The following is a 288,358-nucleotide window of genomic DNA, read 5'->3' on the forward strand; positions in this document are numbered from 1 at the left end:
TCACTATTAATTTTGTATGGTTTTGTTATTTTCTTGAAGACGTCCAATGGATTGGTGAAAAAAAGTCACTGGGAAGCTCTTTTATCCCATGAAACGTATCTAAAAGCCAACTTAAAAATTGCTTATAAACTATCTCCTCAGCAGTTAAATCCTGAGGGTTATCAGAAAATGAACGTTCCATTGGCTTATCAGGTAAATATGAGAATACAAGTACAGTACTCCCTCCTTAAGGTTTAACGGGTTGTCTTTGTTGTCTTTTGCTACTAATTAAAAACTAAAACTAATAATGATTTCATCAAGTGGTATTGATAATAATAAAAGTCTTCTATTTTAAGCTATTCTCCAAGAATATTCAAGTTGCAATGAAAATTTATACGAATGCAGCTGATGAACTTAGAGATTGTGATTCAACAATTGCGTTCATTGGAAGGATCAATAATTTGATTCAAACAATGAGTTCACGTACTCCTCAAGAAGCTTTGCGTTTGAATCAGGATTGTCCTCAAAAAACGGTAACATTTATTGTACTCTTTTAGTCTTGTAATATTTTTTTTCAGTTTTTTCGCAATAATAAAGCAGAAATTTCAACTCTGATTGGAGAAAATCATTACCGTAATTAGAAACTTAGTATTTCTGCTGGTAAATGTCGGAATAAATACTGAACACATACATAAAATTTATGTAAGTACAATAAAAAATGAGTAAGATTAAAAAAAATTAATCAAACTGATATATAAATGGTCCCTACACCCTGTTTTCTAATAAATTGCAATACCTCTATCCCAATTGAACAGCTCGAATAATTTCTTTTTTTTCACTAATGTTTACTTTTAAAGCATTTAGAAATAAGAAAATAATATTCTTGATTTTAACTAGGTAATACGTGACTTTCTGGAATATTGAAAAATGTAGGAATCTAAAGCTAATGACAAAAAACTACTTAACAAAAAAAAGCGGAAGACAAAGAAGGAGAAATCTTCAAATGAAAGGGAAGAGGTTGAAAAATTTTTTGTCGCAATTACTCCTAGTACTTTGACCGGATTGAAAATTACCTTATAAGCAACTCTTGAACTAGGAGAATTTTTACATAAAGGATGCAACTACGAATATTTTATGACGTCACACTTTAACCCTTTGCGGTCGTATGTCTGCTCTTAGCCACCAAAGCCTTTTTACCGTTCCGGTCGTATGTCTGCTCTCAGCCACCACAGCAAGGAACTATACGAATCATATACTGTATGCATTCATGTATCAGTTTACACTTTTCCTATACAAACCTCACAGCCTAAAGAACCTATACACGAACTAATACGGTGCTCCATCGATTGGAGATAACGTAATCTAATCTAAACAAAAGTTGTGACCCAGCACTCGCCATGCAAGACGCAGTGGCGAGTCAGTCTTCTTTCGAACGCAATGAAATCGACAACGTTCGACGATACCTTGTAGAATTCCAAAGAATATTATATAAATTGTATTTAACCAATTAGCAAGTTCATATTGTTTTATGAGAAAATCGTGCAAATGGTGGCGAAAACTTTTTTTCTGGAGATTAGAGGTTTGCGTAATAAATAGTTACATTTTATATAAGGTTTCAGCTAGAAGAGAAAACAGGACACCTACGTCACATTTTATATTCGTCCGAAAATTGGTGGCACAACTGGTAGGTGATTTTCGTCACAGAGCAGATTCAAAACCAGGAAGACCACCGACCATGGTGAAAATGTAAGAAGTAAAAATTGTAGTGTATGTTCAAACAGAAAGATTAAGGGTGGAAGGCACCAAACCAATTATTTTTGCGATACATGCACTCGAAAACCTGGCCTGCATATTGGAGAGTGTTTTGAAAAATATCACACGAAAGAGAATTATAAAACATAATTTTTATACAAAAACATATAACTAGATGGGTGTATTGAATAAAGATAAATCTAAAGTTCACAAAAAAATTACTAAGTCTTGTTTATCTATCGTAAACTTGCGTGTTATGTATACCTGCTCTATCGACGGAAATTAATTCCGACCAGTAAAATACCTATCTCCAAATGTAATCCGACCGCAAAGGGTTAATCAAGATAAACTAGAAGTATGTATTATCGTTCTTATCTTGTATAATTTATCGTTCTTTTACTATTTAAACATTTTTACGTTTATAGTTTCCAGAAATTTTTTGGTATCATGAGCAGTGTTTGTCGCTGTAATGATCATCCAGACACCATATTCTATTTGGACAGGTTTTCCGATTACTCTGTTCATATTCGCTAGTCACCCCTCTAAAAGGGTCTAATGTCACAGCTGATGAGCTTCTACAGTCATTAATCCAAACAAAGGAATCTACCCGGACTATTGTCCAGGTGGTTTAGCCTGTGCATGTATTGCGGAAACATACCAAAACATCTGAACTTGTCGAGGACGGTTTTAATACCGAAAAAGAAGGGTTACCAGGACCCAGGATCACAGTATCCTCAGTGATACTAAGAACCTTCAACAAAGTGTTGGCAAATAGACTAAAAAGGGTCAAATTAGACCCGACACAACGAAGACTCATCTATGCTAACAGATGTGCAGACAATACCATTTTGCTAAACCTTGTGCTTCGCTATCATCGTGAAAAGCACAAGAGTTTCTATTTCGCCTCACTCGACATGAGAAAGGCAAATGATTCGGTGACCTTTGAATCATTTAGCAAAGTCCTGAAGACCAAAGAACTGCCAGCTCTAATGGTACAGTATATTATGAACAGCTACGAGGCGAATAATACCATCTTATAGCATGCTGATTGGGAGTCATAACACATCATCCAACATGCAGGGTGAAGCAAGGAGACCCGCTATCACCGTATGTATTAAACTATGTAATGGATGAGATGCTCAAGAAATCCCTGTCGGAATCAACATCGATGGCTTACGTGTGAACATCATAGAGTTCGCCAATGACTTAATATTGGTCGCCCAAACCAAGGCTGGACTGCAAAAGTTAATAAATACAACTACCGAATTCCTCTGTCGTTGTGGCCTAAAGGCCAACACTGGTAAATGTTTCACTGTGGCAATAAAACTGTGTTGAAAGAAAAGAAAACGTACGTGGATAAGAACTGCATCTTTAACATCAGAGATTGCATCAAATGCAATCTTTGAGCAGAGTAGACGATTGGAGGTACCTCGGAGTTCCGTTTACTCCGGAGAAAATGATGATAGCAAATTTTGTCGGAATGCTTGAGGAGAAATTGCAACGCTTATTAAAGGCTCCTCTCAAACAACAGCAGAGATCGTAGGCGTTAAGGGCGACAGTTATACCATCTGCGATGCATCAACTGACGCTTAAAAGAGTACACGTTAGGTATCTCCGAAAAGTCGATAGGTTATTACGAAGGTATGTAAGGCTTCGGCTTCATCTTCAGCACGACAACATAAATGCGTACGTCCATTAAACAATTAAAGACAACGGGCTAGGAGTTCCATCGATTAGGTGAAAAGCAACATCAAACGGGCTGCGGAGGCTGAAGAAACAGTTCAACTCTGATCTCATTGAAGGACAGGCCGCTTCTTTCTACCGGCGAAACAAAGTGGAGAAGACAAAAGGATTAAAAGACGAAGAAATCAACATCCTTAAGACGTCGGAACATATTGACGAATAGTGGCATAAGAGAATTGATGGTACCGCATTGAGAGATTCGCGACTCGTCAATGGTCAACACTCGTGGGTCGGAGAGTGTACAAGATTCTTGACGGCCCGAGATTTCGTGAACTCGTGTAAGCTAAAAATATACTTATTCCCCAACAAATCAAGAACGGCAAGAGGACAAGTGAGGGGCAAACAGTGTAGAGCAGGTTGTGGAAATGTGGAAACCTTTAACCACATATTTCAATTCTGCGCGAGAAAACATCCGATGCAAAACAAACGACACGACGCTATGGCTAAGTTCCTAGCCAAGAAACTTAGGTTTACCTCATAGATTTAAAAGTAGCAATTTTTTAGAATTCTGGTTTCAGACCTGAGGGATCCAACATTCATATTATTGTCAATTTATTATATTTTGTGAAGATCCTTTATCGTGTTCCAGAGAACAGAAGATCATCTCCACAACTATGTTTTAGACTACCTTGGATCAAGTAAACCATTTATTTAAACGGATTGAATTGGACGGCTTTTTTAGAATAGTGGCCGCCTTTGCCAAATGTAATGGAAATAAGGAACTAATTGCGAAATATCTTTTAAAACATTATGATATTGATAGAAACCCGACAATTTTACGCCACTGTGTCGATCAGACGGGCTCAAGTTTCTGGGAACACTGCAGGGGGGAATCAGGGTATATTGCAGAAGCTGTGGGCTCTTATTACCATTGTGATCATAAGGAGAGTCATGCCTCAACTGGATTTGGATCACAAGCTGACGGAGTCAGAAAACAATCAAGTGCTTTTTGTCAAATTAGAAAACAACAGATCATTTGGAGAAAAGATTGGCCAGATGAAAGATCGTTTAAGGGTGGGGTTCTTCAATGTCGGCTTAGCATTAAAGTTAGAAGAAACATGGGTCTCTGATGAGCTCACATGTTATTAGAGAGCTTATTACTACAAAGAAAGAAAAGTTCCTGGAGGATTGAAGCAGGTTGGATAAGCCTTCGCTGGAAGCGGTGATGTCAGTGCAGGCCTCAACTCCTTGGTTATTACTGCGGTCAATGGAAGTAGCGGGTTGACCGAGCAGCAATCTGACCCCCTCATTGGCCTGGTGTTCTCCTTCCTTGAAATCCTACTTACATTGAGAGGGGAACCTAATTACATGGACCTAGTACCACTGGATAAAACCAGATTGATAATGCTGACCTTTCTATCATCAGACTTCGGCTTTCTCCCACTACTTCAACTGCCCAATTACTTACATGCACGGCACCAGGATATATTATCGAAATCCTTGAGTTTGCTTAATTATGTGTGGAAAAACAGGCCAGAGTAATGGTGCCATTGATAGCAGGAATATTGAGATTCAAGAGTGGAGCTGCTGATTCCTCTAATATCCTACAACTAGTGCTAGAACCCATTGCTTAGAACATCCGACGCCCAAGATTGCCTGAAGCTTTAATTAGAGACAAGTTAGAGGCTTATCTAACAGACAAAACTAGGGTCCAAAACAAGCAGCTAAAAACAATGTTAAAGGGGTGCCAAAGAGATGATCAATCTGGGTTGGCTGGGGAATTGATTAAGATTCGACCTATAAATACTGCCATAATCGACTCACTTTTTGAATACTTTTATATTGGTTCCCGGCTAGGAACTCTGTCAAGATTCAATAGAATTTCATCAGTGATGAAATTCGTAGGATTGAACAGAACTAGAAATAAAGAAGAGTGTTTCTCCTACCAGGTTCGGACTCTAGATAGAGCAAACTTAAAGTACTTCTTCAAACGTATCTCTCCCAGGCCCTCATCTGGCAGAACATTAGTTAATGAAGCAATAGACTTGAATAAGGAAGAACATCAAAGATTCTGCCAAAAGCACAACCTTGCCAGGGAGTGCATATTTACGCTGCGCTTATTCTACATCTGTCGTTTTTGTTGTAGTATTTCTTTCTTCTTCAAATAATCGTCAGATGGCTTAAAGTGGTAGAAACACGCAATCCTTCGGAAAACCGAAGTTAAATCGTGATGCTTGTAGAATGCGAGATTTCAACCAGAAAAAGCGGTCTAGCAATCCCCAATCTGACTGGAACGCCAGCTCAGAAATAGATGATAAATTTGAACAGGTTAAATATCGACCTAAATCCTCACACCAATGTGAGAGGAATAGGGTTAGGTCTGATAATTGGAGGAATTCTAAACCTGTGGTTCCACAGCCAGTCAGACGTGACACCAATGAGTTCGCAGCGTCTTTGGAAATGCCAGGACGCACGACTTCAATGTATAACGTTGGTCCATGTACAAGTTCTACTCCTATGGACCAGAGATTGGGTGCAAACATTGATCATTCAACATTTCCATTGTTAGTCAAACGCTCCTATCGTGACTTACAAACATTAAACGATAGATTAAATAGGAAAATGCCCTGTTTTGCGTTTTTGCGCCATTGTACTGTTGGATTAAATGCGATGTTGATTAAGATCCAACAGGATGAGAACAAGGTGGGTGATTTGCGAACGGAAGATAATGATTCCATCTTTTCAGATCAAATGGCTTTTCCCGCTCCGATTTATGATTATTTCGCCCAACTTGGACGTACTACTACTTCGGGAGGTGATGTGGTACTGATGACCTATCCCCGTGCTGCAGTTCCACTTTAACCTGGAGACGGAATTGCCGGTACTTTTGGACCTATAAATGCTGAGAATCATAACCTTTATGAATGCTATGCAGCTTCTAGGGTCACTAGGCGCAGGATAGAAGCGCAAGTAGCGAAAGCGGCAAATTGGACACCATTGTCAGATGCTCTCATGCCTGGTTTGACCGCTACCAGAAATTTCTTGGGATACGGAAGGCTCGAAGTGGTATCCAATGATGCGCTTACTTTACTTGCAGCTGGCCATTTCCCTGATGATACTAGGGACAACATCGAGGGTAGGTTGCAGTTTTGCCCTTGAGTTTCCGGGCTTTGTAGCTCCATCTTACGAAGGATGGAAGATAAATACAAGATAGACATCGGTCCTCCTGTCCGTAAGTCTATTGTCGGATTTTGTGCGTTCTTGGAAGCATTGCCACCGACCAGTGATGATGAATACCTGGCTGATAAGAACGCTATGATTTATTCAGCCTACGCATTTGGGAATTCCCTGGCTAATTTACAATACCTATACGGCCTGAAGCGTAGAAGGACTGAGGCTGCACCTGGTCTGTGTTGTACTGCGGGTGGTGCCCAGCCGCCGGGATTGATAGCCACCAGGAATAGAAACTTTGAATGCGTTGAAAATTTTCGCCTCATTAGAGGGGTAGATTCGGGCATTATTCGTCACGCCGCCCATTTTGTGGTTCCGTCAACTGAAACTAGAATTATACTCGTTTCGCTCGTGCGCTAAATTCACTCTCGTGGGAAATCGACAACTTATCGCACTAGTTGTACAACATACTATTTAGGAGAAGCACAACTCAATAATCGAAATTTACTTCCAGAAAAGTCAAAACAGAAATATAAGATGCGATACAGAGAATTTTTATCCTGGAAAGAAAAAAATAAATCGGATTCATTCAATGAAAATTTTTTCATTGTTTATTTTCATGAACTCACCAAAACACATTTACCCTCAACTCTATGGAGTATATGGTCCATGTTGAAGTCTATTATGAGTCTGCGGCATAACATTAATATGAATATGTACAACAATCTCAAAGCTTTCATTAAAAATCAAGCAAAAGGTTACAAACCCAAGAAAGCACAAGTTCTAACATTAAAACAAATAAAATGTTTTTAAACAAATCAGATGATTTAATTTATTTGGCGGCGAAAGTAAGTAAAATAAAAAACGATATTTACTACTCAAAATTGATAATTACAATATATACAATTATTAATATTTTATTGAAAAGGTCATCCTTATTTTTGGAGTATGTAGTGCTCTGAGGACCAGTGAATTTTGTGAAATCAAGATCAAGGATGGTAAAGATACGGGTACCAAACTAATTGTAACGATACGAGATAACAAGAATGATTATCCACAATCATTTATAATAGGAAAAGAATTATACAATATCGTCATAAAATATATATTCCTTAGACCTAAAGACATGGATACTGATAGATTTTTTAGCAACTATCAAAGAAGTAAATTGTTGGGGATTTCATTCGCCCAATGAGAGCTCGCTACAGTTGTCGCTCAGTACGAACTCGCCATGACTCATCACGACCGTTGAAGAATCGCTGTGACGCCGGCTTCCCCGGCAGCCATCTTTTCATTGTTCTCTTTTCCGTTACTAAAGCAACACGTGTCTTATTATCTCCAGATAAAGTTTTCTCGTGTAAAGGGTGCTAATGTGATTAATATAATCTCTATTACCAGGTTCTCATCTAATTAATATAATGAGGGCCTGCTCGTAGTCGTCTCGCAGATTATCACAAAGAAATCTGTTGTGTAACGGTCGCTCGTTTGAATTCTCATAATCGAAACGCGGTGTACGCTTATCTCAGTAAATCTGACTATTATTGCAAGTGCTTAGCGTCCATGAAATGATAAAAGAGATAATGAAATACATGATGAAAATGAGTCTATACCGCCTGAAATTATGGAAAGAGCAAATGAGGTGATCAATAATCTAACTTCTGCAACATCACGACCAAAATATAAATCAGCATACCGAAAATTTATGTTGTGGCGAACAGCAAAACGGATTGCAAGTTTTTCTAAAGCGGTTTTTTTTAACGTATTTTAGTAAACTTTCCGAAACCCTCTTGTCGTCAAGTTTATGAACGAGATATTCAATGTTGCGAAGCATGGTTGATATTAAGCACAACCTCAATATATTTAATTTTTCAAGAATAATTGCTTTTTTAAAGCAGAAGAATAAAGGTTTTAAGAGCAAAAAAGCTGGAACATTGAGTCCTGAACAAATTGACCGATTCCTGCGTGAAGATCCAGACAGTGAATTCTTAGCTACAAAGGTTGTTAAATTAATTAAATATTTTATAGTGATCTATGGATCAATCTTAATTGGAATTTTTTAATAACAGGTTGCTTTAATTTTTGGGGTGCAAGATGCATGTCGACGGAAAGAATTGTGTGACGTAGTGATGAATGATATACAAGATAAAGGTAGCATGCTATTGGTAAAAGTTCCGGACATTAAAACTGGCAGATCTAGAACATTTCATCTAGATCATTTGATATTTATAAAAAATATGCCAAATCACGTCCTACTAACTTAAAAATAAAAAGATTTCTTATTAGTTATCGAAACGGTAAATGTACGACTCAAAACATCGGCATCAACACTTTTGGTGGTATGCCGAAAAAAATAGCAACGTTTTTGAAGTTAACAAATCCAGAAACTTACACTGGACATTCCTTCAGAAGAACTTTAACTACTTTGTTGGCTGATTATGGTGCCGATCTTCTTACCATCAAAAAACACGGAGGATGGAAATCGAGCTCTGTTGCTAAAGGCTACATCGAAAATTCCGTTAATAACAAGAAACGAATCGGTCAAAAAATCGCAGCTACTATAACTTCCAGGTCGTCTACTTCAACTTCTCAGCAGCCACAAACTGATGTAGGAAGAAACGAACCGATCGACATTGGAGTAAAAATCAAAAACAATTTTGAAATTTTGAATACGATCTCATCAACAAATTTCAAAAATTTAAATATCTCGTTCTAAAATTGTTCGAACATAACAATCAATTTAAACAGTAGTAAAACTAATTTAAAAATGTTGTTTAATTAGTACTTGATTGTTCGCAATTTGTATTATTGTGTTGTATTAGTGTTTGATTGTTAAAAAATAAATTTACCTATAAAGTTTTTAACTTTTTCAGTATTATTTTCAGAGTGAGAGGGGTTCCGCCCCCTAGCCCCCTGCCGGAGCTCTGCCCTGGACCCCAATTATGTACCAAATATGTCCCCGCATTCGTAATAAGAAATATCTTTTAGTTGTAATCGATGGATTTACAAAATTCACCTGGTTCTATCTGATCAAGACGACTAGCAGTAGGGAAGTACTGGTCAGGCTGAAAGAACAACAAATGATTTTTGGCAACGCGAAGCAGATCGTCAGCGATAGAAGGCCAGCCTTCATATTAGAGGACTTCCGCGAATATTGCCAATCCAAAGGGATCCAGCACGTGCTGGTTACGAGGGGAGTTCCAAGAGGCAATGGAAAAGTAGAAAGAATTATCCAAACCCTGATACCGGTGTTGACCAAATTGTCGTTGGATAATCCGAAACAGTGGTATCGACACGTAGATAAGGTAAAACGCTATTTAAATAGCACATACCAACGTAGCATAAGCCGTACTCCATTTGAAGTCTTTTTTGGAGTAAAGATGAAGCAAAAAGGACATTGCCACTAAAACAATTATTGAGAAAGAATCAATCCAAATGTTTAAGGGGGGATATACATTTTGAAAAAAAAAATCGATTTTTTTTTTATTGCATTTTCTAAAAGTATATCATTTCGAAAGTATTCTGTCAAAATTTCATAAAGATGTGACCTTTATTTATGGAGATATTGTAGACGAAAGAAATAATATGTAATTCTTTCTTTATTTTATCTCCTGTTTAAATACGCTATCGTACACGAAAGAAATAATATGTAGTTCATTCTTTTGTTTATCTCCTATTTAAATTCGCTATCGTAGACGATAAGATTAATGTTTTTTTCTTCCTTTATTTTTAATTTCTTTTTGAATATTCTATCGAATTTTTTCGTCAATTGAAAGAAGAACACCGAGGTGTACGGACATTAAATTTTACTGTAGCTTTCTTACGTAGTAGTGTATTTTTCTTACAAAATGTATTCACATAAAGTAACTAGAATGTCAAGAAGTGGTTATTCTGGGCAAATATCGCGCCCAAAAAAGAGGAAGCAGTATTTCAACCCAAAGGACACGAAGGCCTGTGATAGCGGAATCAGTGCATCTGCGAAAAAACTGAAGACTGGAAGTAGCTATGAAGAACTTAAAAATACTATGATAGAATACAGAATTTTGAACTTTTTAACAGTGTTTTCTACTCTTTCAACAATTGTAAGTTGTACAAAGTGTAAGGAAGAAATAAATTTTCTAGTGGCAAAAGAACACGGCTATGGTTTTAATATTGCTGTAGTGTGTCAAAAATGCGGTACTCAATTTATACCTTCTTCGCCATACATCGGAACTAGCTATGAAATCAATCAACGAATCACATTAGTAATGCGTTTACTAGGTGTTGGTTTCAAAGGTGTTACGAAGTTTTGTGCTTTGATGGATTTGCCGTATTTTGTAAAGCAGGCTACTTATAAAATGATACTACAAAACATATGCTTGGCATCTAAACAAATAGCTGAATTTTTCATGAAAAAAGCTTGTCAAGAAGAAATCTCTGAAAATATACTAAAAAATCCTAACAGCAAAGAAACTGATTTGACAGTGCACTGTCAGCTGGTATTGCGTCATATATCGCTACCTGTCAATTTAACGAAGGTACAAATGGTCTATTAGCTGTCTTTGATGCGTTAGGAGTTTAACTTGGGTCTTATGCTCATAAATTTGCCACTGACGAAGACGAGATTCGAATCAAGAAGTCAAATAAACGCGCTGAAGGAAATACAAAGAAGGCAAGAAAGGCTCGACGACAAAAAAAAATGCTGAAGTCGAAGCTGCAGACAAGGAAGAAGGTACTTCATATGGTGCTGGAATCGATGAAACTATATAGGAAAAAATCTCATTAAGTAATATGCTTTTTTTAAACGTTTTGGTGTTTTCAAACTTTAAACGTGTTTTTCTCGAAACTATGTTTTCAAAGTCGGTGAGTAAGAAATCTCACAACCGGCTTAGCCAATTGCTTTCAAATTTTAATCAGTTATTAAAAGTATAATAGAGAACAGATTGAACGATCGGTTTTTTATTTTTAATAAATATTTTTTTTAAGCCGATAAATAGGCGTTTTTTTTTGTGAAAAAACAGAACTTTTTTTTCAAAAGTGCGCCATTTTGTTAAAAATTAATATTTTAGAAAAGTTGATCGTTCAATCTGTTAAGACACATCTATACAAGGTATTTGCATTGATTTTGTTTATTTTAGATGATCCAGCAAAGAGATTTTTTACTTACCGCAAACAACCATTTTTTTTGGACATCACGCAGATAGGTTATAACTCGGTTGTGTCTCGATATTTTTACATAAAAAAAATTACTGAATTATCTTCAAACATGTATATTTTGAACTAAAGATTATTCGTCAAAAAATATAAAGCCAGTTTTCAAAAAAAAATCGTAAAAAAAGCGTTTTTTCGAGCCTCCAAAGGTATATCCCCCCTTGAAGAAGAACGCAATAAAATTAGGGAATTAGCGAAAGAAAACCTTATGATGCTACAGGAAGAAAACAGACGACAGTATCTAGTGTTAATTCTGAGCATGCGTCGAGCAAGAGCTCGCCCAGCTGTGTCTCAGGCTATTGCCTATTACACGTGATGTTGAATGCGTAAAACCATTACGAAGAGAACAATGACCGTAGATGTTATGATCATTGGGCTTGGAAAAACCCCCTCTTCACCATTTCTGGATCATCAGAGAGGTAGACCGTCCCAAAACTGGGAAGTGACCCACTTAGCCGTTGTTCAGCGGGGGCCACGAGGAGGCGAGGTCACCAGCAATTGCTCGGTCTCATGCAGGCTAGCATCAGATATTATTGCTAGTATTTGGGTAATTTTACAACCCAGCTGTATCGGTACACCAAATGGTGCCTGCGGTTACGTCTACAGCTTCTTTTGCAGGGATTAAGATTGCTTACCTTCTTATGTTTTGGTCTTTGTTCTTTAGTACTGTAACTGAATATTCATTAAAAATGCCAAAAATTTCTTCGGATACTAAGCACTTGTAATCGCATGGCCAAATATGGTGTTTATCTATTACTGCCTGTTTTAGTCTTAGCCTTGAATCATTTAGGAGCATACAGTCAAAGATGATATGTTGGACTGATTCGACTTCACCACAGCTGTAAATATCAGTGTGTGTTAAGTTAAGACTCTTGAGTTTCTGTTTAATATTTCCGTGTCCTGTAAGGAGGTGGACTATGAAATGGTTATGTTTTATCCATTTTGCGTTTAACCTATTTTCTATATTTTCATAGAACTGGAATGTCAGCCTTCCTTTTTGGCTATCATTCCAGTTCTGTTGCCATATTCTTATTGTTTCTTTTTTAATTTCTAGGAGTCTTAACTTAGTTTCACTTCTATTTACAGTCTCAAGTGCTTCGAATCTTTTTGAGAAATGCTGAAAAGACAAGTTTTGGCGTTGATAATAAAGACTTACCTTTTCAGTTAGTTGAAGTCCTATGGGAGTTGCTCCTGCTATCACGCAAAGAGCGTCCGTTGATATTGTTCTATATGCTTTAGTTACCCTAATTAGAGCATATCGTTGTGCTTGACTCAGTTTCCTATTGTAGTGGATACTTAGTTTGTCAGCCTAGCCAACTGCAGCATAAGAGATAATTGGTATAAAGATTACCCTTGTACAATGATCCCATGATAGAGTTGTTTAGACCCCATGTACTTTTTGCAACTTTAGCAAGTTGACTGACAGTGGCCTTACTCTTGTTACAGATGTAATTAACATGTGGGGTTATGTTCATTCTTGTTCCATATGTGACTCCTACATATCGTGATTCTGAAACCATTCTTAGTGATCTATTACCAATTTTGACTGTTGGTGGTCTTCTTATATCTAAGAAACCTTTAAGAACAATCATGTAAGAATTTGTCACTGATAGTTCTAGCTTTTGTCTTGCGCACCAGCTATTTAAGATGGAAGTAACCTGATTTGCCTTAAGCTTAAAAGCTCTTCTGCTATTTCCTTTCACTATTATTGCGATATCATCAGCGTATGCAATAGCCTCGTTTCCCGTACTTGAGATTTCTTCCAGAACATCATCGAGGATGATGTTCCACATTAAAGGTCCCAATACGGATCCCTGTGGGCATCCTTTGCTTGCAACTTTAGATATCTGGATAGTATTAGTTGTAATTCTTGCTATTCTATTTGAAAGATAGCTTGCTATCAGGTTATATATGTTTCTGGGGCAATCTCTGCGCTTTAGATTGCTAAGAACGCTAGGCCACCATACTCCATCAAATGCACCAAAAATGTCGAACATTAGGCCGATGGCATATTTGTCACTTGTTTGATGCAAAATGTCCCTTAATTTTATTATTGCATCTTCTGTTGACCTGCCTGGCTTAAAACCGCACTGTCTAGTCGATGCCAAAGGGTGTTTATGTGATATTGTCTGGAGTCTTCCAGCAATAAGTTTTTCCAGAATTTTCCTAAGTATAAGAAGTAAAGAAATAGGTCTGTAAGATTTTAAATCAGTTGCTGGCTTGTCCATGCTTTTCCTCAGTATCCTGATTTCTGCTATTTTCCATTGATTTGGGAAAGCCCCCTGAATTAGGCATTCGTTGAAGAGATCTTTTAATACATGAGACAGTACGGGCATAGCGTTCTTTATCATTTCTGATTCAATTAGATCGTGTCCAAGAGCCTTCCTATTGCCTAGTTTTTTGATAGCATTATGTACTTCAGAAACATTAAATAGCGGTGCGTCCTGTGTGCTTGGTGCTAGAAGTGTGTCACTTCTAGTAATAATGTGCCACTCTGTTTCATTGTCCACATTATCATCAGGAATCATGTTATTGAGCAGTGTTTCCATTGTGTCATTGAAGTTTAACGTTTGTCTGCCATTTTGATTAATTGTTTCTATGACATTTTCAACACGGATTTTGTTTCTTTGAATTTTATACACAATACTCCATGGTTCCTTATTTCCAATATCAGTGACAAACTTATCCCAACTTTCTTGTTTTGCTTTTGCTATGTTCTTTATATATTGGTTTCTTAGTCTTTTATATTCTGTTTTATGTATTATCTTTAGTCTATTGTTTATCGTTTTATTGTATTTTCGTCGGGCTCTTTTGACTAATTGACGTTGATATGTGAGATCACTGATCCACCATGGGGCAGACTTGGAAAAGCGTTTCTTTTTCGGAATACAAGTTTGTGCTGCTCGTAATAATGCATGTTCAATTTTATTTGCAGCATCTGTTGCACTAATAGTATCTTCATTGTTAACTGTATCCATGATGTTAGTTAAATTTCTAATATACTTTTCCCAGTCTGCTTTCTTGGTATTAAATCTATCACCTTTGAGACTTATGACCTTATCTGAGGCTGATGTTATTTTAAATGTGATAAGGTTGTAGTCACTTGTTGTTTCGCCGTTGTGTACCTTCCAATTAGATATAGAGTTAATACCACTACTGCCAGCGATTGTGATATCGATATTATACTGTTCTCGTGTATTGTCAAAGGTGAAGGTTCAGATTCTTTGTTGGCTATGTGTAGTTGGAATTGCGATAATAATTCCTCAAGTGCTTCTCCTTTTTCGTCTGTACATTTACTAAACCAAGTTATTGAATTAGCATTTGAGTCTATGCAAAATATAATGTTCTTCCTGTCCAGCACCATTAGGATATTTTCCAAATGAAGTATATATGAATCAATATCCTCACAGTGTTGGAAATATGCACTAACTAAGTAAAACTTCAAATTGTCAATTTTAATCTCGACGCAAATTATGTGGGTGTTGCTTAATTGCTCAATTTTAATAACATCAGTTCTATTGTTAAAAATTACTATTGCCGCTTTAATATTATTAGATGCTATAACATTTGAGAATGTTTTAGTATCTAGTATCACTTTAGTGTATATTCCCATGCCTGCCACCTTATTATGATACGAATAAGGTTCTTGGACAGTAAGTTTGTCTATCTTGTGCTCAAATGCTAATTGCCTTAGTTCATCTAATACAGACTTTGAGTTTTGCGCATTTATCTGTCCTATCGTTACAGTCTTCTTAGTAACATATGCTGTAAAGTTACTTACCATAATCTACTTTTTGGATGTAGCTGGCAAGTGCAATCTTGTGTACTGGGCATTCCGATGAACGCGAGGAGTGATTGCAAGGTTTTCCTGCTCTTTTGCAGTTGATGCATGTTGGGTTCTTTTCCTTAGCTTTGCACTCCTTGAAGTTGTGTCCATCACATCCGCAATGTCCACAGGTGTCGGTCTTAGCTTTGCAGTGCTTAGACACATGACCGGATGATTGCCATTTATAGCAACGGCTGACGACGGTGTGGTCTCTAATCCACAAGGATAGCCATCCAATGTAGACTTTTTCATTCTTCAGGAGATTGTTCCTCGCATTTGGTGATACCTCGAGGATTATATTGACATTTTCTGGGTTTTTGCAATCGGATCTGTGGGAGATTGAGATCTCTTCTGCAAATTTGCTTTTGGAATATTCCTCCAGATTTTGTTGCCTTAGTGCTTCTAGAAACTCCTTGTTGGTCATTTCTTTTGGTACGTTCTGTACTATTATCATTGGCCTCTTTTTTGCAGGTACCCCGGTTCGTAGGCCTACCTGTTGCCATTTTTCTGCCTTTATCACTCAATCAAGATCTTCTTTCGTCTTGGTCTCAACGAGAATTCCATTTTTGGAAATTTTCTTCACGTTGCAGATCTTCAATTTTTCCTTTGCTGGTGCCATATTTGCCATAACCGTTTTCTTTGTCTCTTCGCTAGTCGAGATCTTACTTTCAGTTGTCGAATAGATGGCAACTACGTGTCTGGTTGTGCTTGATGTCTGGCTTGTTTCCTTTGCTACAGCAGGGATTTTAAGACGGTCGGCATAGCTAATTGTTTTTGTCTGTGTCGTATTACTCTTTTTCAGCTCATTAATGCTGGTTGTTGCTACAAGGATGGCCTGTTCCAATTTTTGTAACTTATCGTCAATTGAACCTTCTGTTGGTTTTGTCTTCTTTATGCTCTCGTTTTCATCTTTTAGCTCCAAGATAGTTTGGAGCATGGCCGTTACATTATTTTTTATTTCATTAAGGTCGTCAATTACTATGTCGTCAATTTCGATATGTTTCAGATTTCGCTCAAATCGTCTGAAACCTTTGACTTTCTTTTCCATATCGTTTTCTTGTTGTTTTTTGATGGATTTTCTGGGTACTTTTTCTTCGCTTCGTTGCTCTTCATCGCTAATTTCTTTCCGTTTTTTGGCCTTAATTTTCCAAACGGAAGGTTCCTCAGCGATTTCCATTGCTTCTACTGAATTATTTTTCAGTGGCGGGAATTCCATCACTCTGATTCGCTTGTTTTTGAAGTCACTCTTATCTATGGAGCGCTCTGATTGGCTGCTCGACATAGGTTTGTCCAAAACGGACAGTTTCGCACTGAGCCGCAAGGCGGCGCACCACTCGCGCGGGATAAACTTCTGACCGAAAAGTTTATCCAAGATGGCTGCACAGTAGTCTGAGAACACGAATTTAGTTTTTCGTTAATGTTTCTCTTTCACTACTTTAACTAATATAAATTTATATATCAGTTTTTTCAGAATTTTTCACACTTTACACTAATCACAAAGTTATAATTAGTAAAAGCAAAATAATACACGTTACCACTGGTATAAAACAGAGCGACGTGGAGACGTCCTACACACTTTAATCCTGGGGGCGCTCACAGACGACAGTGTAATAAAAATTATAAAAAGGCAATACTGTACAAAGAAGGTGATTTTGTTTTAATTAACCAGTTAAGCGTGTTTGACGACTATATCCGCCATGAAGATGTGGCAGAATTTTAGGTCATGACGACTATATTCGTCATGCGTAAAAGTTTGTTACAATTTGATGTTTAAATTGTAATTTTAGCGAAAACCAAATTATACTCGTAAATTTTAATATGTTTAAAATGTTTAGAGGTCAAGACAAAATAAAACAAGCAAATAAAAATTATAAATAATTTCAGTTGGATTCATAACTTCTTGAAAAAGCTTACTCGTAAACAGTGCAGTAAAACTGGATCTTTTATTATCCTTCGCGAAGATGCGCTGTTTGTTATAAAAAAAAGATTAAAAAAGAATCGCGGTATTGGTGTCTAACATGCAAAGTGCTATATGCGTTGTTCTTTGTTTTCGTCGATATCACACGACAGCAACAGTTTAAATTTTTAACTTCTATAAATATTCGATTTATTCTTTAATTTTTTCGTTTATTATGTATAAATATATGTTCATATTAAGAGACTGTGTAAACATTACTAACACAATTGTTCATTCTCTAAAATAAAGTCGTCTTTTAGACTCAATATTTCAACAGCGCTACTTACTCTGTTTGACGACTATATCCGTCATTGCTTGATTATCACGAGACACACCGGAGCGCGCTCTGCGCAGAGATCGCCACGCTTAACTGGTTAAAAGAACACAGTTTGGTCCGACTATGAAGATTGCCGCTAAATATTTAGGACCATATAAAATTACACGTGCCATCAGGAACCACCGTTACGAAATAAGGCATATTGGTATAGGAGAATGTGTTGCAACCGCGTGTTACAACCACAGCAGCGGATTATATAAAATTATACCAACCAAAAGAAGAAACTCAATATTCGGGGACCGAAGATACGCACAATTCTGAATACACACAAAACCTTCCTACATACAGTGACTCAAACAATTGATCAAATGTTCTCACAGTGATTAAATTTTTACATAGCTTTCGTAATTCATATAGTACAGAAATAATTTAAATATGTTGCACATTTTACATAACTTTTGTTGCTCACATAGTACAGAAATAATTTGAATATGTTACATATTTTAGGCAAAATTAAAGAAATTAACAAATCTGGGATTTGATTAATTTTTTGACTTTGCCAAAATGAAATTTTAGTACTTCGTATACCCCGTCTTTTAGTTTTCAATACAGCTTTTATACGTCTTGCCATGCTATCTACTAAATTTTGGAATTTTTCTGGCTTTATTTTTTTCTAAGAGACTTTTACATTTGATCACAATTTAATAATACATCTCGAATTTTGATCGAAATTGACAACTGCTCTTTTTAATTAACTCCCATAGGTGTTCTATTGGGTTCAGATCGGGAGACTATGGGGGAAGTCTAAGTAAAAAAGTAAATCCATGATCTTTAAACCACTCTTTGGTAGATTAATGTATTTAGAATAAAATATTGAATTATTAAAAATTACCTAAATAATTCTCACCCTAAAGGGGGAGATGTAAAGAAAGTGTACTTTCTTTAATTTAAATTAGCCGCGCTTTAATAGATTAGCGTGCCTTCTATATTAGAATTGTTAGTTTATTGAACTAGGAAACACAGACGAGAATAAAAACAAAGTCGAGAAGAAGAACGAGCTTAGTATAAGAAGTAAGACTAGTAAGAATAGAAGAACAATAAGGTAGATAAATTAATAGTTTGTGAGTTGAATATTATGAGATAGACAGAATGAACCTAAATTGTCGTTTCTTTTGTTAATAGATAACTAATAATTGTTAATTAATTTTGTACATATCATATTTCTTATATATTAAGGTTGTTCTAACAAGACTACCTAAGTCAAAAGAAAAGTAAAACAAAAATTCTAAGAAAAGAAGTATTTTGTTATAAGTTAAAGTAAGTAAAAATAATGTTATCGGCTTACAGGAATATTCCAGACCATATAAAAATCTGGAACGTAAAAACAATCTAAATAAATAAATTTTATAAAAATTTGTTACGCGTAGTCCCAGTCAAAAATTAAAACGTGACAACGTTGCTCTACTCGTATATCCGTGTGATTCTTTATCTGCGTGCCGAATGTTATGGGTATCAGTGAGCTCTCTACACTGTGCTCGACACACAGCCCAACCAGTGCTGTGCTGCCAGATCGAGGGTAAATCGTACCCTCTCCCTGTGCCACTGTGGGATTGCACACAATAAAAGTTACCCATGTCCGTGTTTTCGGGATGTCGAAAGAAGTCGAGTGTAACCGAAGTTGGCGGGCACGTCGGAATGGCACACTATGAAAGCGACTCGTGTCCATGTGTTCGGACAAAATAATTTAAGAATATAGAAATGCGTATGTGTGGTTGTTTCACATCACACGTGATATGCAGAAGTAGTGCTTTCAGTATTTAATGATGTATTAAATGAATAAAAAATATAGCGAAACGATGTACAATAAACACTACCTAAAACGCACACTTAGATGTAAAGTACATCGTGCAATCACTAGCACAATAACAGCCGCCACCAATAGGGGTAAAAACTTAAGGGGTTACATGGGTTTCACGAATTCAAAAAATCGATTTTTTTTGTTGTTGCTTATTAAAATCTACAACATCTCTAGAATATTATCCGAAAATTTCAACTTGATCCAAGTAATAGTTTCAGAGATACAGCCTTTTAAAGTTGCGCGCTCAAGGCTACCTCTATGGTCACTCAAAACTTTAAACGCGTTTTTCTCAAAACTATGTTTTCAAAGTCGGTTGTCAAGATTTCTCGAAGGCTACTCCACCGATCTCGATGAAATTTTAAACAGGTCTTCGAGATACAATTTACAAGGACTTGGACGAAGGATTTTTTTTTTCAATTACAACTTTTTTTTTCAAATGCCGTGGAATTTTTACTGAATTCTGCATTTTTTTGTAAAAACCGCTGTCAAACATCCAATTTTCATTTCTTTTTCTTTTCCTTTGTCCAATTTCTAGTTTGAAGCCTTAACTAAAACAAGTATTTTTTTTTTCACTTCACATGATCCTGCTTGGAGTTCTGCTGTCAACGCGAATGCTTTTTTTCTGGGGGCTCGCCGGGAATGACGTCACAATAGCGGAGTTTTTAATATTTTTTTTTTTAAATTTTATAAAATGTTTATTAAATATGTATCTTTAAGATAATTAGAAATTTGAATTTAATATTTCATATATTATATGAAAAAAAAAATCTTGAAAATACGCCGTTTTTACCCGGATGAAACCCATGTAACCCCTTAAACTAAACCCACGCAAACTGTTTCTCACCCATACTTGTGTAACACCTGGGCACATGCATAGATGAGAACGCAGAAAGTACAGAGGGAGAAACATAAGATTAGTAGATTAGAAGCTGAAAATCCTGATCTAAGAAATATGATTACGAAAAACACATAAATACATTTGCATAAAAAATAATCTAAGCGACTAATGACTGTACAAGTTACTTCATAAATAATGACTAAATATTTTGTAATATATTTAATTAATATATCTCAAAACCTCTGACGACTCCTTTCATTAAGCTATTCTAATTCTTCTAAGCTTCTATTCTAATGAAAGAACTGGGCTTTGAGCTGCCACTTAAATACCGAAGTCTTTCCGTCGCGAATGAGTCTGTCTTCTTGCCCATTTATTTTAAATATTGAAATATCGACATATCAAAATTAATCTCGATTAAATAAACTATATACGAAGCAATGCATGTAAGATATTTATTACATGCTTTACTGGACGAAAACGAATAAATTAATAATGATCGATTTCATCATTACTGACCACGAACAACAATACAAGTAATAAAAAAAGAGAGTGCATTTATTAATTGCATTATTAATTAAATGAATTTAACTGATGAGACAAGAAAACCTATCCTAAACTAATAATAAAACATACAATAAAACATACAATAAAATATACAATTTTCATGAGGAACTCCTAAGAAGCAATTATTCATGTGCATATCAATAATTTATTTAAATAATTACAACCAGTAACTCGTGCAAATAAGGATCTTTCATCCTCGGAATGATTGAGCACTGGAGGGACTTTAAATAAAAACTCACGGTTTAAGAAGTTCTGCGATGGCTCCAAAACACTCCTACTTCGCAGCAAGTATTGTAATCTGACAATGGAAGACGATACTCGATTTGACATTGAAGAAGATCCATTGAAGATCCACTGAAGATCCATCAAAGATCTATCAAAGAATTCATCCAACATCTTTGAAAGGAAGAGAATCCACAGTTATATCTGTAAAATAAAATAGAACAAAACGATAAGTTATCTGAAATATTATCCAAAATCATATAAAATAAAATCGAATAAAAGGTAAATAAAAATGAATACCTACAACACATTCTAATGGGACGAAGTTCAATGGCATTATGGTAATGCACACCTCGCGTGAATCTAATAACGCGGTATAAACGAAAATAAGAAACTATAGAAAAGTTTCTTATCGCGAAACCGATATTTTATTATACGACGAGTAATACTGGCTTTAATTCGCGTTTGATTTTAACTTATTACTCGCCCGATCACTGATTCTACAACTAATTCAAAGACTGCATTGCACACAGTCAATTGAAACAAATAATTTTAAATATTCACTGATGCACTGACTTTAATACGCGAACAATCTGTACCGACTGTTTTTAGATAAATATACAACTTTACTTGAACAAACTCTAATACAATTACTGTATTGGTTCCAGTTAAATTAATATATATAATTCTCAAAAATAGTTCGCGAAACACGACGGAATTGAAATTAACGAACGAACGTGCTGCTCTCTTCTAATCAGTGATTTTAATTATATTTAAACAATAAAGCATTCCCGCGTACATTGCTTCGCGCCCGATTGCAATCTGAAACAGAAAAAAAAAACAATACTATAAATATCATTACTATTACAGTAGTAATAAGATTTTTGAGGAATTATTTAATACAAAAATATATTCACTTTAAATCTATATTGACGAATGCACAATGGGTCTCCTATCCTTAGGATGACGATGACAATGCACAAATAATGACTATAAAACTGCATTAGATGCAATTAATTCAATTAACACTAGATTTATGGACTGAGAAAATTTGATTCATATCTCAAACTTTTTTCTACATATATATAAAATAGAAATATTTTAAATTAATTGTAATTTAATAAAATTTAAATTTAATTAACTTTAAAGTAGAATATTTTTTTAAATTATATGGTAATTTTTAATGCTGTAATGAAATATGCACATAAATATTAATTCCTTTCCTCTATCCACTTTTTCATTTAAACAATGTTTGTAAATTTTTAAAAAATAGTGAACAAATCTAGTGTTAAACGAATTTATAAATGAATTTAATATATAAATTGTGAATATATACCATTCCAACGATGATCTGAAACACAAATAAAAACAATATTATATAAATCTTTGTTATATAAAAATTACTATAGATATTGAGAAAATGTTTAATAGAAAAATACACTCACTTCGAAGGATGCAGGATGAATGCACGATGGGTCTCCTACCCTTAGGATGACGATGAGCACACGTTTAAACCGAATAAAAGAAACTTGCGAGCTTCTTAACCGAGCAAACGAAACTTTAACATGCGACGATCAACACTGAATCTACTTGTCGACTTTTTTATATTTTATTTTAATGCGATACAACACACATTGCCTACACGCACAATTGCAATGATTTTCTGAAACATAACAAGAAAAAGAACAATTAATATCATTGTTGTGATAAAAATCAATTGAAATTATCATAGAAATGTTTAATAGTAAAATATACTTAATTTTAGTCTTTGTTGATGACTGCAGGATGGGTATCCTACCCTTAGGATGACGATGTATAAAATAAAATTAAATAAAAAGTCTGCAAAGTTAAAACATACTAAAGATAATTATATTACAATATTTCCTGTAAATCATTTCTGAGGGCAGGGCACACATTAAAACCATTGAATATTTTGTCAAAAATAATATATATATATATATATAAATAATATATTATAAAAATAATATAAAATAATCTATGAGAGTTGACATAATTAAAAGTTAAAGTTATTAAATATTTGTGAAATTGATCAAAGTATGCAACTATTTGCTTGCAATATTACATACCAAGTATGTAATTTTAATAAAAATATTAATTAAAAATATTTAAAGTTGTCTAAATACAACAGTAATTATATCAGCAGACTCAATGAAGAGTAACATAGAAAATAAACCAGTTTTTATACTATTTTATGCAATGAAAAACTTTTAAAACTATTAAAATTAAAACGATAATGTTAGAAATAAAATTATTAAATAATTTAATACGCCTCATTTTCGTTGATGTTGGCTCGTCGTCGAAGGGGATAGAACACGAATATGAGGTACGTTACTATGTAACCTTGGTAGAGGAGAAATCTCGGGAGTGTCGAACCGCTTGGCTATTATACCTATGTTATCGACTGTTAACGTTTTGTAGTCGACTCGAGAAATGCCTGGAAATATACATAGACATTTATAATAGCCTATATGTAGAGAGTATTGTGTTCTTATTCTTCCTCTCTCTCACTCTCACTCCTTCTCTCTCACTCTTTCTGTAGTATTTCTATATGCTTATATGCTTAAAAAAAAAAAAATAATGCCCACCTTGCCGTATATGGAGAAGATAAAAAAAGTTGCCACAAGATTAAAAGGTTAGTGAATTCGTGTTGCAACTCTTCCCATGCTCAGAAAGCTAAAAAAAAAGTAAAATATGAAAAAACTCACGTATAAAAATCTTGAATATAACATTCGTTATATATCATTTAATATATAACAGGAAGGTGTACGTAAGAATATTAATTAAAACAATTACCTGAAATTAACGGGATAACAAAATCCACTGCAACAAGTATACAGATGACAGATTAAAAAATTCTAAAGATTCGCCATATTGCAGTGCATAAAACAGGCGCGTAAGACTGGCGCGAAAATACGGCATGCGCGAAAATGATGCGCAGAATATCTTCTTTTCACCTGAAATAAAGAAAAATTTCGAATGATTAAAAATACGATATAAGAGCATACAAATTGTCAAAATATACTCAAAAAATCAAAAGTGATCCTTATATCATTTATAAATTGTAATAGAAAGGTGTGTACCTTACAAAATATCTTCTAATTACCTGATCTTAACGGGACGATCACACTCCCATGTAATCTCCCCGAACGACGCCAAAGAACTAAAAAACATGGACGACGGATTGGTTTTGACTAACACATTGGTGCACAGTTTTTTCATTTGAAAAAATATATTTTTTTTTAATTCAAAAGAACAAACAAAAGAAAAGAAGTAGAATTGAGTATATTCGATATGAGGAAGTAAAATCTTATACTTGAAAATAAATTGTATGTTAAGGGGATATTCTGGAGATTTGAAAAAATCGAAATTTTTTTTTATATTTTCAAAACTTAACCTTTTAAGAATATGTCCTCAAGAGGATATTTCAAAATTCAAATTATTTTTGGAGCTGTTTTAGTGATGCTGCATCCTATATCATCCTACCCTTAATACGCGAAATTTTGAACGCGTTTTTCTCAAAACTGTTTTTTTTTTGTCACGGTTGAAATGATATCCCAAGTTCTACTTAACCGATTTATTTGAAATTTGGTAAGAGTCTTCTCTATGCATTTCTCTATCGTACTAATCAAACTTCTTACAACAATTTTCAATTTCTACTATTTTGAAAAAATTCGGAACAGGAAAACAAGTTGTAAAAATAATGTATCTTTTTTCCAGACAGCCGTAATTTAGCGAAAAAAAAAGATTTTTGTCATCTCTTTTAGTTCGTTAGATAGCGGCATTATTCTAAATTAATAATCTGTTTTACTTTTTTATTTTTAATTACTAGGAGAGCTTCAATCGGGCAACCGTCTCGCGCCGTTTTTCTGGGACCCCCCTCCTACTTCATCAGCCTATATCTTTTTCAATTTTAAATTTTTTCACTATTTTCTTATTAATGTATTCTTGAAATATTAATAAATATCTTATAAGAAAATACATAGTGAAAATAATATTCGTCTTTTTGCAATTACACTTGAAAAAGTACTTAAAATTCATGCCTCTAGACCAGAATACCCCCTTAACGTTTAATTATACATTAATATTCGTGCAGTTTCTTTATTTGAAAAAACATTGTTATTTTTAAATTTAAGAAAAAAAAACATTTGAATAAAAGAACAATGTTATAGACGATAAAATTAATATTTAATTCTTCCTTTATTTTATTTCCTGTTTAAATAGGCTATTGTAGACGATTAAAATTTAGTTCTTTCCTTATTTTATTTCCTGTTTGAATACGCTATCGATCTTAGTGAAAGAAGACTCCGCTCAGATATTGGAAGGAAACGATATTCCGTTGTTTAGAAAAAACAAAGTTCCTTTATGCATGATTTTCACTACGATCTTTACTAAAACGAAAACTTTACCCATCGATTGATGGAAATCTTGGAAAAGGAAGGAGATTATGAATCTTATCGACCAATAGCAGAAGGATCCACCCCCTATAGTCCACCGATGGGTACAGCTTATGTTTTGGGTAAAGAACGTAGTGGAAATCCTGCATAAAAAAACTTTGTTTTAAAATAACGGAATATCGTTTCTTTTTAGGGTGTTGCATGTGTTTACATTGAAATCCGAAACCACTTGAAGAGCCCGACATAGCACAATGGTTTTTGGCGCACCAATATGTCCCGATAATTCTTAAGTTTGTTTGGAAATTTATTGTCCTCCAGAATATTCCTCTTAATTTCTGAGTGAAGTTGTCTTTCACTAAGAGATCGATATTGTATTTAAAATAGAATTCTATTTCCCTCGACGATAAACATCCTACGATTTTGATTCTATCTGTGACTATTTGACAAAATATAAAATAAAAGAAAGTTTTCTCGTTATTTCAAATGTTGAAAAAAAGATGATTATATTGAATGTTTTATTACATTAATTACAGGAGTTCTACTAATTAGTTGTTGAGACGTAATATATATTTTCCTGTTTTTAACAAAAAATACTATATGAAAAAAGAAAATCGAAAAAAAATAAACGCTTTTTATGTTAATTTTTAAATTCAATAAAATTGGACGAATATGTTAACAACTAAATAATTAAATAATATAATGTCTGTGATTATAATAATTTAATAGTTGAACAGTAGTATTATATAATAAAATACTACTGTAAGAAAATAAGGAACGACTCACGCGTATTCCTGTAAATTCTTTTTTTACAAACAATCTATAAAGTGCAATTTATTCCTATTTTTTTAGAACTAAATACTGAACTGAAACTATCAACAATAAAACATTTCAATTTCTACTTCTACTAAATCAGCTAATATGTAGATATTGATAAAATTCCTCGCACAAGAAAAATAAATATTTATTAAAAATTACAACAACAAAATATCTAATATTAAAGATTTTAACAATATAAAAATAAAAAATATATAATTCATAAATTATTAAATTTGTTATTAAATTTAAACATATAAATGTACTATCAATAATAAAATATATTTCTACTTCTACTTCTGTCTAATCAGCTAAAATGTACGAAATATTGACCGACAAAAAAATAAATATTTAATCAATATTTAAAAAAAAAGCATAATTATAATACTATTTAAATTATAAAAATAAATTAATAATTATTATTCGATTCATTAAAAGCAGTATTTTCGACTGATAGCCACTTATTAATCAAGATATGAAAAAAGTCTTGACCAAAAAATAATATAAAGAATTGTAACAACAATAAAAGAAATTCAGGAATGAACCAGAAGCAGTGTTTTGTGCCGTATGTGAATTACGTATATATAAAAACAGAAGAAATGTAAGGACGTAAAATATCAAACGCTATTGGAATTGAGAATATAGACATTTTTATAAGATAAATTTCTTAGAAATAAAGCTACAAAAAATGTTATACTTTCTTTTGTCCGCGTTGTATAGTATATGAGCCAAGTATATGTATGGATGTATGGGATCCGCGCGTGCGCGCTGATGTGTATTTTTGTGCACGCGCGTACTTATGGCGTGGCCAAAAACAAAACACGGTCATAAAATCGTTTATCTGCTATGGAGAGAAGAAGTAGGGATTTCAAAGAAAGAAAAAGTTAAGGAAAAAGATGAGAATAAATGACAATGGGACAATGGAAAGAATAAAGAAGTGGTAGTAGTTAAAATAAGAAGTTAAAATGTTATCATAATGTTAACATAATGTGTGAGTATATCGTTTTCAGATTTTTTTGGACTGAAAAGATTGAATAAAGGAATTAAAAATAAATTTTCTTGTTACGTTACCAAGGTAACAAAGTCATATATTATATTCTCCTAACAAATGATTAACGAAAAACAAAATGAATATTTACAGTCCGAGAGCGTAAAAATCAGACGGACATTATTAGTTACTATATACACATAAAAACATATATATATATATATATATATATATATATATATATATGTAGGGATTTAATTTTAGGGTGAGAGGTGCGAGGTGAACATACACCCAGTTTAATCCTACTATTAAGATTTATTTAAAACAGGTATCAGAAAAGGTACAATATTAATTTCAAAATCTTACGGTTACAACTTAGATGAGCGACTGAATTCTTATGACTGTTACAACTGATACAACTGCGACTGTTACAACTGATATCTAACTACGGCTACGACTGCTACTGTTCTACTTCTACGACTGACACTCCATTGCTTCTACCACCGAGACTCTACTCTCTTATTCCTTTCCATGTCTTTTATATCAGAAATCACCTACATCCCTTTTTGAGAGGGAAGAAGCTTACAAATCTAACTGACCAATAGCATAAGGATCCACCCCATAGTCCACCGACAGGTACAGCCTATGGTTTTTCGGTAGTGGGAACTATGCATACAGCAACTTAATCTAGCACATCGGAATGTTACACCTTTTATGGCATCGCCTATGTTTACACAGGTATCGGAAATTCTTCAAAGGGTCACTACACTGCACACATGGTTTTTTTATTACACCAATATCCTAATAACCCTCAAGGTTCGTTTATGGTTTTATGGTTCAACTAATCTTTTCTTTTAATCTGGATAGATTTCTCTTTTTCAAATAAAATGAGATCTACAGAAAGAACTGAATACTAGCTTTTGTCTACCTCTGCTACACTTAAAACTCTCCTACATTCGGCCATTCTGCGAATCTTCGGTCCCCGAAGATTGAGTTTCTTCTTCGTACTGTTTATCGCGTTCTTTTTCTTTTTCTCAACAGGCCGTTTTCCAACGTGAAATCTTCATATGGTCGTGGTTCTGCAATCGTCCTAATCGCTCCTATTTTCTTTTCTTCGGATATCAACATTGTTTCGTCTTTTTCAATCTCTTCTTCTTTGATTTCTCCGGTGGGTTCCACTTTAACCGTTGTTTTTATTTTTTCTGGAATTACAACTGCATTTACTGTAGGCTTTTCAAGTTTACTTTTTACAACATCTATCCGTGGTATTCTTTCTTTGCTTTCTTCCACCGTGATCTTTATCAAATCTTCTACAATTTTTATTTCTGGTTTGATTTCTGCTTCCTCTTGTATTTTTTCAACATGTTCAGCTAATACTTCTTCTTTAATCTTCATTCTTTCCTGTACAACATCTTCTTTTAATTCCTCTTTGTCTACTGGTTCTGCGATCTCTTCTTTGGCTGGAGGCACGATTTCTACTTTTTCGTCAAACTCTTTAAATTTTTCAACTTCACTAGGTGAGACACTTTCGACACTTTCTTCCAAGTATTGCGTTATCTGTCCGTATAAAATTTCTTCATCACACGGAGCTAATCTACGCGATTTTAACACTACGGATTTATTATCATGCAACATAATTCGTACTTCTATCGGAGTTTTTACCTTTTCTACGGGTTTATGATCTTTTATCAACTGATTTACTTCCTTCGCACACTGTGGTCTAATATCTAACTCACGCACCGTTATATCAAAAACACCTTTCGCTGTCTCTTCGTTCAACACTGTGTCGGCGTCTTCTTCGTCGACGGATCTTGCATAATCTTCTTGATCGGCGTGGTTCTTAATTTCTTCTTCTACATCTTCTCGTTCGGCGTGGTTCTGAACTTCTTCTCCTCCATCTTCTCGTTCGGCGTGGTTCTTGATTTCTTCCTCTACATCTTCTCGTTCAACGTGGTTCTTGATTTCTTCTTCTAAATCTTCTCGCTCAGCGTGGTTCTGGATTTTTCCCTTCTCTTCGTTTTCTCGTATTGTACACATTTTCACAACTTTATCCTGTATCGCCATCGACTTTGAATCTTCCGAAGCGGCGATATGGTTGACACGCTTTTCACAAGTCTTTGAAATGTGTCCAAATTCGTTACAACGGAAACATTTTGGACCTTTCTCTACCATCGGACATTGTTTTATATTATGATCGAGTGAACCACACGAGAAACATCGTAATTTTGTCATCTTAACTTCCTCCGTTCTTCTTTCTCTTTTGACAACATTATCACCTCTGCTTGAACTCTTCGTAGCTCTTGACTTTCCTTTCATAATGTCGTAAATTTCCATATTTCTTTTCAACTCTTCTAAAGATCGTGATTGATACAGAATCCCTTTATTCATCTCATCGTCTACCACCCCGTTAATTACGTATTCTATCAACGCTCTTTCTTCTACTCTACCAAATGCTGCTATTCCCTTCATCACGTAGATATATTGACGACCTGTTTCGTCCGGCCGTCTCTTTCTTTCAACCAACTGAGCGTGAATCGTCGCGCTACTGACATTATCTTTAAACTCACCAGATAACTTCCTTTTTAAAACTGCCCACGAGATGATACCTTGCTCCGATTCTACAAATTGCTTAGCGGAACCTCGCAGCATCAGTTTTCCATAGATCAACTTTTGCAGATCGTTCCATTGGAGGATTTCTGCCATCTCTTCGAATTGGTTTATCCACTTTTTTACTGAGACTAAACCATCTCCATCAAATTTTGGAAGACTATCTTCCACATCTCGAATCGAAAAAGGCGACGGTGCACTTCTCTTCGTTTTTTCGTATTCATATTCCGATTCTGTGTCTTCGTCCATCTCTTCGTCTGTTTCTTCGTCTGTTTCTTCGTCTGCTTCTTTATTTATTTCTTCGATATGTGTGAGCAGTCTCTTTCTTAATATTTCCTTCGTGCCGCTTGTTGATAACTGTAGCTTCCTTGCTTCTGCTTTTAATTCAACTGATTTCATCTTCCCAATTATTTCTTTTGTCAACTGAGACTTCTTATGTTTGCAACTTTTGTGGACAACCGTTCTGTCCAATTCTTTACCTGAGCCGCAGTCTACGGGTTCTACGTGTGCGTCGGTCATCTTACGGTGTTACTTCACAACTTCACAACTTCACAACTTTACGATTTAACAAATTGGCAAATTTGCAAATTGACAATTTGGCAACTTGACAACTTTACAACTTTACAACTTTACAACTTAACAAATTGACAACTATGCAATTTGACAACTTTGCCACTTAACAACTTTGCAACTAAACAACTTAACAACTTCCGTTATGTGAAACTAACAGTAACTTTTTCTTTTACCTTTTCAATCCCGGCTGAGCCCCCAAATGTAGGGATTTAATTTTAGGGTAAGAGGTGCGAGGTGAACATACACCCAGTTTAATCCTACTATTAAGATTTATTTAAAACAGGTATCAGAAAAGGTACAATATTAATTTCACAATCTTACGGTTACAACTTAGATGAGCGACTGAATTCTTATGACTGTTACAACTGATACAACTGCGACTGTTACAACTGATATCTAACTACGGCTACGACTGCTACTGTTCTACTTCTACGACTGACACTCCATTGCTTCTACCACCGAGACTCTACTCTCTTATTCCTTTCCATGTCTTTTATATCAGAAATCACCTACACCCCTTTTTGAGAGGGAAGAAGCTTACAAATCTAACTGACCAATAGCATAAGGATCCACCCCATAGTCCACCGACAGGTACAGCCTATGGTTTTTCGGTAGTGGGAACTATGCATACAGCAACTTAATCTAGCACATCGGAATGTCACACCTTTTATGGCATCGCCTATGTTTACACAGGTATCGGAAATTCTTCAAAGGGTTACTACACTGCACACATGGTTTTTTTATTACACCAATATCCTAATAACCCTCAAGGTTCGTTTATGGTTTTTTGGCCCAACTAATCTTTTCTTTTAATCTGGATAGATTTCTCTTTTTCAAATAAAATGAGATCTACAGAAAGAACTGAATACTAGCTTTTGTCTACCTCTGCTACACTTAAAACTCTCCTACATATATGTGGGGTGCGAGAATGTGAGTGAGAACACTTAAGCATGAGTGGGCCAGAGAGTATCGGGTATAATCAAGCCGAAGATAAACAATGTAAAATAAATAGTTGAATAGCGATAGTGAGAGCGTCGCACAAAGAAGTAGATTAAAGAAGGGAAACCAAGAGGCAGTCATCGTTTAGTAGCCGAGCAAAGAAGGCGTTTTACCATCACTGTATTTTTACTTCTTTATATTAAATATATTGCATATCCGTGAAGAGAGGTTTTTTTTTCTACATCAACCTATTAATAACACCGCGGAATTCTTTCCTTTTTACTCGTTAGATATCCTTTAGGAAGACTAACAGGAGAAGGGGAATCCCACATTTGGGGGCTCGTCCAGGATTATAGAAAGAAAATAGGTCTCACGATTGCAATATCAAGTCGTGTAAAGCTGTTTTAAGTTGTAAAGTTGTGTTACGGTTACCAACAGTGTGAATCCGATTGAAAAGTTGAAGAGGGGCGTTGCGCGTAAAAGTGGACCACTCGTGAATGCTAGATTAAAAGTTGCATAGTAATCGGTAGTGTTGGTGTAACAGTAAGATAGTAAGACGGTAGTAAGTGTTAAAAGTAAGTAAAGAGGCTAGAACGATGGCTCAAGTTAAGGTAACATATGAAACAAAGGAGAGAGAAGAAGAGAGTGGATGTGAAGAGTTGGACGAAACGATCGTCGAAGGCACATCACGAGGAAGACTAAAGCCGGAACAGAAAGGCAAAGGTAAAAATAAAGTAGCTGAAGAAGAGGAAGAAGAAGAAATAATTAATTACACAAGTGAACAGATTGATTCAATAAAGTTGATAGAGTTAAAGAATGCAGTAAAGAAATTAGGATTATCTACAGTGGGTAACAAACAGACGCTTAGAGATCGCTTAAAAGACGCGATGGGGATTAAAGAAAGTGAAGACGAGGAAGAAGAATCCGAATTCGAAAGCGAACGAGAAGAAGGATCGCATAGAAATTCACAAAACAACAGAAGAGCGGTTGAGGCCACTACGCAGCGATTAGCTTCGTTCACCATAAGGGATGTAGAAGACAGCCTATCATACTTCAGCGGAGACGATATGCTACCAGTAGATCAGTGGATCAACGACTTTGAAGATACCAGTGCAGTATTGGGTTGGAACGAGTTGCAAAAATTTGTGTACGGAAAGCGTATGCTGAAGGGATCGGCAAGGCAGTTCATCACCTTCGAAAAAGAAATTAAGTCATGGAACAGTTTAAAGCGTAGTTTAATTAAAGAATTTAAAACCGAGGTAAATCAGGCAACGATTCATTCGCAATTATTTAAGCGCAGGCAACAACCAAACGAAAGTAGTCGTAAGTACATTTACAGTATGCGAGAAATCGCGAATTAAGGCAATGTCGATGAAATAGCTCTTATACAATATATAGCAAACGGTTTACAAGGCGATCGTCGCGATAAGGCGGTTTTGTATGGGTCACGAACGCTCACAGAGCTAAAAAGCAATATCGAAATATTCGTGAAAATAAAAGAAGGTATTGGACAAGGGATGCGAGATAGAAAGGGGGGACAAAGAAACGTGGCAACGGCGCGCGTTAATTCGTCACCAACAGTAAAAAGAGATGGTTGTTACGGATGTGGCTCGATAGAACATAGGTTTCGTGCATGCCCAGATAGAAACAAGGGACGCAAATGTTTTAAATGTAATGACTTCGGACACATAGCACCTTATTGTAATAAGTCGAGTCAACCAGCGGAAAATGTAACGAGCGTCAATTGTCTCCACACTTTTACGGATAGAATTGCGATTAAAATAAATGGTTTATTTGTATATGCGTTATTAGATACAGGAAGCGAAGTAAACTTAATCAATTCAGAGATATATAATAATATAGGGAAACCAGCGTTATGTGAAACCGCTCGACGATTTACAGGATTAGGTAACGCGATAACCAAGCCGATAGGGAAATTTGAAGCAAATATCGATATCGAAGGCGATAAGTATGCGACGGATGTATTTGTAGTGGGTCCTTCAGATATGCGTGACGAAGTTCTTTTAGGAAAAGAACTATTAAGAGAGTTGGACGTTCGTATAAATAAAGGGCGGATAAAAATACAACGATCGGACGAAAGATCTAGCGATACGACTAAGAATGAATCGATTAAGCCAAGCGAATATGGTAGCTGCGATAAGAGTGAGAATGCAACATGTACAGACAATAAGAGCGCAGACAAGGAAGTCGAGAGTATTAGTGCAATGATGAGAATAAGTTATGTAGATACGAATGAAATCGAGGTAAAGATGCCGTATAAGACGCGTGTAGAGAAATTAATACAGAATTATGAACCGAATGCTAGAATAGACGCCCGAACGGAGACTAAGATAATATTAACAGATAGTATTCCAATTTGTTCCAAGCCGAGGAGATTAGCTCCGAAAGAAAAGAATATAGTAGCACAGCAGATAGATGAGTGGTTAAACGAAGGGATAACTCGACCAAGTACGAGCGAATATAGTAGTCCGGTAGTGGTAGTACCAAAGAAAGACGGAACGTATAGAGTTTGTGTTGATTTTCGTAGATTAAATGCAAAGATAATAAGGGATCGATTTCCAATGCTATTAATCGAGGATTGTATCGATGCGTTGACACGGGCGAAGGTGTTCTCGATAATTGATCTTAAGAATGGATTTTTTCATGTTAGAATCGCGGAAGATAGTCGTAAGTTCACTTCATTTGTTACTCAAGACGGTCAATTTGAATTCCTTAAAAAACCTTTTGGATTATGCAATAGCCCTACTAGTTTTCTAAGATTTGTTGATGAGGTCTTTGGCGATTTAGTAAGAAGAAAAATAGTGATAACGTATATGGATGATCTTATTATCCCAGGTGTTGATAACGAGGAAGCGTATGAAAGGTTAGAAGAAACATTGAAAGTTGCAGCGCGAAGTGGATTAATTATAAATTGGAAGAAATGCAAATTCCTTCAGGAGACAATCGAATTTTTGGGTCACATAATACAGGATGGGAATATCCGCCCATCACCAGCGAAGATAAAGGCAGTACAACATTTTCCGGAACCAAGAAATAAAAAGCAGGTGCAAAGTTTTTTAGGATTAACAGGATATTTCCGTAAATTCATTAAAGATTATGCAAAGATAGCAAGGTCATTATCAGATTTGTTAAAGTCGAATAGGGCATTCATTTTCGATACAGACGAAAGAAGATCATTTTCACAGTTAAAATATCTATTATCTAAAGAACCGGTACTCCGTATTTACGATCCCGAAGCGATAACGGAGTTACATACAGATGCAAGTATAGATGGATTAGGTGCCGTATTATTGCAAAGGTACAGTAATGAAAACGATTTTCATCCAGTTTATTACATGAGTCGTAAAACATCAGAAGCCGAGCGAAAATACCACTCATACGAGTTGGAAATTTTGGCGATAATTAAGGCAGTTCAGAAGTTCCGAGTTTATTTGTTAGGGATTAAATTCAAATTGGTTACCGATTGTCAGGCGTTTCAAAAGACACTTAAAAAACAGGATTTAGCGCCTAAAGTGGCCAGGTGGGCATTGTCACTAGAAGAATTCGATTATGAAGTTAAACACCGTGCGGGAGAAAGATTGAAACATGTAGACGCGCTTAGTCGTTTTCCAGTTCGATGTATCGAAGACACGCTTTTACAGAATATTAGAAAGAAACAGGAAGAGGAGGAAAGGTTACGTGTTATACGTCAAATAGTCGAAAAAAAACCATACGAAGACTATTTTTTGGAAAATAATGTTCTAATGAAAAATGTAAGCGGCAAAAAGGTAATAGTGTTACCTACGAGCATGCAGGTTAATGTAATTAAAAAGATTCACGAGAATGGACATTTTTCTGTACGTAAGGTGGCTGAAAGAGTGAAAGAGGAATTTTATGTACCAAACTTAAATGAAAAGATAGAAAAAATAGTTGGTTGTTGCATACCGTGTATATTAGCAGAACGTAAGCAGGGAAAGAAAGAAGGTTTGTTAGAGCCGATACCGAAGGGGGATAGACCACTTGAAACATATCATATTGACCACTTAGGACCAATGACGGCGACGAACAAGACATATAAACATATTCTGGTTATCGTAGATGGATTTTCTAAATTTGTTTGGTTATATCCGACTAAGTCGACGACTTCACGAGAGACGATAGACAAATTGACGAAACAACAGAGGACGTTCGGTAACCCGACGCGTATAGTAACAGACAGAGGGACAGCATTCACATCAGTAGATTTTAAAGAGTATTGTATGGCAGAAAACATTGAACATATTTTAACTACCACCGGTATACCAAGAGGAAACGGTCAAGTCGAAAGGGTCAATCGCATTATTATCTCGGTATTGACTAAATTATCAATAGATGCGCCAGATAAATGGTATAAACATGTAGATAAAGTTCAGAGAGCGATTAATAGCACTCATCAGCGTAGCATAGATAGGTCACCTTTCGAGGTAATGTTCGGTACGAAAATGAAACAACGAGAAGATTTGACAGTTTTAACATTAATAGAGAAGGAAGCAATAGCGCAGTTTGCAGACGAACGTTTAGAATTAAGACAAGCAGCTAAAGAAAGTTTGTTAAAAGTTCAAGAAGAGAATCGGCGTAATTATAATCGTAAATGTAAGAAAGCGACTGTATATAATGAAGGCGATTTAGTAGCGATAAAACGTACGCAATTTGGTGCAGGATTAAAAATACAAAAGAAATTTTTAGGACCGTACAAAATATCTAGATGTAAAGGAAAAAATAGATATGAGGTGATTCGTGTGGGTGAAAGTGAAGGACCAAAAATAACCACAACGGCGGCAGATTATATGAAACCGTTCGAAGGGTTTTCTTCGGGGACCGAAGAAATAGCAGAATGGCCGAGTGTGGGGTGCGAGAATGTGAGTGAGAACACTTAAGCATGAGTGGGCCAGAGAGTATCCGGTATAATCAAGCCGAAGATAAACAATGTAAAATAAATAGTTGAATAGCGATAGTGAGAGCGTCGCACAAAGAAGTAGATTAAAGAAGGGAAACCAAGAGGCAGTCATCGTTTAGTAGCCGAGCAAAGAAGGCGTTTTACCATCACTGTATTTTTACTTCTTTATATTAAATATATTGCATATCCGTGAAGAGAGGTTTTTCTTTCTACATCAACCTATTAATAACACCGCGGAATTCTTTCCTTTTTACTCGTTAGATATCCTTTAGGAAGACTAACAGGAGAAGGGGAATCCCACATATATATATTATATATATTACACATCTTACCTTAAAAAGTGGTTTATTGTTCGGCATTCTGTTATTTCAAGAATCGTGTATTATGATAATTTGTAAGAAAAAAGCTTTTTAAAAATCAATTATTTTTTCAATCATTAAATGATGATTTATAATAACTTTTTTATGAAAGAAACACTAATTCTAAAATAGTATTACATGAAAATAAAAATTTAAGTCAATTTTTGTTTGATGAAATATCAGATGTACTAAACAATACTTTAAACGAAAATGAACTTGGTGATAAAAGCGACATTTTTTAATATAAATAATAAGTTAGTATACATAAACGACACCCAAAAATATGTGGGCTCTGAAATAACAGAATGCTGCATGCAATATGTTAAGAACTAAATTAAGCTTCTTACCTTTTCTGTAGTAGCTCATGGATTGAGACCTCGGGCACGCACATTTCCAATAACCAATAATAAAATAATACTAGTTGCAGGTAATATCAAAAATATTTTTTTTTCAAATTTGATTATATTTCATCAAAATTATTTTTTTTTTGTTAACGATCAATCCGTATAAAAGATACGCTGATTTTACGTAAAACAGATCAATCTTACCAACGAAAATAAAAACATAAGACTCAACAGGTAGAACAGAAATGGCTCGCTTCGCGTCTTGATCCTATTTATAAACCTATGTCTGCCCCCACTTCTGTGTCAGTTCCTTCTTTTCTACAGCGAATCAGCTTTTACGATATGCGAAATTTATTCCTATTGGATACTCATACTGACACGCACGAAGCTCATTGGTTTAGAAAACTAACATGATCTAACAATTGCCTTCGATGACGATAATTTCAAGAGTAAAAGATAAAAAAAAAACATGTGTGCAGATCACACGTGTAAGAAGTGAAACCTTTAAAAATCTAAGTTTAGAGAGAATGAGACGAATGCACTGTTTCAAGAGTAAGATAATTGTAGAATTTATTTATTATAATATTATTACTATATATAATAAAGGTCACCAGTATGATTAGTGAGTGGAATAGCCGATAAAAAGTACACTTTTCCAAATTTATGGAATAAAAATAGAATGCTGAATGCGATAGTTATAAATAGACACCAAAATCATAGCATGTTTATCAAAGGAAATATAATTCGTCGTAAACTAAGTAAATATAAAATATCCTTTTCGTGAAACTCAGGCATTAAATTTTATTGGTTACAATGGTTTTCGATTTCTTATTTTCATTTAAATTTTTACGCTGTCTAACAAAATTTTTTGGAATGACGAAATAAAGACGTTAGGAAAAACATATGGAAAATACTGCTGCTGGACTAGATACAAAGGTTCTGGTACAAATGCAATGAGAGAGATCTAATAGAGATCTTTTCAAGAAATATGTTCTGACCAAAAGATTCTTCAATGAAAATTCCTCTGATCATTAATTGTATGCTATAAAGTGGAGAATAAAGGATTAGGTTAAGGTGTAAAATAAAACACGTGGTTGAGCCAAACAAAGAAACAACGCCTTTTTTATTGGCTCGTCAGGGAAAAGCCTTGCGGCATAAAAACCCTGGATGATGTTTAATTATAACAAGAAAAGTCTACCACGTGGTGTAACCACGTGGGAAATATACCGTTGATAGAAATTATAATAATGGAAAGATTTCACCTCTCGCTCGCTACGCTTACGTTCCTTAACTAACTTAGCTTAACTCTTTTGATTTCGATATGTATTCACAGGCTTCCTATGATGGACTGTAAGAATGTCCTTTTGTACTGTCCCAGCAGGGCGTACGGACTGGGTGTAAGAAGTGGGGAGGCGAGAGGTGGGGGTGACTAGAGGGGCGCTTCGGTAGTTACTAGTAGTTGATCGATGCTCACAATGAGTATCGATCTAGACCTTTAATCTGTGGCGTCTCGCACCAGCGCAGTGCCGACACCTCTCGGCCAACAGCGCGCAGCTGTAGCAGCGCGCGCAGGAAGTGCTAACACCTCTCGGCCGCCAGCACTAACATACGCAGGCACCGCGTGACGCGGTTCCGCAGGGACATCTGATTGGCCTGACCACGCCTCGGATTGGTCAGAGCGGAAGAGTGACCACTGCGACCGTTGCTCTCTCTACTTCCGGATGCCTGGATCGCCGTGGCGGTGCACACGCAGGAAAAATATCATCACTCTTACTTCGTCCGTCGAACCGTCCGGTCGCACTCTTCTCATCGCGCTCTTGTATTTTTTGTGTAAAAAGTATCTTCTGTGTATAAACATTATTTCCTGCACGTGACCACGTGGCACACCACGCCGATAAATAAAGTACCGTCCCACGGGATCAAAAACATAATCGGAAATTTCTTTCCTCCACACGGAGTCTCATTGGCCCATTCCTTTTTCCGCGGCCCGTTCCTCGCGTTAAGGAGAACGCACCTTAACGCGCCTAGTAACCTAGGGAAAGAAATTCCCAAAAATCGATGGAGGTGGATGCGCGCGAATTTTGAATACTGCTAATTACCGTACGATCCTTTCGGATCGTACATACTCCCCCGTTGAGCGTGTAACGATCAATGATATTCTTAATACATGTGTTGTGTTGTGCGCTTATTATCATCGATTTACAATACTTTCGACCTAGGTCATTGAATCAGTTAAGTATATCGCTAGTTGTATAAGTTATTGAACATGTTCATTCGATTGCTTATGATATAACGCTGGATGTATTCGCTGAATCACTCAGCGTATTTTTGCTGACTTGGTCAGCATTCTCGAATTATCGCTGGCCAGGCGACTTTCTTGTACGTACAAGGGAATCGTTGGGTCTTAAAGACAATAGAAGAAGTTAACAATGATTTAACAATGGACAAATAGTTGTTACATTGTGCTTGACAATTCCGTGGACCGTCTTCACAGTCATCTCGTGTGTAGTTGAATTTTGTCAATGAGCATGACGGAGGTATTCCTTTGATTTTGTGCTGGAGTGGGATCCATTCTTGATGTTTCCTTGAAGACCATCGATTAGCGGGAATCTTAATGTAATAATTTTCCTCCGTCAATGTCGTAAACGTTCTTTTAATCTAAAAGAAATGTGCAGGCGTTAGTATGGTTGCGTCATTTAAATCTGACGAAATGAGGCTTAACGGGCGTAAATTTAAAATAACTTCGATTTCGATAACGAATGTGGTCTACTTCTTCGTATGCGAAGAGTAGTTCGCCCACGTTTCGTCTATAATGATGTTTGAACGATTTGACTGCAATTTCCCCCCAGACCTCTAAAATAAGGTAACAGGGGATGATTGAAAGGTCATGAGAATTTACAATCTACAGCGAGATCATGGCTCTTCGCCTTATACTCGTCCGACTCGAGCAAGGCATACAATTTCTTTAACTGGGTATTAGCCCCGACGAAGCTGGTTCCATTATCAGAATAAACGTTAGTGGGAATAGTTTTCAACTTACAAACCGCCGGAAAGCGGCCAAAAAGGCATCTGTAGTCAGATCGCTGACTAATTCGATGTGTACAGTCTGGATAGTCATGCAGAGGAAGATGCACCCGTATATTTTAACGCGACCTTTATTACGGTACTTCTTTTCTTTCGCGTAGATCGGATCGAAGAAATCTACTCGGACGTGGGAGAATGCAGTGGCTTCCTGCACTCGCGAGCTTGATGAATTCCCCATTTTATACTGGATGCCGGATGCACGGAATCGAATGCCATGTACGCAATGACGCACGATTCTTCGCACTTGATTCTTACCGTCGAGGAGTCAAAAACGTTGTCGAAGGGCATAGAGGGTAGTCTGTATACCGGCGTGAAAGTTTTGTTCATGGAGCTTTCGGATGAGATCGGTGACGTGGTGATGTGAGGGCAATAATACCGGACATTTATCGTGGAAACTTAATTTTGCGTTCCGCACTCGACCCCCCACAAAAATTAAACCTTCTTCGTCAAGAATCGGATTGAACGCGGCGAGCCTTGCGCTCTTGACTCCCCCCGCTGTTTTCACCTTTCTCTTTCGGCGTGACGTTGTAAGTCTTGCACGATTTTAAAAAACACGTTGTTCCGTTTCTGTTATTTCTGCGGTAGACAATTCTCCCTTATATGAGTTAGTTTTAAGCCATCGTCAGCATCGAGTTACAATTTTTAATAATCGCGTGTAACTAGAGAATCGCTGAAATATGCTTCTTGATTCAATTCACGTCGTTAATACCGATAATCTCTTTACGTCCGGCAATTAGAAAAATTCCCTTTCCATGCATCGTTCTTTTAGGAAATCCCGCGGAAGCATTCTCCTCGATAAAGCGTCCGCTGGGTTGTCTCCGGATCGCACATGTTGTCATGTGATACCTACACAGATTTCTTGTATTTCGCGTACGCGATTTGCCGAGTATATTTTTAACGTACTGGAGTATCTTTTTCAGCTAACCTAGTACAATCATTGAATCGGACCAAAAGGTTATCTTGTCGGGTTTCAATCCGCCGGCAGTTCGGACTTCTCTATATAATCGCGCGAGTGTTAATGCTCCGCATAACTCTAAATGTGGTATAGTGGTATCCTTCAGGGGAGCCACACGACCTTTCGCGCAAAGTAGACGTATATATGTGTTACTGAATTTATCTCGCGATCTTACATATAAGTAGCGAAAAGTTCGTCCTATATTTATCGTCTAATGATCGAATGGTTATCTCGATAACGTCTGTCGATCGAGTTCTGGTATAGTTGATAGCGTGCATGGAACTCGAATATGATTTGATCAGTAAGTGTGACTCTTTCGCGAAATTCTCAATAATGAAGTGTGCGGCGGCACGCGTATCTACCACCGCCCGACATTGTCTGAGAGTTCCGTCTCCCTTTCTTACACGATACATGATGCTCAGGAGAAATTGATTCGGTACACCGTGCGAATTGACATGAGACTCGGTGTTAGCCGCGTGAGGGTGGGTTCATTTGCGATGTCGACGCGGTCTCCTTCTTCGCGAGGGTGTAGCTCTCCTGTTTCGTGATCTCATGCTCGTCATTATCTATATGTAATGACGTGTGATGGGCCTGGTGACATATCCGACAACGCGAGGCTCTACATGGTTCCCGGTGCTTCCGTAAGCAATTCTGACATAATTCGTACTGCTGAATCGTTCTCAGTCTGTCTTGTATCGTCATGTCATAATATCGGGGGCACCGGTATACAAAATGTTCATCTCTTTTGCAAAGAACACAATTAGCCAGAGTCTGAGTATGGAACTTACGCGTTGTATAGGTATCCTGTCGCTTTCGCGATCGTAAAGTCATCGTCTCGGGATATCCACGTTTTGCGCGGGGCTCGAGGTTCGCGGACGTTGGTGACGTTTTCAGCGAAGCACACGCACGCGCATATCGGGTTAAAAAATTAAAGAATTGCTCGATAGTCGGATATTCGTCGGAATCTATCTGTTTATTCCATTCTTGTAGCATTTCGGGGGGTAACGCGCGTTCAGCGAGGCGTACTGGCCAGGCCACCGAACTTACATTAAATGTCTCGAGTGTGGAGATGTGAGAACGCAGTTCGTTCAAGAATGCAGTTACGTCCTTCGCTGATCCGGCCTTCGGTCGGGGTATGTCGATTAACGCGTCGATTACCCGAGCTAATAGTATCCGTGGAACATCGAACGCCTTCAGTAAAGCTCCCCACGCGTCCTTATATTTTTTCCCAGTTAATTGATAATGTTCGATCGTTTGAAGAGCTTCGCCGCGAAGGGAGTCGCGAAGGTATACGTGTTTTTCTAAATCCGATATATCACTACGCGTGTCTACGAGGGTTAAAAAGCTAGATTTAAATGGGATCCATTTCCCTATATTCCCGTCGAATTGCGGGATCTCAATACGCCGTAATGGTATTTGTTGATCGCGGGTTTTTGTGATATCGTTGCTTTCGTCAGCGTTATTCGGGTTGTTAACTGTGGCGGTATCGTTTGAATGAAGTTTGTCTCCGATCGCGAAATATCTCTCTATGATTGGAGTTAAACTATCGACTCCTCCTGCTTCGTTGATAGCAGTAACGCACTTTTCATACAAGGTTTCGTATTTCTCTACTAGTGGTGCAAGTCGTTCGTAACGCCTTCTTATTTCCTGCTTACTTAGATTTCCTTCATTGATTAGATTTTCGACGTGTGGTAAACCCAATTCTAAAACTAGCCGTTTTTGTTCGAGCTGTTCGAGTTGTTTTTGCAATGCCATCGCGAACCGTAATTAATTATTCTACTCTTCGAAATCCACTCAAATGAATTTATGATACTATATAAAAAATTTCCTTTGCACGAGTGTATGGCCGTGGGTTGGGTTCTCGATCGCGCGGTACGGCCCTGAGGCTAGATCGTAGGAGGGGGGTATACCTATGTATAGTATAAGAGACCGTTGGAGGGGGTATACGTATGTATAGTATAAGAGGCCGATGGAGGGGGTATACGATTGTCGCTAGCTGTATGCCGATAGATGGGATGTCCGGCGATGACGTCACGGCGTCTTCGTTCTAGTCGACCGTTCAAATAAAGGAAGGTGGCGTGGCGGTGAAGCCGCCGAAAATCTTATCGTTCCTTGTACGAAAATAAAGCGTTTTCCGAGATGGAGAATAACATTCGATTATATATAATGTATCCGTTCAAATTTAGACATTAAGTTCTATAAGTCTTTTCGATATTGAGATGTGAATTTTACAAAGAAAATGAGCGAGTGCATAGATATATAAGAAATTGCGAACTTCTACGGGGTTCGAATACGCAATTTCCCTTGAGATATATATTATTAAATGAAGGTGTGTACGCATAGGCGTACGCACGGGTAATTAAAACTACTTATCTCGCTTCTAAATCCTTCGCGATGATGTTGAGCTGAGCGCTGAAGATGTTCGCAAGATGGCGGACTTTCTCGACTTCGTTGTTCTCTAATCGGTTTGCTCGGCGTGGTGATAGTCTATTCACTGCTTCGTAAATCAGAAGTCGGGAACTCGCACCTTACAGGATTGCACCAAAATGTTCTGACCAAAAGATTCTTCAATGAAAATTCCTCTGATCATTACTTATATGCTATGATGTGGAGAATAAAGGATTAGATTAAGGTGTAAAATAAAACACGTGGTTGAGCCAAACAAAGAAACAACGCCTTTTTTATTGGCTCGTCAGGGAAAAGCCTTGCAGCATAAAAACCCTGGATGATGTTTAATTATAACAAGAAAAGTCTACCACGTGGTGTAACCACGTGGGAAATATACCGTTGATAGAAATTATAATAATGGAAAGATTTCACCTCTCGCTCGCTACGCTTACGTTCCTTAACTAACTTAGCTTAACTCTTTTGATTTCGATATGTATTCACAGGCTTCCTATGATGGACTGTAAGAATGTCCTTTTGTACTGTCCCAGCAGGGCGTACGGACTGGGTGTAAGAAGTGGGGAGGCGAGAGGTGGGGGTGACTAGAGGGGCGCTTCGGTAGTTACTAGTAGTTGATCGATGCTCACAATGAGTATCGATCTAGACCTTTAATCGATGGAGGTGGATGCGCGCGAATTTTGAATACTGCTAATTACCGTACGATCCTTTCGGATCGTACAAAATACTTTTTCAACTCCATAGCCTACCACCACCACAACCACACTTCGAGACCCTTATTATTTATAACATATCTTCTCTCGTCTTTAATCTTTGAGCCACAAACTTAAATTCTCTAAATACTCTCGTCTAAATAAATATCTGAACAATGGAATATCTAAATAACGCATTGAATCGTATCGCTCTTTCAGTTTATCGAACTGTGTATACAACAAGTCTTAAATTTCAGCCCGTGGTAAACTCCACTAATTCACGCTAGGCGTTTAGCCTGTCAAAAATGTTTTTATTCTATTAAAGAATTAACATAAATTTCTTTATTACGTAAATATTATAAATAATTATATATTTTTTTGGTATTTCTGGGTTAGTACATGTCTTTGGATATTTTGTATAAAAACATATAAAAATTAAATTAATAAACACATTTTGTCTTTATAAATAAAATATATTTTACAATGAAGCAAAATAAAAATGTGACAGTAATTTACTTGCTTTTGAATGAAATTTGTAAGCTGCTTCTAGTGTATTCTACAATGTTTTCTAATTCTTTTTTTTTTATGTATCTTGTAAACATTCTTTTTTGTAAAATATTTCAAACAATACAATTATTATATATTTTATGTATTTCATAATTATTCATTTTAATATTTTCGAAATAAGGAACTTAATATTAATTTTTCAATAAAAAAATAGAAATATTTTTAAATAGAAAAAAAATGAAACGTTTGGTAAAATAAAAACAGACCACGCACCTTCTTTCTTTATTTCGACCGTCGGTTCGTTTGTACCCTATTAGTCCAGTCAAAATAGCCGTGAAATCGGGTTTTTGGCCTATACGGCTGAAAAAATATGGAAATAATCAAAAAAATGCGTACCAAAGTGTGGGCAAAGTAAAAAAGTTCTCAACCACCGGAAAAGGGGTGAAAAAAACTAAAAACTACCCCAAAATACGATTTTTGGATTATATGTTGAAAATATCAAAAAAAGTTTGAAATAAAAGTTGTAAAGCATAAAATTTTAGACCTATCTCTCTTAGACCATTTTTCCCCTAAAACGCACCATTTCACCCCTACGACGGTTCAAAGTACTAAAAAAATGAAAATTTAATAAAAAATATAAAAATTGGACTTTTAAAATTTTTTTTTAATTATCTTTAAAAAATTACAAAGAACAATCGTAAGGAAAATTTTTTTTTCATCCCTTCTATTAAAAATCAAGAGGTGAAAACAGTTTTTGCTCGATATTTCACTTAAAACAGGTTATTTAAAAAAAATTTCTTTTTCATATGAATTTTTAATTTATCTTTTAAATTTTGGTGTTGAATTTATATTTATAGATATTTTTCTGCAGGAAATATCCCTACTTAAAGACAGGTAATTTATACATTAGTCTTACGCCTTTGTAGAAGGAAATAGAAAATGAAGCTATCTCGCTCTTACTCATTGTGACGTAGTAGATCACCATGGCACGCATGCGCAAACTCTTAGCTTACATGCGTGCAAGAGAGATAGACATTGTGTTGTTGGCTTCGTCTCAAGGAAAACAGTATAACGCCATAAAACACTTTTTCTTAAATATATTCTCTTTTTCTTCTATATTCTTTATAGCTTGAGAGTCTCGCGCGCATCTGTGACAGCATGATAGATTTTTGAAAATATCTTAAAAAGTAAGCGAGGTAAAGCGATTTTTTATTAATTATGTTTTGTAGACAATTTTATTTGCTACAAAAAAGGTCTAGTACTAAGATATTTTATCTCCCTTACTTTTCGAGATATATTTAAAAAATATGATTACTCTCTTACCTGATACTTTTTATTAAGTTTCACCATTGACAAGGACAGCGCAAGGTCTTGCCCTCTCGGATTTTGTTCAAATTTTGCAGGATGATAGATTTTGCTTCCCTTTTTACGAATATATATGGTTATAGGGGCCACCACTCAATAATTTTGGAGATATTTGCAATTAAAAATGCTTATGATGCTATCTAGTGTTTAAATTTACTTCTGAAGTAACCAATAGTATGTAATATTTTTAGTATAATGACAACGATTCGGCGATTCGTTCCAATAGTGGCCGCGAGTCTATTAGGGTTCGAATCTTGGGAAGTAAATTTTTTTTTCTATTTATATTTAAAGATACATAGCAGAGTTTAAATAAATTGAAAATAAAATGTCTTAAGGGGGTCATCCCATGTGACGGCCTATTTTTTAGGGATTTTTTATGATTTTTTTCTACGATCTTTCTCAAAGCCTCCAGATCATTTCCAATAAGCTAAAAACTGGATCTTTCTCATACTTTCGGATCAGGTAAGTTTGGGAGACTTCGGCGCATTCATAATTGTACGATCCAAACGGATCATACGGTAATTAGCAGTATTCAAAATTCGCGCGCATCCACCTCCATCGATTAAAGGTCTCGATCGATACTCATGGTGAGCATCGATCAACTACTAGTAACTACCGAAGCGCCCCTCTAGTCACCCCCACCTCTCGCCTCCCCACTTCTTACACCCAGTCCGTACGCCCTGCGGGGCCAGTACAAAAGGACATTCTTCCAGTCCATTATGGAAAGCCTGTGAAAACATATCGAAATCAAAGGAGTTAAGTTAAGTTAGTTAAGGAACGTAAGCGAAGCGAACGAGAGGTGAGATCTTTCCATTATATACATTTTATATCGACGGTATTTTCCCGCGTGGTAATACCACGTGGTGGACTCTCATTTTTATAATTAAACAGCATCCAGGGTTTTTATGCCGCAAGGCTTTTCCCTGACGAGCCAATAAAAAAAGGCATTGTTTCTTTGTTTGGCTCAACCACGTGTTTTATTTTACACCTTAATCTAATCCTTTATTCTCCACATCATAGCATATAAGTAATGATCAGAGGAATTTTCATTGAAGAATCTTTTGGTCAGAACAATAATACACACAGCAATATTACCAAATGTGGTAGTACATCTTTGAAATAAAATAATACACGCTCGCACGCACATATACATTCAATCGCCGCATGCAAATAAGGGCATATCCTAGATGATATCATCGATACTTTTAGAAATATTCCTACACATGCCCACACGTACTCTTTATCTTTTCTCTCACTCTTCTCGCATATGTTCCAAATATTCCCCATGAACATATTTACATAGGTTCAAATGTTCCACCGCGCACTCACTGAAATCTCTAGCCGTATAAACAATTATATTTTTAAAAATTAATTAATTATTTTAGAAATAAATTAATGTAATAAAAACCTAGCTGTATCCGAATGCAACGTTGTGTCAAAATTTTAAGACAATCGGTAAAGTATTTTTGAAGATTTGCGATTAGGCACATACGATATCTACATTTTTATATATATATATAGATAGATAGATAAATATAGATTTAACGTAAAAAAACGTTGCTGTTCTATCAAAAATCTCTCTTCAATTTTAACGAGTGCCTAGTAAGTAATATACAGATTATCTAGATATTTAGTTGATTACCCAGGAGTTAGGCTTATCACGTAATATACGCTTCGTCTTACATTTATGCGGCCCTTTTTCTACACACCGATTTCTTTTTATTTGGAAAATTATCTTCATTGTAACATCTAAACCGTTTTCTTTTTTTATCCTTTACTCTTGAAAGTATCGTCATCGAAGGTAACTGTCAGATCTTGTTAGTTTTCTAAGCCAATGAGATTCGTGGGCGTCAGTATAAGTATCTAATGAGGAGCAAAGTAAGCATATCCTAAAAACTGATTCGCTGTACAAAAGAAGTAACTGTCAAGGAAGTGGGGGCATACATAGGTTTATAAATAAAATCAAGAGGCGAAGCGAGTTTTTTTTGTTTGACCTGTTGAGTCATATGTTTCTATTGTACGTTGTTAAGTTTGAATGTATATTACGTAAAATCAGTGATTTTTTTTTATACAGATTGATCATTAATGAAAAAGATTAATTTTAATTAAACATAATCTAATTTAAGAGAAAGTATTTTAGTAATATTTGATATTACATCCGACTAGTATTATTTTATTATTGGTTATAGAAAGTGTATCTGTGTGTGTGTGCGTGCGCGTGCTAGAAGCCCAATCCACGGAGAGCTACTACAAAAGAGGGTAAGAATCTTATTTAAATTCTTAACACATTGCATACGGCGTTTTGTTATTTCATGGCCCACATATTTTATGGTGCTTTTTTGTGTATATTAACATTACTCAATTCAAGATTATTGCTATAATTATAAAGTTCATTTTCGTTGAAAATATTATTTAGTATATCTGATAAATCATCAAACAAAAATTGACTTTAACTTTTATTTTCATTAGGTACTATTTTTAAATTAGTGTCTATTTCATAAAATAATTCTTATTATAAATTATCATTAAAAGATTGAAAATATAGTTGATTTTTAAAAAGCTGTTTTCCTTACAAATTATAATACACGATTCTTGAAATTACAAAATGCCGGACAATAAACCATTTCATAAGGTAAGATGTATAATATATATAATATGTAAGTATATCATAATATATAGTCGATATATATATATATTATATATAAGACCAAAATAGGGGTGTTTCAAGAAAAATGTTCAAGAATAGCACGAGGTATTGTTCTGAAAAGAAAAACGACAATTATGTCCATTCCTCACTTTTCACACTCCCTTTCTTAGTGTATTAAATCTGTCTTGTTTAAATAGTCAATCTGGTCTATACACGTAACGTCTTTTCTTTTCTTTGTCTCTTTTATTTATATATTCAATTTGGTCTATACACGTAACGTTTTTTCTTTTCTTTGTCTCTTTTATTTATATATTCAATTTGGTCTGTACACGTAACGTCTTTTCTATTACCTTCTTGTTTATAAAAGCGCGCGTAATTCAAACGGAAGAAAATACACTTTCTTTACATATATATATATGTGTACAGCAATTAATAATGTCCATCTGATTTTTACGTTCTCGGACTCTGTGACATTAATATTTTTTTCGTCAATCATTTGTTAGGAGAATACGCGTGACCTCGTTACCTTGGCAAGGTAACAAGAAAATTTATTTTTAATTCCTTAATTCAATCTATGCAGTCGAAAAAAATCTGAAAACGATATATACACACAATATGTTAACATTATGATAACATTTTGATTTCCTATTTTAACTAACTCTTCTTTATTCACTCTATTGTCTATTGTCATTTATTCTCATCTTTATCCTTAACTTTTTCTTTCTTTGAAATCCCTTCTTCTTTTCGTAGCAGATAATCGTTTTTATGACCGTGTTTTGTTTTCGGTTACGCATAAGTACGCGCGACACACGTACCACATACATACATATACTCATTTCTTAACTATACAACGCGGACAAAAAAAAGAATAACATTTTTTGTAGCTTTACTTCCAAGAAAATTATCTTATTCTAAGTATACCTATATTCGCACTTTCAATAGCATTTGTATTCTACGTCTTTAAATTTCTTTTGTTTATATATACATAATTTTTACGTATGACACAAAACAGTGCTTCCTGTTCATTCCTAAAACTCTTTTATTGTTACAATTCTTTTTATTATTTTTTGGTCAAGAGTTTCATATCTTGATCAATAAGTAGCTATAAGTCAAAAATACTGCTTTTAATGAATCGAATAATAATTATTAATTTATTTTTATAATGTAAATCAAAATTTTATAATTATGCATTTTTTTAAATATTGAATAAATATTTATTTCTTTTGTCTGTCAATATTTCATACATTTTAGCTGATTAGATAGAAGTAGAAGTAGAAATATATTTTATTATTGCTAGTACATTTATATGTTTCGATTTAATAATAAATTTAATAATATATAAATTATATATTCTATTTTTATAGTGTTAATACCTTTAATATTAGTTATTTTTTTTGTAATTTTGAATAAATATTTATTTTTCTTTTGCGAGGAATTTTATCAATATCCAAATATTAGCTGATTTAGTAGAAGTAAAAATTAAAATGTTTTATTGTTGATAGTTTCAGTATTTAGTTATTAAAAAATAAGAGTAATTGCACTTTATAGATTGTTTGTAAGAAAAGAATTTACAGGAATACGCGTTTAGTATTTTATTATATAGTACAACTATTCTACTATTAAATTAATAACAGAAGTTACATTATTTAATTATTTAGTTGTTAATATACATTTGTCCAAATTTATCCAAATTGAAATAAACATAAAAAGCATTAATTTTTTTTCCAATTTCGTTTTTCATATAGTATTTTTTGTTCAAAACAGAAAAAAAATATATTACGTCCTAACAATTAATTAATAGAACTCCTGTAAATAATGTAGTAAAACATTCAATATAATAATCCTTTTTTTTATATTTAAAATAACGAGAAAACGTTTCTTTTTTTTATAGATTTTGTCAAATCGAAAAACAAAAGAAACATATGAGTCTTATGAAGTCCTTATATTATAAAGGGTATAGCCGGATAAGTATGAGAAATCTGCCCCCGTGGCTTTTTTGACTCGCACTTGGGGGATCGATTTTGTGTCGAGTAAAAATAATTCACCCCAAATTTTAGCTCTTTTACTCAAACGATTCTCGAGATTTTAAAAAAAAACCTGTTTTTTCGATTTTATTTTTTTTTTATAGTAAAATTCAAAACTAATCAATGATGATTTTTTTTCTAGTTCTTAGGAGTCTAAGACATGAAAAAAAAATATTATCATAATATTTTAACGAAAAGCCGATTTTTGGCGGAGGAAAGAAAATTAAATTTTTTTTTAGCTTTTTTGAAATATGTTAGTCACCAAAATTTTTCAGAAAATGTCTTTTATACTCCTCTACACTCAGGAATTTTCTTGAATTTTTTGAAGTGGTGGAACAATATGAAAAAAATTAAAAACTCATTTTTTTCTAAAATCCCAAGTTTTAACTAATTTATATTTTTTTTCAGTTAAAAAAAAAATGTGAAAAATAATTTTTTTACTCAAAATACACAATAACATTACTTATCAAACATTTTCAATCATTTGGTTTCACAATGATTACGTAAAAACTATTTTTTTTTAATACGTTCCGAGCTGACGCATTTCAACGCTATATATACCCTATATACCCTTTATTAGAATTTTTATTAAGTTCATTGTCATAATTAATAAATAAGACGTCTGTATATAATATTATAATAAAACTATAGAAAGTATATATTAGTTAATACAGGGTAGAAACTGTTTATTTTGAAGTTAGATTACTTCCACATACTCAATAAATTCTACTTTGTTTTTCTTTTAATGTTTTTTTTTCTTAAATTTAAAAAAAATAATATTTTTCCAAATGAAGAAACTGCACGAATGTTAACGCGTAATTAAATGTACATACACTTAAAAATTAAAGCATAATGTGTTAGACATTATACGTTAGAATCTACAATTTATTTTCAAGTATAAGATTTTACTTTTTCATATCCGAAATATTTGATTGTTTCTTTTCTTTTGTTTCTTTTGAATTAAAAAAAAATATTTTATCAAATGATAAAACTGCACCAATGTGTTAGTTTCAATTCAATATTTATTTCTTCCTTATAAGGAAACGTTTCTTTCCACAAGAGATAGAACTAGATAGTTATTATATCTCCCTTTCCTTATAATTTCTAAAGTGTAGATGATTAAGATGAAGTAGAGGGTTGGTGGAAGGGTGGGAGGAGGTGGAGAAGGAGAAAGATAAAAAAAATTTGGTATTCAAATGTCTAACTGAAGTATACTACTAGCAAAAATCGAATTAGATTGGGGGATTTAATTATTTACTAGATCGATTTACTCTTGATATTTTATGTTTTATTTTATATTTTAAACTAATTACAATTTTTCTTTAGTTTATTGTCATAATTAATAAATAGGAAGTCCTGTGCTCAATACATAATAGATGTAATAAACGTTAAAATCTATAATGTATTTTAAAATGAATGATTACTTCCTCATACTTTATAAATTTAATTGTTTCTTTTTTTTTTTTTTTAATTTAAAAAAATATATATATATATGTAAGATTTATTGAATTGAAAATAGAAATATTTATTATAATAGAACAAATATTTAATAATTAAAGTTTAATACAATAATAAAAGGATAGAAAAGAAAAGAAAAGTAAGTAATAATAGTTGACACACTCGAATTACACTTCTTTCACTCACAGATGGTCGCACCGAATCAAGAAGGCGCAGATCGCATTCTTCGCCGCGCTTATATATTCATTCACCCCACCAATTGTTCCAATCACTTCCGTCAATCATTCTCGAAATCTCCAGACTATTCCCGACCGATTAAACAAAAGACCTTTTCCTGATTTCCGGTTCGGGAATATTCGAGAGACTTCGGGGTGCACGCTCGCTTTTCTTTCTTACTAGACACATTCATATTCATACCGCTGCATGCACTCACACTTGTACCCATATCGCTGCGCGCACTCACACTCATATCCATATCGCTGCGCGCACTCACACTTATACCGATATCGCTGCGTGCACTCACACTTATACCGATATCGCTGCATACTCTTACACATCTTTCACATTCATCAATTGTTTTCACGCAACCATACACTCGCACTCTTCGTCTTTCTCTCACTCTTACATATATGTTATATCCACGTTTGAAATAAAATTAAACTACAAGCTTGACTCATGATATTCAAGTCTAACCTAATATTTTCATTGTTAAATTTTCTGACTTTTTATTTCAATATCTTTATTTTAACCGTCCATACCAATATACTTTTCTTCACTTAATTCTAACATCAATATTTCTTTTCGTTCATTACAACATATTTATTCATACTGTCATATATCGACCTTTATGTTATCACCCGTGTCCTCACGCACACATACACAACACTCACATATTCTCCTTCTTCAGAGTAACAAAGGATTATAAAAACATAGGATTATATTTCTTATATTTTCACTGTTCTATCTGCAATCCAACCGCAACTCACTACTCACTCGCTATTCATTCACTATTCACCCGCTATTTACTCTCTATTTTCGCTCGTATCGAGTCGCTCGCTCTCGTCGCTCGGTTCTCTCCACGCTCCTTACAAAAACGCTTATCGGGTTCTCAGTAAAATTATCATTCGCACAGAAAAATCAGAAAAATTATCCGTTATTATTTGGATTTCAGGATTTGATTTCAGATTTCCGGATTTTGAGATTTTCAAATCTGCAAAAATAGTAAAAATGACTACTTTTGATGACCTTTTTTTTAGGTCCTTTCGTCCCTTTTTTCTATTATTCTTATTTTTCTTGCCTTTAATACAGTTATTATGTTGCTACAAAAATCAAAAAATTACAATTTTCCGAACTTGTACTTGAACTGTGTGCGTTAGAGTGCGCTGCAACCGACAACCAAATTGCGAAACAAAAACATAATCTACAAAATCAAAACATATCGAATTATTGTTATTTATCATACAAGCTGAATTTTGGATCGTACAATGCTTCAAATTATGTGACGTGTACGATAATTATCGTACGAATGGGATCCCTGGACTGACCGTTTTCTCCTTGTGGTTTCTCCCCCACCTTTCATCCCCATGGGAAAAAACATTTTCGAATCGTTCTCGAATTTTCCCGACGTCCAGCTCGGTCTAATACACAAATCACTGATATCGCTCGAGAACCCTCTAAACTCACATAGCTTACACACACAACTTCCTCACTTACAAAGAGCAGGCACCGTCTTTCTTTATTTCGATAGTCTTTTGTTGCCTACCTACCTATCTATGTTTACTCTTTGATATCCAAAACTCCCCTACAATATTAAGGTAGTTTAAGCGCATATTTATAAAAAGATAGATTATCTTAAAATTTTCATAATATATTCTTGAAATAATGGTCTAAGATCTGGCTACATAAAAATGCATTTATCCGCTTCAAGATTCATTTCTATTGAAAATGGTATAGCTGGTATAGCTGAACATAAATCTGCAAGTCTGCCATCGCAAAATTGGGGACTAAAGCGAGGGGGGGGGTACGATTAAAAACGTGAAATTTAGGTGTGAAAAAAATCATAAGGTTCACGGATTCTAATTATGGAAAAAGCTTGTATTTATATTAAGGAATCGCGAAAAAATATTGGCAGACAGTTTGCTCGGGGTTAAAGTGCCGGCAGAGCGCGCTAAAGAGGTGTAAAAATTAATAAAAAAAAATCACAAGGTTCATGAACAAAAACTTTTTTATTTTATTATTTAAACATTAAGAAAACAATTTACAAAATGGCAGACAAAAATTTTGGAGCTAAAGCCTTGGCAGACGGTTTGAAAAAGCGCGCTATAATAGGAGATTTGTAATCGCGCTTAACGCGCTTGATATTTAATAATGGTTTAAATATGAAATTATTATACTGTGAATATATTGTTAGAAAGACAAAAACTGACACTATGTTATATATATTCATATCTTTAATAATTGAATACTGCAAAAATATTAACAGATGCTACTCAATTTCGCTGGCAGTGTCTGACTCAGATGGAAAATCATCTTCGCTTTCATGTATCGAATCTTCCTCAGATTCGATTCCTGCATCATCGCCTGAAATATAGAAGAAATTTTATATATTATATGATTAAGTATTTTACCTTCAATAATCTCAGTATCAAGTACATCTTTTACTGTACTGGGCAGCTGCGGTCCGTCGAACCAGTTGAATTTATATTTGTCTTCGGATATTAACCATCCACAATTCTCTGGTTTTAAAATTGACGGTATTTTTTTGTAAGCATTTTTCCATATTGTGGCAATATATTTTGTCCTTAATAAATGCTGTGTCAATTCAGCCTGGCTGGGCGGTAAAGTCGAAGCATCAAAATTCTGTAATTTTTTTTTCTGGAATGGTTTGTCTAAGTCGTTTACTTTATAAGTTTTTAAAAATAATGCGAATCAGGCAATATTTACAGAATTCATAGACTTAAAACTATATAAATTGCAAACAAATTTCTCGAGTACCGTAAATACGCTATTTTCGTCACAGTCTTCAGAGCATATTTGATTAAAAGCTTGTTGAAACTATTCGTTCTTTCTGAATATCTGTAAAGGGCGTTGCTTTCCCTTCTTGAATAATGCAGGATTAAAATAACAGCTAGTTAAGGCATGAAATCCTGGCAATGATTGACAGAATAAATCACCTAATGTTTCATGCAACGCTGAAACGTTAATGATTCTCTGTTTATTCCAAGCTCCTGTTTGTATATAAACTTTGCTATCTTGTCGAACATTAATGATATTAGCTAACATTATAATTAAAATGTCTGTATCGGAGGATTTTATTACAATATTTGCTGTTGATTCAATATTGCACGCGTGGTATACAATTTTTGTATGTGCTTCTTCGTGCAAATCGAGCGTAAAATTATCATTAATTAAAAATAAAATGCTCTCATTTTAAATTTCATATTGATAGCATTTATCGAAATTAAGTAGCACTTTTTTATTTTCTAAAAACGGAATCATTTCTTGGTGTTCCCAGTGATTTATTAATAAATTCACTAATGCTTCTTTAAAATAACTGTTTCTCAGCTCTTTAATAAAAGCGGCTGGTCTTGCTTGCTCTGGCCCAGAAATTGCGTACATGCAATTACCAGAGAAACCTCCTCGCTGTGACCTTCCATAGTCTTTGATAGAAGGTGACCAATATCTATCAAAAATTATGTGTATTTCATGGGCTTTGTCGTTAGTTACCATTTGCAGTATTTTTTTCGAAACACTGCCAAATGTCTTTGGCAAGTCCTTAACCATTTTTGTTTCTATCTATAGCTATCGCATTCAGCATTCCATTTTTATTGCTTGGATTGAGAAAAGTGTACTATCTATCAGCTATTCCACTCAGAGACCATACCGGTGATCTTTATTATAAATGGTAATAATATTATAATAAATAAATCCTACAATTATCTTACTCTTAAAATTGTGCATTCGTCAGATTCTCTCGAAACTTAGTTTTTTGAAGGTTTCACTTCTAACACGTGTGATCTGCACACATGATTTTTTTTTTAAATCTTGACTATAATACCCTTTCTCCATGCGCTTGGGACACCTTCCCCCTTCCATACCTTTTTCAATGTCTTCTTCAATTTCAACCGTGTCGTTCCCCTCACAGAACCTCTAGTCTTCCCCCAGAATAATAATCAACAATAATATTTATATAATATTCAAAAATAATATTCAAACAATATTTAAAATTAATATTTATATAATATTCAAAAGTAATATAAATTAATTACTCAAAATTAATATAAATACAATACTCCAAAATAATATAAATATATAAGACTATTATCTTAATGATCTAGATTTAGGGACCTTGAAGTAAGAAAACTCAATTTTGTTGCTCTGTAACAAGAGCATTTGATGATTTATTATCTAACCTACAAGGATATGTACAGTATTTACATTCTTACCTGTAACAAGAGAAACGACAATTAAAGTTCCCTGTCCTCCGTTACAATTCTAATTGTATATCTTTATTATAAACTTTTTATAATTTCTCAATTTCTTAACTTTATTTAACAATAACTTTATAATAATAAAAGTATTTTCTTCCATGCGTTTCACATGTGCTTCTTATATAATATTATATAATCTTCTTCGATTCTCATATTTATCTATCTCTCTCTTTATTGGTATGATGAGCTCTAGCGTCACAATAGTCAAATTAACTCACGCTTAAAGCGCGGCAAATTCAATTAAAGAAAGTAAACTTTCTTTACACGAAAAAATAATCATAAATTTAATAAGAAAGACTTAATTAAGTTTGATTTTATAAAAGGCAGTATTTTGAAATTTCAAAACAATTTGTAGGAATATATACAATTTTGATAAATATAATTTTCTACTATATATATTATATTAATAATAATAATAATAATAATAATAATAATAATAATAATAATAATAATAATAATAATTTTTTTTTTGATGGTCTGAGAATGCTATTCTTTACGCACTAACCCAGGGGTTCCGCCCGCCAGTGGAACCCAGCACTATGTGGATCCCACTACCCTGGAGTGTCAGGACTCACCTTTCGGCACTACCGACTAAACTTATATCCATCTTAGTGGCATTGAGAGCTATCCCGGCACTGATTTGAGAGCATTACTTCGGGATGGCGCCCCTACATTAGGTCCCTTGAACGGACTCTTTTTCTTTTTTTTGTTTTGTTTAGGCTCTACGGGGTATGAGCCTGGAGCAGTGTGAGGGACGCGCCTGTTCATCTCCTTCTTCTTTCTTCGCAAGATGGCCTAGACGTACGAGGCCACCTTGTTCCACTCCTCCTGACCTCGGAGCATTTTCTCGACAATGTTGTCTGGTGAGATATCTCCGAGGTCCTGCTTCAAGGCGAGTCGTTTGACGCCCCACCGAGTGCATTCAAAGAATGTGTGGTGAGCGTCGTCGGCGGTCGAGTCGCCATAAGGACAGTTGCCGTCTGCTACCTTCCCCATTTTTGAGAGGTAGGAGCAGAACATGCCATGCCCCGTCAGGAATCGGGTAAGGTAGAAGTCCACCTCCCCCGCCTCCCGATTTAGCCAGCTGTCGATCCGGTTGATGAGTCGGGCGGTCCATCGGCCCCTAGACTCTTGTTCCCATCTGTTTTGCCAGGTCTCAATGCTGTTAGACCTGGCGAGCCTTGATGCCTCCTATTTTCCCAGAACGGGCCTCCGCTGGTGGACGAATTGTATCTCCTGGGCTAGTAGGTCGATCGGAGTTACCCCCGCGACCACTAGTACCGCGGGCTCAGAAACCGTGCGGTAGGAGCACGCGATTCGGAGAGCACCTCTCCTCTGCACCGCGGCTATGCGCTTGCGATATTTATCATATCGCAGCGCCCCGGCCCAGACTTCCGCGCCGTACAGCATTACTGCTTCGGCAGCGCGCATCAGTAGTCGTCTTTTGCACAGTCGAGGGCCGTTAACGTTCGCCATGAGTGTGCCAAGCGAGGCCACCACTTTTGCCGCCTTGTCGGCTGCCCTGATAATGTGCTCTCCGAAATTGAGCTTGCTGTCAAGCATTACTCCTAGATATTTGACCGCTGTTTTAGTCTAAGCCGTCGCGTCTCCTATTGTGAAGTTGCGCAAGGTGTTGATGCGTCTCTTTGTTAGTAGCACGATCTCCGTCTTCTGGGCTGCTAGAGCTAGCCCGTGGTCTTCCATCTAGGAGATGACTCTGCGCAGACCCTGGTTAAGCAGCAGCTAGGCCTGCTCCGTGTCTCTTGCGGTTATGACTGCTGCCATGTCATCTGCATACCCCACCAGGAAAGCGCCCTCAGGGACCGCTATACGAAGGATGCCGTCGTAAAAGATGTTCCATATGTCCGGTCCTAGTATGGAGCCCTGGGCTGCTCCCGATGTCAGCTCCATGTTTCTCGGTCCATCGTCTGTGTCGTATTGTAGGAAGTGCTCGTTTAGGTAGTCTCCCAGGATTCCGAGTAGGTACTCCGGAACCCTGAAATCACGTTCGAGCGCTTCCATTGTTAAGTCCCCCCTGACGGAGTTGAAGGCGTTTCTCACGTCTAATGTGGCCAGCAGACAAAGAGGGCGAGAAAAATGATTTCCTCGCTCCGTCATTTTTGCGGCCATGACAACCTCCTGGACTGCATGGATAGTTGAGAGGCCGGATCGAAATCTGTACTGGCGGGCAGCGAGGTCACCTGCTGCCCTAATGGCCTCGTGCAGCCGCGGCCTCAGCAGCTTCTCCAGAAGCTTGCCAGCCGTGTCAAGCATACATAGGAGCCTATATGACGAGACAGCGTCTGCTGGACCCTTGCCCTTGCTTATGAGCACAAGTCTCGCTCTCTTCCACAGGGCGGGAAAAACACCGGTTTGAGTATTGTGCATATTAAGCAAGAGCTCAGGGTAACTATGCGCGACGGCTTTCATTACTTCCGCTGGAAGACCGTCTGGCCCTGGGGCTTTCTTGTTCTGCATAGAAGACACGGCCCTCAGTAGCTCCGCCTCCGTAAACTCTAGCGCTTCGAGGCTGACAGACGTAGCCAGGCCAATCTCTCTCTTTGGCTGTGAGGGGAACAGGGTATGGACGATGTTCTCCAGGGTCCTTGCGTCACGGGGGCTTCCATGTGAGAAAGTCCCCAGCTTGCGAGTGATGATCTGGTACCTTAGTCCCCACGGATTCTGGTCGATAACTAGGCTCAGCTCCTTCTAACACCGTCGTTGACTGGCCTTGATGGTCCTCTTCAATAGTTTTTTGGCCGCTTGGTGTTCTGCAGCCAAGGGGGCTGCGTCGAGATCGCGTCTCTTTGCTCGTTGTGCTAACCGGCGAAGCCTTAAGCACTTCTTGCGAAGATCCGCGATCTCGTTCGTCTACCAGTATGCAGGACGTCTCTGCCGTTTCGTGCTCTTCTTTGGCACCGCTGTAGTGCAAGCCTTTTGGATGAGCTGCATAGTTGCCGTAGTCGTCATCCTGGCTTGTGCATCCCTCCTACAGGATCCCTAGTTAGAGAGAGACAACCTCGACTTCTCATGTTCTATCTATTGTTTTTTTCGCCGACGGGTTTTATGCTAGCTTGCCTCGTTTATCTATATTATCTCTATGGTTTTAAGAGCTGATCCCTCTTCTTATTTTTCATGATATCCTTCGATTGCCTTTGTTTCCTTCTTCTTCTTCTTGTTCTCCATATATCTCTCCCTCCCTTCCGATTTTTGCATTGAAATCTCCTCCTACTATCAGAATTTTCCTCTCTTCTTCCTTTGTTAATATCTCTCCTAAATTATCTTCCGTCTTCTTCATGTCCTCCTTGTTGTATACTGTCAGTGTTGTCCATGTATCATTATCTATCTTCATCTTTCTTTTCACCACCCCTTCCTTTTCTGACCTCTCTTCTGTTATGTTCCACTCTTTCCTTATTTCTGTGATGATTCCCACCCTTTGCTCTGTCTCTTTTCTTCTCTCTCTTTGCATACTGAGAAGTCCACTCAATCTTTGTGAGATTATTGGGGTTCTTATAAATGAAACATAACACTAAATATAATTTTAAACTAGAAAACGTCTATATTTAAGTGCACAAGGAATGACACGTCTTTACCGGAGGGCTGTGTCGAATAGACTAGAAAAAGGAACAAGGATGGACACCTATTAGGCTTACGACTCGCTCTCGATATCTGCGACATCTATGGTGTCAGCCTATCTCCACAGCATGCAAGTTCATACGTGTTACAATAAACTATGGTTTTCTAGAAATGTAAGAAGAGAAACAAAGCTATTTTCGTTCTTAAATCTGAGTTACACTTTCTAACACGCCCCCTCGAAAATTAATCCTCTTTAAAGTAACAAAACTTTTGAATGAAAACATACATGATTCAAGCTTGATAACAAACTACTATTACTATTACACAGACGGCTATTCCTTTACTGATGGGGAAATACATATGATCCCGCATTCACTGCAAGGATAAGGAAAACCCAACCAAAGCCTTATTAGATAATGCCGAAATCATAAAGAATATATAATAATTTTTGTTAATATTTATTGCACAAATTAATTTTCCAGGTTGTTATTATTCAAGACCCATCCCTGTTCTAAGTTTCAGGAATTTTGCAGCAGGCAGAGGTTTAGTCAATAAATTATACCTGTTGGAACATGAGTAAGTTTAATTACATTATTTTCAACCTGTTCTCTTGAAAAATGATATTTTATATTAATGTGCTTCGATCTTTTGTTTAGTGTAATCTGAATAGATTATGCTGATTAGCAAATGCAATTATAGATCTGAAACTTGAAATCCTTGCTGTAGAAGCAAAAGTTTCATTGTAATCAATTTAATAGTGTTGACTAGAACCGCGAGCAACTAGGCGAGCTTTATATTTAGCAGGATTTCCAAATTCTTCGTTCTTTATTGCAAATACCCATTTACAATCAACAATATTTTTATTTTCAGGCTTTGTAACTAAATCCCATGTTTTATTCACAATAAGAGAAGTTATTTCATCATTCATAGCCTGTTCCCATTTTTCTCTATCGTGCCTATGTTTTATTTCACTAATTGAATTTGGAATTCGTCATACGATAGATGTGGTACACAATAAATAATCATCGCTTATATTAATTTCCTCATATGAAACATAAGACTTGCGTTATATCCTATCACTCCTTCTGAATTCGGGCTCAGTTTGTTTTTCACTCTTATTATTGTGATTTTGATTATTGTGTACATCTGTTTCAATCACAGATCTATCATTGTTTAAAGGCATTTTATCTAGTTCAATTATTTTACTAGGTTTTTCCTGCTGAGTTGACTCAGACATTTCTGATTCCGAATCATCAGAATTATCTGTTAATGTTATATCTGATTTTTTATTATCAGATTTATGAGACTTTGGGAATTCTTTCCCTCGGTTACTAGGCGCGTTAAGGTGAGTTCTCACTAACGCGAGGAACGGGCCGCGGAGAAAGGAATGGGCCAATGAGACTCCGTGTGGAGGAAAGAAATTTCCGATTGTATTTTTGATCCCGTGGGACGATATTTATTTATCGGCGTGGTGTGCCACGTGGTCACGTACAGAAGATGCACAGAGAAATATTGTTTATGCAAGAGCGCGATGAGAAGGATGCGACCGGACGGTTCGACGGACGAAATAGAAGTGAGGTGGTTTTTCTGCGTGTGCACCGCCACGGCGATCCAGGCATCCGGAAGTAGAGAGAGCCACGGTCGCAGTGGTCACTCTTCCGCTCTGACCAATCAAAGGCTTGGTCAGGCCAATCAGATGCCCCTGTGGAACCGCATCACGAGGTGCTTGCGTATGTTAGTGCTGTCGGCCGAGAGGTGTCAGCACATTTCCTGCGCGTGTGGGGAACAAGGTCAACGGAAAAGGTTGATCTGGAGATTTACGCGATAGTCGTCAATTTAAGTAACAAAAATATATAAATTTATTAACAAGATACAACTAAACTCGTGGACGCCATGTATCGGACTAACTTACATTTCGACCGTTACGTTCAACTTGGGTTTAGTTAGTCTAGTACCCGCATAGGGAGGAAGGGCGCCAGTGTGCCGCGTCGATACACTAGGCACGTATCGCCACAACCACTCCCTCCCTAACATTTAACCTATCTTATTCTCAACAGTATGTACAGTCTTTGAGGTTAATAATCTTTGGTACCTAATAAGTTTTAAATTGCACAGTTTTCTTTTCTTGTAGGTTTTCAAAAAATACTGGTTTTAAACGTTCTGTAGACATATTTGTTGCTATTCCTTTGTAATCTATTTTAAAAACATGATCTGTCAGTCTTTCTATTATTGGAAATGGTCCTTCGTATGGTGCGTCTAATGACTTTTTCATTGCGTCTACTCTTACAAAAACATGGGTGCAGCTGTACAAGGTTTTGTGTACGAAAGGTTTGCCTTTTATATGATGTGCTGTTGGTACAGGACGTATTCTTCTCATATGTTCTCTGAATTTTTCTATATACATCTGTGGATTATCTGGTAGCTCTTCATTTAGAAAAAATTCTCCGGGAAGTCTTAGCGTTACTCCATATAACATTTCTGCTGCGCTTGCTTTTAAATCTTCCTTATAGCTAGTACGTAAACCTAATAAAACTGTTGGTAAAATATCAACCCATTCTGTTGAACCGCTACAAATTATAGCTGTTTTGAGAGATCGATGCCATCGCTCTATTATTCCATTTGAAGCTGGATGATAAGCTGTTGTGCGAGTTCTCGTGCAACCTAAAAGTTTAGTCAGTGCATTAAATAATTGAGATTCGAATTGTGTACCTTGGTCTGTAGTAATCGTAACCGGAGCTCCAAATCTAGCGATCCATGTGCTATATAATGCGGTTGCTACTGTGTCAGCTGTTATATCTTTTATTGAAGTGGCTTCAGGCCATCTTGTAAAACGATCTATCATTGTAAGACAATATGTATATCCTTTTGATGGTGGTAATGGTCCTACGACATCTATATGTATGTGTTCGAATCGTCCCTTGGGTACCTCTATTTTTTTTGGAGTGATTTTATTATGGCGTTGTATTTTGCTTTTCTGGCACTTAATGCAGGTTCTACTCCATTCTCTGATGTCTGCGTTCATTTTTGGCCATACAAAACTTTTCGCGATGACTCTCTTGGTATTTCTACCACTGGGGTGCGATAAGTTATGGGTGGCATTGAAAATTCTTTTACGTAGACTGTTCGGTACGTATGGACGTATATCATCTTTCTCTATGTCACAATACAGGTAGGAGTTTGAATCGTTTATTCTAATTTGGTACAGCTTCCACATAGGCATGCTTCCCTTTAAAATCTGTTGAAGTTCTTCATCTGTAGTTTGTTCTCTGATGAGTTCTTCAGTGGAGATTATGGTTGGCATGTCAATTTGCTCGATTCTTGATAGCGTGTCTGCTATTTGGTTATTTTGGCCTGTTATATGTACTATTTTTGTTGTAAATTGGCCGATATAATCTAGGTGTCTTAATTGTCTTGGAGTGGCTTTGTCGGATTTCTGGTGAAAAGCTTGAGTCAACGGTTTATGGTCGGTTTGTATAGTTATGTCTTGGCCTTCTAGAAGATGTTTGAAAAATATTATACTTTTGTAGATGGCTAAAAGTTCTCGATCATAAGTGCTATATTTGAGTTGAGCTTTTTCGAGTTTTCTAGAGAAAAATCCGAGAGGTTTCCATTCGTCATTTTCCAATTGTTCCAAGACAGCTCCAATCGCTTTGTCTGAAGCATCAGTTGATAATCGTAGTTTTGCGTTTTCCTTAGGATAGTGTAGCAGTGATGTATCTGATATTTGTTTTTTACATAACTCAAATGCTTCTTCTGTGAGTGGAGTCCATTTTATCGGACGTTTGTCCCTTTTTTTGTTCCAGTTAGTAAGGAGTTTAGCAATATATGAGTTTCTGCTGCTTTAGGTATAAGCCTCCTATAGAAATTTAGTATACCTAGAAAACGTCTTAGGTCTGTTATCGTTTTAGGTTTGGGGTAATCCTGAATTGCCTGAACTCGTTCTGTCAACGGTGCAATACCAGCAGAGCTTATTTCAAAACCTAAATACCTGACTTTTTCTTTTGCCAATATGCATTTGTCTATATTTATAGATAAACCGTACTCCTCTAATCTTTTAAATACTGTTTGTAGATGTTGGTAATGTTCTTCTACTGATCTAGAAGCTATTAATATGTCATCTATATAGCAATAACAGTAGTGAAGGTTACGTAATACCGTGTCCATAAATCTCTGGAAAGATTGTGCTGCATTGCATAAACCAAAAGGCATTACCAGATATTCGAATAAACCGAATGGTGTGATTAATGCTGTTTTTTCTCTGTCTTCAGGAGCTATGGGAATTTGATGATAAGCACGAGCGAGATCTAAAACTGAGTATATTTTTGAGCCTTCTAACTGATGTGTAAAGTCGTGTATATGAGGAAGAGGATACCTATCTGGTTGAGTTATACTATTGAGCCTACGGTAGTCACCGCATGGTCTCCATTCTCCAGTTTTCTTCCTTACCATATGTAAAGGACTAGCCCATTGACTTTTTGACGGTTGACAAATACCTTGTTTTAGCATTAATTCGAATTCTGTTTTTGCAGCTTTAAGTTTTTCGGGTGGAAGACGTCTCGCTTTTTCTGTAATTGGAGGGCCTTTAGTTACTATGTAATGTTGAACTCGATGCTTTGTACTATTGGTGAAGTTTGGCTTGGTGATCGCCACGAATTTCCTTAGCAGCTCGTGACATCCACTACTGCTATTGATCGTAGTAATTGTGGGGTGACTGGAATTGCTAATTTCACCTCTGCTAAAAAGTTGCGTTTCGCCATCCATCAATTTTTTATTTTTTATGTCCACCAGTAAATTATAATATCCTAGGAAATCTACTCCCAAAATTGCTCTTGTTGTTTTTGCAACTGTGAACTTCCATATAAATTGTCTACGTAAGCCTAGGTTTATGGAAAGTACTTTTTTACCATACGTATGAATGGTTGAACCGTTTGCAGCATATAGGTTATATTCGCTGTCTAATGTTCTCCTGTCACCAGATGTTTTTGGGATAACAGATATATCAGCGCCTGTGTCTATCAAAAATCTTATTCCGGATATTCTGTCTGGAATTATGAGGCGGCTTTGTCTCTGTGCACCATCTCCAATCGCCTCAATATTAGATGGTGTATCTAGTTTCCCTGTTTTCGCTGATCTGGGCCGGTCCAGTTACAAGGTTTACGACATCTCCATGACTTTTCGCCAAATTTTGCATGGAAATAGCATGGTCTATTCCTATTACGACTCCTAGATCTTGATCTATTCCTGGAATGATAAACTGGTCGATTATATTGTCTGCCATGATATTTACCTCTTACTACGGTTTTCAGATGGGCCATTTTTTCTGTGAGCTGTGCCATTTCGTCATGTAGTTTTCTATTTGGTGTTTCGTCTTCCGAGCTTTTGTCAACTATGGTTGCTAGCTCATAATGCTTCTTTCTATTGTTTTATCGGCTAGGGTTGCTAGACGTTCGAGACCAACGTCTTCTACGACTGCTAGTACTTCCTGTATTCTGGTAGGCAATCTCTGTAACCATAGGGTTTGTAGGACTTGGGTACTTACATTGTCTCCTGCTAATAATATCATTTCTCTTAGCAGAACTGAAGGTTTTTTGTTCTTTAGCTCCAAGCCTGTAAGGAGTTGTCGAAATTTTGATTCTTCCGACGCTGTTAAGCGTGTGATCAGTGCCTCCTTTATTTCATTATATGAATCGTTAGACGTGGTGGCAATTATGTCCGCCACAATTTTCCAAGTCGCAACATCCAAATGTCGGACAACTGCTGCGCTTTTGACGGCATCAGAGCGTACATTATAAGCTGCGAATTCACGCTCTAGCATCACGAACCATAGCGTTGGTTCGTCTCTCATGAAAGGAGCTAATTTAACGCTACGAAATTCGCTTACCTGTATCTCTGGTCCTATGTTCTCTGTTCGACTATCTGCGCCATTTTTTGCTGTACCGGTCTTTGTTCCCTGAATTTCCATTTTTTTTTCTTTTTTTTTTGATATTCCCGGGTTTCGGCACCAATTATTTATGTAGGGAACAAGGTCAACGAAAAAGGTTGATCTGGAGATTTACACGATAGTCGTCAATTTAAGTAACAAAAATATATAAATTTATTAACAAGATACAACTAAACTCGTAGACGCCATGTATCGGACTAACTTACATTTCGACCGTTACGTTCAACTTGGGTTTAGTTAGTCTAGTACCCGCATAGGGAGGAAGGGCGCCAGTGTTTCGCGTCGATACACTAGGCACGTATCGCCACACGCGCGCTGCTACAGCTGCGCGCTGTTGGCCGAGAGGTTTCGAATCTGCGCTGGTGCGAGACGCCACAGCCACTCCCCCTCTGGACCGGCTGCCGGAGGTAGGCGGAAGGTAATTCTGCGGAGGATGTTGGGCCGGTGCTTCTGTCTGGGCGCTCCGCTGTTAGGCATGATGATGCCTGGTTCGGTGGAGGGCGGTGGCGAGACGATGAGAGGTCTGGATGCTGGAGGTGGGTCCCGAGTCACTGGCCGAGTTTCAGGTGCTGGCAGTGGTGAGGACGATGAAGTTGACGACAACGGAGGCGGTGCCGAGGACTGCGTCGTAGTGAGAGCCGGTGCCCGGTCCAGATCCTCTGGAGTCTGGGAGGATGTCGACAGCTCCGGAGCAGGCGAATGAGTGAGTGCGTCTGACGGGTGGTCGTCCGAGGTGTCCAGGTATGCTGGCTTCAGGGCGTCTGTAGACACGGCCTTTTCAGCGCCGTTCACCAGGATGACATATACTTTGTCATTGATGCGGCGGATGACTCGGTGTGGTCCTGTGTACGGAGGTTCGAGCGTTTTCCTGACCGTGTCGACTCGCAGGAAAACGTGCGAGCATGTTCGGAGGTCCTTGAAGAAGAACGGGCGGTGGCGCGAGTGTTCCGTTGCCACCGTAGCACTTAGTGTCTTCATGAGTCCCCGTAGTTGGCCGACGAAGGAGGTCGGGTCGACGGGTGAACTGCTGGGCGTGAAGAAACCGCCGGGAATGCGAAGCGTTGTGCCGTAGACCATCTCTGCCGGCGAGGCTTGCAAGTCCTCCTTGTACGCGTTCCGTAGGCCGAGTAGCACAAGAGAAAGTGCGTCGGGCCAAGGAGCTCGAGCGCACATTAGTGTTGCTTTGAGTGTTCGGTGGAACCTCTCTACCATTCCGTTGGCCTGAGGGTGATGAGGTGTGGTGCGGATCCTGGTGGTCCCCGAGGCCTGAGCGAGTGCGGCGAAGAGTGCTGACTCGAACTGGGTACCCTGGTCCGAGGTGATGGTGAGTGGACATCCCTTGTCCGCAATCCATGCCAATGCGAAGGCCCTGGCGATGGTTTCCGCACAGATGTCCTTGAGAGGAACAGCTACTGGCCATCTGGTGAATCGGTCGATGATGGTAAGGCAGTACCGGTATTCTCCTACCTGGGGCAGCGTGATAAGGTCGACGTGCACATGCTCGAATCGACTTTCCGTGGTCTGGAAGCGGGAAAGCTCTGCGCGGTTGTGTCGCGCGACCTTGGAGCGTTGGCACGGTAGGCAGGCGCGTGCCCATGCGGTGATGTCCTTGCGTAGACCGGGCCAGATGAACTGCCTCGATACATCCCGTACCGTTGCGCGAACATCCGGGTGAGCCAGACTATGAATGGCCTCGAAGGCGACTGTGCGGAGCGAGCGGGGTAGGTATGGCCGTACTCGCCCGTCGTGTATGTCGCAGGTCACCTCGAATCCTTCGATGTTGAGTCGCTGAAGGTTAAGTGAGGTGCGTGCTGCGAGCGCTGGGAGCTCGTCGTTCCGGTCCTGTGCTGCGGCGATTGCCTCTGGGCTGAGTGCCGAAGGTAGGCTGATGGTGGCGCAGGTTGAGGCTAGCGGCGTCGGCGATGACGTAGTGGCGCTTGTTGGCCCATCCGGAGCTGGAGCGTCCTCCGTTGTCCGGGAGAGAGCATCGGCGACGACGTTGTCTGCGCCGTCCACGTGCTGGAACGTGATGTCGAATTGCAGTAGGAAGTCCAGCTGACGTTGTTAACGTGGTGAGGCCTTGTCCGAGGGTTGGTTTGCCGCGAAGGTGAGCGGGCGATGGTCCGCTAATACTGTGAATAGACGACCCTCGAGGATACGCCGGAAGTGGTGAACAGCTAGGAAGACGGCTAAGAGCTCCCTGTCGTAGGTGCTGTAGCGAGCATGTGTTGGTGACAGCGTCTGCGAGAAGAAACCGACAGGCTGCCATTCCCCGTTGACCAACTGTAGGAGCGCGGCGCCAACGGCCGTGCTGGATGCGCCGGTAGCCAGTCGAAGAGGAGCAGTAGGCGACAGGAAAGCGGTTTCCACTGCTCCGGCAAGGCTGCGTCGTGCGTCCTCGAAGACTCGATCTGCTGCGTCGTTCCAAACCAGCGGACGCCGGCTGCGCTTGGGAAGACCCCGAAGAAGATGGTTGAGCGGCGCCTGGATGTGAGCAGCATGCTGTAAGCTCCTCCTGAAGAAGTTGATGACGCCCAGGAAGCGTCGCAGGCCTTTTGGTGTGGTGGGCTTCTGGTAGTTCCGTATGGCGTCGATCTTGCGCTCCGGAGGGCGGATGCCGTTGGCGGAGACCTGGTAGCCCAGGATGGTGACGCTGGGCAGTCCGAGCTGGACCTTGTCCACCTTGTAGGATAGGCCGGCCTCCCGTAGACGGTCGAAAAGCATCCGTAGATGACGAAGGTGTTCTTCGTGCGAGGAGGACCGGATGAAGAGGTCGTCGATGTAGCTCCGGACGAAAGGTAGGTCCCGAAGTAAGGAGTCCATGAACCGCTGGAACGTCTGTGATGCGTTTCGAAGACCTAGCGGCATCCTCTGGAACTCATACAGTCCGAATGGCGTCGTGACCGCAGTTTTCTCGATGTCCTCCTTGGCCATCGGAATCTGGAAGTACGCCTCTTGGAGGTCCAGTACCGAAAAGACCGAGCAGCCACCGCTATCCTCGAGTAGGTCCTCGATGACAGGAAGGGGATAGCAATCCGGAAGCGTGATGGCGTTGAGACGACGGAAGTCCCCCGTAGCTCGGAACTCGCCTGTAGGTTTTTCCACCAGGTGCAGAGGGCTGGCCCATGGACTCGACGAAGGCCTGATGACTCCCTGACGCTGGAGGCGGTCGAACGTGGCTTTCGCCGCTGCTAAGCGCTCGCCGGAGAGGCGGCGTGGTCGCTCGAAAACAGGCGGTCCGGAGGTTGTGATTCGATGCACCACTGAGGAGCCCTGAAGCGCTGCTCCCCTCTCCGAGGGCTGGGCGAGGTCTGCGTACTCAGCGAGCAGCTTGTCGTAGGCGGTGCGATAGTGGAGATCCGAATGTCCTGCGATGGCGTTGACCCTGTGAACGGAAGCCTTCCGGTAGTGCATCGTCGATTCCTTAGAGGAGGCCGGGTTGACCAGTCGTTGCTTCTGAATGTCCACAAGGAGACCCGTGTGGTTGAGAAAGTCTGCTCCTAGGATGGGCACGGGCACGTCGGCGACGGTGAAAACCCATGGGAACTCGCGCTGAAGACCCAGGTTGAGCGTTAGTAGGCGTCGTCCGTAGGTGTGGATCGGTGACCCGTTGGCCGCGATGAGCTGGAGACTGTCCTGAGACAACGGTCCGGAAACCAGGCGGCGCGGCAGGAGTGATACCACGGAGCCGCAGTCGATGAGCATCGCTTGCCTGAGCGAACTCTCGTGAACATGGAGGCGGAAGTCCGAAAAGGTCGAGCGGCGCCACCGTGCACCGCCAAGTTGTGCGGCGGCGCTACTCGTTTAACGCCTTGTCCTGTTCGTAGCTGCACGGTGGTATGCAGTTCAGGGCCCTCTCCTGGAATTTCCGATGATATCGATACCAGGGCGATCTTGTTGACGTGGCGCCCCCGCGGCTGCGCGTGGCCGGGAGCGTGATCGAGAGCGTGATCGACCGCCGAGAGTGACGGTCAGCTGGTGGAGTTGGTCGGCCATCCGGTTGAGTTGATCGGCCATCCGGCTGAGTTGATCGGTCGTCCGGTTATGTTGATCGGCCATCCGGTTGTTGGAGATGGTCAGGTTGGCGAGTATCGCGTGCATCGCCGTGTGTTCCCCGTCCACGTTATCCCGTTGAGGTGGAGGCCTGGGAAGGGCGGTGCCTGGCGGAGAGAGGTGGCACCCCTGTCGGGTGGCACAGACGCCCGGCACGACCTCGTAGACGCCGTCGGCCCTGGCGGCGAGCTCGTCCAGGTCCATGGTCTGCAGGAGCCGCAGCAGCTGGGAGATTTGCGGAGGCAGGAGGTCGAACCATCGGACCTTGATGGCGTCGTCACTGACGTTGTCGCCGGCGAGGTGGCGCATGTGGCGGAGAAGCTGAGACGGCGAGCGGTCGCCCATGGTGAGGTCGGAGAACAGCTTCTGCAGCCGTTTTTTCACGGTGTCGCCGAAACGAGCGATGACGTGCTTCTTCAGCTGCTCGTATTTGCCGGTAGCGGGTGGCGTCCTCAGCACATCCTGGAGCTCCCCGACTGTGTGCTGGTCAAACTCTGCTACGGCGGCGTAGTAGCGGTCGTCGTCCGAGTGCATCCCGTAGTTCCTGAAGATGGCCTCTAGCTGCACGAACCAGAGGTCCGGCCATTGACGCGTGAAGGGTGGAAAGCGGCAAGGTCGGCGTCCGGCGTCGCAGGGCTGGCTGGCCTCGGCGTAGGTGCAGGTGCAGGCGGTGGTCAAAGCGTCGGAGGTCGGCGTAGTAGCCGGTGCCGTATTCTAGCGTTCGGTATCGCGCTGGGAAGCCTCGGCGCGTGTGATGGCCATCTTCCTCTCTTTTCTTTCCTTTCGAAGGCGAAGAGATGCCGGTGATAAAGGAAAAATTGGTACTCACGCGAAGATGGATGGCGCCGGAGAACACGTGGCGTTGATGAGCACGTGGTGATGCAGATCACGTGGTGTTGCCGAGCACGTGGTGCTGAGAATCCAGTGGTGTGGAGAGCACGTGGTGCTGAGAAGATGGTCCTCGGGATCACGTCGGGGTCACCAATTTGGGAATTCTTTCCCTCGGTTACTAGGCGCGTTAAGGTGAGTTCTCACTTACGCGAGGAACGGGCCGCGGAGAAAGGAATGGGCCAATGAGACTCCGTGTGGAGGAAAGAAATTACCGATTGTATTTTTGATCCCGTGGGACGATATTTATTTATCGGCGTGGTGTGCCACGTGGTCACGTACAGAAGATGCACAGAGAAATATTGTTTATGCAAGAGCGCGATGAGAAGAATGCGACCGGACGGTTCGACGGACGAAATAAAAGTGAGGTGGTTTTTCTGCGTGTGCACCGCCACGGCGATCCAGGCATCCGGAAGTAGAGAGAGAGCCACGGTCGCAGTGGTCACTCTTCCGCTCTGACCAATCAAAGGCGTGGTCAGGCCAATCAGATGTCCTTGTGGAACCGCATCACGAGGTGCTTGCGTATGTTAGTGCTGTCGGCCGAGAGGTGTCAGCACACTTCCTGCGCGCGCTGCTACAGCTGCGCGCTGTTGGCCGAGAGGTGTCGACACTGCGCTGGTGCGAGACGCCACAAGACTTTACGGTTTTCAGAATATTACCAAATATACCAGATTTATCCGTTCCTGAATTTTCAGTATTTATTCCGTTTAGTCTCGATACCAAATACCATATAATTTGTTTCATCAACTATGACATCTCTTGCCACTATAAACTTTTCATTTTCCACGTCCCACATTTTATACCTGTTTGGCTCATAACCAACCAATATTCCTTTGAATGATTTATTATTAAATTTTCTTTTTCAAACTTTGTAATGTATATAAACCGTGCTACTAAAAACTATCAAATATTTTAATTGAGGCTTTTTTCCATGCCAAAGTTCGTATGGTGTTTTATTTTGTTTTAAAGCTTTTGTTAGGATTATATTAAGTAAGTAGCAGTTAAAACTGTCTCACCCCAAAATGCTTTGTTTAACTGAGCACAGCTTAACATTGCGCGGGCTTTTTCAGTGACCGTTTTAACCATGCGTTCAGATACACCATTTAATTAAGGGGTTCGTGGTACAGGTAAATGAAAAGTAATGCCTTTTTGTACACAAAAATCTTTCATTTCACTTGATAAATATTCTCTTCCATTGTCTAAATAAAAATTCACTACTTTGAAATTATTATGGGGTTTGCTTTTTAAAATAAAATCTTTGAAAACCAAAAATAAATCTGATTTATAACTAATTAAGTACGTGACACAATAATGAGTGAACCCATCAACAAATAAAACAAAATAATTTTTATTATTTATTGTAGGAGGAGTGATTGGACCGTATACGTCAGAATGAACAATGAACAATGGTCTGTTTACATTATTTTTATCTTTTGCCTTATTAAAACGTAAACGCGCTTGTTTGCCATATACATAAGCTTCACACAAGTTGTCATTAGGCGTCTCGATATTTATTTCACTTATATCATAGACCATTTGTTTATTCTTCAATTCTAAAAATTTAATCTTGCCAATATGACCTAAGCGTTGATGCTATAGTTCGTAATTATTTTGTATAGCACTACAAATTTTCAAACTAGAGCTTACCTTGCTTAAATCAACTCTTAAGTCAATAGCAACTAAATTATTCTATGACTTACCTTTCATTAAAGCTTTACTATTTTTTATTACCTCAACGCCTTTATCATTAAAAAGGATACTCATTCCAGCTTGTTGCATGTTCCTCATAGACAGGAAGTTGTGAGGAACTTCCGGGCAGTATAGAACGTCTTCGAGGATTCCTTTGATTCCCAAGTTTCTTGTTACATTAACGACTCCCTTTTTCGATGCAGTAATGTAGACGCCGTCCTTTGCTACAGCAATTTTTATCGGCGGATTCAATTCGATAAAACTATCGAGTAAGTCATCGTTGTTGATCAGATGATCAGATGCTCCAGAGTCCAGTAGAAAATTTATATTATTGCTTGATCCTTCCTCTTGATAATTTCCTGTCATGAATGCAAAACCCGATATGTTGTTTGAGTATGACGTTAAAGGTTCAGTTTCTTGTGCCATTTGAGCAGACTTCTTTCTCTTCTCTTCCTCCAAAAATTTTGCTTTCCTCTCACGGAAAATACAATCTTTGATAACATGATTGTTTCTACCACAAAAATGACAGTTTATGCCAGATTGTCTGAAATTATTACTTCGCTTGAAGCTTTTCTTGTGACATCCTTCTTTCTTGAATTGTTTGGACTTTTGAGAATTTCTATACATAGTCACTTTATTATTATTGTTGTTACTAGTTGATTGTTCTCGACTGGCTACTTGCAAAACTTTTGCTCTTATATCACTGCTCTCATTTTTCAGTTTTATCTCGTAGCCTTGTTTTTACAAAAGCTAATGTTATATTTTCTTCAGACAAAGTTTCGATCGCTGGTATTATGCTATTATATATAGTTGGCAAAGTTAATAGTAAATAAGCTATTTTGTTAGTCTCTTCTAATTTAGTACCGGCAGAAATTAGGTAGGAAACTAATTCATCGAAAATCATGAGATGCTTTGTCAAAGGTGTATCACCTTGTAATTTTAATTCGAGAAATCCTTTGCGTAATGAGAGTTGAGTAATTAAATTTTTACGTTCATAAATATCGTCTAAACTTTTAAGTATTTGTGCAGCAGTACTATCTGATTTAGCAAAACCGAGAAATGAATCTGAGAGATACTCTATGATGATACTCTTCGCAGTATTTTCTGCTTTCATCCATTCATCTGTAATTGGTTCTGGTACTTTTTGTCAATCACTTGAAGCGCATTTAGTTCACAGAGTAACGCACGAATTCGAAACTTCCAAACACTATATTTCTCACTATCAAACGGCTTTATATTTCTTTTCAATTTCAAGTTTTCCATTTCTTTCATTGAATTTATCGCCGTGCGTTGGGTCCTCAATTACGCGGTACGACCCTTAGGCTATAGATCAAGAGAGGGGATGTATGCTTATCGCTAGCTGCAAACCAATGGAGGGGATTCTACGTCACGCTTTTTCGTCTTCTAGTCGAATGTTTAGACAAGGGGTGCGGCGAAGCGGTGGAGCCGCCGAAAATATGATCGTTATTTATGCTAGGACAAAGCGATTACAAAGAAGCGAGAGAAAGAAAAAAAGGAATAACTATTTTTTTTTTTTTTTTTTTTTTTTTTACGAATATTACGCTATTCTCGTTAACTTTAAAAATTGAGTTTTATAAGTCTATTCGAAGCCTGGTATGATACTTTCTTCGATTTCAAACCCTTTGTGATAACTAGCTGGATATTCTTGACTTCGTTGTTTTTAATTTGTTGTAAAAAGCACAATATATTCACACACAAAAAATAAATTTTACACGCAGCACGCAGGTGGACTTTGTGCGTAACCTTGGCCCATAACCTGTAGGATTATTGGGTTCTTATAAATGAAAAATAACACAAAATATAATTTAAACCAGAAAACGTTTATATTCAAGTGCACAAGGAATAGCACGTTTTTACCGAAGGGCTTTTTCTAATAGACTAAGAAAAAGGAACAAAGGTCCACACATATTAAGCATACGACTCGCTCTCTATATCGGCGACATCTATGACGTCATCTGATCTCCACAGCATGCAAGTTTATACGTGTTAAAATAAACTATGGTTTTCTAGATAAGAAAGAAGAGAACCAAAGAGATTGATTTTCGTTCTTGAATCTGAATTATATATTCCAACAAGTGTCATAAAAAAAATTTTGTGAAAAAAATGATAAATGAACTAAAGTTACTTTTGAAATAAACGACTCATTTATATATAAAAAAAAATGCCAAGTAAAGATACCATACATCATATAATATGACTTATTTGACACAACCGACGAGCTAGAGATTTCCGATAAGGATAATTACAAGGAGAATATTTCAGATTATAAAAAATAACTTGAATTAAAAGAAAACATATTTGTCGTCTTTTTATTTATTACGCTCAAATTTATTAGATTTGCAACTAAGTCATTGTAGATTTTAAATAAGAATAAAAACTCAAAATTTTTGCTTAAAAAGTACAGGTTCGTATTTCGGAAAAAGCTCAAAGTGCAAAATTCCTTTATAATCCCACCAGATTGACAGCATAATTTTTTTGAGTTTTTATGGTTCATCTTGCATCACCTACGATCTCTTCAGTTCGATTTTATAAACTATCCATTTTTCGTTGCTAGTAACTAGTCTTTTCAAAAAAGGATCAATTTTGTTGCTTTTTAGAGGCGAATCGCAGATGCTAATAATTTCGCCAAATGAGTTTCCTTCAGCTACTGAGGAATCCGTAGATAGAGTTTTTTCTTGACATAACCGAGCTTTTTAAAACTTTTTTCAATGCATGTATGCGATACATAAAGCTTCTCTGCAATATAACGTGTTGTGCTATGACGATCTCAATCGATAATGGCCTTGATTTGGGTCTCATCGACTTTAACTAAATAGTCAGAGGTCGTTGAGCATTTTTCAATGAGAAATCAATAGAACGAAATCTGGCGTACTAATTCTGACACTGCCTTTCCTTCAAGATTTTATTGCCATATATTGCACATAACTTTTTAAGTGCTTGAGTTGCGTTCTTGCATTTTCGGAAATAATACAACAAAATATGTCTAAAGTGCACGTCTTGTTCTTTTATTTTCTAGATTGAGATGAAAACAAAACTAAGGAACTAATCGATATAATTTTTTTACTGAATGAAAGGTAGACGTCTAAATAAAAAGAAAAAATATAGATTAGGTACTGTTAACAAGTTAACGAAACAAAATAGAGTGTAAACTCCTTTTGTCGACAAAATCTGTAATAACTTAGTTGCTAACCTAATAGTGATTAAGCTAATTGTGAACGCGTTAATTTATTACTACAGTATTATATTATATTATCTAAGTTTTATTTATTTAATGTATTATATATGTAAGTCTCGGAATCACAGACTTTTAGAAGGAGCGGAAAATTTGAAGGTTATAAAGCAACTCGAATTGATGCAGTGAAAATAACTGTAATTAAACAAAATATATTTACATATTAACTTATGCTAGTTGACTATCCACGAAGTTTCATATCTAGTACAAACCTGATTCAATGTAATTGTCGATAGTCTTACAGAACATTAATCACTCCTGCCTTACAAGCGATCCTTCCTACTCTGGGGCAAAGTTCTCTCTACCCCGCTAAACATCACAGTTTGGCGGAACGTTCAAACTTACATATAATATTATATAATAAGTATTATACTATTTACTTATCTATTACCTACGATCATTATAACAAAATAAAACTGTTTTCTAGAAATTAATCATTTTTACACAATCCTAATAGAAATAGGTATACATAAAAAAATTTTTCTAGGTTAAATGTTCATACACATAAATTTTTAGTTTCAAGAAAATATTAAATATTATTGACGTTTAATTACAGAAAATATTCTTTCTGCCCGAAAAAAGGTATACATTTAAAAAAAAATTAGGAATGACCAGATAGGTAAACAATTTAGTAATAAGTTAATCTTATTTAGCATTTAATAATTATTATAGAATAATTGACGATTAAACGAACTTACCTGTAAGTGAAGTTCGATCGTAATTATACGAAGTGCTCGTTCGGAAAGATTACATGTAGTATCGCCTCTGGGCGCTAGATGTCACAACTTTAGCGTATGAAAATTCACCTTCGTATGTCCCTTCTATGTGATACTTCATTAATTTAGAGACTGTGTGTAAATGAAATTGCTTTTTTTTTTTATAAGGGAGGGGATGTAATTTTTTCGAACGAGCACTTCGTATAATTACGATCGAACTTCACTTACAGGTAAGTTCGTTTAATCGTCAATTATACTTCATGCTCGTTCTCAAGATTACATGTAGTTGTTTAGAGTCGCAATTTTATTTTAGGAGGGACAAGGACTAGGATAATTTAAAAAAATTAACAAACCTATACTCTATCAATCCAATATTTAGTCGAACAATCACACATTGTTTTGATTTCCCTCCTATACTTGACCCTGCAAATTCCGTACCTTCGCTTATCTCGCGATGATAACACTTTGCAAAAACCAACGAGTCTCTCGACCATCCCGCCGTTCCACGAATAACACCCACATCTACACCTCGTGACAAAGCCGCCAAAGTTGACGCGTGCCGGGTAGAGTGCCCCGTAAAAATCTCAGTATCCATCCCGCTCTCTTTTAGTGTGGCTTTCAACCACCTGCTTACGGTTTGCGATCCCATCTCTTTATAAGGTTTCCTGAAATTCAAAAACAAATTCTTCTCGCCGCTTCTCACTTCACTCGTCTTCCGAATACAATTCAAAATATTGGAAGCTACACACAAACTAAGTCTCTCTTCAAAGAATAGCAATACAAGGACCGGTTGATTTCTACCTAGGGCCGAAGTCTTAATCAAATCTGTAATCAAAATTTCTATCGAAGAATGCGCCTTTCGAATGCTTTCAATTTTGATCTTTGCAAAGGCCTGCGCTCGGTGCGCCGTAGCAAGAGCGAGCAACACCAAGGCTTTGCAACCAGCTTGCGTTAACGTTAAAGATTCTAACGGAAACAATGGCTCCAGGTAGTCCAGTACAATATTGACATCCCATGTAACATTGTACTTTGTTCGTGATGGTCGAAGCCTATACACTCCTTCAAAAACCGCTTCACCAACGGGTTGTCCCCCAAACTCTTGTTCGATATGAGCGAGATCGCTGATCCAACCGTATTGAGCGTACCATCAGAAGCACCACTGCGAAACTTTTCTGTTAAGAACTTTAAAACCTGATCTACTTGAGTATCGAAAGGATCTAATTGTTTCTTGGCACAAAACTCCTACCATTGCTTTATTCCTGAACTATACTGTTTAATCGACGCGTCTGATAAGGATGCGATCATTATGTCTAATGCTTCTATCGGTGCTCCTTTTCTCAACAGGCTTTGCCTGAAACTCTCGCGGCCACTAATGAAAGGTGTTGCTTCAAAGGGTGCGTTGTCCTGAAAGACAAGTGGCTGAGTCTTCATAGTGTTTCCCACTCCGGTGATCGTCCTTGCCTCTTTGATTTTTGCTCCGAGCTCCAGCCCATACAGAAACTTGTCTGTCTTGGTGTTATTCAGAACGTCCTTGACTTGTTTGGTAAGTCCCGGTTCGATGAACACTTTTCTCGCCGTGGTTTGTTTATGGAAAGGTCCAGCTATCAGTTTTCCAGCCTCAAACATCCTTTCAAACGTCACCGCTCTGACCGGTGGTTCTTGCGGCTCGTTGATAATCATGGAAATTGCTGAGCCCAACGCGATCATCGCGCTAGTTATCATTTTTTGGTTTTCTTCGAAATGTCCATCTCTTTTAATGGCACTCTCTGAAAGCGTTGCTCGAACTTCGGGGTTCAGCGTTGAAGCACTGAAGGATTCGTCTTGATTATATTTCTCCAACAACTTTTCCGTGTCCTCTTTTTTGAAGCCCGACGACAGCTAATAATCCCAGTGAGGCTTGAATGACGGGTGAATCTTTGCATCCACCTTGTTGGATTGGGTTGGGTCGTCACCGAACACTTGTAAAATTTCTTCGTCCACGATCTCTGCCTCTTCTTTCGCGTCGTCACCCGTTTTAGGGACCGTGTTTTCCTTGTCGCCTACCAAAAATAACAAAAAATGTACATTTCCGACTGTCACCATTGACACTTTTAGGACTTGACTCGAGTTCAAGCTCACCACACCTTCTTCTGGCCTGTCCTGCCTCTCGTGCAGGCTCACCAGTGATTTTGTTTTGTTTTTTTTTTTTTTTTACAGTACATTTCCGACTGTCACAATTGACACTTTTAGGTTATGGTCTGACTTGACTCGAGTTCAAGCTCACCACACCTTCTTCTGGCCTGTCCTGCCTCTCGTGCAGGCTCACCAGTGATTTTGTTTTGTTTTTGTTTTTGTTTTTTTTTTACTCTGAATTATATCTTCGATCAACCATTCATTGTTTCTGATCTCGTTGCTGTCTTCGTTTTCCACCAGTGGCGCGGCAACAACCGCTGAAGGCACGGTCGAAACGACAGGCACCTTCTCGTTGCACGGGGGCGGGGTGTATGTATGCACCCTCGACTTCACTGTCGAGACAGACCACGACCTGCGATCGCGACTCGCACGCTCACCCCGTCCGCGGCTTCTCGATCTCGTGGAGCGCTCACGCCTACGTTTTGCACGGTGTCGCTCGTGTGAGCGGCTACGAGAACGTTTTTCTCTCGATCTCGAACGGGCGCGAGATCTTCGATGCTTTTTGTCCGATCCGCCATGTTGGTCGTCAGATTCTGGCGTCGCTTCTCTTTCCCTCGATTTCTTCTCTGAATTCTTCTTTTTCCTTCGACTTTCATCGTCCTCGCGATCCTCGCGATTCCGTTTTCGCGATTTTCCCCTCATCTTGTGGTTCGCGACAATTAACACTCGTTAATTTTTTAATTTTATACGCTGTTCGTTGTAACTTCTAACACACAAAAACATTAATGAAGTATCACATAGAAGGGACATACGAAGGTGAACTTTCATACGCTAAAGTTGTGACATCTAGCGCCCAGAGGCGATACTACATGTAATCTTGAGAACGAGCATGAAGTATAACAGATAGTAATAAACAGACATTTGTTTTTGATTAAGTAAAAAGTTTATAATAAGAAAAATACTGTATTTATTTTAGATGATATAATATACATTGTTTTTAGAAATTAGGGAATTTTATTAAGGGGTAACACCACTCTAGGCCTAAAGAAGCATTTTTCTTTTTTAATTTTTTTTTGCGAACACTAAATGAGGAATAGGATTTCTCTTTTGAGAACTGATTGATCATATATTAAACTATGTAAAAAAATATTTTTATTGAATTTAGATACAAAATGGCGTCGGTATTCGTGGCTGAACAAATTTTTTTTTTCGCCAAAACGTAAGAAGATATTTCTGCTCAAGTATGATGCTTAAAACAAAAAACGGAAGAAATTCTTTACCTATGTACCATTACCTATAGAAGTACACAGAAATTTTTTCCTAAATCATATTCTGTGAAAATAGCGTTATTTAAAAAAAAAAAGTTTTAAAATTTTGTTTGCCCCTGGACAAAGTGCATATTGTTTTTAGACATCTAAAGAACACTTTAGGCTAAAAAAAATAATCTTTTAAAAATTCTTGGGTTGTGTTACTCCTAAAAAATAGTATTAAATTGTAAAAAAGTTGTACTAAATCGAAGCGCTAAACAAAAAAAAAATATAATAATCTATTGCAAAATTTGTTATAACTGAAAAAGGGCCTTAAGGTAATGAACAAATTGCTATTGAAAACATTTAAGTTGGTTTTAAAACAAAATATTTAATTGTGGCTAGTATTTTTAACACATTACTTATAAATTAATTTATGACTTTTAACTTCTCAAATTAAACCTTTAAAACAAACAGTATGTTTAAAGGTAAAAATCTTAACAAATATTTCCAAAGGAAATAAATATGCCAGAGCAAATGTTACGATTTTTTTTTTGAAAAATTTGGCTAAAATTTAAAATGTTTCTTTAAAAATCATCGATTATCAATTAGTAGTCATTTTTAATCTATTTGCGTTCAGAAATCTACACAAATTTTCCTCCGACTGAACAGCAAAGCTGTTAAAATCGGAAGACTTATTGCGACTGCGACTTTTTTCTTTTCCGAGCATTGTTTAAACTTTTTGATAACCATTTATTTACCTTGTGAGCTTCGTATATAAAGTATTTAAAGTAAAATGGTGATTTACAACTAGCGAGTGGTTTGATTGTTTGATTTTTTTTAATAATGCTATGAAATTAACCAAACTGATCCAAATTATCACTAAAATTGATACATATATCTCTTTAAAAACGATTACAATAATTTAAACATACACAAATCTATAGGATTCCTAACATCGGAGTAAAAGTGGTTTTTGTGGATTACAAAATTACGAAGAAAGCTGTAGTATATAAAAATAATAAAATAATCTTATATGCAAACAATTTTAAGACCTAGCACTACTTACAGGAAAATATCACTTTCAATTTTGTTTACCTCATTGGAAAAAGAGATAAAGATAAACGTAACTAGATCTTATTTTATTTAACCACTATTAATTTATCTTAAGGCTCAAATAATAGAATCCCTTAACATGTTGCTTTTAATTATACAACAGGGATCGAAAACTATACTTTAAAACAAATAAAACTTTATAAAGTTAAAATACTAACTAAAACTCCTGAAATATTTCGTAAAGTAAAACAAGTTCTAAGTAAAAAAGAAATTCAGCCTGTCATAGATACCAATTGAAGACGGGAAAAAGCTGCAAAACGGTCATCGGATTTTTACATCGGAAACTTACATCTGAAAACAAGCTAATACAAACATCAAGAAGGAATTTACAATGCTAGAATATAGAGTAAGAGCACTAAATTGTATTACGAAACATGATATGAAAGGGGTATTGCTGTTTTTTATAGTGGAATTCAAAACTAGCAGCAATACCAAGGATATTTTCGGTATAAACAAAATGATGAACAATAAAATAAACGTATAACTATGACGAAATAAAGAAAAATACCGCAATGCATAAGATGTCAACAAATACGGACATACCAAGAATTATTGCAATATAACTGCGTGCGCAAAATATGCACAAAATCACTTCTTAATTAAGTGCCTTATATTAGGAGAGGTAAAATTAGTAAAATGCTACAATTATTACGAAAACCACTCATATAGTTAAAAAAAAAGGCAGTGAGGTTAGAAAGCTCCAAAGAAATCTGTTTCCACCTTTTCGAAGCAAAGAGTACATCCACAGTAAGATATACAACAAGAAACTGAAGTAACTGACTTAAGAGATAATACATACTCTTTCTTAAACACTATGCGGAAAATTATAAATTCGATTGACTCGATAAGTTAGGTGTCAGACGACTTTTAATTTGACATTATTAAACGAAAAAGAAACAAATGACGCTAAAGAAGTCAAGAAACTCCTCAAGCTATCCATTAAAACTAGTGTAATACTAACAAATATGATATAATCGAACAAAACGCAATACTAAAACAACAAATTCAACCAATAACTATATTACAATAGCTCACAAACGAGGTAACTATGAAATAAAAATGATTATCCCTAAAATAGTGTTCTAGAACTTTTGAAGGATTGCAACAAAAAGTCGAAGAGAAAAAAAAATTCGTAATCAAAGACAATATTGATATACTTCTCGTTTTTAAATTATATTTCACTACAAGAAGCTATTTACAATATATAGAACAAAAGAAATTCATCAGGCAAAGTAAACGAAAGTTACAGCATTTATATCTAAAAGTAAATCAAACACCATCTGTATAGTCGAATTTGATAAGAACACTTTCAAGCAACCACAATTGCAGTATACAATCTGACATAAGTTTCAAATTTCAGCTATATATGAATCGTCAAGACAAAAAAAATTACCCTACAGAAATTACTTACAGGATTTCTTTAGGTCGATAGTTGACAAATTCATTTAAACAGGAGATAATAGGAATGCTGTTAACGACTATAGCTGTGCTGAAAACACTAGTTCTCGTCCGATCATTAAGGTTAAGTAGCACTAGGCATGGTTAGTACTTGGATGGGTGACTGCTTGGGAACACCGTGTATCGTTAACACTTCAGTCCGCCTGCATAATCACTGGGTGGATTGAGCAGCTTAGTGGTTATGTTTCTGGTCCTAAGTCCAGATAAAGGGTAAGGGTTAAAAGGTTAGGTTAGTTGCCTGCCCGACGTAAAAACTTATAACAGGCTCACAGACTCGACGACTCGCCTGGCGAGTCGCGATGAGAAACAGGTATTGAGCCTATTTGGAAGAAAGAAGAAGAAGAAGATAATAGTAATGCCAAACATACTAGATAGGAATCAAAGATTATTACAACTAGATAGTCATTGATAAACCATTTCTTAATGTTTGACATGAAGAGCTTTTAGATACAACGAGAACTATCTTACGAATGTAAATGCCACAATCCTCTTGCACCATATCTGAGAGTCAGGATTGTTATTATATAAATCACAATGATGCTTATATAGAAATTAAAGAAATCAAAAGTGGTATACCTCAAGCAAGTGTCCTTAGAACCGTACCCTACACACCCTGTACAGCTGATATTCTAACTACTGATGAAAGTAAAATACTAACGTTTTTTGATAACACTACTATATAATCATACATTCTTAACTGTCAGTAAAAATGACCTTGTTAAAAGATCATACAACAAAAATAAATAGCTTAAAGATAAAGGACAGAAGCAAAACCAAAGAAAACTGAATCATATCACTTTCGTACTGTGTAAAAATTATTCTCCGGATATTAGAATAAACGATATTGTTATTCAACAATTTAGCCAAACATCCAAGCTTAGCCTAAAAATTAAATTAAAAGTTTTATAAAAATCATTATAAACCTTGTTATGGGATTTAAGGGTATATCACTATGGTAGAACGGCAACAATGAGTAATATAACAAAGCTATTAACCAATGCAATGAAAAATACTAAAAACTATAGTCGACGCATCATGTATTATATGAAATGAAGATATGCGAAAGGACCTAATATTAACGAGAGTGATAAACGAAATAAAAAATTTTACTACAAGATATGAAAAGAAAACTGTAATACTACACTCCAACTAACAAGTCACAGAAACGTATACTACTAGAAAATATTGATAAGTAAAAATAAAAATTGTAAAATAAAACTAATCCTGAAATAGTACAATGCCACCTATATGTTATTTAAATTGATAAAAAAAAAAAAGAAATTTAGGTACCTAATTTCTACGAATAAAATTATTGTAATTTAGGAAATATGAGTAAAAAAAGGAAAAAAAAAAACAAAAAAAGAACAAAAAAAATAAAGAAAAAAGTTTCTTATTTTTATATCTGTAATTTTAGGTAAACAAAAGATTGTAAACGCATATCTTCTACAGTTAAAAAACATGCTCTTTCATATAAAATGCTTGAACCGTTTTATATATACGCAGTCCTTAAACATAAAATTTTATCCAGCACGATTAAATACGTAGAATAAATTTAAACAAATAGAAATTTGATATTATTTTTGGAACATAACGAGTATTTAATGAATTTTTTTGATTGAAAGAGAAGTTCTTGTAAGATTCTTCGTATCATTAAAACATGAAGTTAATCATGAAGAATAACAAGCAACGAATGTAGTATGCTTTCAAGAAGCCTTAGGCAAGATCAAGTTCCATTTTAATTAGCCCATTGCGGACGGGACGGTTTGAAGCGAACCGTTCAACTGAGCCAAGAGTCTGTCGCGATAGTCACTCAGAAGTGCCTGCGCATATTTTTTTTAAACGTGGCTAAATATCCAATATATGCCTCAATACAGTAGAAATGCACGCATTTACGTAAATCACATATATGTGTTTCTCAGCCCTATCAATTGTTTTAGCAGAACGCATATATAAGTTATTTGGCCAATTTGATGATTTACGAAAAACTCATATATGTGGCGCTCGTCCGCAAAGGGTTAATATTACTTTGTAATTTAAATTTTATAAATGTGTATCATCAGTTACTAAAATTTCTAAAAGAAAGAAGAATTTAAACAAAAAATTTTTTGATGTATACAATATTTTCGGACAAAAGGAGTATTTTATTAAAAAAAAAAAAGGCAAATAATAATTATTGATTGTTCGTAGTAGGAATTGATCCACATAACGTGATAGTTGGTAATGGCTATTTCATATTAGGAATAATTGTTGTGTAATATAAAATGATTAATTTTGAATCATGTTTTTACTGCAGATTGATCTTAAGAAGCGATAATTTAAACAGGAGACATAAATCAATGAAACAAAAAGTAGGTGATGATTTGATTAGAAAATAGTTTATTACTTTAATGAAACGATTTTGTAATTTATAACCGTTTTATTAGTTAGCTTATGACTAAATTTATCTAAAAATGAAAAAAATATATAAAATCCTTATATTTTATTCTAAATGTAATACATAAAAAAACTTATAACGGAACTCTAGCTCATCGTGTAAGAAGTTTAAAACTATTTCACAGAATTTGTTTCATGCTAGATAAATAGTAATAATAGCTTTTACATATCTGAATGATATAAGATTAAAAAATTTATTTTATGTTTATGAAACGAAGTCCAAATAATATAAAATCTAAGGCATTTACTGAAATACATTTTTATGAACGAAGATAATTCTTCTGAATTGTTTATATTTTTAGAAATGTTAACTGTTTATATGTATGTCTTAGGAGTCAAAAGAATAAAATTTTTACAACTTAAAGTGATTCCAAATCTCAAAAACGTGATCAGAATCCTAAAAAGAAAATTATAAATTTTAAAATTTAAACTGTTGAACTCTGGATATGCTGACATAGAAAGCAATTCAATATCGGACAGGAAAACGTTTATTTATTTTTATCTTAATATGTATATTTGCAATAATGATGTTCACTGAACTGACACGTATACCTCTATGTGAAGAAAAAGTTTTTTTAATACATTATTAACTTTGTTAACACTAGATATGTGGCGGTGCGCGCTCAGCAGCGCCGCGGTCGTCCGAGACGGGCACCGCGCCGGAGGCCCGATCCCCCCGGGCCGATTTTAGCCGAACGACGATCAGTTCGAATCCGACTTAGAAAACGACGAGACGAAAGATATTAAATAACTGTAGACGAAAGCAATAAAGACTATATTTTGACCTGGCACTCATAACGGCTTACTCTTATTATCCGACACTGACCTTCGCTCTAGTGGAGACCACACTCTCTCCAAAGTGGTGACCCCGACGTGATTTTTTGTGATTTACGTGATAAACTTAGTTAGTGTCGTCTTTGTGTGTGCTCTTAGTGCTAGGTGCTAGGTGTGACGTTACTTCCTCTTCGTCTTTGTCCGCCTGACGCTCACCGCGCTTGCGCCGCGACGCCGAGCCGAACCGACGTCCCGACAGCCGCCGGAACGGACCGAATACTCTCTCTCTCGGTAACCGATTCGGCCCGAAGCGTGCCGACTACCACAGCGGCCCCATGCACCGCGCGTCGCCGTATCTCACCCCCACTCCGGTCGACGCCGAGGCCGGCGCTCCGCCGAGAGATTTGTCACATGACGCAGATGCCAAGCTCGTGTCAGGTGCGCCAGGCATCTCGAGCCCGCCGCAGACACTCGTTACGGTGGGATCCGTCGAGCGTTGCGTGCTCCCCGCCTACTGGAGTATCAACCCGAGGCTCTGGTTCGCGCAGGTCGAGGCCACGTTCGAGTCCTACAGGATTCTCTCAGATCGCAGCCGGTACAATCTGCTGACAGCAAGCCTATCGCCGGAGGTCGCTCAGGAGGTCTCGGACATCATCCAGCGCCCGCCAGTGTCCAACCGCTACATGGCGCTCAAAGAGGCGGTTCTGAAACGGCTAGCAGTTTCAGAGGACAGGCAGCTACAAGCAAGCATAAGCCAGCTCCTTTCAGCTATTCAGCGTCTGACCGCCGCCCTGGAGAACCACACTCTCTCCAAAGATATACCACCATTTTTAGTATGCTATTTTTTCTACCACACCAGTCAAAACGACTGGTGTATAAAAAAAATCATGTGTGCAGATCACACGTGTTAGAAGTGAAACCTTCAAAAATCTAAGTTTCGAAATAATGAGACGAATCGACAGTTTTAAAAGTAAGATAATTGTAGGATTTATTTATTATAATATTATTACTATATATAATAAAGGTCATCGGTATGGTCTCTGGGTGGAATAGCTGATAAAAAGTGCACTATTCACAATTCAAGCAATAAAAACGGAATGCTGAATGCGATAGTTATAAATAATCACCAAAATGGTAGGATGTTTATCAAAGGAAATATAATTCGTCAGAAATTAGGTAAAAATAAATAATCCTTTTTTTGAAACTCAGGTATAAAATTTTTTTGTTAGTATAGTTTTCTATTTCATGTTTTCATCTACATTTTTGCGCTATATAACAAACATTTGAGGATAGATGAAATAAAGACGTTACGAAAAACATATGAAAAATACTGCTGGACTAAACGAAGGTTCTGGTAAAATGCAATGAAAGATCTAATAAAGACATTCTCTAGAAATTTTTTTTCAATTCTGTAGCCTACCACACTTCGAGACCCTTATTATTTATAACATATCTCGTCCTTATTCTTTGGACCACAAACTTATCTTTCTAAATACTCTCGTCTAAATAATGATCTGAACAACGAAAAATCTAAAAAATGCATTGAATCGTATCGCTCTCTCAGTTTATCGAACTGTGTACACTATGAGTCTCAAATTTCAGCTCCGTGGTAAGCTCCACCGATTCACGCTGAGCGTTCAACATCTTAAAAATGTTTTTATTTTATTAAAAAATTAGTATAAGTTTCTTAAATACGCAAATATCACAATTTGTAATATAATTTTTTGGTACTCCTGGGCTAGTACATGTCTTTGGATATTTTTTATAAAAACATATAAAAATTAAATTAATAAACACATTTTGTCTTTATGCATCAAATATATTTGATCAAGAAGCAAAATATAAAAATGTGACAGTAATTTACCTGCTTTTGAATGGAAATTGCCAGCTGCTCCTCATTTATTCCACAGTATTCTCTAATTCTTTTTCTCTGATATATCTGGTAATCCTTTTTTTTTATTTTAATATTTCAGACAATACAATTATTATATATTCTATGTATTTTATAATTATTTATTATAATATTTGCGAAATAAAGAATTTAATACTAATTTTTAAATAAAATAGAAACATTTTTAAAAAGAAAAGATATGACACGTTTGGTATAAAAAAACTATAGACAAGAATATTATTGCATCGATAATAAAGATTATGAATATATATCGAATTTCAACGAAACTTCCCTGTTTTTTATATTTCTTTTCTCATGATAAGGAACCGACCTTGGGGTGTAGGTAGCTTACAAAAACTAATATTTTCAAAATTCTATCCATCAAGATGGAATGCTAAATGCGATAGCCATAGATAGAGACGAAAATTCTAGAATATTTGTCGACAGAAAGATACGCCGTCCTAATCACAGTAAATATAATATAAATTTTTTTGAAACTCAGGTAGATGAATTTTCTTTCTCTTACACTTTTCACACTTTCTGTGAATGAGAGATAACTTTACTATGGGTTAGCATACACAAGAATTTCTTTTTGTGTTGCAACTAATAACTGTAGATGCTGTTCAAGAAGGGAACAATTGTGGTAGTATCTTTTTCGTTTCATCGGGTTTTGAATTACAACGATTTTAAAATCTATTTCTATTTTCGTTGTTTTATTTTATAATATTAAACATTTTTTTAAAATTTATTTTCTATATTTTTTTTCTATATTTGTAAAATAAGTTATATTATTTTATTCTTATTAGAAATATAAAGTAAATAAGGTTTATTTGTTTTTGTCACGTTTCATGTTTATTCTATTTAAAAACTTTTCTATTTTATTGAAAAATTAGTATAAATTTCCTAAATACGCAAACATTATAATTAAAAAACATGTCTTTGGATATTTATAAGAAAAATATTCTACAACGTTGTTTAATTTTTTGTCTCTGATGTATCTGATATTCATTTCATTTTTTTTTTTTTTTTGTAAAATATTGCAGACAATACAATTATTATATTCTATATATTTCGTAATTGTTAATTACAATATTTGCGAAATAAATAATTTAATATTAATTTTTTAATAAAATAGAAACATTTTTAAATAGAAAAGAAATACCACGTTTGGTAAAATAAAAACAGACTACGCACCTTCTTTCTTTATTTCGACCGTCGGTTGGTTTAGACCTTATACTTTTGTCGCATACCTACGGTCTTATCTCTGTTTATTCTTCTACCCTTCTATCGCTCCTACCTACAAACATTTCGAGTATCGAAAGAATATGTGTCCACTCTTTGTAGTATGCAGTCGCACAAAAACTCACACATATTTAACCAGAAGCGATAACTACGAAGCATAGCATAAAGAGGAGACCGAGAATAGGAAAAACTGTACAGCCATATTCTGTCTCATTCTCTCGCAGGCTAAATACTATATGTTTGTCTCTTTTTCTCTCATTATTTAGTATAGCAGCCGTTTCAAAGCTTCGTTACATAGCTTTGTTACACAGCTTCGTTACATAGCTTCGTTTCATAGCTGCGTTACCGTTTATTTACTTTTCAGATCACTCCCATTCTAAAGAAGTTTTCACTTTAATAGTTAAAAATCTTAAACTCGTAATTGCACTCGTATCACACTCGTTCACTCATAACTAATCGTACAGAATCAAGAAGACGCTCGCTGCTTTTTTCGCCCGTTTTATATACGCATTCACCCCCATCAGTGGTCTTAATCATTTCCGTCAATCCTTTTCGAAATCTCTAGGCTATTCCCCATCAATTAAACAAAGGACCTCTTTCCGATTTCTGGTTGGAAAATATTCGAGACACTTCGGGGCGCTTACAAAACAATAACATCCGATGATATCGCCATGCACGCTCGCTTTTCTTTCCTGCCACACACACTCATATTCATATCGCTACATGTACTCACACTCCTATTCAAATCGCTGCACGTATTCACAAATCTTTTAACGTTCATCAATTGTTTCACGCATACTATGCACTCGCACTCTTCATCTTTCTCCCACCCCTACATACATAACATACTACACAGTAAGTAAGTTCTCAGTTTCAAGAAATGACACGAGTGGCTTATTGTAACTAAAGTATAAAATAAATGTTTTTGTTTTCATTGTATCAATATATCTTTGAAATACAGCATCAATGACTGTTTTTGATCTTCTAGTAGATTCAGTGTGACTGCTGCAAATTTATAAATATAATTTTGTGTTTAAAAATTCAATCAAAGGGAAAGCTGTATCCAATGAATAATTGACATTAAATCTTCACTTAAAATCATTGGAATTTTATTGTAATCTTTTTGTGTGTACTTTATTAAATTCCCGTAGATGAATTCAATAATTGTATTTATTGATTGATTATGAGAAATGTAAATTGCCACAATTATAACAGAAGTACCATGGCCCAAACTGGTAAGACAAGCACATAAATCTCCTACTTTAGAAAACTAACCAGACAGTAATAGCAGTTGTTTTTCATGGAGAGTAACAACACGGGCTTCGTCATTTATATTATAATGGATTGCAACTCCACCTGTTCTTATATGTGGTCTTTTATATTTAAACCTAATATAAAAATTTTTAATGTCTATATTGTCTTCATTATTCATCTATGTGTCGAAAAGAATTAGAAAATTCAAGGACGATGCTATTCTCTCTAATTGAAGATCCTGTGCATGAGCTTGTATACTTGGGAAGTTAAAGGTAAACAGTGACAACCCTTTAGTTTTATTTATTATATAATAACTTAATAATAGTTTCTAATCGATTCATGGTTCAGCCTTTTAAACTAAGAGCACAATTTAGTTTTGGATACTGTTGCTCTTCGACCGTGATAAATTTTTTTATCATTCTGTTTGGAAAAACAAGATGTAAACCCTGTTACTCGGATAGTGCGAGGTACAGTTGTTATTGAGTGTGTGTTTTGTCATATTTCTATACAATCTTATTAAATGTAACTTCCTGAGACTTAAATTGTTATCGCATACACAGAAACCATTGGGAAGTGGTTACGTTTAACAATAACTGTTTTATTAGATACCAATGGTATAGGGCATGTTCTGCGATCAATTGGTACTGCCCGTAGACAAAGATTGTTCCTTTGTATTAGTCACGCTGCCTTTCTTCTGATTTTTTCGACGATTTTGGGACATGCAGGGAATTCTAGCCATAATCGACAAATTTCTCTTTTCTCATTATATTCGATAAAAATCAATTTTTCCATAGCACTTCTTAAAAAAATGTAGATTGACGTTGTACTATTTACTGCGTGAAAAAAAGTAAACAATGCGTTACTCACCAACTCCCCACCATACGCCTTCCCACTGTACTGTCCTAAGAGGCAGCGGCAGGAGTGCTTTATATTACGTTGTAGTACTTTGTCTATACCTACTACTCTGTAAGCCTTTTTTTTTTTGTCAGGAGGAAAAACCTTTCAAAGGCTCCTTGGGCCCGGTACCCAAAGAAGTGTCGGATTCGATCTGCACATCGCCTACCGACTAAAAAACCTCCCGATTATTTTTCCACCGTTGGGTGTGGGCAGACAGTATCTCCACGTTACGGGATTTCGTTGCCTTGCGCCCACCCCGGACGATTTGGGGCGGTGTTTTCCTGATCACACACATCTAGCACTACCACGCCACATCGCTGATAGCACTGACATCAAACACGCACGACTCAACGGAGGTTTCTCCCGGAGTTGAGTCACAACTCAAATAAAGAAGTTAGTCCGGTTCCCCGCCCGGTAGCGCAGCAACCGCACTAACTCCCACACCATGCACATCCTGTGCTCATTCTACCGATGAGGGTGGAGCAGCGCACTAGACCAAGTCAGGCGCCGCCAAGGCTGGCCAAAGCCTATCCCGCGGCGGCCGCACTAGAGCTATTCTCCCTTTCGGCCCCGCACGCACCCTCCCAGCCGTACCGTTTCTTTCTCTCCTCCTCTCCTCATCTTCCTTCACACACATCGGTTTCCACATCGCTTCCCGGATCAAATCTCCTGTGAGAAGCGCCGCGGAAAGTCTGTCCTGGTCCAAGGTATCGATCGCCCAACGGGGAAGCATTCTTCCCCGCGGGCGGAAGTTTCGGGATCCTGCAGCCCCTTGGCTGTAGCTAAAGCCTATACAGTCAAACCTGTTTTTGTGCGGTAGATAGGGACCGCAGGAAAAAAACCGCACAAAAAAAAAATATTCAAAAACTTCATAAATAGCTATAAGAAATAAATTTTCACAGCATATTAAAGAAAATTTTTTTTATGCGGTAGAGAGGGACCGCATAAAAAAAGTCTCACTTAGAAAATATGTCAAAGCTTCACGAAATAGCAAGAAAGTGCTTTCCAAACAAAATAAATAATTAAATTACACATTGAAACATTTAAAAAAATTTTAATTTCTAATTTTAAACAAGGAGAAATTTTCAAAATGTACATTATTCAATACTACTCGTCATAGTTCAAAACGCGCATATTTTTGCGATGAACTGGTTCGTAATCGCTTTCGTCACTTGAAGATACTACAGTTGATTTATTTTTTGTTAACATGTAGTCGGTGATAAGTTTTTGCGACGACGGTCGTTTGGTCAGCTGTTTGTAAACGTCGCGATAGCCAGATATACACAATCGAAGCTCTTTTTGGAATTTCAAACTTCTTTGAGAATTGTTATCTATTTTAAGAAAATGTTTTTCCAATTTGCTGCAAAGCTGGATCCCTGCATATATTTTATCCGCTGTAATAGATTCCGGTTCTTCTTGTCCGTCTTCATGATCTGTTAAGTTATTGATAATGTCACTATCATTTACAGTTTCGTCCTCAATCATTTCAATAAGATCATTTTCGCTGAAAGAGTCAAAACCTTCTCCGCAGATTTGATGTGCTAGCGCAATGATATCTGATGATAAAGTGGACGTGTTGTCGGTTACATTTCTATTAATGACACATTCAGGCCAGACCGCTTTCCAGCACGAATTTAAAGTGTGTTGTTTTATTTGAGTAATTGCTGCAGTGGCGTGGTTTATGCAGTCTAAAATCGAAAACTTTTTCCATACTTCAGTCAGGCTTATTCCATCGTTTTCTAGTTTTTCCAAAATGTATCTGAAAGTTATTTTCACATAGTGTTTCTTAAAAGTTGCGATTATGCCCTGGTCCAATGGTTGTATAAGGCTAGTCGTATTGGGTGGTAAAAACACTACTTGTACATTAGGATGCTCTAAACAAGGATGACCGGGTGCATTGTCAACAATTAACAACACTTTAAAAGGAAGACCCATTTCTGTCATATATTTTTCAACTTCTGGTACGAAGCAATCGTTGAACCATGTTGTAAAAACAGCTGATGTGACCCATGCTTTTTTATTGGCCATGAAATGCACTGGAAGTTCAGTTCAATGTGTCGATATTCATATACCGCACAAAAAAAAAATCGCACAAAAAGAATCGCACAAAAAAAAGCGCATAAAAAAAACCGCACAAAAACAGGTTTGACTGCATACAAATGGTCCGAAGGGACTCAGCCTCATTCACCCTCCAGTCCGAGAGGCGGACACAAGCAGCAGAAGAACCCCACGTCAGATCTATGACGCTCGACCCAAGCGGCCGAACGCACGTGGAGTGGCCAACCTGGTTAAAAGGGTGTAAGTTTAACCCGTTGGCCCAATCACAAAGCAGGGCACCCCTACGGTTACCCCTGCCGTCCGGGTCCCATCTAGGGGACCGAGCGTTAAAATTACCAGCCAGTAGAACAGGCAGGCCGGGAAAATCCTCCATGAGCTCCTAGAGCTCGTCTAAGAGTCTACAAAACATGACTATGTTACGTAGATAATAAAGACTTGCCTTTTCAGCTAGTTGCAGTTCTATGGAAGTTGCTCCTGCTATCACGCAAAGAGCGTCCGTAGATGTTGTTCTATATGCTTTAGTTACCCTAATTAGAGCATATCGTTGTGCTTGACTCAGTTTCCTATTGTAGTGGGTACTTAGTTTGTCAGCCTAGCCAACTGCAGCATAAGAGATAATTGGTATAAAGATTACCCTTGTACAATGATCCCATGATAGAGTTGTTTAGACCCCATGTACTTTTTGCAACTTTAGCAAGTTGACTGACAGTGGCCTTACTCTTGTTACAGATGTAATTAACATGTGGGGTTATGTTCATTCTTGTTCCATATGTGACTCCTACTTATCGTGATTCTGAAATCATTCTTAGTGATCTATTACCAATTTTGACTGTTGGTGGTCTTCTTATATCTAAGAAACCTTTAAGAACAATCATGTGAGAATTTGTCACTGATAGTTCTAGCTTTTGTCTTGTACACCAGCTATTTAAGATGGAAGTAACCTGATTTGCCTTAAGCTCAAAAGCTCTTCTGCTATTTCCTTTCACTATTATTGCGATATCATCAGCGTATGCAATAGCCTCGTTTCCCGTACTTGAGATTTCTTCCAGAACATCATCGAGGATGATGTTCCACATTAAAGGTCCCAATACGGATCCCTGTGGGCATCCTTTGCTTGCAACTTTAGATATCTGGATAGTATTAGTTGTAATTTTTGCTATTCGATTTGAAAGATAGCTTGCAATCAGGTTATATATGTTTCTGGGGCAATCTCTGCGCTTTAGATTGCTAAGTACGGTAGGCCACCATACTCCATCAAATGCACCAGAAATGTCGAACATGAGGCCGATGGCATACTTGTCGCTTGTTTGATGCACAATGTCTCTTAATTTTATTATTGCATCTTCTGTTGATCTGCCTGGCCTGAAACCGTACTGTCTAGTCGATGCCAAAGGGTGTGTATGTGATATTGTCTGTAATCTTCTGGCAATAAGTTTCTCCAAAATTTTCCCAAGTACAGGGAGTAATGATATTGGTCTGTAAGATTTTAAATCTGTTGCTGGCTTGTCCATGCTTTTTCTGAGTATCCTGATTTCTGCTATTTTCCATTGATTTGGGAAAGTCCCCTGTATTAGGCATTCGTTGAAGAGATCTTTTAATACATTAGACAGTACGGGCATAGCGTTCTTTATCATTTCTGATTCAATTAGATCGTGTCCAGGAGCCTTCCTATTGCCTAGTTTTTTGATAGCATTTTGTACTTCAGAAACATTAAATAGCGGTGTGTCCTGTATGCTTGGTGCTAGAAGTGTGTTACTTCTAGTAATAATGTGCCACTCTGTCTTATTGTCCACATTATCATCAGGAATCATGTTATTGAGCAGTGTTTCCATTGTGTCATTGAAGTTTAACGTTTGTCTGCCATTTTGATTAATTGTTTCTATGACATTTTCAACACGGATTTTGTTTCTTAGAATTTTGTACACAATACTCCATGGTTCCTTATTTCCAATATCAATGACAAACTTCTCCCAACTTTCTTGTTTTGCTTTTGCTATGTTCTTTATATATTGGTTTCTTAGTTTCTTATATTCTGTTTTATGTATTATCTTTAGTCTATTGTTTATCGTTTTATTGTATTTTCGTCGGGCTCTCTTGACTAATTGACGTTGATATGTGAGATCACTGATCCACCATGGTGCAGACTTGGAAAAGCGTTTCTTTTTCGGAATACAAGTTTGTGCTGCTCGTAATAATGCATGTTCAATTTTATTTGCAGCATCTGTTGCACTAATACTATCTTCATTGTTAACTGTATCCATGATGTTAGTTAAATTTCTAATATACTTTTCCCAGTCTGCTTTCTTGGTATTAAATCTATCACCTTTGAGACTTATGACCTTATCTGAGGCTGATGTTATTTTAAATGTGATAAGGTTGTGGTCACTTGTTGTTTCGCCGTTGTGTACCTTCCAATTAGATATAGAGTTAATACAGCTACTGCCAGCGATTGTGATATCGATATTATCCTGTCCTCGTGTATTGTCAAAGGTGAAGGTTCAGATTCTTTGTTGGCTATGTGTAGTTGGAATTTCGATAATAATTCCTCAAGTGCTTCTCCTTTTTCGTCTGTACATTTACTAAACCAAGTTGTTGACTTAGCATTTGAGTCTATGCAAAATATAATGTTCTTCCTGTCCAGCACCATTAGGATATTTTCCAAATGAAGTATATATGGATCAATATCCTCACAGTGTTGGAAATATGCACTAACTAAGTAAAACTTCAAATTGTCAATTTTAATCTCGACGCAAATTATGTGGGTGTTGCTTAATTGCTCAATTTTAATAACATCAATTCTATTGTTAAAAATTACTATTGCCGCTTTAATATTATTAGATGCTATAACATTTGAGAATGTTTTAGTATCTAGTATCACTTTAGTGCATATTCCCATGCCTGCCACCTTATTATGATACGAATAAGGTTCTTGGACAGTAAGTATGTCTATCTTGTGCTCAAATGCTAATTGCCTTAGTTCATCTGATACAGACTTTGAGTTTTGCGCATTTATCTGTCCTATCGTTACAGTCTTCTTAGTAACATATGTTGTAAAGTTACTTACCATAATCTACTTTTTGGATGTAGCTGGCAAGTGCAATCTTGTATGCTGGGCATTCCGATGAACGCGAGGAGTGATTGCAAGGTTTTCCTGCTCTTTTGCAGTTGATGCATGTTGGGTTCTTTTCCTTAGCTTTGCACTCCTTTTAGTTGTGTCCATCGCATCCGCAATGTTCACATGTGTCGGTCTTAGTTTTGCAGTGTTTAGACACATGACCGCATGATTGGCACTTATAGCATCGGCTTACGACGGTGTGGTCTCTAATCCACAAGGATAGCCATCCAATGTATACTTTTTCATTTTTTAGGAGGTTATTCCTCGCATTAGGTGATACCTCGAGGATTATATTAACATTTTCTGGGTTTTTGCAGTCTGATCTGTGTGAAATTGAGATTTCTTTAGCAAATTTACTTTCAGAAAACTCCTCCATATTTTGTTGCCTGAGGGCTTCCAGAAACTCCTTGTTGCTCATTTATTTTGGTACGTTCTGAACCATTAGCATTGGTCTCTTTTTTGCTGGTACCCCGGTCCGTATGCCTACCTGTTGCCATTTTTCTGCATTTATCACTCGTTCAAGATCTTCTTTCGTCTCAGTCTCAACAAGAATGCTATTTTTGGAAATTTTTCCTTTGCTGGTGCTATATTTGCCATGACCGTTTTCTTTGTCTATTCGCTAGTTGAGATTTTACTTTCAGTTGTCGGATAGATGGCAACTACGGGTCTGGTTTTGCTTGTGGTCTTGCTTGTTTCTTTTGCTACAACAGGGATTTTAAGACGGTCTGCATAACTGGATGTTTTTGTCTGTGTGGTATTACTCTTTTTCAACTCATTAATGCTGGTTGTTGCTGTAAGGATGGCCTGTTCCAATTTGTGTAATTTCTCGTCTATTGAACCTTCTTTTGGCTTTGTCTTTTTAATGCTTTTGTTTTCTTTTTTTTAGCTCCAAGATTGTTTGGAGCGTAGCAGTAACACTATTTTTTATTTCGATAAAGTCGTCAATGACTATTTCATCGATTTCGATATGTTTTCGATTTCGCTCGAAAAGTCTGAAACCTTTGACTTTCTTCTCCATCTCTATTTCTTGTTGTTTTTTGATGGATTTTCTTGGTATGTTTTCTTCGCTCCGTTGCTCTTCATCACTAATTTCTTTACGTTTTTTGGCCTTAGTTTTCCAAACTGACGGTTTCTCAGCAATTTCTATTGCTTCCACAGATCTCTTTTTTAGTGGCGGGAATTCCATCACTCCTATTTGATTATTTTTAAATTCGTTTTTTTTCATGGAGCGCTCTAATTGGTTGCTCGACATAAATTTGTCCAAAACGGACAGTTTTGCACTAAGGCGCTAGGCGGCGCAGCAGGCGCGCGGGAGAACTACGGCGCTCATCCGCCCGAACACTTTTCCATTATGGCCGCTATGTAGACCGAGAACACGAAAAAATGTTTTCGTTTATTGTTTCTTTTATTCTACCTTCGCCAATATAAATTTATATATTGGTTTGTTCTAAATTTTTTGCACCTTTCTCTAATCACAAAATGATAGTTAGCAAAAGCAATATTACACAAGTTTCCACTGGTAAAACACGGAGCGACGTGGAGACGTCCTACACACTTTCATCCAGGGGGCGCTAGTCCTGGGTTGGAAGTAGACAGAAATCACCAGCGAGTCCCCCCACTTGACGGCCACAAAGAAAAGACCCCGGCGCTCAAGGCTGCAGGTCCTTCTACCCCCGCCAACGAGCACCGCGGAGAGTGGATCACCACCCAGGGACGGGAACCGTCTACCTCGGGGACCAACTACGGCTCCGAAACGATCGTGATTCTAACCCCAAGTTCGGCCATGCGTTGCGTCAGAAGATCCTGGGCCTGACGCGCATGGTTCAAGTTTACCTGGATCACTGGTTCCATTATTGATCCGGTCTAACGTCTACATAAGGGGGCCTTTCAGGGCCCTCCTCAATCTCGCTATCCTCGCTGATGACAACAATGTTGGGAGTGTGGACCTCCATGTCCACCTCCCCCAGCGCCGCAGTTGCATTACAGGCCTCACTATCCGTAGGAGGCGCGTTAGTCTCCCGGGAAGTCCTTGCTTTCCCCCCCTTTCCTAGGAGGAACAATTGGGCAGTCCCACGAACCAGCCTAGTGACTAGTTCGAGAACGCCCCGCGGACGAGCAAACCGGGTAATGCGGCTATTCTCCACACTCCCTGGCCTTGTGCCCCGGTTTCCCGCAGACAAAGCAGAGCTCATCCCTATTAGCCACCGATGGGCAGCAGGCCGCGACAAGGCCTCTGGCCCAACACTTGTGACATCTCAGTGGTCTTTGTCTTAGCTCTTTCACACGAACCGTCGAGAGCCCGACCACTATTTTACCCTTAGCTAGGGCTGCACGGGCCATAGCAGCGGGGACGGAGACGGTTACCTCCCCCGTCCTCCCGCGACCCGCACGGATCTCACCGACTCTGATGGAGTTCGGGTCAACACTCGATTTCGTCTCCATCTGCGCGCACCGTACCGATGTGCTCGTGGCAGCGACGTCCAGCCCCATGAGCCGCACATCGACCAATCGCTAAGGTCTCGCGACTTTGACCTCAGGAAGAATCCTCTTTAGCGCCTCCGCTACGCTGTCCGCCTTTTTTTGGCACCGGCCCCACGGATCTTGCAATCCCGAGAATGAGACATCATATAATTACCTTTTTTTCTTCCCCAATCCATTCCTTTGTTACTGGTTCACGAGAAGATTTATTATCACTGCTCGATAGACCTTCGCTTTATATTTCATTGTAGTTGTCAATTTCAGAATCACTAAACAATTCTTCTTCAGGTTTCTTAAAATCACTTTCACTATCACTATCATAATATATATACTTCGTTTTTGACATAATGGGGCAATGTATCGCAAATAATGTTCACCGAAATACTGTAATTGCCTCTTCTATTATGACTGATACAAGCTACAATGAAATGAACAGAAGTGTGAAGAACCTCAAATAACGTTTTAGACACGTCATCCGCTCCTAGGGAAAACAGGTGAATGGCGTCTCTCAGACGTCAAATGTACCTAAGAGTTTAATTTTTAGTTAGACGTCTTAAAAACATCATCCGCTCCTAGGGGAAAAAAGTGAATGACGTGTCTCAGACGTCAAATGTACCCAAGGGGTTATTAATATTAGGTAGTGATCAAAATTAATACAAATTACATGTTATCAATAATTGACCGCTGATTATGATAATTGTTGATTGTGCGGTCATATATTACAATATGTTATACTATAAAAGTGAGCGTTATGTTACTTGATTCTAATGAAATTATATGTAACATAGATATAAAATAATTGGTATTTAAAGTTGGTTAATTTGTGCTAGTAATTGACCATTTATGTCAACTTATAGAATTAATCAGAACGCTATGATTCGGTAATTGACCTACCGGTAAATTAAGTTTTCGAAAGTAGGATAAAAAAAAAACAATCTGCTTAATAAATATAAAATTTATTAACAATTGAATTGTGCAAGTTTTAAGCATAAAGATTCAAAACTTGATAAATTACTTACAGCCAACTGCGCACGGTTTCTTTGATACCGTCAACAAGGTTATAGTGTTGAGCAATACGACTGACATTACCAAGTTTTATCATTTGTAGTTTTGATAAAAAGTCGTACCCAAGGAAAAAGATATGAGCATTGCGTTGGTAAAGGACGTAGAGCGTCTATCTTGTTTTCAGTGGCATTTCTTTATAAAAATCTTATTTTTACCGTGTCAATAAAAAGTGGTCAACTTCAGGCACATGGTTAATGACTGGTGCCTTTACCTTAACGTATAATAATATAAAAAAAGTATTAGGTTAGTACATATAAAATGTCAGATTTTTAAATGAATATATAAAATTGCATATCTTTTTTCACAAGCTGTTTATTTAATCAAAATATGCTCTTTTTGTTTCAATACACTTTTCCCAACGGAACATTAATGCATAGACGCATGTCTTAAAAAAATTCTGATCTTTAGATTCAATAAATTCAGGTATCGAATTTATCAGACTTTCTTCATTTTCATACTGTTTAGCCCATGCAAACAGATCCAAACGTTTAAAAAAATGAAAGTCGGTAGGCGAGAGATTCGGTGAATAGGCTGGGTGCTGCGAAACTTCGTATTTCATTTCATTACATTTCGCAATTGTTCTATGCGATATATGCGGCCGAGTATTGTCGTGGAGAAGTAATGGGCCATGCCGATTAACGAGCAATGGGCCAATAATTTTCAATATTTCATGCATCTCATCAATGTACTGGCAGTATTGTTCGTCCGTAATTGTCTCTTTGGTTCCAAGGAACGAATAATGAATTATCCCAGTCACATTCCACCAAACTGTGATTAAAATCTTTCGTGAAAGAAGTGATGGCCTTGGAATATGAGCACAAGGCTCATCCCTATTAATCCATCAAGCACACCTTTTCCTGTTGTTTTTCATCATAGGTAATAATCCGATCGAAAAATGGCTCTCGATGAAATCAGGTTAGTAGCGACGAACATACGTTTAACCGATCCAGCTTATTTTACTCGGTTAGTTCGTGCGGTACCCACTTATCCATTTTTTTTACCTTTGCAATTTCAGAAAGATGTTTCACTATCGTTGTATGGTCAACTTCTATCCTGGTAGCAAGTTCCTTCGTGAATACAGTAGGATTCGCTTCCATCAATGCCTTCAGATCATCATTTTTCACGGTCGTTTTGGATCTTTTTCGCGGTTCTTTTTGTAGTGAAAAATCACCAGACCAAAATTTTTCAAACCAACGCAGCACTTTTCGATCGTCATCAGTATTCTCCCTAAACGCCTGGTTTGTGTTGAGTGCAGCTTTTGCAGCATTATTACTAAGTTTATACTCATACAAAAAAATTACCCGAATATCGGTTGAATTCATATCGGTACAAAATCTAAAACAAATAACAAAAGGGAACACTTTTGAGAAAATCTCCTTTGTTGAGATGTGACTCTGGTGATGGACAGTACAACTATAAACGAGATTATGCCAAAAACAAAAGCATAACGAAAACAGTAAGAGAAACGTTTGCACGTAAAAAAATCTGACATTTCATATGCACCAACCTAATACAAGTTACTTTATTTGATCTGAATATTATAATTTTAACTAAAAATAATATTATAAATGTAACTATCAAAAATTTGATTGGAGAAACATAATAATTAATTTATGAAACTGTTTGAAAATTGAGTGGGCTTAAATGAGATGGATGCCGAGAATTTGCATAAGATAGTCAGATTTATTTCTTTAAGCGTACACCGCGTGTCGGTTACGAGAATTCAAATTGAGCAGCCGTTATACAATTCACTTTCTGCAATAAAATTTCGAGAAAACTGCGAGCTTGGCGATTGGAGTGGTGAGTGTGGTGGTAGCCGTCTTCAAGGACACCACCCTGGTGAGTCCATCCTCTCCTGGACCAGTTTTAATTTCCTATGTTACGTCCACTAATGGTCCGTCACAGGAGGCCGCTGTCACCAGTCTTTACTCGTTCCGTAAAAGGGAAAAATTGAGGAGTAAAAACAAATTAAAAAATTCCCCAACCGGTCACGACTTTACAGTCGTTTACACGGCAAAGAGGAAAGAAAAAAGTTATGCCTGTTTCGGGTCAGCCTAGTCAATCAGAACTTTACCCGGGATAGGCTCTCGGATACCAGATACCGGGCGTCGGACGTTAGATGTTACCAATCTTCAAACCAGAGATTTCATCAGTTTTTATTTCCTACCTTGTTTCAGGAGCTGACAGATCAGAAACTGTAATCCCTTTTGTGTTCACCACTCTTGGTGTTAAAAGGGAGTAAACAGGTTAAATCACAATCACCAGGTTGAACACAATAAAGTATATTTTAAAAATAAATTTAGACTTATAATAGATTAGTTAACTAATTTCGATAATATCAAATACAAAGGTTTGTCGCAAAAATTCGTCATCCGTACAATTCACCTTCAATGTACGCACGCCGTCGGCACAATACACTTTTAACATACGCACGCCGTCGGTAGAATACACTTTCAATATACGCACGCCGTCGGCACAATACACTTTCAATATACGCACGCCGTCGGTACAATACTCTTTCAATATACGCACGCCGTCAGCACTATACACTTTTAAGATACGCACGCTATCGGTACAATTACATTTTATTATTTAACAAAATGCAAAAAGAGGTATACGAAGAACAAATAGTTTATATAAAGATATATAGCTAATCTACAACTTGAGCACCCTAGCCATGGGCCATTTTCCTGAAGGCAAACGCTCATCAGTGAGAAGAACTAGAGAACCTACCTGAATGTTGTTGTGAGCGTGATGCCACTTTGAAATGGCTTGAAATTGCTGCAAGTAATGAGTTGACCACATGCGCCAGAACTGTTGCACTCGTTGTTGAATGAACTGCCATTTGGACAGCCGACTTGCTGAGATGCCCAACCGTGAGCCTTCAGGAACTGCGTTGAGTGCTGTTCCAATGAGAAAGTGCCCTGGTGTGAGCACCGCGGTGTCTTCTGGATCATCGCTAAGTGGTTCGAGTGGTCTTGAGTTGAAAATGGCTTCAATTTGAGCGAGGAGTTTGGTCTCTTTATATGTAAGCAGTGTGTCTCCTACAGTTCTTCTAAGGTGAAACTTCAAAGACTTGACTACCGCTTCCCATTTCCCACCAATGTGGGGGGCTGCAGGTGGGTTGAAATGCCACTGTGTTTTGTCCTGAGCTAGTACTGAAGGGACACCCCTTCTTGAAATGAAGCGTCTGTAGCCTGCAATGAACCCCTTTGCTCAGTAGTCAGAGACGACATCGAGATGAGCGGCCGAGGTTGTAAGACAGACGAAAACACAGATCTAACCCTTATGAGTCTAGGAACCATGTCCCTTTCATGTCTTGAGCGTGAGCGGTCCAGCATAGTCAATGCCTGTGTAAGAGAATGGGCGTGATGGTGTAACTCGCGCCAGAGGTAGTTAGCCCATCAATTGCTGAGCACGGATCCCCCTGTGACGAGCACACACCACACACCTGAGAACATATGACTTGACTGGGGCTCTGCTTCCGATGATCCAGTAGAAGTTGTCTGACAACACGAAGTAGAAGTTCTCGCACAACACGAGCGAGAAAGACGGCAATGTTCCAATCACCGTACGCGAGCGAAAGAGATGGCACTATTTTTCACGCACCGCACAAAAGTGCTTGATTTGGCTCAAGGGACCAAATGTTGGGTAATGAGTGGGTGAAAATGAGATTGACGCCGAGCACTTGCAATAATAGTCAGATTTATTAAGATAAGCGTACACCGCGTGTCGATTATGAGAATTCAAACGAGCGACTGTTACACAACAGATTTATTTGCAATAATTCCGCGAGACGACTACGTGCAGGCACTGATTATATTATTCAGATGAGAACCGGGTAATGATGATTATAATAATAACATTAACACCCTTTAACACCCTAACTAAGACACGTGTTGCTTTAGTAATGGAAAAGAGAACAATAAGATGGCTGTCGGGGAAGCCGGCGTCACAGCGATTCTTCAACGGCCGTGATGAGTCATGGCGAGCTCGCACTGAGCGACAACTGTCGCAAGCTCTCATTAGGCAGATGAAATCCCCAACATCCAGACACTAGAAGAAATTGTCATTGCACGTTATAACCTATTTTTTTATAGAGGAAAAGAAATTTAGTAATTTATGGATATTCATGCAAGCATTTTTTCTAAATACTTGGCTTGTTAGAAAAATCAAAAAATTTTTGAAAAGCGTTTGTTATTTTATTTTACCTTACATTTTAATTGAGCAGGTTAGATTTTAGTTTTATTATATAAGTATAAACTAATAAAAAATAAAATACTCACAGTTATATAGGACGAAAATATATTTAACTATTTTCCATGCGCTTCTACGTACTTTTTTTTTTATAAACAATTAGATGCAATTATAAATTTAAATCAATTAAATGTACAACTAGTTGACTCTCACATATATATGAAGCCTTGTAGTATAATGAAAAGTTTAATGTTTATGAGCTCCACTAACAAGTATTTAAGTTGGAAAAATTCCGCTGTAGCCATTTTGCGTTTTTTACCCACAGGGCCGAATTTATCTTAAATGTTGCCCTAGGGCATCGTGAAAAATGCATGTTTATAGCAGGAAGTTAAATTGCCAAAGCAGTAACGTCCGTGGTATGTACGCGGGGATTAATTGACTCAGAAAAGAATTCCAAGCTAGGACGGATCTAGTAAAAGATGCGAACAACAATTTAGTTTCGGATACAACGGGGATATTAATCACATGGATATAATATTATTTTGATCGATTATTAAATGTAGAATCTGAAAACGACCGGGAAACTGAGAATTTCAAGTTCCATACGGCGGAACCTATGGTTAGTGAACTAACGATGATAAAAGTAAAAAGCGCGATTAAAAAACTCAAAAATCATAAATCACTGGGTAACGACTCGATTTCTTGCGGAGCTAATAACGTGGAAGGGAAATAGATTTATCGAAGAAATTTTTGAACTAATCATATTAATATGGAGCAAAGAAATATTGCCGGAACAATGGAAAGAGTCGATTATAATCCCAATCTTTAAAAAGGGAGACAAATGGATTGTAATAATTACCGAGGTATTTCACTTTTACCGACGTGTTACAAAATACTATCAAACATCTTACTAGCTAGGATAGTACCGTATGCGGACGAGATAATAGGAGATCACCATTGCAGTTTTAGAAGAAATAGATCGACTACAGACCAAATTTTAGCTATTCGGCAGATCTCAAAGAAAAGATGGGAATTTATTCAGCCGGTACATCAACTTTATACAGATTTTCAAAAAGCGTACGACTCGGTAAAACGAGAAAAAATGCTCGAAATCCTAATACGACAAGGGATTTCAAGAAAATTGGTGAACCTTGTTCAACTTTGCCTAAAGGAAACTAGGTGTAAAGTAAGGTTAGGTAATCAAATGTCAGAAGATTTTAATATCCATAGCAGGTTAAAAGAGGGGAAGCATCGTCACTCTTTTTGTTTAATTTAGTACTGAAATCCGCTGTCAAAGAACTGCAGAAAAGTAAAGATGGTCTACAGTTAAAAAGGACAACACAATTGTTGACATACGCGGACGATATTGCTTTGTTAGGAGACAATCAAGAGTCATTTATTAATAACAAAAATATTAATAGATAATACTAAAGATCTAAGACTGCAAATAAACGCGGAAAAAACCAAATATATGCTAACCGATAGAGTTCAAAATAGGCCTAGTACTAGAACTTTGGTCGTTCGGGATAAAACTTTTGTACGGGTCAGCAACTTTAGGTATTTAGGATCGACCATAAACGAGACGAACGAAATTAACGAAGAACTTAAGAAAAGAATCAATCTAGGCCATTCATATTTCTAATCAGTTAACAAATTACTCAGCTCGCGGTTGCTATCTAGGCGATTAAAAATCAGGATATACAGGACTATTATCCTGCCGGTAATTCCTTATGGTAGCGAATTGTGGTCGCTTACGTTATAGGACGAAAAGAAATTTAGGGTTTTCGAAAACAAAGTTCTTCGTAAAATCTTCGATGCGAGACGCCATGAGGAAACGGGCGAATAGAGAAAACACCATAACATTGAAGTTCATCGATTGTACAACAAACCGGACATTATCAACGTCGTAAAATTCCGACGATTAACGTCAAATTGGAGTCCCTCAAAATTAGGTGTGCACCTTCGGCAAAGCACAAAGCCTTTGCCGCCGTCTGAAACAAAAAAAACTGAAAATACTTATTATTCTTTAGGCTTAATTGTAGACATGATACCAACAATATGTATATTTTTTTCAAATAAAAACAAAATGATGGACGTATGAAAAAATATTTTCAAAATCGGTACTTTTTCTTACCTTTAATTGTTTAAAGATATATATTTATTATTAAAAAATAAAAGATTTTTAAGGTACCAGTCATCAAAATATATGTAACGAATAACTAATAAAATTTTTAGCCTAATCAGTTCTATAGTTTTTAGTGAGTGCTTCCGCAAAATTTCAAAAACGTGGTTTCGAGAAAAACGCGTTTAAAGTTTTAGGAACAGATTTTTTATAAAAATATTATATTTACATTAATCTGCTATGCCTGGTGCATAGAGTAGTCCTTCAGCTTCCTTATAATTATCATTTTCAGCAGCTTTGAGAGCCCTACGTAAGGTTCTGGCCTCTTTAGAGTTAGCTTCTGAAGTTTTCTCCGCTCTCAAAATACGAGCATTATCAACGGTGTCGACGTAGTTTCTGGCTGTTTGTCCAATGTATTTCACGTATTTCATACCATAACGCTTCTCAGAACGTTTGAACATTTCAGAAACACCGTCGACCTCCATTTTGCCACTGCTATCCTCGTGATTTGCTTTGCATTCATTTTTGTGATCTTCGTATAAGCTTTCAGCTTTGATGTGGTCTTTGGTTGATAAATACTGACATTATTTACATATGCTTGATTTGACTATCACATCAATTATTTTATTTGAAAATTTGCCTATCAACGACACACCTAACAGAGAGGAAATGGAGGCAACAAAAGAGAAAGCGTTCTGAGCAGCTGCTTCTGACGCGCAGGTATACTTTTATACACATTACGACGCGCTCCCTACTTTCAACTATAAATTTGAGAATACTGTAAATATCGGTCTGAAATTTTTAGAGCATATTTTTGAAATGTTTTTCTTACGAAATATGTAAAAAAAAAAAAAAAAAAAAAATTTTTTAAACCTGACACAGGGGGGTACTATTTTAATGCTTCCTTTGCTTACTCCTTGCAGGAAATTTCCATCTCTAATACGTATCATTTGATTTGATCTAAGGGTTTCATATTCTACAAACCAGTCCTTATTGTGAGTCATGTGTTCAGTTACTCCCGAATCCATGTACCATAATGTCCACTATCTTGTTTTGTTTGCTGTAAAGAAGCAAGTGCCCCACTTATGAGAGCATCTCCTCCTACCTGACCTTTTGACGTAGTTGTATTATGGAGCGACATTCTCTTGCCCTATGTCCGGGTCTCCCACACTTATGGCATTTCCCAGGTTTGCAGTTACTTTTATACTGCTTATTTTGATTTTGCAGATTCTTTTTGCCATATTTGTTGTTTTGACAGTGACGTTTTGAGTAAAGACCCGACATTAAAGCGTTTTTGTTGCTTTTTTCCCTCTGATTCAGACGCATTTCCTCTATTGATAATCTCGATATTAGATTTTCCTTTGTGCGTTGGTCTTCTGGTGTAGATTCCCAAGCACTCATGAAATGGTCAAAGCCTTCTGGATAAGTTAAAAGAATCTTTGTCATCAACATCTTATCAGATATACTCGTACTCATGAGGTTCAGTCTGTGTGCTATATCCTCCAGCTTCGATACGTGTGTTGCTATATCATCCTCTGAACGTTTAGTGATCGTATACCATTGTTGCTGTAAAGCATGTATCCTAGTTTTCGATCTTCTTTTGTAAACCGCAACAAGTTTATCCCACATGCTTTTTGAATTATCACAATTAATGATATGCATCATACCCTGTTCAGAAATTGTAGTAGCAATTATCTTCTGTGCGATAGCATTTGCCTTGCACCATGCGGCTTTGTTCTTCTCATATTCTCTTCTGGCTTCTGCGCTTGCATCCAAAGCTTCTAGTGCCGCTTTACCATTTACAACATCCCAGCTATTACAAGACTTTGACAAAATTGTAACTTGGAATTTCCAGAGATTCCAATTATCACCACCTTCCAATTTTTTTATCCTTGCTAATTCGTGCTGCATATTTACGACTTATAAGGCTATCTTTCACTTTTGAACTAAGGCTGGAATTTCCTTAAAGCAAACAAAAATATATAAAAATTAAATCTTCAAGCACACACTAGGCCCATAACCTGTTAATTTATAGTGTTATGACTTATAAAAATGGAAGGATTTCTTTCATTAAAACAGATATATTTATTGCACACGTGTAACATTATGAAAGTAAGGAGAAGAAGTAAAGACAAAAGAAAAATGAATAGCATGGACACCAACTTATCTCTAAGAAAAACAAAAAACGGAAGTAACTAAAATAATATCAACTTAATAAATTCAATTAAACCACCATTACATCTTTGGTCCCTAGCATTAACCTATCATATAACAGTTATAAACTAAATCAACATTGCTCAACAAATATAAATTAAATTGACATAAAATACGCAATTTTTATCTAGTAAAAACACATTTTTCATATTATCTTATTATTTAAAGTTAAAAAATAATCCCATTGTCAATTATGTCTGTATTATTAAAAATAATAAAGGCTGTAATTAATATTAAAGATATTTCAATTTTAAATAAATTTCTGGTGCTCTGAGTAATGCAAAGTGATTTTTAAAAAAATATTTACGTTTTTATAGTGAACAAGTCTATGGCAAAACCATATAGAGTAGTTTTTTTTTATTAAATAAGACTTGCATTCGGAAATTCTAAGCAATTGGTTTCTGTATTGCGATGAACCTTAAAGAAAAAAGACGAAGTGTCAATAGCCATCTTTTGTTAAAAATCTACAGCAATTGTTAAAACATAGAGTCGAACCAAATGATGATTAGCCTATTCATGAAATAACCATTTTAAGATATTGTGGTAAATAATAAAATTTTTAGACCTGTTAATTAAAAATTACAAAATAATTACGTAATAATGGAAAATTGCATAATTATTTTAATCATTTCTATTTAGATACTCTGGCTGCAGCAAGAAAAGCTGCCAAAGATTCGGACTATGAGTCAACGACCGAAAAACCATTGGGAAGAGGATTTAGATCGAAGCGACTTACTGCTGCTGCTGTTAATTCAAAATACAGCAAGGTATCTGATAATTCTGATGAAGACGGCGATGATAGGACAATTAAACCAGGTAAGAAAAAATTATATTTTGTGTACCTTTATTTACCGAAAAAATTGTGCAATATTACATCCCGGTCTCGCTTTACAGCTTCTCCAATGCCTACGATCCCTACAATTGAAGATCAGAGAAAGACTCCCCTTGTTCCAAAAATATCATCGTCTGTGCGTAAAATGAGTGAAACTAATGATTATCAATTCATTATGCAATAACATTTTGAAGACGAGTCAAGAACCACTGGATCTCGATGCTATAAGAATAATGGAAATGATGATCCACCCGACTATGAAAATTATGATGATGACTACAATCGCTACAATGTACTTAATGGTATTATTATTTCTTTAAAATGTTTACACCTTTTAATCCATTAATATTCAAGAAGCTAAAAACATGAAGTAACTAAGACGATATTTTCTGTTTATGAATTGTGAATACGAAAACTTTATACATGTATACATTAAAATTATATACCTATTTTTAAGTATTATACAAAAGGTGTAAACATTTTAAAGAAATAATAATACCATTAAGTACATTGTAGCGATTGTAGTCATCATCATAATTTTCATAGTCGGGTGGATCATCATTTCCATTATTCTTATAGCATCGAGATCCAGTGGTTCTTGACTCGTCTTCAAAATGTTATTGCATAATGAATTGATAATCATTAGTTTCACTCATTTTACGCACAGACGATGATATTTTTGGAACAAGGGGAGTCTTTCTCTGATCTTCAATTGTAGGGATCGTAGGCATTGGAGAAGCTGTAAAGCGAGACCGGGATGTAATATTGCACAATTTTTTCGGTAAATAAAGGTACACAAAATATAATTTTTTCTTACCTGGTTTAATTGTCCTATCATCGCCGTCTTCATCAGAATTATCAGATACCTTGCTGTATTTTGAATTAACAGCAGCAGCAGTAAGTCGCTTCGATCTAAATCCTCTTCCCAATGGTTTTTCGGTCGTTGACTCATATTCCGAATCTTTGGCAGCTTTTCTTGCTGCAGCCAGAGTATCTAAATAGAAATGATTAAAATAATTATGCAATTTTCCATTATTACGTAATTATTTTGTAATTTTTAATTAACAGGTCTAATAATTTTATTATTTACCACAATATCTTAAAATGGTTATTTCATGAATAGGCTAATCATCATTTGGTTCGACTCTATGTTTTAACAATTGCTGTAGATTTTTAACAAAAGATGGCTATTGACACTTCGTCTTTTTTCTTTAAGGTTCATCGCAATACAGAAACCAATTGCTTAGAATTTCCGAATACAAGTCTTATTTAATAAAAAAAACTACTCTATATGGTTTTGCCATAGACTTGTTCACTATAAAAACGTAAATATTTTTTTAAAAATCACTTTGCATTACTCAGAGCACCAGAAATTTATTTAAAATTGAAATATCTTTAATATTAATTACAGCCTTTATTATTTTTAATAATACAGACATAATTGACAATGGGATTATTTTTTAACTTTAAATAATAAGATAATATGAAAAATGTGTTTTTACTAGATAAAAATTGCGTATGTTATGTCAATTTAATTTATATTTGTTGAGCAATGTTGATATAGTTTATAACTGTTATATGATAGGTTAATGCTAGGGACCAAAGATGTAATGGTGGTTTAATTGAATTTATTAAGTTGATATTATTTTAGTTACTTCCGTTTTTTGTTTTTTTTAGAGATAAGTTGGTGTCCATGCTATTCATTTTTCTTTTGTCTTTACTTCTTCTCCTTACTTTCATAATGTTACACGTGTGCAATAAATATATCTGTTTTAATGAAAGAAATCCTTCCATTTTTATAAGTCACTAGGTGACCCGGCAAACGTTGTTTTGCCATATAAATAATTTCCTATTAATTTCTAGTGTAGACAAAAAATAGCTTACTTAATGTAAGTATGTATGTATGTTAGAATGTGTATATTGTATGTATGTAAGAATGTGGTATATGCGTGAAATAAGCATGGAGCGCTGTGAACGATGAGGGAATATAAAAATAACAAAAGGCAAACATTATTTTTAAGTTATTATTATTTATTCCTTAAAATTATATATCATTAATTAAACAATTACGACAGTAACACTATTAAACAATATCAATCTCTTAATGCTATAGCGTGAACAATATTTTTTGTTAGTCCATCTTTAGCTAACACAAACAAACTGGATGGTTTACCCATATAATATATATATATATATATATATATATATATATATATATATATATATATATATATATATATATATATATATATATATGTGGGGTCTGTTGAAAATTGAAGAGGTTGTGTGTGTAAATCTGTGTGAGTCCAAGGGTCCGAGAGGTTGTGTGTGTTAGTCGGTGTGGGTCCAAAGGTCCGGGTGCGTTTGGAACATGCGGGGTGGGGGAGAAACCTCATAAGGAGAGGACGGTCACGCATCAGGGGTTTGTTGTTGTGGTTTTTCCGAGAGAGTAGCGTGGAGAGAACCGAGTGACGAGAGCGAGTGAGAATAGTGAGTAGAGAGTAGCGAGTGAGTAGTGATTCTGTGAGGTCTGAGTGAGTGCGAAAAGTTGCGAAGTGTTATTGTAATTGTTATTGTAAGGGTAATTGTAATTGTAATAAGCAATAATTTGTGAGAATAAAGAGTATCTTTTATATCTCAAGTAGTGTCGGCAACACGGGGGAATTAGATATCCTTAGCCGGATACAGAACAATTGATTTCCCTACAAATTGGGGGCTCAGCCGGGATTTACACCAAAAGTCCGGTGCTTCGGAGATACAGAAGATATAGAGATAGCTGTGATTTTAAAGTGGAATCTTGAGCTTGAAAATGGATACCAATTCATACGGTGAATTAACGGTGATGCAGCTTAAAGAGCGGCTTCGGGAATTGAACCAACCCACGGTAGGCTCGAAAGCGAAGTTGGTTTCAAGGCTAATGGACATTGAGGTAAGCAGTGGGCGAGTTTCAAGAAATTCGGGAGAGGAGCTTCAGGATGAAGCACGTGCAATCTTTTCGAGGAAAGATAAGAACTACGGTGCTGCCCTCTGCGGCGCAGCTACGAGCGCCGAGGATCGAGAAAGTTTGCTTCGTCAGGAGATAAAACAGTTGCAGCAGAAGATGGAGGAGCTCTCTCGGCAATTACCGACTGTTCCGGTCGAGAGAAGGGTTTCGGTTGGACGCGATGCAATCGCGATGAGGCGCGAGGAATTAAGTCGCCCGCAGATAGGGTTGACGACGGTCGCGGAGATGCTGAGCTATTACTACGGCGAGACTCCCTACGATCACTGGGAACGGCAGTTCCTTGCCTTAAAAAGGATACACCATTTATCTGACGGAGAAGCGACAGTACTGTTTAGGCTACGGTTAAAAGGGAAAGCTGCAGAGTGGTTTCACTCGAGAGCGGAGTATGCAGACATGACGAACGATGAACTGCTATACGAAATAAGGAAGATGTTTCGACATCTCCCTTCTTGCGTCGATAGGAAAAGGGAGTTTATGCGACGACGGTGGAAGCATGGTGAACGCTTCAGTGAATATTACCATGATAAGGTGATCCTGGGGAACTGTGCGTCCGTAAGTGAGGAAGAACTGATCGAATATCTGATCGACGGAATCCCTGACACGACGTTGCAGAACACGGCGAGGATCAGGGTATTCCGGGACAGATCCGAACTGTTCACTGCATTTGAGAAGATACAGCTGCCGACGGGGCCCGAGGCTAAACGGGCACGGAGGGGACCGGAAGGAGCCGAAGGAGAGTCAACATGGCGCAGACCTATGGGAATGGTGGGGCAGCAAAGACCGGGTGGACAACAACGAGTCTTCGACGGCTGTCACAATTGCGGAGAGAGAGGACATCGAGCGGCATTCTGTCCGTCGAGGGAGAAGGGCATGAGATGTTACAACTGCCAGGGTTTCGGGCACATTTCTGCTGGGTGTCCCAAAAGGGCACCATCGGTGACGATAGTTCGGGTCGGTGAGGATTCCTCGGCAGATAAACAATATGTGAAAAAGGTTGTTACGATAAACAATGCGGAAATTCCTGCGCTGATAGATACGGGCAGCCAGATGACGTTAATAAGGGAAAGCGCCTACGCTGATATTGGAGCTCCGCGAATAATAAACGAACGCGTCAGTTTCAGGGGTGTGGGTTCAGAATTGTTTAAAACGCTAGGTCATTTTACGGCCACTATCGAGGTTGACGGGGAAGCGTATGACACTAAAATACATTTGGTATCTGATTCGTGTGTGCGACATGATCTTGTCTTAGGGGAAAATTTCCTAAAAGGTGTGAGATTGGTGGTAGACTCTGGAGACATTGAGGTCGGGCGTTCGAGTAAAACGCAACCAACGGATGGTGATCTACCAAACGTATATAACGTAAATGTTTGCGACTCAGAGGGCCGCGTAGGTCAATCTTATTTAGAAGCCTCTAAAGTTGAGGAGAGCGTGGTTTCATCGGTGGCAGTACGCATGACGGGGAAAACTGCCATGACTGATATCTCGAGGGACGAGGTTCGTAGGGAAGTCACCGCGATTTTAAAAGATGCAGACTTCATTACAATGTTAACGGAGAAAGTACGACAACGGATAGAAAAAAAATTAGATGTCGATCTCACAGCAAGGAAAGAGGAAGTAGATGATTTAGTCATACAGTGTTTACAAAAAAATCAAGACGGCGAAAAGGAGAGGAACAAGGCCGCCAGTGAAGGATCGGATGACGGAGAGGATGAAGAGAAAGAAGATGCAGAGGAAGAAGAAAGGGAAGAGGAAAAGAAGCCCGCAAGGAGAAGTCCAACTAAGAAAACATCCAGTAAGCGTAAGGAGGATTCTTCTGCTAGTAAGAAAAGTGCTAGTAATAATGATATTGACAAGTATTGGGATGAAAACAGAAAAGCTCCTGGAAGCGGTGATAAGAAAGGTGGCGCTAAGGACAAGGGTGGAGGGTATACTAGTGCTATTACTTTGTCCCCTGAAGTAGTAGTGAGAAATAAAAATAGGCAAAACATTGCGGAATGGCTTTTACGTAGTACAAAGTGGGTGAAAGCACTGAAGAATAAAACTGTTGGTAGCCTTAGTAGTAATTTTCGTTTTTCTTGAGTTAATATTTGATTGACAATTTTTGTTTGCGTAGTATTATAAGTTTTTGCATGATTAATTCGATTTATTAATAATAATAGTAGCATTGTGTAGTTGTGTAAGACTTCGTACGGTTTTATTGTAAGTTGCGAGCGATTGAATGAATTAGATATGTATTATGTGGGTGAGAGTCGAAGAACGCGAAGCGAGAAAAGTATGCGAGTATGGATGTGTAGCGTGAACTGTTGTGTCGACAAGGAGGAACGAATATCTGAGGCCAGATATCCTTTTTCAGGGGGGGCGAGTGTGGGGTGTGTTGAAAATCGAAAAGGTTGTGTGTGTAAATCTGTGTGAGTCCAAGGGTCCGAGAGGTTGTGTGTGTTAGTCGGTGTGGGTCCAAAGGAACATGCGGGGTGGGGGAGAAACCTCATAAGGAGAGGACGGTCACGCATCAGGGGTTTGTTGCTGTGGTTTTTCCGAGAGAGTAGCGTGGAGAGAACCGAGTGACGAGAGCGAGTGAGAATAGTGAGTAGAGAGTAGCGAGTGAGTAGTGATTCTGTGAGGTCTGAGTGAGTGCGAAAAGTTGCGAAGTGTTATTGTAATTGTTATTGTAAGGGTAATTGTAATTGTAATAAGCAATAATTTGTGAGAATAAAGAGTATCTTTTATATCTCAAGTAGTGTCGGCAACATGGGGGAATTAGATATCCTTAGCCGGATACAGAACAATTGATTTCCCTACATATATATATATATATATAAAAGTATACTTACAACACAAAATCCGTTGTTATTGGAAGCTCGTGTAACGTGTTGAGTACTTTTGAGGTTATAAAATCACTTGATTAACTAATCGTGCAAAATACACTCAAAATTGATAATTTAATTATTATTGATAAAATAGGAATGATTAAAAGTTAATATGAGAGTTACACTGAGATAGCAAAATAATAATTGTCAACGTTACTATTACACTTGATGCATAAACAATAATGATGGCCGACAACTGTGTAGGGAGTGAGAAAGAAAGGAGACCGGCTTCGTTCTCATCCCTACTCCGTGCTGTTTACTGGGTCAGAAGTGACACCTGTAGACATCTGGCGGGGATAACTAATTAAATGACGATTGATCAGTTTTCGACCGGAGAGGAAAAATGATTAAATTACTAAAATGGCTATTAAAAAATAAGGGTTGATCGTAGAAGGGTGAAAATTAAGGATTGTATGTATTTTTGTATGTTGTATCATAAAAAAATAGAAATTAAAAATTTTGTCTAAAAAATGAAAAAAAAAGTTTAGGGGTGGACTACCCCTAACATTTAGGGGGATGAAAAATAGAAGTTGGCCGATTCTCATAGATACCGGATAAGCACAAAAAATTTCATCAAAATCGGTCAAGCCGTTTCGGAGGAGTATGGCAACGAAAACTGTGACACGAGAATATTATATATTAGATAACCATATAAATTAACAGGTTATGGGCCTAGTGTGTGCTTGAAGATTTAATTTTTATATATTTTTGTTTGCTTTAAGGAAATTCCAGCCTTAGTTCAAAAGTGAAAGATAGCCTTATAAGTCGTAAATATGCAGCACGAATTAGCAAGGATAAAAAAATTGGAAGGTGGTGATAATTGGAATCTCTGGAAATTCCAAGTTACAATTTTGTCAAAGTCTTGTAATAGCTGGGATGTTGTAAATGGTAAAGCGGCACTAGAAGCTTTGGATGCAAGCGCAGAAGCCAGAAGAGAATATGAGAAGAACAAAGCCGCATGGTGCAAGGCAAATGCTATCGCACAGAAGATAATTGCTACTACAATTTCTGAACAGGGTATGATGCATATCATTAATTGTGATAATTCAAAAAGCATGTGGGATAAACTTGTTGCGGTTTACAAAAGAAGATCGAAAACTAGGATACATGCTTTACAGCAACAATGGTATACGATCACTAAACGTTCAGAGGATGATATAGCAACACACGTATCGAAGCTGGAGGATATAGCACACAGACTGAACCTCATGAGTACGAGTATATCTGATAAGATGTTGATGACAAAGATTCTTTTAACTTATCCAGAAGGCTTTGACCATTTCATGAGTGCTTGGGAATCTACACCAGAAGACCAACGCACAAAGGAAAATCTAATATCGAGATTATCAATAGAGGAAATGCGTCTGAATCAGAGGGAAAAAAGCAACAAAAACGCTTTAATGTCGGGTCTTTACTCAAAACGTCACTGTCAAAACAACAAATATGGCAAAAAGAATCTGCAAAATCAAAATAAGCAGTATAAAAGTAACTGCAAACCTGGGAAATGCCATAAGTGTGGGAGACCCGGACATAGGGCAAGAGAATGTCGCTCCATAATACAACTACGTCAAAAGGTCAGGTAGGAGGAGATGCTCTCATAAGTGGGGCACTTGCTTCTTTACAGCAAACAAAACAAGATAGTGGACATTATGGTACATGGATTCGGGAGTAACTGAACACATGACTCACAATAAGGACTGGTTTGTAGAATATGAAACCCTTAGATCAAATCAAATGATACGTATTAGAGATGGAAATTTCCTGCAAGGAGTAAGCAAAGGAAGCATTAAAATAGTACCCCCCTGTGTCAGGTTTAAAAAATTTTTTTTTTTTTTTTTTTTTACATATTTCGTAAGAAAAACATTTCAAAAATATGCTCTAAAAATTTCAGACCGATATTTACAGTATTCTCAAATTTATAGTTGAAAGTAGGGAGCGCGTCGTAATGTGTATAAAAGTATACCTGCGCGTCAGAAGCAGCTGCTCAGAACGCTTTCTCTTTTGTTGCCTCCATTTCCTCTCTGTTAGGTGTGTCGTTGATAGGCAAATTTTCAAATAAAATAATTGATGTGATAGTCAAATCAAGCATATGTAAATAATGTCAGTATTTATCAACCAAAGACCACATCAAAGCTGAAAGCTTATACGAAGATCACAAAAATGAATGCAAAGCAAATCACGAGGATAGCAGTGGCAAAATGGAGGTCGACGGTGTTTCTGAAATGTTCAAACGTTCTGAGAAGCGTTATGGTATGAAATACGTGAAATACATTGGACAAACAGCCAGAAACTACATCGACACCGTTGATAATGCTCGTATTTTGAGAGCGGAGAAAACTTCAGAAGCTAACTCTAAAGAGGCCAGAACCTTACGTAGGGCTCTCAAAGCTGCTGAAAATGATAATTATAAGGAAGCTGAAGGACTACTCTATGCACCAGGCATAGCAGATTAATGTAAATATAATATTTTTATAAAAAATCTGTTCCTAAAACTTTAAACGCGTTTTTCTCGAAACCACGTTTTTGAAATTTTGCGGAAGCACTCACTAAAAACTATAGAACTGATTAGGCTAAAAATTTTATTAGTTATTCGTTACATATATTTTGATGACTGGTACCTTAAAAATCTTTTATTTTTTAATAATAAATATATATCTTTAAACAATTAAAGGTAAGAAAAAGTACCGATTTTGAAAATATTTTTTCATACGTCCATCATTTTGTTTTTATTTGAAAAAAATATACATATTGTTGGTATCATGTCTACAATTAAGCCTAAAGAATAATAAGTATTTTCAGTTTTTTTGTTTCAGACGTCTACAAAGGCTCTATGCTTCCGCAAATTGAATTGGGGGACTCCAATTTGACGTTAAAAAAAGGGACAAATCTTGTCAAAATTAGGTTAAAAAAATATTTTTTGTATAGTTTAAGATACTGATAGAAACATATAAAAATTTCAAAACGATCGCAATTTATTTTCCTATTCAAAAAAATTCCTGAAAAAGCATTAAAATTTCGGTCTTCACAGGGGGGTACTACCTTAAAATAGAATAGGTTAGACAAAAAAATTATTATAAATTCAATAAGAAATACTTAATTAAGTTTGATTTTTTAAAAGGCAGTATTTTGAAATTTTAAAACAATTTGTAGGAATTTATACAATTTTGATAAATATAATTATCTACTATATATATTATATTAATAATAATAATAATAATAAACCCCGTATGGGTTCCGGGGAAGAATAGACCCAAGGTATTTTCTGCCTGTCGTATAAGGCGACTAAAAGAAACCCCCCCCCCCCAAATAAAATGGAGACAAGAAGTAAAAAACGCCTCGGAAAAAAACCGCTTCCTGGGGAACGCACGGGCATGCCTGGAGCCGATGCTGGGCACAGCAGCATACAGACCATCGGTGACAATAGTCCGAACAGGCGGGACATTGTCGGGAAAACCGAAAATGAGACAGCCGAAACCGATAATGAAAGCAGAAATACAAACAGAACACAAGAACAACACCACTCAACACAAAACACCACAAACCCAGCAATGGATGCTTTGCAGACACATTCTGCAACCACCAAAGCTGGCAAACAGAGACAACGCATAAAATAGTCAGATGAAATGAACAGAACCGTCATGCGTTGCTATTACATCGCCACAAAAATAGAAACGATAGATTCAGGATATAGAACAGAAATGCGCAGTCTTTTCACAACACGATACCCAGAACTAGAACCACACATAACAGAACAAAGAATAATAGATCAAAAACGAACAATTCTTATAAACAACAGAATACCCGCCAATGAATTACAAATAATCAAAGAAGCAGTAGCACACGAACTAAGCAAACCAACAACCCAAGACACAACGAACATACACCCCACAAAACAAGACCAGCAACACCAAAACCCAGAACGCGAAATAAGCGACGAAACACAACCAACAACAAACAGGAACACCCAACAACACAACACCACACAAGAGACACGAGAAAGACAGATACACGAAAACACGAATCAAAACGATACAATAGAGATCCAAAGAGCACTAGAAACCAACCTAATAATCTGGAAAAACAGCGACCCCACTAAAAGAATAGAATACCAAAACTAATATACAAAAAAGACACAACACATCTAATAAACATCATAAACAACGCATTAGCACAACACATAAACGAAAATACGACAATACAACCATACACATGATGATATATGCAGCAGCTATCACAACAACACAACAGAATAAACAACAAATACCAGAAGAGACACCAAACAACCAACAAAAAACCATAAATTATCATAAAAAACCAAAATGGCAAATCCGAGTTGAACAAAAAATACACACCATAAGGAAAGACATAGGTAGACTAAAACAAGCAATAAAAGGTAATATGTCAAAAAACATAACAAAATACATCAACACACTCTTGGACATAAATAATAACAATTACACAGTCAACCAGCTGCTGGACACGCACAAACAAAAACTTGCCGTATATGCAGCAAGACTCAAAAGATATAACGAATCATATAAGAGGAAAATCGAAAACACAACATTCTTAAACAGTGAAAGAACATTCTACAGAAAACTAAACACAGAACAAGAAATAGGATCCATACAACCAACTAAAAAAGAAATAACCACTTTCTGGACACAGATATGGTCAAACACAACTGAACACAACACACACGCAACATGGATAACAGACGAGAAACAGAAATATGAAGACATGCCAGAACAAGCCGAATACAGAATAACGGAAGACGAGCTAAAAAAAACAATACGCAGCACACATAATTGGAAACACCCAGAACCAGATCACATACAAAACTTCTGGTACAAGAAATTTACAACTACACATCCATACCTAACACAGCAGATAAATAAGATAATAGAGGACCCCCAAGAACTCCCGAGGTTCCTAACCGAAGGGATCACTTTCACTAAACCCAAAAATCAAAACACTGAAAACTCAGCAAACTATAGACCCATTACGTGCCTACCAACACTATATAAAATAATAACAAGTACAATATGCCGACAAATTGATACACACCTCACAAAAAACAATATAATCTCAGAAGAACAAAAAGGATGCAGAAGAAATAGCCAAGGATGTAAAGAACAACTTATCATAGACAGTATAATAATGAACCAAGCAAAAAAGCAGCAACGAAACCTACACACATGCTATATAGACTACAAAAAAGCCTTTGACTCAGTACCACCACATACATGGCTTATAGAAATTCTAAAAATATACAAAATAAACAAACATACACAACAATTCCTAAAACACACCATGTCAACATGGAGAACCAGAATCATACTAAAAACACCAACGGATACAATAAGAACGGAAGAAATAAAAATTAAAAAGGGCATCTTCCAAGGAGATACACTAAGTGCCTTATGGTTCAACATGTGCCTAAACCCATTATCCACAATATTAAACAATAGTAAATATGGATTCCAAATCAGAAATATCAGACAAACGCAGTACACAATAAACCACTTAATGTATGTAGACGACAGAAAACTATACGCAGCAACAGAAACACAGTTAAATACACTTTTAAAAATCACAGAAAACTTCACATCCGACATAAAAATGCAATTCGGAATAGACAAATGCAAAACAACACATATCGAAAGAGGACAATGGATCACAGACGATACACAAAGAACATTACAGAACGAAACACTACAAAACTTAGAAAAACACGAAACATACAAATACCTCGGCTTCGAACAAAATACCAAGATAAATCACACAGAAATTAAAAAATACTTACAAAAACAATACAATCAAAGACTCACAAAAATACTTAAAACTAAACTAAACTCAAAAAACCTCGTCAAAGCAATAAACCATACGCAATAACAGTCCTTACATATTCCTTCGGAATCATCAATTGGTCAAACACAGACTTAGATGACACCAATAGAATAACAAAGTCACTAAACTACACCCAAAATCATGTGTAGAAAGATTAACAATAAGCAGAGAAGAAGGTGGTAGGGGAATAAGGGACATAAAAGCGTTACACAATAGACAAATAAAAAACTTACGTAAATACTTCCACACAAAAGAAACACAACTACATAAAGCAATAACGAAAGCCGACAAAAACCACACACCACTAAATCTATCGACAAACAATACAGACATAGATAACTATAACGACATAGACCACACAAAAAGCAAAATAAACGCATGGGCCACAAAACAATTACACGGAAAACACTACTACATCACTACAGACGAAAACATAAAAAAAAAACGACACATACGAATTGCTAAAAAAAGGAAACCTCTTCCCAGAAACCGAAGGATTCCTAATTGCAATACAAGATCAGGTAATCTCAACAAAAAACTACCTCAAGTACATAATAAAAGACATAAACATACAAGATGACAAATGCCGGAAATGCAAATTAGTACCCGAAACAATAGAACACATAACAGGGGGTTGTAAAATACTAGCAAACACCGAATATACGGAAAGACACAACTCCGCAGCAAAAATCATACATAAAGCAATTGTGAACAAATACAAACTGGAGAACACTACAACACCATACTACAAATACACACCAACAAAACAGTAAAACACAACAGACCGGACATCACATTTACAAACAAAGAAGACAAAACAACATACCTAATAGACATCTCAGTACCAAACGACATCAACATTGCACAGAAATACAGAGAAAAAATAGAAAAATACACACCACTTGCACAAGAAATACACAGAATATGGAAACAAAAAAAGGTACACATCATCCCTTTCATCAAATCAGCAGCAGGAATTACACCAAAAAATTTTAAATCACATCTCACACAACTACAACTAGACCCAAACATACACCAAGAAATACAAAAGGCGGTTATATTAAAAACATGCAACATAACCAGAGCCTTCCTAAACTCTGAAGATTAAAGCTGTCAGACCTGGCAAAAGGCCTGTCCGACACGCTAATATGCCCGAGAAATCGGAGAGAAATAATTAAATAACAATAATAATAATAAGACAAATATATAAAACAATTAAAAAATAGATTTATTTTAACATATTTTTATTTTTTAATGTGGTACATGGTCATAGTTTTACTCGAACTGAGATTTGTTTGCTTAAAATTTTGTAAATTTTTGCGATTATACCTACGCGATGCACTTCGCAATCTAAACAGAGAGTACCTATTATTGATCCTCTTTTTCAGATTGTGACATTTTGTAGTCGTAAAATCAAGTTCCTCGAATTTATTTATAAAGTATTTTTGCACGCCTTCTTTTACATCATTACAGACATATTTGTATTGCATTCGAAAAATTCTTTTCATACTTGAAAAAAAGTTAAAACTTTTAATGTGAACAAAAAATATTCTATCTTTATCAGTTACGTGTCTCATTCTAGTAAGTGTAGTATAGTAATACGTAATTGGCTTACGCGAGCCTATACTATCCGAACATTTATCACAATATGTTTTGGTTTTCGTTAGAATGCTGTTAACTATATATCCCGCAATATAATATATAGCATTCAAATCAATAGCTGAGAAAAAAACTACTGAAGATGAAGGTAAAGATAATGATACACGTTTCAAATCGCTATTTTCATTAGAACTATCACTTTCTCTAATACTTTTTTTTGCATTTTTGAAGCTGTCTAAAAATTCTGAGAAAAACTTTCTATCATCTTCCTCGTAATTTCCACTTCTAACGTCTCGCTGACATTGGCCTATAGTGATTAGCTTTATGTTATTTTTAAATTGCAGCAAGTTGGGATTTGATGCTTCATTCTCATTAGACAAAATGTATTTTCAATACAATCTTGAGTGAATCTAGATCCTAATATATACTAGTAGTCTCTCTTTTTTATTAAATACTCTGAAATTTCCAAAAAAGATGTCGTTGCTAAAATCGCGGATTTTTGAAAAGGTTTCCAATACTGTACAAAACCAACAGTAATGTTTGTAAACAATTTAATGCTCTCTCTCAAAAAAGAAACAGTTTCATTGTACTTTTTTATCTCTTTTATACCTAAAGCAATTCCCTTGTTACGAGAAGTCATGATTTTAAACCAAGTTGCCAAAAATTTTGTTAACCAAGCACATGTTTTAAAGTGAGGTAAATTGAGCTCGCCAGATAAAAATTCAAACGCTGAACTGACATCCTCACTTAAAACATTTTTTGTGGCGCTTACTCGCATTTTTAAGAAATGCTTGGAGTTGTCTAAATATTCTTCGTGCAATTTTGGAGTTAAGGTAAAGTCAGATTCTGTTTGAAACGCTAATAAATCTTTAAAATATTTACACGAAACTTTATCTGAAGGTAGATTATATTTTTTAATAAAATCTTTTGGAATTGTGAAAAAATCATTATTTAATAAACTAGCTTTCACATACAGAAGGTTTTTAAGTTTGTATAATAAGCCTGGGTGCCATACTTTATCAAAGGCTTGAGTGACGTCCAGAAAGACAGCCGAGCAATACTTTTTTTCCTCAAGACTTAAGCTTATTTGACGGACTAATCTGTGTACCTGCTCTATCGTAGCGTGCTTATTCCTGAACCCAAATTCGTGTGCAGGTATGAGCTAATTCACAGTTAAATGTGCATTAATTCTTTTGACAAGTAGCTTTTCTAGTACTTTCAATAAATGTGAGAGCAAACTAATAGGCCTATATGAGGTAACATGTTGAGGGTCTTTACCTGGTTTTCGTATTAGGATAATTTGGGCTATTTTCCATTCTATAGGAAAGTAATTAAGACGAAGAATAGTATTAAATATTATTGTAAGAAATCTTATGCATCTATCAGGTAGTTCACGCAGTAGTTTACCAGTAATCAGATCAATTCCCGGAGCCTTTTTAATACTGATTTCTTGGTGTATTACCAGACTGATTTCGCTTGCTCTAAACGGTTTATGGGGGCTAGGTAAATCTTCTGTTGCATACAGATACGTATGTACTTCCTCTTCTTCTTCGGCCGATAGCTCTTGTGGAAAGGGTTGAAAAACTTCTTTGAGATGGTTTGCAAAAGCCGCTGCCTTTTCCGCATCACTCCTTGCCCATTTGTTGTTATCGATTTTGATGGGTGGTACACTGACTTGAGGATTTTTTATTTTCTTCGTGGCTTTCCAGAGAGAATAATCTGTTTCTTTAGTTGGAGCTAATTTTTAAACATAGTTTTGGATAGTTAATTCTCTTTCTTCCAGGAGCAATTTCTTCAGTCTTCTTGTAGCTCTGTTAAGTCTGGTTTTATTAACGGGATTTCTGGACTGTTGCCACTGTTTTCTCAGTTTTCTTTTCTCAGCAATGAGCTTTTTAATAGAATCAGAGGTTTCTAGTGGTGTCTCTTTGTTGGAAATTGTAGGTGTTGCTTCCTATGCCGCCTCCTGTATACTGACTGTAAAGTGTTTAATGGCGGCCTCCAGTTGTTCTTCTGTTTTTAGAAGTATGTTGCAGCTAACTTTTTCATTTAGTAGGCATCTATATGTGTCCCAATTTGTTTTCCTGGTGTGTAATGTAGGAGGTGCATTTTTTACAATAAAGCTGGAAAAAAAACATTTACTATAAGGGGGGTATGGTCAGAGAACAAATCTAGACTCGATTTAATATCTAGATAATGTTGGCTTATTCCTTTAATAACACAGAAATCTAACAAGTCTGGTATTTTATGTGGATCTGTGGGCCAATAGGTTGGTTCTCCTGTTGATAGTACATATAGTTTGTTTTTCTGGATGGCTTGATATAATTATTTTCCTCTTGGGGTGGGAGTTGAAAGTCAAGAACCCCACCATGGAGGTTTAGCATTGTAGTCACCCGCAGCTATGAATCTTGAGCCCAGAGTGTTAAAGAATTTTGTAAAATCATCTTCCTTAAATGCATGTTTAAGGGGACAATAAATTGCAGATATTGTTAGGATACCCTACCAATCTTCTACAACAACGCTGGTTGCCTGAATGTACTCGAGATTGGATTTTTTAATTTCATGGTGCTTTATTTTAGATTTGATAGCTATGGCTGTTCCTCCATGTGCACCACCACTAGGGTGTTGAGTACTGTATAGCGTGTATTTATAGAGTTAAGGATAAGATTTATCTGTGAAGTGGGTCTCTGATATTAGCATTATATCAATGTCATTGTCTATTAGGAAAGTGTGTAATTCCTGGCTTTTGCTTACCAGTCCATTAGCATTCCAGATTCCATTTTTATAGGATATGTTAGTTATTAACTTAATTTCGATATGACTGTATTTAGAAGGTTTATCATTGTGTTCATGCTTGTCATTAACTACATCGTCATGTTTTCCATCTTATGTGAGGTTGATGAAGATTCATTTGAGGTAGTTGGTATATCTTGTTGAGAGTGATATGTTACATGGTGGTTGCTGCTTGATGCTTGTGCATAGGTTTTGCCTGGTTGTACCTCGCTGGATCTGGTATATGTGGAGTGAGTTATACGTTCTCTTAATTTAGGGAACATTTTGTTAATTAGTTGTTTTCTGATTACACATCCTTTATAGCTGGCTGGATGATTTCCACCACAATTGCAGCACTTCACTTGGTTGCTTCTATCTTCCCAATTACATTGCTCTGTCAGATGCTTTCCTTCACACTTAACACAATGGGGAATACGCGTGCAATAATTTTTGGTGTGTCCATGCGCTTGGCATCTTGTACATTGTGGTATATCCTTTTTTTTTGTAGGGTTGTTCTACAGAGATAATGGTTTGTAGTAAATGTTTCAAATCATATATTAGTTTGTTATTATTTTGTGGTTGAAGCTCTACAAAAAATAGTGGTGTTGGACTCCTCGTCCTGTTGTTGCGTATATTGGTGATGCTAACGACTTTATGACCACTCGCTTCAATTTCAGATTTTATTTCGTCCAGGTTACTAAAGGAGTGGAGTCCTCTCAACACCACCTTGAAGTTTTTTTGGCTTTTGTATTGAAAAGTGTAAAATTAGGTATCTTTTGCTTCTAGTTCCTTTGCTATTTTAGTGTAGCTTATGGAGTTGTATGGTTGTACTTTAATTTCCTTATTTGTTATGATTTTAAAGAAGTACTCGTCTTTGGCAATATGATTTAATAGTTCTCTAAGCGGAGATATATATTCTACTCTACTTATAAATATGAGTGGAGCTTTGTCTTGACGGTCTTGTGATTTCTCATGCCTTTCTGGGTTTTGATTAATAGGGGCAGTAATAACTCTTTCACTACTACGGGTGACTATAGTCACCCGCCACAAAACGACACCCGCACACGACGGGTGACTATAGTCACCCGTCACACGATGCCGCCTATACACGACGGGTGTAGTGACTTAAAAATATATCCATGAAAAAATTATGAACACAAATCATTTTGTTTCTAAAAGTAATGTCACAAAGTCGTTTTTGAGACAAAAGTCTTGGCTCCGAATGCTAAAGACTGCGCGCGCTTAATGTTCCCACTTTCGGTACGGCGCTCCGTTCTAAACGAGGTACTCCGCGGCGAGGCCCACCGTAGCGAAAGGGTTAATATTATTATTTTTTTTTCGTGGTAAAAAGTAAGGGCAAATCTTTTATAGACCATAGGCGTCGGCCCTGCCGCTGCAGTCGAAGGTCGCCCCTCGACGTTCGTTGTTCAGGCGAGGGGAAAATCCACTTCTGTCCGCGTGGTCGTCCGCGTCTCCCCCCAGCCAGAGATTACTTTAGTATTACTTCTAGTTGGGGGTCTTGTCCATGTGTCGTTTTGGTATTCGTCTGTTGTGTGTTGTGTGTCGTTCGGTCTGTTGTCTTGCGTCAGGTCCGTCATGTCAGGCAGCCGTCCGCATTTTTCCGTCTAAGTATGGTCTTCGTATATGTGGCAACTAATTGCCACCAGTCTTTCCTGTGGAGCATCACTTCCACGATGTTGTAAGGGGTGATGTCTCCCACGGTCGCTTCGAGTCTCCGTCTGTGGTCTGTCCAGCGGTCGCATGCAAAGAAAGTATGTTTCGCATCGTCTCGTTCGTGTCCACAGTATGTGCAGTTTGGTGTCCGTACTCTGTTCATTCTGTGGAGGTATTGTCTGAAGTACCCGTGTCCCTTCAGGAGTTGTGTTACGTAACAGTTTACGTCCCCGAAGTCTCGTTTTGTCCACTGTCTCAGGTCCTTGATAAGTCGTCTTGTCCAGTTGCCTGTTCTTTCTTCCGTTCAGCGCTGTTGCCACGCGCGCATAGTGTTGTCCCTTTCTGTCGATGTTGCGTTCTGTAGTCTCGTGTCTGCGCTTCTTCCGTAAATCCTCTTGCGCTCAAAAGCAAGAAGGTCTATGGGAATCACGCCTGCCACGACCAGAACGGCCTGCGCAGAGACCGTCCGGTAAGAGCAGGCGATCCTCAGCGCGCTCTGTCTTTGTATCGTCATCATTGCGTGGCAGTACTTCTTTGTCTTCAGGGAATCTGCCCAGATTTCCGCCCCGTACAGAAGGATCGAGTATGCTGTCGACATCAGTGGTCTCAGTTTCCTAGTTCTCGGTCCGTTCGTGTTTGCCATCAGGCGGCTTAAGGATTTTACTCTTTCGGCCGCCTTCTGGGCTGTCCTCTGTATATGAGGCCAGAAGGTCATCTTCGTATCTAGGGTTATCCCCAGATACTTGACATCCCCCCTGGTCTCGATTATTTCTGTCCCGACCGTCATGGGGAGTCTCGTCTGTATGCGTCTCCTTGTGAGGATCAGCAGTTCTGTCTTTTCCGACGCAAGTTGCAGTCCGTGGTCCGTCATCCAACGTCCGATTCGTCTTATTGTCTAGTTCAGTTTTAACTGCGCCAGCTCTGGGGTCCGCTCCACGATCACCGCCGCTACGTCATCGGCGTATGCGACGAGAGATACGTCAAGCGGGAGTTCCAGTCTGGGCAGGCTGTCATAGGTCGCGTTCCAAAAATCCGGTCCGAGGATAGATCCTTGGGCAACCTCAGCGGTGATCTGTCTCGTCGTGTGTCCTTCTGTCGTCTCGTACGTCAGCCGTCTGTTTCGTAGGTAATCCTTCATCACCCAAAGCAAGTACGGTGGAACCCCCAAAGCGTTTTTAAGAGCTTGCTGGATGTCCACCCACCTTGCCGAGTTGAAGGCGTTCTTAACGTCTAACAACACGATGGGTCGCGCTTCGTGGCAATATCTGTCTGTTTCCCAGAAGGTGTCAACGACCCTTTAGATCGCACCAATTGTCGACCGACCCTTCCGGAAGCCGAACTGGCGATCTGAGAGGCCTCCCCCAGCTTCTATCGTCCCTGTAAGTCTTTGTCTGAGTAACTATTCGTAAAGTTTTCCTGTCGTGTCCAGTAGGCTCAGCGGCTGGTAGGCCGATGGCGTGCTGGGGGTCCCTCTTACCCTTAGGGATAAGGATCAGCCTCGCCACCTTCCACCGTTCGCTGAAAGTCCCTGTCTGTAGGCAGGTGTTGTACAGGTCAAGGAAGATGTCCGGCCTCTGTTTAACCATCAGCCGTACAACCTCCATCTTGTCCCGGCGCCTTGCCTACCTTCACCGCCTTAGCCGCTCTGAAGAGCTCCTCAGCCGTGAAGGCGTCAACCGGCGATGTCCCGTCTTCGTCTGTCGTTTCTGTTCGCAGCGGGTGTGTTGGAAAGATTCCATCCACGATGCGTCGCATGGATTCCGCATCCTTGAGTACAGGTGGTTCTCGAGCCCCCAGTTTGCCGGTCACTATCTTGTAACCGGCACCCAACGAGTCGCGGTCCACCTCCTCGCAAAGCGTCCTCCAACACTTCGTCTTACTGTCTCGGATAGCGTTAGTCAGTCTTTTTCGTTCTTTTCTGTACTTAGCCTGAAGTGCTTCCCTCTCAGGCCTGCCTTTGGCTCTTGTAACCCTTCTGCGTGCTGCGAGACAGCCCCTCCGCAGTTCAGCGATTTCGTCCGTCCACCAGTATTGTGGCTGTCTGTTTCGTCTGAGGTGTTTTCTCGGTATCGTACTTGCAAACAGCCTTTCTGTTAGTTTAGCCGTCTCGTCTGTAAGTCTTTCCGCCCTGATCCGGCCGGTCAGATCCGGGGGAACGCTGGCGATCGGGGCCGGCGTTGCCGCCAGTTCCTCCGAAAGCCTTTGTGTGTCGATTTTGTTCGTATTCCACCGCGGAGGTTGTCGTTGTCTTTTCTGTACCGTTGCTGTCTTTCTTGTTACCTCAAAGGCGATGTACTGGTGGTCGCTGACTGTGTAGTCTTTGATCACCCGCCATCGCCTTACTTGTGTCAGCAGTCTGTCTGAAGTCATTGTCATGTCTGGGATAGAGTTACTGTATCCCAGTCGTCTGTACGTCGGCGTGCTTCCTGTATTTGCTACTTCTAGGTCTAGCCTTGAGGCCATCTCCAGAAGCAGCCGTCCTCGTTTGTTCGTCGCTGTCATGCCCCACTTGATCGCTCTCGAGTTGAAGTCCCCAGCGACTATCAGGTCCCCAGGCAGTTCCCTGATTCCGTCCCCGAGGGCCGCTACCTTTCTCCCGAACTCCGCCGCGTCACAGTTTGGGGTCAGGTAGACACTGACGTAAGTGACAGTGCTCACCTTGACCTAGACATAGTCTTCCCCTGCGCCACAGCCGGTTATCCGGGAACGGGCAGCGCCCCTCATCCAGATAGTATTAATATTATTATTATTATTATTATTATTATTATTATTATTATTACTATTATTATTATTATTATGACTACTACTACTATCGTTTACTGTGTTGAGGGGTTGAAATCTATTTGAAGTTTTAACAGAGGTACTTAGCCAATAGCTCCTTTTCACAACATTTGTTGGGGTTGTATTACTGTCGCTGGTGTGCCAAGGTCTTTTTTTATTATTGACTAGTGTCCACTCATTGCACGGCTGTTATTTAGTGCTAATTCAGTCCGTTGAGCTGCTGCTTTTGTACTGAGCTAACCTGCGAGGTACCAGGTTGAAGGTAAAGGTTATGTTGGTGGTAGGATTGTTGAAAAATATTTTGTACACCCGATCCGGCCATGTTATCTTGATGTGATAGCAACTCGTTCTGAAGGGGAGTAAGACTGTGCTGTGGGTCAAAGTGTGTATCCATGATGTCCATTGTTTTGACCAAAAGATTCTTCAATGAAAAGTCCTCTGGTTATTAGTTGCTAGGAATGAGGAAGAAGGGATTAAAATGAAATTAATCGAACACGTGGTTGAGCCAAACAAAGAAACAATGCCTTTTTTATTGGCTCGTCAGGGAAAAGCCTTGCGGAATAAAAACCCTAGATGATATTTAATTATAAAAATGACAGTCCCCCACGTGGTGTTACCACGCGGGAAAATATCGTAGATGTGAAATATACAATGGAAAGATCTCACCTTTCGCTAGCTTCGCTTGCGTTTCTTAACTAACTTGACTTAACTTCTTTGATTTCGATATATATTCACAGACGTCCAATAATGGAATGAGATAATGTCCTTTTGTACTGGCCCAGCAGGGCGTATGTACTAGGAGTGAGAAGTGGGGATGCGAGAGGTGGGGGTAACTAGAGGAGCGCTTCGATAGTTACTGGTAGTTGATCGATGCTCGCAATGAGTATCGATGTAGAATCCTAATCGATAAAATCGGACGCGCGCGATTTAACTATAGCTAATTACCGTACGATCATTTCGGATCGTACATCCTTGGTGTCCTCATGATGAGTTGGGTTGATTTGTGAAGAATTTAATTGGTAAAATTCTGCTTGTTGTTGATTGTTATGTGGCATGTTTAATGTTGCCGATAAAGTTTTGGTATCAGACTTTAAAAAATTGCACTTTAGTTGCACTAACTCCGATCAGGATAAACGAAAAGAAAGAAAAACGGTTTCTAACCTACAGAGCGGGAAGAATAGCGTCTTCACGCACTTACGCCATCTTACGAACTAATTGAGATGTTAAGAAGAACGATCGTAATCAGCTGTTTTAGTTGTTTTCAGATGCAAAACCCATTCTTTGCTATATCGGTTGTGAAAAAGTTGTTCTCTACATTAAATAAGAAAAATTGTGTTATTGTGTTACTCTTTTTGTGCTTTACTTGTTACTTTTTAAATTACATTTCGTTAATATTTATTCGCTTTTATTTTAAAGAACGTTATCGTACACATTCAAGAAGGTTTTAAGACGAAGATTTTAGAAGTTCGCCAGTTACATGTAGTGCTGTCAGTCTGTCATCTTCCAAAACGTGTCCTGTGAAACCTGCTTCTTAGAACATCATCTTAGCTGTGTTTGTTACAACTGAGGAAATCATCTTAGCTGTGGTTCTTGCAACTGAGGAAATCATCTTGACTATAATATCTGAGTCTGAGAAAATCATCTTTGTTGTGACATGTGAATCTGATCCATAGAACATCAACTACTAGTGACTTCTAGACCAGAAAATCATCGTACCCAAGGTTCGGCAACTCCCTCACCTTATAAGGTCAAACCTGCAAGCTTTCTTGAATACATTCTAGAAGTCGTCTCTACTGACTATATTACATAAAATCATCGTATTCAAGGTTCGGTATGAGTTCTCCCTTGCGGTACCCTTTTTAGAAAATTATCGTACCCAAGGTTCGGCAACTCATTCACCTTGTAAGGTCACACCTGCAAACTTCCTTGAATACGTTCTAGAAAGTTTTCCTTCTAATTAAGTTCCAGAAGCAACTACATTTTTTTTTAGCCTAACGTTTATCCACTGAGTGGGCAGAAATTTTACCTGATCTCTAACGTACTACATTGGAAGTATCGTGTTGATATGATCAAAACGCTAATAATTAAAATTCTTAAGACTGTACAAATAAGCGCAATAACGGTATTCAATTTACTCATTCAAATATTAATTAGAAACTCATTCTTTACATTTGATTAATTACCATATTTAAATATTAAATTACCCAATAGATTAACAAGTAGCGATTTTTTAGGATTCTGGTTCCAGACCTGGGGGATCCAACATTCATATCATTATCAATTCATTATATTTTGTGAAAATCTTTTATCGTGTTCCAGAGAACAGAAGATCATCTCCACAACTATGGCTTAGACCACCTTGGATCAAGTAAACCATTTATTTAAACGAATAGAATTGGACGACTCTTTTGGAATAGTGGACGCCTTTGACAAATGTAATGGAAATAAAGAACTAATTGCAAAATATCTTTTGAGACATTATGATATTGATGTTTGTGAGCATGAATTCATCACATGTGGTAGGAATATACTTGGACAACAGGAAGAAGAAATGTATGAAAGTTTATCTGATTCAGATGTGACGTATATTGATGGGACAATCCCTCCATCATGTATATTCCGTGATACAATTTGTGATGAAGAATTTTATCTTGATGCTTCTTTTCCTAAAGGTTATAATTTTGATTGTATTAAGTGTACGGTTCATGACAATCAATGTCCAACATTCTATTCTATTATCACCGAAATACAGGCTGCTCTACAACCGGCTCAACGTCATCGGTCTCCAGAAGCGGGACCATCGTATAACTACGATTATAATCCCACCAGTCGTTCATACAGGGCTGAATCTCCGACAATTTCCGAAATGGCAGTTGATGCTGTCGAAGATGGGGAGGATGAACAATTTGGACTGGGAATAGATGCTAAACAACATTGTGTTCAATCCTTGGATGAGGATTTGTGTAAGGCTGGTCAGTCTGGTGGCACCGGGGCATTGTTGGCTGATATATTATCGACCTCGGATGGTGTTTTACATCGTTCGTCTTCACAGCACGACACGCGTTGGGATTCACTACCTTATCTACTACGTCCACGTTTATCAAAACAGGACATTCTTGAAGGATCACTTCCTGCGCGCCTACAGTTGATGGATTATGGTATTGAATCTGGTGGTAGAAAGCGTAAGGCTTCTACGATTAGCGAATTAAAAGTAAAATAAAACGACATCTACAATTTCAAAACATACTAGCCTAATGTCAGTGCTATACTGAATGTAATATGTAACCTGTTCCTATCTAGGTAATAAATATTTATTTAACACAGAAGTCTTCATTTTTTTTTACATTTTTCAATAAAAAAATTTATAACTTAATTCCAACAGTAATGAATTTACCAATAAAACATTTAGATTATAAAAATTTAGTCAATTAGTTAAATTGAAAAATTTTATTTATACGTACGATAATTTGTCGGTAAACCCGATAATTTTACGGCACTGTGCCGATCAGACGGGCTTAAGTCTCTGGGAACACTGGATACTCTTCCTATTTCATCACTGGACTCCTACGAGGACATATCTTTAGCACCTAAGGACCATAGAAGGCCACAAGGAACAACAAAGGACCATAAGGATTCACCTAGAACAACAAAGGGACATCCTAACGTAAATGAATTCTAAACCCCAACCCTTACGGTTGTGATCGCTATAAGCGAAGCGTGCGAAAGGTGAAAGAGAACGTAAGCGAAGCGGACAAGAGATAAGATTTTTCCATTGTATTTATTTCATGTTAACGATAATTTTCCCGCGTGGCAACGCCACGTGCTTGATTCGCATTCTTATATTTGACATATTAACCAGGGTTTTTATGCCGTACAGCTTTTCCCTGACGAGCCAAAAGAACGTTGCATCTTTGATTGGCCCAACCACGTGTTTTATTTTACACCTTAATTCAACCCCTTATTTTTCACATCACAGCATATACGTGTAAGATTTATTGAATTTAAATAGAAATATTTATTATAATAGAACAAATACTTAAATATTTAGGTTTAATATATTAATAAAGAGATAGAAATCGAAAAGAAAAGTAAGTAACAATAGTTAGGAATCTTAAGTACACTCGTATTACACACGTTCACTCACAAATAGTCGCACCGAATCAAGAAGGCGAAGATCGCCTTCTTCGCCGCGCTTATATACTCATTCACCGCACCAATGGTCCCAATCACTTCCGTCAATCATTCTCGAAATCTCTAGACTATTCCCGACCGATTAAATAAAAGACCTCTTCCCGATTTCCGGTTCGGGAATATTTAAGAGACTTCGGGGTGCACGCTCGCTTTTCTTTCTTGCTAGACACACTCATATTCATACCGCTGCATGCACTCACACTTATACCCATATCGCTGCGTGCACTCACACTTATACCCATATCGCTGCGTGCACTCATACTTATACCCATATTGCTGCATACTCTTAACATCTTTCACATTCATCAATTGTTTTCACGCCACCATACACTCGCACTTTTCGTCTTTCTCTCACCCTTACATACGTAATTACCAGAGGACTCCTAATCAAGGAATTTAGGCCATACATTTTGGTGCCTCCTGTATTGTACGAATTCCCGACTCCTGATTTACGAACGCAAATTCTATTTTACGAATGCAAATTGATTATCGCCGCGCTGAGTCAACGAACATCTACACCGTCCAACCTAGCCAGTACCACAAAAGATTTGAAAGCGGGATAAGTAGATTCAATTATCTATGAGTACGCCTATGCGTACACACCTTTGATTATTGACACATATCTCAAGTGAAATTGCGTCTTGGAGCAACGTAGAAGTTCGCAATTTTTTGTATATCAATTCATTGTTCTTATCTTCTCTATAAATTTCGCATCTCAACATTTGAACTGACTAATAGAACTAAATTTCTGAATTTTAACGAGTACATAATATATAATCGAACGTGTTATTCTCCATCTTTAAAATCGCTTTATTCAAAAAAACGGTCATATTTTCGGCAGCTTCGCCGCATTCCTTTGTACCCCCTCTATCGGTCTGCAGCTAGCAAGCAGCGTCCATCCTTTCCAACGATCTACAGCCTACGGGCCGTGCCGCGTGATCGAGAACCCAACGCATGGCAATTCATTTATACACAAAAGGGATTTTGTATTTGCCATAAATTCATTGAGTAACTTTCGAAGAGTAGAGAATAGTTAATACAGGTCCATAATGGCATCGCAAAAATAACTTGAACAAAAGCGGCAGATTTTAGAATTACGGTTAACACACTTCGTGAATTTAATTGAAGAAAGAAGGTTAAGCATAAATAAATTAAGAAGACGTTACGAACGTCTTCCCGAACAAAGTTGCCGTCGATGGAAAAAATGCCGTAAATCGGCCGATGTATAACTGCCAGCGTTCGGCCAAGCATTGGTTGATTACTGGCGTTTAAAATCAATAAAATATTTTTTTAGAAAAGTGTTTTTTTAATTTATATTTTTTTAAATTATTATTTTGTATTTTTCGAATGTAAAAAGAATTTTATTAATATTAATACAGTTATTTTGCTTATGAACAACTAATTATTGAGTGATTTTAAAAAATTGTAATTGAAGTTGTTAACGCCGTCTTCTGATATAAAACCGGTGGTTACATAACATCTGTATTAAATATTTTTGAAGTGAAAACTTCTTTAGAATGGGCGATACTAAATAAGAGGAAACAAAGAGACAATGAGGATTGAGAGAATGAGACACAATATAACTACACAGTTTTTCCTATTCTCGGCCTTTGATTCGTGGTCCCCACTCCTGACTACTAAGCTTTGTGTGTGTGTCGCGTCCGTGTCAAAACAAAAGCAAGCTCTGCGCGTGGCGCAAGCGCAGTACATTTTAAATCAGCTGTTATTCAGTTGTTTGTTAACTTTTATTGTAGGTTGCAGACCATATTACTTTCAAAATGAATTAAATATAATATTTAAAGGGACACGTCACCCAAAAAATCGATTTTTTTCTTTTCGATTTTCTGAAAGAATATTATTTCAAAAATATTCTCTTAAATTTTCGTAAAGATCCGCGCATTATTTACGAAACTGTAGCAGTTTAAACGAAGCGCGCCGTAGCGCGGCTAGAACAGGTGTATACAGCTGTATGTACAGGTGTATACAAGCGCAGTTAAAAAATTACGAAGGAGGCGAGAAAAGCTCGACGGCAATATAAAGTCACTTCTGCAGAGGCTGCTGATGCAGCAGAGGGTACCTCTTATGGCCCTGGAATCAATGATTCAATGAAAATATGAATAAAAAAGTTACCAAAACTTTAAATGTTAATTTCTCCTATTCGCGCTTTTAAAACGGTTGCCCTCGCTGCGTCGAGACCATATATCCGTTCTTTACCAAATTTCGTACAGTAATACTAGATACACGTATCCAGGGAATGAACAAAAGGATATTTTGAGAAAATTCCAATTTTTTTCTCTCGAAAACTTGGCGATTTTTCTGCAAAAATCAGTACACATGAAAGTTTGATCATGAATATCTTCTGAACGCTTAATTTAATCGCCAAACATAAGATACCATTTTTATAGAGCAGTTAATTTCCTACAAAAAATTGTATTGCACATTTTATAATAGTCATTTATTGTCGAGTTATAAAATTCATAAACAAATATAAAATTTGTCTTAAAATAATCAAACTTAAATCTTTAATATCATTCAAATAGTGAGGTTTACGGAAAAAATATGAGATACCTTTTTTGTAGAGCATTAAATTTCCTACAAATTCTTTCAGAACATTTTTCTGTACAATCAATTAATGATGAGGTATGAATTTTAATCTAATGGACTAAAAAAAAAAAAAAATAAAAAACTGCGATGCGGAGGATCTTCCTATTAAAATTAAGAGCTCATATTTGGTGAAAATTGTTTTAAGGTGTCTAGCAACCCATGTTTCCGTGGCACTTGAACAAAAAAAGTCATTTTTTTTTTATGAATCCTAATATATATATACAAACACACAAATAATAAAAGTCTATAAAAATGGTGATTTTTCAAGTTTCGCGGTGATTTCCAGCTAATAGGTAATTATTATAAATGTCACATGGTACTTAAAGCTTTGTTTTACATAGCAACTGTATCTAAGAAATATTTGTGGGGTGTGTTGAAAATCGAAGAGGTTGTGTGTGTAAGTCTGTGTGAGTCCAAAGGTCCGAGAGGTTGTGTGTGTAGGTCGGTGTGGGTCCAAAGGTTCAACATATTGTGTGTGTTAGTCGGTGTGGGTCCAAAGGTCCGAGTGCGTTTGGAACATGCGGGGTGGGGAAGAAACCTTATAAGGAGGGGACGGTCACGCATCGGGGGGGGTTGTTTTTTTCGAGAGAGTAGTGTGGAGAGAACCGAGTGACGAGAGCGAGTGAGAATAGCGAGTAGAGAGTAGCGAGTGAGTAATGATTCTGTGAGTAGTGAGTAAGTGCGAGAAGTTGCGAAGCGTTATTGTAATTGTAATTGTAATAAGCAATAATTTGTGAGAATAAAGAGTATCTTTTATATCTCAAGTAGTGTTAGCAACACGGGGGAATTAGATATCCTTAGCCGGATACAGAACAATTGATTTCCCTACATATTAGATGTACCTCCCGCGTTATTTTACTTTTCATCATGGCTTCTACATGTGGAGGTAAGTAATTAATTGAATTAATTATTCTGTAGTATTATTTTTAACTTTAACATAACAATTATTCGTATTATTAATTTCTTACTATTATTAGTATTAGTATCATATTAAGCGATAGAATATTAACTCATAGGTAAACAATACATCATTCGAATGTTGCTAACCTTAGTTTAACCCAACTTTTTTACATTTCTAAACATTTTTTTCGCTTTATTATAATAAGTTCAATAATTATTATATAGTTCAATAATTACTAAACATTCCTAATTTAATTGAATTATTTCGATTACTACAAAAAATAATTTTATGTTTTGTGTTATAGATGAAAATTTTGCAGTTGTATATTTTAAAAATGAAAATACATATTCGGAAGTGCCAAGCAGTTGGCTGACGCCTCCTTTAGACGATGATGAGGACGAATGTGACCTCCAAAGACACAAAATAAAATTAATATCTATATTAAAGAAAAATTTGAACCCGATAGCTCAACCTGGACAATATAAAATGTCAAAATTATGGGCTACTATGGTATGTTGTAGAATCGATAAATGGTTTAAATTGATATTTTTTTCGTTATAAATTGATTTCTTTATAGACGCTTATGAAAAAACTCGGAGAGTCGCACCTTAATCCGATTATACTTCTTCCGAAGAAGGTCTTGATCGTGGTTGTCGATCTTCTAAATCTACTGCTGCTGAGCGACAATACAATAAGAAGAACAGATTAGCACTAGTTATTGACTCCACAACTGATGAGGACACAGAATACGAACCTCCAAAAAAACAAAAAAGGGGATTTATTAAGCGTAAGTTCACTTTATAAAAATATTCTCTTACAAGATACTTAGTACTTAGTTATATCTCAGTTTTTCTATAAACTGCTTATAGAAGGAAAAAGGACAAAATGTAAAACGTCTTTAAAAGTATTGTACATAAATATTTAATTTCTTTTTCATTTCTTTGAAACACTAATGAAACGCTAGAAAATAAATTACACCAATTGTATAAAAAACAAATTATCATGTTATTTGCAGCAGCTACACCTATGCCGAAAATATGTGACGAAACTAAACCCAGCAACACTAACACACCCAATTTATGTAAGTAATTATTAAAAAACTTGTCCATGTAATTTTTTTTAACATAATACAGCAATGTCACTAATTTTTCAACATCGACATATTTGTAAATATATGTAATCTTATAAATAATTTTCATAGCTCTTTTATACTATAGTTAATATTGTTTTCGTTAAAGTTTACGTATTTACCTTTTCACATTAATCCAATTTTCGTTGTTATTAGCTACAGTTTTGTTGTTAATTTATGTATATTTCTACCTATTAACAGCAAATACAGTGCTCGAATATCATCCAGAAATTGGTAAGTTAAATTTGGTTCGTTCGTTTTCATATATATTTTAATATACAGCTATTACTTATTTTTTTTTTAAATTTCAGTCGAACTAGACGAAGTTGATAGCTGTGAAAATAATATTGATACGAACCATTCTTCAGCACAACTAGAAAGAGACTCAATTATTAACATTACAGCGCCGAATGGTAATCATCATGCTACGAACGAAAACATTCCATTTGATTTAAATAACTTACATTTTAATAAACTCGAAAATCTTTTTGACTTCAGTAATAAAAATATAACTGATATTTCATCAATATTAATAGATAAGACTTCAAATTTATTTATTATTGGTTCTTTTTTAACTTAAAATGACTATAAATTTAATATTTATTTGCAGTTAACTTTAAATATATATTAAAATTACTGAGTATAGCTCTCGTGGATCTAAAAGATTTAAAACAACGTTTTGATTAAGGTCATTTAGCAGACATTACCACGAATGTCGAGAACATTAAACAATATTTCCCTATTGAAACTAAACAAGAATTAGAATTTTTGGAGAAAATTTTGATCACCAAACAATTAGAAAATGAGTTCGTAAGTAGTAACTAGTAAATACTACTACTGATATTGATAATAATAATAATATTTCCTGAATTTACCAATTATAATTTTAATTACGAGGCAAGAGAGTGGTTCAGGCTGGGGGCTCAACGCTATAAGCGTAAGCTTCACAAGTCTCCTGTTGGTACACCTGTCAGATGAGATTAAAGAATGCTAGAATGCTAAGATTTATTTTTAAAAAAATTTATAATTTTTATTTATAATTGAAAAAAATTGTTCTATTTTGTTGATAAAATAGAAATTTTAATAAATATTGTAATAATATATATTAAATATAACAATGTTTTTTGAGTGCCCTTAATTTTAAATTATCCAGTACATTATATTTTCTAGATTGAAAAAAGTGCAACAAAAGTAAAAATTCAAGAATTGTGGGTTAGAAATATTTCCGCTAAAAATAACTATACCTTTGTTATAAAAAAAAAAGTATAAATATTTTCAAGGAAAAAAATTTATATAATTAATTGGATCTATTTCTTAAATATAAATATTATATTACATCACATGACAGTGCTATGCAAATTTACGTAAAAATGATGTCACAGAAAGGTTACAAATATATAACCTCAACAACGATTTTCCATTTTTTTATATATGACGCAACTATGATATTCGAATTATATCACTGCTATATCACCAATGTAATATGTATGTGAAATTAACATCATATTTATGTTCATTATGTAACGACACATTGTAACGTAAATGAGTGTAAAATTGTGCGTCACATGTGAGTCACCTGTGACCCGTATGTTATTTTAAGGTTTACGTAACCTAAAATTTTGGTTCTGTAAAAGAGACGTCTCGGTTACATTGGTGCGTTCACTGGGTTAAGAGTCTCATAATACACTTATTATAGTTGATATTAAATAAAGGTTTCTGATTAATCAAAAAAAATAATTTTTACCTGCGTAAGCCAGAATTTTGATGATGTATGTTTGCCAATTTATTTTTGCATCACGATATTCACGAGCATATTTTTCCAGCATAGCATAATCATTGGGTGGTGGACATTGGCATGAGAATCCATCACTTTCTTCCGTAATCCACTAGCTTGGTATCAGATCAATATCTTTCTTATCATTTGAATCATTAACTGCGAACTCAACTACTGCATACATATTTTTTTCACTAAAGTTTGTCATCTATAAGTAAATATATTAAATCAAACATTTAATATTATTTAAATCACTTTAGCTTTACCAATTATAAATATTGCTCATTTATTAGCTCAGTCACTATTTAAGATGATAATGAAATTAGCAAATATCTAAAAATTTTAATTTTCTTTTCATTAATTAAATAATAGTTAGCACAAATAATTTTCTTTTTAATTGCACTCATAGTTTTTAAAATTTTTTAAATATGAAGTTTTTTTATGATTAAAAAAAATTTTTTGATTAAAAAAAAACTCTTATAAAATCAATTAATAATTAATTTAATACATTAATTATACACTTACCTCATAAAGAGTATAGCCGGATAAGTATGGGAAATCTGCCCCCGTGGCTTTTTTGACTCGCACTTGGGGGATCGATTTGGTGTCGAATAAATATAATTCACCCTAAATTTTAGCTCTTTTACTCAAACGGTTCTCGAGATTTTTAAAAGAACCTGTTTTTTTGATTTTATTTTTTTTTTATAGTAAAATTCAAAACTAATCAATGATGATTTTTTTTCTAGTTCTTAGGAGTCTAAGACATGAAAAAAAATATTATCATAATATTTTAACGAAAAGCCGATCTTTGGCGGACGAAAGAAAATTAAATTTTTATTTTTTAGCTTTTTTGAAATATGTCAGTCAACAAAATTTTTCAGAAAATGTTTTTTATACTCCTCTACACTCAGGAATTTTCTTGAATTTTTTGAAGTGGTGGAACAATATGAAAAAAATTAAAAACTCATTTTTTTCTAAAATCCCAAGTTTTAACTAATTTATATTTTTTTTTCAGTTAAAAAAAAATGTAAAAAATTATATTTTTATTCAAAATACACTTTGCCAGAAATAAACATAAAGATTATTATAAAACAATTAAGATATATTCAGTCTAACGTAATTAGAAGGGTTATTGATTATTGAAAATACATTTAAAAATAGTACTTATATATTCTTTATACGGTTAGATATTATTCTAAATCTTATGCAACAAAAATAAAAATTATAATAAATGATGTAACTATATTAGTCTTCATCACTGTCTTCATTCACTACGACACTAATTTTTTCATCGATGAACAGGCGACTCAGGATCTCAGCAGGTCTTACAATTTTAGCCAAATATCGAGCGTAAGATAAATAATATATGATAGCAGCAATATGAGAGCAACATCCAACAGTGCGTCTACCATTCGCACAATCACAACAATATCGAGTTATTCCGGAAATATCGTTCTTATCTGGCTGATATTCAATAAAACTACGATATGTCTTCGAATTAATATGTCGAGATCTGACTTCAAACTTTATAATATTAGGTGTAATTTTTAAAAAATGGAATGTGATTATTCCGTTTTCATCCATCATCTCAGCTAAATACGATACAGCTTGAGACATTTGATATGATCCAGTGAAAAGAATTTTGAGTTCTTGCTCTGATAATTCTGGAAAGTCAGTTAATTGCTCTGAAGTTATTATTGCAAAAGGAACTTTTCTTCTGGCTTAACGATTAGTTTCTATCTCCAAAGGTAAAGTATCCTCTAAATCTTTTTTTGAATTCATGGCAGCAATTATTTTTTCTGCAAGATCAAGATCAGAATCAAGTCTTGTTCCAAATTCATTGTGCAAAAAACAAGCGATTCGACAAAAAACATTTGTTTTTGGAAGCAATTTGGTATCTAGTTTATGATCTAATAGCTTAAACTTCTGTTTAATATTGCCATGTACTGCTTCAACAACCCAACGAATTTTGGTAACGAAACGGGATTTATTCGATTCATCTGTGGTCAACTGATTGCGTTTTCCTTTGAGAGCCGGCATTAGCACTTTGAACCCTAATTCTTCTAGGTATACAATCACATCACGAAAGCCACAATCAACCACAATAATGTCATCTTTTTTCAGCAATTTAATCAGACCATTAGGGTCATTTAAGATCACTCTCATAATTTCAGCATCGTTCATATTAGCTGTATATGGCCCAAGCATATCTATAACGAAACCATTCGTAGTGCATATCGTGAATGGTTTACACAAAGGAACCTTTTTTTGACCAGAATATGATTTCCTCTGGTATTCGTTATTTGTACTTTTTTCATGACGAATATATGTTCCATCACAAATGAATATCAACTGGTCATCTTCTACTTGATACAATTTTTTAGCAGTGTTTGACGTATTAGTGAGTAATGTCTCCCTACTGATAGCATCAATTCCAATATGCTGAGGTAAAACATCTTTTTCAAACGAAGATATAACTTCATCACAGTAGTCAGATACAATTTGTTCACGAACTAAACCAAAAACGGAAGATATTAATGCATTCGAATTTCCGGTTTGTAATTTGAATAAAAAAATAACAAGAGCTTGAACGATATTACCATTCACTGAGTTTCTCATCGATGTTAACTTTTCACGAAGTTTTATCAATTTTTCCCAGGTAAGACTAGTAAATGCCTCTAACTGTTTTTCTGAAAACGAGTGATCTCCAATTTTATCAATTATGGACGAGTCAGTACCAATAGCGAGCTGCCCCAGTAATTTTTCCAAATCACGAACTTCAAATACACTGGTGTTCGAATAAATTCGAAAATTGTTAATGTCTTCATCGTAGAACCGCTTTTTTATAAGATGGTCTTTACAACACCGATTTCCTTCAGGAATAAGGAGTTGTCTTTTGAAAAACACTTGTTTGCGTGCTTCAAATGGAACAGATTTGATATTTGATGATGATCCACAAATGCAACAGTATTTGTGAGTAGCAACAATTCAAGGAAAACCCAACTCCACAAATTCTAATTCTTCTTCCATTTTTTCTTCAATAACATATGAAGGATTTTCAGTTGACGATACAGATGAAATAGTAGTGGATGAGGATTGAGATGAAATTGGCTGACTTTCGATACTTACTTGATCTGGAGATGAATCCTCAGTGTTCTCAAGTATAGGTGGTCTTGTTAAAATAACTCGACACTTACCACAAAAGGTATCATTAATAAAGACTCTCTTTCCAATTTTTTCTGTCGCAATATTAGCCTCATCAATTGTCATAATAACTTTTTCATATCCAACTGTTTTTTGCAAATATTTGTTACAAATAATGCATTTTTTATCAAAATCCATTCTGAAATAAAGATTTAAATTATGTATTGTGAGGTTTTCAGACAGAGAAAGAAATATAAAACTGAAGATAACTGACTAAGGACTGCCTAAGGACAGATACAGACGGACTAACTGAGGACTGAAGACTAATAGTCCAGTAAAAATAGCTCTGAAATCATGTTTTTGAGCTATACGGCTGAAAAAATATGGAAATTATCAGAAAAATGCGTACAAAACTGTGGGCAAAGTAAAAAAGTTCTCAACCACCGGGAAAGGGGTGAAAAAAATTAAAAACTACCCCAAAATACAATTTTTGGATTATATGTTGGAAATATCAAAAAAAGTTTCAAATAAAAGTTGTAGAGCATAAAATTTTAGGCCTATCTCTCTCAGACCATTTTTCCCCTAAAACGCACCCTTTCACCCCTACGACGGTTCAAAGTACTCAAAAAATGAAAATTCAATAAAAAATATAAAAATTGGACATTTTTAATTTTTTTTTTTTATTATATTTAAAAAACTACAAAAAACAATCGTAGGGAAACAAAAAATTTCTTTTTTCATCCCTTCTATTAAAAATCAAGGGGTGAAAACGGTTTTTGCTCGATATTTCGCTTAAAACGGGTTATTTAAAAAAATTTTCTTTTTCATATAAATTTTAAATTTATTTTTTAAATTTTGGTGTTGAATTTATATTTATAAATATTTACCTGTAAGAAATATCTCAATTTAAAGACAGGTAATTACTCCCTTAGTCCTACGACCTTGTAGAAAGAAACAGAAAATGAAGCTATCCTGCTCTTACTCATTGTGACGTAGTCGCCATGGCACGCATGCGCAAACTCTTAACTTACATGCGTGCAAGAGAGATAGACAGCCTATGCTAGCTTCGTCCAAATGTAAACAGTATAACACGATAGAACACTTTTTCTTAAATATATTCTCTTTTTCTTCTATATTCTCTATAGCTCGAGAGTCTCGCGCGCATCTGTGACAGCATGATAGATTTTTGAAAATATCTCAAAAAGTAAGCGAGATAAAGCGATTTTTTATAAATTATGTTTTGTAGACAATTTTATTTGCTACAAAAAAGGTCCAGTACTAAAATATTTTATCTCCCTTACTTTTCGAGATATATTAAAAAAATTAAAAAACTATTCCCACCTTTTCTTACATTTTTGAAAATATCTCAAAAAGTAAGCGAGATAAAGCGATTTCTTATTAATTATGTTTTGTAGACAATTTTATTTGCTACAAAAAAGGTCCAGTACTAAAATATTTTATCTCCCTTACTTTTCGAGATATATTAAAAAAATTAAAAAACTATTCCCACCTTTTCTTACATTTTTGAAAATATCTCAAAAAGTAAGCGAGATAAAGCGATTTCTTATTAATTATGTTTTGTAGACAATTTTATTTGCTACAAAAAAGGTCCAGTACTAAAATATTTATCTCTCTTACTTTTCGAGATATATTAAAAAAATTAAAAAACTATTCCCACCTTTTCTTACATTTTTGAAAATATCTCAAAAAGTAAGCGAGGTAAAGCGATTTTTTATTAAATATGTTTTGTAGACGATATTATTTGCTACAAAAAAGGTCCAGTACTAAAATATTTTATCTCCCCTACTTTTCGAGATATATTTAAAAAAATATGATTACTCTCTTACCTGATACTTTTTATTAAGTTTCACCACTGACAAGGACAGCGCAAGGTCTTGCCCTCTCGGATTTTGTTCAAATTTTGCAGGATGATAGATTTTGCTTACCTCTTAACGAATATATATCGTCATAGGGGCCACTACTCAATAATTTTTGAGATATTTGCAATTAAAAATGCTTATGATGCTATCTAGTGTTTAAATTTACTTCTGAAGTAAGCAATGGTATGTAATAGGTTTAGGATAATGACAACGATTCGGCGATTCGTTCCAATAGTCGCCGAGTCTTCTAGGGTTCGAATCTTCGGAGGTAAATTTTTTTTTTCTATTTTTATATGTAAAGATACATAATACAGTTTAAATAAGTTAAAAATGAAATGTCTTAAATGACAAGAAACCTTATAAGAGTTTTTTTTTATTAGCATTTGTATATGTTCTCAATTCTCACTATTTTCAAAATAAATATCAATGATTAGACTGCTAAAATTTCTCAAAAAATCACGAATATATATCAAGACTTTTCTTATTTTTGTTAATTATTAATCTTAATCAGTAATTAAGACTTTCCTACGCCTGTTATAATAAAAAAAATCATATTTTTTTAAATATATCTCGAAAAGTAAGGAAGATAAAATATTTTAGTACTTGACCTTTTTTGTAGCAAATAAAATCGTCTACAAAACATATTTTATAAAAAATCACTTCATCTCGCTTACTTTTTGAGATATTTTCAAAAATCTATCATGCTGTCGCAGATGCGCGCGAGACTCTCGAGCTATAGAGTGTGACGTCCCAGAAGAGGATGTCAACGAACAAGCACAATTTTAAAGATAATTTCTTTTGACTCGGTCACGCCACCAGCGTTTACTCGGTCAAAGGAAGAGTGCCCTGTTTTGGGTCAATCTGTAAAGCCAGACTTTACCCGAGATCTGGGCTAAGAGAGAGAGTAACCCACCAAACGAGTAAATGATAGTGTTTTACCCGATGTTACTATTGCTTTAAGATGTTTAAGATTTCCTGGAAGATGGCCTTTCCTTGGTCGTTTGATCGTCAGACCCCTGAAGCTGCTCGGGTTCCGTAGTGCTAGCGCCGTGTAGGTAGGCAACAGGATTTGTGTATGATGAGGAAATTAATTCAACTTTGCACAAACACTTCCAATTTTACGAAAATAACAGTATATTACTAAATAAAGTTAAAATTACACAAGATCTTTATTAACAGTAAAGCAAAATAAGGTACTAATATGGCTAAGTTAGAAGTTAAGTTTAGTCGCGAAGAGTAAGTAAACGATAGATGCTGTAAATCGCTAACAAAGTAAAGGCTAATTTTAATGCGAACTCTACTGCGGAATATGGTAGACTGCCGGCAGGGAAGAACACAGTTTTTCCCGTCAGGCCCAATCCGAAAGGGTTAGAACACTTCCTACTTGCGCAAAATGCCTCCCCCACGACCCACTTTCATTCGGTAAGCGGCAAATTTTGGGATATTACATGCTGCTGACTACGATTCCTCGAAATGGAAAAATATCAGTTTCTATCGACTGTAGATTCTGGTAATTTAGAAAAATATCGTTTTTCGTCTAAACAGATATCAGTTACGGTTACCCGTAGATTTTACAAAAAGTCACACGCGTTCTATCTTTGAAGCGTGATCTCAACTATAGTCAGCAAGAAAGTGGATACTGTAGGACTGCAAAAATCTACCCTTTACTTACTTCCTCACGATCATGAACGACAATGGATCCTTGCCATCACATTTACGTGTGATCAACTAATGCCAATATCGATGGTCGTTCATGAAAGTGGTTATAAGACAAAATTAGGAGTACAATTTTACAAGGTACGAATATAGCTAAATAGTAATCGACTAACGACTTACAAATAGGACACTCGCATAATTGGCGCAGCAAAGTTCGAAATTAGTCGTCACTGGGACGTGACAAGAGAATATAAAAGAAAAAGAGAATATATTTAAGAAAAAGTGTTCTATCGTGTTATACTGTTTACATTTGGACGAAGCTAGCATAGGCTGTCTATCTCTCTTGCACGCATGTAAGGTAAGAGTTTGCGCATGCGTGCCATGGCGACTACGTCACAATGAGTAAGAGCAGGATAGCTTCATTTTCTGTTTCTTTCTACAAGGTCGTAGGACTAAGGGAGTAATTACCTGTCTTTAAATTGAGATATTTCTTACAGGTAAATATTTATAAATATAAATTCAACACCAAAATTTAAAAAATAAATTTAAAATTTATATGAAAAAGAAAATTTTTTTAAATAACCCGTTTTAAGCGAAATATCGAGCAAAAACCGTTTTCACCCCTTGATTTTTAATAGAAGGGATGAAAAAAGAAATTTTTTGTTTCCCTACGATTGTTTTTTGTAGTTTTTTAAATATAATAAAAAAAAAAAAATTAAAAATGTCCAATTTTTATATTTTTTATTGAATTTTCATTTTTTGAGTACTTTGAACCGTCGTAGGGGTGAAAGGGTGCGTTTTAGGGGGAAAAATGGTCTGAGAGAGATAGGCCTAAAATTTTATGCTCTACAACTTTTATTTGAAACTTTTTTTGATATTTCCAACATATAATCCAAAAATTGTATTTTGGGGTAGTTTTTAATTTTTTTCACCCCTTTCCCGGTGGTTGAGAACTTTTTTACTTTGCCCACAGTTTTGTACGCATTTTTCTGATAATTTCCATATTTTTTCAGCCGTATAGCTCAAAAATCCGATTTCAGGGCTATTTTTACTGGACTATAAGGACACTTTCATACTTCTTTCCACATATTTATATCAGAAATGAGCTACACCCCTTTGGAGAGGGAAGGAGATTATAAATCTTATTGACCAATATCATAAGGATCCACCCCATAGTCCACCGATGGGTACAGCCTATAGTTTTTGGTAATGGAAACAATGCATAAAGAAACTTGATCTGGAACATCGGAATGTTATCTCTTTTATGGTATACCGCATATGTTTACATAGGAATCCGAAATTCTTCAAAGAGTCCCGACACTGCACAAAGGGTTTTTATTGCACCAATATATCCCGATAATTCTTATGTTTGTTTATGGTTTTATGGCCCTTCTAAACTTTTCCTTCAGTTTCTGAATAGAATTTTCCTTTCCAGAAAATAGAATATAACGAAAAGAGCTGAATACTTGATTTTTTTCCTACAGTATAGGGAATTGAGAAATATACAGACAGATTCAATGAAAAAATTTACTTATTCAAGTGGTTGTAATGCTACAACTGTAAGCCAACAACAAAGCAAAATAAAGAAAACTTGAAAGCGAAACTTCAGAAAAAATGATTGCTGGTTAGTGAAAATCCCGATATATAGTGTTGAAATGCGTCAGCTCGGAACGTATTAAAAAAAAATAGTTTTTACGTAATCATTGTGAAACCAAATGATTGAAAATGTTTGATAAGTAATGTTATTGTGTATTTTGAGTAAAAAAATTATTTTTCACATTTTTTTTTTAACTGAAAAAAAAATATAAATTAGTTAAAACTTGGGATTTTAGAAAAAAAAAATGAGTTTTTAAATATTTTCTTTCGTCCGCCAAAAATCGGCTTTTCGTTAAAGTATTATGATCATATTTTTTTTCATGTCTTAGACTCCTAAGAACTAGAAAAAAAAATCATCATTGATTAGTTTTGAATTTTACTATAAAAAAAAAATTTATATCGATTTTAATCGAAAAAACCGGTTTTTTTGAAAATCTCGAGAACCGTTTGAGTAAAAGAGCTAAAATTTGGGGTGAATTATTTTTATTCGACACCAAATCGATCCCCTAAGTGCGAGTCAAAAAAGCCACAAGGGCAGATTTCCCATACTTATCCGGCTATACCCTTTTGTGAAATATTTAGTCGACCAGTTAGTAGGAAATTTCCAGCACCCAACACCATCTACAGCGCAACTTTCAAGGTCATTCGTAGACAATAGATTAAATAATCAGTTACATATAATTCGTTTAGGAGGCAAGAAAGACTGTGCAGTATGTTCCGACAGGAAAACTCCAGGAAAAAGACGACAAACACACACGTTCTGTGATACTTGTACACGAAAGCCGGGACTTCATATCGGTGATTGTTTCGCAAAATACCATTCTTTAGAACATTACAGAGATTAAAAGTTTTGTATTCTTACGTATTATAAGTAGTATTAAACACAAAAAATCAGTTTCAACAAATTCTGTGTGTTTTAATATCCATATATTGACTTCAAATCCTGTACGGAAAAGTAACTGCGAAACGGTAGATTTGCTCCGACCTGCTGGTACTCCCAAAAGCGAAATCTGCCGACCGCAAAGGGTTAATATCCAATATTTGTTTACGAAGTCATTTATAAATTAGCAGAAACTTCATTTATTTATAAACATTGAAACTATACTAATTTTGCGAGATTCGTGAAAAAAATTGGACCGCTGGACTGACTAGACCAGGATTCAAACCACGGATCTTTCGCTTTCCGGGTGATTGCTCTCTAACCAATTCAGCTATCCTACCAACCAATCTCTCTCACGAATGCCCGATAAGTTTGGCATGGAGGCGTGCTCGTCCCACAATTTTATTTTAATGAAATTCCAATTTTTTAAATTTATTTCAGATTGCTTATTCTCCGTAATTTTTAGATATCGTTATGGGAAAAGAAGTTCGATATCTTTGAAGACGAAGGAAATACCAACTACCGAGAGAAATGTTAAAAAAAGTGATTAACTCTAATGATGATTATATAACAGAAAATCAAAAGGGGAGGGAACTATTCAAAGCAGCAAATAACAATAATAATAATAATATTATTATTATTATTATGACCCGACTCTCCATGAAAAAAACGTTAGTTTCTAAGAAGATTTCTGTGGTAATCAATCAAATGAAAGAGATCTATATCAAATTTTTTCATTAAATGATTTTAATTATGTTGACGTGACTGATGAAATTTATTTACGTGAATCCGGCAATCAAATTGATAAAATTGATGACGTTAATACTTCAAATGATTTAAAAGCAGACTTGCGTATTTGGTTTACTCAAAATAATATTTCACAGCGGGCTGCAAATAGTTTAATGAAATTTTAAAGAATCATGGGCACAATGAAGAACTGTAAAAGGATGTACGAAGCTTAATGAAAACACCTCGACATGCTACTGGAGAAATTATTCATGTCAATGGGGGTGCATATATCCATTTTGGGATCACTTCTGGATTAAAGCGCTCGATTGAAAAATATTTTCTTGAAATTCCTAATACTATTTCTATCTAAATAAATTGTGACGGGAAGTCATTTTCCGAATCATCGAAAAGTCAATTTTGGCCAATACTAGTGGCTATTGAAGCTAATTTCTATACGGAGCCGTTTATGGTCGGTCTTTATCACGGATTTTCTAAGCCTGAAGATGCTAATTTTTATATCTCTCCGTTCGTCCAGGATATAAAAGAGATTGTTAAAAATGGTATTATATTAATGAAAAAAAAATTAATATTGTTATTAGTTCTTTATATGCGATGCTCCTGCAAGAGCTTTCATAACACTCACAAAGTATCATAGTGGATACTTCAGCTGCTCCAAATATTGTAGGAGGGAGAGTGTGACGGTTGTGTTTACTTTACTGAGCTCGAAAGCCCTTTGCGAACAAACGAATCTTTTAAAAATATGAGTCAAGAAGAACATCATCGAAGAAAATCTATTCTGCCTGACCTAAATATTGGCATGGTAACACAATTCCCTTTAGATTACATGCATTTAGTTTGTTTAGGTGTACTAAAACGTTTAGTACAATTTTGGTTTCGAAGTCCATGCAATGTTAACTTATCTCAAGACCAATTAAAATTGATTAAAAAATCATTTACGGATTTGAAAGGCTTTATTCCATCCGAATTTTCGCGAGAACCAAGATTTTTCGATATGATTGATAAGTGGAAAGCTACGAAGTGTCGACAATTTTTTCTATATACTGGTCCTGTCATATTACAAAATTGTATGCCTAGTCGACAGTATAACTACCTCATTGCTTTGAGTGTAGCAATCCGCATTTTATGTGATCCCATTCGATGTTTCAGTCTCAACAATTATGCGACTGAATTATTACGATGGTTCGTAGATGAATATGAAAAATTATATGGGAGAAAAAACTTATTATATAATGTGCATAATTTAATTCATCTTCCTGAAGAAGTTAAGAATCATGGACACTTAGATAACTTCAGTGCGTTCAAATTTGAAAACTATTTACGAAAAATTAAATATAAACTTAGAGACGCACCAAAACCTCTTGAGCAAATTTGTAATCGAATTCATGAGGAAAACAGTTTACCTGTTCTAAAAAAAAAACAAAAATTCAAAAACTTACCCGATCGTACACTTTGAAAGAAATTCTTCAAAAATCACATCTCTGCAGTTTGATGGATTTACTTTGAACAACAACAAAAAATGGCTTCTGTTGTTTATTAAAAAATGATACCGTCATTTTAATTACAAATTTCAAAATGATTGATAATGTTGTTCGTATAGTAGGAAAACGTTATACAAAATTAAATTCGTTCTAATGGGATCCATGCGATTCAAAAAGGTTAAATATTTATTTGATAGATATTAAGGCGAGTCAATCTATTTCTATTGAGCCTTCACTTGTAAAATGTAAATGTGTATATTTGTTATTACCATCCTGCAATGATTATGCAGATGTTACACCTTTATTTCAACATAACAATTAATAATTTGTAATAAATCTGTTTTTTTCAATTACCATCACCGTTTTGTTAATAATTAAATATATATATATATATATATATATATATATATATATATATATATATATATATATAAGACCAGAATAGGAATGGTTCAAACAAAACGGTCAAGAATAGCACAAAGTGTTGTTCTGAAACGAATTTATTTCTATGTCAACCTTATTTCCTATATACAATATTTACAAAATGAATAATATAATATTACCTGAAACGAAAAACGACAATTATGTCTATTCTTCACTTTTATCACTCACTTTCTTAGTCTATTAAATCTATCTATCCTTTTTAAATATCTAATCTGATTTGTATATGTAACGTCTTTTCTCTCTTATTTATATCCCCTCTGATCCATATACGTTACATCTTTGCTTTGTCTCTTTTGTTTGTGTATCCAATTAGGTTTATACACATAACGCCTTTCCTACTACCTTCCTACTTATGAAAGCGCGCGTAATCACAAAGGAAGAAAGTACACTTTCTTTACATCTCCCCCCTCCGGGTGAAAATACTTCATAATTTGTATTCTATTTGTGATATTTATCATTCTTTATCTGTGTCTTCTGTTTCATCGGTGATTGGTATGAGCTTTGTTATATGGAATAAATCTGTATTTCTTTTTTTTCCTGTTTTTATGTTATATATTGAATCCGATATCTGACCTATTATCTCATATGGTCCAGTTCTCAATTTATCCAATTTCGTCTTATTTAATTTATTTCCATTCTCTATATATACTAAATCTCCTATGTTAAATTTGTGTTCTTTTCTATTTTTATCGAATAGCGTTTTATTATAGTCATGAGATCTAATCGTATTTTCTATTGCTGTTTTTCTGTTTTTAAGCCATATATCTTTTTCTTCAACTTCTTTTAATTCTTCTGGTACTATACTCACGTCTGATCCATCTAATAAATATCTTGGGGCAAATCTAGTTGTTGAGTGTTCTGTCTCATTGTATTTTTTTATACATTCATGAGCTATTGTTGTCCATGCTTTTTTATTTTCCTTTTCATTAATTTTGCATCTAATTTTATTTACTATGGTTTGATTTAATCTTTCATTTAAACCATTCGAAAATGGCGAATCTACGGCTGTAAATATTATTTTTATTCCTTTTTCTTTTAAAAATTCTTTAAATTCTCTTGAATTAATGCCTGGATATTGGTCTGCTAAAATCATTTCTATCTGATTTATTTCTATTACTTTTTTTATTAGTTTTATGAAATCATTTGCGTTTTGTGTCCGTGATGTTATTATGAAAGCGTACCTTGTAAAATGGTCAACTAATAAGTGTAGATATCTTTTTGTTGATCTATTTCCTCCAAAACCCCCTATTGTATCTAGTGACATAATTTGAAAAGGCTTTGTCGCTGGGCCCAAGTGTGACATTAGTCCATATTTCCTTTGCCCTCTTGTTTTATTCTCCAAACATATCCTGCAATTTTTACATATTTTTATTATATTTTTTGTCATATTTTTTGCTGTGTATCTCTTACTCATTCTTGCTGTCATTTGGCGTATACCAATATGGCACCATTCTTTGTGAATTTTTTCTATTAATTTTTTGCTTAATTTCTCTGATAAAATTATTTTATCCCCCTTTCTTGTGTGCTTATAAAATATCTTATTTTTCTCTATAAGTTTCCTTATATTTTGTTGAATATTTTTGTTTTCAGCTTGGTCCCTTTGAATTTCGTTTATCTCTATTAGATTCACAGTTCTTAGCGCTTCTTCTGTATCTTCCCCTGGTTCTAATACTGGGTTTCGACTTAGACAATCCGCTTCTATGTTGTCCTTTCCTGGAATATATTTTATTACAAAATCATACTGTGATAAGTAGTACGCTAAATCGCCTAGTTCTTCGTCTGTTCTTGCTTTAATATTCAAGTTTTCCAGTGGTTTGTGGTCTGAAAACACTGTGAATCTTTTCCCAATAAGCCATTGTTGCCAATATTTCACCGCTTCCTTTATCGCCAGACATTCCAAGTATATAGCCTTTCTCTTCTTTTGAGTTTCTGTTAATTTCTTTGAAAAATAAGCTATTGGCTTATCTTTTCCATTAGGTTGTGTTTGTTTAAGTATTGCTGCTATACCTTCTATTGATGCATCTGTGTATAGTTTTATTTCTAATTTTGGATCGAATATTTCTAATATTGGTTTTTTGCATAGTAGCTTTTTTATTTCCTGGAATGATTTTTCACAATCTTCTGTCCATATAAACTTTTCATTTTTTCTCAATAATTTGTGGAGTGGATCTAGTATTATGGCACTTTTCGGAATATATTCATGGTAAAAGTTTATTTTGCCTAAAAATTGTCTTATGTTCTTTTGAGTTTTTGGTTGTGGAAAATTTTCTATTGATTTTAGGTTGTCTTTGATTGGCCGGACTGTATTATTTTCTATTATGTGTCCCAGGTATTTAGCAGAGTTAAAAGCGAATGTACATTTTTCGTCCGAACACATGGACACGAGTCGTTTTCATAGTGTGCCACTCCGGCGTGCCCGCCAACTTCGGTTACACTCGGCTTTCCTCGACATCCCAAACACACGGACATGGAAAACTTTCATTGTGTGCAATCCCAGTGGCACAGGGAGAGGGTAAGATTTACCCACGATCTGACAGCACTGGAATCATCTATTATGAGCTGCTACTACTAGCGCCCCCTGGATGAAAGTGTGTAGGACGTCTCCACGTCGCTCCGTGTTTTACCAGTGAAAACTTGTGTAATATTGCTTTAGCTAATTAAAATTTTGTGATTAATGTAAAGTGCGAAAAATTTGGAACAAACTAATATATAAATTTATATTTTTGGAAGTAGTTAAAGAGAAACAATTAACGAAAAACATTATTCGTGTTCTCAGACTACAAAGCGGCCATATTGGAAAAGTGTTCGGGCGGTATAGGATGTTATGAGAAAGAACTGTAGAGGCAGCACTATTGCTAAAAGTGGAGCGATCTAGTGTAATAAAGTATAGTATTAGTATTAGTTGACATTAAGAATGCAAAAAATAATTAAATTCGGGTTCTTGCCCGTCAAAAATACCCTTATTAGGGGTCAAAATGACATTAAAGGTAAAAAATTATTTGAGTCAGGACACGTTTTAAAGGTTGTGGAAACAGAAGATTCCAATAAACATTCAATAATAACCTGCTCAGTTGTAGCTCAAACCAAACTTTCCGATGTGTACAAAATAAAAATTTATGTTAGTTACTAATTATTTTTACAATTATTTTATACAATATTAAAAATATGATAAATCTGGTTACGTTGAAGCTTTCTTAAAATTATTTTTAATGTTCATAAATTCACAAAATTTATAACTAAATATAAACCTAGTTAAAAGTTTCGAAGTGTAGAAGTTTTATTTCAATTTTTAATGGAATAAAAAAACGACAGATTATTTATATTTTTAATATTAATTACATTGTTTAAATAACTTTCAGTAACTTAAAAATTATTTTCAGCTTGATAATAATCGAAATATTATTAGTGCTAATTGCACCTGTAAAGCTGGAGTGGCGCAGCAATGTAAGCATATATGTGCCGCAATACACTTCGTTAACTCACCGGATTCTGCAGCTAGTAAAACTAGTCAATCGCAAGGATGGGGTAAACCCTCGCATCGTCAGCTGTTGGGTTATGACAAAGGGGCTCGAATGTCAACTTTATTTTCACCTCCTCCTTTATGTAGTGAAGCTGAAAAATTAACTCCCTTTGATGTTACTACTGAAAACTTGAAGGAGTTTGTGCCTTTTTCACCTTTATTTCAAATTCTTCAATTTGAAGAAAGAAATCAGGTTGAAATTATTGCTGCTGAAACCTTGGTTGAAATTAAGCGGATGATAGGAAAACATAACTTATTAGAAAAAGCAAAAAAAGTTACTTTAGACATTTTCACTCTTCAACTAGTTAATAATTTGCATGGTGTTGAGTGTGAAACGCTTAAAGAATGGCATGATTTTTACCAAAATAAAGTCTGCTGTGATGTAGATAAAGAATTATCAATAAGTATTAGAACGATCGATCAGTCTCAAAAATCTGAGTGGTTTGAGGAAAGAAAGTTGCGTATCACTGCTAGCAATGGGCACAAAGTCAAAGGAAATCGTTTTGACGTTGAAAAAATTATTGATGAGCTTGTGAATCCTAGTAAAGTTGAGACCTCTGCCATGAGTTATGGAAAGAAAACTGAAGAAGTTGCTCTCAAAGAATATGAAAAATTACTACAACCAAATTGGGAAGTAGTTAGTGTTGGTCTCATTGTTAACACATTGCGTACGGCGCTCTGCACGTTCAACACGCCGTCAACGCCCGCACATTTTCGAACGCTTCAGAAGCATGCTTGGCAAGCAATAGGAAGCGGATACACACATTTCTAATTTGCATTTGGTATTATATTCACATAAATTATTCTTAAATATTACTACATATATATAGTTAATACATTTATTTATTTTATAAGATTTTTTACATTTAAACTATAATATTATTTATTTTACAAACTTGAATAATGCTTTAGAGTGTGGTATCTGGTAAAGCATACTCCTTTGTGCAATGCTGTTCGGCATAATTTGCAACAGTATCTTGTTTCGCTCCTTTTTCCATTGGACGAACAAACTTTACATTGTTTGGTTGGGAACTTCTTCTTGCCTTTACTCGTTATTGGTTCCAGTACGTGCTGTTTCATATTACCAGCGAGTCTACATGGTGGGTCGACACGTAGATGATTTGTTGTATTTGAAATACCTTGTTCTATGTCCATAAATGTATCCGTTGATTTTTCTTCCGTCGTCCATAATTTCATCACAGCAAGTAGAAAATCTTTATATTTCATTTTTTCATCATTACACGAATTATAAATCTTGAATGCATTGAACAGGCTGCAGTTGACGAGATATAATACTACCTTTTAGGCCATTTAATTGTTTTTCTCAATATTGAGTAATACGACAGATACTGATCTGCAAGGTCCACACCGTTCATATTTAAATTATAATCAACAATGCACTTCGGTTTCTGTACGGTTTTATATTTTCTCGTGCATTTAACCATTTCAAATTTGTGAATTGTTGAAATTATTCTCACTTCTCTCTTGTCTTTCCAAACTTGTAACAAAATATCACCTTTCCGTTTGAAAATACTCTCCCCTTTTTTTAGGTTCAACGATTTTGTTTTTAAACATTTTGGCAATCTATTGGCGCGTATTGTGCCACATATTCGGATTTTATTTTGTAATAAAAATTCAGTAATGTTCAAAGTATTATAATAATTATCCATATAAAAATATATATAAAATTATATTTAAACCGTTTGAGTGCCAAGCGGCGCGATCGCGCTTCTTCTGTCCTGTCTTGAAAACTGCAGCGCTCTGAGCTGCGAAGCCCATAATTACAGCAGGCGCGAAATATAACAATAACAAAAAAATAATATAAAAAATAATAAAAATATAATATAACAAGCGCTATCGCGCCGCTTGGCAAGTTTCGATCAGGAAATGAGAAAAGCCCGTGGCACTCAAACGGTTAAAAAAAACATGAAAACGAGATATTTCGTAACCCGTACGCAACGTTCAATTTGCTAAAAACGAGATATCTCGTGACCCGTACGCAACGTTCAATTTGCTAAAAACGAGATATCTCGTGACCCGTACGCAATGTGTTAATATTCTTTAGCCATGGATATCGTGTAGTCCAGATAGTATTCTAGTTTATGGGCCAAATATTTGGCAGAAAAGAGTGATTGAAGTGAAATGCCCATATTCATGCCGTAATCAACCGATTTTCGATAAAGAATCACTTGAAATCAACGTTCAATATTTAAAATTTGATGAAAATGGATTGCACTTAAGTACAACTCACTCGATTTATACTCAAATCCAGCTTCAAATGTACGTCACAAACATTGCTTTTTGTGATTTATTCATCTATTCACCTAAGGGTAGTGTTTTAATAACTATTGAACGAGATGAGGCATTTCTTAACAAAATCATAACTGCACTGCAAAAATTTTATTTTCATCATTATCTCCAAAGATTATTTTCTATGTATTCTGAAAAAAAAACTAGATGCATTTTCTATCTACAATAATTCAGATTATTATTATTATTATTATTATTATTATTATTATTATTATTATTTAATTTACAATATTTATTTAACTTACCTTTTACTTAACAATTTAACTTATTAGTTTTATAAAGAAAAAAACAAAACTCTATGAGACTTTTGCAAATTTTTATAAATGTTAAAAATTCTTATATTTATTGTAATTTAATTGTTACATAAAAAGTATGAACAAAAATGTGATAAAAAATAATTACATAAATCATATAAATTTTTAAAATAAAGTTTTAATTTTATACACTTGTATTTATATTATTATTTTTAAATTATTGTTTTATTATAGGGTAGGAAATATTTATTAAACTGCAGATTACAAAAACAATTTCATCTACATGAGGAAGTAAAGATATTGGTATTTTTGTAAAAATATTGAAATCTTTGATTCTTTGGTTCACTCTTTCAATATGAATTCTGACTGAAGCAATATTATGGGTTTTGTTAACTTCTTCAGCTGTAAATTGTCCATCATGTGCAAAAGAAGGCATAATGAAGATAGCATTTTTTTTTTTCAACTTCGGTTTGAATTTGAGGAAAACCTTTATCAGCAAGAACAACGTCACCAGGTTCTATTAAATCTAATATTCCACAATCGTTCGTAATGTAACAGTCACTAGAACGACCACCGTAGCACTTAGATACAAAAGTTATCACTCCGTTTGGAGCACACCCAACCAAGAATTTCACTGTTTGATGATATTTATAGTCCGAGTACATTAAAACTTTCTGTCTTACTTCCGGCGGTTGTTCTGTATACACTTCAGTGCAATCGATAATCACGCGTGTTGCAGGGTAATTTTTTTTGAAAGCTTCTGGTAGAGTTGCTTGTATAGTAGCTCTCGAAGGCCAAACTATAAAATTTTTCAATAAAATATTGAGTTGTTGTAAGTTCCTGATAAATATTTTTTGTGCTGAAGTTCTGTGAATGCTGAATAGTATTCCTAGTGCTGTAAATGTCAGACCAGTCTTCAATTTTGTCAAAGTGATAAGTAATTTTGTTTTTTTATCTATTTTGGTAGATTTTATGTCAGGAAGCATATTCAATAAAAGTGCAAATATTGAAAAATTACCACCGGTTAAACTGCTAAAGGATTGGTCATCATGAACAGAAGTAATTCCATGGAAACCTGGACAATCAGATTTAATAGAATCTGGAGCAATTGGATCACACCCAACATCTTCAACGTTCTTGTGTAAAGGCGACAAATTAACATAACAAATTTTTTCAGCTGTCCTTTTAATTGGAATGTTTACTTTTACTTCAGCAGTACTTACACCATCACAGGAATTTATATTACAAAAAATATAATTATGTTCATCTAAAACACTTTCATCAACAATTTCATCAGTTTGACATGTAATACTACGAGTTGTTTTTTTTGGAGTATCATCAAATGCACAATGATCTTCTACACTCTGTGTTTCAACATCTACCCAATTATTATAATCTTCAATTTCAATTTCACTTATATTATTATTACTATTATTAGTATTATTATTTTTATTATTAAAGATATTCATTTCACTCCGTAAATTCCTTTGTCGTAATCGTTCGAAACGTTCAACTGATTGAGTTGAGTTTTTTGTATTTACTTTACCAAAGAAAAATTGTTGGTGTGTATGAAGGATGCCGAGGATGTTCAGACTTCTGATTATTTATAAAATGAGCACTACAAATTCGAGTGTTTTTAGTTGGCTCCCAATCAGTTGAATATTTCCTAAAAAAAAATTTTTTTAATTTTACTTTTCCCTGGTACGATTTCATTTATTTTATAAAATAATCATTAAATAGTTTAATATTCTATTTTATACTACTTAGCTTTTTAAATTTGATCGTGATTAATTTAATTTTTTTATTAAAATAATTTACTTACACATAGTTTTTCACTGCATTTATCCATTGTTCACGTTTATGGGGTTATCCACTCTGAATTCAGAGTACTTGCAGGGAAACGATAAAATTTAACTCTTGAATTTTGGTTTTTGTTTTTATATGGTATATTGGAACATCCCCGGATACAACAAGATACTTTTCAAGAAGACATTACAAAAATTTACTTCAATCAGATTAAAAAAATAATTAATTTAATAAATTTTCTATTATTTTGTATAGCACTTGCCATCACTTTGCTTTACATTTTTCCCAGCAGGTGCCGTCAAAGTCATCTTTCTCAATCCCTATAGTGCCGACGTTTTTTTCCCGCGCGCGTGGTGCGCCGCCTAGCGCCTCAGTGTCCATTTGAAAATTATGAATTTTCCATTTGAAATTGTCCATCTTGGACAAATTTATGTCGAGCGACCAATCAGAGCGCTCCATTAATAAGTTCGATTTTAAAAATAAGCAAATTAGAGTGATGGAATTCCCGCAACTAAAAAATAGCTTTGTGGAAGCAATGGAAATTGCTGAGGAACCGTCTGTTTGGAAAATTAAGGCCAAAAAACGGAAAGAAATTAGCGATGAAGAGCAACGGGGCGAAGAAAATATACCCCGAAAATCAATCAAAAAACAGCAAGAAAATGAGATTGAAAAGAAAGTCAAAGGTTTCAGACGATTTGAGCGAAATCTGAAACATATCGAAATTGACGAAATAGTTATTGACGACCTTGTCGAAATAAAAAATAATGTAACTGCCATGCTCCAAACAATCTTGGAGCTAAAAGAAGAAAACGAAAGCATTAAAAAGACAAAGCCAACAGAAGGTTCAATAGACGAGAAATTACACAAATTGGAACAGGCCATCCTTACAGCAACAACCAGCATTAATGAGTTGAAAAAGAGTAATACCACACAGACAAAAACATCCAGTTATGCAGACCGTCTTAAAATCCCTGTTGTAGCAAAAAAAACAAGCAAGACCACAAGCAAAACCAGACACGTAGTTGCCATCTATCCGACAACTGAAAGTAAAATCTCAACTAGCGAAGAGACAAAGATAACGGTCATGGCAAATATAGCACAAGCAAAGGAAAAATTTCCAAAAGTAGCATTCTCGTTGAGACTGAGACGAAAGAAGATCTTGAACGAGTGATAAATACAGAAAAATGGCAAAAGGTAGGCAAACGGACCGGGGTACCAGCAAAAAAGAGACCAATGCTAATGGTTCAGAACGTAATAAAAGAAATGAGCAACAAGGAGTTTCTGGAAGCACTCAGGCAACAAAATATGGAGGAATTTTCTAAAAGTAAATTTGCTGAAGAAATCTCAATTTCACACAGATCACACTACGAAAACCCAGAAAATGTTAATATAATCCTCGAGGTATCACCAAATGCGAGGAATAATCTCCTGAAAAATGAAAAAGTTTACATTGGATGGCTATCCTTGTGGATTAGAGACCACACCGTCGTAAGACGTTGCTATAAATGCCAATCATTCGGTCATGTGTCTAAGCACAGCAAAGCTAAGACCGACACCTGTGGACATTGCGGATGTGATGGACACAACTACAAGGAGTGCAAAGCTAAGGAAAAGAACCAAACATGCATCAACTGCAAAAGAGCAGGAAAACCTTGCAATCACTCCTCGCGTTTATCGGGATGCCCAGTATACAAGATTGCACTTGCCAGCTACATCCAAAAAGTAGATTATGGTAAGTAACTTTACAACATATGTTACTAAGAAGACTGTAACGATAGGACAGATAAATGCGCAAAACTCAAAGTCTGTATCAGATGAACTAAGGCAATTAGCATTTGAGCACAAGATAGACATACTTACTGTCCAAGAACCTTATTCGTATCATAATAAGGTGGCAGGCATGGGAATATGCACTAAAGTGATACTAGATACTAAAACATTCTCAAATGTTATAGCATCTAATAATATTAAAGCGGCAATAGTTATTTTTAACAACAGAATTGATGTTATTAAAATTGAGCAATTAAGCAACACCCACATAATTTGCGTTGAGATTAAAATTGACAATTTGAAGTTTTACTTAGTTAGTGCATATTTCCAACACTGTGAGGATATTGATCCATATATACTTCATTTGAAAAATATCCTAATGGTGCTGGACAGGAAGAACATTATATTTTGCATAGACTCAAATGCTAAGTCAACAACTTGGTTTAGTAAATGTACAGACGAAAAAGGAGAAGCACTTGAGGAATTATTATCGCAATTCCAACTACACATAGCCAACAAAGAATCTGAACCTTCACCTTTGACAATACACGAGGACAGGATAATATCGATATCACAATCGCTGGCAGTAGCTGTATTAACTCTATATCTAATTGGAAGGTACACAACGGCGAAACAACAAGTGACCACAACCTTATCACATTTAAAATAACATCAGCCTCAGATAAGGTCATAAGTCTCAAAGGTGATAGATTTAATACCAAGAAAGCAGACTGGGAAAAGTATATTAGAAATTTAACTAACATCATGGATACAGTTAACAATGAAGATAGTATTAGTGCAACAGATGCTGCAAATAAAATTGAACATGCATTATTACGAGCAGCACAAACTTGTATTCCGAAAAAGAAACGCTTTTCCAAGTCTGCACCATGGTGGATCAGTGATCTCACATATCAACGTCAATTAGTCAAGAGAGCCCGACGAAAATACAATAAAACGATAAACAATAGACTAAAGATAATACATAAAACAGAATATAAGAAACTAAGAAACCAATATATAAAGAACATAGCAAAAGCAAAACAAGAAAGTTGGGAGAAGTTTGTCATTGATATTGGAAATAAGGAACCATGGAGTATTGTGTACAAAATTCTAAGAAACAAAATCCGTGTTGAAAATGTCATAGAAACAATTAATCAAAATGGCAGACAAACGTTAAACTTCAATGACACAATGGAAACACTGCTCAATAACATGATTCCTGATGATAATGTGGACAATAAGACAGAGTGGCACATTATTACTAGAAGTAACACACTTCTAGCACCAAGCATACAGGACACACCGCTATTTAATGTTTCTGAAGTACAAAATGCTATCAAAAAACTAGGCAATAGGAAGGCTCCTGGACACGATCTAATTGAATCAGAAATGATAAAGAACGCTATGCCCGTACTGTCTAATGTATTAAAAGATCTCTTCAACGAATGCCTAATACAGGGGACTTTCCCAAATCAATGGAAAATAGCAGAAATCAGGATACTCAGAAAAAGCATGGACAAGCCAGCAACAGATTTAAAATCTTACAGACCAATATCATTACTCCCTGTACTTGGGAAAATTTTGGAGAAACTTATTGCCAGAAGATTACAGACAATATCACATACACACCCTTTGGCATCGACTAGACAGTACGGTTTCAGGCCAGGCAGATCAACAGAAGATGCAATAATAAAATTAAGAGACATTGTGCATCAAACAAGCGACAAGTATGCCATCGGCCTCATGTTCGACATTTCTGGTGCATTTGATGGAGTATGGTGGCCTACCGTACTTAGCAATCTAAAGCGCAGAGATTGCCCCAGAAACATATATAACCTGATTGCAAGCTATCTTTCAAATCGAATAGCAAAAATTACAACTAATACTATCCAGATATCTAAAGTTGCAAGCAAAGGATGCCCACAGGGATCCGTATTGGGACCTTTAATGTGGAACATCATCCTCGATGATGTTCTGGAAGAAATCTCAAGTACGGGAAACGAGGCTATTGCATACGCTGATGATATCGCAATAATAGTGAAAGGAAATAGCAGAAGAGCTTTTGAGCTTAAGGCAAATCAGGTTACTTCCATCTTAAATAGCTGGTGTACAAGACAAAAGCTAGAACTATCAGTGACAAATTCTCACATGATTGTTCTTAAAGGTTTCTTAGATATAAGAAGACCACCAACAGTCAAAATTGGTAATAGATCACTAAGAATGATTTCAGAATCACGATAAGTAGGAGTCACATATGGAACAAGAATGAACATAACCCCACATGTTAACTACATCTGTTACAAGAGTAAGGCCATTTTCAGTTAATTTGCCAGAGTTGCGAAAAGTACATGGGGTCTAAACAACTCTATCATGGAATCATTGTACAAGGGAGTTTTTATAACTATTATCTTTTATGCTGCAGCTGGCTGGGCTGACAAACTTAATACTCATCACCACAGGAAACTAAATCAAGCACAACGATATGCTCTAATTAGGGTAACTAAAGCATATAGAACAATATCAACGGACGCTCTTTGCGTGATAGCAGGAGCAACTCCCATAGGACTTCAACTAACTGAAAAGGTAAGTCTTTATTATCAACGCCAAAACTTGTCTTTTCAGCATTTCTCAAAAAGATTCGAAGCACTTGAGACTGTAAATAGAAGTGAAACTAAGTTAAGACTCCTAGAAATTAAAAAAGAAACAATAAGAATATGGCAACAGAACTGGAATGATAGCCAAAAAGGAAGGCTGACATTCCAGTTCTATGAAAATATAGAAAAAAGGTTAAACGCAAAATGGATAAAACATAACCATTTCATAGTCCAACTCCTTACAGGACACGAAAATATTAAACAGAAACTTAAGAGTCTTAACTTAACAGACACTGATATTTGCAGCTGTGGTGAAGTCGAATCAGTCCAACATATCATCTTTGACTGTATGCTCCTAAATGACTCAAGGCTAAGACTAAAACAGGCAGTAATAGATAAACACCATACTTGGCCATGCGATTACAAGTGCTTAGTAACCGAAGAAATTTTTGGCATTTTTAATGAATATTCAGTTACAGTACTAAAGAACAAGGACCAAAACACAAGAAGGTAAGCAATCTTAATCCCTGCAAAAGAAGCTGTAGACGTAACCGCAGGCACCATTTGGTGTACCGATACAGCTGGGTTGTAAAATTACCCAAATACTAGCACATAACATCTGATGCTAGCCTGCATGAGACCGAGCAATTGCTGGTGACCCTGCCTCCTCGTGGCCCCCGCTGGACAACGTTTTGCTAGTAAATTCAGATAATTTTCCAGAAAAACGGCTAAGTGGGTCACTTCCCAATTTTGCGACGGTCTACCTCTCTGATGATCCAGAAATGGTGAAGAGGGGGTTTTTCCAAGCCTAATGACCACAACATCTACGGTCATTGTTCTCTTTGCTATGGTTTTACGCATTCAACATCACGTGTAATAGGCAATAGCCTGAGACACAGCTAGGCGAGCACTTGCTCGACGTATGATCAGAATTAACGCTAGACTATGAGCTGCTGTCCTATGACCAAACACTCAATTCGGACATATGCTGTCAACAACTGACCAAATTGAAGTAGGCGCTTGAAAGAAAGAGTGAATAGAAAGAGTGTTGTGTTCCATCAGGACAACGCTAGACCGCACACATCTTTGACGACCCGGCAAAGACTCCGGGAACTTGGATGGGAGATTATATCGTACCCACCGTATAGTCCGGACCTGGTACCAAGTGATTACCACCTTTTCTGGTCCATGCAAAATGCTCTTGGCAGTACTAAGCTGCCCTTAAAAGAGGCTTGTGAAAATTGGTTGTCTCCCTTTTTTGCCAATAGGAATGAGGTCTTCTATGAGAGAGGCCTAATGAAATTACCTTCAAAATGGCAACAAGTTATCGAACAAAACGGCGCATATTTGACCTAAATCGGTTTATTCATTCTTGTAAAAATAAATTTGAAATAAAAGTAAATTTCCGCGGATACTTTCTATCCAATTTAATATTAATGATCAAAATTCTCGATACTTTAACCCATTGACTGCCAGACATATTTAGAGCGTCTTGCCCTGGTTGCCAAGGTTTTATTTTGAATACATGAAAGTTTACAAAATATAATTATATTAAGGTACTGATATAAAATTGTAATAGCATTTACAGTAATTTTTATTGAATAAAAAAAACACTACGAGATAACTCGTAGCTGGCGTCACTAAATAAAATTCCTGCGCTGGTTGCCACTTACAAGTTATCTCGTAGTGTTCTTTTTTTAATAAAACGAAACTATGGACCGAATCTATAAACCGGAGAGAAAATTGTGTATTGACGAAGCGATAGTTCTTTGGCGAGGAAGGTTGATTTTTCGCCAATACATAAAAAATAAACGGCATAGATATGGCATCAAACTGTATGAACTTTGTGAACCTAACGGAATAGTCTTGAGAGTGAAAATTTATGTTGGCAAATATGATGATCTAAATAGACGAAATCACGCTTCAAATGTCGTTTTGGCTCTGATGGATGGTTTCCTGAATAGTGGTTATGAACTTTATATGGACAACTACTATAATTCAGTTGGGCTCGCGAAAAATCTCACGAGTAAATCAACATATGTATGAGGCACGTTAAAATTCTACCGAAAGGGAAATCCAGAAAATTTAGTCAAAAAGAAACTGAATCAAGGAGACTCTGAATGGCTCAGATCAGGATCCATTACAGTCAACAAATGGAAAGATAAGCGGGATGTGCTGACTATATCCAACATGCATAAAGGTGAAATGGTTCCAGTGCAGAACAAAAATGGAAAAATTTCGACTAAACCGGATACAGTCAGAGATTATACTTTGGGAATGGCGGGTATTGATGGCTCTGACCAACGTATGTCATATTACTCATTCCTTAAGAAAACCATCCGTTGGTACAAGAAAATTGCACTACATTACTTGGAAATCTTTCTGCACAATGCACATATGTTTCACAACCAAAGAAATCGAAAGAATAAAAAAATGACGTTACTTCAATTTAGGGAATCAGTTATTATGCATTTTTTTCTTGGTGACGACAACAATGTAAGAGAAAGCAGGAACTGTAATACAAATGCAACTGATTTTCATTATTTAGAACATCTTCTTCTCACAGAAAAAAACAGAATGCCTACAAAGCCATGTCGAATCTGTACAAAGGAAAAAAACGTAAGGAGACTAGGTATTTTTGTCCACAGTGCCCCGAGAAGCCAGCACTTTGCGTTAATCCTTGTTTTAGAGTTTATCATATTCAGCAACAATAATAAAAATATTTTTAAATTTTAGTAATACATTCATATATATAAATATAATTATTTTAATCTAATCGTCTAAGTTATAATTTTTATAATAAAAACTGATAATTAATGTTTTTTACAGTATATAAATTTATCATTCATACATTTATGTAAATAAAATTTTATGTAATAATCTAATCGTATAAGTTCTAACTTTTATAATAAAAATTGAAAATTAATACGTTTTTTACTCCATATAAATTTTTCATTCACCTTTTTAAAATATTTTTAACTGAAATGGCCATTTGTAATTAATCTAAAATTGCAGCACGCACTACGAGATATCTCATAGCTGGCAGTTTTGATACACACGCTTAATACGAGATATCTCGTAGCTGGCAGTCAATGGGTTAAAAAGATATATCTTTTAATAATCTATATATAGATTTTAAAGGTACTTTTCTTTTTATAGAATCCTTGAAGGACTATTTGGACAAAAAGCTACGTGATTTAAACGATTCAATTAAACTCAATCTAACTAGTGAAAAAAAGAGCTTACAGTACGATTTGAAAAAAAACTTCGATGAGTTGAAAAATACTTTGTTAGCTAATAATCTATCTGGAACTCCTTAGCTTAACGTATCTGATGCAACAACAAAATTAGATGTCAAATTGCCCTTTACAGATTTAGAAGATTTTAAGAAATTTGATGACGTAAAAAGCTCAGAATCAAAAAAAGAAGCATTGGTTAAATTTACATTCAATCTAATAACGATTTACATTACATTGATTTTACACAAATTAATATATATATATATGTAAGATTCGTGAAAAAAAACTGGACCGCTGGACTGACTGGACCAGGACTCGAACCACGGATCTTTCGCTTTCCGGGCGACCACCGACCAGTTCCCTCCCCCGAATGCTTAACAAGTTTGGCATGGAGGCGCTCGTCCCACATATATATATATTTTTTTTAGTTAGTTCTTCTTCGTGTTTTAATTTATGGACAGACTACTGCTAGAGGATGTATATGTAAAATGGCATCTGCTTTATTGACTAAAAGTGTTAAAACATATTATTCAGTTATGGGGAAAATTATAAAAGGAACTGGAAAACTTAACTGCAGCACTACGGAAACTTTTAAATGCATGAGAGGTACTGTAAAAATAAATAATGTAAAAATAATGAAAGCTTTAATAACTGCGTATGGAACATGGAAGGTCTATTGTACGGTCCAGGCATCGCAGATTAAGTTTAGGTAAGAATTTTTAACGATTTTGAGTAGAAAAAAAAAACTTTAAACGCGTTTATCTCAAAACTATGTTTTGAAATACTAGCTCCATCGTATCTCACGAACCAGTAAACCGATTCTTATAAAATTTAATCCACATATTCTACACATGAGCTGTAACAAAGTGACGGAGAGTTTTTTCTTATATTTTAATTTTTACTATTTATTTTCAGTCAAAAACAATAAAAAAAAAGGTCAAATTTACGTTTTTTTTGTAATTTGTCCACCATTTTTTTATTTATTGATAAAATTTTTATATAAAACTGTCAATTTGTAGCTGAAGTCATACAGAATATAAAACCATTTTACTTTTATGTTTCAGGTAAGCCATTCTCAAGTTCTGATGGAGCTACCAAAGCACTAAAGTTTTAAGGTGTTTTTTTATACTACTGTTTTTGCAATAAAAAATTAATTAAAATGAAAAAATAAAAATTCATTTATATAGTTTAAGACTCAATTTAACAAACCCAACAACTTTTATATCGATATCTTTTATAGTTTTCTTGGAAAAAATTCGCGAAAATAGCCTTTTTTTTAGATGCTCAGAGTAGAAGGTCCCCTTAAGTATGTAGAATTGAATTTATAATTTTTTTTTGCTTATATTACAGATGTAGTTACCGAAAAATTTGGTAATTCGGATGAATGCAAAAATTTTACTAAAAAGGTTGGGAAATGGCTTTCTAGATATAATGACCGAGAGCACGGGCGAAAACAAATATCTCTCTCGACATAAATTTTTTCTATTATTATATTTTAGATTTTTTAAATTTAAAACTTAACTATAAGCTAAAGAAATAAATTATTTTCAACTTGATAAAATGAAGTCTTTATTTATAATATTCACTTTAATAAGAATTATCTAGACTAATAAAAATTTGAATACAGACGGGCAGTTAAATTTTTATACAATTATCAAATAAATATTCTAATTAAGTAATTAAATTATTACTCAAAAACTTATCAACTATGTAGTTTATAAAAGAAATACAATATTAACATATTTAATAATAATAATAATAATAATAATAATAATAATAATAATAATAATAATAATAATAATAATAATAATAATAATAATATTATTAATAATAATAATTTTAATAATAATAAAATATTATAAAAATATTATTATTATTATTATTATTATTATTATTATTATTATTATTATTATTATTATTATGTTATGATTTGCCGTTTATGTGCCGTTAACGGGCCAATATTTGTTGGAATAATAAATGGAATGTAATTAAAACTATCAATGGGCCGATAATTTGAATAATACGTGGCCCATTGCTGAGCCCATTAATCGGCCGATGATCAATTACGATTAATGAGCCGGGGTTATTTGTATATTCAGCCGTCCATGGGCCATTAGAAGATGCCAATGACCGGCCGTTAGATGTCACCATTCGCCCGGCGATGGGCCGTCCGAGAGCCGGTTTTCAAACTTTGTATGGGTTGCCAAGCAAGTAGATAACTACGAATCATTGTATGAAAAGTATGTTAATACCAACGCCGGAGAAGTAGGAGTCGACGATTTAGATCAGCTTATAAAGAGATACCACGTGATCGGAAATAAAATTCATTCGAGCGATACAGCCACGGTTAACAAGAGCAACTCTAACGGAGATAACGATACTACGAAGATTCGCGATCAACAAATACAATTACGGCGTCTCGAGATCCCGCGATTCGACGGAAATATAGGGACATGGATCCCATTTAAATCTAGCTTCTTAACCCTCGTAGACGCGCGCAGTGACCTGTCGGACTTAGAAAAGCACGTATACCTTTGTGACTCCCTTCGCGGCGAGGCCCCTCAAACGATCCAACACTATCAATTAACCGGGGAAAAATATAAAGACGCGTGGGGAGCCTTACTAAAAGCATTCGACGTACCACGTATACTATTAGCTCGGGCAGTCGACGCGTTAATCGACATACCTCGACCGAAAACCAGATCAGCGAAGGACATACCAGCGTTTTTGAACGAACTGCGTTCTCACATCTCCACGCTTGAGACATTTGATGAAAGTTCAGTGGCCTAGCGAGTACGCCTCGCTGAACGCGCGTTACCCCCCGACATGTTACAAGAATGGAAAAAACAGATAGATTCCGACGAATATCCGACTATCGAGCAATTATTTAGTTTTTTAACCAGATATGCGCGTGCATGTGCTCCGTTGTAAACTTAACTAACGCCCGCGACCTACGAGCCCCGCGCAAAACGTGGATATCCCGAGACGATGACTTTACGACCGCGAAAGCGACAGGATACCTATACACCGAGTACGTTTCTTACTCGGACCCCGACTTATTGTGTTCTATACAAAAGAGATGAACATTTTGTATACCGTTGCCCCTGATATTACGACATGACGATACAAGACAGACTGGCAACGATTTAACAGTACGAATTATGTAAGAATTGCTTACGAAAGCACCAGGAACCATTTAGAGCCTTGCGTTGTCGGATATGTCACCAGGCCCATCACACGTCATTATATATAGATAATGACGAGCATGAGATCACGTAAAAGGAGAGCAACACCCCCGCGAAGACGGAGACCGCGTCGACATCGCAAACGAACCCACCCTCACGCGACTAACACCGATTCTCATGTCAATTCACACGGTGTACCGAATCAATTTTTTCTGAGCATCATGTATCGTGTAAGAAAGGGAGACGGAACTCTCAGACAATGTCGGGCGTTATTAGATACGTGTGCCGCCGCACACTTCATTGCCGAGAATTTCGCGAAAGAATCACACTTACCGATTAAACCACATTCGATTTCCATGCACGCTATTAACTATACCAGAACTCGATCGACAGGCGTTATCGAGATAACCATTCGATCACTAGACAATAAATATAGGCGGAACTTTTCGCTACTTACCGTTCCTAAGATAACGCGATCGAATTCAGTAAACAAAATAGAAGGCAAAATCATTATGTCTAAAATGCAAAACGCTATGAATCAGGGAGATATACTGTGCGACTACCCTTCATAATCTTTGGAAGAAGTTACACGCGAATATTGAGCTCCGGAAGGAATACGAACGAATCATACGGGAATATATCGAGTTAGGACACATGTCAATCGTCGAAGACGAACCTATAGGAGGTGACTGTCTTCTCCACCACGCGGTCATTAAATCAGCCAGCATGACAACAAAGGTACGGGTCGTATTCAACGCCTCCGCGAAAAATGATAAGAGACTTTCTCTTAACGACACCTTATTTAGTCGGACCGACAATATAAGACATTTTAGTAGAACACATGTTACGATTTCGGACGTATCGGCACGTATTGACGGCGGATATCGAGAAAATGTATCGACAAATATGGATTCATCCAGACGATCGCCAGTATTAACGGATATTTTGGTTGCATAACGAATAGATTCGCACGTTCGAACTCAATACGGTGACATTCGAAATAGCCTCAGCACCGTTTCTCGCCATACAAACCATAAAACAACTCGCGAAAGACGAAGGCACTAAGTATCCACTCGGAGCCAAAATATCGAACCGCGATCTATACATAGAACTCTGCTCCGGAGAAACTCCTATTTTAAGGATTTAAACCAGCGGGAGGAGTCAGTAACACAAAACTCGCCGCGTTAAACCCGATCCTTGACAAAGAAGGCTTATACCGAGTAGGAGGTCGATTTTAAACGCGAATTTAAACATTCCAGGAGAAATATACAAAATTATTACTCTCACACCACCACATGACCGATCTCCTTATCCGAAAATTCCACGAACGAAACTTACACGCCGGTATACAGACTACCCTCTATGCCCTTAACCAACGATTTTGGCTCCTCGACGGCAAGAATCAAGTGCGAAGAATCGTACGTCATTGCGTACGTTGCATTCGATTCCGTGCATCCGGTATCCGGCATAAAATAGGGGATTTATCAAGCTCTCGAGTGCAGGAAGCCACTGCATTTTCCCATGTCGGAGTAGATTCTTCGGGCCGATCTACGCGAAGGAAAAGAAGTATCGTAATAAGGGTCGCGTTAAAATATACGGGCGCATCTTCGTCTGTATGACTTATAAAGGCTGTAGACATCAAATTAGTCAGCGACCTTACTATGGATGCTTCTTTGGCCGCTTTTCGGCGATTTGTGAGTCGAAAAGCTTTTCCAACTCACGCTTATTCAAATAACGGAACCAATTTCGTAGGGGCTAATAACCAGTTAAGGGAGTTATACGCCCTGATTGAGTCGGACGAATATAAGACAAAGGTCCATGATTTCGCGGTAGATCATGGCATTTCAATCCACCTTTCTCATCTCATTTCGGAGGTTTGTGGAAGGCAGCAGTCAAATCTTTCAAATTTCATTTTAGGCGAAACGTGAGCGAACTTCTCTTCGCATACGACGAGTAGACCACATTCGCAATCAAAAACGAAGCTATTTTCAAATTTACACTTCAGCATAAAATCAAAGGAATACTACCGTCAATCTCATTGACAAAATTCAACTATACATGAGATGGCCGTTAGGCCTGATCGTGAGCATACATCCAGTAGAAGATGATATAGTACGAGTGGTCACCGTAAAGACGGTCACGGAGTTGTCAAGAACAATGCGACAATTATTTGTCCATTGATAAACCATCCTTAATTTTTCATATTGTCTTTAAGACCCAACTATTCTCTTGTACGTACAAGAGGATCGCCTAGCCAGCGATTATCCGGATATGCTAAGCAAGTCAGCGGAGATATGCTGAGCGATTCAGCGAATATGTCGCGCGTCTTATGCTATAAGCTATGAAATGAACATGTTCAATAACCTATACAGCTAGCGGTATATTTAACTGATTAAGTGACCTAGGTCGAAAGTATTGTAAAATTGATTGTAACAAGCGCACAACAATAACACAAGTATTATGAATATTATTGATCGTTACGCTCTCAACGGGGGGAGTATGTACGATCCGAAATGATCATATGGTAAATTAGATGTAGTTAAATCGCGCGCGTCTAATTCTATCGATTAGAACTATAGATCGATACTCATTGCGAGCATCAATACTAGTAACTATCGAAGCGTTCTTATAGTTACCCCCATCTCTCGCACCCCTAGCGCATACGCCCTGCTGGGCCAGTATAAAAGGACCTTCTTTCATTCCATCACTAGACGCCTGTAAATATATATCTAAATCAAAGGAATTAAGTTAAATTAGTTAAGGAACGTAAGCGAAGCGAACGAGAGGTGAGATCTTTCCATTATATACATTTCACATCGACGGTATTTTCCCACGTGGTAACACCACGTGATGGACTCTCATTGTTATAATCAAATATCATTCAGGATTTTTATGCCGCAAGGCTTTTCCCTGACGAGCCAATAAAGCTTCGCATCATTTATTAGCTCAATCATGTGCTTCATTTGATACCTTAACCTCTTTATTCTCAACTTCATAGCACATACCAAATTGCCAGAGGACTCATAGTTAAGGAATTTAGGCCATAACACCTACATTTCATACAAAAAAAATAAAGAAGGAAATGTTATCACTTGATTGGAATTCATAACCAATATCATCTGATCGATAACAATAGAATAGTTGGAGAAAAAGAGGATAAATCCGGAAACTGCATTGAGTGAAACATCGAGGGATGTAGTAGTCCCAGGAATTCGTAAACTTTCTGGAAGGAGGGAATAAGATTGCCTTGTTTGTAGTAGGAAGAATAGTGGGCCTGTGAGAGGATCACGCATTTTTGCAACAGAGGGTTACACGGTATATGCATCAGTAAGCATCAATGCTAAGGTTAGCATTGATTATGAAAATTTATAAAAGCGTGTTTAAGTAAAAAATAATAAAAAGAAAAATAAACAATTGAAGTAACAAATCAACTAGTTATAAATATTATAAAAATACATAACTGTTTTTTCAGTCACGTTATACAAGCTACACGATCCACTTGTTCTGTAGTAGATCGGTCTGACGCTTGCCGTGCATCATGTTGTTATCCTTTTGTTCTAAGGACTAATATTAGTTATTTTATTAAAAATTAATGAAAATGAAATACTTATAATTCATACTGCGTGACCTGAATGAAATTGATCAGCCGAAGATTATAGTGCAATTATTGTTTGAAGAAGAAAAACTTGTTTTTCCACTTTTTCTCCCATCTAAAATTGATGTTATTATTATAATTTGAAATGAATATTAAAAAACAATTGACATTATATAACTGTACCTTTCTCTCGAAATACGCTGCATTTTGAATTTTGTAAATATCATTCTTAGTTTAGTTTTTATTATATTTTTTCCAATAGTTATTTATTATACTTTTTCCAATCCTCTGCAAATTCGTCATTTTCGCGTGATTATTTTCGTACAATTCGCCGCGGCACTAAAAGAGCTTACATTGATATAGAAAGCGTATGTATAAGGTTGATGCAGAACATATGTGTACGAGCGTGTGTGTGAACAATGCTGTATAGAGCATGTGTACTCTATAAACTAAATTGTCGTTGTTCACCGTCAAGAGCACAAGTATGTAATTCAGATATTAACACAGTATAATAAACTTTCAGTTTAATAAACAATTTGTTTATTATCCCACGGATTTCAACATACATATCTATAATCTATTTCTATATCTATCTTAATATCTATAAAATTCCCCTGTCACAGTGTTTGTGATTCATATTCTCCGAAACGACTTGACCGATTTATATGAAATTTTTTGTGTATATTCGGTAGGTATGAGAATAGTGTTTCTTATATTTCTTATCCCCTTGAGTGATAAGGGTGACCCACCATAATTATTTTTCCTTTAAAAGATAAAATTATTCGATGTGAAGTAAGTGGTGATCTAATGTTACTGGGCATGCGCAGTTGGCTTGATATTAAAAAAAAAAGAGAAAAAGAAGACAAATGAATGTGCGTATATTCAGATTTATCTATATAATTATTATCTTCATTATCGAGGCGACAATATTTATGTATTTAAAATTTTTCAAATAATTTAATAGTGACTTTTTAGTTTCACACTTAACCTAAAACATTTTCAAGGTTTAAAAATAAGATTAAGTGTTCAATTTTCAATTTTTACATGTTCAATTTTCTTTATTAACACTTTGCGGGCCGCTGTCACGCTGACGTGACTTTTATTCGCCAACGGTTATCGGCCGCTATCACACTGGCGTGACTTATTTTCGCCAATGATGATGCTACACATCGACGTTTGTATAGATAGACATACTATAGCAAAACATTTGACGATCAGGAAACATTGGTTTCAACTGTTTTCCTCTCTCCATTCACCAGAGTCTATTATCGAAATCATTTTTCGCGGACGCGTGTTTTGTTAGTTTGAGACTGTCTTTCGCTGCCTTCAAATATAGGAAACTTACGTTAGATATCCTTTAAAATGCATATAGATAAGGAAATATATGCTGATCTGTTATCAGAAGAGGATAATTGCTGTGATAGTGAAAATGATTCGGACAGTGGAAGCGATATAATTGTAAGACGATTAAAAAATAAGTGAAGACCAATAATTAGTGAATCAGAAAGTGATGAAGAGAATTCAGTGGCAAATGATTGGTCAGAAGTTGATTTTAAACCTGACTTTTATGCTTGCCTGGAACGGTTTGGGTTACAGGTACCATGCACACCAGATAAATTATCAACTGTAGAATTGTACATTGAGGACGATTTATTTAATTTGTTTGCCACACAAACAAACTTATATCATAATCAGCAGAATAATGATAACAATAATGCATCAACAAAGATTGGGTTGATACAAATGTTGTAGAAATGAAGAAACTTTTAGGGCTTGTTATCCTAATGGGAATAGTAAAAAAAACCAGAACAAGACGATTATTGGTCTACTCACCCTGGATTACATACACTTATTTTTGGGAATACTATGCCAAGGAACCGATTTTGGCAGTTATGGAAGTATTGGCACTTCAGTAATAATGAGCATTGCCAAGAAAGGCTTGATAAAATAAAACCAGTCTACTTATACCTGGTAGAAAAGTTTCAAAAAATTTATAAACCCGAGAAAGAATTATCGCTGGATGAAGGTATCATTCCATGGAGGGGCAAGCTATCTTTTCGTACATATAATCCTGCGAAAATTATAAAATATGGAATTTTAGTCCGTATGGTGTGTGAGGCGACATCTGGTTATATATGCAATTTAGAAATATATTGCACGCAAGGAAAATCGCTAATTGCGACAATATTGTCCGTGCTATCGCCATATTTAAATTTATGGCACGATGTATATATGGATAACTATTCCAATAGTGTAAAGGTTGCAGAGGAGTTACTAAATCATAAAACAAACATCTGTGGCACAATTAGAGTAAACAGAGGAGTGCCAAATTGTTTAAAATCTGCTACATTGAAAAATAAGTCAATGGAATTTCGTAGAAAAGGGAAAATTTTGGTACAAAAATGGAATTCGGGCAAAAAATTGATAAAGATGATTTCTACGATACATTCAGCAGACATGGTCGAATGTGCAAGTAAAAGAACCAAAAAGTTGAAGAATCATCGTGACGCCGGCTTCTCAGTCAGTTATCTCTTTGCTGTTACATACGTAACACGTGTCTTCTCATTACATCACAAAAGTCATCTCTTTAGTACTCTCGATCTCATTCAAACAACACGTGTTTCCTCAGTTCAATCATAAGTCTTCTCATTAATTACAAGTTCGGTGTGATTAATACAATCATCATCGTTCGGCTCTTGACTGATTAATATAATCAGGCCTGCTCTAGTCTTCTCATTGTAATAACTTCAGTGTAAAGATACGACACGTCATTTGCTCAACGGCTTCTCATTTAAATCTCTTAACCGACACGCGGTGTACGGTTACTTTTAAATAAATCTGACCACTCAATGCAAATGCTCGGCGTTCTTCTCTTTAAGCCTGCTCATTTCCTCAACACAACTACTTATGTATCAAAAAATTGCGTAAATATCACCGTTGGCGAGCAGTAGAACCTGCGTGAATCTCGCCGGCGGAAGCGTTACGGCGCATCGATAAATGCGCGGCCTGCAAAGTGTTAATTTAAGCATATTTATCCAATCATAACTAATCACTAACTCCAAAAGTCTTTATAGTTGATATATCTGATTAGGTGTTCAATTTTCAATTTTTACATGTTCAATTTTCTTTATTAATTTTAGCATATTTATCCAAAAGTCTTTATAGTTGATATATCTGCTCAGGTATAGTAATAAAAAAACAAATATATTATCAGTATGCCACTAAAACGCAGAAAGTCCAATTTTAGCTGTCTAACGATTCATGCTAAAACCATGCGAAATAAAAGAGCCCGTAGAACAGACGAAGAAATCCAGCTAGACAATTTATATATTAGATCAGTGCGTGAGAACGGCGCAATTGCGGGAATCACAGACGCAAGAAGCACGTGTTGAACGGTGTCAGCTAGGACGATTGAAACAAAGACAAGCACGCCGATTCACAATTAACACAATAAGATCAAATGACCTACAACGCCAACAAGTACATCGAGAATTTATATCCGATTCATTCCTTCGTCTAGCATTCCATTATGAGCCCGATATTGAATAATACTCTCATTTGAAAGTAAGTATTGGTGCTATAGACACAGAATGTCCGCATTGTAATGCGTTGAAGTTTAAAAATGAGCCACCCGGGATGTGTTGCGCGTCAGGAAAAGTGCAACTACCGGCTATTGAAACACTACCAGAACCATTGAACGGTTTACTTATCGGTACGCATCCAGATTCTAACCAGTTCCTAAAGTCAATTCGAACATTCAATTCATGTTTCCAAATGACATCGTTTGGAGCTACTGAAATAGTTCAAAATTATGGTAAGAATGATCAACTATTTAATTCAACATTTAAAATCAAAGGCATAGTTTATCACAAAATAAGCTCATTGCTACCAATGCCAAACGAGCCACATAAATTTTTGCAAATATACTTTATGGGCGGGGAGGACTCCAAAAACGCAGTCGATAATCGCGTGGAAGCACGTTGCGGCTACAATAACCTCAATTCACCTCAGGCCAAACGCATCGTTGGCGAGCTAGACGCTCTTTTGAATGAGCACAATGAGTTGTTGAAAATATTCAAATCACACATGCACAAATTAGAAACTGACAATCACGCTTTTATAATCAATCCTAATAAAAGACCAGCTGGAAAGCACATTGGTAGATTTCAATGCACCTATTTTTAACAACGTTGCTGGAATCATGATTGGCGACCATACAGCTTCGCGAGAAATCGTGATTCGAAGAAGAAATAGTAATCTTCAGTTCATCGCTGATACACACCGTAAATACGACGCTCTTCAATATCCGCTGATGTTCTATAAAGGACAAGACGGATATTGCATAAATATTAAACAACGACATTCCGTAACAAGTACTTTATTCATTATAAGCATCATTACTATTTTAATTTGATATTTATGAATATATTATTACAGGAGCTGAAACAAACAAGAACGTTAGCTCGAAGGATTACTATGCGTATCGGTTGATGATTAGACGCGGTCAGGATAACATCATCCTACGATGTCGTAAACTTTGCCAACAACTCATAGTAGACATGTACGTGAAGATAGAGAGCGAGCGACTACGATATTTACGATTTAATCAACAGTAACTGCGTGCGTAAGAATACATTCACTTGCGTGACGCTATTGTAAACAACGCCGACACCGCAGAAATTGGTAATTTAGTCATTCTATTATCATCGTACATAGGCAGTCCACGTTACATGCAAGAATATATAAAGGAAGCTATGACTTTCGTGCAAAAATACGAACGGAAAAACATCGTTCACTACATAGCACTTACAGATTGATAATGTTTCTATTTGTTTTATTATGATTAGTGATTATGATATTATTGCAATATGTAAATATAAAATAGATTATTTGATGTTATTAAGTACAATGAATTAAAGAAATAAATGTTTGGTGTTTTGATATTATGCTAGGTGCTAAGTTGGAAAAAAACGCATGTAATAAAACAAATTTCATTAAGATAAGATAAGCAGTTTCAGAATTATTAGTAGACAAACATAATGTGGCACTGACTTTTAATATATAGACTTTTATTTATTAATTAATATATAGAATAAAAGATTATATATTGGATTTTATTAATTAATAAATTATCTTTCCTTAGTCGACATTTTATCTTCATTGATACAATTTAAAAAGTGATAGTTTTTGTCAATTACCCCATCCCAAGATAATACTGGTGCCCTATGATCTATTTGGTAACAATATTATAATATTGTATATAAATCCTACAATACTCTTACTATTGATATTGTACATTCGTCTCATTCTCTGGAAAAATGGTGTTTTAAAGGTTTCATATTATTTGAGTGCTTATACTTTTATATTACAATAAATAATTAAACATAATAATATTTATTTATCATCATTTTAAGCGAATTAGAATCAGATTCTCAAAAAAATTTATGAGAATAAAAATTGTTCTTATAAACAACTTATGTTTTTTTTTACATAGCATTGTAATAAGAGATATCAACAATAAAAAAATTTATCTTTTTCCAAATTAACTAAGCTTTTAAAGTTAGATATGTGAGAGTGAGAGAAAGACGAAGAGTGCGAGTGTATGGTGTGCGTGAAAACAATTGATGAATGTGAAAGATGTGTAAAAGTATGCAGCAATATGGGTATAAGTGTGTGTGCGCGCAGCGATATGGATATGAGTGTGAGTGCGCGCAGCGATATGGGTATAAGTGTGAGTGCATGCAGCGGTATGAGTATGAGTGTGTCTAGTAAGAAAGAAAAGCGAGCGTGCACCCCGAAGTCTCTCGAATATTCCTGAACCGGAAATCGGGAAAAGGTCTTTTGTTTATCGGTCGGGAATAGTCTGGAGATTTCGAGAATGATTGACGGAAGTGATTAGGACCATTGGTGGGGTGAATGTGTATATAAGCGCGGCGAAGAATGTGGTCTTCGCCTTCTTGATTCGGTGCGACTATTTGTAAGTGAAAGAGTGTAATACGAGTGTGCTTAAGATTTCTAACTATTGTTACTTACTTTCCTTTTTCTTTTCTATCTCTTTATTATTATATTAGACCTTAATAATTAAATATTTGTTATTTTATAATAAATATTTCTATTTTAAATTTAAATAAATCTTACAGATATAATTAATAAAAATATGAAATTTATATTTTTTTTTTATTTAAAATAATGATTCCCTTTCGGGATACATGGGGTGCGTCGACCCGTTTTAATATAATACCTCTTTACAAATATACATTTTTACAAATACACCTATACACAAGTACACCTTTTTTAACTTCTTCTTACTACCACATCCTCTTAACACCGCTCTCTCCTTCTACATAATTCCTTCATCCATTCCATTCCCTTTCCCTCCTCTCCTATCAACACTTCTATCCTCTCTTCCGTTTCCGAATAGTTACATTCCCTCATCACATGCATTCCTGTCTCTTTCTCTATCCCACACAATCTGCACATAATCTTCTCATCCTCTTTTATCCAGTATCTGCTTGCCCTCCATTCATTCCCTAATCTGAATCTTGCCATCATTTTCAATTTTTTCCCTTTACTTTTTTCTTGCAGATATTTTGGTATCCCTTCTGTTCTCCATCTTCCATATTCCCTGTTGTACTTTGATTCTTCTATCCTTTTATCCCTTTCCTTTCTTTCCTCTTCTACCACTTTATTTCTTCATATCTCTGCCACATTCTGTCCATTATCATCTCTTGCCTCTGCTTCCCATCTGTTTAGTCCTGCTCTTTCATACATTTTTTCCCTCAATCTACCCATTCTCGTTTCCTCCCATTTCTCCCTATCCATCTCTCTCCTGCAATGTCTCAGAAGTTCATTTTCCGCCCTCTTAATCTTTTCTTCATACTTAATCACCCTTACTCCTGCTTCCACTGCTATTCTTTCCACCTTCGTTTCCTCCCTTATCAAATATAACGGTACACTTAAATCCAGTCCTAGTATATTCCTTAAGTACCTCTCCTGTATTCTTTCTAACTCCTTCCTCCCCTTTACCACCCAAATTTCCACAGCATACATGAATATACTCTTTACCATCGCATTGAACATTATCATTCTTCTCCTAAAGTCTCCACCAAATTTCCTCTCTCCAATGCTCCATACTTGTACCATAGCTGCTGCTGCTCTCCTTCTTACATCCTGAATATGCGACTCTTCCTTGTTATTGTACCTAAACGTGTTTCTTAGATACTTGAACTCCCTTACCACCTCTATCTCTTTCCCATTATAGAACCACTCTCTTTTCTTTCTGCTCCTTCCCTTACTGAACATCATAACCTTCGTTTTTTCCGTGTTTACTTCCAGATCCTTCCTCTTGCAATATCTCCCCACGCTTTTCATCATTTTTTCTAGTTCCCCCTCCGTCTCCGCTATTATCGCCAGATCATCTGCATACGCCAAGGTGTATATTCTCTTCCCTCCTATCGTTATTCCTCCCTCCTGTCTTCTCCGCAAATATTCCTCTATGTCTGCAATAAATATAATAAACAAGAGTGGACTCAATGGACACCCCTGCCTCACACCTTTCTCCGTCCAAAACTCCTCTGTTATCTTCTTCCCTACTCTTACCCTGCTCTTCGTTTCTTCATATATCTTCCCTACGTTGTAAATTATATCTTTACCCACCATCTATTTCTCCAAATAGTCCATCAATTTCTCCCTATTTACCCTGTCAAAGGCTGCCTTCAAACTACAAACATTACGAAAAGCTTTCCTTTCTCTTTGTTTATTGCCTTTTCTACTGCCGTCTTCAAAATATATATATTATCTATTCCCCCTCTACCTTTTCTAAATCCTGATTGTGTTTCTGGAATTAATTTTAACCTTTCTGCATCCTCCCTTAATCTCTTTTCCACTATCGCTGCATATATCTTGTATGCTGTACACATCAATGTCACTCCTCTATAGTTACCTACTTCTTTTCTATCTCCCTTCTTGAAAATTGGACATACTATTCCTTCTTTCCATTCTTCTGGCCACCCTTTACCTTCCATTTATGATTTTTCTTAATTTCTCCCTAACCTCCCTACTCGCATATATCCACACCTCGTTTCTTATCCCATCTACACCCGGACTTTTCTTTTTCTTCAGTTTCCTTATTGCTTGTTCCACTTCTCCTATTTCTATTTCCTTCGTATCCTCTCCTTCTATCTCTATCTCTATCCCTCTCTCCTGTCGTTTCCTCTCACCCGTCCCCTCATATTGCTTCATAAAGTGTTGTTTCCATTCTTCCATTGTTATATTCTCTTCTATCCTTTTTCTTTTACCTCTTTCCCTTCTGATGTATCCCCAAATATCCCTCTCATCCTTTATTTCCATACCCTTCCTAATTTCTGTTTGCCTATATGCCTCCTCCTTCTCTTTGAATTTTCTCTTGTGTCTTTTCCTTTCCTCAACATATTCTATCCTTTCAACTTTTCCCTCCTTAAATCCTCTCAGTTTTCTATTCAGGCTCGTTTTACTTTCTCTACATTCTCTATCCTACCATTTTTTCTTTTCCTCTCCCCATGTACCTGATTCTATTCTCTTTTTTGTTACTGCACTCTTTTTTCTCTATCAATTTTACTAACTCTTCTATTAACTAACTATATTAACTAACTAATATTAACTAACTCTTCTAACTATTTTCTCTATCAATTCTACTAACTCTTCCTGCACTCCTTCTTTACCAAACTTTACACCTTCTAGCTTTTCTCTAAACTTCCTTATTCCCTCCTCTGACCAGTCTTCTATTTCAATCCTCTCCTTTTTCTTTCCTTCCTCTAGACTATCCACTATTTTTTCCCTTATCCTTATTTCTATCGGCATGTGATCCGATTCTGTTCTCTCTCCTATTTGCATTTCTTCTATCTCATCCCATGTTTCTTCATTCGTTATCGCATAATCTATGACGCTACTTCCTATTTTGCTTACAAAAGTCCATTCCCCCTTTTCATCATTTTTCTTACTTCCGTTCAGTATCCCCAGACTGTTCTCCGCTACCATCTTCAGCAATTCATACCCCTGTGCGTTTATCACCCTGTCCTTTGATTTTCATTTCTCCTCTTCCCCCATCCAGCATGTTCCTCCTTTATCCGAAATCCTTGCGTTGAAATCACCCACTATTAGCAACCTCTTTCCTTCCTTCCTTTCTATGCGTTCCTCCACTTCTCTCAGCTTTTCCCTCTCTCCCCCTCTGTTGTATACAATTATTATGTGCTAAATTTCTTCTTCCGCCATCATTATCTCAAGCTGTATCATTCCCTCCTTACCTGCCTCTGCTTTCACAATCTCTAAATCCTTTCTTACTCCAGCAATCATTCCACCCCTGTATCTACCCTTCATTTTATCCTTCCTCGCCTCTTGCACTATCCAGTTGTAATTCCTTGGAAATGAATCCTCCGTCTACTCCCACCCCTTCTTGTCTAACCACGTCTCCTGCAGTCCCAATATATCAAATTTCTCCAAATATTCCCAAAAGTCCTTCTCCTTGTTCCTTATCCCTGCTACATTCCATGCCATTATTCTCACCCTTCTCCCTTCCTTTGTCTCTATACTTTTTCCCTTCTGTTTTTTCCCTCCTCCTCCTTCTTGCCTCTTCTTGTTTCTCTTCTTTCTCTCCCTTTCACCTAGTTCCTGTTCTCCCTTTTGTCATATAAAAACTCTGTTTCTCCTTCACTATCTTCTTTTCTCTATTACTCCATCTATACCACACTCCGTCTATTTCCAATTTTCTATAACGTATTATCACCTTCCTTCCTTGCTTTCTTAATTCCCTCGCCTGGTTCACTATATCTCTTTGAACCATTCTCTCCTCCCTTGATCTGTCATGCTCAATATACCGGTTCATCTCCTAACTTCTTCTTATTTTGCATAATACTCTCCTTTTCTTCTCTCTTGCTCAGTTTCACTCTTATAATTTTCTTTTCATACCCCATCAGATTCGCTTCTTCTACCTTGACTTCTATGTCCAATTTTCGCTTAAAAAATTTCCATCTCTTTCTCCAAACCTTTTCTATCTCTTTTTAACCCCCTTATTATTACACATCTTTTTCTTTCCTCCGCCTCCCACTTTTCACATCTTCTTTCTACCTCTTTTACCCATTTCTCTACCTCCGTTTGTTTTCCTGCTTCCATTCTTAACTCGCTACTGCCTCCCACAACCCCCTTGTTTCCTTCTTTTGTATTGTTCTCCCATTCCTGTAATTTATTGCTCCAATCCTGTAATTTTTCCTCTAGTCTTACTTCTAACTCTTGACTTCTTTTCTCCCACTCCTTTCCCTTTCTTTTAATCTCCCTTATCTCCATCCTCAATTTTGCCACCTACCTCTTGCTTTATCTCGCTCTCCACCTTCGTCATTTTTTCCATCATAATCAACATCAACTCTCTATCCGTCTTATTCGCATATTTTTCCTGTGGCCCCCCCATTACTGACCCCCCCCACTTTCCATTTGCCCTGTACTTTTTTTTATCACCTTCTCCCTCTCCTCCGGCGAATTCAACTCTCTCTTTCTCGATATCATCTCTCTTATTTCTCCTGTACTCTCTGATCTGTGCCTAGACCAGGTCAGCGCCCTGTTCGGTCTTCCTCTGTCCTTCTTCTTTTCCTCCTTTTCCACACCTACCTCTCCTGCGCTCCCTTCAGAACCCTTCTTTACCGACCGACCTATCTCACTTTCCCTCAAACCACTCTCCCTCCCGTTGTCATTTTTTGGCGCTTCTATCTCCATACGCTCTTCTTTTCTATACTCACTCTAACCTCCACTACCTTTTATACCTCACTCCTTTTTCACCTCTACTTCTAACCAACTTCCACTCCTATTATCTCTTTCCACTAAGCCCTTTTTCCACCTCACTTTCCTCTATTTTCTCCCTCTATTAATCACCTTTCGATGCCACCTTACACTTATTCAAACTATATTTTCTCACACTACACCCACGCACACTGTTTTCCCTTCAAGCGATCGACGCGTCTCCTCAATATAAAATTTATAATGATTTTCATTAGTATTTGGCGCTTAAAAATCTACAGCTGAGACATTTATTTTACAACACAATTATTTTCATTTTTTTTTCAAAAAAAAAAAAAAAAAAGACCGAAGCAAATTAATATTTACATATTTCTCCTTTACAGTGTGGTATTAGAAATTTATAACATTTTGGTTTAAAACATGGAAAAAATTGTATAATTTTTATGCGATAATTATTTTAAGAAAACGATAATTCTACGACTCTGAGTACATAATGCTATCTTTCAAGAATATAAACAGTGACGATGAGCTAGAGATCTGTCTGAAGAAGTTTTTATGTATTACATAATATAAGGATACAAAAATATATAGGATATCTTATATTTATTGACGATTAAACGAACTTACCTGTAAGTGAAGTTCGATCGTAATTATACGAAGTGCTCGTTCGAAAAGATTACATGTAGTATCGCCTCTGGGCGCTAGATGTCACAACTTTAGCGTATGAAAATTCCCCTTCGTATGTCCCTTCTATATGATACTTCATTAATTTAGAGACTGTGTGTAAATAAAATTGCTCTTTTTTTTTTTTTTTTTTTTTTTTTATATGGGAGGGAATGATGCTGAGTAAGCATTATGGGAGGGATGTAATCTTTTCGAACGAGCACTTCGTATAATTACGATCGAACTTCACTTACAGGTAAGTTCGTTTAATCGTCAATTATACTTCATGCTCGTTCTCAAGATTACATGTAGTTGTTTAGAGTCGCAATTTTATTTTAGGAGGGACAAGGACTAGGATAAATTTAAAAAATTAACAAACTTATATTCTATCAATCTAATTTTGGTCGAACAATCACATATTGTTTTGATTTTTATCTTATAATTGACCTTGCAAATTCCGTATTTTCGCTTATCTCGCGATGATAATATTTTGCAAAAACTAACGAGTTTCTCGACCATCCCGCCGTTTTACGAATAACACTTACATCTACACCTCGTGACAAGGCCGCCGAAGTTGACGCGTGCCGGGTAGAGTGCCCCGTAAAAATCTCAGTATCTATCCCGCTCTCTTTTAGTGTGGTTTTCAACCACCTGCTTACGGTTTGTGATCCTATCTCTTTATGGGGTTTCTTTAAACTCAAAAACAAATTCTTCTCGCCGTTTCTCACTTCACTCGTCTTCTGAATATAATTTAAAATATTGGAAGCTACACATAAACTAAGTTTCTCTTCAAAGAATGGTAATATAAGGACTGGTTGATTTCTACCTGGGGCCGAGGTTTTAATCAAATCTGTAATCAAAATTTCTATCGAAGAATGCGTTTTTCGAATGTTTTCAATTTTGATTTTTGCAAAGGTTTGCGCTCGGTGCGCCGTAGCAAGAGCGAGTAACATCAAGGTTTTGTAACTAGCTTGTGTTAACGTTAAAGATTCTAACGGAAATAATGGCTCCAGGTAGTCCAGTACAATATTGACATCCCATGTAACATTGTACTTTGTTCGTGATGGTCGAAGCTTATGCACTCCTTCAAAAAACCGTTTTACTAACGAGTTGTCGCCTAAACTCTTGTTCGATATGAGCGAGATCGCTGATCTAATCGTATTAAGCGTACCATAAGATGCACCACTGCGAAACTTTTCTGTTAAAAACTTTAAAACCTGATCTACTTGAGTATTGAAAGGATCTAATTGTTTCTTGGCACAAAACTCCCACCATTGCTTTATTCCTGAACTGTACTGTTTTATCGACGCGTCTGATAAGGATGCGATCATAATGTCTAATGCTTCTATCGGTGCTCCTTTTCTCAACAGGCTTTGCCTGAAACTCTCGCGGCCACTAATGAAAGGCGTTGCTTCAAAGGGTGCGTCGTCCTGAAAGGTGATAATAACAAATCTTTATTAGGTTTAAAAATAACTAATTCGCTTGTCACTAGCTCTAATAACACAGGGTACCACGGTTGGGCTTTCCAATCTGGGACTACTATTATTCCTTCCGCTTTATCTCTTTTAACTTTGTGTAACACTTTTAAAATTAATGAAAAAGGTGGAAAAGCATAGAAAAAACCGCAACTGGCCCAATCTACCGTAAACGCATCTATATTTTCTGCCTGAGAGTCCTGATGCCACGAGAAAAAACGGTTACATTTTGCATTTAACCTAGACGCGAAAAGATCAACTGAAGGTTGACCAAACTTTTTAACAATTTCTTTGAATGCGCGGTTCGACAATTCCCATTCGGTGTCTACATTACTGATCCTTGATAAGGCGTCTGCTACTTTATTATCTTTCGATTTGATATACGATGCGTACAACCAAATCCTATTGTTTTCGGCCCACTGCCAAATTTTCTTTGCTAAACAATTGAAATTACTATACTTTATGCCTCCCATTCGGTTTACATAAGACAAGGCCGTCGTGTTGTCGATTCTCAATAATACCTCGCAGTCATGTAGACCCTCGCCTAAAACCTCAAGCGCTTTGTACACCGCGAGTAATTCTAAATGATTGATATGAAGCTTTTTTTCTCTTTTGTTCCAAGTCCCGTGTATTATTTTACTACCCCTTACAGCCCCCCAGCCCGAAGTCGACGAGTCTGTAAAAATTTCGGCTTTAAACTTGAAAGTTTTAATTTTACTCTCTGTTTTGAAAATGTTCGCTTGCCACTAACAAATATCTTTGCGGGCCCATTCTGACACGATCATCTTTGCTTCATAATTACCATTATTGAAAATGAGCGCAAAACATTTTTCTCTCTCTAAAAGTTTCGTGTTTGCAAAACCATACTCAGCCGCGGGGCATAAGCTGATTAAAATTCCAATAAACTGCGCGAATTCACGAATAGTACACGTTTCTTTAAACAAGAACTTGTTACATAACTCAAAAACCTTGACTCGTTTATCGCTTGTCGGTCTTATGCAAAATTTTTCTGTGTCGACTTCTAAACCTAAAAATTTACAAGTCTGATTCGGGCTCAAATTACTTTTCTCGTAGTTTATAAGGAAACCAAGACTTTTAAGTAACGCGATCGTTTGAATCGTATTCTCTCGACAACTAGCTTTATCTTTTCCTATGCACAAGAAATCATCTAAATAAACAACTGACTTTAAACCTTTTGACCTAAGATAATTCACAACCGGTTTCATTACTTTAGTAAATACAAAGGGACTTGTCGATAAGCCGAAAGGGAGGACAACAAACTCGTAAATTTTTCCTTCGAATGAAAAGCGTAAAAATTTTCGACTGCTTCGTGAACGGGGATGCATAAATATGCATTTTGTAAATCCAAATTACACATAAAGTCACCCGGGCAGATGATCTTACTGACAGTTCTCATATCTTCCAATTTGAAGTGCGTTGTATCTATAAAAAAATTAAGTTTTTTCAAGTTGAGTATGAATCGGTGTGAACCATCGGGTTTTGGAACCGTAAAATAGGAAGACAGAAAGTGCCCCTTAATAGGGTCACATTGTTTAATTGCTTGTTTGTTGATTAACTTTAAGATCGCTTCTTTAACCTTACATGAGTCTTGTTCAGAAAACAATGGCTCTACTGGAGGGCAAGTTTGCACGACCTGCCTTGCAAACTTGATCTTGTATCCCTCTACACACTCAAGGATAAATTTGTCCTTGGTTAACTTGAGCCATTGATATTGAACCAGCGCAGTCGACCTCCTGTCTGATGTACCTCTACTTCGGTTTCGTCCCCGTCCTCTGATTCTTTCGTTGAGTCTGGTTCTGAAACTGCCTGTGGGCGAAGGGTGTCTTTTCGGACCTGGAAAACTGCTGTCTCGCCTGTCCGTATGTATTGAAGCTCTTTTTGGCCCAGGTGAACGGCCGACGTGCCTGGGCATTGACCCAGTTTTTTGTCGTGAACGGTGTCTTCTTGACAGCTGGCTGTGGCTGAGTCTTCATAGTGTTTCCCACTCCGGTGATCGTCCTTGCCTCTTTGATTTTTGCTCCGAGCCCCGGCCCATACAGAAACTTGTCTGTCTTGGTGTTATTCAGGACGCCCTTGACTTGTTTGGTAAGTCCCGGTTCGATGAACGCTTTCCTCGCCGTGGTTTGTTTATGGAAAAGTCCAGCCATCAGTTTTCCAGCCTCAAACATCCTTTCAATCATCACCGCTCTGTCCGGTGGTTCCTGCGGCTCGTTGATAATCATGGAAATTGCTGAGCCCAACGCGATCATCGCGATAGCTATCATTTTTTGGTTTTCCTCAAAATGTCCATCTTTTTTAATGGCACTCTCTGAAAGCGTTGCTCGAACTTCGGGGTTCAGCATTGGAGCACTGAAGGATTCGTCTTGATTATATTTCTCCAACAACTTTTCCGTGTCCTCTTTTTTGAGGCCCGACGACAGCCAATAATCCCAGTGAGGCTTGAATGACGGGTGAATCTTTGCATCCACCTTGTTGGATTGGGTTGGGTCGTCACCGAACACTTGTAAAATATCTTCGTCCACGATCTCTGCCTCTTCTTTCGCGTCGTCACCCGTTTTAGGGACCGTGTTTTCCTTGTCGCCTACAAAAAATTAACAGAAAATGTACATTTCCGACTGTCACAATTGACACTTTTAGGTTATGGTCTGACTTGACTCGAGTTCAAGCTCACCACACCTTCTTCTGGCCTGTCCTGCCTCTCGTGCAGGCTCTCCAGTGATTTTTTTTTTTACCTTGAATTATATCTTCGATCAACAATTCATTGTTTCTGAACTCGTTGCTGTCTTCATTTTCCACCAGTGGCGCTGCAACAAACGCTGAAGGCACGGCCGAAACGACAGGCACCTTCTCGTTGCACGGGGGCGGGATGTATGTATGCACCCTTGACGTCACTGTCGATACAGACCTGCGATCGCAACTCGCACGCTCACCCCGTCTGCGGCTTCTCGATCTCGACCTAGAGCGCTCACGCCTACGTTCTGCGCGGTGTCGCTCGTGTGAGCGGCTACGAGAACGTTTTTCTCTCGAACGGGCGCGAAATCTTCGACGCTTTTTGTCCGATCCGCCATGTTGGTCGTCAGATTCTGGCGTCGTTTCTCTTTTCCTCGATTTCTTCTCTGAACTCTTCTTTTTCCTTCGACTTTCATCGTCCTCGCGATCCTCGCGATTCCGTTTTTGCGATTTTCTACTCATCTTGTGGTTCGCGACAATTAACACTCAATAATTTTTTAATTTTATACGCTGTTCGTTGTTACTTCTAACACACAAAAACATTAATGAAGTATCATATAGAAGGGACTTACGAAGGGGAATTTTCATACGCTAAAGTTGTGACATCTAGCGCCCAGAGGCGATACTACATGTAATCTTGAGAACGAGCATGAAGTATAATTCTTATTTTTTGATAAATCTAATCATAAGAAACCTAATAAAACAACTATAAATTATAAAATCATTTCATTTAAATTAAAAACTATTTTCTAATTAAATTACCACCAATTTTCTATTTATCGAATTATGTCTCTTGTTTCGTAGCTCAATATAAAATTAATAATCCTTAAGGTCAAACTGTTGTAGAAAAAAAAATTCATTAAGAATTATTCACTTTGTATTACACAATAATTATTCCAATTATAAAATAATTATTACCATGCGTATCATTTCCTAGTATGAACGGTCAAAAATAAAAACTCTTTTAAACAAAACAAAAAGCAAAGAAGTACTTCTTTTGTCCGAAAACAAAGAATACATGTTTTCTTTTCTTTTTTTTCTATTTTAATTTAAGTCGCTTACTTATGGTATACAATTACAAAATTTAAAATACAAAGTAATTTTAAATAGAATAGAAATTGATCTTGTCTGAGGCTAGTATATTAATTTCCTTGCTAATTAATCTTAATAATAAACTTTTTGTCCTTATAATACGAAAAATTTCTCCACTTTTCATCAAACAACTAGTTCATTGGAAACTTGTAATATTACAGAAAATTTATCAAATTTCTATTTGATTAAATTTAATGCGAAATGTTACTATATTCAATAAACTGCATGGAATTGAAAACCTCAATCAGTTGAAACGCTTTGTTTGTAGAGTAGGTTTATTAATTTATTGATTATCAGCTACGAGATATCCTGTATTGTGTGCTGCAATTTTAAACTAATTAAAAATGGCTCTTTCAGTTAAGAATTAAAACGATGAATGATATATTTATACGGTGTAAAAACCATTAATTATCAATTCTTATTATAAAAACTATAACTTATATGATTAGATAGTAAATAAATAATATAACCTTAGCACCCAAGGCAAGACGCTCTAAATAAGAATAGCGATCAATGGGTAAACTGTAAAGGATGTAAGCTGTACAGGATATGAGCGTTTAACCCTTTGACTGCCAACTACTTTAAGTTGAAGAGATCGCTGGGGACTGAATACTACTTTTTTCCTTTGTATTTCCGAGCATGCATATAAGACAGCAGTAAAAAGCCAAAACTTCACCGAGCGCGCATTTGCGTCAAGAGTCTATATCGATAGCTTGCGTCGGACGCATATATTCGCCCATAGCAGTCAAAGGGTTAATGTCTTTTTTTTACTTACAATTCTAGTTACAAAAATTCGTAGCATTTGTTTTCCTGATCTTTTTTTTTAATATATATATATATATATATATATATATATTTTTTTTTTTTATTTAAATTCATCTATTTTTTTAATTTTCTTTTTGTACTTAGTAATTACTATCTTAACACGTTAAAAGCCAAGTAAAATTGAACGTCATTAACCCCTGACCGACACTAAAAGGAAAGTTAAAGCAGCGTCAGTCGTCAGTAACTGAACCCGTTTAGCTGTTTTTATATACTAAGTAACGCTAATAGCATAAAAGGAATTTCCTCAAATATTAGCATGGGGCTTAACATATTAAGGGTTATTGTTTTCTTTTAAAAATCTTATGTACGTAAGTCAGCTGAATGTTTCCTTTCCAGTCTTTTCCTATTGTAAGTAGTTTACGTTTTGATGGCTACATTCTTCAAGTATATTGCAGTTGTAAGAAATCTTTATTTTGTTTTTTTGTTTATTATTGTCGTGAATACTATGTCCTTTCGCGTATATCTTCATTTAATGTAAAACATGGTGCGTCGACTACAGTTCTTAATATTTTTGATTGCATTGATTACAGCTTTGTTACATGATTCATAGCTGCCGATCCACCATAGTGGATATCTCATATAGGTTTCATAATGACGTTAAAAAACCTTAAATTTATATTCAAGGCTGAGTTTGGAATTATTGGCTACGTTGTTGATCAACTATGTTATTTTGGTAAATATCCGAAGTTTTTTATACGCAATGTAAAAGTAATGTTATATTGCATTTGCTTAACTTTTGTTTTAATCCTTTTTACTTTAGCTCATTTGTCTATTTTTGTTGTGTGCTCTTGTAACAAAGTCAAAATCACTGCTACATCTGAGTCTAGAATGATTAGCTAGTACAAGCGGAAACCTGCTTGAAGTACGTCAGCTTTCATTTCTTTAATAACGTTATTGATTTTCATAATAACTGTCCTGTACCTTAGATATGGTGCAAGTAGATTATGAATTTGCATTGATTAATGGGTTCTAGTTTTGTGTAGGTGTGTAGGTCTTTATTACTACCTTCTGTTGAGATGGATTTGTGACTTTCTATTGAAAGTACTCCAGGTATTTCTGTAAGGTCACTTTTTATCCTTGCGGTACATATCCAGCCGAAATTGGAAATTTATTGGTATCAAATTGTACTCTACAATTGCAGTTGCTTTAAGGTGTTCTTGGATAATACGACTATGTACATGGTGTTCGATGGGCCTTTCGCCTTTCCTGATGAATGTTTCTTGTGTCCTATATATTGTAATATAGACTTTTTATATACTTGTAGTTTCTTGTAGTGAAGCATATTTTCAAAAGAAGAAGTATATTATCAGTATTGTTATTGAGTAAGAATGTTTTTGTTTTTATGACCCTTTGTTGCAATCTGTTAACGTTTTAGAATGCTGTTTTAAGGGTAGCAATTGCAGCATAATTGTTGGTTGTTGTTTTAGTATTGCGTTTCGTTTGATTATTATTTTTGTTAGTGTTTCTTCTTCTTTATTTCTTCTAAGTAGGCACAATGCCTGTTCTTCATCGCGATGCGCTTTATATAGTCAGACTATCGCTCCAGCGCTTTCGTGGTCTTCCAACGCTTCGTCTCCCCGATGGTGACTTATCACGGGATATTTTGACCACTCGGTCATCAGTTATGCAGTGATTATATATTTTTGCATTTTTCCACTTGGTTGGTGTATTTCTTATGTAAGGCGATAGCCACACCTTCCTTAGGTCTTTCATTCTTGTCAACACCACTATATATTACCATGTATTCCCCGTACGCTTCTTGACCTTAGCCTTTTTTCTTTGTTTCCTGTAATGCAGCCACGTCTACTTTCAGATTTTTTTACTCTTCTGTTATTTCTTGCTCTTTACTGTTGAATTTTTTTGACATTCCAGGAATCTATTCTCAGGATAATTTTCCGTATCTATCTCGATGTCCTTTTTTGTGCCTGAGTCGTTTTCCGTGTATCAGTCCTAGTCCGAGGCGATTCTGTGGGTCTGTGAACGTGTCATATGTTTTACGTCTGGCAGGGAGCTAACCTAACCTTACAACCCTCATCGTTTATCCGGGCTTGGGACCGGTAACATAACCACTGAGCTACTCAATCCACTCACTGATCATGCAGGCGGACTTTCAGTACTTAGTGTTCTAATATTTCTGTATTTTTAAATAATAGTTTGGGGAGTTTCTTGATTTATATAGTACCAATTGTTTTCTTTTCGTTTAATAATGTTGAATTGGAAGTCGACTGTGAATCTCAAATCTATAAATTTTATAATTTTCCATATACTATCTGAAACAGAGCATGTGTAATCTTCTAAGTCAGTTACTTTTATTTTTTGTTGTGTATTTTTCTAAGTAAGAACTTCGCTTCGAAAAGGTGGCAAGAGTTTTCTTTAGAGCTGCTTTTAAATCTCACAATCCTCACAAGCTTTGGAACTATTTGAATGATTTCCTTTGCAATTATAGCATCTTACTGCTTCTTTCTTTTTCAAAATAGAGCATTGTGACGCTGATTTTGTGCATATTTTACGCACGCAGGTGTTTTATTACAATAATTCCTTGGTATGTCTGCATTGCTGGTATCTCGTGCACTGTGGTACTTTTCTTCATGTCGTGGTGGTTCTATGTTTATTATAGCGTCTAGTATTTGGTTTATACAGAAAACATCTTTTTTGTTGCTTCTACATTTGAATTCTTCCATAAGCACGGCAATATCTCTTTCATATCATAGTAGGTATACAGCTTTGCTTCCCCAGTTTTTTCTAAATTCAAAGCTTTATTATAAAAAATTGGTGATACATTTATGTTTCGAAGTATTGTCCATTATTTCTCACTAACTTCTCCAACCATTCCACCAGAAATCTGATCCCGCGTTGAAAGAACTGGTCATCTTCTGCAAAGATCTACGAATCGATCCAATTTTATACTTATTTATAAAATCGGAAGTGCTCATACGCAAGGCCGTGTGCAATCGATCGAAAAAGGTATAATCAGCAAGAGAATCGTCTGGAAAATACAGCGGATAGGGTGAGACTTCCTATGTCAAACGTTTCCAAGTACGTTTTGACAATTTTTGCAACATGAAGCCGAGTATTGTCATGTTGTAAAATAACTTTATTGTGTCTTTCGAGGTATTGCGGCCGTTTTTCTTTTAATGTTCGGCTCAAACGCATTAATTGCCTTCGATGAAGATCTCCTGTGATTGTATCAGACAGTTTTACCAGCTCATAATATACTACACCAAGCTGGACCCACCAAATACAAAGTATTACCTTGGATCCGTGAATATTCGGTTTAGCCATCAGCGCACAGGCGTGACAGGGATTACCCCATGATTTTCGGTGCATGGGACTATTCAAAAAATCTATTTTTCATAACTAGTTACAATGCGATGCTAAAATCCTTTCAGTTTTTTTCTTTTAAGCAGTTGTTCACAAATACATAAACACCGATCAACACCTACCAACACGCTGAGGCGCTGCTTGAGGGGTAACACTACTCTAAAATTTTCAAAATATCGATTTTTTTTAGCTTAAAGTGTACTTTAGATGGCTAAAAACAATATAAATTTGGTCCCGAAGCAAAAAAAGAATTTAAACATGTCAAAATATCTTGGTTTTACCGAAGCGCTTCGAAGCGAAGCGAAGTGTGAGGAATTGGACACTGTAGCGCTGGTTGAATCGTCGCGCAAGGCACCACCACCGTGAAGTTAAATCATAGGTCAAGTTGTTAAATACTAGCCACAATGAAACATTTTATTTTGCAACTAACTTAAATATTTTCAATAGCAATGTGTGCTTTAACTTTAGGCCTTTCTTCAGTTACAACAGCTTTTGCAAATATTTTTTTATTAGCTATATGCTTCGAAGTAGTATACTACTTTCTAAAAACAGTAAATTTTATATTATTTAAAATAAATACAAAGTATTTTTCTTATTAAAAACTTTTCACTTTATCAAAAACAAATGTCTGCCTATAACTATCTGTTATTCTATAATAATTACTAAATACAAAAGTAATGTTAATTTATTACTAACTTGTTTATTTATTCTAATGTTTTAAAAAATGTATACCTTTTTTCGGACAATTAACCGTAAGCAATAATTAATATTCTTTTGAAACTAAAAATTTATGTCTATGAGCATTTTATTTAGCATAACTATATGTATACCTATAATACCTAGTTTTATTAGAATTGTGTAAAAATTATTAATTTAAAAAAAAAAGTTATATTTTTGTATAAATTATTGTTGGTAATAGATAGATAAATAATATATAATACGTGTATTATATTTTAATAAAATTATATAATACATTATATAAATAAAACGGAGATAATGTAATTTAATACTGTAGTAATAAATAAACACACGCGCTCGTGCGCGCGCGTTCACAATTATCTGAATCAAAAGTTGCAAGCATAATATGTTGACAATAAGTCTCAGAATGTTACATACTTTAATTTCCTTTCATTTCTAAGCGATTAGCCTAAAATTTGATTTCCTGTCTATTCATATTATTTCTTTTGCTTTTATATTCATTTTCTTTCCTTCTATATTTATTTACCCTTCTAAGGGCCACATTTTTTTATAATCCAAAAAAATTGGGGTTACAAAAAATTAGCAATTATAAACATAAATATGCAAATAAACGAAAAATTGTTTGTTTAAACAATTGTATTGCAGTATATTCAATATGTGACTTTCAGGTAACAACGGCTTTTAATATTCACACTTTTATGAATAAAACTAAGCATGAAACTCTACGAAACAGTTTTCACCTAATGTTACAAATAAATATATATAAATATACTTCATATTTTCGCACATTTTTTGATGGAAGTATTGTACTTGGTCTTTTTTTATTCTTCTCGATTATTTATCTATATTAGTGGAAAAAAGACGTCCTCTTTTTTACGAATTTATTTGTACTCCTGACATAGACAGGATACAATTTTAATTTTAAATGTTTATAAGTTAAATTAATTCCTGGGTCTTACAGAATGCAACAAACAGTTTTGCTTATATAACAGCTAAGCACTGACCACCGGTCTAATAACTTTATTTTTTTCGTAAAAATTTATCCTTCTAGAATCTTCGAATATTTTCCTCAAATAAAACTGATAAAAATGGTCAAGAGCTATTTGCTGCAACGGAATTTTCAACTATTTCCAACAATTGATGGAACGCAAAAGCGTGATCCTAAATATACAGCTTTCTTTATAGGCCAATGTTACTTTAAAATAACAGAACTTTATCATAAAAAAAAATTAAATAAACGATATTTAAAATGCAAAAAAATTAGCTTTTATGAATTTTCATATAAAGAACTAGTATATACATAATTTTTTATTCGGTAAAAAGCGACAGAAGCAAAAATAGTATCAATGGAAAAAAAATCATGTGTGCAGATCACACGTGTTAGAAGTGACACCTTCAAAAATCTAAGTTTCGAGAGAATAAGACGAATGAACAGTTTATGAGTAAGATAATTGTAGAATTTATTTATTATAATATTATTACTATATATAATAAAAGTCACCGGTATGATTAGTGAGTGGAGTAACCGATAAAAAGTACACTTTTCCAAATTTAAGGAATAAAAATAGAATGCTGAATGCGATAGTTATAAATAGACACCACAATGGTAGGATGTTTATCAAAGGAAATATAATTTGTCAGAAATTAGGTAAATATAAATAATCCTTTTTTTGAAACTAAGGTATAAAATTGTTTTTATTAGTATGATTTTCAATTTCCCATTTTCATCTACATTCTTGCGCTGCTAACAAACATTTTAGGATAGACGAAATAAAGACATTACAAAAAACATATGAAAAATACTGCTAGACTGAACGAAGGTTCTGATAAAATGCAATGAGAGATCTAATAGAGATATTATCTAGAAATGTTTTTCCAACTCTGTAGCCTGCGCCACACTGCGAGATCCTTATTATTTATAACATATTTCGTCTTTATTCTTTGGACCACAAACTTATTTTTCTAAATACTCCCGACTAAATAAAGATCTGAAAAACGAAAAATTTAAAGAACGCACTGAATCGTATCGCTCTCTCAGTTTATCGAACTGTTTTGACAACAAGTCTCGAGTTTGGGACCCGTGGTAAACTCCACTAATTCACGCTAGGCGTTCAGCCTGTCAAAAATGTTTTTATTTGATTAAAAAATTAGCATAAATTTCTTTATTACGTAAATATTATAATTATTTATATAATTTTTTTGTATTCATGGGTCAATACAAGCCTTTGTATATTTTTTATAAAAACATATCAATATGAAATTCAATAGACTTATTTAAATCTTAATGAATCGAATATATTCTATGAAGAAGGAAAAGAAAAATGTAACAGTAATTTACTTGCTTCCGAATAGAGTTTGTCATCTGCTTCTAATGTTTTCTACAGTGTTGTCTAATTTTTTTCTCTGATGTATTTTGTAATTTTTTAATATACAGAGTAAGATATCTTTAACAAAAGGATTTGATTATGTGATTAGGATTGATTGTGTAGGGAATTGTGTGCAGGATTGATGTGAGTAGAAATGATGACAACACGCCCATATTCTTTGCAAAACTATAGGCATGAATATTATCGAACCGATAACAAAGATTAGGAATATAGATCAAATTTCAACGGACTTTCTTTGTTTTTTATAATTCTGTTCTCATGGAAACGATCCAACTTTGGGAGTAGGTAGCTGACAAAAACTAACATTTCAAAATTGTACCCAAAAAGATAGAACATCGAGGATAATATTATAAGGGAATCTGAAAGAAATAAGATACGATGACCGCGAATGAAAAGATTGTGCTCAGGGACGGGAGCAATGGCGGGATTTTGTATTTGCGGCAATGAACTTTCGAGTTCCTAACGCCAAATAATTATAATAATAATAAAGATAGAATATATCGAATGCGCTAGTCATAAATACAAACCCAAAAATGTAGAATGTTTGTCCGTGGAAAGATACCCTGTCTTAAACTAAGTAAATATATTATTTTTTTTTTCAAACTCAGGTAGATGAATTTTTTCTTTCACATTTTTCACATTTTCTGTGTATGTGAAATATCTTTATCATGGGTTAGCATACACAAGTATTTCTTTTTGAGTTGAAACTTATACCTGTAGATGCTGTAAAAAAAGGGGACACTTCTGGTGGTATTTTTTTCGTTTCATCGGGTTTTGAATTACAACGATTTTAATATCTATATATCATTTCCGTTGTTTTATTTTATAATATTAAACATTTTTTAAAAAATTTATTTTCTATAATTTTTTTTCTACATTTTTTCTATATTGGTAAAATAAGTTATATTATTGTATTTTTATTGAAAATATAAAGTAAATAAGGTTTATTTGTTTTTGTTACGTTTCATGTTTCTTCTATTTAAAAACTTTTCTATTTTATTGAAAAATTAGTATAAATTTCCTAAATACGCAAACATTATAATTAAAAAACATGTCTTTGGATATTTATAAGAAAAATATTCTACAACGTTGTTTAATTTTTTGTCTCTGATGTATCTGATATTCATTTCATTTTTTTTTTTTTTGTAAAATATTGCAGACAATACAATTATTATATTCTATATATTTCGTAATTGTTAATTACAATATTTGCGAAATAAATAATTTAATATTAATTTTTCAATAAAATAGAAACATTTTTAAATAGAAAAGAAATACCACGTTTGGTAAAATAAAAACAGACTACGCACCTTCTTTCTTTATTTCGACCGTCGGTTGGTTTAGACCTTATACTTTTGTCGCATACCTACGTTCTTATCTCTGTTTATTCTTCTACCCTTCTATCGCTCCTACCTATAAACATTTCGAGTATCGAAAGAATATGTGTCCACTCTTTGTAGTATGCAGTCGCACAAAAACTCACACATATTTAACCAGAAGCGATAACTACGAAGCATAGCATAAAGAGGAGACCGAGAATAGGAAAAATAGCCATATTCCGTCTCATTCTCTCGCAGGCTAAATCCTATATGTTTGTCTCTTTTTCTCTCATTATTTAGTATAGCAGCAGTTTCATAGTTTTTTAGTATAGCAGCCGTTTCATAGTTTCGTTACACAGCTACGTTTCCGTTTATTTACTTTTTAGATCACTCCCATTCTAAAGAAGTTTTCACTTTAAAAATATCATCTATGCAGATCACACGTGTAAGAAGTGAAACCTTCAAAAAACTAAGTTTCGAGAGAATGAGACGAATGCGCAGTTTTAAAAGTAAGATAATTTTAGGATTTATTTAATATAGTATTATTACCATATATAAAAAGGAGCACCTGTATTATCATTGGGTGGAATAGGTGATAAAAACTACACTTATCCAAATTCAAACAATAATAATGGAATGCTGAGTGCAATAGTCTCAGATAGAATCAAAATCGTAAGATGTTTATCGAGGGAAATATGATTCTGTTTTAAATACACTATCGATCTCTTAGTGAAAGAAAACTTCACTCAGGGATTAAGAGAAATATTCTGTTGAGCAATAGATTCCCAGAAAAACTTAAGAATTATCGGGACAAATTGGCGCGACAAAAACCGTTGTGCAGTGTCGGGTCCTTCGAGTGTTTCGGATTCTTTTGTAAAAATATGCGACACCACAAGAAGAAACGATATTCCGTTATTTTAAAACAAAGTTCCTTTATGCATGATTTCCACTACGATCTTTACCAAAAACATAAGCTGTACCCATCGGTTGACTATGGGGGGTGGGTCCTTCTGCTATTGGTCGATAATGTCCATAACCTTCTTCCCTCTCCAAAGGGGGTGTTACTCTTCTATGATATAAATGTGTGAAAGAAGGTAAGAAAGCGTCCTTAGTTCTCAGCTCATTAATTATACTTTCAGCCTGTTATATCCGTCTGCATGTTACCTGTTTTATCAGTCATTTTGCAAATCAGTCAATTTATCAATCAGTCAGTCAGTCGGTCTTATATTTGTAACTCTTTTGTATTCTGTATTTTTGCAACCACGCCATTTTTGTAAACTATTGTAAATACAGCTCGTCAACATCATAATTAAATATATATATCATACCATATCATTTTTCATTTCATTCCTCTTTTCTGAACCCCACAATAGAAAAAGAATAACAGAGAAACGATCCATTATTGTTCAGTTCAGTTTGAATCTATCGCCGATAGCTAATAAATTGTAAGTTAATAGATATGTGACATTATATCTGTGTAATTTAAAACAAAACTTCTATTTTTTATTCACACTACTACTTTTATAATACTCCTATTGTTTTATGCAAATATATATATATATATATATATATATATATATATATATATATATATATATATATTGTACGTGTACGTGTGTTTGTAACTTCGAAACAAATCAACTAATTGAGATTTTTTTTTATTTTGCGTGATCTTTTTAACTTGGAACTATGGAGGGTAGAAGTAAGGAGGACCAACTCATATGAGAGAAAATTTGAAAATGTGCCCAGCTGTAAGCAGCAAATTACAGTTCAATAACCCACCAAAATAACGCTAGCGTAGCAAGTGGAAAGGATATAAAATTAGCAGTTGTAAACAGAGTGAAGTGTGCTGAAGTAAAAAAAAAATAATTTTAACCTATAAAACTGCTGAACTAACGTGGATAGTGACTCGATTTTTTTAAACTTTTGTAGATACATTTATTATTATTTTTTTTTTGTGTGTTCAATTTATTGTTGAAAAAAATAAAGAAACAATAGAAAAACTTTGTTCAATGAAAAGTTGTCCAAGTGGGCGAAAATTAAAAAATAAAGAAAGTGGTCTCAACAGGCCACAACCTTTGTCTTTTTTCGACCAACAGTACGTATAATAAAGTTTTATTTATTATTTTACAATACTGAAGTTAACATATATAAAACAATTATTAATTTTCTATAATAATTATGAATCATTATCAAAAGAATTAATTAACAAACTTACAAAGTGCTAATTTTTTGAAACATTTGTCATTATTATTGATGAGTTATAAAAATTACCAAAACTGTCAAATATCTACTGAATGCAGTTTTGTATTATTTTTTTAATTTCTAGTTTGTAACTTTCATAATTATATAATTATGTAATATGGAGATAAATTAATCTATTAATATTTTTTGTCTATATTAACTTCTAGTCTTCTGCAAAATTGACAAAATAGAATATGACTTTGAGCACTACAATGAAAACAACTGATTATATTTGTCACTTACATTTTAAAAAGGAGGATATAAAAATGTACGAGAGAGAGAAACGTTTAACATTAAGGGGACGTTCCACTTTGCAATTTTGAAAGAATCTAATTTTTTTTTTACATTTTTTGAATGTATATATATGTAGAAATATTGTGTTAAAATTTCAAAAAGATCCGATGTCTCTAACTACATTTTTTTGCTGCCTGAACGTAACTACCTCGGACCGCTTTCCTGAGCGTTCGGCGCGCACGGCCGACTCTTACGTTGGTCAATCTCCTTCAATTCATTGTTTATTCAAGCAGTTTCTTTTATTGTAATCTATATAATCATTCGTATTGTCAGGTATATTTTGCGGGGGTTCAGACATAGAGAAATATATAAATGTCTGAAGATGATGATATATAGTTTATAAAATGATGTTAAGCGGTATTTACTTATAGTTTACAAAAAAGTAGCGTGTTTACAAAAATACAGAACACAATAAAAGTTATGAATACTGACTGACTAATTTACTGATAAACTGACTGATAAGATACGCAGATGAATATATCAGACTGAAGGTATAATTATTAAACTGAGAACTAAGGACTATGGAACCGATACAGATATACAGACTGATAAAGATTAGGAATTAATGGACTAAGGAACTCTTTCTTACTTCTTTCCACATATTTGTATCAAAAATGAGCTACACTCTTCGGGAGAGGGAAGGAGATTATTAATTTTATTGCATTGCAATAGCATAAGGATCAATCCCATAGTCCACCGATGGGTATAGTCTATATTTTTTTGGTAGTGTCAACTATGCATAAAGAAACTTGATCTAAAATATCAGAATTTTATCTTTTTTTATGGTATCGCATGTGTTTACACATAGGAATAGTTTCTCTCATTCTCAAGTTCACCGGAAAAATTTGCGATGTTACAATTCGATCGAGTTATTGTTATAAGTGTGCGAGGAGGAAAAGTCAAGAAAATACAGCTGAATACCTCGCCTGGTTTGAGGAGCATAAACCACATTGTACAGCAAATCATTCTGGTAGTTCGGGCAAAATGGAGGTTGACGGCGTGGTGGAAATGTTTGTAAGGTCAATTGAGAAATTTGCTGTGCGGTATGGTTCTTATATCGGCGACGGAAACTCCAAGACTTTTAAAATGCTGCTTGACTGTCATCCATACGGTGAAGATTTCATTGTGAAAAAGTTGGAGTGTATTTTGCATGTAGCAAAACGTATTTTCAAGCGCGCTAATGAAGCAAGAAAAGCTCTCATACAAAAGAAGAAAATTTAAAAGAAAAACACCGAATCGTTGAAAAAAAAAAATAAAAACCGTAGCAAAAACAGTAGTGAAGAGAAAAACAGCTGTTGTGAAGAAAGCTCCTAAAGTCAAAACTCAACATTTGACAATCAAGTTGATGAAAGAACTCTCAGAGAACTACGGTTTAGCAGTCAGAAGAAATTTGAATTTTTCATAGGATATGCGCAACGAGATTTGGGCAGGATACTACCACAAAATTTCGACTGATGCCAAGCCGCAAAATTCTAAGTGTTCCATCGACTGGTGTAAGTACCTCAAAGCTAAGGCACTTAAGAAAGACTACAAGCATCCTCCTACACTTCCTACAGATGTACAGGAAGTGCTAAATCCTATTTATAAGGATCTAACTAAGACAGAGCTGCTGGAAAGATGTTAAGGTTGACATACGCAGAATAATAATGAAAGCTTTAATAACTGCGTATGGCACATGGCACCTAAACACATGTTTAACGACAAAAAAGTTGTTGAAATTGCGTGCAAAGTTTCTGCATGTATCTTCAACAATGGACTCCGTCCAGTGATGAAAATAATGGACACGATGGGAATGAAACTTGGGCCAGGAGCGATCGACTTTGCTAAAAGACGCGACGACCGACGTATCGAATCTGCGAACCATCGAAGCTCTGAGTGCTCAAAAGATGCCAGATCAAAGTAGAAGAAGGCAAAGCTGGAAGAAATTAAAGAATTTCAACAAGAAGAAGGTCTTTTGTACGGTCCAGGCATCGCAGATTAAGTTTAGGTAAACATTTTTCACGATTTCTAGTAAAAAAAACTTCAAACGCGTTTTTCTCGAAACAGCGTTTTGAAAAACTAGCTCCATCGTATCTCGCGAACCAGTAAACCGATTCTTATAAAATTTAATCCACATATTATTCTACATATGAGTTGTAACAAAGTGACGCAAAATCTTATCTTAACTTTAATTTTTACTCTTAATTTTTAATCAAAAACAACAAACAAAGGTCATAACGTTTTTTGTAATTTGTCCACCATTTTTTTATTTATTGATAAAATTTCATATGCTTGCGTCACTTTGTAGCTGAAGTCATATAAAATATAAAACCTTTTGACTTTTTTGTTTCCGGTAAGCCGTTCTCAAGTTCTGATGGAGCTACTACCAAAGCACTACAGTTTTTAGGTATTTTTTACAACTACTGTTTTTGTAATAAAAAATGAAATATAATGAAAAAAAAAAATTTTTTTATGCAATTTAAGACTTTATTTAACAAACCCAACAACTTTTATATCGGTATCTTTTATAGTTTTCTTGGAAAAAATTCGCGAAAATAGCCTTTTTTGGGTGCTTCGGGTGGAACGTCCCCTTAAAGGAGAGATCACAATTCTTCCGATATACAAAAAAACACTACGAGATGAAGCCCTGCCAATGATCGAGCATCAATTTATCCCTATACCTATACATGAACTTTAACACGTTGCGTACCAAGCGTTATTACGTTTTGTTTCCTCCGGGCCCAAGTTTTTTCTTGGCGCACTAGAACGATAGCGGAGAGATTATGCGGGAAAACCAACAATTTAACTCGAGTAGATCCATGCATTGTCGATTATCTACATTTACAGTGCTATCGACCTATGTAATTGATACATTGTTTTGTTCCGAAATAATCTTATTGGTAAGTAGCTTATTTTAGATTTGGAAACGTTTATCGCTTTACCTGGAAAGCATACATCTTTCATGTATAGATTATTTAGTTTAGAAGCATACTTTTTCTGAAACGCACCTCAGTAATTTTTTATCCGAAAAATGTTTATTGGACGTTGTGAAAGTACAATTGAAAGTGAGAGTAGTGATGAAAACGTTGTGAGTTTTAGAAGCAAAGTTAGAAATAGAATTTCGTCGAGTTCAAGCTCGGATACTGATGAAGCATATGCAAGTGAAGATATTGAAGAATTACTAGAAGAACTGGCTTTAGACGAAGAAGAGAAATTGAACTGAATTGAATTGAATTCGAACACAAAAAAACAACAACGTATTGTTTGAATTGCCCAAAATCGACACAGATGTGCTTGGACTGTTTCAACGAATTGCATCCGACATAGTATAATATAATATGTCATCCTATATAAATTAATAAAAAGTAGAGTGTTATTTGTGTATTTTTTATTTTTTTACGCTGTATATTCTATATTTATACTTTAGAACTTGTTCCATTAAATTTGTTTTCAAAATGCAACTGAAAATCTTATTTAACTCCAACAAGAAAAGCGTCACCCATGTATGGGTGACGCGGGCCCCACGGAAGCATGCCCGTCACCCAAGTACGGGTGACGCGGTACGCAACGTGTTAAACAGGAGTTCGCATCATAAATAAATCGCAAACGCTGAATTCTAATCATTATAAATCTGAAGCTAAACAGGATCTTCAAGCACCAAACCATCACGATGAATTAAAACAAGAAGAATCGTTAGTTGATTAGGGAGTTCCTGATAATTTAACACATGTGATTGTACAAACTGAACAGGATTTTGAAATACCACAGTTGAATCAAGAGACTCATAATGATATACTGAACAATAAAGAACCTGAAATACCTTCTCAGTCAGCAGATAAATTTTTGGATAATCTAAAATCTTCAGTGCTACCGCAAGGTTGGACGTATTTCGAAAAATCAAAAGGGCTAGAATTTGTACGGATGAATGCAACAACTATGCAAATTGAAAATCGTTTACGAGTAAACAAGGACTTTTCTGTTACTGTAAATACTGAAAAATTTAAATGTATTTGTTTTTCTTTCTTTATAACTATAATTAATTGCAAAAACATTATGGGTTATTTTTTCTACTAATGAAGAATTGACTGTAAATGACAATATTTGTTCATTCAATAGTATCGACAATTATTTGAAATCAATAGAAAAATGGCAATTATGCGTTGGTACTCAAATTGACAAGATAAATCAAGTTTGATTTTTAGATTAACAAATGAATAAACTGCTACGACAAGTAAGATTGTAATTAACTTTTTTAATAATTACATTAAATTTAAGGTATTCAGAAACTTGTAAGGGGTTAATTGTTAGTAATGATTCTTGTAAGAGAAATCAAGTGAATCTAAGATGTAAATCTTGCAGAATTGTACATCATTTGTAGAACTGTAATTCTACTTTAACTATTTATGATACTACAATTTCTCAAAAATGACGTGCTTCTAATCTACAAAAACAATGTAAACGTCTAAGAAGAATGGTAAGTTATTTTAATAACAGCACTTATAAAGCTTGAAGCAGCCATTAACACTAACAATTGAGTAATCAAACTCAATTAAATAAAAAAAATTGTTTTTTATGATACACTATTCAATTTTGTGATTTATATTTAATACGAAATCTGAAACTGCTACAATGATTTCATGAAGTAAGGAATAATAAAATCTTGCAAGATGATGTTTGAATCCCAATGATAATATCTAATTCAATGAATCGATAATTATTAAGAATTCATAGAAAATTATAATTACATACCAAACATCTTTAAGCTAGGTTTTATTATTCTAAGATAACCCGGTGATGGTATTTTATTTATGATATCAAAAGAACACGAAGAATTAAACGATATTATGTTTTTTTCCTACAGGGAAACAACACTATTTGTACTCCTCTTTCAACGGCAACAAAGTTTATTAAAAAGCTTGATTTTATTAAGGATAGATAAATAATTAATAATATTTGTCCTGAGCAACACAGAAATATTATTAATATATCAGCACCCATTAATACTAGATTTACCAGACTCGTCAAAATGACTGGTCGTGCTATTTCAATTCAAAATTCTCTTTACATATAACATTTGCTTTCCGAAATGATGTTATGACTTTTGTAGCTATAAGTAGAGAATAAATTTTATGAATTTAATGTTATTTTATCTATATTAGTAACAAATATATTTTTTGTTATTAACATTTATACCTGTACCAGTCAAAATGACAGGTGCAAGTTTCTATAAAGAAATGTATTATTTCGGGATAATCATAAGACCGATGTAATAGATATAGCTCCCATGCGTCTATCGCTTGTTCCCTTATCGGCATTGAGCCGATTACGGCATTGTTACGAGATTTTTACGAGCAGTCTTGTTTCGAGCTTTGTTCAACACACGAAATAAAATTTTATTCAAAGCGATTTCCAAGCGTAATCATTCATCTTTACTTGCACAGTAACACAGGTAAGAAACATTTATATGGATATGGAAATATTCAAAAATATATTCTTTAGTAAGAAGTCTAAATACGAAGAAAGTGTCTTAGTTTTAACTTATTTTTATAGCGATCGTCAGCCCCTGAAAATGTCAAAAGGAAGAAAAGTTTTAGCATATTTAGAAAATGCAACCAGCATATCTCTGGAATGTTCAGATATAGAAAGTGAATTATATGATGGCGACGGTGAATTTTTAGATAGACAAATTGATCCACAAGGCAGTGATGATAACAGTGCTATTATCGAAAATAGTGATGAGGAAATTCTTGATGAAGACAATATAGATCAGTCAAGTGATAGTGATTGCGAAAATATTCTAAACAAACGTACGAGACGATGCATGCGATTCTCTTCCAGTTCTGAAGACGAAGGTGGAAGTAACGTACCAAATCAGGAAACTGAAATTGGTTTAGACGGAACTATTTGGACAAGAATTGAAGAAGGAGGTGTTGCTGGTAGATTACCAGTTCATAGTGCTTTCAAAGATGTACACGGACCAACGGCACATGCTAAAAGAAACATTATGAACGGGAATCTAAGTAGTGCGTTTCTATTACTGATTGACATACATATTTTGGAACATATACGAATTTGTACAGAGTTGGAAGCCTCTCGAGTTTTCGGAAAAAAACTGGACAATTACGCAAGCAAAATTGAAGGCATTTCTTGCAATATTGTACGCACGTGGGGCGTACGAAGGAAATACTTTGAGGCTCCAATATTTGTGGAACAACAAGTGGGGACCATCATTTTTCTCCAACACTATAAGTAGACGTGATTTTACTGAGATTCTGCGTGTTTGGGATTTCTAATGCCCAATCAGAACTCGCGACAGTTGTCGCTCCGTGCAGACTCGCCATAACTCATCACGGCGATTGAAGAAGCGCCGTGACGCCGGCTTCCCAGGCAGCCATCTTCATTAGTACTCTCGGTCTCTTACAAAGCACACGTGTTTTCTCAATTCTATCATAAGTCCTCTCATAAAGTACAAGTCCGGTGTGATTAATACAATCATCATCGTTGCGCTCTTAACCGATTAATATAATCAGGCCGGCTCTAGTCTGCTCATTATAATATCTTCATTGTAAAATACGAAACGTGATTTGCTCAACGGTTTCTCATTCGAATCTCAACCGACACGCGGTGTACGCTTACTTTTTAATAATTTTGACCACTCAAAGCAAATGCTCGGCATTCTTCTCTTTAAGCCTGCTCATTTCCTCAACACTGCGATACATTCGTTTCGACAAAAGAAATCAGAGGAGTCAACGTTTGCAAACAGACAAATTCGCTTTAGTCTCAGCAGTTTGGGACAAATTTATAGAAAATAGTCAAAATTGCTTCAAACCGGGAGCTTATATTACCGTGGATGAACAACTTTTTCCAACAAAGGCCAGATGCAGATTTACCCAGTATATGCCAAACAAACCCCATAAATTTGGCATAAAATTTTGGCTGGCGTCTGATGTAGAGACGAAATATGTGGTAAATGGCTGTCCGTATTTAGGAAAAGACGAGGCTCGAAATGCATCAACCCCTCTAAGCGAATTTGTCGAAATGAAACTTCTTGAACCGTATACCATGAAGGCTGTAACAACCGATAAACTGTAACAACCGATAATTTTTTTACAAGTATTTCTTTAGCGTTAAAATTAAGATCTAAAAATACTTCGTTGGTTGAAACAATACGCGCAAACAAGAGGGAGCTGCCGAAAACTTGCAAACTGAAAAAAGACAGCATGACACGTTTCTCAACGTTGTTGTACCAATCTAATGGATGCACACTTACAGTTTATAAGAGCAAACCAAATAAAAACGTACTTATACTAAGTACAAAACATAAACACATTAAAATTGTTAAAGCTGCTAAGAAATTACCTGAAACTGTATCGTTTTATAATAAAACTAAATTTAGCGTCGATGTCACTGATCAAATGGCACGAAAATATACGGTGAAATCAGGTTCCAGAAGGTGGCCACTTCAAGTGTTTTTTAACATTTTAGATTTGGCCGGAATAAATAGCTGGATACTGTACAAAAACACAACAGGGGAAAATATCTCACGGAAAGACGTTCTGTTTCGATTAGCAGAAGAACTTGCTTCAGATTATCATATTTCAATTCAAAAACCACACGAAGCTGATATACCAACTACAAGTGGCACGGCTTCTGTACGAAAATGGTGTCAAATAGGATATTGCAATAACAATAAGACTACAAATATTTGCTATACATGCAAAAAAGTATATGCGGAAAGTGTACACACAGCAAAATCTACATATGAGCCGTTTATTTTGAAAGTGGCCTAACTCCGTTTTTCAGTTTTTTCCGGTTATCATGGTTATGTGTACAACTTTATGTTATTTATCAGTAAAGCATTTCAGGTTGCTTATAATCCGAACAAATACGATAATTCTTGACACATAAGTTTTCAGAGTTAGTTTAATAATCGAACCGTGTAGTTTGAAAGTGGCCTAACTCCACTTATACTTAAATAATCAAGATAATATATTTTACTATTGATAATGTCGGAAAGTAGTGATGAAGGTAATATTAATTAATTACTATTTACAATTTAACCTCAGTTTTTGGACAATTGCGTTAGTTGAATAACCAGAACGTTTAATTAATATAAAAATTAAAATTTAATATTAAATTTTAGAAATTATTTCACCCATGGGGAAGAACAGAACAAGACTATTATTTAGTTCAGATAGTGAAGAAGAAATAGTAAGTAATGATTTAAAAAAAAATCGAAAAAGAAAACGAATTATAGAACAATATTCGTCTTCAGAGGATGAAGATATGAATAACAATAGAGAAAAAATTGATGAATCGTACATCCAAAAAGTGCGAAAGATTAAACGGAATTCAGGAAAACGATATTGTATTCAAACCGGAAATATTGTACCGGAAAAAATTTTCGAAAACAAAGATTGCCGTTGTCGGAATGCATGCACAAAAAATTACGTTTTGAGGTTTTGGAAATTTTAACAAACAAAATGTATTGCTTTACGAAGCTGTTGTAAAGCGCAAAATTGTGGAACGAAGACGTCCAACAAACGGAAAAGGTTCGCCAAGAAATTGGAGTTTTAGATATTTGTTGCATTCTACAAACGGAAAAGTCCCCGTGTGTAAAAAATTCTTTATAGATACTTTTAAAATAAGTGAAGGACGCTTAAAACGAGTATTAAACTCTGCAAATGTAGGCAATGATTTACGTGGAATGATGGTTGGATCATCAAGAAAATTATCTGAGGAAAGAAAAAAGCATGTTCAAAATCATATTAATAGTTTTCCTAAATTTGAATCCTATTATACTAGATCTCATAATCCTAATAGAAGATATCTACATCCTGATCTAACTCTTAGGAAAATGTTTAATTTATACGAGCTTTATGCCGAGGAAAATAAAATAAAAGCCGTTAATGAGTGGACTTACAGAAAAATATTTGAAAAAGATTTTCATTTACATTTCCACCAACCGCGCAAAGATACATGTCAAAAATGCGACTTATTGCACATCAAAATTAAAGCATCGAATGATAATGAAGAAAAGAATAAACTTACAGAAGAACACGATGTCCATTTAAGATTAGCAGAATCAGCTAGGAATTCACTGAAACAAGATCAGAAGCAAGTATTGCGTAATTTAAATTATTATTTTGCTTTCTCGTTCGACTTGCAAAAAGCATTACCGTATCCCAAGTTGACTATCTCAGTAGCATATTACAAACGCAATACATATGTATGTTCTAAATTTAGGCATTCACAATTTTCATAACGATAATGTTTACATGTACGTTTGGGATGAAACTATTGCATCCAGAGGTGCTCAAGAAATTGTTTCATGCATCCTAAAACATGTTAAAAATTAAAAAAGTGAAAGACACATTATAGCTTACAGTGACATGTGCACCGGGCAAAATAAAAACATTAAAATAGCTTTAATGTGGTTAAAAATTGTCCAATCTTTGGAAATTAATGTAGAAATCATAGATCACAAATTTTTAATATCAGGACATTCGTTTTTACCAAATGATAGAGATTTTGGCGTGGTAGAAATGTCATTAAAAAACAATAATTTGCTGTTAGTTCCCCAAGATTATTACAAGATTATGAAAAAGTGTCGGAAAGGTAATAATTTTATTGTAAATGAAATGAGACAAGAAGATTTTGTATTAACAAAATTATTAGAAGATGCAAATTTTAAAAGAGTAAAAATTCTAATGGAGAATCAATAAACTGGCTAAAAATATGTTGGATGCGTTTTGTCAAAAATGAACCGTATATAATTTTTTATAAGACATCAATGAATAAGAATGAAAATTTTAAAGTCCTGAATTTATTACCACGTCGAGGTAGATCAAAAAAGTTCGAAAATATTGTATTGGCACCACTGTATAAAAATATCAGACAAATTACAACAGCAAAATTCAAGGACATAATGGACCTATTACGATATATACCACCTGAACATCATGATTACTTCAAATCCCTTTTACACGCACAAAATGTAGATGAGTAGTAAATTGTTTTGTAATAAATTTATGTTTGTAATTTTGCACGTTATGTAGTTCATTGAATCGCATAAATTATGTTCCTGAAGTGTTTTAAGGATATGTAAAATAAATTCAGTATTGTTTTTTTTTTTCAATTTGAAGTATCTTAAATTATGATGAATGGAGTTGGGCCCTTTCGAAATTTTATAACAAATCAGATTGTTAATTTTGAAAGTGGCCTATCTCCATTTGTGGTTAGAAAACGCATATTATTCACTTAATAATTGCCACTATTTTGATAGGAAATATAAATTTAAAGCCTTTAAATACACTTAGGCAGTATAACTCGTTAGTATCTTGTACGTATATTTTTAAATTCATTGAAACGCAAACCCTTAAATATCTTGATTTTAAGATAAATGGACTTAGGCCACTTTCCAAATAAACGGCTCATTTACTTAAAATTTTTGAACTTTTTCAGTATTGTTTTGTGAGTGAAAGGGGCTCCGACAAATCCCCCGCCCCCCGCCCCCTGCCGGAGCTCTGCCCCTGGACCCCAATTATGTACCAAATATTTCTCCGCATTCGTAATAAAAAATATCTTTTAGTTTTAATCGATGGATTTACAAAATTCACCTGGTTGTATCTGATCAAGACGACTAGCAGTAGGTAAGTATTGGTCAGGCTGAAAGAACAACAAAAGATTTTTGGCAACGCGAAGCAGATCGTTAGCGATAGAAGGCCAACCTTCATATCAGAGGACTTCCGCAAATATTGCCAATCCAAAGGATCCACGTGCTGGTTACGACGGAAGTTCCAAGAGGCAATGGAAAAGTAGAAAGAATTACTTGAACTCTGATACCGGTGTTGAAAAAATTGTCGTTGTATAATCCGAGACAGTGGTATCGACACGTAGATAAAGTCAGTGATCCCATTCGAACGATAATTATCGTACACGTAACATAATTTGAAGTATTGTACGATCCAAAATTTAACGTGTACGATAATTAACGATTATTCGATATGAAATATAATTTTCTATATGTCTTGATTTTGTTTCTGTAACGCGATTCGGTTGCAGCACACTCTAGCGCACTCAGTTATTTATGTATTGAAAAGTTTGAAAAGCAATTTTTTGATTGGCTATAGTTATGTTCGGTAGCCACATATATAGTCACATAGCCATGGCAGTAAAAAGGATAAAAAAGGACGAAAACAGCAAATAAACCAACTGAAAAGGGTTAAATAAACGACCTAAAAAAAAAGGTCATCAAGTTTGCTAAGACATATACATTTTTACTTTTTTTTGCTGTTTTTAAAATCCTAAAATCTGGAATTTCAGAATTTCAGAAAATCCAGAAAATCAGATCTGATTTTTCTGTGCGTACGATAATATTACGGCACTGTGTCAATCAGACAGGCAAAAGTTTCTGGGATCATTGAAAAGACAGCAGCATAGCAACATAAGCATACCAGCACTAGCAGCAATAGCAGCAACAACACTTCTCTCTAATTTACAGTTTTTACATTTTTTCAGTTTCTAAAATCTCTAAATAATCCTAAATATATAAATCTGTGTTAACATTTGTAAACATATTGTGACATATTGTGACATCACATAAGATCACACGAAGAAAAAGAAGTTACTAATTGACCAGGTAAATATTTGATAATTATTAATCCAGATAATTTTAAAAGTATAAACATAACCTCAAATGTGAATATAGTCTTATAATTTTTATCAAGTTTCACTTGCAGCGCTAGTAGTTCGGTAGGGACAAACATTGTCAGAGCTCCATGCACATGGTAAACACAACATAAGCACATGGTAAAGTGGACTTATAAAAAACATGTTTTTGACCAAAGACGACGTTCCTGAAGCAGAATTAATATTTGCAACAGTTAAAGACAATAACGTTGTCACATTAAAACGTTGGCTTGCGTGCTGTAACTTAAAAGTTACCGGGAAAAAAAAGAATTAATTGACAGGTTAGTATAAGAACTCTAGTAAAAAACTAGCGGTAAATTCAAACTGTAACAAGAGAAATTGAAAATAATTATAAATTCAAGATTTATTTCAGAGTGAAATATAAATGAAATATAAATGGTAATAAACAAATAATATAATAAATGAATTTCAGTCAGTCTAATTTCAATTCAGTCATTCTAATTTATATCCTATAACTGTGAAAAAAATTTGCTATTCAGTTTTTATTCATTAAATTAATTTCAAAAATAATTTTGAAAACATGTAATTGATGATTCTAAGTAATTAGTTTATTAGTTATTTAGAACTTTATAATTTCGTAATCTTTTATTGGAATGCATTAGGGTCAATGATTGTATAAATAATGGAAGAGAAGGAGTTATTTTTGAAGGTATTGATAAAGGAGTATGGTTAATTAAGAAACAACAACGCTTACAAGCACCTTCAACGGTCACATCGGCATCTACATCTGAATCAACATTGACAAAAGATTCTTCTATCCCATTGCCTATCCATACAACTTTTTATCCTAATGATAATTGGCAAATTTTTCCATCCAAACAGATTCCCCGTTCATTTTGTTATGGTATTATACATGAGTATATAACACAGGGCAAAAGTTTACAGGAAAGCGATGATGATGAAGTAACAGATGATGATTTAATGCCTGTTTGTGGTAATTCTAAAGCCATCCAAAGAGGCAGATTATATTGTATCAGCGATCGTATAAAAAATTTGCAAGATAATAGCTGTAAAGATATTTATTATTTAAGGGCAAAAATCCAGTCATCTTTTAAAGTAACTAAGATTTATGATGTGGTAATAGGTCTCGATGAAGATGGATACATCATAAAAGCTGCATGTCAATATCCCAGCATCAGAATCTTTAAATTGTTCACATATCGTCACGTTACTTTTTAAACTTGAAGAATATACGCTTCAATATGGATTCGAACCACTGACTTGTACTTCAAAAATAAAAGAATGGAATCAAGGTCGTAAAACTGGAAATAATCCCTCAAGTATCATTAATGCTGAATATCAAAAAGCTAAATGAACGAAAAATTCTAGTGACATTGATGAAAAAAAAGAATCTAATCCAGGTAATTGTAATAAAAAGATTTTCTACAGTTGGATCTTTTCCATCGATAAAATGTTTTCAGCACACATATGAATATTTATTAATTTTTTCTACTGTTAAATCCACTCTCCTTGACGCATGTACCCATTTTTTGCATCTGACCTTGTCAATATGAGGTTTTACAAATGGTATAAAAAACACATTTTCCTCTGGATAGCGATTATCCGACGTACACCTCGCAAAACTACAATGTTTTGTTGGCATAGTGGTTATTAAAAAAATTTTTTGTGTTTAAATATTATTTTTAAATAATAAAATAATATAGCGTAAATAACACTGTCTTAAATGAAAATATTTTGTTTGTCCCTACTACGAATGCTGCCTCTCGTGACACGTTCGCTGAACTACTCTCAGGAAAATGGTTCATTCACCAGAGTCTATTATTGAAATCTTTTTTCGCGAACGCTTGTCTTGTTAGTTTAAGACTGTCTTTCGCTGCCTTCAAATATAGGAAACTTACGTTAGATGTCTTTCAAAATGCTTTCCGATGAGGAAATATATGCTGATCTGTTATCAGAAGAGGATAATTGCTGTGATAGTGAAAGTGATTCGTACAGTGGGAGCGATATAATTGTGAGACGATTCAAAAATAAGTGAAGACTAATAATTAGTGAATCAGAAAGTGATGAAGAGAATTCAGAGACAAATGATTGGTCAGAAGTTGATTTTAACCCTGACTTTCATGCTTGCCTGTAACGGTTTGGGTTACAGGTACCATGCACACAAGATATATTATCAACTAAGGAATTGTTCATTGAGGACGATTTATTTAATTTGTTTGCCACACAGACAAACTTATATCATAATCAGCAGAATAATGATAACAATAATGCATCAACAAAGATTTGGTTGATACAAATGTTGTAGAAATGAAAAAACTTTTGGGGCTTGTTATCCTACTGGTAATAGTAAAAAAACCAGAACAAGACGATTATTGGTCTACTCACCCTGGATTACATACACTTATTTTTGGGAATACTATGCCAAGAAACCGATTTCAGCAGTTATGGAAGTATTGGCACTTCAGTAATAATGAGCATTGCCAAGAAGGGCTTGATAAAATAAAACCAGTCTATTTGTACCTGGTAGAAAAGTTTCAAAAAATTTATAAACCCGAGAAAGAATTATCGCTGGATGAAGTTATTATTCCATGGAGGGGCAGGCTATCTTTTCGTACGTATAATCCTGCAAAAATTATAAAATATGGAATTTTAGTCCGTATGGTGTGTGAGGCGACATCTGGTTATATATGCAATTTAGAAATATATTGCGCGCAAGGAAAATCGCTAATTGCGACAATAATGTCCGTGCTATCGCCATATTTAAATTTATGGCACAATGTATATATGGATAACTATTACAATAGTGTAAAGGTTGCAGATGAGTTATTAAAGCATAAAACAAAAATCTGTGGCACATTTAGAGTAAACAGAAGAGTGCCAAATTGTTTAAAATCTGCTACATTGAAAAATAAGTTAATGGAATTTCGTAGAAAAAAGAAAATTTGCGTACAAAAATGGAATTCGGGCAAAAATTGATAACGGTTAAACAAAAGTTAAAGAGATGAAAAACGTGAAAACAGAAGACACGAAGAAAATATGAAGATATAAAGAAAACAAGCTAAGAAGCAAGACAACAGAAGAAAATGAAGAAAAGAAGCAAGAAGACAGAAGGAAACTGAAAAAACGGTTCGAAAAATTGCTACAGAGTAGCATAGCACCATTCGCATACCAGCAATACCTCAGAAATCATCCAAGCATTACTCCCTACAATTTCTACTTTAACGTTTAACTTTTTTTCAGTTTTTCTTTTTTTCAGTTTTTACTTTTACAGCTTTTCCATTTATTCACATATTAGCAACATTAGGACGTCACAGAAGATCACACGACAAAAAAGAAGTTTTACTAATTTTACAGATAAATATTTTAAAATTAATAATCCAGGTAATTTTTAAAGGATAAACATATTCTCAAAATTCTATTAAGTCTTTGAATTTTTTTCAACTATTTTATTAGTATTCTATTTATTCTGTCATTTTAGTCTTAACACTTAGAATAGGGCGACTTCTTCAACATTTAGAACTGATTGAACAGATAGGACGGATAGGACAGGTAGGACAGATAGGACAGATAAAATAGCCGCTACAGAATCTACTATAATTACGGTAAGTCTATATATATCTATGTAAACATATAGTAACATCACGTAAGATCGCACAAAAAAAGGATGTTAAAAATTCACCAAGTAAATATTTAATAATTATTAATCCAGGAATTTTTTTGAAGGATAAACATATCCTCAAAATTGAATATAGTCTTATTATTTTTTTCAACAATATAATTATTAGTCTATTTATTCAGAAATTTAACGCTATAAATTAATTTTGTTATGCAGATTATTACTGTTGTAACATTATCTAATGAAGAAATTCATAGTAAAAAATATGACCCGATCATTTTATGTATTCAATTATACATGTTTTATTTTCAGCTAAAAATTTATTCCCTAGGTAATAACGAACGTTTGAGTTTTGCTGCTAGAAGAGAAGAGTACATTTCTATCTCTGTTATTGATTTTTAAACATATTTTTTAAATTAATTTGGAAACATATTTTGTAACACTTCTTCTTTAATTGTTCAAGTTTTTATTTCTTTTGCATTTTTTATTGATTATATTTACAATGACCGATAACACATCTCTTACGCAATTAAAAAAACAAAGCACACGGCGGCCACAAAAGTTCCGTAAGGAGTGGCTTTGTAATCCGGATTTTTGTTCGTGGCTCCTGCCTCATTCTGATAAATTAAAAGCTCAATGCTCACTCTGCAAAGCAACAATCACTGCGGAGTTAAGTTATTCGCAAACATGCGACTAGTAAATCTCATTTAATAATGTTAATAGGTTTAACCCTTTCACTACTACGGGTGACTATAGTCACCCGCCACAAAACGACACCCGCACACGACGGGTGACTATAATCACCCGTCACACGATGCCACCTATACACGACGGGTGACTATAGTCACCCGCTCCAAAAATGGAACTAAATGTTAAGATAAATGGTATCGCTTCGTGTATTATTAATTGTATTGTTGAATTAAAAATATATCCATGGAAAAATTATGAACACAAATCATTTTGTTTCTAAAAGTAATGTCACAAAGTCGTTTTTGAGACAAAAGGCTCCGAATGCTAAAGACTGCGCGCGCTTAATTTTCCCACTTTCGGTACGGAGCTCCGTTCTAGACGAGGTACTTCGCGGCGAGGCCCACCGTAGCGAAAGGGTTAAATAAACAAACAAAAATTGCTAGTTTTATAGATAAAGCTTCAAATGAAGTTTTAAATGATTCAATGAATGGTAAAGTATCACGCGCAGAAATTAAATTGTGTAGTTTTTTTGCACAACACAATGTACCTTTTAAGATTATGGATCACTTAACACCGTTACTCCAGGAGTGTTTTCCTGATAGTGACATTATAAAGGAAGTCCGATTAAAATCTTCTAAAAGCGCATGTGTTATTAAAAACGTAATCGGATTTGCTGAAAAAGAAGAACTAGCTAGTAAATTACAAAAAACTCATTTTAGTGTATTGATAGATGAGTCAACTGACATTTCAATGACTCAAACATTGTGCATTATCGTACGGTATTACGATGAATCTCTAGGAAAAATAGTTAGTCATTTTTGGGAGTTATGTAGAATTTTCAATGACAATTCTAGAGAAGTATCTGCTACAGCAGAGCATCTTTTTAATTGTATCCGGGAATCTTTTCAACGTTTCTCTGTATCTTTTGATAAAATTATTGGTTTCGGGTCAGACGGTTGTAATGCGATGATGGATAAACATAATTCAGTAAAAACAAGATTTGAAGATAGTTGTCCTAACATTTACATCATGACATGTATTTGTCATTCGCTTCACCTTTGTGCCAGTGAAGCTTGTGACGCAATACCGTCTGATTGTGAAAAATTATTTCATCAATTTATAATCACTTTTCATCAAGTTCTAAGCGGCAGCATGAATTTAAACAATATCAACAATTTTTAGAGCTAAAAAATCATAAAATTGTGTCCAGTGGAGACTCGATGTCTTTCAGTAACGGCTGTAATTACCAGGCTTCTAGAGTAGTGGGACGCGTTAACTTTTTATTTTAATAACATTGTTTACGATATAGAAAGAAAAAGATCTAATTCACGAAAAACAAAAACTTCTTCGGCTTTAAATTTTGAAATAAAAGAATTTATACTTCAAAATCTTAATAACCCTATTACAAAATTATATTATCATTTTCTTGAATAGATTTTACCAAAATTCTCAACTTAAAACAAACTTTTTCAGTCCAAGAAACCATTAATTACAGTCGTTCATAAAAAAAATGAGTTCTACATATACAGAAATACTTAAAAATTTTATGATCCCGGATTACGTTAATAAAACACCGTTAAGTTTGATTAATCCGGCCGATGAATCGAAATATATAAATATTCTGAATGTTTACACGGGTGTATATTCAATTGATTTTTTTAACAAGCCTGAGCACTCGTCATCTCCACTAAAAGAAGTACAAATCGAATTTCTTACTAATTGTAGAAATTTTTTCGTAAAAGACTGCTTAGCAATAAAAAAAAGGTATGATTTCGATAACGTTCTATTAAAAAATTTATCTATTATTAATCCTGAAGAAGCTGTTGCTCAATTTACTCGAAATATAACACCTTCTTTATTACCAGTAATGCGACAACTACCTCGACTTGTCCCTAAAGAATGTTACCAATCAATCGAAGATGAGTGGCGACAGCTACCAAATTTTATTTTACCAGAAAATATTAAAGTCACCGACCCTGTAGATTCATATTGGCACAAATTAAAAAATTTTAAGATAAAGACGAAATTTGGTCTTTTAAAAATCTAGCTATTTATTTTTTTTTAAGTATAATGTCACTAACCGTTGTCAAACACAGATTGAGAGCGTATTTTTAGTAAAATTAATTTAAATAAATCAAAGACTCGAATAAGTTATTTGTAGAAACGCTTAAGTGGTTGTTATTGTCTAGTCAAAGAGTAAATTCAAATTGTGTTAATTATGAACCCAGTCAACGCGAATACAATTTAATAAAAAAATCTTTATATGTTAGTGAAAAGAAAAGCAATGATGATAAAAACAATAACGAAGAAGAAGTGATTTTAGAAATGTCCGACATGGACGATTGAGTAAAGCCAAATTAATTGTTTTATTAATGATTATGTGTTACACTATTGAAATAATTTAATTTATTGTTATTAATTTTGTTATGTTTTTTTTTGAAAGTTTAATTGTAATGATTGTTAATTAGGTTATATTAAAGTATAATCTAAAAAACTATTAAAAGAAAAAAGAAATGTTTAATTCACTGTTATTACCAAAAAAATTAAAAAGTGGATAATTTGTTATGCTTCTGTTCAATAAATCAGTATTAATTAACATTTAATTAAATTATGTTCTGATGCTTTAATTATAATACCTGTAAGTATACGTAACGTAATGCTTATATCCTGCAGCATCCTAATGCTTTATATGAGCACTGAGGAAAAGAAAATGTTAGAAAAATTGTTATTCTACTTAATAATGTAACAATGATATTGGCATAGATTTGAAAGTGCAGTGGAATTCTTGTCGATATGCATAGATATCGATTATATCGAAGTTTCGGTACATATCAATTGTGATGCAGTTTGCTTTGCTCCGCCACTGCCGTACCGATATAGCTTGGTTTCATGAAGCAAAATTTGATGAGTAAAAAAAAAAAAGAAAAAAAAAAGGTTATCAACTTTGAAAAAGTGGGAACTTGCACTCTTTTTCCAGATTTTGAAAATCTCATCCGAGAAATTGTAGTAAATCAAATTTTTTCCTGGGCGTAAGATAATTTTACGCCTCTGTGTCGATCAGACGAACTAAAGTCTCTGGGATCACTGCTTAAGAATCTTTACTTTTTTACTGTATGGTGGAAAATTTACAGTTAAATATATGTTATTTTTCATATACTAAAATACTTTTTTGCCAAATTTCAAGAATTTCTCATTACTCCTTCATACATTTTGGTGACTAAATTTATCTGAAAAATGCTCATTTCGTAGCGTATAAGCCATTTGCTCGTATGCAAAATTCGCAATTTTCGATAAACGATATCTTGAAATGGTATGGTGAAACAGTCTCAAATATTGCAAGAGAATTCTTCAATAATTTCTTTAGTATCTCATAAAAATTCATTAAATTGGCATAACTTTTGATTTGTGTTAGAACTACCTTAAATAAAAAGACTTTTGTTTATAGCAACACAATTTGATTTACACATAAGAGAAAAAAAATTTAACCGTCCCTATTGAAACGATTATTCGAACGGATAACGTTCGCTTACATATATATGCATACTAGTAATATACAAATATATCAAAGTTTCCACAAATAAATGCAGTAACTCTACTATGCAAACGATTACCCATAAAATGAGAAATATTCAATATAAATTTAAGAATATAGAAACGCGTATGTGTGTGTGTGTGTTTCACATCACACGTGATATGCAGAAGTAGTTCTTTCAGTATTTAATGATGTATTAAATGAATAAAAAATATAGCGAAACAATGTACAGTACACACTACCTAATACGCACACTCAAAAGTAAAGTACATCGTGCAATCACTAGCAAAATAACAGCCGCCACCAATAGGGGAAAAAACTTAAACTAAACCCACGCAAACTGTTTCTCGCCCATACTTGTGTAACACCTGGGCACATGCATAGATGAGAACGCAGAAAGTACGGGGGGAGAAACGAAAGATTAGTATATTAGAAGCTGAAAATCCTGATCTAAAAAATATGATTATGACAAACACATAAATACATTTGCATAAAAAATAATCTAAGCGACTAATGACTGTACAAATTACTTCATAAATAATGACTAAGTATTTTGTAATATATTTAATTAATATATCTCAAAACCTCGGACGACTCCTTTCATTAAGCTATTCTAATTCTTCTAAGCTTCTATTCTAATGAAAGAACTGGGCTTTGAGCTGCCACTTAAATACCGAAGTCTTTCCGTCGCGAATGAGTCTGTCTTCTTGCCCATTTATTTTAAATATTGAAATATCGACATATCAAAATTAATCTCGATTAGATAAACTATACACGAAGCAATGCATGTAAGATATTTATTACATGCTTTTCTGGACGAAAATGAGTAAATTAATAATGATCGATTTCATCATTACTGACCACGAACAATACAAGTAATAAAAGAGAGTGCATTTATGAATTGCATTATTAATTAAATGAATTTAACCGATGAGACAAGAAAACCTATCCTGAACTAATAATAAAACATACAATAAAATATACAATTTCCATGAGTAACTCCTAAAAAGCAATTACTCATGTGCTTGTCAATAATTTATTTAAATAATTACAACCAGTAACTCGTGCCGATTAGGATCTTTCATTCTCGGCATGATTGAGCTCTGGAGGGACTTTAAATAAAAACTCACGGTTTAAGAAGTTCTGCGATGGCTCCAAAACACTCCTACTTTGCAGCAAGTATTGTAATCTGACAATGGAAGACGATACTCGATTTGACATTGAAGAAGATCCATTGAAGATCCATCAAAGATCTATCAAAGAATTCATCCAACATCTTTGAAAGGAAGAGAATCCATGGTTATATCTGTAAAATAAAATAGAACAAAACGATAAGTTATCTGGAATATTATCCAAAATCATATAAAATAAAATCGAATAAAAGGTGAATAAAAATGAATACCTACAACACATTCTAATGGGACAAAGCTCAATGGCATTATGGTAATGCACACCTCGCGTGAATCTAATAACGCGGTATAAACGAAAATAAGAAACTATAGATGAGTTTCTTATCGCGATACCGAAATTTTATTGTACGACGAACAACACTGACTCTAATTCGCGTTTGATTTTAACTTATTACTCGCCCGATCACTGATTCTAGACTGCACTAATTCAAAGACTGCATTGCTCGCAGTCAAATGCAAGAACAAAAATTTCACTCCCGGTCACTTTACATGGGCCATTCGTGCATGATTGCAATCTGAAACTGAAATAAAAAACAATACTATTAATATCATTACTATTACAGAAAATCATTAAAATTTTTAAGGAATTATTTAATAAAAAAATATACTCACTTTAAATCTATATTGACGAATGCACAATGGGTCTCCTACCCTTAGGATGACGATGACAATGCACAAATAATGACTATAAAACTGCATTACATGCAATTAATTGAATTAACACTAGATTTATGGACTGAGAAAATTTGATTCATATCTCAAACTTTTTTCTACATATATATATAAAATAGAAATATTTTAAATTAATTGTAATTTAATAAAATTTAAATTTAATTAACTTTAAAGTAGAATATTTTTTTAAATTATATGGTAATTTTTAATGCTGTAATGAAATATACACATAAATATTAATTCCTTTCCTCTATCCACTTTTTCATTTAAACAATGTTTGTAAATTTTTAAAAAATAGTGAACAAATCTAGTGTTAAACGAATTTCTAAATGAATTTAATAAATAAAATGTGAATATATACCATTCCAACGATGATCTGACACACAAATAAAAACAATATTATATAAATCGTTGTTATATAAAAATTACTATAGTTATTGAGAAAATGTTTAATAGAAAAATATACTCACTTTGAAGGATACAGGATGAATGCACGATGAGTCTCCTACCCTTAGGATGACGATGAGCACACGTTTAAACCGAATAAAAGAAACTTGCGAGTTTCTTAACCGAGTAAACGAAACTTTAACATGCGACGATCAACACTGAATTTACTTGTCGACATTTTTATATTTTATTTTAACACGATGCAACACACGAGAACCTCATTGCCTACGCGCTCGATTGCAATGATTTTCTGAAACATAACAAGAAAAAAGAACAATTAATATCATTGTTGTGATAAAAATCAATTGAAATTATCATAGAAATGTTTGATAGTAAAATATACTTACTTTTAGTCTTCGTTGATGACAGCAGGATGGGTATCCTACCCTTAGGATGACGATGTATAAAATAAAATTAAAAAAAAAGTCTAAAAATCTGAAACATACTAAAGATTATATTACAATATTTCCTGCAAATCATTTCTGAAGGCAGTGCTCACATTAAGACCATTGAATATTTTATCAAAAATATTCAATGGTAAATAGAAAGAAATAATTTAATAATCTATGAGAGTTGACATAATTAAAAGTTAAAGTTATTAAATATTTGTGAAATTGATCAAAGTATGCAACTATTTGCTTGCAATATTACATACAAAGTATGTAATTTTAATAAAAATATTAATTAAAAATATTTAAAGTTGTCTAAATACAATAGTAATTATATCAGCAGACTCAATGAAGAGTAACATAAAAAATAAAATAGTTTTTATACAATTCTATGCAATGAAGAACTTTTTAAACTATTAAAATCAAAACAATAACGTTAGAAATAAAATTATTAAATAATTTAATACGCCTCATTTTCGTTGATGTTGTCTCGTTGAAGGATAGAAGGAGAGTATGAGGTACGTTACTACGTAACCTTGGTAGAAGAGACCTTGGGAGTGTCCAACGCATGGCTATTATACCTATGTTATCGACTGTTAACGTTTTGTAGTCGATTTGAGAAATTCTGGAAATAAAGTACACATTTATAATAACCTATATGTAGAGAGTATTGTGTTCTTATTCTTCTTCTTTCTTTCTCTCTCTCTCTCTCTCACTCTCTCACTCCTTCTCACTCACTCTTAATCTCTCTCTTTTCTGTAGAATTTCTATATGCCAAATATACTTAAAAAAAAAAAAAAAATTATGCTCACCTCGACGTATATAGAAAAGATAAAAACAGTTGCCACAAGATTAAAATGTTAGTGAATTCGTGTTGCAACTCTTCCCATGCTCAGAAAGCTAAAAAAAAAAAAAAAGTAAAATATGAAAAAACTCACGTATAAAAATCTTGAATATAACATTCGTTATACATCATTTAATATATAACAGGAAGGTGTACGTAAGAATATTAATTAAAACAATTACCTGAAATTAACGGGATAACAAAATTCACTGCAATAAGTATACAGATGACATATTAAATAATCTAAAGATTCTCCATATTGCAGTGCACAAAACGGACTGGCGCGTAAGACTGGCGCGTAAGACTGGCGCGAAAATACTGCATGCGCGAAAATGATGCGCAGTATATCTTCTTTTCACCTATAATAAAGAAAAATTTCGAATGATTAAAAATACGATATAAGAGCATACAAATTGTCAAAATATACTCAAAAAATCAAAAGTGATCCTTATATCCTTTATATATTGTAATAAGAAGGTGTGTACCTTACAAAATATCTTTTAATTACCTGATCTTAACGGGACGATCACACTCCGATTTAATCTCTCCGAACGACGCCAAAGAACTAAAAAAACATGGACGACGGATTGGTTTTGATTAGCTTGTGGCGTCTCGCACCAGCGCAGTGCCGACACCTCTCGGCCAACAACGCTCAGCTGTAGCAGCGCGCGCAGGAAAAGTGCTGACACCTCTCGGCCGCCAGCACTAACATACGCAAGCACCTCGTGACGCGGTTCCGCAGGGGCATCTGATTGACCTGACCACGCCTTTGATTGGGCAGAGCGGAAGAGTGACCACTGCGACCGTGGCTCTCTCTACTTCCGGATGCCTGGATCGCCGTGGCGGTGCACACGCAGGAAAATATCATCACTTCTACTTCGTCCGTCGAACCGTCCGGTCGCATCCTTCTCATCGCGCTCTTGCATAAACAATATTTCTCTGTGCATCTTCTGTACGTGACCACGTGGCACACCACGCCGATAAATAAAATATCGTCCCACGGGATCAAAAATATAATCGGAAATTTCTTCCCTCCACACGGAGTCTCATTGGCCCATTCCTTTCTCCGCGGCCCGTTCCTCGCGTTGGTGTGAACGCACCTTAACGCGCCTAGTAACCGAGGGAAAGAAATTCCCAAATTGGTGACCCCGACGTGATCCCGAGGACCATCTTCGGCAACACCACGTGCTCTTCAACACCACGTGCTCTTCATCACCACGTTGCTCATCAACGCCACGTGTTCTCAGGCGCCACCCATCTTCGTGTGAGTACCCACTTTTTTTTTCTTCACCACCGGCACCTCTTCGCCTTGAAAAAGGAAAAAAGAGAGGAAGATGCCCATCACACGCGCCGAGGCTTCCCAGCGCGACATCGAACGCCAGAATACGGCACCGGCCACTACGCCGACCTCCGACGCTTTGACCACCGCCTGCACCTGCAACTGCGCCGAGGCCAGCCGGCCCTGCGACGCCGGACGCCGACCTTGCCGCTATCCACCCTTCACGCGTCGATGACCGGACCTTTGGTTCCTGCAGCTAGAGGCCATCTTCAGGAACTACGGAATGCACTCGGACGACGACCGCTACTACGCCGCCGTAGCAGAGTTGGACCAGGACACAGTCGGGGAGCTCCAGGATGTGCTGAGGACGCCACCCGATACCGGTAAATACGAGCAGCTGAAGAAGCACGTCATCGCTCGTTTGGGCGACACCATGAAGAGACGGCTGCAGAAGCTGTTCTCCGGCCTCACTTTGGGCGACCGCTCGCCGTCTCGGCTTCTTCGCCACATGCGCCACCTCGCCGGCGACAACGTCAGTGACGACGCCATCAAGGTCCGGTGGTTCGACCTCCTGCCTCCGCAAATCTCCCAGTTGCTGCGGCTCCTGCAGACCATGGACCTGGACGAGCTCGCCGCCAGGGCCGACGGCGTCTGCGAGGTCACGCCGGGCGTCTGTGCCACCCGACAGGGGCGCTCTCTCTCTCCGCCAGGCACCGCCCTTCCCGGGCCTCCACCTCGGCGGGACAACGCGGACGGGGAACACGCGGCGATGCACGCGATGCTCGCCAGCCTGATCATCTCCAACAACCGGATGGCCGATCAACTCCACCAGCTGACCGTCGCCATCAACGGGCTATCACGCTCTCGATCACGCGCTCGGTCACGCTCCCGGTCACGCGCGTTCCACGCCGGCACGGACTCGGGGGGAGCCAAGTCAGCAAGATCACCCTGGTGTCGCTACCACCGGAAATTCCAGGAGAGGGCCCTGAACTGCACCCCACCGTGCAGCTACGAACAGGACAGGGCGTTAAACGAGTAGCGCCGCCGCACAACTTGGCGGTACACGGTGGCGCCGCTCGATCCTTCTCGGACTTCCGCCTCCACGTTCATGAGAGCTCGCTCAGACAAGCGATGCTCATCGACTGCGGCTCCGTGGTATCACTCCTGCCGCGCCGCCTGGTTTCCGGACCGTTGTCCCAGGACAGTCTCCAGCTCATCGCGGCCAACGGGTCACCGATCCCCACTTATGGACGACGCCTACTAACGCTCAACCTAGGTCTTCAGCGCGAGTTCCCATGGGTTCTCACCATCGCCGACGTGCCCGTGCCCATCCTAGGAGCAGACTTTCTCAACCACACGGGCCTCCTTGTGGACATTCAGAAGCAACGACTGGTCGACCCGGCCTCTTCCAAGGAATCGACGGTGCACTACCGGAAGGCTTCCGTTCACGGGGTCGACGCCATCGCGGGACCCTTGGATCTCCACTATCGCACCGCCTATGACAAGCTGCTCGCGGAGTACGCAGACCTCGCCCAGCCCTCCGAGAGGGGAGCAGCGCTTCAGGGCTCCTCAGTGGTGCATCGCATCACAACCTCCGGACCGCCTGTCTTCGAGCGACCGCGCCGCCTCTCCGGCGAGCGCTTAGCAGCAGCGAAAGCCACGTTCGACCGCCTCCTGCGTCAGGGAGTCATCAGGCCTTCGTCGAGTCCATGGGCCAGCCCTCTGCACCTGGTGGAAAAACCTACAGGCGAGTTCCGAGCTACGGGGGACTTCCGTCGTCTCAACGCCATCACGCTTTCGGATCGCTATCCCCTTCCTGTCATCGAGGACCTACTCGAGGATAGCGGTGGCTGCTCGGTCTTTTCGGTACTGGACCTCCAAGAGGCGTACTTCCAGATTCCGATGGCCAAGGAGGACATCGAGAAAACTGCGGTCACGACGCCATTCGGACTGTATGAGTTCCAGAGGATGCCGCTAGGTCTTCGAAACGCATCACAGACGTTCCAGCGGTTCATGGACTCCTTACTTCGGGACCTACCTTTCGTCCGGAGCTACATCGACGACCTCTTCATCCGGTCCTCCTCGCACGAAGAACACCTTCGTCATCTACGGATGCTTTTCGACCGTCTACGGGAGGCCGGCCTATCCTACAAGGTGGACAAGGTCCAGCTCGGACTGCCCAGCGTCACCATCCTGGGCTACCAGGTCTCCGCCAACGGCATCCGCCCTCCGGAGCGCAAGATCGACGCCATACGGAACTACCAGAAGCCCACCACACCAAAAGGCCTGCGACGCTTCCTGGGCGTCATCAACTTCTTCAGGAGGAGCTTACAGCATGCTGCTCACATCCAGGCGCCGCTCAACCATCTTCTTCGGGGTCTTCCCAAGCGCAGCCGGCGTCCGCTGGTTTGGAACGACGCAGCAGATCGAGCCTTCGAGGACGCACGACGCAGCCTTGCCGGAGCAGTGGAAACCGCTTTCCTGTCGCCTACTGCTCCTCTTCGACTGGCTACCGGCGCATCCAGCACGGCCGTTGGCGCCGCGCTCCTACAGTTGGTCAACGGGGAATGGCAGCCTGTCGGTTTCTTCTCGCAGACGCTGTCACCAACACATGCTCGCTACAGCACCTACGACAGGGAGCTCTTAGCCGTCTTCCTAGCTGTTCACCACTTCCGGCGTATCCTCGAGGGTCGTCCATTCACCGTGCTGACGGACCATCGTCCGCTCACCTTCGCGGCCAACCAACCCTCGGACAAGGCCTCACCACGTCAACAACGTCAGCTGGACTTCCTGCTCCAGTTCGACATCACGTTCCAGCACGTGGACGGCGCAGACAACGTCGTCGCCGATGCTCTCTCCCGGACGACGGAGGACGCCCCAGCTCCGGATGGGCCAACGAACGCCACTACGTCATCGCCGACGCCGCCAACCTCAACCTGTGCCACCATCAGCTTGCCTTCGGCACTTAGCCCGGAGACCATCGCCGCAGCACAGGACAGGGATGACGAGCTCCCATCGCTCGCAGCACGCACCTTCCTCAACCTTTAGCGACTCAACATCGAAGGATTCGAGGTGACCTGCGACATACACGACGGGCGAGTACGGCCATACCTACCCCGCTCGCTCCGCACAGCCGCCTTCGAAGCCATTCATAGTCTGGCTCACCCGGGTGTCCGCGCAACGGTACGGGATGTATCGAGGCAGTTCATCTGGCCCGGTCTACGTAAGGACATCACTGCATGGGCACGTGCATGCCTACCGTGTCAACGCTCCAAGGTCGCGCGACACAACCGCGCAGAGCTTTCCCGCTTCCAGACCACGGAAAGTCGATTCGAGCATGTGCACGTCGACCTCATCACGCTGCCCCAGGTAGGAGAATACCGGTACTGCCTTACCATCATCGACCGATTCACCAAATGGCCAGTAGCTGTTCCTCTCAAGGACATCCGGGCGGAAACCATCGCCAGGGCCTTCACATCGGCATGGATTGCGGACAAGGGATGTCCACTCACCATCACCTCGGACCAGGGTACCCAGTTCGAGTCAGCACTCTTCGCCGCACTCGCTCAGCCCTCGGGGGCCACCAGGATCCGCACCACACCTCATCACCCTCAGGCCAACGGAATGGTAGAGAGGTTCCCCCGAACACTCAAAGCAGCACTAATGTGCGCTCGAGTTCCTTGGCCCGACGCACTTCCTCTTGTGCTACTCGGCCTACGGAACGCGTACAAGGAGGACTTGCAAGCCTCGCCGGCAGAGATGGTCTACGGCACAACGCTTCGCATTCCCGGCGGTTTCTTCACGCCCAGCAGTTCACCCGTTGACCCAACCTCCTTCGTCGGTCGACTACGGGAACTAATGAAGACACTAAGTGCCACACCGGCAACGGACCACTCGCGCCACCGCCCTTTCTTCTTCAGGGACCTCCGAACATGCTCGCACGTTTTCCTGCGAGTCGACACGGTCAGGAAACCGCTCGAACCTCCGTACACAGGACCATTCCAAGTCATCCGCCGCATCAATGACAAAGTGTATGTCATCCTGGTGAACGGCGTTGAAAAGGCCGTGTCTACAGACGCCTTGAAGCCAGCATACCTGGACACCTCGGACGAACACCCGTCAGACGCACCTGCTCACTCGCCTGCTCCGGAGCTGTCGACATCCGCCCAGACTCCAGAGTATCTGGACCGTGCACCGGCTCTCACCACGACGCAGTCTTCGGCACCGCCTCCGCCGTCGCCAACTTCATCGTCGTCACCACTACCAGCGCCTGAAACTCGACCAGTGACTCAGGACCCACCTCCGGCATCCAGAACTCTCATCGTCTCGCCACCGCCCTCCACCGAACTAAGCATCATCAAGCCCAGCAGCGGAGCACTCAGACAGAAGCATCGGCCCAACATCCTCCGCAGAATTACCTTCCGCCTGCCTCCTTCAGCCGGTCCAGAGGGGGAGTGGCTGTGGCGTCTCGCACCAGCGCAGTGCCGACACCTCTCGGCCAACAACGCTCAGCTGTAGCAGCGCGCGCAGGAAAAGTGCTGACACCTCTCGGCCGCCAGCACTAACATACGCAAGCACCTCGTGACGCGGTTCCGCAGGGGCATCTGATTGACCTGACCACGCCTTTGATTGGGCAGAGCGGAAGAGTGACCACTGCGACCGTGGCTCTCTCTACTTCCGGATGCCTGGATCGCCGTGGCGGTGCACACGCAGGAAAATATCATCACTTCTACTTCGTCCGTCGAACCGTCCGGTCGCATCCTTCTCATCGCGCTCTTGCATAAACAATATTTCTCTGTGCATCTTCTGTACGTGACCACGTGGCACACCACGCCGATAAATAAAATATCGTCCCACGGGATCAAAAATATAATCGGAAATTTCTTCCCTCCACACGGAGTCTCATTGGCCCATTCCTTTCTCCGCGGCCCGTTCCTCGCGTTGGTGTGAACGCACCTTAACGCGCCTAGTAACCGAGGGAAAGAAATTCCCAAAAGCTAATTCAGTTTTTCAAATTTTTTGGATATGAAATGACCAATCACAGCTTCTTACACGAACGGAGTCTGACCTTCATGACCACGATAATAAACAACATATGATAATTTATTTATTAAATAAATTAAAAATCATTTCTATTTTTCTAATAAATGTACAAGACACTTATAAATATTCTAAAAATAATGGATAGAATAAAGACAATGTAGACATAAAGAAAACTTTGTCGTTTCACACAAAAGAATACAATCGTATAGAAGAGAATTGTCGATATAAAAATGCCTAATATGAAATGCAGCATATGAAAGAATAAATTCCCAAAATCTGTATCGATAAAGAATCCTTACAATTTAAATATTTTCAGAGATGCATAAGATGTACATTGCTTTAAATATATTTACAATAACGTTTATACACAATTCACACGAAGATCATTCTACATAATCTTCTATGCTATGAGAAACTGTTTTTAATCAACATTATCTTTATTCTATTCATTACTTTTAGATTACTTATAAGTAACGTGTACATTTAATTTCTAATCGAAAAAAAAAAACAATATATAGCATCAAAATTATTTTCTATTTAATGTACGTACGTTAAAACATATGAAATGTTTAAATCATTGCATATATGTGGAAACAATCTGAAATCTAATAAGAGTATATTAGAATAATAAAATAATTGTTATTTAAAGAATGGGAGTGCTTATTTTTATTTAAAAGCTCATTACATCTGATCCAAGTACCTTCTCCTCGAGATTCACCTTTAGACTGAGACATTGTCTTCTAAAAAAAAATACTTTTTTTCAATTTTGTTTATCCCTTTTAATGCCGACGATGATATATCGTTGCGTATGCGATGAGGTCCTTGTTTTCGCATTGTAAGACAGCTCTACCTCAAAATAAATTTATAAAATGTTATTAGGGATCTAATTTCATTGCAAAAGAATAAAAAAATATTTTATACTTTTACTTTTTGTTATAATTTATGCTGGTTGGTGCCGATGCTCTGTAGACGCTTGAGCGATAAGATAGAAATTCTTTACATATTCAATGATAATTTTTAGGGATTGAAATCGGATTCTGCTCAGGATTTTTATCAGACAATTCTAATGTTATACCATATATTGACATAGGGGGACAAAAATCTGTTTTTTACTCTTTCTTGGCCTTGGAACAGAGCAATTCTTAGCAGTCCTTATTGGAAAACCGTACTTTTCGTTTTAATTACAATTAGTCGTCGATAATTTTGTCAGTATACCCCTTCCGCGAATATGGATGACGCAGAATTAGTTCGAATTATTGACGCGTTAGAAGTAAGTGATGAAGATATTGTCAGTGATGACCAATTATCGGTCTGACGCTTGCCGTGCACCATATAGTTATCCTTTTGTTATAAGGACTAATATTAGTTTTATTCTATTAAAAATTAATGAAAATGAAATACCTATAATTCATACTGCGTGACCTGAATAAAATTGATCAACCGAAAATTAGTGCAAATATTGTAATGCCATTTTCGTTATGCCGTAGCATTACATTTTTAAAAATCACCCCCATTCTAAAGAAGTTTTCACTTCAATAAACAAAAAAAAAATACAAAATAAAAAAAATTATAAAAGAACCTTAAATTGTAAGATTGCACGGGGGTCACCGGTGACCGACACTCAACTTAACTGTGACGCCATGGGGGGCCACGGGTGATCAGCGCGTGCCCAGAATAGAAATATCTTCCACATGGTGGCATTATGGACAATCCCGGTAAAATTGGCGTGCCATTCAACCTGTTAACCCTTTGCGGCCGGGACGGTTCGAAGCGAGCAGTTTCGAGGAGCCGAGCGCCTGCCGCAATAGTCATTTTACGTTGCTGCTATTGCCACGCATTTAAGTAGGACACATATATATATATATATATATATATATATATATCATGTCTTCGTCCCTTTCAACTATTTTCGCGGAACGTATACATGGCCAATTAATTAATTTACGAAAAACTTATATATTCGGCGCTTGTCTGCAAAGGATTTAAAAGCACTTGCTATTTACGGCACTGCGTTTTTCAACGAACAGTTATTGTCCCATCATGTAATTCGATTTTAGCTAGTAGTATACCTCCGACGTTAGCCATATGAACATAAGCTTTTTTTTTTAATCTTCCTCCTCCTACTCAATTTCCCTAACTCCAACCCTCTACTTCATCTAAATCACTTAAGAAATTACAAGGAAAGGGAGATATAATAACTATCTAGTCCTATCACGTGTGAAGAGAAACGTTATCTTATAAGGAAGAAGTAAAAATTAAATTGCAACTAAAGCATTGGTGCACAGTTTTTTCAGTTGAAAAAAATTTTTTTTTTTTTAATTCAAAAGAACAAACAAAAGAAAAGAAGTAGCATTGAGTATATTCGATATGAGGAAGTAAAATCTTATACTTGAAAATAAATTGTAGAATCTAACGTATATTGACTAACACATTATACTTTAATTTTTAAGTGTATGTAAAGGGGGTATTCTGGAAATTTGAAAAAATCGATATTTTTTTTCATATTTTCAAAACTTAACCTTTTAAGAATATGTCCTCAAGAGGATATTTCAAAATTCAAATTATTTTTGGAGCTGTTTTAGTGATGCTGCATCCTATATCATCCTACTCTTAATACGCGAAATTTTGAACGCGTTTTTCTCGAAACTGTTTTTTTTTGTCACGGTTGAAATGATATCCCAAGTTCTACTTAACCGATTTATTTGAAATTTGGTGAGAGTCTTCTCTATGCATTTCTCTATCGTACTAATCAAACTTCTTACAAAAATTTTCAATTTCTACTATTTTGAAAAAATTCGGAACAGGAAAACAAGTTGTAAAAATAATGTATCTTTTTTCCAGACAGCCGTAATTTAGCGAAAAAAAAAAGATTTTTGTCATCTCTTTTAGTTCGTTAGATAGCGGCATTATTCTAAATTAATAATCTGTTTTACTTTTTTATTTTTAATTACTAGGAGAGCTTCAATCGGGCAACCGTCTCGCGCCGTTTTTCTGGGACCTCCCCTCCTACTTCATCAGCCTTTGGGAATTTCTTCCCCTAAGTTACTAGGCGCGTTAAGGCGTGTTCACACCGACGCGAGGAACGGGCCGCGGAGAAAGGAATGGGCCTAGGAGACTCCGTGTGGAGGAAAGAAATTCCCGATTATGTTTTTGATCCCGTGGGACGATATTTTATTTGTCGGCGTGGTGTGCCACGTGGTCACGTACAGAAGATAATGTTTGTACACAGGAGATACTTTTTACACAGTGAGCGCGATGAGAGAAATGCGACCGGACGGTGCGACGGACGAGGTAGAAGTGATGTGGTTTTTTCCTGCGTGTGCACCGCCACGGCGATCCAGGCATGCGGAAGTGGGGAGAGCAACAGTCGCAGTGGTCACTCTTCTGCTCTGACCAATCAAAGGCGTGGTCAGGCCAATCAGATGCCCCTGCGGAACCGCGTCACGAGGTGCTTGCGTATGTTAGTGCTGGCGGCCGAGAGGTGTCAGCACTTTTCCTGCGCGCGCTGCTATAGCTACGCGCTGTTGGCCGAGAGATGTCGGCACTGCGCTGGTGCGAGACGCCACAAGCCTATATCTTTTTCAATTTTAAATTTTTTCACTATTTTTTTATTCATGTATTCTTGAAATATTTATTTATATAAGATATTTATTAAGAAAATACATAGTGAAAATATTATTCGTCTTTTTGCAATTACACTTGAAAAAGTACCTATAATTCATGCCTCTAGACCAGAATACCCCCTTAACGTTTAATTATACATTAATATTCGTGCAGTTTCTTTATTTGAAAAAACATTGTTATTTTTAAATTTAGGAAAAAAAAACATTTGAATAAAAGAACAATGCTATAGACGATAAAATTATTATTTAATTCTTCCTTTATTTTATTTCCTGTTTAAATACGCTATTGTAGATGATAAAATTTAGTTCTTTTCTTATTTTATTTCCTGTTTGAATACGCTATCGATCTTGGTGAAAGAGAACTCCGCTCAGAGTTTGGAAGGAAACGATATTCCGTTGTTTAGAAAAAACAAAGTTCCTTTATGCATGATTTCAACTACGATCTTTACTAAAAACAAAAGCTCTACCCATCGATTGATGGAAATCTTGGAAAAGGAAGGAGATTATGAATCTTATCGACCAATAGCAGAAGGATCCACCCCTATAGTCCACCGATGGGTACAGCTTATGTTTTTGGTAAAGAACGTAGTGGAAATCCTGCATAAAAAAACTTTGTTTTATTAAAATAACGGAATATCGTTTCTTTTTAGGGTGTTGCATGTGTTTACATTGAGATCCGAAACCACTTGAAGATCCCGACATAGTACAATGGTATTTGTCGCACCAATATATCCCGATAATTCTTAAGTTTGTTTGAAAATTTATTGTCCTCCAGAATATTCCCTTTTAACCGTTTGAGTGCCACGGGCTTTTCTCATTTCCTGATCGAAACTTGCCAAGCGGCGCGATAGCGCTTGTTATATTCCGCGTCGAAATTTGCCAAGCAGCGCGATTGCGCTGTTTTTAGTTTATTTACGTGCAGTCTCCTGTGTATCAGTTCTTAGTGACATCAGTGCGTTCAAGTCATATAAAAATATTATTTAAAGAATAAATAATATTATTAATAATATTATTTTTTTTTTTTTTTTTTTTTTTTTTTTTAAGATTGAAAGGTTACCGTAAAGTTGTGCATCGAGAGAAACCGCGCCTGCTGTAATTATGGGCTTCGCAGCTCAGAGCGCTGCAGTTTTTAAGACAGGACAGAAGAAGCGCGATCGCGCCGCTTGGCACTCAAACGGTTAATCTCTGAGTGGAGTTTTCTTTCACTAAAGGTGCGATGATTTCATGCTAACGCTTGACGACGCTAGCTTTGAGCTATGTCAAATTTGACCACATTATATAATTTCAATTGAAGTGCCATCTAGATAAGAAGCAGCGATAAAGCTAAAAATATCTGGAGCTTTAAATTAATTAACGCTGGTATCATTTACTTGACGCTAAAAACGATTACAATTACAATTATAATTATGATTATAATTACGATTACATCGATTACGTTTTTTTAAATAATTATTTATGAAATATTATAATATTATAACATATTATAAATTTTGAAGAGGTAATAATACCTATAACACAATTCTCTGTTTCATATAAATTAAACAACAAATCATTTTTTGCTTTGTAAAAAATTAAATACTACATTCTAACCTATTGATACTCATAAAAATATATAAACAAATATTCTAATATGCCAAGTAACAAGTATTTTATAAATTATTATTTTTGCACTGTTAATTTAATTTAACTGTGTCGTTGATCCGAATAGGTTAGGGAATAATATAAATCGATAAGTCAACTTTCGATTTTTGTTATACTTGCAAAACGCTATTTATATTCGCCAATGTCGCTTGACGGTACAGTTTGACGCTCAGATTTGACGCTGCGCTGCTTCTTCTTATCTAGATGACACTTCAATTGAAATTATATAATAATGTGGTCAAATTTGACGCTCAAAGCTAGCGTCGTCAAGCGTTAGCATGAAATCGCACCTTAAGAGATCGATAATGTATTTAATACAGAATTCTATTTCCCTCGACGATAAACATCCTACGAGATTTTGATTCTATCTGTAACTATTTGACAAATTATAAAATAAAAGAACGTTTTCTCGTTATTTCAAATGTTGAAAAAAGGACGATGATTATATTGAATGTTTTATTATTACATTAATTACAGGAGTTCTATTAATTAATTGTTGAGACGTAATATATATTTTTCTGTTTTTAACAAAAAATACTATATGAAAAAAGAAGAAAATAAAAAAAAAAGAAAAAAGAACGCTTTTTATGTTAATTTTTAAATTGAATAAAATTGGACGAATATGTTAACAACTAAATAATTAAATAATATAATGTTTGTGATGATAATAATTTAATAGTAGAACAGTAAAGTATTATATATAATAAAAAATACTACTGTAAGAAAATAAGAAACGACTCACGCGTATTCCTGTAAATTCTTTTTTTTTACAAACTATCTATAAAGTGCAATTTATTCTTATCTTTTAATAACTAAATACTGAACTGAAACTATCAACAATAAAACATTTCAATTTCTACTTCAACTAAATCAGCTAATATGTAGATATTGATAACATTCCTCGCACAAGAAAAATAAATATTTATTAAAAATTACAACAACAAAATATCTAATATTAAAGATTTTAACATTATAAAAATAAAAAATATATAATTCATAAATTATTAAATTTGTTATTAAATTTAAACATATAAATGTACTATCAAGTTCATTCAAATCAGTAGAAGTGAAACCTTTAAAAATCTAAGTTTGGAGAGAATGAGACGAATGCACAGTTTCAAGAGTAAGATAATTGTAGAATTTATTTATTATAATATTATTACCATATATAATAAAGGTCACCGGTATGATTAGTGAGTGGAATAGCCGACAAAAAGTACACTTTTCCAAATTTAAGGAATAAAAATAGAATGCTGAATGCGATAGTTATAAATAGACACCAAAATCATAGGATGTTTATCAAAGGAAATATAATTCGTCGTAAACTAAGTAAATATAAAATATCCTTTTCGTGAAACTCAGGCATTAAATTTTATTGGTTACAATGGTTTTTGATTTCTCATTTTCATCTAAATTTTTACGCTGTCTAACAAACATTTTAGGAATGACGAAATAAAGACGTTAGGAAAAACATATAGAAAATACTGCTGGACTGAACGAGTGTTCTGATAAAATGCAATGAGAGATCTAATAAAGATCTTTTTGAGAAATACCTTTTCAACACCATAGCCTACCACACTTCGAGACCCTTATTATTTATAACATATCTCGTCTTAATTCTTTAAACCACAAACTTAAATTCTCTAAATACTCTCGTCTAAATAAAGATCTGAACAACAAAAAATCTAAAAAACGCATTGAATCGTACCGCTCTTTCAGTTTATCGAACTGTGTACACAACGAGTCTTAAATTTCAGCCCCGTGGTAAACTCCACCGATTAACGCTGGGCGTTCAGCGTGTTAAAAATGTTTTTATTCTCTTGAAAAATTAACATAAATTTCTGTATTACGTAAATATTATAATTAATTATATAATTTTTTGGTATTCCTGGATTAGTACATGTTTTTGGATATTTTTTATAAAAACATATAAAAATCAAATTTAATAGACATATTTTGTCTTTATGAATCAAATATATTTTATAATGAAGCAAAATAAAAATGTGACAGTAATTTACTTGCTTTTGAATGGAATTTGTAAGCTGCTTCTAGTGTATTCTACAATGTTTTCTAATTCTTTTTTTCTGATGTATCTTGTAATCATTCTTTTTTGTAAAATATATTTCAAACAATACAATTATTATATATTCTATGTATTTCATAATTATTAATTACAATATTTTCGGAATAAAGAATTTAATATCAATTTTTAAATAAAATAGAAACATTTTTAAATAGAAAAGATATGACACGTTGGGTATAAAAAAACTATAGACAAGAATATTATCGCATCGATAATAAAGATTATAAATATATATCGAATGTCAACGGACCTTCCCTGTTTTTTAGAATTCTGTTTTCATGAAAGGGAATCGACCTTGGGGTGTAGATAACTAACAAGAACTAATATTTTCAAATTCCTATTCATCAAGAAGGAATGCCGAATTCGATAGCCATAAATAGAAAAAAAAATTTTAGAATGTTTGTCGACAGATAAATACGCCGTCCTAACATAAGTAAATAAGTAGATATAATATTTTTTTTTTTGAAACTCAGGTAGATGAATTTTTTCTTTCACACTTTTCACATTTTCTGTGAAATTGAGATATCTTTATTATGGGTTTACACACATAAGTATTTTTTTTGTTGCAACTAATACCTTAAAATACTGTAAAAAGAAGGGAAAAATTGTTGTCGTATTATTTTCGTTTCATGGAGTTTTGAAATGCAACGAAATTAAAATCTATTATTTATTAGTTTTCATTGTTTTATTTTTTATAATTTATTTAATTTTAAAAAAAATTTTTTATTTAATTTGTTTTTTAATATTTTTTAATTATAATATTGTTTCTATATTTTAGAAATAATATACATTATTGTATTTTTACTGGAAATAAAATAAAAAAAATATGGTTTATTTTTTGGTTTTACGTGTCCAGTTTCTATTTATATCTATTCTATTTAAAAATGTTTCTGTTTTATTGAAAAATTAGTGCACATTTCCTAAATACGCAAACATTAAAATTAAAAAACACGTCTTTAGATATTTATAAGAATATAAGAAAAATATTCTACAGTGTTGTCTAATTCTTTTTCTCTGATGTATCTTGTAATCTTTCTTTTTTTTTTTTTGAAAATATATATCGCTGACAATACAATTATTATATTCTATATATTTCATAATTATTAATTATAATATTTGCGAAATAAAGAATTTAATATTAATGTTTCAATAAAAAAATAGAAATATTTTTAAATAGAAAAGAAATGATTCTTTTGGTAAAGAAAAGCAGACCAGGCACCTTCTTTCTTTATTTCGACCGTCGGTTCGTTTAGACCTGATACTTTTGTCGCATACCTACGTTCTTATCTCTGTTTATTCTTCTACCCTTCTATCGCTCCTACCAACAAACAGTTTGAGTATCAAAATAATATGTGTCCACTCTTCGCAGTATGGTGACGCACACAAACACACACATATACAACCAGGAGCGATAACTACGAAGCAGAGCATAAAGAGGAGACCGAGAATAGGAAAAACTATATAGCTACATTCTGTCTCATTCTCTCGCAGGCTAAATCCTATATGTTTGTCTCTTTTTTCTGCTTTTTTCCGTTTTGCTACAGGTTGCTTCAGCTCTACGCAGCACTGTGTTTCATTTTTTTTCAAATCACTCCTATTGTAAAGAAGTTTTCACTTTAAAAAAGAAAGCGGTTGAGTACGTTACAATAAAGATATAATTTTCTGAGTAACAAAAAATTTATGTGTATAAAAAGGGCCACGTAAATGTAAGAGTAAGCGTATATTACGTGATAAGCTTAACTCCTGGATAATCAGCTAAATATCTAGATAATCTGTATATTATCTACTAGGCACTCGTTAAAATGAAAGAGAGATTTTTGCTAGAACAACAGCAACGTTTTTCTACGCTTAAATCTATATTTATCTATCTATCTATATATATAAAAATGTAGATATCGTATGTGCCTAATCGCAAATCTTCTAAAGTACTTTACCGATTGTCTTGAAATTTTGGCACAACGTTGCATTCGCATACAGCTAGGTTTTTATTACATTAATTTATTTCTAAAATAATTAATTAATTTTTGAAAATATAATTGTTTATACGGCTATAGATTTCAGTGAGTGCGCGATGGAACATTTGAACCTATGTAAATATGTTCATGGGGAATATTTGGAACATATGCGAAAAGAGTGAGAAAAAAGATAAAGAGTACGTGTGGGCATGTGTAGGAATATTTCTAAAAGTATCGATGATAACATCTAGGATATGCCCTTATTTGCATGCGGCGATTGAATGTATATGTGCGTACGAGCGTGTACTATTTTATTTCAAAGATGTACTACCACATTTGGTAATATTGCTTTGTGTATTATGAATGCGCCGAAGTCTCCCGAACTTACCCGATCCGAAAGTATCGGCAAGATCCAGTCTTTAGTTTATCGTGGATGATCTGGAGACTTCGAGAAAGAATGAAGGAAGTAGCGAAAAATAATGGTGAGTGCGATAAGTATATAAAGATAACGAAGGAAACCAATGATTGTCTTTTTGATTCGGTGCAGGTTAACGACGAGTGTATTATGAGTGTATTAAGGGATCGTTTTTCAATATTTATATTCAATTTTTAATTTCATTTAATTGAGTATTTTTAGTATTTGATTTTGTGTTATATTGTTTTGAAATTGAGATTAATTGTTTTGTATTGTCTTCTAAAGAGCGGAGGGGGCAAGTTACAATATCATTTAAAAGAAAAATGCCGTTTATACGTCTTTTCGACTACGGAAAGATTAAAGTTCCCATAAAGAACCGAGAGCTCGTCTCGAAAGAGGAAGGTGTAACATTTTAAAAACTAATGATTTCTCTTTTTTTTCTTTTCTATTTAAGGGGGTATTCTAGTCTAGAAGCATGGATTTTAGGTACTTTTTCAAGTGCAATTACAAAAAGACGAATAATATTTTCACTATGTATATTCTTATAAAATATTTATTAATATTTCAAGAATACATGAAAAAAAAAATAGTGAAAAAATTCAAAATTGAAAAAGATATAGGCTGATGAAGTGGGGGGTCTCAAAAAATTGGTGCTCGACGGTTGTCACGATTGAAGCTCTTCTAATAATCCGAAATAAAAAAATAAAAAAGATTATTAATTAAGAATAATGCCGCTATCGTTCGAACTAAAAGAATTGAAAAAAATTTTTTTTTCACTAAATTACGGCTGTCTGAAAAAAAGATACATTATTTTTACCACTTTTTTTACTGTTCCGAATTTTTTCAAAATAGTAGAAATTGAAAATTGTTGTAAGAGATTTGATTAGTACGATAGAGAAATGCATAGAGAAGACTCTCACCAAATTTCAAATAAATCGGTTAAGTAGAACTTGAGATATCATTGCAACCGTGACAAAAAAAAAACAGTTTCGAGAAAAACGCGTTCAAAGTTTCGCATAATAAGGGTAGGATATAGGAAGCCGCGTCACTAAAACAGCTATATCTCCGAAAATAATTTGAATTTTGAAAAATCTTCTTAAGGACATATTCTTAAAAGGTTAAGCTTTAAAAATATGAAAAAAAAAATCGATTTTTTCCAATTTCTAGACCAGAATACCCCCTTAACACGTTGAACACTATGTCCGCCAACGATGGCGGACACTTGACTTTCCGTATAGGCTGCGTCAGCCACTGCTGCCTGACAGCGTATAACATTATATTTCTAAGCAGCGCGCGTGGCCTGACTGTGACTTCCTTAAAAATGAGCGTGGTGCTCAACGTGTTAATTAGACTGAGCCACAACAACGCGGCACACAGCGTTGTCGACAGGACACACAGCTAATTAATATATTATGTTATTTATTTTTTGATATCTAAAGGATTAAGGTAATACAATTAGACAATTAACAAATTAGTGTCAATCAATTAAAACTAATCAATTTAAAAACTATAATAAAAAAATCAAATGATTTAAAAAATTATTACAATTAAAGAGATGAATTTAAAAAACGTATGACAAAATTATTTAGATTACACTTTTTTAAATTTAGATTACATTTATTGGTGTAATCCAGTGGTTCCTAAACTTTCTTGTCCTATCGCCCCCTTTCCTAACAAAATATTGCTTATAGCCCCTTGAAATTTAATTTCTTAATTTCTTTATTTTGTGACCTTTTTTTTTTAGTAACTGAGACTGTTGTGATAATGAGAAATGAGAAAAATTATGTATTCATTGTACTCATGACTTTTTTTTAATTGCACACTCGCACACTTAAAATTGCCAGTTTTTATCTTTTCATTGCCCCCCTGGACCGATTTATCGCTCACCAGGTCCACCGGGCGCGAAGATAAGAAACAGAAAAGCTGAAATAAGAGAATTTCTTTCCAATAACTTATTACTATTGACACAGTATCGATATACCGTGGCATTGTTGTGTAGCGTAATATTATAGAAGCGCGGGTCGGCCTCCGATGACATTTTTTCCATTTCAGTAGTTCATTTCCCCCACCCCCAAAATTCACCTGTGGTCGTCATCGCATACTTTGGGAACCACTGGTGTAATCTAAAGATTATTTTTTTTTTTAATTAAATAGAAAGATGTAACATAGTAAAATGCAGAAAACTCTTGATTCCGCACTTTAAAAGAACAAATTAATTAATCTATAGATTAGCTATTACATTGTTGAAAGGGATTCAATCTTAATAGGTTAGATTTCTTAATATTCTGTTTAAACGCTATTCTGTTTAAACCCATTTGAGACCGATTGCATACCGTGTGTGCAATAATAATAATGAGCAATTATCAGTTATTCTGAGTAAAGTAGTCTTCGAAAGAAGAACTTTTTTTATCAATAGTATCTTAATAGCGTAGAGAAACAAAATTTGGCATTGGTTTTCATGCAGATAAAAAAAAACAAAACATTTTTTTTTATTTTCGAAATCTACATTTTTAGGAAATATCAATGCAGGAACCCATATATCTAATTCCATTTTTCAAATCTTTCACCAACAGTAATAGTATAGCCTTTTATTCATACCGCCTAAATGAAACTTATTATCTGAAAAAAAGAAAAAACTTAAAATGCAAAAAAAAAACGCTTTTTTCGGAATTTTTTTTTGATGACAGATTTTATATATTAAAAAAATATATTATACAATTTAAATTACATATATTTTAAGTAATTACAGTTTTTTTTTTTTTTTTTTTTTGAAGCGAAAATAGTGAAAAATGATTGAGCTATTGTAAATTTGTCGGAAGTAAAATTAAGGAAAATATTCTTTCTTTTGTCGTGATCTGATAGTTGAGTAGGAGTACATGAGAATGATTTGTGTGTGTGCGTGTGCGATATGTGCGGCGCTGCGTGCTTATGGCGTAAGTGAACAAAAGCAGAACGATCATACGATCAATTGTCATCCGAGAAGATTGGAAGTGGGGATTCGAAAGAAAAGAAAAATTAAGAAGAATAACGCTTCAAAAAAATGACGAAAGATGATAGAGAGGAATAACGCGTTTTACATATGAATATGTGTATGTATATATATATATATATATATATGGGGCATTCTACGTCAAATCGGCCACTTTTGACCCCGACCCCTTTCGATTTAGCTGAAAGTTTTTTATTCTATTCTACCCTATGAAAAGCAATTTTACGAATTTTTTTAAATTTTTTTATCAAACCCAAAAAAAATTATTAATTTTTGAAAAAATGGCTCTTTTTTTTTTAAATGGCTATAACTTCTTCAAAATTCAACCTATTGAGACATTTTTTTTTTAATTTTTGTTTTTAAATGTACTTTTCAGGAAAAAAATAGAAAAAAATTTTTAAATTATAAAATCCATGAAATGGATCTAGGAATCAAGGAATTAAATTTTGATTCAATGAAAATGCTGATGTTTGACCATTTTGTCTTTCATCAATAAGCACATTATGGACAGGTGTACAATCTATGTTTTTTGCAGGATGGTTTGAATTTTCAATGCCTTGATTTCTTTCCTAAAACATTATAATATTTTCATTTTAGATTTGGAGCAAACGTCATTATTTTCTTTTTTTTGACAATTTTATAATTTTTCCTAAAAGAAATTATTTTAAATAATTCACTTACGTCATTAATTTGTTTATATTTCTTGGCCAAAGAAGTCCTTGTCACTTTTATGGAGGGTAGAGGTAAAAGGAATCATCTGTATATATGAAAAAGTGTCCGTCGAAATGCATTAAATCAGAGTAGCGCCACATTAGCATCAGGGTAAATTTTAAAGGAAGCGCCAAACATTATTAGAGTAGGATTGAGAAATAAACAAGAAAAGAAAAACTTCCGCTAAGTTATAGCGCGCTTTGCAAAATCCTCATAAAGTAGGAAACAACATATAATGATATTTGGGGAACATTTTTTAACGTTTACTTAATAAATATTAAAAAAAAGTAAATATATAATTATAAGAAGAAAGAATCATATGTTATATAAAATACATAAGCAAATAAAAACAAAGAAATAAATAAATGAATGTGTTTAAAATTAGAGTACAAAAATTCATCAAGAGCAAAACGATAATAAAAAATTTTTCCCCTATAAGTAATCAATTTTTGCATCTAACAAATTTTTAGAATAAATCATAGAAACCTTTAATCAATTAATGTATTAAAACATTGTTATTCGCTATAAAAAATAATTTATTTCTTTCAATTAGCATATTTCGATATGCAAAAGCAGTCATAAGACGGACTGAACACGTAATAAACAATATAAATTAACAACAATAAAAGAGATAATGTAATATAAACATTTCCAGTAATAAATTAAATATTAAAAATTTTTTAAAATCACAAGTCTTAAGTCTGAGTTTATAATATGTTTTTTTTTAACGTATGAGTAATGATGTATTGCTAGTTAACAGTAATTTATCAGCGACTGAGTGAAAATAAAGTTAAATGGTATATACATTAACTTAGGTGACATAGAAAAATATATAAAATGGGAAGGTTCGATACAATTAACTTATAACAATTATTTAAGCAGTAACATACTTATACGGCTTAAAAATACTGCGATACTAATGTTAACTAATATTAGGTGTTCTGTGCTCAAGAATACATTAAAATTATAAAAGAATTTTTTCAATATATATAATTCTTACATTTAACTACTTAATATATGTAAGTAAACAAAAAGAATTTGATTATCATTTCATTAATAAATGATTTGAAAATTTCTTAATTTAAGTAGTACTGTATTATGTTGTAATTTGAATGAAAGAAGTTTCATAATTTAATATAAAATTATTATCTTTCCGAAATCAAAGAAATTATTTAACATTATGTACAAATTTTGTGCACATTAGAGTAAATGTACAAAAACTATTTCATTGGAAAAATAGATGTACAATTTATATGTACAAATCACCCTTGATTAAACAAAAACATTAGGAAGTATGTAAAATTATTTGATCTTCAGTCTTATTAAATACTGTCCAAAAATTTTTAAATCATTTTACATTGTCATAAAAAATAGAATATTTTACGATAAACATGAGTATATTGTCAATAACTATTCAATATTTTTGACTTATGTTCATGTAACGAGACTTCTTAATAAATTATCAAGTAATATTATGTTTGCATACTCTTCACAAATACATATATTAATACTGTCCAGTTGGAAATGTTTCCTGGTGATAATCAATTATTGATGTACTATGTAACCATGGAAGTAGTATAAATTGGGAGGCTTGCCTGTTAAACAAATAGATAAAATCGTTTTTTAATGTTCTTTTTTTCGAATTTAATAACATCTAATGAATTGAAAGTCATGAAGATTTAGTGATTATTAGACATAATACCATTTTACCATCGTAGAGTATTTGTACGTTGGTAATTTTGAAAATGAAAAACCAGTCGAGAATGAAATCAATTTTTCCCATAACCAATATTCTCAAATAAGATAGCATTAAAGACTACAGTGCACATTAAGATACTTGTAAATGATGAAGCAAAGTAAAGCAAAAAATCTATTTCACAAGTCAGATATATTCAATGCGTATAGTATCAAGACTTACTGATGGAATGTGAAAACTTATTATTTTATTATACAACATCCTTTAACGAAGAATAATATAACCCTTTGGAATTTCTCGTCGGAGAAATTATCGGATTTCAAATTTTTCCCGGGACGTACGATAATTTTCCGGCGTGTACTAGGGATCCTGTAGGAGGGATACGCCATGTACACTGCTGGGGGACCGGAACTCGATTTTGTGCGCGAATGATTCAAACATTAAAATAATTATGAAATAATGAGTTGCATCAAATACAGAAAAAAATGAACTATATTTAATGATAATTAAAAATTTATATTAAAATAGAATAGGTTACACGAAAAAATTATTATAAATTCATGCGGTCCCCCAAAATTTTCAGCAATGGCACATGAGCTGAATATGCATGGCGCATCCCTCCTACAGGATCCCTAGCGTGTACGATAATTTTACGCCCCTGTGTCGATCAGACGAACTAAAGTCTCTGAGATCACTGTCTGTTAGTCACATATGATTTCTGTTCTTCTTTAGATCTACATTTACGTTTATATAAAAGAAGGAATATTTTGGATTTGTTTTTATAACAAAGTAATACTATTATTGTCGAATTAAACTGTGCTAAAATTATTTTTTATTTATTTAGTGTAAATAAAAAATACAGTGAATCTGTTTAAGGCAACTAATGTCTTTAGTATAACAGAAAAACAAAAGTATCATAAATCTTTAAGGTTATAAAGACTTTGATATAAAAAGAATTTTGTTATTTTATACACAAATATATTTTTGTAAAGAAAAATGGCTCACTATAAAGGAGCTGCCAGTGAAGCTGGTCGTGCCATGCAACTCATGAAAAAACGTGAGATTGCACAGCAGGAAATAGAATTGAGAAAAAAGAAAATAGAAGATGATCTGAAAATTCATAATATAGAAAACAAATTTGCCACTCATTACAATGCAGTGGAACAGCAATTGAAAACATCTACCATCGGTCTTGTTACTTTGAATGAAATGAAAGCTAAACAAGAAAACATAGTGAAGGAACGCGAAAGAAAACTTGCCCAAAAAGAACAAGAAAAGGAACAAGAGAAGGAAAGAGCACTAGCTGCAAAGCAAGCAGAGAAAAATAAACAGAAACGACAAATACAAGCCTTATCGTTTAATTTGGATGAAGAATCTGAAGAATTAGACGATGAATCAGATGGAAATTCTGATAAGTCTGAAAAGTCAAAGAATGAGATTAATGGTCCAATTGTTAAAAGAATTAAGAAGAATCCTGATGTGGATACAAGCTTTTTGCCTGATAGAGAAAGAGAAGAAGAAGAAAATAGATTAAGAGAAGAACTGCGACAAGAATGGGCGCAAAAACAAAATGCGTTAAAGGAAGAAGAAATAGAAATAACTTTCAGTTATTGGGATGGATCTGGTCATAGACGTAGTGTCATTATGAAGAAAGGTAAGTAGTAGAAAGTATTTGTAATATCATAGTTTTGTATGCATTAATTTTAAATATTTGCATAAAATCAGTAAAAGTTCATATTAGTCAATATTAGTTATTATTATTTATAGGTAATTCGATTTATCAACTACTTCAAAGATGTCTGGAAGTTTTAAGGCGTGAATTTAGTGAACTCAAAACTGTAATGGCAGATCAATTGATGTATGTCAAAGAGGATCTTATCTTACCGCATCATTATACTTTTTATGACTTCATTGTCACCAAGGTATTTATTGTCACGATCTTTATATATATCTTTTAACATATACTAATATATGTTATACTTTAAGTATTGAGAAAATGTTCTATATATATTTTTCTTGTTACAGGCGAGAGGCAAGAGTGGACCACTTTTTACATTTGACGTTCACGATGATATCAGAGTTATGCATGATGCATCTGTTGAAACTGAAGAGTCGCATGCTGGCAAGGTTTTATTAAGGTAAGTTTTTTTCCTAGTAGTATATTTGTTCACCATATATAAATTGAATGTTATTTTATATGTAATAATAAACTAAATGTTTTGAATATAAGTAATGATGAAATAATAATGATTATTGTTATGTATATTTTAGGTCATGGTATGAAAGAAATAAGCATATATTTCCTGCCAGCAGATGGGAACCTTTCGATCCCACCAAAAGTTATGACAAATACACGGTTTCGGATAAAAACAAAAAGAAAGACTTAATAAAATAATGCATTGAAAGTTATATATAGAAGAAATTGAAATTAAGGAAATATTATATATTTGACACATTACCGAATAGTGTGGAATTGTATATATTGTGTTTAATTATATTCCATTGGCAATGGAAAGTGTATAGTCTGATAAAGTCCACATAGTTGGCAATGAATTAATGAATTATAATTTGAGTAGAATCTTGTAAAATGTGAATCATACATTGTCATCTTTTTCGTAATTGTTTATTTTTATGATTTTTCACTGTCTTCAAGGATAATTTGCAATAAAGATAGCGATAGAAATTTGTGATTTTCTAATGTTTAGAAATAATATATATGTTTTTATAAATATATTGTAAATATAATTATCCTAAGAGTTGATTTTTGATAAAATTAATTCATAAGCAATTAATCACGTTTTATAAGATTCTCCAGCATTAAGTTAATAACATTATCGGTTAAGATATTTGTTATGTAGTTATCTTTATTACTACATATTTGAGATAGAGGCACATGATTCATTTTAAATTTATCAAATTACATAGTTGCAAAGTATTCATACAGAATATGAATGTATTGTCATAACAATGAATTAATTGAGCCATTTACAGGTCAAAACGATTCATTCCAGAAAATTAATTAAGTTTTATACAATATTTAACAGCCATACAAGATTTTGTTAAGCTCATTATTACATATGAAAAAAATTTAACATCATTGAAGCACTTTGGTACTATTATTTGAAAAAAAATATAAACATGGAAGTAATTTTTGTTGCCTGTAAATGACTGAATCATAAGTTTATAAGATAAAATATTATCTATTTAACTTCAAATTTTCAACTTTTAATTTTTCTATAAATAGCAGAAAATACAAGATATTCATTTTATATAAGATATAATATATGTATATGCATATATAAGATTTCAAATGTATATTATTTCTTTAGAAGCCGCTGTTATTTGTCTTTTTTCATTACCGTCAGTTAATGAAGCTATAATTATTTTTGAATCTTGTAATAATTCAATTAGAATGTTTTTATGTACATTTTGTAAAGTATTTATTGTTGATAAATGGTTAACTGAAGCATTTATTAAATTTGTATTACTTGTATTTGATGGTAATAGCATATGTTTTATAGGCTTTTTACAATGTTTATGTGTAACACCATTTTGTAGTACCTATTGTGAGGGGGACCGAAAAATAATGTCGTTTCTGCGCGTATCAATTGCATTTATTATTTATCAGCTCATTGTGTACTTCAACAGCATGCTTGAATTTAATGTAAAAAAATGACATTACTTTCAGGTCCCCCCAATATTTGGACAATTTATTTTGAAAGTGGTGTAAGTCTATTTTCTCTTGTTTCGAGAAAATTAAAGGTTTTCATATCAATGATTACTCAATTTCTTTTACCGATCAATTTTAAATTGTACAAAACATGGACACTGTTTACGAAATTAAATATTAACTAAAAGTTTACATTAAATTAAGCATAAATAACGTGATATCTCTTTTTTTTTTTAAATGGACTTACACCACACTCAAAATAAACACGGTCCATTTTATAAAATATGACGCATATTATAAATTATGTAAAAATATTTGAATTGTTTATTAAAATTTTCTCACATAATTCATTTAATGATTTCTTTTCTTCATCATTAAAACAGTAAGGATTATTACTAGTGTGAATAATGTTGTCATTGTTATCAATCGTATTTCCAAACAATATTGCCATTATTTTCTTTTCATAAGTAATTTTATGAAACATTTTTGATCGATATGCTTTTAACTGTTAATAATAATATTTTTCATTATATTCCTATCAAAAACTCATTATCATCTAATAAAAATTCATAAAGAATTAAATATGACATACCATATTATTCTTTTTTGATTGACAAATTTCAGTTTTATGCATTTTACTTTGTTTAATTTTTTCTTGCTCATCCGTATATGCTTATTTATAAATTAGAGAAAAGAAAGAAATATCATTAAATAATATATTTATATATATATATAAATATATTCAATAATATATTACCAGATACGCCACCATATTCATTGTACAAACTAAAGAATTGTTGTGTATTTTCAGCTAATTTTCCAGTTTCAAGTGGTACGTTCTTTAATATCTCTTTCAATCTTTCACGATTTTTGTATTGACATAATAATGTTTCTTTCATCTCTGTCTATGTTAAGAATCATCTTAAATATACTTCGTTTTACTTACAACAATTTACTTATTGAAGTGAGTATGTTTAATATATTCAAAGTTGCAAAAAATATTTACTTCTATATTATTATCAAATTTTTTGATAGCAGTATCCAAATTCTCTATCTTCAATAATTCTTTTTTCAACTCCTCATTTATTGTACTAATGTTGTTCAATTGGCATTTATCAATATTATTTCTAAGATATGTTTTCCCGATGTTATCTTGATCATCTTGTAACAAAAGATCAGAATTTCAAGAAAACATTTGCAATTAATTTTGCATAACTTTAATTACCTTTAATTTGAAGATTTTCTCGTAAACGCGCGAAAAATTCACATTTTCGTTGATAATTTAATTGCGTTAATTCCTTTAATTCAGTTATTTCCTCTTGCATTTCTTTCGTCGATATATCTTTTATCAAAACAAGAGTATACACAATATACTAACATTTGTATTTACAAATAAAAACTAAGAAATAAAGCGAAGCTAAATGTAATTTCAAAAGTTAAAAATCACATGCGATGTGCTTTGAAAGATTTTGATTGGATTACATTAAATGAAAGCTGCCCAATCACAATTCAAGGACATATACTTTCGCAATGTCACGATTTATTTGCGGGAAAAATTTAAATTTCATTCGAAATAATTATCGTCGAAATTAAGATGCAAAAATTGATAATAATAAATATAATATATATATATATATATATATATATATATATATATATATATATATATATATATATATATATATATAAGATTGTTAACAAGATTAAGTCCTAAAAAATATTATCTCCGATGAAAAATTCAGTGTTACGGTTTTTCGAGTTTCGTGGTAGCAGCCTTTGCACCTGTATTAAGTAACCTAATGGTACCTCTATTAACTTTCCACGATATTTCACAGTCTTTAAAACTTTCTCCTTCTTCCTCATCTTGTGTCACATCCGAACACGACGTATCATCCGTCATTGAAACATTCATTTCCGATTCTATCGAACAATTCGATTGTGTATTTGGCGTATCTACTTTAGACGAATTGATTATTTCTATTGAAGGCATCGCATTTCTAATTTCAGAATTGCTATTATATTGTTCGGAAATTTCTTTCATATTATTCGCTACAACCCAATGATGTCTTCCACTGGACGACGAATTACGCGAATCATGATTCCTATTAGTTCTATAGGATGATCTCGAACATGTTTTACTATCCTCTTCATCGCTACTTCCTTCCGTACAAAGCTCTTCTCCTGATATCCATAATTCTTCTTCTTCCTATAAAGCAGAAATAATTCAAATCTTATTTTTTTGAGAATATAATGAGCCCAGTTATGTACAATTTAACTAAAAATTAATAAACTCAATATGGATCCAATTATTCATTTATTCCAAATTATTTAAAAATTGTAAATAATATTAATAATATTACTTAGTATTAAAAAACATTTTAAACAAGAAAAAATATATCTAATAGGAATAAAGCCATATTATTATTATTATTAAAATTTTCAAATTAAATTTACTGAAATTTAGATCATAGAAGATTATTAGCTTTCTGCATGATTTGGTTCATTATTAATAACCGATAAATCGGTGTCTATATTTCGTTGGTCAAATGGCGATAGGAGTGAGGAGTTTTACCAACAAAATTAGATAGTAGTGCAAATGTACTACTACAACACTATATTCTCAATATAACGAATCTTACGAACGATATGTAAGTCTGAAAAAGCAGGTCAAAGAAATATATATATATATTTTAAATTACGCGTCATCGTCTCACCTCCCTCTTTAATCTGGCAAGTTGAGACTGTATTGCCGGTTTCGTGAGATTATCTTTCCCCGTACGTTTTGTTGAATTTATAGACATATTCTATATATCTCCTTTGGTGGAATAATAGTTGTTTGTTGTTTTGTAATAGATGACCGAAAAAATAAGAGAAACTTAATAAAACTTGTATTAAATATAAATTATCGTTATAATATGTTGAGCAAATAAAAAAACAAAAAGAGGAATAAATTCAAAGATTGGCAATTGTTGGATCATAGTACACATTGGCTGTCTTTTTTAAATTCTTTTTTTTTATAGTTTTTCATAAATTTGACACGCTCGCACTAAAATAGAGTGATGCTGAAAATAGGATATCTATTTGCGGTCGACAAAGAGGACCAAGTCATCACTGTCTTCCTTTTTTTTATTTCCTCATCGAGACTACTACATTGGAGACTTTTATCTTTATCTTCATCTTTATCTCTTTCTCTCTCTCTATCTCTATCTCTATCTCTCTCGATGCTGAATACTTAACGCGTCTGCGTCCGTGATATTTTGCAGTGATTGTATATATATATATGTATCTCTCTCTTTCCTTTACATGCAATTCAATCGATTTCAAGGTATCGAAAGACCTTGAACTAGCGAATGTGGAACATACGTATAAAAGAAACCGGTTAATGTCGTTACGTTATATTCTCTTGATTAAATTCGTAATTATTGATATGATAATAAGCTATAATTTTCAATTAATTTATTCACTCGACGATATAATACGAAACGTTGAAAACGTAAGTTAATGTAGAGAAAAATAAGTCAGAAGAATGAAATAGTAATCGTCTACTTGTTCAAACAACGTTTATTGTCATGCAAAACGAAATTTATTTTTCACCGATGAACTTTCACGAAACACTACTTCGATATTATGTACGTTCAAGTTTATCGAATATTACAATTCAAATTGTTGACCAATCAGCACGCGTATTCGCGAGGAACAGTGATATCGTAACTTTGAAGGATTTGAATGGAAGAGAAAAGTCATACATATCTATTTCAATATTGATATATTGTTATCTTCAACGGCAATGCCATAGATATTATTCTAATATTTCTTTATCTACTTTCTTCTCTCTCTCTCTCTCTCTCTCTCTCTCTTTCTTTTATATCTTATTTTAAATTCTTTATTTCATGTTAAGTGAATAAAGAAAATAAAAATAAAAAAATAAAATAGAAAAGAAAGAAATATCGTAAGAAATATAAATCGTAAAAAGTAAATCGTAGCAAAATTAAAATAAGATTGTTTTATTTATATCAATATCACTTGTCATAAATTCCCGATTTATTGATAAGTTATGTTTTTCCAAATATTTCCCGGATTCTGTTTTTCCGATTCTGCACGTACAATGATAACTGGTGCCCGAAAACTACACACTGGCTTTGAAATCACGACAGCGGCGGCGCTTACGGGCAAACACATAGCTGGATATATAAATAAGCGTATCATTTCGCTTGCGCGGCAAACCGCGTTTCTACCGTTTACAGCCACTGTGCTCCAGTTTTCGAGTTCTTCTTATTCAAGGACGATTTAAGGCATCTACATTAAAGAGAGAAAAACAAGAATGTATTTAGTTTGAGAGAGAGAGAAATTTTTATAATATTATACAAATTAAATATAAGTAAAAAATAAAGAAAAGATAAATAAGAAAGCAATATTAAATAAATTACGTTAATATTTACAATCACGATGTTGTCGTTTGCTTGATTGAATTTGGATCCATATATGTGATATCTTCTGGAAAATGGTCCATGATAATAAATTTCTTCTCATTAGGTTGATCCAAAGTATTTAAATAACCAAACCAATAGATAACGAGACCAGGACCAAATCTATTCCAATAACTCAAAAATTGTTCCCTTATGTACTTTTGATGTATTTCATTATTGCCAAAACGTGCCTTTGATTCAATCCAATTCACTACAAAACCATTTACAGCGATAGGAACTTCTAATTTAAAATCTGGAGTTTTGTCATATCCTCTTGATCGTAAATGTTCTTCATTACGAAATGCAAAGTTCCTTTCTGTCAAATAATTCTGTAATTTCATTTCATACTCTTGACCTATTGAACTAATATTTTTCTTATTAATGAAATAGAAATAATATATTTTTATGTTGAATGCGAATGGAATACTTACATGCCCATAGCATCTGCTATCGGTCCATAAAGATCGTCATATAATATACACTATAATAAAAAATAAAACAGAATGACAAATATTATTTAAAGTTATTATTAAAGGAATTTTAAGAGGGATTTTACCAAATATACTTCATACGATAAATCTTTATCTTCTATTAAAGTTGTATCCTTAAAAAGTCTGCTAACATCTTTACGGGAGACTAAAAGAAAATAATGTGTATTTTTTTAAACTGTAAGAGGATATAAATTATAATTTATAATATTTTAATGGCAAATGTGTGAGCGTTTATATGCAAAAATATTTTACCGTTAGGGTCATCCTGACTGCAATGCTTTTCTAAAACATTACGTGCTAATAATGCTGGTGGAGCATCAATTTCTTTTGCCATCCTTAATAAGATTCCTACAGGTTCTCTTTTCTGTACAGATTCTATGTAACTGTAAATTACAAAACAAGTATATTAATAATGTATCTAATAATAATTCATAAGTAAAATAAAATGCAATTACTTTTCATAATAATTTTTATTGGGTCCAAACAATTTAGTGTGATTCATCTTCATTTTTTGCTGTATCTCTAATGATAATATACTGAATAAAGTATTAATTGGCACACTAAACAAACATAAAATGATTAGTACTTTCATTGAAATAGTTTTCCATAAAATATAAAAATATAAATTCATATGCATATATTTTATTAAAAAATAAAAGATATTACAAGTTTAAATATAAGGTTTGAAAATAAACAATACAACTCACTTGTCAAATTTTTCTCTTAACATTTTTGCACAGTCTTTTGATAATCCGTTGAACTTGTGAATTGAGGTTATAATCTCATTGTACAATTCGAGCTCCATTTTTTTCTTTATATTTATTATAAAATATAAATTCGAAACAAAATAAATGATATTTATAAGGCGTTCGTCGAACTTTGTAGGATTTTTGTTTACTGCTTCAAAAAATAAAGAAACAGTATTGCCAATGTATACAAATTTTTAAGCTTTTGTAATGAATTGATAAGATGTGCTAAATATTATGAATAATTCTAAATAAAGTAAATTCTTATGTTTTTTGGTATTATCTTTTAAATAACAATTATATAAATAATAAAATATATACGAGTTGATTTATTTTATGTTTTAAGGTTATCGTCAGTATAACCTGTATGGTGGGTAGAGGTAAGGAGTAACATCTCTTATGGGAGAAAATGTGAAAAAGTGTCCAGCGATTTCTATAAATAATAGTTCAAAAACCTTTCAGAATGGCGCTGGTGTAGACAGAAGGTTAAGGATCCTCACTCCTCAGTATTGAAGTAAGCCTAGTTATGTAATAATGTAGTAAATATAACCTTAAAGAATTATTATGAGAAAACGTGTAGCTAGAGTGATTTTATTTCGTGAACTGTGAATAGTACGTTTATTGATTTTTTTATCATTTAATTTTATGAAAAAGTATGTGAATAACAAAACAGTTATGGGTAAAATTTGTGTTCCTTGTTTATTTTTCAATCCTACTCTAATAATATTTGGCGCTTTCTTTAAAATTTACCTTGATGCTAATGTGGCGCCACCCTAATTTAATGCATTTCGACGGATGAAAGACGAAAATTCACTGTCGATACCTTTCTTTGAAAGTCTTATGATCTATGGTATGCGCGAGTTATAATTTGTCAGAAAATCGGTTTTGGATTTAATATAAACAGAGATGTATAAAATTTCAAATGTACTAATTAGAAAAATAAAAATAAATTCTGTTCTGTTTGTTTTATAATATAACTCACATTGTGCATTTTGTAAGGAAAATAATTACGATGAATTAATAATGTTTTTAAGCGAGTTCTTATGTATGTTTAATACATTTTCATAAGAGTATTTTATTTTGTTTCAGTGTATATAAGTAGATTTATGGAGTGAAAGTAATATTGAAAAGTATAGTATAATTATGAGTAGAAGTAGGAAATCAAAAATATCACATAAATTGGAAGAAAATAAAGATAAGTTTCAAAAGCCGATAGAACAAGGAGATCATGGTATAGTTATCGTTTTCTAAAATAACATATTTATATATATATATATTTATAATATACTATCTTCTTTTTTATTTTCTAATATTAGTAGTCGTTGTTATGTAATATGGCCAGGGAAAAATTAAAACTTATGTATTTCAAAATGTTTATAGATAATTCATTATTGCCGATGGAAAATAATATAAAGGATAGCCCAATAAAAAACTCAAATGAACCTCAAACTCATCCTGGTCACAGTACACCAATGCAGAAAAAATATTCTAAAAATAATGTAGAAGATTCTCCAGGACCTTGTTGCAATGATAGTCCGATATCAATTCCATATACACAAGATGCCAGTGAAGTTGCCTGGGATTGGCAAATTTCAAGTAAAGCTAGTTCTGTTAAAAACAAAACCGAGGATGATCATACTGTTACTACACCTAAACAGGCAAAGATACTTAAAAAACGTATTTTAAATTCTCCATTATTATATAAACCTTTAAGAAAGAGGTTAATAAAACCGGATAGTGTAGAAAGTGTTGGAAAATTTGCTGCCGAATTAAAAGCGTTGACTGAAAAAATGAAAATCATACAGCGTAACGATGAGGACTGTATAGAGAATGATTTAGACGATAATAAGGATGAAGTAGAAAATCATGAAGAAAAGGATCAATTGAATGAACTAATTGTTTCGAATACAAATACTTTTGCCAATAAAGTAAGTACAAGTTTTGATGAATTATTTGATGAATCGATAGAAGATTCGATGGTAAAATGTAGCCAAGAAATAGAAGAAAAATTTAACCTATGTACAAGCAAAAAGATTAGTACATCTGACTCATTCAAACGAAGTAGAGAGAAGGATACATTTATCACAAAAGAAAAAAGTAAAAGTGCAAGTAATTTAAGTGAAAATTTAAAAAGCACTTTTTTCACAAAATTCTCCGATATTAAATGTTAGTAATTTTTGTAAAACATATTCTAAGACTACTCCTAATTGTAAGAAAAATGTAGATATAGATGTAAAAAGGTTGGAAGTGAAAGAAAGTAATGTGAAGCAATCTTCTATAAATAATAATATTATAAATAATCGTAATGAAAATTTGCAACTTTATAAAAATTTAGTAAGACGTAATAATGCTGAATTATTTGAGATACCAGATGATTCTTTCGACGATTGTTTAGCTACTTGTATAGAAGATGATAAATTATTATCTGAAACAACAGAATATGATAATATTTTTCCAGATTCAGATATTAAACAGCATGCAAATGAAAGAAATTATAAACATTCTAATTCAACGAATAGAAATGTAACTAAAAGTGCAACAAAATCAAATAATTTTGGCTGTAATTCCAGCAGTTGTATTAATCAAACTTCTATGGATACTTTGAATAAATCCATTCACAATTCTAGTGTCAATAGTAATCTTACCGAAAATAGAAAATTTTTTAAAACTAGAAGTTTATCAGATTCATATTTTGGACATGAAAAAACTACTAATATTAATACAAAACCTAATACATCTAATTCACGTCAAATAATAAAACACTCTTCTTCCTCTCATTTGCCATCTAAATCATATGTAAATATTAGTGGTAGAAGTACAACAAATGAAAATGTTAATGCAAACAAAAACATTAAATCAATAAATGATGTGGAAAACATGCGTGCACTTAATAATAGTAAGATTATGTTAAAAGATTCTGCTACAAGGGATATGAAAAATTCACAGACTATGTTATGTACACCTGAAGAAATAGAAAGAAAACGTTTAGAAGCAAAAATGAGATTAGAAGCAAAAAGAAAAATACATACAAATATTAAACCAGCAATACCTTCAGAATTACCACCAAAGAAAATACAAAGGTAAAATAGTGTTATTTTTTCTATATTTTAGATTTTAAATCAATCTTTAAGAAATACTTTGAAAATTTATTATCAAATTATATAATAAGATCAACTCTATGAAATTACAGTGCAAATATATAGCAGATAGAAATAATAACATTTTAGCATTTTACCTTTACAAAGTATTTGAGTTAAATAAATGAAGAATATTTTAACGTGTTATAGTATTTTCTGTTATATTTATGAAGGGTTACATTAATTTTATTGTTGATAACTGATGTTCAAACAGAATTTTTCTTCAAATCGCATACATTTCTATTAATATTTATATTAAATAAGATTGTGCATTTATATTGAATTATTAATAGAAAAGTATTATTAATTTATATCTTAAGTCTGTGACTTAAATGTAATATTTTTGTAGCTCCTTTTTTACTATAAGAATATTAAGTATATTAAATTTGTTTTATAAGATCATGTTTTCTTTTTCTTTTTTCATTTTTGTAAGTAGTAATATATTTTATTTAATATTTTCTAATAAAATTTCTTTTTTATGCATGCATTGCTTTAATTAGAAAAAATATTTCTGATGTAAATACAAATCGATACAATTTTATTATTATTATAATTGTTATTATCAATACTTATAGAAATAAATATAAAATAAGAATATTTATTTCTACTCTATTATTGACTGTTTTTTTTTTTTATTATATGGATTTAAGATTTATTTCAAATAAAAGTTACAAGACATTGGTGATCTTATATTTTTCACAATTACAAAATATGATTTTTTGTTCTCTCTAATATAAGAATAAATAAAATTCTCTTATCTAATATCACACAATCGATTTGCAACGTATCTATCTCATATATATATATATACACTTATATTTTTTACCCTATTTGTATCATAAGAAAGAATGAAAAATAAAGTCCTAAAGTAAAATGGCGGCGTCCTGTAAAGGACGAGTGAACGCATGCGGAGTGGAAGTGGAAGTAGAATCGATATGATGAGTGACGTCACGTGACATCAAGTGTGTACGGCCGACGACTTCTGAAACTCGGGAAAACGACTTTTCTTCGTAATATTTTAACTTGCTTCGGCACTTCTTTCTTTTTCCGATATTGCTTATTTATTATTGTTGAATATATTACTCGTCAAATGTTTTCTTTTTTTTTCTCAAATGAAAATATTATTAATTTTGTTGCAATAAAAGTAATCCGAACTTTTTTATTTGATTTGTCGTATTTGTCTGAATATTATAGGATAAATATTAATCGAAAGATAATAGTGATAACGTGTTAATGAGAGAGGAGGATGAAAGAGGGAGAGAAAAATTGTTAGAAAAATGGCGCGTAGAGCGGAAAGAAAAATAAGGATCGCACGATATAGAATTAGGTTTTAGACGAGAAGCGCATGAACCGAACGGTTTGAGGATAGGATCGAGCAGGCAGGCATATTGTACTGGTAGTCAGTTCACTGGTGGTAGTCGTTCTCCGTCGAGCTTGAAGAAAGCACGTGTTACTTACTTACGTCAACGAATCCACCATCGGCACTACTACCAACAAAAGCAGCATTGGGGTACCAGTAACAACACATCAGTTGCGACATCATCTCTAGTCGTCACTACTATTAACGAGAAGTAAAAGAATCGTAGGCACCATTGGGTGTTCTCTCTTCGTCTTTTAACCCTTTATCCCCTTCAATCATCGAGACTCTAGTATACACATATTCCGTGATTCGAAATAGAAGAGTATTCGAATTTCTAATATTACTATCTTTCAGTATTTCGAGTAAAGCGGTCCGCGCGACTTTAAGATAGAGATAGAAAGAGAGAGAGAGAAAGAAAAAGAGGCACGACGGCGAAGTTGTCGTCGTTATTATCATTTTACTATCACGATGTTTCTCGCGTTTATTCCTTTTCTTTGCACTATCATTGCTACCCAAGCTGAAATTTTCACCAATAGTTTCCTCGTTAAAATGAGGCAACCGGCTGAACGATATTTGGCTGATCAAATTGCTGCTAGAAACGGATTCGTCAATCTTGGACCGGTGAGTCTGTGAATGTTTTTGTGACGTATACACTACCACGTGTATGCCTATCATCCTTTATCGATGCATTTATCTATTTTATTATTATTTATTTTTTTATTATAATATATATGTATATGTATAGATAAATGTATGAACAAATTTATTTAAAGTTACAAAACGTAAGGTTTTATTCGAAATTGATTGACCGATAGTAATGAAAAATATAATAGAAAATATATATATATATCGTCCAATCATGATTTACCGATTCTTTTATAAAGTAAACATTAATTTAATTGTTTTTCTTTAATTTTATTACAAGGCTTCTAATGTCTTTGTAAGATTTTATATAAAGGAATTCAAGAAAATTGATAAACTAATTTTTCTGTCTGTCTCTTTCACAAGCATTCTTTTTTTATCTTAAATGAACAATTACGATGACGTAGTTCTTTCCCTCGACCGTATGGTATCTTTTATTTAGGTTTCGATGACAACAAAATGATTGATGCGATGGCTTCTTTGAGATGAGTTACGGGGATTGGAATTTTATTTACTGAATACATTACTCTCAGATTTAACGAATTATTGATTTTTATTGGTAAATCTTGCAATTAACAAATAAAAAATAATAATCAAATATTTGTAAAATGATGGACAAAGATATTGGCAAAAATTATATTTTTCTTATTACATTTTTTATAAATTTATAAAAAGTACACTCTCTTGTGTGTTCGTTCAATTTTGGCTTGTACTACTTAAAGTAACAAACCAGTAGTATGATCGAACATATATTACTAGAAATACTGTTACTTTAAACGGGATCAAAATGAAGAAGTTTTCCAAAAAATTGTACAATAAAATAAAACTATCATAAAAAATTGTTGTTTTTTTTTTTAATATTAAAAAATGATTTGAAAAAATTAAAAAAAAGAGGATTTAAATTATATATAAAATTCTAAGAATGAAATCGCGGCTTAAATTGAGATTATTTTGAAAAAAAATATAATATACAGAAATATAAATCGATTTAAAATAATAAAAAAAAAAAATAATACAAAAAGTTTACAGCTATTGTAGCTTAACGACTAAACTTTAAGATTTAACTCATTACTCTAATTGATATTATTCCGAAAAATATAAAACAAATATATAATATAGTAGATTACAATTAATTTGAAGGTAAAAAAAGAGGTATTAAGATAAGATGTTGAGATATAAAAATTAGAGAACCACATTTATAACGCAACACGTGTTATAAAGTTATTTGCATATAAAGATCCTTCGATGATGGTAACAATAAGTTGATAATGAAATGAAAAGTGATCTCGTTAAGTTTCACTACAGCTGCGTACATTATTTCGAAAGAGAGATTTTATCACGTGGAAAATATCGATCTGTCGATGATTAAATATGCCATAATATCGAAGTATATCTTAGGAATATATGAAAAACAAATAATACACTTTATAATAAGAATCAACTATGTTACGTTGATGGTTTTCGTAAGAACGATATTTATTCGAGAAATATGTCTTAAATTGTTAAAACATATCTTTAATTTTTGGTCTATTAATATATGGGGCATTTCACGTGAAGCGGACAACGAAAAAAATGTGAGTTCGTGGATTTTGTTCATAATTAGCTTGATTGTACTTCTATGGGACCTTAATAATTGTACATCATTATTTTTTCTTTTTTATCTTAGTTACCAATTTATGGGTCTTCAAAGAATTGACAAGATATGAGCAATAGATTTTTCGAATACTATTAAAAGAGTCAATCTAATAGATTATATAAGAAATAAATCGTGTTTATTAGAGAATATAAATTAATTTTCTTGAATGTAAATAAGAATTTGAAATTGAACTTTTTTTCGTCTAGTAAACTGAAAGTTAACATTAAAAATGTGAATTTATTAAACTTCGCATATTTGTATTTTTTTTATTTTTACCTTAAAAAATAGCTTGTAGTGTAGAAATATTATGAGGAAAAGCTAAACAGTACGAAGGTGCCTTAAGGCGCGCTGTACTGAGCGGTTTCTAAGTGTATAATTCATTAGTTACAATAGTAAACTGTAAGTAGCGAGTAAGCCAACAGCCCTGAGGAACTGTTTAGTTCATATCTTCTAAACGAATCGAGATACCATTATAATTGTTTTCCTCATAATATTTCTACACTACAAGCTATTTTTTAAGGTAAAAATAAAAAAAAAATACAAATATGCGAAGTTTAATAAATACACATTTTTAATGTTAACTTTCAGTTTACTAGACGAAAAAAAGTTCAATTTCAAATTCTTATTTACATCCAAGAAAATTAATTTATATTCTCTAATAAACACGATTTATTTCTTATATAATCTATTAGATTGACTCTTTTAATAGTATTCGAAAAATCTATTGCTCATATCTTGTCAATTTTTTGAAGACCCATAAATTGGTAACTAAGGTAAAAAAAAATAATGATGTACAATTATTGAGGTCCCATAGAAGTACAATCAAGCTAATTATGAACAAAATCCACGAACTCACATTTTTTTCGTTGTCCGCTTCACGTGAAATGCTTCATATAAATCATTTTTGAAATTTATTTTTTATCTCTTTTTCTTTTTTAATTTAATTGCCTAATTCTCTAAAAATATTTCAAATATAATATTATGATTTCATGATGATAGTAAGATGTATGCAATGATGTTATTAATTTATAGTAGAACAAAGAATTTTTCAAATAAAACAAAAGAAGAGATTTATTAAGCGGAATCATTTTAATATTACTCCTTTGAACGTCGAAGAACGTTGAAGATTATATTCCTTTATGTCTTTATAAATGAAGTTTTTCGATAGAGTATTAAGCAATAATTAAAGGATACTACTTTTTATTCTTTTTTTTTTTTTAATAAACAAAAAGATTAATTGCGATACAGTTCGGCATTAAAATCGAACAATTGATCAATATAAGTTAAAAATATCCAGAAATGTTAAAAAAGTAGTACTCAAGTAAATATATCTATTTTTATAATGTATTTAATATTTAATTGTATTTTTACCTTTTGCGTTTTACGTTTGAATTATATATAGTAGACGTTCAATGATTCATGCGGGTCTTGTATTTTTAGAGGTTCGTTGATCTTTGCTTTCAATATTTTACGTAGGCTGCATAAAGTGACTAAATCGATTTGTTAGTGTTCATTGATTTTAAATATACACTCTAATATATAATATATACACTTATATACGAGAAACTATGTTCAAATTATAAAAATACATATACATAGAATATATGCAAATATGAAATATATATATATGTATATATTACATAAAAAATCTTTAAAAAGAGTAATTGAATTTTGAAATAATATTGGGATTGTTTGCTTATCTAGAAACTTTTGACTAACTCCTGGAATTTATATGTATATATATATATATACTTATTGTATATATTTCAGTTTTATGGCATATTTGTTGCGTGGGAAATTGTGCGGAAAATATACACGTCGACTGAAAATTGCTTTTACAAAGTTACACCGATCGTATTTCCTTAACACCCCCTTTCCGCCTTTTTATAATTTTACTATAGACTCACATTTTCGCACATAATTTTCAAGCATGTTTCTCTCTGCTTGGAGTATGTTACTTTTTGTCCCTTCTTTGTTTGTTTTTCAAACACAAATTTAAAGTTTAATTAGCTAAATTACAATTTGTTAATAGTTTGAACGTGGAAATTAAATGTCTGATTAAAGCAAATTTCAGTTGTTCTCAAATTATAGTCCCTTAAATAAAAATTATTTGTTATAATTCTAGATATTAAAAATCTTATATTCTCTATTTATAGTTTAAGTATTGTATATTCTCCAAATATTATATCCGATTAAAATTATTCACAATCAATATAAAAATTTTTCGATACTTTTTCAGAGGAAAAGGAAACTGGGTTTTCATGATAAAATACTGTAATTTAATAATCTGTTGAAACAAGTAACTCAATATTTCACGTAAAACGTAAAAGCAGAGCAACGTTTTTACGAAAAGCTCTTTTTTATTTTTCATCTAATTTTACATATTAACGTAGGCGATAGAAGCTTTTCGCATAACCATACGCGCACACATACTAATACAACCATGTTATTTTACATGGATAAAATAATTTTAACCTGATGTTTTTCCTTTTGCATAAACCTATGACGAGGTTACATACAATTTTTCATCGATACTTATCTCTATTGACGTAACGATGCTTAACTTAACGACCATAGTAGAGAAGATAACAATCGGATTAAAACAGGCCTCACGGTGAATAATAAAAAAAAAGGATAGAGATAAATCACTCAATAAAATCTGCTCGTTTATGTAAAGTGAGAAAATAAATCTAGATGATCAGGGGTGATCAACCCCTGTACGTTGTACTGTCTCATTGAAGGTAAATGTATGATTTAGAAAGAGAGGGACGATGTTGTTAAGTATTTGTATATCATAGTTTATCATTCTTGTCACGTACTTCAAAGACACTTTTTAATTGGATTATATACGACCAAGTGTGGGCGTATTCAAACGGAATTAATGTAATAGGGGGTGTGAGATTAAGTTTGGTATGCAAGCGTTTGATCTGGGAAAAAAAAAGAAAGAGAGAAAAAGATAATATTACTGCTTCAACAACGGAATGATCCTCTGGAATGGTTTATGAGCATCCAAGTTTTTTTCCATCAAAGAAAATGTCTGCAAAAAGGGATAAGAAAAATAAAATATTACTATGTAGATTTAGCTGAATAAAGAATTTCACAATAGTTTATGAATTTTGTAGTGATCTGGATTGAAATGTGAGAGGGAATGCAAGTAGATGGGATAAAATATAGAAATATAACAATTGGTATAGAATGGTCAGAGCAGAGGGTCAACCGTAATATCTGAGCGGCTTAAGAAAGGTAACCAAATAGAAGTAAGGGTGAAGATACGAAGTGGAATCGTAGAAACGCGTGAATGTGCGAAAAGGGACTAGGAAGAGGATGTGTTGGGCTCTGGAACAAATGACCAAGGGGAAAAGTAGATAAAGGAACTGAAAGAGCTGAGAAATAGTAAAGGTCAAGAGGAGAGGGAGTGATGAAACTGAATGGGAAAGATATATAGTAGATTGAAGTAAGGTCCGATGTGTTTTCATATGTATGTTAAGCATTGTTACTTTAGTTTTAGAATTTTTATCCTTGTATATAATGTAATTTGTTTGTTAGTTATTATTTTCACCAAAATTATTTCATTTCTTATTCCATCATAGGGTAATTGTATAAATAAGTAATATAGTAATGTAGATAGATGGCAAGATTTTATGTTTTGTTTTACAATTGTAATGGAAACGGACATATTGCGTTGATAAGAAAATATTCAAGAAATATTTCCAAAATGTTGAAAATCGCTAGATTTGTTTCAATCAATTTATAAGTCATGGTAAAAGATTCTAATCGAAAGAGAAATTAATTGCGAGGCCTTTTCTATTTATTTATCTTCTTCATTTTTTTCTTCGTGATTCTTCTTAATCCCACTTTTTAGCGTCGAACCATGAACGCTGGCGTAAACCCATTAGAGATGGCGTAAAGGAGACCTGAGATGGATTTTATTTTTTTACTTTCCGTCTTATCACTGTTTGTGACCGATGGGATCGTCTATATTTTACGATGTTGATCATAAATATTGTCGATGGTACTTTTTCACTAAATTTTACGATAATCGTTGGGATTTATGATACAAAAAATTATGACTCTTATTTTTATTTTCATTTCTTGTCAATACTTAATACAAGAACGAAGAAAAATCTAATGATCCAATTTTTCTTCGAAAGACAAGAAATTCTAATCGATGATATTTTGATAGATATGAGATCACGCGATCTAACTAATGTAACTTTTAATCAATCATTTTTCGTTATTTGAAATAACCAATTAATTAATCATAATAAATCTTCTATTAATAATTTAATGAAATATGATGTTCTTTTTTTTTTACGTCATCAGATTTTGGTAAGATTTTTCGTCTCATTGTTTCTCTTCATTTTTCTTTTCTCCCTTCTTTTTTTCCACAACATTAATTTTGCTGTTATTATATTAATTCAATATTGTTTTACCTCACAACTTTGACCATCAATCATTTCTCTAAGAAATATACTTCTAATAATCTACTAATTATATCATATATCGTATACGTTTGCGTACGCGTGTACTCATTCGCGTGACATTTAAAATTATGGTTTGGATAATCCGCAATGACGAGATGCCTACCCTCATCTTTCAAAATAGATAATTGGGGTCGAAATGACTACGGGTCTCAACTTAAGTATCGTTATTATCCTCATAATTTTTCATACATTTTGTATGTTTGAAATGAATTATTAGCTTCGATATTTGATTCCCTCGATCGATAGCTATTATCTAAAAATAATAAAAAAAAAAAAAAAATAAAGATGACACGTTTGGGATGATATTTTCAACCATATTGAAAAAGCAACTTCTTTTTTTCTTTTCTTTTTTTTTTATATAGAAAAATATGAGGGAAAGCAAACGAGCTAGGAGATCTCGAGTATCGTAGTTGTTAGGTTGTTACAACACAACGATATTCTATAGGTATGAACGAACATCAAAGTATGCCATGACCCGTATCGGTTTTCCGTGCGAGGAGAAGCGACACAAAAACTGTCTGGCATCGACAGATAACGATACTTTCTACCACGGTGAACGAAACGGAAGACATGACACGTCCAAAGTAGTAGTAGGTATCATCATCTTCATAGAATCGTCGTCCAGTTTACATTATTAAACGAACTTGAACATTTGTAAATGCATTTACTCTCATCAGTTGGTCCAGTGAAAGCATTTTCAGTTATTCCTATTTCAAATTTAAATGAAAAATTTAAAAGAATTCGTTCAATTCGTATATAAATATATTTAAATTTAATAATAGACAAGAAATTTTATGATAAATACTTAGTTGAATGAATAATTCACATAAATCGAGAGAGGGATGTGCGTATATTTAAATTACGACAAAATTCACATTTATTTATAACGATTTGTAAAAGGTTATAAAAATTAAAGAAATTAATCTAATGTATGTATATATATTAACAAAATAATATAATAAATTATACAAACTATCCATTTTAAAATTTATATATATATATATGTATATATATATATTGCAACATAATAATATATAATAATATATATTTATATATATATATAATATAAAATATAATTTTATTAATACATAATATAAATAATTATTATTATAAATAATAATAATATTACATATTAATTAATATTATATTATTAATATAAAATATAAATAATATATATAATATATAATATAAAAAAATTTATAATATAAATATAATATATTTATATAATTTTTAAAATAGATAGTATGTTATTTTTTTAATCCCATAAAGAAATTGTCTATTTAATTAATTTTGATTGAGAATCACTAAAAATCTTTGGTTTTATGCACATATTTTTACATACAGAAAGATAGATGGAAAGAGAGAGAGGGAGAGAAGCCAATGTGATTCTAGGAATTTGATTTCAATGCATTTCTATAATTCTTTTTTCATTTAATTTCTAGAATAAATGATCCATAAGGTATCATATCGTAAATTGGCGAAATTTAATACATACGATATAAACTTTATCTCTTTTGCTTTTTTTTTTTACATCTATTACGATGCAGAAAATGTTTTCTCAAGTTTTCTAAGGGTAAGTAATAATTTCAAGCAACTTTTGAAAAGTTCATATCTCGCGAGAGGAAAGGTTTATCAAACTTTAGTTTTGTTCATGGCTGGCTAACTCTGCTATTAAGTTTTGCAAATAAAAGTATATATATAAAATTTAAATTATTAATATTTTCTATCCGTCAACAAAAAAATAATCTAAACTGATCACGTTTTGTAATGCACCCTATAGAGATCGACTTATTATGTAGAAAATATTATAAAAGTTAGAATAAATTTATAAACTAATATAAAACTAATTTGAAGACGAATTAGAAAGTTAAATTATTAGTCGAAATAATTTTATTTTATTATAAATGAGAAAATTCTAACGAAGGAAATGTACTTATTTTGTAATCATCGATTATCGATAAGAAGAATTTCTCTTACATTAGTATTTTTCTCGTGGAGGAAGTTATTCGATTTTTTACTTAGAATTGTAGAACGTTGGTCAGTTAGGATCTGCGGTGAAACCGATAAAAAAAAAAGAAAGATAAATCATTAGAAAGAATTCACTTATCAGAAATATTGTATATCTATATCCATATATGTATATATCATTCTTCAGCCCTACATACATTCGAGCACGTATGCACATCAATCGCATAAGAAGAAAGCACACACGCAAACATACACGCACACATACGTGATGCGAAATAAATTTAACACTTATTTAATATCTTTGTTACATCTTTCGATGCTTGAAGAAGATTAACAATAAATACAAAAATAATAAATAACAAACTATATTCGACCGATACCGAACGTACACGAAGTAAGGTTATGTCGTAGGTAAATTAAAATAATTAAGGGGGTATTCTAGTCTAAAAGCCTAAATTTTAGGCATTTTTCAAACTAAGATAAAAAAAAAATTAAAAACATTTTTAGTACACATTTTTTTATATGATGTTTATTAACATTTTAAGAATACAAAAAAAAATCGTGAAAAAAAATAAAAAATTCGTAAAAATACAGGCCGGTGAAGTGGGGGCTAAAAAAAACTGTGCACTCTAGTTGACATGTTTCCAACTCTTGTAGTAATCTGAAACACAAAAATTTGTAAAATTCTTAATCAGTAAAGATGTCGCTATCGGGTGACCCTTAGCCAAAAAAAAATTCACAAAATGGCGTCGATATGAAAAAAATTTTTTTTTACCCTTTTTTTTTGACCTTCTCGAATTTTTTTTAAATACTAAAAATTAAAATTATTCAAAATCCAAGGGTCACCCGATAGAGAGATGTATAAAGAAGATTCCCACCAAATTTTAAAGAAATCAGTCGAGTAGAACTTGAGATATCATGTCAATCACTTCGAAAAAAGTAGTTTCGAGAAAAACGCATTCAAAGTTTCGCGTAATAAGGGTATGATACAGGATACCGCGTCACTAAAACAGCTATATCTCTGAAAATAATTTGATTTTTGAAATAATTTTTTAAGGACATATTTTTAAAAGGTTAAGCTTTGAAAATATGAAAAAAAATCGATTTTTTCAAATTTCTAGACCAGAATACCCCTTTAATGGTTTCTCAAACTCGCCGACGAGGAAAGCAATAAAATAAAAATGACAACATTAGAATAAAGACACCGGTTGAGGAGAAGGGAGTAAAGTATGTATAAACAAAACATTGAACTACCGAGAGAATTTTTAATAAAAAAAAGTTTCACATAAAGACAATTGTGCCAGTGTAACGGTGGATTTCAAAGACAATGATACGTTGAATTTATACTCTTCGTTTTTAGATTACAATATACATTTTCTTCGATTAATTAACAATTATTTGAATACTCTAATGCATTCTACTTATATTTCAGATTATTTAAACAGTAGATATCTATAAAAATACTTTGAATATTAAATAATTTCGATTTTAACTGATATTCAATTAGAAAATGTTACCCCTGAAGTTATCACTCTCGAAGTTGAAACAAATGTATATACATTTAAACTATCGTAAATATTAATAAAATATATCAAAGTGTTCGATCTATCTTAAATAATTGTTAATTAATCGAAGGAAATGTTCATTGTAATTTAAAAACATGGAGTATAAGTTAGATGTATCGTTGTCTTCGAAATCCATTGTTACACTGACACGTTGTTCTCTATCAAAGTTCTTTAATTGATTGTTGTTTATATGATTTTCCAAAAAAGAAAATTTTATTTATTAGGAATATTATTCACGTTATACACGTGAGCAACGTTCGAAAAGTCGTATAAACAACTTTCAATAAAATAACGTACAAGTCTAACTGTATACGAGCATTGCATAGAAAACGAAGTACATCTATTTGTTATTTTTTGTTTGTTTTTTTATTAATTAATAGAAAAGATATTTCCGAAATCGAAAATATCTTCGTTTTACGATACTTTATCGCGTGAATCGTTTTCTATCTATCTCTATGTATGTACATATATAACAAAGATCCTTCTACGAAGTAGAATACGAAAATGGCATTGAGGGAAATTAAATTTCACCAAACGACGACGTGAACTCATTTCAACGTGTTCCGTCTTTCGTGTTATACCATGATGGGAAATGGAGGAGTTTCAACGTTACGACACTCCACGTATACCAACATCCTTTTAAGTTTTATTCTTACCAAGGAGAATGTACGCTTTGAGAACTGTTAAAAAGAACGTTATATAAAAACTTAAATTTAAAATCTAAGAGAATTGCGATTTTCTTACTAAAAATTTACAATACAATAATATAAATTCATCCTTTTCTAACAATAAAACATTCTAAATTTGTTAAATATTTATTAAATATTTCTTTAATAGATACTCGAGATACACCTACGCGAAATTACTATTTATATGTATAGTATACTATCTGTCGAGAATACTCGAATTAAAAGTCTCAATTCGTATGCATTATTCGGAACCAATTTGATATTCGAAGCTCGAATTGCAGTAACCCGTGGTTGCGTGAATAATATCGTCGTCATTTTTAAGTAAATTCAACACCAAAGTTGAACATCTTTCTTTGAGATATTGATAACATTTCATGAAATTATTAGCAACTATAAATAATGATATATTTTTATATTTTTTATTTCAGATCCTAGGAAGTCAAACGGAATATCATTTCGTTCACAAAGCTCTTCCACATGCTCGAAGTAAAAGATCTGTACCACATATGCGACGTTTGAAGGTAGATCCATTGGTAAGTAACGTTTAACACTCGCTTCGAGTTCGATAATTAAGTTACTGTAAGTTAGTAACAACTTACACTTCCAGAGTTAAACTTTCCATTTCTAATGATTTAATCGAGCAATCCATCGACTTTATTAGTTAACGACATTACACGGTAAAATCTGATAATGCTGTAAATTATTAATTAATCAATTAATGTTTGCATAAATAATATAGTTCAAATTATTCGAAAATTTGTAATTTTAAACACGTAAATCACAACATATATATTATTTATAGTGAGTTATATATTATTTTCAATGAGAAGTTGAATACTATCATGGGTCATATAAATGATTTTCTAGTTCATAGTCATCCACTTCTAGTTTTTCATTGTATAATATTTTTTCTTTTCGTCGACATGATTGCGTAACGTCATACGTTTTTCATCGAAGTGAGGAGCAATAAAACATAAGTGGAGTGCCCTACGATGAACGTTTCTCGAGTTCGTTTATATGGGGTGTTGAAAAGAATAAAATCTTTGCGATATCTTAAGGAATTTACATTAATGATTAACAATTAGATTAATGCAATCGAATTTTACTCAGTATTTTCTAAATAAATAATATGGCAAAAACAGCATGGATTTATTGGTTAATTTAATATTATTTAAAGAAAGAAAAAGGGAATATTTTTATTCGTCAATAAATATTAACATAAAGGCTGAGTTTGTGAGACGATTTTTCTTTTTTGTATGTATCTTTCGAGGTGAGTTGAGGGGTGGACTTATTAAAATTCTTTCAGAGTCCAAATAACGACTACCATAATATATATAATTTACAAAAAATGTATATATATATATATAGGGTGTTCTAACTGAAACGTTGAATAGAATTATTTTGTTTTAAGTCAAATTTACTGTATCTCAAAAGAGATATAGTATTACGGTAACAAATCTTATTTAGATCATTCTTGTTTTCTGAAATTGAACTACATGTTTTCATTTAAATAAACGTGCTTCCCATTTCGTGTTGAATTTATCGATCCATAAATATGTCGGTCATTCGAAATTCCATCCTAGGCCATTTACTGTATTTCAAAATAGAATTTTATTATATAATATATAAACACAATTCGATTAGGTTTATAATATTGTAAGAACGATTAAAATTAGATCTTAAATAATCGCAGACATTTATACGATACATCAAACATCTATTCATTCGAGTTTATCGTATTTAATAAGTGTATTGCGTAAGACCACTTTGAAATTAGAATTATAATTATTATTGTCAGGTATTTTGAGACACCCTATATGTAACCTCAGTAGCTAACCTTTCTGTCATAGCATCGTGAATAATAAATAGAAGCCGCGATAGCTGTTGCGCTCGAGGCGAAGCCGTTTCGTTCTTCCTAGCGATTATGACAAGTGAAACCCTTCTCGGACAAGAGCAGAGATGCCTGCGATAAAATACGATTTTCTAGTCTTTCTCTCTTTCTTTTTTGAAGCAAGAAGTCAACTACTTACTGAACTTTTGTATTTCTATGCATGATGCATTGCAATATAGAATCGTGCTTTCTTATCAAATCTTTTTATGATATGCAGTGACAATTTTGTTTTTTATTTCACTTTTCTACTATTTAAATAAAACATAAAATAATAAAAAAACGTTTGTAAAGGCAAGTTTTATTAAAAAGAAATACATCTCTATGTTTGGTAAGTTTCTAAATTAAGATGCTTTATATAAAGAACATTTATCATAAAATAAAATAATAAAAAAACGTTTGTTAGGACTGTTCTTTCGCTGACTACTGACCAAAACAGATAATAATTACAAATAAAATAAAAATATGAATTTTTTTAAAGTAATTTTTTAAGCTATTTTAATTTAGTTAATTTATTTTGTACATTTCTTCAATAATAATCAGTAATTTAAATATAAAAGAAAAAATACAAAATTTATAATGTAACACAGAGTATGATAACTTTAACAGGATATTTTAATAAATTTAACCTAATCATAAAAAAATAATAAAACGATAATGAACGAATAAAGATAATAAAATTAAAATAGAACAATTTCAAATATGAAAGCAATTAACTAAACGACATTACAATAATTGCCAATATTTAGTTGCTATGTTAAACACATCACAATAAATTCCATGTTAAGTTAATCGGTAAAACAGCAATAAAGGTGGTATAGTAAAAAAATACAGAGGGAGTTTCTAAACTCAGATGTTTTATATAAGGAACATTTATGATAAAATAAAATAATCAAAAAACGTTTGTTAGGGGAAGTTTTATTAAAAAGAAACACGTTTCTATGTTTGGCAAGTTTCTAAATTAAAGTGTTTTATATTAGGAACATTTATCATGTTATATACAGGGTGTGCTAGGTATATATATATGTGCAATAAATAGCTTATTACAGAAATATCAAAATATAAAGGAAATATATTAATACACGAGAGAGAATTCTTTAGTCGTTGGTCCAATCATGTTACGCAATGTTTTTCCGAAGTATTTCTAATATCCGGTTATCTTTTACTGACAATCTATTTCGCTTAATGTTTTCTGCTTTTGTCTCTCATTCTCACACTTACAGATTATCCACACGTTCTCACTAATCTCCACTAACATCTTATCCACTGTATTATCATTCATCCCTACTTACTTAACATCCATTGCATTACCACTTAATGCACTTACATATCACCACCACTTATCCCTACTTACATATTATCATTCTTTACATTCTTTCTTAATCCTACAAAGAGTAAGAATCCTCAAGTTAAACCACTGAGAAATAGTTGGATAAATGACAAGGATTACCTTTTTTCATGGTCGTTATTTAATGTTCACATTACGAAATCATTTCATCATCAACTTGGACTGTTTTTATTGATTCTTACTAATGAATACTCGTTTAAATACGTTCGAAATATTATCTCATATAATAAATATCCTTCCTTTCAGTTTTATTTGAAACATAAATAATAAAAAGATCTTAAAAACTCGTTATAACGTGACTTGATTTCAATACTTTTAACGTTTTACAAAAATGAGAACGTATATCATTCTTCAATCAGATTTTCATTTTATTCCATCATATCATAAAAATGTATGATAATAAAGATATGTCATCGGTAAAAATAAAAAGAACAAAAATATGAAATGATTCGCAGGTGCATACAGCTGTTCAGCAACCTGGATTTAAAAGAGTAAAACGAGGTTACAACACACTCACCGTGGATAATCTTGCATCTTTGTACGATATTAAAAATTCAGTGGATTCAGCAAGTAGAAATCCTACCGATCCTTACTTTCAATATCAATGGTATTTAAAAAACACTGGGCAAAATGGTGGTAAACCTAAATTGGATCTCAACGTTGAAGCTGCCTGGGCTCAAGGGGTTACTGGGAAAAATGTCACTACTGCAATTATGGATGATGGTGAGCATTCTTATCAAATGTTAGTCAACTTTTTATGAGATTAATAAGATCAAAATTATTTCAAAATTATTAAACATTTCCTAACAATATTAAAGTAATTAACTAAAGTTTCTCTTTTATCTAGAAACAAGATGGAAAAATAATAAAGCAATATATTAACTCGACAAAATGAAATAATGTATTATATATCAATGCATAATTCAACAGTTAGAATATTCAAATTCTTTCTTTCTCTATTTCTTCCAATTTTCGTGAGAGATATTTGAGAGAGTGTTGTTGATGTATAAATCGACGAGATAATTGACTTTCCCTCTCGTAGAATGAAATTTATGCCAGTTAATCTATACACAAAAGTTCTATAGTGTACGTAATCCATGATAAAATCATTCTCTCTCTCTTCCTCTCTCTCTCTCTCTCTTTCTGTCTATCCTCACATACTCCCTGATGTAATAGGATTTTGGTAAAGCTCCCACCAAATTACTTGTTAGCGTCATAGATCGTAGTTAGATCATAGCGTCACTAGATCGTTTCATTGCAGGTTTATATACAAATTATTTTGAAGTCCCTTACACACGACCTTTAAATATCTACGTAGTATATGTCAAGGTTCATCAATTTCGTTTATATTCATGTAATAATATATATATATATATATATATATATATATATATATATATATATATATATATATGTATATATATAATTATAAATTAAGATAAAATATTTCACCGACAAAGACAGTTGAGATGAACTATAATAATAAAGTATATAAAAATAAATATAGAATCTTTTCAGAAACATAAAAAAAGAAGTTTTTAAATTTCTTTATTTGCTTATTTGTTTAATAAATTGATATAAATCCATTTTTCGATTTACGTTGATTATTTGTCCACCATGTCTTTTTTATCGCTGAATACAATTGTGTAAATAGAGTTCGTTTGTTTTATCGTTGACTATTTCTGTTCCTTTACAAATTGTAGAAACATTCGTTTATATTATTTTTATATAGTAACCCTTTGCACTCCGCTGTCTCACCCTATGAGACTTCGTGAATCTGGCCTATCACTCCGATGTCTTAACGTATGAGCCATTAAAATTTATAAGTGATTACGGGAAATTAAGTTATTTCAGCACAACTTTTAGGAACATGCATGTTTCCCTGATGTTTTTTCTTAAGATAGCACAAGACATCGAATCAAAATATAATAAAATAACAAAGATATATAAAAAAAATGTTAGCGGGTTTTGTGTTCTAAGAGAATGCGAGACGCGTGCTTACGACCGTCCGAGAACTTTTTGGCGAAACTTGAGAAGAGCAATAAGAAGAATTTGTAGAAGGAATGTTTTTATAGGAGCATATCTCGCATTTTATAGTGAGATTTATAATGTACAAAGAAATATTATCAAATAGTATCACATTTCAAATACAATGAAACGCGCTCGCTTTTTTTCAAATGCAACGCTATTACACACATACATTCTCTTACTAAATAAGTTCTTTTGGTAACATTTCTTTAGGTAAATATGTTCCTTGATGTCTACAGATTAATATAAGTCCAATATCATTAGAATCCGTTATTTGGTTCCAAAGTTATACTAAATAATACGAGGGTTTGTAAATGTGCCGTTTCTGCTGCGAAGTCGCGCAGAGTTGCTGCTACCCAGCGTCGAAAGTCGTGCAGAGTGCAAAGGGTTAAAATAATAAATTTCATTAAAAGAGAAGAAAAGCGAGAAAGAAAGTTACTAATAATATTAATGGTATATGATTAGCACCATACATTTGAATAAATGTATAAATGAAATCTATAAATCTATAAAAGAATTCTAAAAACAGGAATTTTATAATTAATTAATAAATACTTTAATTATAATTTATTAGATAAAACGGATGTTATATCGTAACGATAGATATAATTAATGGAATATACTGAGGTAAATCTTATAGTCATTCTCTAGAGGATAACTCGATTATGTTAAAACATCATCGAGTTAACTGCATACACACGTCATTGTCGAGTTTCTATTGTAGATCTAATGGATCATAAGTCCTATACGAGTATGCATTATTTCCATTACGGTTGACATGCATATCAACACAGTAGAATTTTTTCTTGTCCTTTCAAAAAGGACATCAATTCGCTCTATTTAACTTATCCACTCGAAACTTTCAACTTTTATATTCGATTTTATGCAAATTCTTGTTATTTCATTTGTGTTTGTTTGTTTTAGGCGTTGACTACATGCATCCAGATCTGAAGTATAATTATGTAAGTAAACTCATTCGTTGCATGCTTTTATTCTTTGCCAATATTTTTCTAGCTTTTTTTCGCAGAAAATTAATTTCTTTTTTTCTTTTACTTTATCTAACAAAATGTAAACTATGTTTAAATATTAATATTATGCAGATATTTTACATTTACTTTTGTATTTAAGTTTTTAATAAAAGATTTGTAAAAATTATATTTTTTACTTTTCATCTCATTAACATTTTAAATATACATTAAATTTATTTATTGAACATAAATTATAATAAATAATTTATTTGATTTAAAAGTATCGTTATTATTTTTATGGAAAATATTATTTTCTCGATAAAGTATTTGTATTGTAGTGTTTGATTTTGTTTAAAAAATTGTTTAAAATTTTGTTCAAATTCTAAATATATAATACTTCATAATTTAACTTATATTTTCTAAGAGAAAGAAAAATGTCAACAATTTAATGCGAAAAAATAAATGTTACATGTCATATGTTACAAGATTTACGGTATTTTCCACATAGAATTTTAATCGATGAAAAATTTCGAATGCATTCGTAATAAAAAGGGATCAAACGAGATCTTTTTATAAAAGAAAAATATTAAAAAGAAAATTTCGAAGACGTCGTTTAATCTTTCTTCTCTTGAAGAAAATCTTTTTTATCATAAGGTAAAGAAAAAGCATCAACAGCGAATTTTAAAAAAGTCGACTTTCGTCAAACATCTCGTTAATTCTCTCGAAATATTTTTGCTCTATCTCTTTAGGCTTTTTTCGTCTTGTCCTCGTCGTCCTTCGATGTCCGACGAGGAGTTTAACATTAGCATAAAACCGAAGATACGATGAAATTCAAATTTTCTCATAACCGTGACCTTTTCTTTTCGAATAAAGGACGCCGACGTGTTACGACGGATTTTATATTTCAACCTAACGTTATTATTATCCTTAGAAAATCGTTATCCTATATATATATATATTATATCACATGTATCCTGTCGGTTGACCAACAAGGAAATAAGCAAAGATGAAGATAAATACAAGATAAATTACTCTTTTTTTGTTGTTGATTGATTTAAACCAAAAATTAGGTCACATTAAGGAATAAAGTGCAATTGCATATGGCAAGTAGAAGTTAAGACGTATTATGGCCATATGATTTCTTTCCTTTATCAATTTCATTTATTTTTACTTATTAATAAAAAAACAATAATAGCCTGTTCCAGTTTGTTCTGCAAATGACATTTATTATTCTATAAAAAAATCACAAATATATATTATTCTTGGCCATATAAAAACCCCATATATTTTTGATTAAAGGTAATTTATTAGTACTTGATTCGCGATAAAGAAGGCAGATAAATCGATAGAGAAGAAACAGGAGCTCGACTTAAACAAATGTTCATTAAGCAGCTTCGCGCTACCACTATGAATAATGTCTCCTAAGAGATAAACTTAGCTACGCGTAGCTCGTACAAATTGATGGACTCGTTTCAAGACTTCGTCGTTTATTCTTGCAAACGATAGTGTTATATTAAGTAGGAAAGAAAAGTAAAGTAAAGTAAAGTAAAGTAAAGTAAAGTAAAGTAAAGTAAAGTAAAGTAAAGTCAAGTCAAGTCAAGTCAAGTCAAGTCAAGTCAAGTCAAGTCAAGTCAAGTCAAGATTTTCTTGACTTTTTTTTAAATTATGCGATTTTAGTTTATCGCAGAGATAATGTAGCTTTGAATGTTGCAGAATGCTAAAGCTTCTTACGACTTCAGCAGTAATGATCCATATCCGTATCCGAGATATACGGACGATTGGTTTAACAGGTAAGAACAATTTTAATATTAAATCGTTTTGTATCTACGTATGTAAATTACAAAAATATCTTTTCTTTGCGTTTTCGCATAAAATTAAAATACAAGTGTATACAGTCAAAATCAATTGAAACCGGTTCTACGTTGTAACGTCATAACAACGTTGATTAAATACTAATTATTGATTAAGCTTCCGTAATTAGCTCACGATTCTGTTTAATTATTATTACCGGAGAGAAGATGGGAATGCTGGAAATTGTTTCGCATTAAATTTGTTTTTCTTCCAAATAAGAAAATTGCTCGTTTGCTAAGAAGAGATAAAAGTGATTAAACGTATTACGAAAATGTTTAAAATGAAGAAAAATATTATACAATTGTTCGCTTGATAAAACAATTTTTTATTTACGTAAAAGAATCATTCGAGTTGAAATTTACGATTTTGCGATTGGGTTTGACAGTTATCGATTGAGTTGACAATTGTATCGAGAGAAATATCATATTTTTAATTGCTTTCAATACGTTTCTTTATTTTTTTTAACAGCAATCACATTTTCTTGAAGAATTTTCACTGAATTATATAAGTTGAAGATTAAAGGAACTAATTGAGCGTTAAGGGAACTAATTGAATGTGTAAACGATAGTTATATTAATAGACTAATTTGGGATAAATTTGTTGAAGCCATGGTACCAGATGTGCCGGCGAAGTTGCAGCAGCTCGAGATAACGGAGTTTGCGGTGTTGGTGTGGCATACGATTCGAAGATCGCCGGAATACGGATGCTGGATCAGCCTTATATGACTGATTTAATCGAAGCAAATAGTATGGGCCACGAACCTGACTTGATCGACATTTATAGTGCCTCTTGGGGACCAACGGATGATGGGAAGACCGTTGATGGACCGCGAAATGCGACCATGAGGGCCATCGTACGTGGGGTTAACGAGGTACGATCGATATTCTCATATTTCATTAATATATAGGGTGTCTTGTGTGATCCAACAAGTACCAACAAACATTTTTATACAAATTTATATCATTTTCAAATGTTATTTAACAATTGTGTCAATAATTTATAATAATTATTAATAATAATTAGTTATGCTTCATTGCCGTTATTTTTATCAAATCTTAAAATTCAATTGGATAGCCATAAGATAAATTGAATAAATTGGATAAATTGGATAAACTGGATATTGGAAATAAATTGGATGGCCATTCTCATTTCCTTCGTCGCATTGATTTTTACGTAATATTTAGATTTTGTCGTAGCAACTTCTTAAACCTCAGCTTTTGCAGAAATAATCTCCATCATTTTTAACACGATGTACAACGAATTGTGGCTACATTCTTTTTCTTATTTTTTCAACCACTTATATACGTTTATCTTTCTTTTACTATTATTTTCTTTATTTTTACAAATAAAAACCATCGTGGAACTGTTTTCTTATCTTTTATCTAAACAAGTTTTATACCGTTCAAGGATGTGTAAACGAAACGTTCTTTCACACACGAGCACACACGAGCACACACGTTGAACGCATACTAACAGCTATGAACCCTCACAAAATGAATGACAAAGAGCGATTGGTCTTGAAGTTTTACATATTCAAATTTTAATGATACAGCCTGTAATTGATTACATTATACGGGACTTCTTATAATGGAAATTTGTAATTTGCAATATTCATATGCTAAAACATTTCACGTAGACGTTCATTTTCGTTTGTGCATTAAAAGATTCATTATTATACTACTATACAAATAATACAACATTATATACTAATAAATATCGATGATCAAGGCTTTTAGAGGAACAATTACTTTATAATTTCGCGTTGAAACATTTCCCTGTTTAATTACAACCTAATGAAGATATTAAAATGTAAATAGAGCACTCTGTAATCGATTTTTTTATATTTAAATTATACACATTGCATCATATGCATATATAAAACATACATTCGTGACCTGAAAAATATTTAAAAAGATTTATAAAATGAACAATTACACATAAATAAATATCGACGATTCGGATATTTAGGTAAATATGTGATATAATTGAAATAAAATATAAAAATATGAAGAAGACACCTTTAGTATACTATTGAAAAACATCTCGTTATCTTTCTCTTTGAAATCAAAGTGACATTCTTACGGCGTCTTGTAGAAAGAAACAAATAATTTTTCTATTTTACGAGTAAAATACGTAGGTACGTAGTTTTATATCTTTTTCAAAATTACGATTGTGGTTTTTCCTTTTGTGAACGAACATTCTGAAGTCATTTGAATCGTATCAATGAGAAATAAAGAATTAAAGAGAAAAAAGGAAGAAAAAAAGGAAATGTAGAAGGAAATGCTTGAAAAAATAAATAAAGTTCTCTCTCGGAAGTTTTCAATGAACGGAAGAGTGAGTTTGTGGTTAGAAAGAACTACGACGTGGTCAGACCAATTGATTTCTCACGAGTACGAGCAAATATTTTCAACGTTAGAACGTCGGGATAGAAAGAACAAAATTGTGATTAGAACTCGTTGATTATTTCTTACAACGCATATAACTTTTTTTAAAAGGAAATTAGTTTCCTTGGGGAATGACATCCTTTATGTTCTTATCTTTGAACCATGACATTTAACGCAGTTCTTTTTCCTTCTTGATTTTCTCAGTAACAAAATGAACATTTTATTCCTAGGGTAGACAAGGTTTAGGCAATATATATGTCTGGGCTTCTGGAGATGGTGGTGAACAGGACGACTGTAATTGCGATGGATACGCAGCGAGTATGTGGACTGTGAGCATAAACAGTGCTATTAACGATGGTCAAAACGCTCATTATGACGAAAGTTGTTCCAGTACGTTAGCTTCCACCTTTAGTAATGGCGCCAAAGATCCAAACACTGGTGTGGTTAGTATATATAAATATTTTTTATTATTTATTAAACATAGATTGTTTTATTGTTTTATTTTAATAAATATCAAGAAATAAGACAAATTCACGTAGGATGAAAATTATATCTATAATTCGCCTACACGTGGTAATTTACGATCTACTGATTGTACATAGAAATTTCATTTTCAAAGAGTATATATATATGTACATATATGTAATATAATTTCCTTTATTCATCGATACATGTCAACGAATTATCTGTCGGTTAAAACTCAAAAGACATATTTTAATAGGATCGATCAATTCCTCTAATAGCTTTACTTGGCCACAACTCTCAATCTTTCCTCCCACATAGGCTTTATTCATTCGTTAAAGTGGAAGTAAAGCATTATTGAAAGCTTCAAAACACACGAGTTTTACATTATGGATTTAAAAAATCCATTTTTCTAAACGTCACTCCCTTTTTTAGTTTAAATTCATTGACTCGTCTGCTCACTCTAGTCAAACCTGACATTTTTTTCTTTCAAAGTAAACAATATTCAATTTTTATTAAATTTTTATATAAAACCAAGCCCCTGTTATAATCCAACTACCACCAATATTCCTGGCATATCAACTGCAGTCCAAAGTATTCAAATTGAAATGAAAGTTTGTTTTTAGGCTACAACCGATCTTTATGGGAAATGTACAACGACTCATAGTGGAACATCAGCTGCGGCGCCGGAAGCTGCTGGAGTGTTTGCTCTTGCTCTCGAAGCCAAGTGAGTTTACCAAAGCTTTTTAATATTTTTCATTTGAAAAATAAAAACCTATTAAATGTGAAGCATTCGCTTTACCTTGAAACAGATTAATTTCTAATTAAAATCGTAACTCGATTTAATCATTCCTTTAAAAAAAATATTCAAATTTATATTGATACATAGAAGAACCTGTATAAATTATATTAAATTGTTAATATATCGAGCTACGTTGCGACAATCACATTGAACACGCAATTAATATAATTTATCTTTTTCCAACGAGAATGTCAGCGCACTCAACAATAATAAATTCAATTAGCAATAATTATTATGGTATGGGAGATACAAATTCTTTTTATATATTACAGAATTTAACTTTCGAAATATATATGTATGCATGTATAGCTATATATGTAAAATCTAGAATAATATCGTTTATTACTAGCAATGACATGAAATGAAATTTATATTTAAAATTACTTATTGTTGGATTTCAATGGTTTCCAATATTTGTTTTCACTCATAATAATATAATGCGACGTAATTTAAATTTGTTTAAAAAGGAAACAATTATATATAAAGTCACGTTGAGAGAGTTAGTTTGATTAAAGTTTATTTTTTCTTCGAAGAGAGAGAGAGAGAGAGAGAGAGAGAGAGAGCCCAATATTTTCTTAAAATATTTTTTAAGAGAACACTTTAACGAGCCGCTCGCATTAGTTCACAGTTGACTTGGAGGGACATTCAACACTTAACGGTATTGACTTCGAAAAGGAATTCGTTGTTCGATGCTAAAGGAAGATTTCATTGGACTATGAACGGTGTTGGACTAGAATTTAATCATCTTTTTGGTTATGGTGTTCTTGATGCAGGCGCAATGGTGGCTTTGGCAAAAAAATGGAAAACTGTACCACCTAGGTATCACTGTGAAGCTGGTTCTGTCATCGAATCACAGTAAGTATTTTTTCAATTGTAGACCAATATTTCTTGATTTTGAGATTTTCCAAGAGAAGATTATCTAATCTCGAGACAGAGTTTTTCTCTATTGATTTAAGGGATTTACTTTAGGTTTCCTTTGAACATTATGAAAATGACAATAAAATAAACGCAAACAATGAGTGTCCGTATATCTACTGTTATCTCTTTCTGTCTTTTAAAAACAGATTTTCTCTTGGATTTATCAAGCAACGTACCAATCAAATTAAAGCGTAATAATGTTATTATTTACGGACCGTCGAGTATCGATCTAAAGGGACTTGCTATCTCTCTATCCCTCTCTGCAAAACGTTGGGTTTATTTTAGCTTTCGTTCGTCCAACGCTTTCGAAAGAATTAGGTGTTATTTTGGTGTGTTAAGGATTTTCCCCAATTATTATCTCTTTCCAACCATTTTATCAATGTTTCAAATAGAAAATGATAAGAAATAATAGAATTACGAAGTAACCGTTAATCTATTGTTTTCTTTTTTAAATTTATCACGAAACTGACTAAATATATATTATTATTGTCATTAGTAATAATTAATAATTGCATTGAGAATGAAAAAGTCGTTTAGCATTATCGGTAATAAAAATATTCAACGATTACTTTTTTCTCCAATTGATCGAACAAGTTCAATAATATTTATTTTCCTCGCGTTTATGCTTGCAGGGAAGTTACCAGTGAACGTTCCCTTCTGTTGAAAATCAAGACCGACGCTTGTGCTGGCACGGAATATGCTGTTAACTACTTAGAACACGTTCAAGCCGTTATTTCCGTAAATGCAACTCGTCGAGGAGATCTCGAATTGTTTCTAACTTCACCGATGGGAACTAGGTATGTCGTCTAAGATTACATTTACAAGTGTATTTTGGTTTTCACATATTGCGGTTTTACAAATGAAGACGTTGAACCATTTGTAATTATTTTAGTTTACCTTTTGCTTTTAATGTTTCATTGTGATCAATTTGATTATAATTTTTTTATTCCATTCCTTTGAAAAATGATCTTTTTTTTCGAATTGTTGACTTTTTTTTATAGGTCAATGATATTAAGTCGTAGAATTAATGACGACGATCGCAGAGATGGATTTACGAAATGGCCGTTTATGACAACTCATACTTGGGGCGAATATCCTCAAGGAACTTGGTCATTAGAGGTACGAACTTTCTGTTTCTCTATTCGAAAGGTCAAAAAGTTAAGCGTCTCGTATTTTTGATTAAGAGGCTTCCTTGCAATGTGTACAAGAAAATGCTTTTACAAAAATTGTACTGGACGTCTCACAAGTGACATGACTTTACATTTTATATCAACAAATATTACCATAAGGGATAATATTACTTTTTTTTTTAACATTTTAATATTGTTTTATAAATAATAAGCCGATAAAGATAATTTATTACACTATGCAAGAGGTTCTCAATATTTTTAAAGTATCGTCTGACGCATGCGAATATGTCAGATAAATTATGTGGCAATATCACTGAAAATTATATCATTGAAAATCACTTTTCCACGTAATGAAATCATTATTGTACGTGGACTTGTATTGCCTTCAAACTTATTATATTACCTCTGTATTTCATGTCGCCAGTTTTTATTTTTTTTTATAAAACAACAATATTCTATTTCAGGTTAGTTTAAATTCACAAGTACCACAGCACGGTTGGATTAGAGAATGGACATTGATGTTACATGGTACTAGAGAGCCACCATACACTGGGTTACCAGCTGCAGATCCGTATTCAAAATTGGCAATCGTGAAAAAGGCTCACGAGGAACGTTCAAGCGCGATGTAACGATAAACGACCGACATTCATAATGGCTGCTCAATCTTGAAAATGTTTACGCGAAATAAATTTATAATTTTATTGATTATTCTTTTATTTTTGCGTTCGTGTGTTCGTGTATGTGCGCGCGTGCTACTGAGCATCAATTATTCCTTTATTTCATTTCATGTATATCCACTTTCATTTATTTCAAGCTTGCAAAATGAAAGAATGAAACAGCTTTTTTTATTATCATTTCAATCGCACGAACATTTTCTGGAGTTAAATTTAAAAGAGAATTTTCAATCATAAAAAAACCCCAATGAAACATTCGACGAACGAGAAATAATAAATTAAACGAAACAAAAAATATAAAAAAAAGGAAGAAAAAAAACCAATGATTCACTTATTAAATGTACACACGAAATATGGGGAATAGATTTATGAAACGTTAAAAGTAACTACAACAAAAGCAGCAACAATAATAAAAATTATAATACTATTACTACTGTTACTAAAAATAAAATTAACGCAAAAGAAAATATACACATATATATGTCAGAAACGCGCGTTTTTGGCTACTACGAAAGAAATAAAATATATATTAAGAATGATTGAGAATTATAAATAAAGGAAAGAAATGGAAATTTTACGAAAATCAATAATAAGTATGTAATAATACAATAAAATTTGATTTATTCTATTCCAACGTCGAACGAATTTGAGCCTGACGCGCGTAGTAGTCTTTTTGGGAACAATAATAATTTATTGTGTAAAAGAAAGTCGTGCTCGTGTTAAATCAACGAGCCCGTCCAACAATTGTAGCAGAGATATTACATTAAATTCGTTCCTTAGCGGAGTTTCCTGACGTTTTTAAAGTCGATTGTAATGATTATGAGTGCGAGAAATTACTGAGAGAAAGTTTGTATGATACAATGAATAATAAAGACAGAAGATCTTTGTTGGTCCATGTGTGCCAATGTTCGAGTTATAAACTAAATAAAATTTTAAACATTTTAACGAAGAATAGCTTAGTTGTTTTTATTCAAATAATCGCTGGCGATTCATTTATCGATAAGTTAATTTGTTTATTAATTTATTTTCACGATTTCGATACATAAAAAATGCTTTCTTGTATTTTGTTTTTTATTAATTACTCGTATATTTATATAAGATTAAATATAAATATATCGTTGACAAAGGTTTCAGTATCTTGCAGGTTAAATACACGGAATGAACCGTATGTTGAACCTTATACGGGCTACGTATGTATATGAACTCATATATGCGTTCAGTGAAAACACATATCGCTGTGGTTGATTAGCACACATATATATGTTTAAAAATTTAAATTAAATAAAAATTCTGCTTTGGCAATTTGAAATGACTATAGCAACGTCTGCAAAAGGGTTACAAATTTCCTAATTAAAAAGATTACCTATGGAATACGTTTTACATGCATATAAACATCTTTTTAAATTATGCAAGATTAAGATAGAATCCTTAGAAACCATTACTATACAGAAAATTTTTAAAATTAATAACATATAGTATGATTCAACCTGTATACAAAATAATTGTGTATTTAATTAATAATATAAAATATCGCTTATGATATTTTTTAATCTAATCTATATATATTTACAAATTCTTCTTCCCTTTTTGATCACATTATTCAAATAATAAGTACAAAAAAAGATAGTAAAAATAAAGTTAATTGAACTATAATAATCATGGTAATAATAAACTAAATGCAAATAATAAAAAATTATTCATTAAGAATTCTTATCAAAACGCAAGAATTTTTCCAAATAACGTATAGGCATATCTATTATATTGTTTGTATTCGTTGAAAATAACTAAAAAAAGGACCAGCATACATATCGACGATGATCCATAAATCTATCTTACTATTTTGCACAAACAATTATAATAGTAACAGATTTACGATTTTACCAAATTTTAAATTAAGGGATTTCGCTGTTTTTAAATGATATAAGTTATTCGTAATTGTTCCTTTCTAGATTTTCTTTCGTGTAGTTTCATATCT

At 34.8% G+C, this 288,358-nt stretch overlaps 13 protein-coding genes and 1 pseudogene across 13 annotated transcripts in view; 8 read left to right on the plus strand and 6 right to left on the minus strand.

The window, feature by feature from the left end:
* Positions 1–65,341: 65,341 nt before the first annotated feature.
* On the minus strand, positions 65,342–230,100 carry LOC149032920 (uncharacterized). Its single transcript, XM_089171429.1, has 2 exons — positions 229,998–230,100; positions 65,342–68,241 (listed from the first exon to the last, which is right to left on the minus strand). The coding sequence occupies exon 2, from the start codon at positions 67,640–67,642 to the stop codon at positions 66,749–66,751; it is 894 nt and encodes a 297-aa protein (XP_089027555.1). The 5' UTR covers positions 67,643–68,241; positions 229,998–230,100; the 3' UTR covers positions 65,342–66,748.
* On the minus strand, positions 65,885–66,451 carry LOC149032921 (uncharacterized). Its single transcript, XM_089171414.1, has one exon. It carries the CDS (start codon positions 66,449–66,451, stop codon positions 65,885–65,887), a length of 567 nt encoding a protein of 188 aa, XP_089027540.1.
* On the plus strand, positions 82,975–83,094 carry LOC149032922 (5S ribosomal RNA; annotated as a pseudogene).
* LOC149032923 (uncharacterized) lies at positions 111,796–114,993 on the plus strand. The gene has a single exon (XM_089171427.1). The coding sequence runs from the start codon at positions 112,344–112,346 to the stop codon at positions 114,615–114,617; it is 2,274 nt and encodes a 757-aa protein (XP_089027553.1). The 5' UTR covers positions 111,796–112,343; the 3' UTR covers positions 114,618–114,993.
* Positions 119,615–121,297, plus strand: LOC107073527 (uncharacterized). The gene has a single exon (XM_015334216.1). The coding sequence runs from the start codon at positions 119,615–119,617 to the stop codon at positions 121,295–121,297; it is 1,683 nt and encodes a 560-aa protein (XP_015189702.1).
* On the plus strand, positions 138,389–139,497 carry LOC107073528 (uncharacterized). Its single transcript, XM_089171430.1, has 4 exons — positions 138,389–138,558; positions 138,787–138,852; positions 139,102–139,134; positions 139,212–139,497. Exons 2-4 carry the CDS (start codon positions 138,798–138,800, stop codon positions 139,478–139,480), a joined length of 357 nt encoding a protein of 118 aa, XP_089027556.1. The 5' UTR covers positions 138,389–138,558; positions 138,787–138,797; the 3' UTR covers positions 139,481–139,497.
* LOC149032924 (uncharacterized) lies at positions 158,647–160,705 on the minus strand. The gene is made up of 2 exons (XM_089171428.1): positions 160,409–160,705; positions 158,647–160,252 (listed from the first exon to the last, which is right to left on the minus strand). Exon 2 carries the CDS (start codon positions 160,053–160,055, stop codon positions 159,003–159,005), a length of 1,053 nt encoding a protein of 350 aa, XP_089027554.1. The 5' UTR covers positions 160,056–160,252; positions 160,409–160,705; the 3' UTR covers positions 158,647–159,002.
* LOC149032925 (uncharacterized) lies at positions 168,535–170,788 on the plus strand. The gene is made up of 3 exons (XM_089171416.1): positions 168,535–168,676; positions 169,349–169,404; positions 170,240–170,788. The coding sequence occupies exons 1-3, from the start codon at positions 168,535–168,537 to the stop codon at positions 170,786–170,788; spliced, it is 747 nt and encodes a 248-aa protein (XP_089027542.1).
* LOC149032926 (uncharacterized) lies at positions 181,472–188,903 on the minus strand. The gene is made up of 4 exons (XM_089171417.1): positions 188,429–188,903; positions 187,692–188,353; positions 186,862–187,632; positions 181,472–181,948 (listed from the first exon to the last, which is right to left on the minus strand). The coding sequence occupies exons 1-4, from the start codon at positions 188,901–188,903 to the stop codon at positions 181,472–181,474; spliced, it is 2,385 nt and encodes a 794-aa protein (XP_089027543.1).
* On the minus strand, positions 189,133–190,890 carry LOC149032927 (uncharacterized). Its single transcript, XM_089171418.1, has 2 exons — positions 190,431–190,890; positions 189,133–190,279 (listed from the first exon to the last, which is right to left on the minus strand). The coding sequence occupies exons 1-2, from the start codon at positions 190,888–190,890 to the stop codon at positions 189,447–189,449; spliced, it is 1,293 nt and encodes a 430-aa protein (XP_089027544.1). The 3' UTR covers positions 189,133–189,446.
* A 17,735-nt stretch (positions 230,101–247,835) lies between the features above and the next one.
* Positions 247,836–250,814, plus strand: LOC107072437 (protein FAM50 homolog). The gene is made up of 4 exons (XM_015332366.2): positions 247,836–248,730; positions 248,844–248,998; positions 249,102–249,214; positions 249,348–250,814. The coding sequence occupies exons 1-4, from the start codon at positions 248,073–248,075 to the stop codon at positions 249,469–249,471; spliced, it is 1,050 nt and encodes a 349-aa protein (XP_015187852.1). The 5' UTR covers positions 247,836–248,072; the 3' UTR covers positions 249,472–250,814.
* LOC107072438 (CDAN1-interacting nuclease 1) lies at positions 249,921–256,825 on the minus strand. Its single transcript, XM_089171419.1, has 7 exons — positions 256,411–256,825; positions 256,159–256,263; positions 255,956–256,086; positions 255,769–255,848; positions 255,644–255,693; positions 255,191–255,575; positions 249,921–252,952 (listed from the first exon to the last, which is right to left on the minus strand). The coding sequence occupies exons 1-7, from the start codon at positions 256,506–256,508 to the stop codon at positions 252,491–252,493; spliced, it is 1,311 nt and encodes a 436-aa protein (XP_089027545.1). The 5' UTR covers positions 256,509–256,825; the 3' UTR covers positions 249,921–252,490.
* A 150-nt stretch (positions 256,826–256,975) lies between these two features.
* LOC107072436 (uncharacterized) lies at positions 256,976–261,356 on the plus strand. Its single transcript, XM_015332364.2, is given in 4 exon segments — positions 256,976–257,299; positions 257,539–257,680; positions 257,830–258,583; positions 258,585–261,356. Coding segments are annotated over 3 exon segments (1,791 nt in total). The 5' UTR covers positions 256,976–257,299; positions 257,539–257,592; the 3' UTR covers positions 259,534–261,356.
* The window catches only part of amon (prohormone processing protease amontillado), a 29,185-nt gene continuing 1,766 nt past the window's right edge, over positions 260,940–288,358 (plus strand). The window contains exons 1-12 of the mRNA XM_015332362.2: positions 260,940–261,567; positions 272,359–272,463; positions 275,622–275,889; positions 278,119–278,156; positions 279,876–279,952; positions 280,620–280,884; positions 282,628–282,840; positions 283,486–283,586; positions 284,283–284,516; positions 285,212–285,376; positions 285,581–285,698; positions 286,174–288,358. The exon at positions 286,174–288,358 is cut by the window's right edge and continues 1,766 nt beyond it. Of these exons, the coding sequence (XP_015187848.1) occupies positions 261,415–261,567; positions 272,359–272,463; positions 275,622–275,889; positions 278,119–278,156; positions 279,876–279,952; positions 280,620–280,884; positions 282,628–282,840; positions 283,486–283,586; positions 284,283–284,516; positions 285,212–285,376; positions 285,581–285,698; positions 286,174–286,338 (1,902 nt within the window). The 5' untranslated portion in view covers positions 260,940–261,414 and the 3' untranslated portion in view covers positions 286,339–288,358. The remainder of the gene's footprint in view (positions 261,568–272,358; positions 272,464–275,621; positions 275,890–278,118; positions 278,157–279,875; positions 279,953–280,619; positions 280,885–282,627; positions 282,841–283,485; positions 283,587–284,282; positions 284,517–285,211; positions 285,377–285,580; positions 285,699–286,173) is intronic.

Source organism: Polistes dominula, unplaced genomic scaffold (genome assembly GCF_049000335.1).
Source record: "Polistes dominula isolate Pdom_NZ unplaced genomic scaffold, Pdom_raw_medaka contig_246, whole genome shotgun sequence".
Lineage (NCBI taxonomy): Eukaryota > Metazoa > Arthropoda > Insecta > Hymenoptera > Vespidae > Polistes > Polistes dominula.

Coding starts and splice junctions, on each gene's coding strand:
- LOC107073528 (XM_089171430.1), top strand. CDS start 138,798: ATGCCGAAAATATGTGACGAAACTAAACCCAGCAACACTAACACACCC. Junction 138,853..139,101: donor CACTAACACACCCAATTTAT/GTAAGTAATTAT, acceptor ACCTATTAACAG/CAAATACAGTGCTCGAATAT. Junction 139,135..139,211: donor CGAATATCATCCAGAAATTG/GTAAGTTAAATT, acceptor TTTAAATTTCAG/TCGAACTAGACGAAGTTGAT.
- LOC149032924 (XM_089171428.1), bottom strand. CDS start 160,055: ATGAATATCTTTAATAATAAAAATAATAATACTAATAATAGTAATAAT.
- LOC107072438 (XM_089171419.1), bottom strand. CDS start 256,508: ATGGAGCTCGAATTGTACAATGAGATTATAACCTCAATTCACAAGTTC. Junction 256,087..256,158: donor AATAAAAATTATTATGAAAA/GTAATTGCATTT, acceptor TGTAATTTACAG/TTACATAGAATCTGTACAGA. Junction 255,849..255,955: donor CAGTCAGGATGACCCTAACG/GTAAAATATTTT, acceptor ATTTTCTTTTAG/TCTCCCGTAAAGATGTTAGC.
- LOC149032923 (XM_089171427.1), top strand. CDS start 112,344: ATGGATACCAATTCATACGGTGAATTAACGGTGATGCAGCTTAAAGAG.
- LOC149032926 (XM_089171417.1), bottom strand. CDS start 188,903: ATGAAACCGGTTGTGAATTATCTTAGGTCAAAAGGTTTAAAGTCAGTT. Junction 187,633..187,691: donor ACCCTGTGTTATTAGAGCTA/GTGACAAGCGAA, acceptor ATCACCTTTCAG/GACGACGCACCCTTTGAAGC. Junction 181,949..186,861: donor AAGAGATAGGATCACAAACC/GTAAGCAGGTGG, acceptor TCGCATATTCAG/GATGTAAGAAGGAGAGCAGC.
- LOC149032925 (XM_089171416.1), top strand. CDS start 168,535: ATGGGGAAAATTATAAAAGGAACTGGAAAACTTAACTGCAGCACTACG. Junction 168,677..169,348: donor TGGAACATGGAAGGTCTATT/GTACGGTCCAGG, acceptor CTTATATTACAG/ATGTAGTTACCGAAAAATTT. Junction 169,405..170,239: donor GCAAAAATTTTACTAAAAAG/GTTGGGAAATGG, acceptor TTGTATGAAAAG/TATGTTAATACCAACGCCGG.
- LOC107073527 (XM_015334216.1), top strand. CDS start 119,615: ATGATGATATATGCAGCAGCTATCACAACAACACAACAGAATAAACAA.
- LOC149032920 (XM_089171429.1), bottom strand. CDS start 67,642: ATGGTAGAGAGGTTCCACCGAACACTCAAAGCAACACTAATGTGCGCT.
- LOC149032927 (XM_089171418.1), bottom strand. CDS start 190,890: ATGAGTAGAAAATCGCAAAAACGGAATCGCGAGGATCGCGAGGACGAT. Junction 190,280..190,430: donor GATCGAAGATATAATTCAAG/GTAAAAAAAAAA, acceptor AATTTTTTGTAG/GCGACAAGGAAAACACGGTC.
- LOC149032921 (XM_089171414.1), bottom strand. CDS start 66,451: ATGGAAATTCAGGGAACAAAGACCGGTACAGCAAAAAATGGCGCAGAT.
- LOC107072437 (XM_015332366.2), top strand. CDS start 248,073: ATGGCTCACTATAAAGGAGCTGCCAGTGAAGCTGGTCGTGCCATGCAA. Junction 248,731..248,843: donor TAGTGTCATTATGAAGAAAG/GTAAGTAGTAGA, acceptor TATTATTTATAG/GTAATTCGATTTATCAACTA. Junction 249,215..249,347: donor GCTGGCAAGGTTTTATTAAG/GTAAGTTTTTTT, acceptor TGTATATTTTAG/GTCATGGTATGAAAGAAATA.